This window comes from Elephas maximus, chromosome 22 (assembly GCF_024166365.1).
Source record: "Elephas maximus indicus isolate mEleMax1 chromosome 22, mEleMax1 primary haplotype, whole genome shotgun sequence".
NCBI lineage: Eukaryota > Metazoa > Chordata > Mammalia > Proboscidea > Elephantidae > Elephas > Elephas maximus.
This window is the reverse complement of record NC_064840.1, coordinates 57,777,261-58,065,618: the sequence shown is the minus strand read 5'-3', so window position 1 is coordinate 58,065,618 and position 288,358 is coordinate 57,777,261. Positions and strand designations below refer to the sequence as shown.

The 288,358-nt window shown below is 40.1% G+C and overlaps 6 protein-coding genes and 1 pseudogene across 17 annotated transcripts; 4 read left to right on the top strand and 3 right to left on the bottom strand.

The window, feature by feature from the left end:
• Window positions 1-16,427: 16,427 nt before the first annotated feature.
• Window positions 16,428-49,785, top strand: POLB (DNA polymerase beta). Its single transcript, XM_049866403.1, has 14 exons — window positions 16,428-16,643; window positions 16,896-16,953; window positions 19,659-19,725; window positions 24,723-24,797; window positions 25,395-25,453; window positions 27,538-27,587; window positions 32,628-32,679; window positions 34,613-34,667; window positions 34,757-34,829; window positions 39,146-39,216; window positions 39,900-39,986; window positions 47,554-47,618; window positions 48,143-48,282; window positions 49,539-49,785. Exons 1-14 carry the CDS (start codon window positions 16,583-16,585, stop codon window positions 49,631-49,633), a joined length of 1,008 nt encoding a protein of 335 aa, XP_049722360.1. The 5' UTR covers window positions 16,428-16,582; the 3' UTR covers window positions 49,634-49,785.
• LOC126066055 (60S ribosomal protein L30-like) lies at window positions 40,069-40,954 on the top strand (annotated as a pseudogene).
• Window positions 49,786-50,788: 1,003 nt separating the features above from the next.
• On the bottom strand, window positions 50,789-54,240 carry DKK4 (dickkopf WNT signaling pathway inhibitor 4). The gene is made up of 4 exons (XM_049866408.1): window positions 54,002-54,240; window positions 52,838-52,991; window positions 52,077-52,226; window positions 50,789-51,234 (listed from the first exon to the last, which is right to left on the bottom strand). The coding sequence occupies exons 1-4, from the start codon at window positions 54,110-54,112 to the stop codon at window positions 50,984-50,986; spliced, it is 666 nt and encodes a 221-aa protein (XP_049722365.1). The 5' UTR covers window positions 54,113-54,240; the 3' UTR covers window positions 50,789-50,983.
• A 17,956-nt stretch (window positions 54,241-72,196) lies between these two features.
• On the top strand, window positions 72,197-86,256 carry VDAC3 (voltage dependent anion channel 3). Its single transcript, XM_049866404.1, has 9 exons — window positions 72,197-72,436; window positions 74,716-74,784; window positions 76,073-76,122; window positions 79,738-79,890; window positions 81,040-81,092; window positions 82,182-82,409; window positions 83,854-84,004; window positions 84,825-84,882; window positions 85,729-86,256. The coding sequence occupies exons 2-9, from the start codon at window positions 74,718-74,720 to the stop codon at window positions 85,818-85,820; spliced, it is 852 nt and encodes a 283-aa protein (XP_049722361.1). The 5' UTR covers window positions 72,197-72,436; window positions 74,716-74,717; the 3' UTR covers window positions 85,821-86,256.
• An 11,910-nt stretch (window positions 86,257-98,166) lies between these two features.
• On the bottom strand, window positions 98,167-213,338 carry SLC20A2 (solute carrier family 20 member 2). 8 transcript variants are annotated; one of them, XM_049866398.1, is made up of 12 exons: window positions 213,251-213,325; window positions 206,385-208,339; window positions 146,697-147,248; window positions 141,743-141,883; window positions 140,314-140,399; window positions 136,753-136,849; window positions 126,684-126,800; window positions 120,805-121,008; window positions 118,683-119,274; window positions 112,236-112,421; window positions 110,666-110,750; window positions 98,167-99,718 (listed from the first exon to the last, which is right to left on the bottom strand). In XM_049866398.1, exons 3-12 carry the CDS (start codon window positions 146,983-146,985, stop codon window positions 99,554-99,556), a joined length of 1,962 nt encoding a protein of 653 aa, XP_049722355.1. In that variant the 5' UTR covers window positions 146,986-147,248; window positions 206,385-208,339; window positions 213,251-213,325; the 3' UTR covers window positions 98,167-99,553. The 8 variants fall into 8 exon arrangements, with proteins under 8 accessions (XP_049722355.1, XP_049722356.1, XP_049722352.1 ...); XM_049866399.1 differs by lacking the exon at window positions 213,251-213,325 and adding an exon at window positions 213,166-213,181; XM_049866395.1 differs by lacking the exon at window positions 213,251-213,325 and having other exon boundaries at window positions 206,385-206,836; window positions 208,223-213,068.
• On the top strand, window positions 213,334-225,776 carry SMIM19 (small integral membrane protein 19). Of its 3 annotated transcripts, none has more exons than XM_049866410.1 (5): window positions 213,334-213,418; window positions 217,677-217,816; window positions 219,834-219,958; window positions 223,786-223,883; window positions 225,654-225,776. In XM_049866410.1, the coding sequence occupies exons 2-4, from the start codon at window positions 217,683-217,685 to the stop codon at window positions 223,851-223,853; spliced, it is 327 nt and encodes a 108-aa protein (XP_049722367.1). In that variant the 5' UTR covers window positions 213,334-213,418; window positions 217,677-217,682; the 3' UTR covers window positions 223,854-223,883; window positions 225,654-225,776. The 3 variants fall into 3 exon arrangements, with proteins under 3 accessions (XP_049722367.1, XP_049722368.1, XP_049722366.1); XM_049866411.1 differs by lacking the exon at window positions 225,654-225,776 and adding an exon at window positions 224,456-224,998; XM_049866409.1 differs by lacking the exon at window positions 225,654-225,776 and having other exon boundaries at window positions 223,786-224,029.
• LOC126065850 (uncharacterized) lies at window positions 224,984-277,537 on the bottom strand. Of its 3 annotated transcripts, none has more exons than XM_049866405.1 (6): window positions 277,397-277,537; window positions 251,284-251,564; window positions 237,500-237,582; window positions 235,206-235,338; window positions 233,760-233,948; window positions 224,984-233,411 (listed from the first exon to the last, which is right to left on the bottom strand). In XM_049866405.1, the coding sequence occupies exons 2-6, from the start codon at window positions 251,506-251,508 to the stop codon at window positions 233,217-233,219; spliced, it is 825 nt and encodes a 274-aa protein (XP_049722362.1). In that variant the 5' UTR covers window positions 251,509-251,564; window positions 277,397-277,537; the 3' UTR covers window positions 224,984-233,216. The 3 variants fall into 3 exon arrangements, with proteins under 3 accessions (XP_049722362.1, XP_049722363.1, XP_049722364.1); XM_049866406.1 differs by lacking the exon at window positions 277,397-277,537 and adding an exon at window positions 275,892-277,379; XM_049866407.1 differs by lacking the exon at window positions 251,284-251,564.
• Between the last annotated feature and the right edge of the window lie 10,821 nt (window positions 277,538-288,358).

Here is a 288,358-nt window from a genome sequence, read left to right as displayed (position 1 = left end):
ATAAAGAAACACGATCCATCTATATGCTGCCTACAAGAGACACACCTTAGACTTAGAGACACAAACAAACTAAAACTCAAAGGATGGAAAAAAGTATATCAAGCAAACAATAAGCAAAAAAGAAGAGGAGTAGCAATATTAATTTCTGACAAAATAGACTTTAGACTTAAATCCACCACAAAGGATAAAGAAGGACACTATATAATGATAAAAGGGACAATTGATCAGGAAGACATAACCATATTAAATATTTACGCACCCAATGACAGGGCTGCAAGATATATAAATCAAATTTTAACAGAACTGAAAAGCGAGATAGATACCTCCACAATTATAGTAGGAGACTTCAACACACCCCTTTCGGAGAAGGACAGGACATCCAGTAAGAAGCTCAACAGAGACACGGAAGATCTAATTACAACAATCAACCAACTTGACCTCATTGACTTATACAGAACTCTCCACCCAACTGCTGCAAAATATACTTTTTTTTCTAGCGCACATGGAACATTCTCTAGAATAGACCACATATTAGGTCATAAAACAAACCTTTGCAGAGTCCAAAACATCGAAATATTACAAAGCATCTTCTCAGACCACAAGGCAATAAAACTAGAGATCAATAACAGAAGAACGAGGGAAAAGAAATCAAATACTTGGAAAATGAACAATACCCTCCTGAAAAAAGACTGGGTTATAGAAGACATCAAGGAGGGAATAAGGAAATTCATAGAAAGCAACGAGAATGAAAATACTTCCTATCAAAACCTCTGGGACACAGCAAAAGCAGTGCTCAGAGGTCAATTTATATCAATAAATGCACACATACAAAAAGAAGAAAGAGCCAAAATCAGAGAACTGTCCCTACAACTTGAACAAATAGAAAGTGAGCAACAAAAGAATCCATCAGGCACCAGAAGAAAACAAATAATAAAAATTAGAGCTGAACTAAATGAATTAGAAAACAGAAAAACAATTGAAAGAATTAACAAAGCCAAAAGCTGGTTCTTTGAAAAAATTAACAAAATTGATAAACCATTGGCTAGACTGACTAAAGAAATACAGGAAAGGAAACAAATAACCCGAATAAGAAATGAGAAGGACCACATCACAACAGAACCAAATGAAATTAAAAGAATCATTTCAGATTATTATGAAAAATTGTACTCTAACAAATTTGAAAACCTAGAAGAAATGGATGAATTCCTTGAAAAACACTACCTACCTAAACTAACACATTCAGAAGCAGAACAACTAAATAGACCCATAACAAAAAAAGAGATTGAAACGGTAATCAAAAAACTCCCAACAAAAAAAAGTCCTGGCCCGGACGGCTTCACTGCAGAGTTCTACCAAATTTTCAGAGAAGAGTTAACACCACTACTACTAAAGGTATTCCAAAGCATAGAAAATGACGGAATACTACCCAACTCATTCTATGAAGCCACCATCTCCCTGATACCAAAACCAGGTAAAGACATTACAAAAAAAGAAAATTATAGACCTATATCCCTCATGAACATTGATGCAAAAATCCTCAACAAAATTCTAGCCAATAGAATCCAACAACACATCAAAAAAATAATTCACCCTGATCAAGTGGGATTTATACCAGGTATGCAAGGCTGGTTTAATATCAGAAAAACCATTAATGTAATCCATCACATAAATAAAACAAAAGACAAAAACCACATGATCTTATCAATTGATGCAGAAAAGGCATTTGACAAAGTCCAACACCCATTTATGATAAAAACTCTTACCAAAATAGGAATTGAAGGAAAATTCCTCAACATAATAAAGGGCATCTATGCAAAGCCAACAGCCAATATCACTCTAAATGGAGAGAACCTGAAAGCATTTCCCTTGAGAACGGGAACCAGACAAGGATGCCCTTTATCACCGCTCTTATTCAACATCGTGTTGGAAGTCTTAGCCAGGGCAATCAGGCTAGACAAAGAAATAAAAGGTATCCGGATTGGCAAGGAAGAAGTAAAGTTATCACTATTTGCAGATGACATGATTATATACACAGAAAACCCTAAGGAATCCTCCAGAAAACTACTGAAACTAATCGAAGAGTTTGGCAGAGTCTCAGGTTATAAAATAAACATACAAAAATCACTTGGATTCCTCTACATCAACAAAAAGAACACCGAAGAGGAAATAACCAAATCAATACCATTCACGGTAGCCCCCAAGAAGATAAGATACTTAGGAATAAATCTTACCAAGGATGTAAAAGACCTATACAAAGAAAACTACAAAGCTCTACTACAAGAAATTCAAAAGGACATACTTAAGTGGAAAAACATACCTTGCTCATGGATAGGAAGACTTAACATAGTAAAAATGTCTATTCTACCAAAAGCCATCTATACATTTAACGCACTTCCGATCCAAATTCCAATGTCATATTTTAAGGGGATAGAGAAACAAATCACCAATTTCATATGGAAGGGAAAGAAGCCCCGGATAAGCAAAGCACTACTGAAAAAGAAGAAGAAAGTGGGAGGCCTCACCTTACCTGACTTCAGAACCTATTATACAGCCACAGTAGTCAAAACAGCCTGGTATTGGTACAACAACAGACACATAGACCAATGGAACAGAATTGAGAACCCAGACATAGATCCATCCACGTATGAGCAGCTGATATTTGACAAAGGACCAGTGTCAATTAACTGGGGAAAAGACAGCCTTTTTAACAAATGGTGCTGGCATAACTGGATATCCATTTGCAAAAAAATGAAACAGGACCCATACCTCACACCATGCACAAAAACTAACTCCAAGTGGATCAAAGACCTAAACATAAAGACTAAAACGATAAAGATCATGGAAGAAAAAATTGGGACAACCCTAGGAGCCCTAATACAAGGTATAAACAGAATACAAAACATTACCAAAAATGATGAAGAGAAACCCGATAACTGGGAGCTCCTAAAAATCAAACACCTATGCTCATCTAAAGACTTCACCAAAAGAGTAAAAAGACCACCTACAGATTGGGAAAGAATTTTCAGCTATGACATCTCCGACCAGCGCCTGATCTCTAAAATCTACATGATTCTGTCAAAACTCAACCACAAAAAGACAAACAACCCAATCAAGAAGTGGGCAAAGGATATGAACACACATTTCTCTAAAGAAGATATTCAGGCAGCCAACAGATACATGAGAAAATGCTCTCGATCATTAGCCATTAGAGAAATGCAAATTAAAACTACGATGAGATTCCATCTCACACCAGCAAGGCTGGCATTAATCCAAAAAACACAAAATAATACATGTTGGAGAGGCTGCGGAGAGATTGGAACTCTCATACACTGCTGGTGGGAATGTAAAATGGTACAACCACTTTGGAAATCTATCTGGCGTTATCTTAAACAGTTAGAAATAGAACTACCATACAACCCAGAAATCCCACTCCTCGGAATATACCCTAGAGATACAAGAGCCTTCATACAAACAGATATATGCACACCCATGTTTATTGCAGCTCTGTTTACAATAGCAAAAAGCTGGAAGCAACCAAGGTGTCCATCAACGGATGAATGGGTAAATAAATTGTGGTATATTCACACAATGGAATACTACGCATCGATAAAGAACAGTGACGAATCTCTGAAACATTTCATAACATGGAGGAACCTGGAAGGCATTATGCTGAGCGAAATGAGTCAGAGGCAAAAGGACAAATATTGTATAAGACCACTATTATAAGATCTTGAGAAATAGTAAACCTGAGAAGAACACATACTTTTGTGGTTACGAGGGGGGGAGGGAGGGAGGGTGGGAGAGGGTTTTTTTATTGATTAATCAGTAGATAAGAACTGCTTTAGGTGAAGGGAAAGACAACACTCAATACATGGAAGGTCAGCTCAATTGGACTGGACCAAAAGCAAAGAAGTTTCCGGGATAAAATGAATGCTTCAAAGCTCAGCGGAGCAAGCGCGGGGGTCTGGGGAACATGGTTTGCGGGGACTTCTAAGTCAATTGGCAAAATAATTCTATTATGAAATCATTCTGCATCCCACTTTGAAATGTGGCGTCTGGGGTCTTAAATGCTAACAAGCAGCCATCTAAGATGCAGCAATTGGTCTCAACCCACCTGGAGCAAAGGAAAATGAAGAACACCAAGCCCACATGACAACTAAGAGCCCAAGAGACAGAAAGGGCCACATGAACCAGAGACCTACATCATCCTGAGACCAGAAGAACTAGTTGGTGCCCGGCCACAATCGATGACTGCCCTGACAGGGAGCTCAGCAGAGGACCCCTGAGGGAGCAGGAGAGCAGTGGGATGCAGACCCCAAATTCTCATAAGAAGACCAAACTTAATGGTCTGACTGAGACTGGAGGAATCCCGGCGGTCATGCTCTCCAGACCTTCTGTTGACACAGGACAGGAACCATCCCTGAAGACAACTCATCAGACATGAAAGGGACTGGTCAGCGGGTGGGAGAGAGACGCTGATGAAGAGTGAGCTAATTATATCAGGTGTACACTTGAGATTGTGTTGGCAACTCTTGTCTAGAGGGGGGATGGGAGGATAGAGAGAGAGGGAAGCCGGCAAAATTATCAAGAAAGGAGAGACTGAAAGGGCTGACTCAAGACGGGGAGAGTAAGTGGGAGTAGGGAGTGAGATGTATGTAAACTTATATGTGACAGACTGATTGGATTTGTAAACGTTCACTTGAAGCTTAATAAAAGTTATTATAAAAAAAAAAAAAAAAAGAAGATGGAAGGAATACACAGAGTCACTCTACCAAAAAGAATTGTCAACATTCAGCCATTTCAGGAGGCAGCGTATAATCAAGAACCAACGATACAGAAGGAAGAAGTCCAAGCTACACTGAAAGTATTGGTGAAAAATAAGGCTGCAGGAATTGACGGAATACCAATTGAGGTGTTTGAACAAATGGATGCAATGCTGGAGGTGCTCGCTCATCTATGCCAAGAAATTTGGAAGACAGCTACCTGGCCAACCAACTGGAAGAGATCCATATTTGTGCCCACTTCTAAGAAAGGTGATGAAATGAAATGCAGACATTATCAAACAATGTCATTAATATCAAATGCAAGTAAAATTACATGGAAGATCATTCAAAAACAGTTGCCACAGAACATCAACAGGTAACTGCCAGAAATTAAAGCCGGATTCAGAAAAGTTTGCAACAATGGGCTCAAGCATAACAATTGTGAGAATGGTGCAGGACTGGGCAGTGTTTTGTTCTGTGGTACATAGGGTCACTATGAGTCGGAACCAACTTGACGGAACCTAACAACAACATGTGGTTGTGTTATTGTTAGGTGCCATTGAGTTGACTTTTGACTCAGCGACCCCTTGTGACAGAGCAGAACTGCCCCCATAGAGTTTTCTGGACTGCAATCTTTCAGGTGCAAGATCGCCAGGTCTTTTCTCCTGCAGAGCGGTTCGGTAGGTTTGAACCACCAACATTTTGATTAGCAGCTGAGCACTTAACTGTTGGGCCACCAGGGCTCCTTATGTATGACCAGTTAATTCCATGATCATGAGCCCATTACTGCATTTCCTTAGCTGTGAAATGAGTTCTGTGATGGTTAAGATTGTGTGTCAACTTGGCTGGGCCAAGATTTTCAGTGATTTGGCAGTAGGATGGTGTACTCACCCCCATGATGGGATCTGCTGTGAATAGCCTTTCAGGTGAGAGGGAGTTTCCTTGGTTGTGTGGCCTGCATTGAATGTAAGTGGACATTCTGGCCAGGCTCATGGCTTTTACTTGCCCTGGATCCTGCAACTGGTTCTGTTTGTCTATGTATTTATACACTTTACTGGTTTCGCTTCTCTAGAGAACCCAGCCTAAGACAAGTTCCTTGATCAGAAGCAATGCTACAGAGAATGAAATTCTGTAAGTCCATAGATGGTGGAGTCCACAGATGATGGTGCTGGCAGAAGCAGACAGGGGAGGCAAATCCATATCCAGAATATGTATCTACTCCAGTGAGGCTGGATCCCTGCCCCTTCTGTGATAGGAGAAGCCCAATGTAATCTGCCTTCAGGTGTCTGACTAATCTGCTGGGGGAATGGTGCTCTATTGTGGGACTTGGTGTTAGTCTGTTGTTGGCAGTCGCATTAGCCAGGTCAGCCTTGGTGAGAGGAAGTCCATGATGAGCCCATGCATAGCCTCCATCCCTGCCACCACAGCCACTTTTTCATTGGACCATTCAGCAAGCACTGGGGTGGTTGGGGAAAGAGACTGAATAACATACACACACACCATGTCATTTTGTCCACCTGATTAAGAACCTCCTTTGACATGGATGCCCCTTGGTGGTCATTCACAAGAGACAAAACTATCTTCAGCCTGTGCCCATTCTGAGATGTTGTCTTAGTTTCTTAATGCTGGTATAACAGAATATACCACAAGTGGATGTCTTTAACAAACAAATTTATTTTCTCACACTTAGGAGGCTAGAAGCCCAAATTCAGGCACCAGCTCTCAGGGAAGACTTTGTCTGCTCTGAGGAATGGTCCTTGTCTATTTTCAGCTTCTGTTTCTTGGTTTCTCGGTGATCTCCATGTGGCAATCTTCTCCCAATTGTACTTTCTTGCTTCTGTGCCTAATTTTCTTTTATATCTCAGAAGTGATTGGCTTAAAACACAATCTACACTAATATGGCCTCATTAACATAACAAAGAAAACCCTATTCCCAAATGGGATTCCATCCACTTGTATAGGGGTTAGGATTCCAACACATATTCTGGGGGGACGCAATTCAGTCCATAACAGAGGTTCATCCACATGCCTATTCTCCAGACTTCCTCGTCACCAATCTTCCAATTCTGTTCCTTCCAAGTCTCTGATCATCAGGTCAACCCATTCATGAGTCAGCCCATCAACCTAGGACTCTGCTCATCACTTGATTCACTCTCCCACTCCCAACCACTCTTGGTTCACTCCTTTGTATTATGTATGAATCTTTCCAGTTCTCCAAGTAGTAGGTCTTTCATATTTTTTACTTCCTCTTCCTCAATTGCCCTACTCTGCCCAATCAGATAGACATTCAATTGTTCCAGTTAGGAGCCCTAAAAATGTACTTAGGGTTTTATTCCAAATTATTTTTCTCTGGGTTTAACCATTTGTTAAGATGGTGACCAACTTGTCCCAGTTTGCCCAGAACTTTCCTGGTCTTAGCACTGAAAGTACCATTTCTCAGGAGACCCCTCAGTCTCTGGCTAACCAGGATGATTAAACACCTACATCATGATGTGTCAGTATCCTCTTCCTCTATAATTTGAAATGTTTACACTGTGGATATTCAATAAATGTTTATTGAGCACCAACTATGTGGTGAACAAGATTAAGGCAAGTCCCTGGTGCTGAATACAGTTAACTCATTTGGCTAAGTGAAAGGTTGAAAGTTCAAGTCCTCCCAGAGGCACCTCAGAAGAAATGTATGGTGATCTGTTTCTGAAAGATCAGCCATTGAAAATCCTATGGAGCACAGTCCTACTATTACACATATGAGGTCACTATGAGTCGAAATCAACTCCATGGCAACTGGTTTACATGAAGCTCACATCTTACCCTGGTGGAGGAGGGCTAGAGCAAGAGGTAGATAATAGGCAAGTAACACGCATGTGAAAGCTTAAAATGGTTTTAAGTGCTATGAAAAAAACAAACATAGTAATGAAATAATACCTGGGGATTATTCAGGAATGTGACAAGTATGTGACTACCGGAATGAGACTTGAATGATGATTAGAAGGTGGCCAGGCAAAAGCTTCACAATGAGGCAGTGACTCTGAAGCAGGTACAAGCTTGTGTCATGTGGGAAAAGTGCCCAGAAATGAGGCAGGAGATAAACCACATTAGGCCTTGTGGAACATGGAAAAGAGTTTGAATTTTATTCTAAGTGAAATTAGATGATATCTGTCTTAGGCTAGGCTCTCCAGAGCAGCAATACCAGTGAAACATATGTATACATTAGAGAGAGAGAGAGAGACAGAGATTTATCTCAGTGAAATGGCTCATGTGGTTGTAGAGGCTGGCAAGTCCCATGTTCATCAGTCAAGGCTTCAGGCTGGAGGCTTCTCCTGACTAACATAGCTGCAGGGGCTGATGAACCCAAGATCAGCAGGTAAGACGCAAGCTGCTGGCTCATGCACTACAGAGGCCAATGAATCCCAAGACTGACAGGCAGTACAGCAGACCGCTGGATTATATCCCAAGAACCAAAGGTCAGATGGTGACGAGCTGGATGCATAATCCAGAGTAAGCAAAAGCCAGAAAGCTTTGCCAGAACGTCTATATATATATTGGATGCAGGCGACACCCCCAAGAAAACTCCCCTTACAACTAACTGGCTAATCACATCAGGCCACATCATGGAGGAAATTACATTATATCACAAAATGAAAGATAACTACATCATTACATAACTGCCAAACCACAGAGAATCATGGTCCAACCTAGTTGATACACAACCTTAACCATCACAGTATCTAAGTAAATGAGTAACATACCCTAATATGTTTTGAAAAAATTGTTCTTGTCATATTTGGAGAATGGCTTGTAGTGGGGGGCAAGAGCAGAAGCAAGGGAAGCCCACTTAGGAGGTTATGGCAATAATGCAGAAGAGAGGTCATTGTATCAGACTAGGATAGTGGCAGTTGAAGGAGCCCTGGTCGTGCTTGGCTGCTAACTGAAATGTCAGCGGTTTGAACCCACAAGCTGCTCCGCTGGAGAAGGATGTGGCGATCTGCTTCTGTAAAGATTACATTTTTGGAAACCCTATGGGGCAGTTCTACACTGTCCTGTTGGGTTGGTATGAGTTGAAATCAACTCGACGGCAATGGGTTTGATATTCAACAGGTAGAGGTGATGCAATTCAGAACATGTATTCTGGGCACAGAACAGACAAGACTTGCTGATGGATTGGATGTGGGGTATGAAAAGAGAGCAATTAAGAATGACTCCTATAATGTGTGGCTAATTGCCCCCATAAACAACTGCCTTCTTTCTCATGGGACCAGAAGAACTGGATGGTGCCTGACTACCATTTCTGAACATTTTATATCTACACCTACTCCTCAGGTATTGACCATCTTGTTATCCAAAATTTCATACTTGATACAATAGTAAAAAATTTACTATCTGACTTTTTTGTGCATTAACATCATATATCTGGCAGTAACAGATGCCAAAGTGTGAGGCAATAGTAACACCGACCGTAATGGTTAAGGTTATATGTCAGCTTGGCTGGGTCATGATTCTCAGTGGTTTGACAGTTATGTAATTGGACAGTTTATGTAATGATGTAATTTGCCAGTTGTGTAATGATACAATTATCCTCCATTTTGTGATCTGATGTGGTCATTCTCCATTTTCTTATATTGTCAATAAGTGATACATATAGAATTTATTTATATATATGTATTTTTTTCATTGTTGGGAATATATGCAGTGGAACATACACCAATTCAACAATTGCTACATGCACAATCCAGTGACAACTCTTCAGGTTGTGCAACCATTCTCACCCACTGTTTCCAAATTGTTCCTTCCCTGTTAACGTAAACTCATGGGGCCTAAGTTTCCTATCTAATCATTTGAGTTGCTGTTATCAATTTGATCCCATATAGATAGATCTTAAAAGATCACAATGCTCAAGACAGACATTCTTAACTAATTAAGCTAGACTATTGTTTGGTTTAAAGAAGCCTTCAGGGGGAATTTTTGGTTTAAGGTTTAAAGATTAACTCAAAGTGATTATATCATGGATTGAATTGCACCCCCCCCCCCCACCAAAGTATCTGTCACCTTAGCTGGGCCATGAGTCCCAGTATTGTGTGATTGTTCACCACTTTATGTGATTTCCCTAAGTTTGTAAATCCTATCACAATGATGAAATGAGATGGATTAGTGGCAGTTATATTCATGAGATATTTAAGATTAGATAGTGTCTTAAGCCAGTCTCTTTGAGATAAAAGAGAGAAGCGAGCAGAGAGACAAGGGACCTCCTACCACCAAGAAAGCAAAGCTGGGAGTGGAGCGAGTCCTTTGGACCTGAGGTTCCTGTGCTGAGATGCTCCCAGACCAAGGGAAGACTGATGCATTACAAGGCCTTCCTCCAGAGCCGACAGAGAGAAAGCCTTCCCCTGGAGCCAGTGCCCTGAATTCAGACTTCTAGCCTACTGGAATGTGAGAGAATACACTTCTCTTTGTTAAAGCCATCCACCTGTGGTATTTCTATTATAGTCACACTAGATGACTAAGACAGATTATTTTGGGGGTTTATCCAGCTTCCATGGCTCCAGAAAATTTGGATTCCGTGAGAATCTGAAATTTTCTTCTGCATTTTCCCCCTTTTGATCAGGATTAGTCTATAGAATCTTTGATCAAATGTTCAGTAATGGTAGCCAGGCACCATCCAGTTTTTCTGGTCTCATGGCAAAGGAAGCAATTGTTGGTGGAGACAATTAGCCACACATTGCATTTTCTCCTCCTATTCCTGATTTTCCTTCTTCCTCTCTTGCTCCAGATGAATAGAGACCAGTTGTTGTAAACTGAATGGCCACTGGCAAGTTTCTAATACCCCAGGCACTACACAATGGACTAGGAGGTAGAACGGAAGCACTAAACACATTAATAGGCCAGTTACCTGGGATGTCCCATGAAACTATGATCCTAAACCTCCAAACCAAGGAATCAAATCTCATGAGGTGTTTGGATGTACATTAGCAACCTCTACACCTACCTCTTTTTTTTTTTTTTTTGCCATTTTTGACCATCTATCACACAACTTTTGCCCATTTGACTTTTTTACATATGTACAACTTATTGACAATAATTGCATTAATCAACTGTGTAACCCGACTCTTAAGCAATGTGATTTTTCCATCAATGTAAACTGAAACTTAGTGCTCCATGAGTACTCACTCCCCCTTCCCCCCCTCATCCCTGCTAAGCACTAATAAACTTTGTTCTCTATACATTTGCTTTTTCTTGTCTTTTTATATAAGTGAGGTCATACGATATTTGTCCTTTTGTGATTGACTCATTTCACTCAGCATAGTATCTTCAAGCTCCATCTATATTGTAGCATATATCAAGACTTCATTTCTCTTACTGGTTAAGTAGTATTCCATTATATGTATGTACGACATTTTGTTTATTCATTCATCCATTGATGGGCACTTAGGTTGTTTCTATCTTTCGGCTATTGTGAATAGTGCTGCAAACATCACTGGTGTACCACTATCTGTTTGAGTCTCTGCATTCAGTTCTTTTGGGTTTATACCTAGGACTGGAATTCCTGGGTCATATGATAGTTTTATCTTTAGTTTTTTGAGGAAACACCAAACTGTTTTCCAGAACAGCTGTATCATTTTGCATTCCCACCAGCAATGGATAAGGGTTTCAACTTCCCCACATTCTTGCCAACATTTATTATTTTCTTGGTTTTTAAACCTTAGCCATTCTAGTGGGAACATTACTGAATGTTTTGACCAAAGAGTCTGTAGAGTAACTCTGATCAAAAGGGGGAAAATGCAGGAGAGAATTTCAGATTCTTACGAAATCCAGATTTTCTGGAGCCATGAAGGCTGGATGAAATCCCAAAACTATCGCCCTGAGATAATCTTTAAACCTTAAACCAAAGATATCCCTTGAAGTCTTCTTTAAACCAAAAAATAGTTTAGCTTAATTATTAAAGAATGTTTGCCATGAGGCCTGTATATATTGGCTCAAATTGACAACAGCAACTCGAAAGGTTATACAGGAAGCTTGGAGGGCAGTAAGTTTGTTAATGGGGGAGGAACAATTCAGAAAAAGTCAGGTGGGAATGGTTGCACAATTAGAAGAATTTAATGTCACTGAATTGTACATGTAGAAGTGGTTGAATTGGTGTATGTTTTGCTGTGTTTATATATATACGCACACACACGAATTTAATTTTATTGTGCTTTAGGGGAAAGTTTACAGCACAAATAAATTTCTCATTCAAAAATTTATACACACATATTTTTTGTGACATTAGTCGCAACCCCCGAATTGTATCAGCACTCTCCCTTTCACTTTCTACCTTGGTTTCCCTGTGTCTATTCGTCCAGTTTTCCTGACCCTTTCTGCCTTCTTGTCTTGCCTGTTGGGCAGTTGTTGCCCATTTGGTCTCGTATACTTGATTGGACTAAGAAGCATGTTCCTCACATGTGTTAATGTTTGTTTTATAGACCAGTATAATCTTTGGTGGAAAGGTAGACTTTGGGAGTGGCTTCGGTTCTGAGTTTGCAGGGTACCTGGGGGCCATAGCCACAGGGGTTTCTCAAGTCTCTGTCAGACTAATAATTCTGGTCTTTTTATTATTATTTTTTTTTTTGGTGAATTTGATCATTTGTTCCAAATTTTTCTCTCACTATGTCTGGGACCCTCTATTGTGATCCCTGTCAGAGCTGTTGGTGGTGGTAACCGGGCACCATCTAGGTCTTCTAGGCTCAGATTAGTGACTGTGTAAAGGAATTAGCTGTGTTTTATTCACTATGTAAATGTTATCCAATTATGGATAGCATTGCTAAGAATGGGAATTCCAGGACACTGAATTGTGTTCATGTGGAACCTGTACAGACCAAGAGCCAGTCATTTGAACAGAACAAGGGGATACTCCCTCGTTTAAAATCAGGAAAGGTATGTGTCAGGTTAGTTTCTTTTCACCATACTTATTCAATTTGTATGCTCAGCAAATAATCTGAGAAGCTCAACTATATGAAGAAGAACACAGCATCAGGATTGGTGGAAGACTCATTAACAACCTACGATATGCAGATGACACAACCTGGCTTACCGAAAGTGAAGAAGACTTGAAGTACTTACTGATGAACATCAAAGACTGCAGCCTCCAGTATGGATTGCACCTCAACATAAGGAAAACAAAAATCCTCACAACTGGACCAATAGGCAACATCATGATAAGTGGAGCTAATATTGAAGTTGTCAAGGATTTCATTTTATTTGGATCCACAATCAACACCCAGGAAGCAGAGGTCAAGAAATCAAAGGATGTATTGCACTGGGCAAATTTGCTACAAAAGTCCTCTTTAAAGTGTAGAAAGGCAAAGATGTCACTTTGAGGGTTAAGGTGCACCTGACTGAATCCATGATATTTTCAATCGTCTCATATGCATGCGAAGCTGTACTGTGAATAAGGAAGTCCAAAGAATTGTCGCCTTTTGAATTATGGTGTTGGTGAAGAATATTGTCTATACCACAGACTGCCAGAAGAAAGAAGTCTGTACTGGAAGAAGTACAGCCAGAGTGCTCCTTGGAAGTGAGGATGGAGAGACTTTGTCCCCCATATTTTGGACATGCTAGACCAGTCCCTGGAGAGGGACATCATGCTTGGTAAAGTACGGGGTCAGCAAAAAAGAGGAAGACTGTCAAAGAGATGGATTGACACAGTGGCTACAACAATGGGCTCAAACGTAGAAATGATTGTGAGCGTGGCGCAGGACTAAAAATACTTTTTTATTCCCCTGCCTGTCGAGGTAGGGATCAAAGGGATGAAAAGCAGAAGTACTTGACCTAGATAATTAGCAACGAAACTATCGTTGTAACATGATGACCTGTATTTGCGAAACAATTCTGCATAGTGTTGCTGAGTCAGAAGCAACTCAGTAACACCTAACAACAACAACAAATGTTGTCTCTATTCTTTCCTCCATGATCTTTACCACTTTAGGTTGTATATTTAGGTCTTTAATCCATTTTGAGTTAGTTTTTGTATATGGTGTGAGGTATAGGTCCTGTTTCATTAGTTTACAGAAGGACATCCAGTTTTGAAGGCACCATTTGTTAAAGACTGTCTTTCTCATTCAATGAACTTTGGTCCTTTGTCAAAGATCAGTTGACCATAGGTGGATGCATTTCTGTCTGGGTTCTGCTCAGTTGGTCTATGCGTCTGTCATTGTACCAGTGCCCAGCTATTTTGAGTATTGTGGCAGTATAGTAGGTTCTGAGATCAGGTAGTGTGAGACCTCTTACTTTATTCCTTTTTTCAATAATGCCTTGCTTATCTGGGGCCTCTTTCCTTTCCATATAAAGTTGGTGATTAGTGTTTCCATCTCATTAAAGAATGCTGGTGATATTTGGATCAGTATCGTATTATATCTGCAGATATATCTGCAGAGGGATGGCATGGTGTAGCTATCTAGGGTGTCATGTTGGTTCTGCCTCTCTGCTGTGTATATTTTTAACCACAAAAAAAAAAAAAGGAAAAAAATAGAGAGAGAAATAGAATGACTTGTAGGTTTTTGACTTGATGGAAGGGTGGATGAAACTGTCATTAACCTAGACTGGGAAAACTGAAGGAGAAGCTAGTGAGGGTTGGAGTGGGGCAAGAATCAAGGGTTCTTTAGGGTATTTTATCTTTGTGATGCCTATGTGAACGCTCCTTGGAAACTCTATGGGGGCAGTTCCACCCTGTCCTATAGGGTCGCTATGAGTTGGGCATGTGAAAAGAGGAGACATCTGGCAGGCAGTTTGATATATGAGACTGGAGCTCAAGGGAGCAATCAGGGAAAGAAATATAAATGTCAAAGTAAACATGGCATTTAAAAAGGCGAAACTGAAAAAGGTGGAAAAGCTGGTTACAGGATCCAGGCCTGAGGCACTTTCCCAAGAAGACTGGAGAGTGAAGTAGAAGCTGGGAACTAGTCTAAAAAACTGAGAGAGAGTGGCCAGTAGGGAAGAAGGAAAATCCGGAGCGTGTGGTATAAGCCAAGAGTAAAAACAATATTTCAAGAAGAGAGTAGTTAAGTGAATCAAATGTTGCACACTGGACTGAGAAGGTAAGGACAGAGAATTGATCGCTTTCCTTGGATTCTCTGACACTTTGATTTTTTAATTCTCAGAGTGTCTTACTTAGATTTTTTAAAAGGTGGGCATAATACTCATATAAAAATGATCCTACAATTCCCTGAATTTGTAACTTTTACTAAGAGGTGAATAGAAACATTTTTATTTAATGAGGAATGATCATTTTTCAGAATAAAATAGTATGATTATAGCCTAGAAGTCAGGGAGAAAAAAGTGTGAACAAGAGAAAAAGTCTAGGATGAGTCGCATATCTAAATGAAGGTGGGAATCAAGGTAATAAGAAACTGCAGGAATAAAGGTAAAAGGTAAGAGACAAATGGGGAAAATATTTGCAAGATACAAAAAAAGGGTTAATAGTACATAAAAGATTAACAAATTAATGTAGATAACTGCTCCCATTAGAAAAATCAGCAAAGGACATCAATAGATAGTTCACAAAAGAAGATATACAAATGTCCAATCAATCAGCGTAACTTAAGGTGCATACTAATACTAGTAAAAAACAACCACAACCTTGCTAATCAAAGCAACTAATTGTACCTAAATCATTATTCCACTATTGAAAAAAATGGAAATTAAAAAAATACTGGATTAGAAGACTGGAAATATTTGTCTCAAAATATTAATAGTGGGTTTAATCAGGATGGTGAGATGATCGCTGCTTTTAATTTCTCTTTTGTCATTTTACCTATTCCACACATTTTTCTATGGCAACTATGTATCATTTTGTAATAAGATTTTAATTCATTTACGCACAAAGCAATTGCCTAGAATTGCAGTTCAGTATGAGCCCGAGGAGTTAAGCTTATGAAACAAAATATTGCTGATGTCACACTTCTATTTTTCAAGCAGAATTGTTTCGCAAATGCAGGTCATCATGTTACAACGATATCGTTGCTAATTATCTAGGTCAAGTACTTCTGCTTTTCATCCCTTTGATCCCTACCTCAACAGGCAGGGGAATAAAAAAGTATTTTTTGATATTGGTTGGCAGATCTGCTACGAAGTTTTGTGTGGCAGATTAAAATAAGGCTTTTATACGTATTATCGGCATATTTCAATCCAGGCTACATCTGCACTTCACAGTCCACTACAGAACTCCACTGCGGTGTGGACTGCGCTGTATTCTTACAGAAAGCTTTTGACAAGTACAACGCTGGTGTTGCCTCTTACCACATATAAAATACGTCACGCAGTCAGTAACTGTTACAGCGCACATACCGTATGTGCACAAGAGCAGTCGTCAGTATTTTATCTCCCCACCTTATCTTACATATTTCAGAGTCAAAATCGGACTCCTATTTTTTTCCTTTTAGGGAGAGGACTCCAGAGAAATATATTGGGAAAAAAACATAATCTCTAAGGTTATGAATCCAGATCATCCCATAACAGCCCCTACTGGGATATAACTCCGAGGTACCCACTTCCCACTTGGCAAATCCAGGTCCTTGCCCAGCTTCCTCTTTCAGCTCCAAGGTTCCCTTTTCTCACGTACGGAGGTTGCGCCTCCCTAGCCCCGCCCCTCCGCCCGCGCCGTACGCGTGACGTCACCACGCCGGCCGTGCCGAGCCTCCTGTCAGAGGCGGCCATTGTTCAGCCGGTGGTGCCGGCTTCGCTGGGGCTGGGCTGGTCCAGCCCGGTCAGCTGCTGGCCCCTTATCAGCGCAGGACGCGGGGGCGAGTCACTGGCTCTGAGGACTCTGGGGTCCTCGGGTGCAGGTCACCATGAGCAAACGGAAGGCGCCCCAGGAGACGCTCAACGGGGGCATCACCGACATGCTCACGGGTTAGCACCGGGCCAGGCTCCGCTGGCTCTCGTCTTTCCTCCCATCCCACTGCCTCCCCTTTCTTCTCTCCCGCCCTGACAGCCCGGGGGTGGGTGGGCCCGCGGCCCCCGCTCCCTCGACACCCGTGGCCCGAGCCAGTCCTGCCCGGAGCTCCTGGGCCTGGCCGGCGAAGAGAGTGCTCACTGTCCCCCGTCCCTTTCCAGGAAACTCAGTTCCTGTTTCTTTAGCTGTGGTTCTTGTTGCCTTTTCAGAACTCGCAAACTTTGAGAAGAACGTGAACCAGGCTATCCACAAGTACAACGCTTACAGGTGGGACGGTGCGGCATTCGCTGATTGCATGCGTTCTCGTATGCCCCCGTTTGGCAGTTTACGGGCTTGGTGGGTCCAGTGGATATTTGGACCATCTGCAGAAGAGGAAGAAGCGAGAATCCAGGGCTTGACTCCATAGTGGTACCTTACTGCAATATGTCTGAAAGAATCTGGGCAGAGCTCTGTAGGATCAATTATGATCAGTTTCCAATTCTGAGTGAAACTCGGTATAACCTGATACCATATTTTTCCTATCGTGAAATGTGAATTACTGGAAATGCATAATGAAAGGCAGGGGACGGACGAGGACTGTGCTGTGAAATTGATGTGGTTCAAGGAATCACATCTTTCCATCTGATTGGTCTGTGGCGGATCCTGTCACCCTAATTTGATCCCATCCTTGTTCATCTCACCAGAGGCCTTGTCCTGGCTGTTATTCTCACATCCACCTGCTTCTGCTCTTTAGCCTATACACGCATTCGAGTCCTTCCGCCTTAAGCAAAAACAAAGCAATCTTCTTAAATCTTCCTTTTAGCTAACACTTTATCTCATCCCTCCACTTTACAGTTAACTTTCTTGAAAAGTAATCAGTGTTCATATGCCTGAACTTCCTCATCTCTAGTCATTCTTTAACTCATTGCAGTATAATTTCTCTGAAAATACTCTCACCTAAGAGCTCAACTGTTAGCCAGTAAAGTTTGGCAGTTTGAATCCACCAGCCTCTCCGTGGAAACTCTGTGGAGCAGTTCTACTCTGTCCTGTGGGGCTGCTATGAGTCAGAATCGAGTCGACAGCAACGGGTTTGGTTTTGGTTTACACTTCATCTTACTGGACATTTGGGGGCATTCGCCACTAGCTCATTCCACAGAATACTTTCCCTTGGCTTATTTGATGGTACTCTTTCTATTCTTGCACCTCTTCTTCTCTCTTAGCTTTTAATGTGGTCGTCCCCAGGGCCTGCCCTTAGCCCTCTTTTCTCACTTTTGTAGTTTCCCTGGCTATCTTACCATTCTTGGCTTTGAATACCATTTACATCAGTGGATCCAAATTTTTGCCTTACTGGGCTCTTCTCCATATTTTTAGTCCTATGTTCCCTTTACCTGTAACTTAACTCCTTCCTGCCTGTCCCACTCAACCTATTCAGACCTGAATACTCTCCCTCCTGTCCTTCCCACCTATGATTTCCTGTGCTAAGAAATCATCCACACATTTGATCTAGAAACCAGAGTGACATTGAACCCCATCTTTTATTTGAGTCACAGTAGGCTCCAAAGAGGAAGTGTTTAGTCTTGAAGGAGCCATCAGAGGATAAGTGAGAGGAAAAACAGCCCAGACAAAAGAAACAAAATGTGCCAAGGCATGGAGAGATAAAGGACTATAGCATTTTCTGGAAGTCAGTAATCCCGTTTGCCTAAGCAGTATGGTTTCAGTGGGAATTAAGTTTGGAAAGGGTGGTGATGCCCCACCACGCGTGCATGCTCCACTCCACCCTGATGTGCATTTCTCTTCATTATGAGCCAACATGATCTCTTGAAAACAGTTATGTGATTTTGTCATCCTCCCATATCAAATAATTAGATATTTCCTCTTTACCTTGATAAGGTCCCAATGCATCATGGCATACAAAAGGCCTTTCATGATCTAATTCTTTTTCCCTTTCAGGCTTTACCCCACAGTGTCAAGTATGCCTTTCTTGAAATAATTCCCTCCACAAATTCCCCTCAACCTACCTTCTCAGATTCATCATCAATAATATGCTGATTGTTGTTGCTATTGGGTGCTGTTGAGTTGACTTCAACTCATAGCGACCCCATGTGACAGAGTAGAACTGCCCTGTAGGGGTTTCTGGGCTGTAATCTTTACAGGAGCAGATTGCCAGGTCTTTCTCCCATGGAGCTGCTGGGTGGGTTTGAACCACCAAGCTTTCATTTAACAGGCGAGTAGTTAACTGTTGCACCACCAGGGCTTCCTACAGAGAAGTTGAAGTCCAAGTCTAAAGGTTTGTGTGTGCTAGAATAGAATGAAAAAGACTGTCCAAAGACCATCCACTATGTATGCTTTAGACTTAGATATACCGTCACGTTTTATTAGCATCAACACTAAACTACATTTAGCTTTAATATTATAGACAGGGTACTATCAGCAAGCTCCTGTAGGGTACCCAATCCCGCTGGGTTACTGAGCTGGATGTTTGTGGAGATAGGCAAGAATCACAGGTCACTGCTTTGTATGTCAAACCGGAATGGGAACAATGAAAAAAGAACTGGTGTAAGGACATATTGGGATGCACTTTAAACCATGAATTTTAAAATAGCCACCACGGATGAGCCAATCAAGTATCTAGTAGTCTGAATATGATGGCACATTTTTATAAAGTTCAGAACAGTTTTTAAAAATTGGCTTTTAAAAAGAAAAGAAGGCTAAACGATATTTTCCGCTTACTCCCAAATAGGAAAGGCTGCTGTTCTCCTGAATCTCTCTAGCTTTACATATAGTTAAAATCAGATTTTCCTTAAATGTGAGAATTGTCAAGATACTTAAAAAAGTCAGAGAAGTAGTTGGTGATTTGTCAGTTCTTCTGAGTTTTAAGTTTTACGTGAAGGTGGAAATCTCGGTGCAAGTTCAAACTGGATATTCGCTTGTGTGTTCCAACTTAAGAAGAATTAAGACCTTGTTGGATTTCTGTTTTTTTTTTTTCCTTGTAGAAAAGCAGCATCTGTGATAGCAAAGTACCCACACCAAATAAAGAGTGGAGCAGAAGCTAAGAAATTGGTAAGTTTAGTGAATAAGTTGCTTCAGGAATTCATACATGTACAAATTTGATGAGTTCCCACAAAACTAAATTTCCCTCTCTGAAGCTGCCTTGACCTACGCAGACCCACACAGCCTTCTGATTTCTTAAAATAATATTAATGTTATTTTAAGCATGCTTTTTCACACTCTAAGTGTTTTTATTTGGGTGAATGAGGATGAATTTAAAACAATTTTAAATACATATGATTATACTTTTCTTTTTTTACTTCTGCCATATACACGTGTACTCACTCTCACATTGAATTTCAGTGTGGGTGTTAGTCCTCAAGAGGAGTGTGGTGATGGAGTGGTACTAGCATATCTGGTCCCTGGCTATCTTTCTTTGATCCCAGGGTATAGGAACTTAAGTGAGTTAGTGAGATCATGCCTACTCTTGTTGCGTACCATTGAGTCAATTCCAACTTATTGTGACCCTTTAGGACAGAGTAGAACTGCCCCACAGGATTTCCTAGGCTGTAATCTTTACAGGAGTAGATTACCAGGTGTTTTCTCCAACAGAACAGCTGGTGGATTCGAACTGCCAACCTTTGGCTTAGCAGCTGAGTGCTTAACCATTGCACCACCAGGGCTCCTACTTACCTACTCCAAAAAACCGAATCTGTTGCCGTCAAGTCAGTTCTGGTTTATCAACCCTAGTAGGACAGAGCAGAACTGCCCCATAGGGTTTCCTAGGAGCACCTGGTGGATTTGAACTGCTGACCTTTTGGTTCGCAGCCATAGCTCTTAATCAGTACGCCACCAGGGTTTCCAAATTACATACTAGTAAGTACATAATTAACCCCCTTCGTATATTATGGCATTTAGTCCTGTTCACTGTAATTTCTATGAAGCCCTTCTTGCTAGTGGTTTCACAGTTTCTAGAGGGTCACATCTCTTAGTAACTTGTGATAATATCACTCAGAATATCCTGGAAAAGTCTACCTATTGATGGTCAGATTGTTCTCTCTCATCTAAATCTCACTAAAAGTTTATAAATTCTCAAAATTAAGGAATATCTCATACTCATCTTTTATTTTAATACTTAATATAATGCTAGTCTGACAAACCGACATGGGTTTTGATTAGTGCTGGTCCTGAGAGTTATCAGTCAGTCTTTTGGTCTTTACCCATTTGTGTTTCACAAAGTTCCTCTGGAATTTAGACAGTACTGATATGTTATTGTCCTTAACTTTCTCATGAGAGCTGCGAGTGTATGAACTATGACCATCCTTATGTTTTCGTACTTCAGAGTCCTAACATTACCATAAATCTTGCTCATCTTATGATCGAGTGACAAGTTATCCACAGTAATCATGTACCACATTTTAATCTTGAATTTGTTATTCTGTATTTAGGTTTTAAACCCTTTATGCCATAAACAGTTCTCAACGTTACGGTATATCCTGCCCAGATAGACTAGCCAAGCAAGTTGTAGATATAAAAGTGCTACACTAGACTTTAATTCTGAGTTTCTGTTTTGGTGAGCTGACTCAGTGTTAACCTCAGGAACCACTCCTACTTCCATTATGTTCCCCTTTTAACATTTGGGATTACCATTGAACTTCTTTTTTGTGTTTATTGCAAATAGTTTGCTCATTTCTTAGAAGCAGACCTCTAACAAGCTCTGATACACTTCATCCCAAATCTGAGTTTATGGTATATCCCTAAATAGAACACGAAAGTATCCAAACCGCCTTTTGCATAATACTGGACTTAACATAAAAATCTCATCATTATTCCTTTTCACTATTATTTTAAGAATCACAGCCCTACTATCCAGTGCGTATGAGTGCTGCTTGATAATTCTGTTGCTGTTGTTGTTAGGTGCCGTCAAGTCGGTTCCAACTCTTAGTGATGCTGTGCACAACAGAAGGAAACACTGTCTAGTCCTGACCATCCTCATAATTGTTATACCTGAACCCATTGTTGCAGCCACTGTGTAAGTCCGTCTCCTTGAGGGTCTTCCTCTTTTTTGCTCACCCTCTAACTTTACCAAGCATGATGTCCTTTCCAGGGACTGATCCCTCCTGATAACATGTCAAAAGTATATGAGACGTAGTCCCACCATCCTTGCGTCTAAGGAGCATTCTGGTTGTACTTCTTCTGAGACAGATGTGGTCGTTCTTTTGGCAGTCCACGGTATATTTAATACTCTTCGTCAACACTGCAGTTCAAAGGCGCCAGTTCATCTTCGGTCTGCCTTATTCATTGTCCAGCTTTCGTGTGCATACGAGGTAATTGGAAACACCATGGTTTGGGTCAGGCGCACCTTAGTCTTCAAGGTGACATCTTTGCCTTTTAACACTTCAAAGAGGTCTTTTGCAGCAATGCATCTTTTGATTTCTTGACTGCTGCTTCCATGGGCATTGATTGTGGATCCAAGTAAAATGAAATCCTTGACAACTTTGTCTTTTTTCCATTTTTTTTATCATGATGTTGCTTATTGGTCTAGTTTTGAGGAATTTGTTGTATTTTGAGGTATAATCCATACTGAAGGCTGTGGTCTTTGATCTTCATCAGTAAGTGCTTCAAGTCCTCTTCACTTTCAGCAAGCAAGGTTGTGTCATCTGCATAACACAGGTTGTTAATGAGTTTTTCTCCAATCCTGATCCCCTGTTCTTCATATAGTTCATCTTCTTGGATTATTTGCTCAGCATACAGATTGAATAGGTATGGTGAAAGGATACAACCCTGATGCACCTCCTTCCTGACTTTAAACCATGCAGTATCCCCTTGCTCCATTCGAATGACTGCCTCTTGATCTATGTAAAGGTTCCTCATGAGCACAATTAAGTGTTCTGGAATTCCCATTCTTTGCAAAGTTAACCATAATTTGTTATGATCCATACAGTTGAATGCCTTTGCATAGTCAATAAAACACAGGTAAACATCCTTCTGGTATTCTCTGCTTTCAGCCAGGATCCACCTGACATCAACAATAATATCCCTGGTTCCACGTCCTCTTCTGAATCTGGCTTGAATTTCTGGCAGTTCTTGGTTGATACACTGCTGCAGCCGCTTTTGAATGATCTTCAGCAAAATTTTGCTTGCATGTGATATTAATGATATTATTCAGTAATTTCCACATTCGGTTGGATCACTTTTCTCGGGAATAGGCATAAATATGGATCTCTTCCAGTCAGTTGGCCAGGAATCTGTCTTGTGGAAGAAAATGATCCTCTCATTTACTGCTGATAGAAGTGTTGGTTGTCCCATCTTCTCTGAAGTGTAGTTTGCTAGAATGTTGGCAGGATGTGAATATCCTTCGGTACAGCAATTCCACTTTGAGGGATTCATCTTCATTAAATGAATAGAGATATGTGTCTATAAGGACTCATTTAGTTCATAATTTTTTGGGCACCTATATGCCAGGTGCTACCCTGGAAACTCTATGGGGCAGTTCTACCCTGTTCTATAGGCTCGCTATGAGTCGGACTCGACTCGATGGCAACGGGTTTTTTTTTAACGGGTACTAGGAATAAGGCAGTGAAAAGACAGGATCTCTGCTCTCTTTGAGCCTGTATTCTAGAGAAGTGCTGTTCAGTACTGTAGCCACATTTGGCTGTTGAGCTCTTGAAATGTGGCTAGTGTGACTGAACAATTGAATTTTTAATTTTCTTTAATTTCAATTAATTAAAATTTAAATGGTCTGATGTGGCTAGTGGCTATCATGGTGAACTGGGCAGTGGTTCTCAAAGTGTGGTTCCTGGACCAGCAGGGTCAGTCAGCATCACCTGGGAACTTGTTAGAAATGCGGCTTCTTGGCCCCACCCCAAATCTGCTGAATCTGAAACTCTGGGGTGGAGCAATCTGTGCTTTAATAAGCCCCTTAGGTGATGCGGAGGAGCCTTGGTGGCACAGTGGTTAAAGCGACTGACTGCTAACTGAGAGGTCAGTGGTTTCAAATCACAAGCAGCTCTGAGGTAGAAAGGTGTGGCAGTCTGCTTCCGCAGAGGTTTATAGCCTCAGGAACCCTGTGGAATCGACTCGATGGCGGTGGGTTAGGTGATATGGAGCCCTGGTGGTGCAGTGGTTAAGTGCTTGGCTGCTAACCAAAAGGTCAGCAGTTCAGATCTACCAGCTGCTCCTTGGAAACCCAGTGGGGCAGCTCTACTGTGTCCTCTGTCACTATGAGTTGAAATTGACTCGAGGGCAACAGGTTATGGGTTTCGGTGATGCTGATGCATGTAGAAGTGTTTGAACCTCAGTTCTAGAGGAAGTTCATGAGAGCGTTGTCACCTAGTATCAGTTACAGTAAAACCTGCAGAAGTCTGAACCTGTGTAAGGTGGAAACCTGTCAGAGAAGGAAACCTCAAATATTTTCAACTAATAGAGAGCAATAGAAAAGTGGCAAGACTGCACCTTGGCAAAGGAGGAAAACTTGAGAGACCTGGAAAAACAAGCAATCTCATTGAGTTCCCGCTCTCACAGGTTTTACTGTAATTGGAAATCATCTCGATATTTAAGTAAATTATGATATATTCACATTCATTCAATTATATACCATGCATCCATTAATATGTTATATGTATTTATTGATATGGAAAATTGTTCATGATGTATTAGTAATTAAAAAAAAGTACTTTACAAAGCAGCACAATTCTATTTTTGCAAGAAGAAAGTATGTATAAGAGAAAACTTAATATATACCAAATGTTAAGTGATGAAGTTACAGTGATGAGATTACTAAGTGCTTTTATTCTTTATGCTACTCTAAATTTCTAATTTTTCTACAATAAAAGTTAATTTTTAAAAAAGATTCAGAATAATTTATTTAGGGTTCTCTTTTGTCAGTCATTTAAGCGTTTTGCCTCTGGGAGGAAATAGTTTTTTCTGGGGATTAACTTTCTGTGTCCTTTGTTTCAAAACTTGTCATGTGATGATCATTTGTTTTTCATTTCTCGCTTTTTACTTTATCTTCTAGTGATTTGGTAAGGACATGTTTATATGTTTTATATTTTTAATTTTCGATACAGCCTGGAGTAGGAACAAAAATAGCTGAAAAGATTGATGAGTTTTTAGCAACTGGAAAATTGCGTAAGCTGGAAAAGGTAATATTTAAATTACTTGTTTACTCTTTGATTATAGTGTCTGCCTCTATGACAGGTATGCCGTAGCACCATCGCAGGGTGGTTGATGTTAAACATGCCAGTAAGGCTCGAAAGGAAAAGAAATGGCTTTAAGCATTCTGTTTTTAAATTCTTGAATATTGTTCGAAATATTCACCACTTATTTTATGTGGCATTTTCGAGACTGTCGTTATGATTGAATTAGCTCCTTATTTTTCAGTACTGATCTTTTGACTAAAAGATAAGTATCTTCTAGAATTCTATGCTTAAACTCTCCCAGGCATTTTTATGGTTTTGTTTCACCCTGAACAATCGTAATTATGTCACCTCTGGTCTTTTGTGAATAGACCTTTTTAAATTATTGGAGAGATTAGAGATGAGACATCTTCAGGAACTGTGTTGTTCATTTCTCTACGAATTTATGCAACTGCATAGGTTATGTATGAATGCCTGTGTATGGGTTATCCAGGCAAATGTAAATGGCTCTTCATGTCCCTTGACCACCTAGAGTATTTTAAGTAAGATCATTTGAGTCTTCAAAGCATTCCTAAATCATAGTTACTTTTTTTTTCCTCAAAGATTCGGCAGGATGATACAAGTTCATCTATCAATTTCCTGACTCGAGTTACTGGCATTGGGTAAGAACTATTTTAAGCAAATGGTAGTAGGGATGGTTTTATTTTTTATGTCAGCCAAACTAAATTATATACTAACGCAAACTGTTTCCCTTCAAAATCTGTACCTTTCACCTCTTTGCCTTTGTCCGTATAGTTTACTCCTCTGTAGCTTCCGTGTCTGAGACGAATTCTTTAGATGCTGCCTCTGCAGTAAAAGCCTTTTCCAAGGCAAATAGTACCTCCTTTGTGAAGCCATTTTGATTCCTCAGCCAGGAATAATCTCTCCTTCCTCTGAACCCCATTAATGCTTGCTCTGTATGCATATTATCACCCTTTCTAGTTTGTGCCTCTTTTGTCTCTCTGAACATGCTATTTATCTTAAACATTTTAGCTTTTTTCAACAGCACCTAGCATAGTACCTTATGAATTTGGAGCAGACACTTTATTTCTTTGTGTGTGTATCAAGTTTATTTGGTATCGTTAAGAATTTGCCATTTTGGAAGATAATTTAGCATATACGTAACAGATTAGCCTTGTGGTTCCAATATAAATTGGGCAATTCGTTTAGAATTGTGTTGTTAAAATGTGTAAGAAAATTTAGTAGATTTATAATGAATAAGATTTGTTGGCTGAACTTAAAAGTGCGAGAACTAGACTTTTGCATTTGAATTAGAAATTGAATTTTAGTTAGCAGTCGTTTTAGAAAGCACCTGTTGTATTATCCTCTTTTTCTTGTTGTGTTATCCTCTTTTTCTAGGCAAGAAACTGAGACTTAACTATGTAAAGTGAGATAACTATAGCAGAGCCAGGATTAGAACCCAGGTCTTCTGATTCCAAATTCAGTTCGACTTGTTTTAGGCCACATTGCCTTGCTGACATGAATATCAGTTACTGTACCACACTGTAATATCAGGCTGTTCACCCAGGTTACTGAACTTTGTAGGATTATTTGTCTCAAAACACTGTGGCTGCAGACTAGTGTGCTTTTGTAGGTGTGTATATGTGTTTCTTCCTATTTTTGCTTTGACTTCATTACGTTATGAACTGGTATAAGGGACAAAGAGATTTGGGTGCCGCTCCCAGTGCTACCTCCAGCTAGATTTGTAACCTTAGCAAGTCACTTCATCTTTCTAGGTTTAAGTGTTCTTCCCTGTAAAATGTGAGGGAGGCTAGTCTCTAAGGTTCCCTGTGCCCCTGACAGTCTTTAAGAATATCTTCAGCCATATCTGATGTTGTGATTTATTTATATGAACACAGCAATCAAAGTAATGTTTTACAAACCTAAATTAGACTTTATTACCGCTTTGCTCAAATCCCTCTAATAGCTTCCCGTTGCACTCAGAATAAAATCCAAATTTACCACCATGGCTTAAAAAGCCCCATATAATGTCTCCCCTCTCCGCATCCCGTACATCACTCTAGCCATCCTAGTTTTTCTCTTTCCTTAAACAAACGAAGCTCATGCCAGCCTTAGGGTCTTTGCGCTAATAGTCTCCTCCGCCTGATACGCTTTCCTCCTTAGTCCCCCTGAGGATTGACTCCTAGTCATTCAGATCTCAGCTTAGAGATAATCTCAGAGGTTTTCTCTCACCCAGCCACTCCGTCATAGCTCATCGCATAGCACATCTGATTTTTTTTTTTTTTTTTTTTTTGGTTTATATATCTATTTATTGTTCCTCCCTATCCACTAGAATATACATTTCATAAGACCAGGGGTCTTACTTGTCTTGTTTCCTGCTGTATTTTCAGCCCCTAGAAGAGAGCTGGCATGTATAGGTCCTCAATAAATCTTAGTGGAATGAATCAACAGTTTTCAAGTGCCTGTATGTCTGTTTTATGGAATAAAGTACATGAACATATGACAGCTACATGCATAGACATTTCATGCCCAAGTTCATGGCCGTCTTCCTAATGACTAAGGCTTTAAGAATTCTTACCTTTGGATAAAATTAAACATTACCAAAGTAATCATTCAACATTTTAGCAGATCTTCTGTAGCTCCATAGCAACTCTTTGTTTGACAAGAGAAAACATAGTTGGTTTTTTGTTAGAAGGATCCTGAGTTTTACCTGCAATACTGAGATAATGCTTTTCTTTCTCTGTAGGCCATCTGCTGCAAGGAAGTTTGTAGATGAAGGAATTAAAACATTAGAAGGTGAGTATGTAGCAGAGGTCGCTAATTCCAGTTAAATGTGGTCCTGAAGGGCCATTAGTGCATTAACTAGAACTTGAAAACCCTTTTGCCGTCAGTGGATGCAAACGGTAAGATTTTCGTTTTAATTCCGCAGTGGAGAGTAGACACATAGTTTGTTTTACCGTCTTAAGTGCTTTTAGGCTTATAATTCAGAGGAAAAGCAAGAAGGGCAAGAAGTGGCTTCTTTGTGTAAAGACAATGAAATATTTATCATTTGCAGATTTCTAAAAGATATAAATTGCCTTTGTTCCTTTAATAAAATTTTGAACAACAAAGTCTTAAGAGGTGGCATATGATCAGAAATCGATGGTACTGAAGGAAGAAGTCCAAGCTGCTCTGAAGGCATTGGTGAAAAACAAGGCTCCAGGAATTGATGGAATATCAATTGAGATGTTTCAACAAACAGATGCACCGCTAGAGGTGCTCACTTGTCTATGCCAAGAAATATGGAAGATAGCTTCCTGGCCAACTGACTGGAAGAGATCCATATTTATGCCTATTCCCAAGAAAGGTGATCCAACTGAATGTGGAAATTATAGAAAAATATTCATGTCACACGCAAGCAAAATTTTGCTGAAGATCATTCAAAAACGGCTGCAGCAGTATGTCGACAGGGAACTGCCAGAAATTCAGTCCGGTTTCAGAAGAGGATGTGGAACCAGGGATATCATTGCTGATGTCAGGTGGATCCTGGCTAAAAGCAGAGAATACCAGAAGGATGTTTACCTGTGTTTTACTGACTATGCAAAGGCATTTGACTGTGTGGATCCTAACAAACTATGGATAACACTGCGAAGAATGGGAATTTCAGAACACTGAATTGTGCTCATGAGGAACCTTTACATAGATCAAGAGGCAGTTGTTCGGACAGAACAAGGGGATACTGCATGGTTTAAAGTCAGGAAAGGTGTGCGTCAGGGTTGTGTTCTTTCACCATACCTGTTTAATCCGTATGCTGAACAAATAATCCGAGAAGCTGGAATATATGAAGAAGAACGGGGCATCAGGATTGGAGGAAGACTCATTAACAACCTGCGTTATGCAGATGCCACAACCTTGCTTGCTGAAAATGAAGAGGACTTGAAGCACTTACTAATGAAGATCAAAGACCACAGCCTTCAGTATGGATTACACCTCAGCATAAAGAAAACAAAAATCCTCACAACTGGACCAATAAGCAACATCAAGATAAACGGAGAAAAGACAGACGTTGTCAAGGAATTCATTTTACTTGGATCCACAATCAACATCCATGAAAGCAGCAGTCAAGAAATCAAAAGATGCATTGCATTGGGCAAATCTGCTGCAAAGGACCTCTTCAAAGTATTGAAGAGCAAAGATGTCACCCTGAAAACTAAGGTGCGCCTGACCCAGCCATGGTATTTTCAATCACATCATATGCATGTGAAAGCTGGACAATGAATAAGGAAGACCAAAGAAGAGTTGACGCCTTTGAATTGTGGTGTTGGCGAAGAATATTGAATATACCATGGACTGCCAAAAGAACGAACAAATCTGTCTTGGAAGAAGTGCGGCCAGAATGCTCCTTAGAGGCAAGGATGACGAGACTGCGTGTTAACACACTTTGGACATGTTGTCAGGAGGGATCAGTCCCTGGAGAAGGACATCATGCTTGGCAGAGTACAGGGTCAGTGGAAAAGAGGAAGACCCTCAATGAGGTGGATTGACATAGTGGCTGCAACAATGAGGTCAAGCATAACAACGATTGTAAGGATGGCACAGGACTGGGCAGTGTTTTGTTCTGTTGTGCATAGGGTCGCTATGAGTCGGAACCAACTGGACGGCACCTAACAACAACAACAATTAAAAAAAATAAAAAAATAGTTGCCACCAAATCGATTCTATCTCATGGTGATCCCTTGTGTGTCAGAGTAGAACTGTGCTTTACAGGGTTTTCAGTGGCTGATTTTTCAGAAGTAGATTACCTGGTTGTTTTTCCAAGGCATCTCTGGGTGGACTCGAATCTCCAACGTTTGGGTTAGCTGCCAAGCGTGTTAACCATTTACACCACCCAGGGACTCCAAACCTAATATAAAAAACAAAAACCAAACCTGTTGCTGATGAGTTGCCTCTGATTAATAGTAACTTGACAGGGTAGAACTGCCCCATGGGGTTTCCAAGGAGGGGCTGGTGAATTTGAACTGCCAACCTTTTGGTTAGCAGCCTGAGCTCTTAACCACTATGCCACCTTTCAATATAACTTATCTTCTTATCGTTTTCAAGGGCATATACTATATGTATGGATTCATTACAGCACATTCATGGTATTTGGGATTTAATATTTATGGGTTTAATATTTGTGGGTTCAGTTATTTGCAAGAAACCCAAATGATTAGAGGGACAGGTTTTGGAGACGCCTGAGTTTGAATCCCTGCTCCGCCTCTTAATTCGATGGGTGGCTTTGGTGCATCAGTTTCTCAACTACAAAATGGGAATCATAATCTTTGCTTCATATGATTGAGTGCACAGATGTATGTAAAGTGCTTAGCAGAGTACTTGGTTTCTAGTACATTCCATGCACACCCGTTGCCGTTGATTCCGACTCACAGCAACCCTGTGGGACGCAGTAGAACTGCCCCATAGGGCTTCCAAGGAGCAGCTGGTGGATTCAAAATGCCGACTTTTTGGTTAGCAGCCGCACTCTTAACCACTGTGCCATTGGGGCTCCTGGTTTCTAGTAAGTCCTTAGAAATGGTAGCTGACTCTTAAGAGGCATGATTAATTAGTAATATTACTAAGTGAAGAATTTGTGTGTAACATCGCTAGAGAATGAACTCCACATCTGCATCTCAGAGGGCGTTTGGCTTTGTGTGCTTCTGGTATATGTTGTTTATCTGAGTGAAAGGATTTGCTAAGTGATTTGATTGCAGTCAAGAATTTGTGGATTTCTCAAAGGTATTCAGTTGTATCCCTTGGAAATGTCGAGCATCTACTGTCCTGATTTTTATATTTCATGATTCACAGATATGTAATTAAAGACTGTATATATCTTGATACATGCTACAGTATGGATGGAACTTGAAGACATTATGCTGAGTGAAATAAGTCAATCACAAAAGGACAAATATTGTATGACCTCACTCATATGAAAAGACAAGAACAGGCAAATGTATAGAGAACAAAGTTTATTAGCGGTTTCCAGGGGCGGAAAGGTAAGGGGGACTGTCAGTAAGTGTACACCTGTAAAAAGTTGAATTGGCAAAAGTTGTGTGATAGATATATTTACAACAATGAAAAAGAAAATAGCTGCCGAGGCTGCGTATATATAATCAAACATCTCATGGGATTTAGTTTCTTGGTTTGGAGGTTTAGGGTCATGGTTTTATGGGACATCCCAGCTAACTGGCCTGATAACCTGATTAGTGCTTCTGTTCTACCTCGTTGCATAGTGCCTGGGGTCTTAAAAGCTTGCCAGTGGCTATCCAAGGCACAATGATTGATCTCTATTTGCCAGGAGCGACAGAGAAAGCATGAGAGTCAGGAACAGGAGAAGGAAATGGAACGTGTGGCTGATTTCCTCAGTGTACAACTGCCTCCTTTGCCATGAGACCAGAAGAACTGGGTTGTGCACAGCTACCATTACTGAAAGTTTTCATCAAAAATTCTATAGAAGAATTCTGATCCAAAGAGAGAAAATGCAGAACAGAATTCAAATTCTTATGGAATCCAGATTTTCTGGAGCCATGGAGGCTGGATGAACCCCCAAAGCAATCAGCAACCTGGAGATAATCCTTAAACCTTAAGCCAAAAATATCCCCTGAAGTCTTCGTTAAACCAAACATAGGTTAGCTTAACTAATAAAGAATGTCTGCCTTGAGCGTTGTGTTCTTTTAAGATCTATCGATATGGGATCAAATTGACAATAGCAACTCAAAAGATTAGTTAGGAACCTTGGAAGGCTGTGAGTTTTTGTTAATGGAGGAGGAACAACTCAGAAAAGGAGGGTGAGAATGGCTGCACAACTTGAAGAATGTAATCAATGTGACTGAATTTGTACATCTAGAAAGTGTTGAATTGGTATATGTTTTGTTGTGTATATTCTCAACAACAACAAAAAATAAAATAAATTATTTCAAAAACTAAATATGCACATATACATATACAAATATATAAACAAACGTGTTGTGTGTGTGTGTGTGCAAGCCGAAGACTTCCATTTTGTTTTCAGTCATATCCTTTAGTGTTTCCTGTGTCCACACAACCAGGGGAAATATTAAGTGCTCTGTGTGTCATGAAGATGTTTATTTTTCTCCATTTTATATCTCCAGAGGGAATTTATATGTGTGAATGTAAAGGTGATGGTTAGGATGTGGCTTTTGAAGCATACTTATCTTTTTTCTTTAACCGGGCTCACTTCTGTACCCGTGGCTCGTGCCCAGTAAAAAAAAAAAAAAAAAGGAATGCCTAAATGGAACCTGTAGGTCACTTTCAGACTTAGGATATGATGTTATGATATGAGAGTTTTTTTAATTAAGAGGTGAAGATAATACCTTTCCTTTCAACAGTATTTTTAGCACAATACTTGCACAAATAGGTACTTAATAAATCCTAATTGAGTGAAATAGTGAATGAGCAAATGAAAAATATGAGTGAACGTACTCATAAAACATTCAGAAGTTGTGATTAGTACAGCGCTATCAATGGTGAAGAAAGCAGTATAGGTTCTTACAAGGTTGCTTCCTGCTATCGCCAGTGAATTTTGGTGTGACTTTGGTATGTTATCTACTGTTTCATGTGACTACAACTTAAAATTTTGTTTTAGGAAATGAAAATGATCATAAAACTAACTTTAGGTTTTGCTACACCGATTCAAAGGACCTTTACCTGGTTCTTAATATCTGAAATTTTTTCTCATTATCTTTTTGAAAGTCATTTCGATGTAATTTTTCCCCGGCAAGTCTTTGTCAAAAGGGTTACTGAATTTAGCATTTTTTTTAAAAAAACAAAAAAGTTTAAATTAACACTTTATCTTTTATACAGATCTCAAAAAAAATGAAGATAAATTGAACCATCATCAGCGAATTGGGCTGAAGTAAGATAGCAAAATTTCTTTTCACACTTGAAATATAAAAGTAAAAAAATTTTTTAACCATTCTTTCATACACCATAATAACTCTTTGAAATCAGCTGAATATGCCAGTTCTCTACTCAGAAATGCTAAGATTTGCTCTGAGCTTCTGTAGAGGATCTGCCTGTGTTCACACACTTTGTTAGTGCTTTATCGTTTGTTTGATTGTTTTAAGGATTTCTCTTTCTCTTGACTTTAGTAGGGAACTTCCTGTTAAAATACACAGGACTGAGTGCATCAGCCAGTCAGCAGGTATTTAGTGCTTGTTTCGTGAAGCACTGCGTTAGGCTTTAACGATGTAAAGAGGTTCAGTGTAGCCCTTAAGGATCTCATCATCTACCTGAGAAGTCAGGACATGAACATGAAAAAGTAAATTAAAAAAAAAAAAAAAAGCCTAAAAAACAGCATAGAAATAACTAGAAGGTGTGCTTCACTATTAGCATCAGTAATTATTTTGTGTGCCAGATATAATCTGGGAAGGCCCTTTCTAATTGACTATTTACAATACACAGTGTATAAGCAGTGTATGTCCCTCCTTTAGTTTTATATAGTTTTGTTGGTGATTCGATCCTAATAACCTTCTGAACATCCCTGCTTATGCCTTAGCATAATGTTTTTAAACTTATACTACACTTCCAGAATTCTGAGCCAGTAAGAGACCAGGATGGTGTGGTGCTCATTTTTCTCATATTCACGTAGTAAGTAGAGATATTCCGAAGAACCTGGTTGTTGTGGGAATTGGCTTTGAACTGGTGCTTCTGAGACATCATTCTCAGACATGATTCTTAGACGTTGTTTTATACTGAGATATTTTTTATAACAGTTTTATTGAGATATAATTCACATACTATATAATTCACCCATTTAAAGTGTACAATTCAGTGGTCTTTAGTATATTCACAGAGCTGTGTGACTATCACTACAATCTTCACCCCAGAAAGAAATCCTGTACCCGCTAGCAATCACTTCCCTCCCTCCACTACACACACACACACACACACACACACACACACACACACACACACTAACCTACTTTTGGTCTCTATACCCATTCTACCCATTGCCCTTTGAGTCAGTTCTGACTCATAGTGACCCTATAGGACAGAATAGAACTGCCCTGTAAGGTTTCCAAGGAGCGGCTGGTAGATTTGAACTGCTGACCTTTTGGTTAGCAGCCAAGCTCTTAACAACTGCGCCACTAGGGTTCCTTCAGTCTCTACCAAAAAAAAAAAAAAAAAACAAACTCGTTGTCGAGTCGATTCTGACTCATAGCAACCCTGTAGAACAGAGTAAAACCACCTCATGGGGTTTCCAAGGAGCGGCTGGTGGATTCTAACTGCCAACCTGTTGGTTAGCAGGTGAGCTTTTAACCACTGTGTCACCAGGGCTCCTCAGTGTTGTATAGATTTGCCTATTTGGACACTTCATGTAAATGGGATCATATAACATGTAACCTTTTTTTTTTTTTTTAACTGCCTTCACTTAGCATAATGTTTTCAAGGCTCATCCATGTTGTAGAATAATATTTTAATACTCAGTAATTTTGCAGGATTTAAGAGCAACAAAGTAATCCCTGGACTTGTCAGTAGAGAGCACTCTAATTTGGAAACATGCAGTAACTTAAATATGCTTTACTCTTTCTTGGAACACAAATTTGAAGTTTATTCACAAATAAGTGTAGATGTCACAGATGTTACAAAGGATGACACCTAAGGATTTGGGTCCAAGTTAAGGAATAACGCTCGCTCCAAATTTTATAGTTGGCTTACTAATGAATTCTAGTGTTAATTTTTAAATAATTTGCTGGGATCAGGACCCTTGTTTATGGTAGGCAATTTAATTGTTAAGAGATTTTAATTTTACCTAAATCTTTTATCTACTTATTCTGTCTTTATAGATATTTTGAGGACTTTGAGAAAAGAATCCCTCGTGAAGAGATGTTACAAATGCAAGTAAGAGTACACTGAACTGTGTTCCTTGATTAGATCTGAGAAGTCACCAGGGAATTTCGGAATGCTGACTTACGTTTTTCTTCTGCCAGGATATTGTACTGAATGAAGTTGAAAAAGTGGATTCTGAATACATTGCTACAGTCTGTGGCAGTTTTAGAAGAGGTAAAGCACTTCTTATGTTATCTGTGCCTTAATATTAAAATTGCCTAATGTATACAAAAAACATGGATCAGAAGTGTAATTTGTGTTATTACTTCGTAGAGTCACTAACACCCAATTGTATTAACTAAGTTTATTTGTTTATAATGGTAATATGCTGTTAAAAACCAGGGGAAATTCGTCTTGATTTTATTATAGGATGATATTTTAATGACTAGTTTTAACAAAATTTACAAAATAATTTTAGGTATCTCAGAATGCTAATACCGCTTGAGTAGTTTTATTTTTTACTTTTCTCTATTATCCAAGTTTTCTATAGTAGATCTAAGAATGATGTCTCAGAGGCACCAATTCAAAACCATTTTTCACAACAACCAGGTTCTTTAGAAGATCTGCACTTACTATGTGAATGCAAGGAAAGTGAGAACCACACCATCTTGGTCTCTTACTGGCTCAGAATTTTGGAAGGGCAGTATAAGTTTAAATGTATTAACTTTTAAAATTGGAATGGAAAAACTTCCTTAAAAATTTTTCTTTTAGAATAGATACTTGAGCGAACTTCTGGGCCACCTATGAGGTTTTGCCGAGGAAGTAGGTGGTGGGGTATCAGAAATACTCTGGGGGCTGCTGTAAGAATCTAGAGTTAGGGAGATGAATGAACTAAAGCTATAATTCCTGATATGTATGAAGGATTTTGTATTGAGGTCCAAGGACCTGAGTGCCGAAACCAAATCTACTACTACCATCTGATTTTAGGTAAGCCTGTCCTTCTAGTCCTAAAAAACCAAACCAAACCCATTGCTATCAAGCTGATTCTGACTCATAGCAACTCTGTAGGGCAGAGTAGAACTGTCCCATAGGGTTTCCAAAGCTGTAAGTCTTGACGGAAGCAGACTGCCACATCTTTCTCCTGAGAAGTGGTTGTGTATTTGAACAACCAAGCTTTCAGTTAGCAGCTGAGCACTTTAACCACCGCACTACCAGTGCTCCTTTCCAGGTCCTAGTTTCTGCATTTCGAAATGAGGGATTGGAGTTAACCAGTTGTTTAGTCTGTCTGAATCAGAAAAATTAAAATTACATATATAAAGAAAATGAAAAGACAAGCCACAGACTGGGAAAAAACATTTGCAAAACACATATCTGATAAAGCACTTGTATCCACAATATTACAAAGACACTTAAGCCTCAACAATAAGAAAACAAGCAACCCAAATAAAAAGTGAGTAAAAGATCTGAACAGACACCTGACCTCACAGGGCAAATAAGCAGATGAAAAGATGCGCAACATCATGTGTGATTAGGGAATTGCAGATTAAAACATCAATGAGATGCCACTACATACCTATTTGAATGACTAAAATCCAAAACACTGACAACACCAAATGTTGATAAGGAGGTAGAGCAACAGACACTTTCCTTCTTTGCTGGTGAGAATGCAAAATGGTATAGCCACTAAATGAATAATTTCTTTTATAAGGATCAGCACAAACCTGATTCCTATGAGGTGGAGGTTAAAGATGTCCCAAGTGTCCAACTTTTCCATGCTGGGACTCCATCCTCTCTAACATCAACTACTCCCTGTCCCCTCAGTATTCTCCCTCACATCTTTGGGTTCCCTAATTTGCTGCAACATCTCACAGAACTGACAAACCATATACAGGAAATGGCTCACATGGTTGTGGAGGCTGGCAAGTCCCAAATTTCAAGGGCCAGGTGTAGGCTGCTCCCAAACTACATGGGTGCAGGAGCTGCCAAACCCAAAGTGGCAGTTCAGACCACAGGCTGCTGGCTCACAAGGCTACAGAAGCCGACAAGTCAGGTCACAAGATAGGCTGCTGGTCCAAGGGCTGTGGAGGCCGATGAATCCCAGAATCAGCCAGTCAGACAGCAGGCCTCTGGGAAGGCCACTTGATCACAAACTGGATGTGGGATCCAGATACAGAGACAGAGAGCCTCGCCAAGACACCCACATATATCTTAGATTCAGGCCATACCCCAGGGAAGAGTGTAACCTTAGTAAGAGTGGGGCTTAAGTCATGCCCTCCTGCAAGGCTTTGACCCAAGACAGACCTTACACCAATCCTGCCTCATCAACATGTAGAGGTCAGGATCCACAACACATAAAGTGGAGAACAACCATCACAGGTTCCACACACCGTATTTGCAGAGTCTCACTCAATCATTGTGTATGAGTCTCAAAGACCATGGCTAGAAGAGCCGTATTAAGTAATTCCTTACACCGCAGCCACTTAGGAAGATAGTTTGGCAGTTTCTTGCAAAGCTAAACATAGACTTATCATGTGATCCAGCAATCATGCTCCTAGTATTTACCCAAATGAATTGAAATTTTCACGCAGAAACCTGCACACAAATGCTTATAGCGGCTTTTTTCATAATTGCCAAAAATTGGGAGCAACCAAAATATCCTTTGACAGGTGATGGAATTCAGCAATTAAAAAAATGAACTTATCAAGCCACAAAAAGACACAGACCTTAAATGCATATTGCCAAGCGAAAGAAGCCGGTGAACTATATAGTATATGATTCTAACAATATCACATCCTGGAAAAAGCAAAACTTAAAAGGAGACTGTGAAAAGATCAGTGGCTGCCAGGGGTTCAAATGGGGAGAGAAGGAGAGATGACTAGGTGGAGCACGGGATTTGCAGGGCAGTGAAACTGTTCTGTATGATACTGTCATGGTGAATACATGACATTATGCATTTGTCAAAACCCATAAAACTGTAAACTTTGTTGTTAGTGGCCGGCGAGTTGATTCCGACTCATACCAACCCCATGTGTGTAGAGCAGAACTGCTTCTGGGGCTTTCAAGGTAGTGATCTTTCAGGAGCAGATCTCCAGGCCTGTCTTCTGAGGTACTTCTAGGTGGGGTTAAATGGCCAATCTTTTGGCTGGTAGTTGAGCACTTAACCATTGTGCCACCCAGGGACTCCAGTGTAAATTTGGATTTTAGTTAACTGTAATATACCAATATTGGGTCATTTGTAACAAATGGACCACACTAATACAAGGTGTTAACAATAGGAGAAGCTGGGCGGGGGTCAGGGGAGTAGGAGGAGGGCAGTAGGGGAGATGAGGAGGTATATGGGAACTCTTTGTACTTTCTGCTTAATTTTCCTGTAAAATTAAAATTGCTCTAAGATGTAAAGAAGGAGCCCTGGTGGTAGAGTGGTTAAGCACTTGGCTGCTTAACGTACCAGCAGCTCTGTGGGAGAAAGATGTAGCAGTTTACTTTCATAAAAATTTACAGCCTTGGAAACTCTATGGGGCAGTTCTACTCTGTCCTGTAGGGTCGCTATGAGTCAGAATCTACTCGATGGCAATGGGTTTGGTTCTTAAGACATAAAGTCTATTAAGAATAAAAGAGGTAACACCCAGTGACCCAGTGCCGTCGAGTTGATTCCGACTCATAGCGACCCTGTAGGACAGAGTACAACTGTTGGCAGCCGTAGCACTTAACCACTATGCCACCAGGGTTTCCAAAAAAAAAAAGACGTAAAGAGGATTGTATTATGCCAGCTGTGTGCTAGGCACTGTGCTAGATGCTTTTACATGTGTTCTTATTTAGATATACGGTAGCCTATGAAGTAGTTTTTAGAAGTTAACAGACAAGGAAACTGAGGTCTAGAGGAATATACAGTTCTCATTTGCAATTAGGAAGAGATACTTAAAGTGAAAAAAAAAAAAAAAATCCACCGATATGGAAACAAAATTTCATAGTATATAGTAAAAGACAGGGTTGATCAGCTGTATGTAACCTGCCCGAAGTTATGTGGTGGTAGAGTGGGAATCAGTACCGAGGCCTGAAGTCCTTCCAAAGGCCTGTGTCCTCGTCATGATGCTGCAGTGGGATTTTTACCAATATTTGTTAAATGATTTCAGTCATAAGAATTGAAATGAGTTTCCTGATGAACCTTCACAGAGTTAGTCTGTTGTTTACCTTTGAGATTTTTAGACATGTCATTGTTCCTAGATCTATTTGAAAGCAATTTTTAAATATCGTCTTTATTCAGTATTGACTGCTTTAGGTGTATTTTGAATACATTAATTAATTGTATGCAATGTGTGTCTAATGTCAATTACTGTTGTCATCCCAGATTCTGCTGTCTACATCTATGCACCTGAATAGTTGGACAGAAAATTGAAATCTTTTAACTAATTCTGAATATGAAGCACAGTGAAATAGAAAGTTAGGCTGTAAGAAGTAAGGCTCCTCTGTGTGTGTCATTAACTTGGTTCTGTGTTTGCCTAAGTGGCCCGTTTCCGTGGAGAATTTAGTACGTACCTTTGTCTTCACAGGCGCAGAGTCCAGTGGCGACATGGATGTTCTTCTGACTCATCCAAGCTTCACTTCTGAGTCAGCCAAACAGGTGCCTCGGGGTCTGTCATCAGGTGTGATCTGCCCCGTACGGCAGTGGCCGGCATTTTGTAAATGGCAGTTGGTATTTCCAGAATAAGTTTTTGCTTTAATCTTTCTGAAAAGGGAGCTGAAGTGTTTTATACCAACTGAATTCTGTGAGAGGCAAAGCGAGTTACTGCAAGGGATGCGTGTTTATCTCCGAGGAATTGGGAGAGGGACAGTCTGACATTTGAAAGAGATGAAATTTAGTAAAGTATTTCCAGAATGATTTATTGCCCAGCACAGTTATTTTGGAAATACTCAGTGTAATAATATTCAGGTTTTCATTAAAAGAATATTTTTCTGTTAAAAAAATATGGTATTATGAAACTTTACCTCTATTAGAAAGCCCACAAAGGCAAACTGTTTTTGATTTTGGAATATATACTTTCACATATCTGCTGGCTAACTCTCTGACTTAATGAAACAGATAAATACACATTGTTCGTTTTGAGATAAGCTATTAGTGAGAAACTGTGGTTTCTAAAAATATATTTCATTTGATAAGATGAATCTTCTGTCAGAGGAAAAGAAGTACTTAGAACATAGGAAAAGTAGGCATTCGCCAAAGATACTCAGAAAAGTCATGTTAAAAATGTTTTCTTGCCTTAAAGTAATTGCTCTTTTTCTTACTCCCCGGCTATGACTCTGCAGCCAAAACTCTTACATCGAGTTGTGGAGCAGTTACAGAAGGTCCGTTTTATTACAGACACTTTGTCAAAAGGTGAAACAAAGTTCATGGTAAGTACTTGTCTAACACATTTGAAAAAAAAACCTTGGAGACGGTTTAGTAACCGTCCTGAATGTGTGACCTCACTGTAGTTTAGTATGACAGCCAACAAACAGGATGTCTGTGAGACCTTAGAGAAAAATATTTAGCAGGATACCTCAGTCTCCCAGCCGACCTCAGAATATTTCAGTAAGGTGCTTTGTTTTAAATCCCCCACTTGTAAACAATCTATGCCGTCAGAATGATCAGGCATGATCTACTGTTTTAAAATATCTGTAATGACTCTGACATACAGTAAGTTTACTCCTAAAATTGCAAATGTTCTCGTATCCTCTGACTCAGAATTCTTCAGTAAGTGAGGTTAGAAATGTCTGAGCAGTGTTAATTTATTACCACACCAAAGAAAAGGAATTAGGGTACAAACACACAGGGGAAGAAATGTATCACGTGGAATGATAAAGCGGGGAGTCAGTAGAGGGGGACACTCGTAGAGATTTCACAGTAAAACCCATCCTGATGAACTGTCAAAATCCTATAGTCTTCCTAGGTGATTAAGATTTAAAGATTCAAGGTGTCCTTTCTCCCTCACTGGCCATCTTGGCAGCTGCTCTCAGTTGGGAGCTGTCACACACCTAAGGCAGGAAGATGGTGACCGACCGCAAAGAAGATGAAAAACTGCTGAAGCTGATCAACTCTAAGCTCCAGCTTGTTATAAAAAGTGGAAAAGACGTGCTGGGATACAAGCAGACTCTGGACACCATCAGGCAAGGCAAAGCGAAACTGGTCACCCTCACCCCCAGCTGCCCGGCCTTGAGGAAGTCTGAGATAGAGTACTACACCATGTTGGCCAAAACTGGCAGTAATGTCGAACTGGGCACAGCATGTGGAAAAATACTACAGAGCATGCACACTGGCCGTCATTGATCCAGGGGATTCCGGGATCATTAGAAACATGCCAGAGTAGACTGGTGACAACTAAATCAGGTAATTTTTTTCTTTAATGACACTGGACACAGCTCGTTTAAAAAAAAAAAAAAAATCCAAGGCAAATGAGAAATGGATTCAAAACAGATGAATAAGTTGATCTCTATAAAAACCAACAGGAAAGCAAATAGAAATTTCATACCATGACCTTTACTTCTTTCTTCAGCTTCTCTTTATTCTACTGGTCACTTAAATGCATCATTTGGATCTCCTTTTCTCTGTGTCCCCTTTTCCCAAGTTATATGACTGAAAGGAAAAAAGGCGTGCTTTGAAAGAGTGAACACGCTGAAACTAGTGAGTCTCTGTCTTAATCATCTAGTGCAGCTATAACAGAAATACCACAAGTGGATGGCTTTAACAAACAGAAATTTATTTCCTCACAGTAAAGTAGGCTAAAAGTCCAAATTCAGGGTGTCAACTCCAGGGGAAGGCTTTCCCTTTGTTGGCCTTCTCATCAGTGTTCCCCTACACTAGGTGCTTCTCTGCGCAGGGACACCGATTCCAAAGGACGCGCTCTGCTCCCAAACCAAAAAAATCAAACCCACTGCCGTCGAGTCGATTCCGACTCATAGCGACCCCATAGGACAGAGTAGAACTGCCCCATAGAGTTTCCAAGGAGCGCCTGGTGGATTCAAACTGCTGACCTTTGGGTTAGCAGCTATAGCACTTAACCACTACACCACCAGGGTTTCCACCCTGCGCCCAGCACTGCTTTTTTTGGTGGTATGAGGTCCCCAACTCTCTGCTTGCTTCCTTTTCCTTTTATCTCTTGTTAGATAAAAGGTGATGCAGGCCACACCCCAGGGAAGCTCCCTTTATATTGGATCAGGGATGTTACAGTCCCACCTTAATCCTCTTTAACATAAAATTGCAATCACAAAATGGAGGACAGCCACACAACACTGGGATTCATGGCCCAGCCAAACTGATATACACATTTTGGGGAGGACATAGTTCAAACCATGACAATCTCAAAGCATAGATTCTATGCAGCACTTTTAGCCAAAGTAGAAGGCAGATGGTTGAGAAAGATAATATGTCTTTAAATTCAGCAAGGTGATTTTAATGGGCTATGAAAGTGTACTGCCTACGCAGGTCACACCTTTTTAATGTTTACAAAAGAACCTTGGGAAAGATAAAAATAAAACTTCTGGTTGTCTTTACGACTTAAACCTATGATCTGTTCTCCTGAATCTGTTGAGTTTTGAGCTCCTATTCTATGCACAGAAGTATAACAAATATAAGATAGTATTAAAAATGGGGTTTGTATATGCCACATGAACATCGTTTTAAAATTTAGGTTGATTTTAATTCACTCAAAATGAATGTGTGCATAAATTTTACATTTGAAAAAAACATGAAATCCTAAAAATATTATCTTCTGGGCAAGTCGCATTTTTTTTTTTTAATAATTTTTATTGAGCTTTAAGTGAACGTTTACAAATCAAGTCAGTCTGTCACATATAAGCTTATATACACCTTACTCCATACTCCCACTTACTCTCCCCCTAATGAGTCAGCCCTTCCAGTCTCTCCTTTCGTGACAATTTTGCCAGTTTCTAACCCTCTCTACCCTCCTATCTCCCCTCCAGACAGGAGATGCCATCACAGTCTCAAGTGTCCACCTGATACAAGTAGCTCACTCTTCGTCAGCATCTCTCTCCTACCCATTGTCCAGTCCCTTCCATGTCTGATGAGTTGTCTTCGGGAATGGTTCCTGTCCTGGGCCAACAGAAGGTTTGGGGACCCTAACCACCAGGATTCCTCTAGTCTCAGTCAGACCATTAAGTCTGGTCTTTTTATGAGAATTTGGGGTCTGCATCCCATTGATCTCCTGCTCCCTCAGGGGTTCTCTGTTGTGTTCCCCGTCAGGGCGGTCATCGGTTGTGGCCGGGCACCATCTAGTTCTTCTGGTCTCAGGTCGATGTAAGTCTCTGGTTCATGAGGCTCGCATTTTTTTAATAGTAGGAAAATATCTTGGTTCCCTGTCCCCCTGGACATATTCTGGGCATCTCTTCTGGCCTAAATCTGTCCTCAAATAGTCATCTCTGTGAAAAGGCACTAGAACTTTGTACTGGCCAGGAAAGTGTTTACACGATACAATAGAAGAAACTCTTTTTTTACAGCCTTAGCAGTGTTCCACTGTGCTCAAAGTGAGATCCCCAGGAAAAACTACCAGAGGCTGTAGTAATCAGCTAGCAAGAATACAGGTAATCCAGCTAGCAAAATTACAAACTGGTGGGCTGGGTGTAACCTGAAAAAAAAAAAAAAAAGGTGGGTAGCCAAGTACATGTGAACATAGGGGCTGATTAATGGTGGAATTGAGTTATCCTAGTAGCTGCTCATAGTGCTATGAGTCAGAATTGACCCTGTGGCAACAGGTTTGGGTTTTTTTTTAGTAGCTACTCAATCAAAGAAAGAAACTTTACCTAGGAAGTGCAAAAACAAAAACCAAACCTGTTGCTGTTGAGTTGATTCTGACTCATGGCGACCCTATGTGTTACAGAGTAGCGCTGCTCCATAGGGTTTTCTTGGCCATAATCTTTATGGAAGCGGAACGCCAGACCTTTCTCCTGCAGTACTGCTGAGTGGGTTTAATAGCCAACCTATAGGTTAGCAGTCAAGCGCAAACAGGGGACCCCGAGCCACCTGGGGACCTTCTAGGAAGTGCAAGGGCATCCCAATCTCCGTGAAGGCCACAAACTGGGCCAGTTCAGACCTCCTTTGTACACGTGATATGTGAAAAGCTAAGGCTGCTCACCCATTCTAGGATGAAACGGGTTGCAGGAAACTTTGCTCTACCTTCCCTTTCTCTTCTCTCAGTCATACACCTAGGAACACATGTACAGGTATTGCCAGAAAGGGATGGTGAGACTACATCTCACACACTTTGGACGTGTTATCAGGAGGGACCAGTCCCTGGAGAAGGACATCATGTTCGGTAAGGAGTCAGTGAAACTGGAAGACTCTCAACAAGATGGATTGACACAGTGGCTGCAACAATGGGCTCAAGCATAACAACATTTGTGAGGATGGCACAGGACCAGGCATTGTTTCATTCTGTTGTACGTGGGATTGCTGTGAGTGGGAGCCAACTCAATGGCACCTAACAACAACAACAAGAAAGGGAAGCGCCCAGAACTACATCCAGAAGAAAACAGGTTTATGATAAGAAAAAGAAAAAACGTTTTTTAAGTGTAGAAAACTAATGAAAGAACAAGAAAGTAAGGCCTGTGAATGTGACATAGGAATCAATCTCAGTGGTTGGTTTGTGAATAAAGTTTGAATATTATACATGCTGCTCATGTGTTCCCTGAAGCTTAAAAACATGCTGTGTTTGAGCTTGCTTTGTTTTGACATTTATAATTAGGGTTTTATTTGGTAGGATGGGGAATATGTCAGTCAGCTTTCAAATCAATTTATTTTGGAGCCAGTAAGGGATGATTTGTATCTCGGTGCACAGGAAGAGTGGGTGTTGGTATGTTGCACTGTGGAAAAATAGATGTGGCCCAGAAGATGGAGGATCTTACTCTGACCCCATTACTAAATTCATTGTGTGACATTAGGCGCGTTACTTTACTTCTAGAAGGCCTTAATTTTTGTGTCTATAAAACAATAATAGTATTTCTCTGCCTATTTCAAAGAGCTATTGTGCAGATCAAATTAGTCCACAAATAATATATGTGGAAACTCTTCGTAAATATGTGCAAATATAAGGTATAATTTGTTTGGAAATAGATCAGTAGAGGAAGGCAGCCTAGTAAGGAGAAAATTAGGGAACAAAAGAATGGAAAAAAAGTGAGAGAGGATGGTGATATGCAAGGAGAACAGAATTGGGGGAATGAATACCAAGAGGAATGACAAGATGTATTCAGTCAGCTCAACAAATTTGTATGAGGTATCTACTGCCTTCCAGGTGCTTGTTCTAGGGGCTTAGGGCATAGCAATGAATTTAAGTAGAATTTATATTTTGGGGGCATGGGAGGAGGGGACTGATAGTGAACAGTGAACATAATAAGTAGGTAAATTATACAGTATGTTAGGTTAAGGTAATAAGTGTTATTTTTGTTAAAGGCAGGATATGGGGAGATGGATGTGCAGGAGATGATATTCAGGAGGATGGTCAGAGAAAGCCTCACTGAGATGAGACTTGAGGTGGGGGAGTTTGCCAAGCTGGTATCTGGAGGAAGAGATACATGCTGGCAAAATGCGTCAGAGCACAGACCTTCATTGAATGAACCTTAGCCGTGACATTCAGAGAAGTGAAGATCTCTAGGTCTGAAAGGAAATTGTCTGTAAAATGAATTCAACTTATAAAGTGGAGTAAGCGATTCTTATTCTGCATCGACTTGATTCCAAGACCTCTTGTTGCTTATAATCACTGACAAAATAGTTTTAAAGCACGATCATCCTTGTGTTTTGCAAGTTGTCTTCAAAACAGGAATTACTTTAAGCTGATAGTAATCAAAACCTTAGGAAAGCCAGGGTGTTCCAGACCTTCTTGTAAAATCAAGGTCTTTAGGTAATTGAGCTGTTCTTCCTGTGAATATAATAACGTTTGGAAGAAAATACAATTTCGTGCGCTTTGAGATGCCTGATAGCTTCATGTATGATGAGTACCATTCAAATTTTCGTATTTTGTACAAGTTTGGCCTTGGGTGATTTTCTGTGAACTATCTACAGTAAAGATTTAAGGGACAATAGGAGATACCTTGACTGCCCTGAGGAAATGAAAGAGGATTTATTTCAGACACTCCACATGAAGCAACCTAATTGAAATGCCAAACAAAACTAATCCACTCAATCTAACAAAGCATTTATAATAGTGCAGAGAAATTTTTCAACATTAGCACTTCAGAAAAAGCGCAGGAAATAAAATTCGCCTCGAGGAAAGGAACAAAGCCATTTGATGAAATCCTGTTACTGATGTGACAGCAGCAAGATCATTGCCTGTGGTGTCCAAACAGCCATATCCACGGGTAATGCCGCGTGCTAATTCCAGGTGGAAATCACTTCTGATCCGTTGGAAGGTGGAAGTTGAGTTGGAACTTGCTAAGGCCTAAAAAGGTAAGTTTCATATTTTGAAGATAAACAGGTTTCATTAATCTTTCAGCCATACGAACAGTGAAAGGAAATACTTGTATTAGATTTTCGTTTTTCTGTTTTTGTTGTTGGGTGCCGTGGAGTTGATTCTGACTCTTAGTGACCCCACGTGACAGAGTAGAACTGCCCCGTAGGGTTTCCTAGGCTGTAATCTTTATGGGAGCAGATCACCAAGTCTTTTCTTCCAGGGAACGTGGTGGGTTCCAACCATGGACCTTTCGGTTAGCAGCAGAGTGTGATTAACCATTGTGCCACCAGGGCTCCTTTTTCTCTTTTGCTGAGTGAAGAAGTATGGTTTTAATGACAGGAGTACTGACTACAACAAAGGTCTGTCACTTGTGAATTTTTCTTAAAATGTAGCATTTGAAACATTTATTTTGAAATTCGGTGATGTTTGTAGCTCTTTTTACGTATGTATGGGTCTCTGCCCAGTCCGGAATTTTTGCCAGTTTTTCTGGAAGGGGAAGAAATATTATTACAAGGCAAACCTTGGTAATTGTTGTTTGAAAACTGTAGACGTATAGTGAAAATTCACTTGGGGGAAGGAAGAAAATGATTCCCTGCTTTGTTTACCATTCAAAAACTCTATTTTCCATCTCTCTGTCTCTCATTTCTCATTTTCTGAGAGATTTCCCCAACTTCAAACTCTTCTACTTCAGCTATTATTATATTTTCGTCTTAAGTATTTTCCCTGAGTAATCTTTTTCCATAACATTTTGTTCTTATGTAATGGATTTAGTACGTTCTATTATTCGAAGGTCGGTGGAAAAGAGGAAGGCCCGCAATGAGATGGATTGACAGAGCAGGTACAACAGTGGGCTCAAGCATAGCGACGATTGTGAGCATGGCGCAGGACTGGGCAGTGTTTTTGTTCTGTGGTACATAGGCTTGCTGTGAGTCAGAACTGACTCAATGGCAGCTAACAACAACATGATCTGAGGGGGCCCTGGTGGCGCAGTGGTTAAGCATTTGGCTGCTAACAAAAAGGTTGGCAGTTTGAATCCACTAGCCGATCCTTGGAAACTCTATAAGACAGTCGTACTCTGCCCTGTAGGGTTGCTGTGAGTCGGAATCTACTCGAATGAACGGCAGTGTTTTTTTTTTTTCCCCCTGAGGATGTTACTGATAGCTTTTTTGTTTTCTTCTCCCTGCATAATCCTTGTTTCTCCCAAGTTGCTTTTTTCTGTTTTGATCTCTGTCTTTCATGTTTGATGCTTTCCTTAGTTGACTTATTTAAAATCACATAAGGGCCAAATCCTCATGACTAGGATCCTTGCTTCCCTGCTGTTTCATGTGGTTCTCTAATCATCATGAAGTATAATAGGAAGGTGGTGATGGTAGATAGGGCATAGGAAAGCTAGGAAGTTTACAGTGCTCCAATTCTGCAACTGTAGCTGTTAAACATACAAGTAGCTGCACATTTAATATTTGATTAAAGTTAAGCCTTAAGTTTTAAAATATCTTTAAACATTCTTAAAATATTTATTTTAGGGTGTTTGCCAGCTTCCCAGTAAAAATGATGAAAAAGAATATCCACACAGGAGAATTGATATCAGGTATTATTCAAATTTGTTGCCGGCCTATTAACTTTTCCCTCCTTTTCTCCTCTCCCCAACAACCGCCCAGTATATCTTGGGGTTCGTATAAATGTCCAGAACCCGTTTTTAGTCTGAAGTACCATATGTTCCTGCTGTATATAGTGTTTGCCCTGAGAATGTATAAAGACTGATGCCTGTTTATAGACTCTCGTTTTTCTCTATTTCCATCTCTCCATCATCCCTTCTACAGCTCAGAAGTGGTCTTCTGCTTGGAGAAAGATTGTTGTAATATGATGTTGCTTTTTAATTTCTTTTCAACTCTTGCAGAGCGTAGTTGACTGAATCCTAAACTCACTGCATGGTTGGGGTGATTTTAACGGTCTACCTAATGATATTCTTCTCTACAGGTTACTAGACCACAGAGATTTATTTTAGTATTTTGTACCTTAAAAAAACCATTGGTTTCGAATTCCTATTTTTATCAAATTTGTAAAGTGTGGTAAAAGATTTATCCTTTTTTTTTTTCCTTTTTAACTTTTCAGGTTGATACCCAAGGATCAGTATTACTGTGGTGTGCTCTATTTCACTGGGAGTGATATTTTCAATAAGAATATGAGAGCTCATGCCCTAGAAAAGGGCTTTACAATCAACGAATACACAATCCGCCCCTTGGGAGTCACTGGTGAGTATTCATGCCTGTATTAAGAGACAATGAGGCAATACTGGTCATCTGGAAAGTTATTTTCAAAGATATTTTGGTTTAGCAACTTAGGTTTCTCTAAAAAGCCTTCCAATTGTAATTGTACTGGTAGTCCTTAGGCAAGGAGTCCCTAGACAGCACAAAGGGTAAGTGTTTCACTACTAACTGAAAGGTTGGCGGTTCAAACCTACCCAGAGATGCCTTGGAAGAAAGGCCTAGTGGTCTGCTTCTGAAGGTCCCAGCCTTAAAAACCCTGTGGAACACAGTTCTCTGCAACACATAGGGTCGCCATGAGCCAAAACTGCCGGAACAGCAACTGGTAGTGGTGAGTCTCTCAGACAACAAAATGGGACTTTAATCCGTAAGGAGCTCCCAGGCCCTTAATTCAAAGCCCGCCACCCTAACCGCGTTTCTAGCTCTTTTAGAATGGATGAAGTCCTTTCTACCTGTGAGAGTCAACAAAGAATCTTACTGATCTAAAGTTTTTTTTTTTTTTTAATGTACCTCCAAGACTTCTGAAGAGCCCGGGTGTCATTGATTTTACTGCCAGGCAAAATTGGGTAGCTTTGGCCCCCATGCTTTTAAAGCTCAAAGGAGAAGGATTACTTAATCTCTGCTTTATGGATCTTGTAAACGTTTCACAATATATTTTGTAGTTTACTATTCTCTACCAGGAAAAGAAGATTTTGTCATTTTGTTCCAAAAAACATGTAAAATGGTTTTCATCCCTAGTAGACAGGTCAGTGCTTCTTGTATTTCGGTGCACATACAGATCGCCTGGGGACCTTACTAAAATGTGGATTCTAATTCAGTGAGTTTAAGGTAAAGGCCAAGATTCTGCATTTGGGGGCCCAGGATTCTTCATTTCTAGTAAGTTCCCGGGTGATACCAATGCTGCTAGTCCAGGGACCACAGTTTGAGTTGCAGGGGAACTAGTGCATCCTATGTAATGCATTGTGCTACAGTGGAGAGCCCGTAGGAAGGAAAATCATGAATTAGAGTCACTTCAGTGGCCATAGTGGGGATACTCAGGTCCCTGTGTAGCTGATAGTATACATGACGGAACTCAGCCACAGGCTCCTGTGGGAGGATCCACTGGTTTTTAGTTACCATTTCTTTTCTTGGTTACTTTTTTCTTCCCCAAAACAGGTCCCACATAATTCTCAATCCTGAATCTTCTATAACTAAATTCCAAAACTGGTCCTTAAAATATGTTTCTTTTCTCTCTCTACTTGCAGGAGTTGCTGGAGAACCCCTGCCAGTGGATAGTGAGAAAGACATCTTTGACTACATCCAGTGGAAATACCGAGAACCCAAGGACCGAAGCGAGTGAGGCCTATCCTCCCTCCCTCCCAGGCACAGCCCAGCAGGAGTCTTAATTTATTTCCTAACCTTTGCTATGTAAGGGTCTTTGGTGTTTTTAAATAATTGTTTCTTCCTCATGCTTTAGCTTGCATTGTAGTCAATAAAGCCTCTTGTACTATTACCAGATGATGTTGTCCTTGTTTTACTAGCAGAGATCCTCAGTTTAAACTGACGTACTGTGTTCATGATCACCCTGTACTAAGGGTCTAAGGGTGTCGGAGAAGCACGTAAGGGATGAGCTGATAGTAAGTCTTTAATGGGAATTTGTGTTTTCTCATCTTCTTTCCTTGTGCCGCAGACTGCATTTCCTCACTCCCTTTCCTCCTACTTACTGATTACAGATCAGCCAGTCAATGCACACCCAGAGCCTAGCCTCTGGAAGATAATTCAGTATATTTTTAGAAAGTAGGGACCTTCAGAAATTTAATTTTCCTTTCTTGGCCCATATTTGATTTTTTAACATATAACTTAAATAGAAAAACAGGCGTATGGCTTATCTCTTAAACGAAATCTGTAGCACATAGTTTTAATCTATTAGAAAGAGATTCCTAAGCAAAACCACTTCTCATATGCACCCATCACAAAATATGGCCTCTTGAATTTCAAACAAACAAAAATGTCACTTTTTTTTGCCAGAGTTTTTCTCCAAGGTTGACTTTTAAGTACCGAAGGTCAAAATACATAAGTAGAAACATTCCTTGAAAGTTCTAGCTTTCAAATATAAAAATTATATGAATATAAAATGTGAAAAATAATCAAATGGTAAGTAAAGCTATTGAAAACAAACTACGTGAAAATGCTTTGTAACTTGTAAAGGCCTATACAAATATAAAGTGTTAATACCTTTTGAATTTTATTTCTTTATTGATCATATTATTTTGTTGTGAAATGGCATTTCCCTTTCAAGAAATAAAGGAAAACAAACAAGGTTTTTAAAGAAACACCTGCTGTGAAGATTTTCACTGGTAAGATACAAGAATGCGTTTACCTTTCATTTCAGATACTATCACTTTTTTTCCCAAGCTGCTGTCAGGTACCAGCCCTTCACCAGAAATTACTTAAAGATTTATTTGAAACTAATGGAGTCACTAGATTCAAAATTAATTTTTTTTTTTTCTGGAGAAATAGACAAAAAGTCAAAGCTATTTTTCATTCACCACAAGGCAGTATCTCAGTGTTCTCTAGCGTCTGTCTACTTCAGCTGCTACAAGATCTTATTTTAAGAGATATTTGTGTGAAAGCATTTTTAAGTTGATGTCTGAGATTTCTGCTTGAGTACAATGAGGAGTCTTCCTTGTTTTGAAATATTTGCAGCTTTTTAGATTTTTTGGCATACTCTTAGCCTTGCGTGCTGTCGATTGCTAGTAACTTGATTTCGACATAATAGTCCAGGGCCACAGTCACAGCGCTGGAAAATTTCTGGAGCTTGAGCAGTATCTTTATGACCTCTCCTGGAGCAGACCTGTCCCTCCGATAGGACTGGTTTACAAATCTTAGTCCAAAAATGACGAGCACAGCAAAATCCAGGGCCACAGTCAAAAGTTCTAAGACAGCTTTCTCCTTCTTGTCCTGTAACAAGATTAATATGGGCTTTAGAAAAATGGGGAAGGTAGTACATGGGGGAGTTCTTACAGGGAGAAGGATATGAGATAGGGGACTGGAGACCACAAAGCAGAAGTAGAAACAGCACGTAGGTCTCAAGAGTTAGGTCTTATGCTAAAAGCCATAAAGAAATGGAAATTCCAGCCCTGCCTGACAGAATTTATTCCGTTTGCTTTATAAAGTTAAAACATTTATCAAAGAGGTTGGAATTTTCAATCTTGAGAAGTGAAATCAGTGTCACACAGCAATATTTTATTAAATAGAATTTATACTGATAAAAAGAGAGGCCGTTACATATAAAAGGGCCAGTTAACCAGAAGACAAGAGTGGCCACTTCGCCAACTTCAAACAATCTTTATGTCAAAGATTGGAATTTGAGACTACAGTTTTGTAAAAAGGCTCATCTTGGTGAAGTTTGTGTTTTGCCCAAGGATGAAAAGTTAATGCACCTACTTCCATCTGTATTTTATTTTGTATCCTGAGGATCCAGGAAAGTAAACTTCCATGTGTTAAGTTAGAGACTGTTGAAAGGTGTGTGCGAGCGTGTGTGTGTGCGTAAAATTGAATTAAACTAAGGCTTTCTTGCTAACCAGTCAATTGTGGCTATTCTGTCCTCTTGGCCTGCTAACTACCTTATGCCAATCCCTCCATGATCTCTGTATGTTCTGATCGAAAAAGATTAGAAATAGGACATGCTCCCTATATGTTTCTGGTGTGGAGAGGAATAAAGTCAGTTTTAGCCTATTCATAAGAGCCTGGGAGGAGAAAATGTTTTCTTATATAAAATGTGCTCAGAGTGTAGCTCTTACCCTTACTGTCTTGTGATTTCTTAGTATTTGGCTTCCTCTTGGGTTTGTTTTCCTGAATCGGATGCTCAGTTGTTCCTGTTGTGTCAAGGTCATCTTGGTCATCGACCTGTCTTTCCAATTTTGGGGTTGCATTCTCCATTGTGCAAACATCTGAGTGACAACCGTAGGTAATTAGAATTATTCACTTCAGGCATTGAGAACACAGACATGCTAATTGTGACACTGTAATACAGTTTGGCAACACCTCTGCCTTCAGTTTCTACATTCTAGGTTCCTGGGACATAGGCACTAAATATTTACATACGCACATATGGCAAAAAATAGTTAAGTCGTCAATGGAATCCAAGGGAAAATGGAATAATTCAAAAGATGCCAACTTGAATCCTTCCTTTAAAAACTATTCCCAAGAGAGCATTGACATGTCATGGGATTGGCAACCGATGTCATAGAACAATTATGTACATTAATTGTTAAATGAGAAGCAAGTTTGCTCTGTAAACCTTCATCTTAAGTACAATTAAAAAAAGAGAGAAAAACTATCTCCAAGTTGCTGTCAAGAGTTGCTGGCGGGAAATTAATTTTTTGGGTCAAGAAAAGGCAGTTGTATAAATTTATTTCAAGCATAAACCCAATAAACCTTGAGAGAGAGTGCCTATCTTGGAATATTCTAATCAATGAGATTTAGATACTCTCTGTCTTCACTCTGTAAACCACAGTCCATTGGATCCAAGCAGTTCTGTAACGAGTTTCTGATAGCTTACCATTTATACAGAGCATTCCCGGGCAGCACATGGCATTACGTTGGCACCTCCTCCGTAACCCACGACACGTGGCACAGAAAGGTTTCTTCTCATCATGGGGCTTGAGGCAGAATTTCCTGGTATTGCAGTCCCTGTCAGTCAAGCACTGTGAGCCCTGTGAAGGCAGGTGGAGGAAGCCAAATCATAGTGGCACTTTGAATGCTGTGGCAAACATTACGTAGCACCGTAATTTTTCAATATAGTTGGTTTTTTCCCCACAAAGGGGGGATCAAATCACCAGTGAAGAGTCCCAGGTGCTGAAAAGGTGGTTTGTGCTTGAAAAATTGTCCTACTTTTAAAACCCCAAATTTGATTTTTTTATGTTCTTTGCGAATGTGGAAGAAAATGTTTCCTTTTTGTACCTTACATCTGTGAGATTTTCAATACATATCTATTAACTCTAGAAGCTGTGCTACAGTTTAATTAAGTATGACTGATGTTTGTGGCATTTCTATTTGATTGCTTATTCCAGTGAGTCACATCAATCTCTGTGTCCACCTGCCAACTAGCACCTCTGTGAGCCTTACCCAAGCAAACTGGCCTTTTGACTTTTAGTAATGCCCAATACCAGCAAAGATCAATTCTTCTCGTCCACAGTTGATGCTTTTTCATATATGTGTCTGAAATGATACTCAAAACAATTCTGTGACGTAGGACAGTGGCAATAAGAATGCACCATGACACTCTGCGTTTAAATTCTAACTCCCATTATTTAGTGACTGTAGCCTTGGGTAAATTTCTTGGCATCCTGAGTCTTATTTTCTTCATTTGCAATTAGGAAGTGTGATACCTACCTCAAGTTGTGAAGATTAATTGAGGTCTTATATATAAAAGGCCTGGCACATGGTATAGCTTTTTTAATGGTAGTTTACTTCCTGAATTTACATTTACGGTGGAATGCCCTGAAAACCTTTAATAATGTGTTAATGCTAAGGCAAATGGATTCTATCAAGCTGCCTTCCCAATTCCTAAATCAGCCCAACTTCCTCTCTAAAAAAAATAGCTAGATAAGATATTTTACACATTAGTTTGAATGAGTGACCTAAACTTAAACACAACACCCATCATGCTGTCATCAGCCCCCGACCCCTGTGCACTGTCTCCTTCTCCCCAGCGGAGCTTTACCTTCCGAGCCCCTTGCACATCGGCAGGGCTCTTGATGTTGTTGAAGTCCAGAACCAGTGCTCCCAGGGGAGAGCAGAACCAGCCGAGTCCCAGCAGGAACACCAGCACCATCCTTCAGCTGCCCTGTCTCCTTGAGGTTCTCAGGACTCTATGCGTCCTCCGAACAGAGCTTTGCCAAGATGAAAACTTAACAAGTCTGTAAATGCTTTTTTCCTGAAACAGAAGCAAATCTTAGTCTAAGCAAGGTATGTGGAAGGAGATGAGCAAGATGTGACCAGCAGGTTTCTTCCGAACCTATTTATAGCCAGATGTGCTCCCTCATTCTCTCTGCCTCCCTCTGCCCTCATTTCCTTCCGTCTTAGCCCACACAGGCTTCAACAAATCCCTTCAAATCTGTTTGATCAATAGTTCAAAACAAGGACTCGATAGCGGGAGACAAGAGGCAGGGCCACAGTGGCTTCTCCTCCAGGGGTTGAATCCCTCTTAATTATTGCATATCAAAGTTAGTTCAAAGGGTAGCGGGAGAGCAGGATGTCTGTATCAAAGACAAACTGTGATAATCACCTGCATTTCCTACCTTCAATAATCCTCTAGGGGGTGAGGACGCCTGTTCTAAGGTCTGTTTTTGCAGCTTATTGTCCTCAAAGGAAGAATGAATCATATTGGCCAATATGCTATGGAGGATGCCAAAAACTAATGAGTTACAAAATAGACTGAGAACCTTTAAACTGTGCTTCAGAGAGTGAGAACCGATAGAAAAGAGAGAAAATGCTTTCTGATTCGCTCAGGCATCCAGGTGTGAAAATCCCAATAGCTTAAAAGCCGTGAACATAATAGCACCTGTTCCTACTCCATTTCAATTGGGAAATGACTCTCCTTAAAATGAAAACTGAATTGTTTGAAGTTAAAACCCGTTGCTTTTCAGTCAATTCTGACTCATAGCAACCCTATAGAATAGAGTAGAACTGTCCCCATAGGCTTCCAAAGAGAGGCTGGTGAATTCGAACTGCAGACCTTTTGGTTAGCAGCTGAACTCTTAACCACTGCGCCACCAGAGCTCCTGTTTGACGTTACCCACTTACCCACTGCTGTCGAGTCGATTCTGACTTATAATGACCCTATAGGACAGAGTAGAATTGCCACATAAAGTTTCCTAGGAGCGCCTTGTGGATTCAAACTGCCAACCTCTTGGTTAGCAACCATAGCACTTAACCACTTCACCATCAGGGTTTCCTGTTTGAAGTTAGAGCTATTTAATTAGGAAAATAATGGGATTTATAAAAATCTTTTTCAAGAATGGAGACCACCACAGAAAGTCCATTTTGTACAGATTTATACAATTGAGTGGGGTCTTTTGGACCCATTTTATGAGCAATGCATTTAATTTGTACTGCATTATGTTAAATTGACTTAAACAGAACAGATCTCCAAGTATGTAGCTGATTTAAATGGAATTTCATGCATTTCCAATTTTTCTAATCCTAATTTTTTATTAAAATTTCTGCTTTATTCCTTTTTTTGTCTTTTTTTTTTTTTTTAAGGCAGATTGTTCGAGAAGTCAAGAAATTTAGACATGTGCTTACTGCTCCTTAAAGTACTTTAAGGGTAGAACAATCTAGATCTGGGTCAAAGATTTATTTTTGTCTCTTCATGATTTGCATTGTCCTCTGTGTAAACTCAGCCCAATAGCTCAGGTGTGAGGTATTGTTTAAAATCTAAAAATGTATCCTCTGTATGCCACAAATGACAATCTTAGTATTACTGAATCTTCTTCCAAAACAAACTAACATCTGTCTATTGAAGTGTATCTCAACATTTTCTTGGCAATGAAAACTATTTCCGTTTTGAAGTCTCCGATGTGTTATGCACGGTGCCATGGAGAAGTCAATGCAGGTGATATGACTCTTTCCGTTATCTCCCTGTGTCCCCTGTGCTGGTTGTTTCTTCTCTGTTACTCATGGTATAATGGGAGTTACTTCCTCCTCGAGTAATTTTTTTATTCACTTAAACTGACAACATCAAACAGTCTTGGATAATATGATAGCACAGGTGACTAGAGATGTTACAGTTTATTTTGAAGTTGGACAATTATTACCTAGGATAAAGGAGAGGGCCCCAGGGTTTTCTCTCGTCTTGGTTTCTCTGCTTCCTATTGTCTAAGTGAAGAGAAATGTCAGGGTATGAAAGGCCTCTGGCAATATACACAAATAAGAGGACTGCTGGGGAAATCCTGTAACATGGCACAAACATTCACTGAGCACTTACTATGTAGCAGAACCTGTGGTTGGATGTTGGGAATAAAATATGAAACATGATCCTTACACCTAAGGAATACAGTCCACTCAGAAGACAAATATGTATGAATGACTTCAATGTGTTTTGAACAGCACTAAAATAATGGTATAATCGCAGGGTTGGAGGATCACAGAGGAAGACCAGTTAATATGACTAATATTCAAATTTATGTACCAACCACTAATGCCAAAGATGAATAAATTGAAGATTTTTACCAACTTCTGCAGTCTGAAATTGATCAACCATGCAATCAAGATGCAACTGATAATTACTGATGGCTGGAATGCAAAAATTGGAAACAAAAAAGAAGGATCAGTAGTTAGAATATATGGCTTTGGTGATAAAAATGACACCAGAGATCGCATGTTAGAATTTTGTAAGACCAATGACTTATTCATTGAAAATGCCTTTTTCAACAATGTAAACAGTGACTATACACGTGGACCTCACCAGATGAAGCACACAGGAATCAAATCGACTATATTTGTGGAAAAAGATGATGGAGAAGCTCAGAACCATTAGTCAGAATAAGGCCAAGGGCCGACTGTGGAACAGACCATCAATTGCTTATACGCAAGTTCAAATTTAAGCTGAAGAAAGTTAAAACAAGTCCATGAGAGCCAAAGTACGACCTTTAGTATATTCCACCTGAATTTGGAGACCATCTGAAGAATACAGTTGACACATTGAACACTAGTGACCGAAGACCATATGAGTTGTGGGATGACATCAAGGACATCATCATACACGAAGAAAGCAAAATGTCATTGAAAAGACAGGCAAATAAAAGAGACCAAAATGGATGTCACAAGAGACTCTGAAACTTGCTCTTGATCATAGATTACCTAAAGTGGATGGAAGAAATGATGAAATAAAAGAGCTGAACAGAAGATTTCAAAAAGCAGCTCGAGAAGACAAAAGTAAAGTATTATAATGAACTGTGCAAAGACCTGGAGTTAGAAAACCAAAAGGAAAGAACATACTCAGCATTTCTCAAGCTGAAAGAAATGAAGAAAAAAATTCAAGGCTCGAGTTGCAGTATTGAAGGATTCTGTGGGCAAAATATTGGACAATGCAGGAAGCACCAAAAGAAGATGGTCAAAGTTTGACCATTTCAGGAGGCAGCATGTGATCAAGAAATGGTACTGAAGGAAGAAGTCCAAGCTGCACTGAGGGCATTAGCAAAAAACAAGGCTTCAGGAAATGACAGAATACCAACTGAGATGTTTTGACAAACCCATGCAAAGCCAAAAGTTCTCACTCATCTATGCCAAGAAATTTGGAAGACAGCTACCTGGCCAATCTACTGGAAGAGATCTACATTTTTGCCCATTCCAAAGAAAGTTGATTCAACAGAATGCAGAAATTATCAAACAATATCATACACAAGTAAAATTTTGTTGAAGATAATTAAAAAATGATTGCATCAGTACATCGACAGGGAACTGCCAGAAATTCAAGCCAGATTCAGAAGAGGATATGGAACGAGGGATATCATTGCTGATATCAGATGGATCTTGGCTGAAAACAGAGGATACCAGAAAGATGTTTACCTGTGTTTTATGGACTGTGCAAAGGCATTCAACTGTGTGGATCATAACAAATTATGGATAACATTGCGAAGAATTAAGAACACTTAATTGCGCTCATGTGGAAGTTGTACATAGACCAAGAGGCAGTCTTTCAAACAGAACAAGGGGATACCTGGTAGTTTAAAGTCAGTGAAGTTGTTCTTCAGGGTTGCATCCTTTCACCATACTTATTCAATCTGCATGCTTTGCAAATAATCCAAGAAGCTGGACTATATGAAGAAGAAGTGGCATCAGGACTGGAGGAAGACTCATTAACAATCTGTGATATGCAGATTACACAACCTTGCTTGCTGAAAGCAAAGAAGCCTTGAAACACTGATGAAGATCAAAGACTACAGCTTCCAGTATGGATTGGACCCCAACATAAAGAAAACCAAAATCCTCACAGTTGGACAAGTAAGCAACATCATGATAAACAAAGAAAAGATTGAAGTTGTCAAGGATTTCATATTACTTGGATCCACAATCAGCACTCATGGAGGCAGCAGCGAAGAAATCAAATGATGTATTGCATTGGGAAAATCTGTTGCAAAAGACCCCTTTAACATGTTAAAAAGCAAAGGTGTCACTTTGAAGACTAAGGTGCACATGACCCAAGCCATGGTGTTTTCAATCACCTCATATGCATGCGAAAGCTGGACAATGAATAAAGAAGACCAAGAAGAATTGATGTATTGGAATTATGGTGTTGGCGAAGAATATTGGACTGCCTGAAGAAGGAACAAATCTGTCTTGGAAGAAGTACGGCCAAAATGCTCCTTGGAAGTAAGGATGGTGAGACTGTGTTTCACCTAATTTGGACATGTTATCCAGAGGGACCAGTCCCTGGAGAAGGGCATCATGCTTGGTAAAGTACAGGGTGGATGTAAAAGAGGAAGACCCTCAGTGAGATGGATTGACACAGTGGCTGCAACAATGGTCTCAAACATAGCAACGATCATGAAGATGGTGCAGGACTGGCAGTGTTTCGTTCTGTTGTGCATAGGGTCGCTATGAGTGAGAACTGACTTGAGGGCACCTAATAACAACAAAGTTTAGAAGTAGGAGATGGTCTTCTCCCAGGCAGAGGGTGAAGTGTGTGCAGAGGCAGGGAGGTGCATCTAGGTTCTGGTGAGAGATTCGGTGTGGCAGTGGCTGATTGTGAAGAGAGGAGATGAGGCTAGGCTGTGAAGAACCTAACATACCACACTAAGGAAATTCTCTTTTTTGGTCTATATGCAACAGAAAGTCATTGGAGATTTTTAAGTTTGAAAATGGGATGATCTAATTTGCTTTTTAGGAAGATAGTGCTGATGGTAGTGTGGAGCTGGGTTGTACTGGGGAGACAGGGGAAGCGAGAGATCACTTAGGAATCAGCTGTAATTGATGCTGGTGAGAAGGTCCAATTTAAGGCGGTGGTGCAGTGACAATGAGAACCAAGGAAAGGATGGATTCTGAAATTGAATCATGTGATGGGGGAAGTGGGGCTGAGTAGGAGGGAGGACTTGAGGATAACTCTGACATTTCTAATTTGGCCAATTGGGCAAATAGTGGTGGCACTGTAGACAGAGAATTCAGGATGAAAAGCAAGTGGGGACAGGGGCAGGATAACAGTTTGCCATGAGAAAAACTATTCAAATAATCAAGTATTTTCTGGATATCTAATTTTTTTTTAAAGCAACAATGATACCAAAGTCAATTGATTGCTCATTTATGTGCCAGATATCTTTCTATTTTTTAATGGTACAGTTTTAATTTTTTTTAAATATACATAACACAACATTTGCCAATTCAACACTATTATATACACAATTCAGCAATATCAATTACATTAATCATATTGGGCAACCCTCACCAGTGTCCATTGTCAAGTTTCCCATCGCCATAAATATATACTCAATGCTCCCTAAACAATGCTTCCTCCTCTCTCCTGCCCCTGGTAACCACTAAGAAACTTTGGTCTCTCCACATTTGCTTATTCTAGACATTTCATATAAGTAGGATCATACAATATTTGTCCTCTTGATTTTATATTTCAAGATGTCACCTTGAAGACTAAGAAGTACAGCCAAAATGCTCCTTAGAAGCAAGGATGGTGAGATCACATCTCATGTAGTTTGGGCATGTTATCAGGAGGGATCAGTCCCTGGAGAAGAACATCATGGTTGGTAGGTAGAGGGTCAGCGAAAAAAGAGGAAAGACCCTCAGTGAGACGGATTGACATAGTGGCTGCAACAATGGGCTCAAGCGTAACAACAATCGTCAGGATGGCGCTAGACTGGGCAGTGTTTCTTTCTGTTGTATATAGGGTCACTATGAGTTGGAACCGACTCAATGGCACCTAACATAGCAACCCTATAGGACAGAGTAGAACTGCCCCCACGGAGTTTGCAAGGAGCGCTGAGTGGATTCAAACTGCTGACCTTTTGGTTAGCAGCCGTAGCACTTAACCACTACGCCACCAGGGTTTCCTTAACAACATCAGATAAGTAATTATCTAATACTGAAGTATGAAATCAACCACCATTTCTTCCATGATGTTCTCAATTTTGCGTCCCAGAAACAGAGGAGAACGGACACCAGACACTAGAAGTTTACAAACAGGATGGAACAAGACTGAGAAGCAGACTTCTTTCTCTCCGTCTGTCTCTCTCCGTCTCTCTCGGCACTGAAAGAGCGTGGGCTTTGGAGTCAAGCAGACCTGACAGACCTGATCTGAACACCAGGCTGGCTCCCACAGCCCCCATATGTCCCTTTGCCTGCCATGGCACTTACAAAACTCTAATCTAATGGTCTACTTATTTGTCTCTACAACTAGATTATAAACTCTGTAAGGGCAAAGTGGTAGCTAATTTATCTTTGTAATCCCATGCTTTGAGAACCTGGTACATAATATAGCTCCATAAATTTTTATGGGACTAATAAATGCACGAATAGATGATTTTATAAGGAACTGCAAAACTGGCAATACCTACCCCCTAACGACTATATTTTGAGGATCAAATGTGTCAATACACAATACAATGTGTATAGCACAATAACTGGCATTCATAAAACTCTGATGTCAGTTTCCCATCCAATTTCCAGGCCAGAACATTCCTTCATCACATAAACTTTAGTACCTAGCTTAATGCATGGCCCTACATGGATGGCATCCTGTCAATAGATGTTTGTTCAATATAACTTATCAAAGAACAGCTCCCCTAACCTGAGGCCTCATTTTACAACACAACTACTGTTTCTACTTCTCCAAAAAAGCCAAGGCAATTTTGAGGAAAGAAGGAAACTCTTGTGGTGTAGTGGTTAAGTGCTACGGCTGCTAACCAAAGGGTCAGGAGTTTAAATCCGCCAGGCACTCCTTGGAAACTCTATGGGGCAATTCTACTCTGACCTATAGGGTCGCTGTGAGTCGGAATCAAGTCAATGGCACTGGTTTTGGTTTGGTTTTAGGTATGTGAAATACTTCCTGGAAATTGACTTTTGGTGTATTTTCAAATCTGCCAAGGCTGCTTGCCTGTTAATAATCCCAGTGTTCCTCAGCTAGGGTGCCAACCACAGAAGTGAGATGCCTCTGTGGCAGCATTTACCACCACAATCCTGTACCTCAATTATATGGGGGTTAGAGATGATGGGGCAGTGGGACAGGATAACAGGGGCAAGTAGGGTAGAGAGTTAGGTTTTAAAACTATTTCTGCTTGAAAGGCATTTTTTCTGCTCTGGCCACTGAAGTTCAAACACAGGCTGCAGCAGCAAAGGACTTGCAGAACCCACTCAAACCACCACCCCTTGAACTGCACTTTGAATTGTGATTGCCATACCTAAGGAGACACTACCATTGCCATCAAATCCACTCCACTCATGGCGACCCCATGTGTGTCAGAGTAGAACTGTACTCCATAGGGTTTTCAGTGGCTGATTTTTCGGAAGTAGATCTGCAACCCTTTCTTCCAAGTTGTGTCTGGGTGGGCTCGAACCCCCAACCTTTCAGTTAGCAGCTGAGCACATTAACCATTTGTACCACCCGGGGACTCCAAAAGAGACACTGTAGGCTACTTTAGACACAGAACAAAGGAAGCCCTCACAAGCAGTTTTGGCCAAGAGGCTGCCATGTTGATGCCCCCTGGCAAGGATGTATGGGTTCATCTGGAAATCTCAGGTTGAGCCTCTTAGTTCATAGTGAGGACATGGGCCAAAGGAACACTGAAATGGAGCAATCTTGACTGAGCTTAGAGGAAAAGAAAATTCCCCAAAAGAAATTGCTAAAGGGCTTAATTTCAGCACAGTAGATTTGATTCCACTCTCTCAGTGACTCACAACCCAGATATATGTTTGAGAGCCCACACCTGTATCCTCCAGAATTACAGCTGCTGTAGTTCAGGTCAAAGGCAGAGTGTCAAGACGATGACTAATAGTCACCTAGGAATGGAAATTTTTTATTTGTTATGGCGTCTGTGTCGTGACTAGTTTGATTTCCCATAAATTTTGCTTTTCTTAAACAAAAAAATCAAAGTAACTGAAACAAAGTGTTTGGCAGAATCTCACAGGAAATGTTAAATGAAAAAAAAAAAAAGATGAGAAAGGGCATGTTGATGAGAGTAGACAAAGATTGCAGAATGTAATAATCCTAGAGCCAATGCAAACATTACCATTTAGTTACCTGAGGTCAGAAGGTAAAGCAAACCACTCGCTGAGGAGTAGGTTATCAGATGCCTTGCAGTTTACCTGACGGCGTGGGGGCAACATTGGAGACAACCTGGAACCAGGAAAACTGGGCTCTAGCCTCTCTCATTAACTGTGTGGCCTTGGGTAGGTCTTGTCACCTCTCGGCCTCACTTTCTCATGATCTTGAGGGCCTCTTCAGACCAGTTTTTGGAGAGTCTATGATGGGGTCTGACCTGGCCGCCGCGTTGCATAATTCCAGGAAGCCCCACTGACACTGTATTCTATGTAAGTGGTGGCCCTTTGGAGTTGTGCAACATGGTGGTGCTGAGACCCTCCTTCTTTAGTAGCAATAGCCTCCAAAGCCTCCTGACTCCACTCCCAGCTTCTGGCTGGGAGCAACACCAGTATCTCTGAGCCTTTCTTCCCCAAGGATAAGCAGTGCTTTCTTTGTGTATAAACTTAGATGCTATTGTTTGTGATATGATAAATCCTAAATGCTTTGTCCAGCCTACCCCGTTCCTGGGCCGCCTCCACAGTCCTCTCTGCCACGTAATCTCTGACATACTCAGGTTACACAAAACACCAGGCAGATGGCAGCACATGCTATGCGAAGACAAGACACAGGAACTCTTAGCTTGTCTTAATGTGTATTAGTTGAAAAACGTAGTGATGCTCCTCATTTGTTCAATTCAGGAATCGGTGAGTTAAGAGGCCATGAGTGTGTTTGTGTGGACAAGTGTCAGTATTTCTCTGTCCCTGTGATGTGGTATCATTTCACAGATACCATTGTGTGTCCAGCAGAATTTTACAGATGATGTATGGGACATTTTGGTGTGTGTATCTTGGAGCTCTGGTGGCACAGTGGTAAGGAGCTACGACTGCTAACCAAAAGGTCAGCAGTTCGAATCCACCAGCTGCTCCTTAGAAACCCTGTGGGGCAGTTCTACTCTGTCCTATAGGGTCGCTATGAGTCAGAATTGACTTGAGAGCAGTGGGTTTAGTTTTCTTTTTTTTTGGTGTATGTTTTTAATTTTCCTTGGTGTGTGTTTTTTTAACTGAATTATTACTGATGTTTCTAGAGTAGTTTAAGATTAACTTCTTCAGGCCATTTCAACCTTATGACTGTGGAATTCTCTCATACGATGCAAGAACTTAGACAGCAAGGGATATTTCACAGAGTTCATTTTGTTTTATTCTCTTTACCGACAATAATTTTTTTAAATTGAGGTGAAATTTACGTAACATAAAATTAACCACATTAAAGTGAATAACTCAGTAAGAGGCATTAAGTATGTTCACAATGTCGTCTAACCACCAGACTGACTGTAATTTAATAGTAAACACAGTACAGAAAGGTGGGAGGTATTAGGAGGACAGAAACCTAAAAAGCTGAGTGGAGTCTTGTCTCCATTCTTTTCCACGAAATTCACTGTCTTTCTTTCACAACTTTGTCTCATATTTTTTTCATCATTTAATTCTCTTCTGCCTCAGTTTATTTCCCTTTCTCTTCTTATTTTTCTCGTTACATCCTGATATTTAATCCCAACTATTCTCTTTTCCCTCAATCCAAATGTCTTCTCGATGTTAAAGATGTTGTGGGATGTTCAGAGCCTGAAGGGAATGTTGGACTGATGGTCAGGTCTGCGTCTGTCACCTTGTGGCTGCTCTCTGTGTGGCGGCAGTGGCCTCTATCTATAGGTTTATGATTTGAGGTGTCTCCAGGCACCTAATCTAGGGCCTTTCTCTAGTACCCTGTAAGTGGGAGGCTGGAAGTGTGGAAGGAGAGCAGAGTGAAGACCCACCGCGACAGGCTCCACGCCAAGCTCTGTGGCCAGTTCTCTGCTTATTTGACACTCCCGGTTCCTCTCCTTCCCCAATTCCTAGGGCTCCCGGACAATTTCTCTGTAAGTTATGCTTTGTACCCAAACACATTTGCTCTCCCTGTGCACATTTTCCAAAAGCAGCGCCTTTTTTTTTTTCAAACTCTGAAAAAGTCAGAGAAAGAATCATTTTGCTGTGCTCACTCTCGATAGGACAGCTTGAGTACTCTTCTGTATACAAGAAAAATCTCAGAGCCCGAAATGCTTGCTCTTTCTGGGTCTCTGCAGCAGCTCCTGGGACCCTTTCTTTGTCAGGTTTTCCTTATCTTCATATTGCTGTCTGGCCCAAAGACCCTGCAGGTGGGTCTAGGAGGTGTCTCCTGTCAGGCCTGAGTCTGCGTATGACTTTGAGGTGCAGAGAGTGGACATTATGCGTTGGTTCAATACATTCTAGGAAGCCTATTTCAGGCAAGGAGCAAGCAAACAGGAATTCTACTAGCCTTCAGCCTTTTTTTTTTTTTTCAGCCACTTCCCTAGGGACAAAACAGGTTCTGCCTTTTCTGGTCTGGACACTAAGATTCAGATCAAACTGGATCTGATTCTTTATCCTCAAAGTAGGGGGTAAATCTCATTGCATTAGGAGCCCCCAAACCTACCTGCTGCTTGAATCCCAACTCAGAAAAAGCAAACTTTAAAAAATTAGTGGCTCTCCATGACCTCCGCACACATGGCCTCTGGACAGCCCCTACTGGAGAACAGAGTCTGCACACCTTGAATTTCCCTGCTTTTCCCTCCAGGAAACCCTGCTGGCATAGCAGTTAAGTGCTATAGCTGTGAACCAAAGGGTCGGCAGTTCAAATCCACCAGGCGCTCCTTGGAATCTCTATGGGGCAGTTCTACTCTGTCCTATAGGGTCACTATAGTCGGAATTGACTCCACAGCACTGGGTTTGGTTTTTTTGGTTTTTCCTCCAGGGATATTGGTGGTTCCACGGTAGTATTCTTGCCTTCCATGCAGGAAACCCAGGTTCGATTCCCAGCCAATGAATGTAACATGCAGGCACCACCTTCTATTAGTGGAGGTTTGCTTGTTGCTATGAAACTTCCAGATTAAGCTGCAATAGGAAGAAAAGCCTGGGAATCTACTTCCAGAAAATCAGCCAGTGAAAACCCTATGGATCACAGTGGTCCTATTTGCAACCAACCACGGGGGATGGTGCAGGACCTGGAAGCATTTCGTTCAGCTGGGTTTGGAATCACCATGAGTCAAGGGCCGACTTCATGTCAGCTAACACCAACAATCCTGGCCAGGGTGGAGAGGCACCTTGAAGGTTCCGGCCTACTTTCTTTAGTGTCCCCTATGAAAGAACCCCAGAAATATCTTCCCCGTTAGAGTTACCACAGTCCCTATACTTCTCCTGCAGAGCAAGTCTTCCTCTAGTTGCTCCATTTTTTGGATGTTGTGATGTAGCTGACTCACTGGGTATGACTTGGCTTCTCTGTCACCAGGCTCCTACTCCGGGTGCAGGCCGAGCCTCCTCAGGACCTTGGCCAAAGAAAGCTATCTGCGTATGAAGGCTTCCTCTGGAGAGCCGCATTGGAAGAGGAATCTACTTCTGAGGAATCTCCATTTTAAAAATGAAGAAACTGAGGCTCAAAGAGGTCAAATAATTCACCTAGGGTCACATGGTTAGTGAGTTGCAGACCTAGGACTTTAACATAATTTATCTGGCTCTAAGGTTTACACTTTCCTTTATACCACATGATACAGCTCGCTAACTGAAGTCCATTCCCGAACATATCCAGCCTGCTTATCACAGCTATATACTTAGGAAAAAAAAAAAATAGAAGGGAACTACTTTTCATTTTCTTGCTATTTTTTCCATGGCATATCACTGTAGAAGCATGTTACTTTCTTTTTTCCCTAAATTATCCTTTATGTAAATGGAATTATAGTGATTCACAAGGAAGTGGTTAAGATGAAATAATTTGCAGGTTGGATCAGTCAGACTACACATATCACTTTGACAAAATTGGTTTCCCTGTGAAGACGCCTTGCAAATATTATTGACATTAAACTTAGAATCTGACCTTAGTAGGGAGGCCCTAGGCACACAGTTAACTGTAATTCATAACCATGCTCACAACCTTATGAAGAACCTGGATGAGGCTCCTGGGGAGTAAGGGCTTGAAGGAATAGGGTCCTTGTGTCTCTGAAGCCCCGTGTGGCCCAACAGATACAGTTTTTCTTTTACCTTGTTTCCTTGCTCCCCCTTGTGGTTCAGTGTGGAGTGAGCACTCAGAAGGTCCAAGGTGAATTCTATGTTCACCATTCCGGAAGCATCTCCCTTCTGGTGGAAATTCCCCAGAGAACAGCCCTTCCCATCTTATAAATCTAGGTACTTCCCCACCTATTAAAGTGAGCTTAACTTCTCAGTTATAAAGGAAACCCACTTTCATTTTAGAAATTCTGGAAAATACAGAGAAGCCTGAAGAAGGAAGGAAAAGTCACATATATTCTGACCCAGCTGTGGTAAAAAAAAAAAAAAAAAATTTTTTTTTTTTTTTAGTCACTGCTAAATTTTAGTAAAAGTCCAGCTCCCGCAGAGGTAAACAGTGATGCTATGCTTATTATTCCCTTGCTTTTTCCTGAAGTGAAATTACAACGCACACACGCACATACACCCACACACAACTGGGATTACACTGTATGTATACTTTTGTTTCCTTTCTCTCTCTTTCCCAGAATAGAACATTAAGAGCTCTATCCCCAGAACATCAAAAATTATTAGAACACATTTTACTGGCTGTACTGAAATCTAGAATATGGGTGGATTTTAAGTTATTTGGGGCCCTGGTGGTGCAGTGGTTACGAGCTATGGCTACTGACCAAAAGGTGAGTAGTTCAAATTCACCAGTTGCTTCTTGGAACTCTATGGGGCAGTTCTACAGGGTTGCTATGAGTTGGAATTGACTCGATGGCAACGGGTTTAGTTTTTGGTTTTTACTGTTTATTTAATGAACCCTCTGTATTGGCCATTTAGGTTGCTTTTTTATTTTTCAAAAAAAGAAAAGAACTTTTCTTTTTTTTGCTACTATAAACCATTCAGGAGCTCTGGTGGGATAGTGGTTAAGAGCTCGGGTGCTAACTAAAACGTCAGCAGTTCGAATCCACAAGCTGCTCCTTGGAAACCCTATAGAGCCAGTTCTACTCTGACCTATAGAGTCACTATGAGTCGGAATTGACTCGACGGCAAAGGGGTTTTTTTTTTTTTTTGGATAAACCATTCCAGCTGTTCAAGATGTCTTTGCACAAATCTATGGTTTTTTCCTTGAGGTGAGTTCCTAGATATGGAATTCCAGGATTAAAAGTATGATGTCTTTGATCATTCTGTCCCTCTGCTCTGGAAGCCATTCTCTTGTGCCCACCTGAACCACTGCAAGCTGTCACTTCCTCTAAAAAGCCTTCAGTTGCCTCCCCAGGCTTAGGTAATGTGCTTTCCCCCAGAGTCTCTGTGCTCTGCTGCCTCCTTGTAAAGGCCCAGGGGCTTGGCTTGCTGCCACCTTCTCTTCAAAGATGCACTCCTCATCAGAGTTTTTGGGGTCCTTGGCCTTGAAAACAAGCAAGTAGTACCCTTTTCTTTAACGAAACAGAGAATTAAATAACACTTTTGTTTTCAAAGTCTTATAATATCTCTACACTTACGGTAGTCGAACTATCAAATCTTCACAGAAGGGTCCCTGTTCTCAGTCCCCCCACCACTACCATTTCTGGGTAAAACTATACTAACTTTCTGTTATTTTCTCTCAAAAAACTAATGTACATAGATCAGCAGGCTATCTTTTTTTATTGTGCTTTATGTGAAAGTTTACAAGTCAGCCTCTCATTAAAAAACTCATACACAGCTTGCTATGTACTCCTAGCTTCTCTTCCCCTCTCCTCTCCACCCTGTATTCCCCATGTCCATTCAACCATCTCCTGTCTCGCCTCCCCCGCCTTCTCATCTCGCTTGCAGACAGGAGCTGCCCACATAGCCTCATGGGTCTACTTGAGCCAAGAAGCTCACCCTCACCAGTATTACTTTCTGTCTTATAGTCCAGTTCAATCCCTGTCTGAAGTGTTGGCTTTGGGAATGGTTCCAGTCTTGAGCTAACAAAGGGTCTGGGGACCATGACCTCAGGGGTCTCTCTAGTCTCAGTCAGACCATTAAGTCTGGTCTTTTTATGAGAATTTGAGATCTGCATCCCATTGTTTTTCTGCTCCATCTGGGATTCTCTGTTGTGTTCCCTGTCAGGGCAGTCCTCCGTTGTAGTCGGGCACCATCTAGTTCTTCTGGTCTCAGGCTGATATAGTCTCTGGTTTATGTGGCCCTTTCTGTCTCTGGGGCTCATCTTTACCTTATGTCTTTGGTGTTCTTCATTCTCTTTTGTCTAGGTGGGTTGAGACCAATTGATGCATCTTAGATGGCTGCTTACTAGTGTTTAAGGCCCCAGACATGACTCACCAGAGTGGGATGCAGAATGTTTTCTTAATACATTTCTTTATGCCAACTGACCTAGATGTCCCCTGAAACCATGGTCCCTAAACCCCCATCCCTGCTACTCTGGCCTTTGAAGCATTCGGTTGTATTCAGGAAACTTCTTTGCTTTTGGTTTAGTCCAGTTGTTCAGCAGGCTATCTTGACTCAGGAGGGTAACCTGAATGGGGAACCTGCTCATGAGGTTCGCCATGGGCCTCTGGACCCGCACAGCAGTGATGTCGTGAGGTGTTTCCTCATACCTCACCTTGGAGCATACATAGCAAGCACTTAGCAAATGTCTCTCAAATGAAAAAATTTAAAGTCCTTTCTCTGCTCTATAATGCTGTAATTCTATAGATTTTATAGGAGAAGAATACCATGTTATTGTGATTTGGACTGAGAGTCCTATCTACACTTCTGAAGAGTTTACATCCAGTGGAGGTGGGGGAAATGAGAACTGGCTTTAGTTCTCTGATTTAGATTTGTTTTCCTTGTTATAATTTTATGTATATCTACTCCTGTTTCTTCTGTGTGGTAAATATACATGTAACAAAACATTTGCCATTTCACCATTCTTCACATGTACAATTCAGTGACATTCTATTCATCATCAGTTGTGCGAGCATCATCATCTGTTTCCTAATTTTTCCATCACCCTTAACAGAAGCTCAGTGTCCTCTAAGCAATGAGTCCTCTTTTCCCTCCTACCCACCTCTGGTAACCACTCATAAACTTAGGTCTGTATACACACCTATTCTGGATATTTCATGTAAGTAGAATCATGCAATATTTGTCCTTTTGTGACTGACATGTTTCACTCAGTATGATGTTTTCAAGGTTCATTCATGTTGTAGCACATATTAGAACTTCATTTATCTTCATGGCTGAGTACTATCCCAGTGTATGTATGTAACACATTTTGTTTATCCATTCATCTGTTAATGGGCATGTAGGTGGTTTCCATCTTTTTGCTATTGCAAATAGTGCTGCAATGAACACTGGGGTAACTGTATCTGTTTGGTTTTTGTTTGCAATTCTTTTGGGTAAAAACTATACCTCGAAGTGGAATTACTGGCTCGTAGGAACTGCCAAAATGTTTTCCACAGTGCTGTACCATTTCTGGTGCAGTTTTTGAGGTGACTAAGGCCAAAGTCTTGATATGGACATTGAGCGTTTAATCTGCAACCCACTAAACCGACAGGGCCAGAAGGACGGGAAACAAAGGAAGGATGCTCTCCTGCAGCAGCGCTGGTTTCTTTCACCACCTTCCTGTTTCAGGCGTTGCGAAAGAGAGCAAGTCTCTCTGGATGATGCGAGATGACGGTTGTCAGGTCTTTTCAGAAGAAAGACTTTTGGGTAACAGAAGATGAAGAAAGGAATGTTGCCAAATTCCTGCTCAAAGTGCTGTTTATAGCCTTTAATGGCCAGCTGTATCCAACAAAGGCTAGCGCTGAGCCAAAGCATAGGCTGGAATTGTGGCTCCAGTGAACAGGTCTCCTGTGTATGCATAAATATGGGTTTTGCCTCTATAGCTTTTAAATTCTCATAGCATATTAATTTTCAACAGTTTTATTAACTAATGAATATTTTCCATATGCCAGGTAGATTACATGCTACAGGTTCATTATTTCATTTAATACCCATTACAATCCTCTGAGGTATATATTACTTAGTTCTGTTTCTCTTATGAGGAAACTGAAGCATAGAGAGATTTAAGTTGCTTGCCCAAAAGCACAGATTTGGCACAGTTGAGGCACAAGCCCAGCCTCTTTTGACTCCAGTACTCATTTTGTTCAGCTTATTAGGTTATACTGCTTTGCTTACGGCATTTATCATATTCTGCCTCATTCAGCAGTTATTTGTCCAAGTCTTAGATAATGAGTCCTTTGGGAGCGTTTATCTTTTTTATCTGTGATTAACTTTAAAGACTAATCATATCTGCCTATTGACTAAAGCAGCAACCTGGTGTTGGGGACTGAGCCTCACAGACTTTGTAGGTGTTTTTCTCCTCAACTTTTTATTTTGAAAATTAAAACTCACTGAAAAGTTTCAAGAATAGTGCAACAAACACCTGTATATATCTCTCACCTAGATTCCCCAGTTGTTAACATTTTGTCACATTTGCTCGCTGTCACTCTCTTCTTTTGAACCATTTAAGTTAGTTGCAGACCCATGCTATTTTACTCCTAAAGGCTTCAGGGTGTATCTCCTAAAAACAAGAGTATTTCCACATTACCACAACACAATTATCCTCAGAAAATCTTGCATTGTTACAATACTAATACACAGTCTATATTCAAAGCTCCCCAATTGTCCCAATAATGCCCCTTACTGCTGTTTTTTTTTTTTAATTGTTTTTATCTAGAGTCCAATTTAGGATCACACATTGCCTTTAGTGTCATGTCTTTTGTTTCTTTTAATCTAGAACAATCCACTATCCTTTTTCTTACAATTTCATGAAATCTCCATTTTTTAAGAGACGGGGCAGTTGTTTTGCAGAATGTTCCTGAATTTGATTTGTCCGATTGTTTCCTCATGAATATGCCACCTACCCACCACTTACCCTTGAAAACTCTTTGGGGGCAGTTCTACTCTGTCCTGTAGGGTCGCTATGAGTTGGAATCCACTCAACAGCAGTGGGTTCGGTTTTGGTTTGGTTTGGCAAGAATACTACCTTTGTGTCCTCTGGGCGTCCTACGCTGGCGATGTTTAGTTTGATCCATTGATTAAGGGTGATTTCCATGGTGTTTTTTTTAAAAGTAACCCTTACTTTCTGTAATTTAGTAAATAATCTCTGGGGCGACACTCACAAACAGTACGAATATTCTCAACAGTTAGCATCCATTGATAATTTTCGCCTGAACCAGTCTCACTATGGTGGCTCCAAACGGTGGTTTTGTTTCTATAATTTCTTCTACATTCATTGGCTTGGTATCTTCGACAAAGAAGGGTCGCCCCACCCCACCTTGAATTGGAATCTGTATTTGTGTGATCTTCAAGAAATCACTTGCGCCCTTGGAACCTATGTTTTCTCATCCTTAAGATGAGATGACCTAAGGGTCACATTCTTGAATTCTGGTCCGTCTGAGATGAAATTCCCATGAAGACCTGCAACGGCATCCGCCCAGGAATGAAACGGGCTGGATCTGACGCATCAGACCCGAGCATCCATCAGTCTTCCCACCCGCCCCCGCCGCGGCCCTCCCATGGTAACAGTGAGGGCAGCCTCCGGGCGTTCTCGCGAGAGGAGCCCCTGCCCGGGCCACAGTGCGGTCTGCCGCGTGTGCCCCCCGCCCCCAGCCACCTGCGCGCTGGGCCCTCCTGCGCACGCGCTCACACGGAGCCGGACAGTTGGCCGCGTTTGTTCGCCCCAGCTGTTCCTCTCCCCCGCCCAGATCGGCGGTGAGCGAACCCCGCCGGCCACCACGGCGCAAACGCGGGGCGGCAGAAGGTGGGGCGCGCAGGCGCCGCGGGGGAGTGAGGTCGCGCAGGCGCGGACGGCGTTGGTGGGGAGAAGACCTTCTGCGCTGTTGCCCTGGCCGAGCCGAGACGGGCCCTCTGGCTGGAGGTGAGAGGAGCCGAGGCCGCCGGCCGGCGCGACTGGCGGAGGGGCCGGGGCGCCGCGGGTGGCGACAGAGCAGGGAACCCGGCGAGGGACTGACCTAACGGAGGGTTCAGGAGGGACGGAGCAGTCTAACGGGGCGCGGGAGCGGCGCGGGCCGGCCGGGCAGCAGGGGCAGAGGGGGCGCTGCGCTCCGCCGGGGACCTTGCTCCGCCTGTCGCCTCAGGTGATGGAGCCTGGCGGTGAGAGGAGCTGCTGCGAGCGCGGAGCGTCGACCTTCCCTTCGGCGGTGTCGGGACCGGGCTTGCTTTCTAGGCGTCAGGCTAGGATTGATGTTTGGGGAAGTTGGATTCTGGAATCCCAAACCCGCTCCCCCGTTTCCAGCCCCCTTTCTGGAATTGTTATCAAACATCGGGAGCTCTTCGCTCCTTGAGGCCAAAGGGAGGACGCTGCACGTGCAATTTAAACAGAAACGAGGAACAAAAGGAGCTCTTGGCTGACTGTCAAGTTAGGAATTGTGTAAAGCAGTATTACCCAGTTAACGCCTTTCCCCCGGTCTGCATCGAGGGCAACACCGCTATATTGTGCTTATCTACAAAAAATAAGTGCATTTGTGGAGCGGATAGAAATATGTGATCGCACTGTCGAGTAACATGAAGCCTTCTGGTTTTTTGCTTGATCATACCAGCAGTGCGTTTCCCATCAGAATCGTGGGACTGAAAAAGTCACCTAAAAATAGGCAGAATTGACATCAGTAGGTGAACTAAACCTGCTATGCGGCTTTTGCAGAATACCTGGCAGTGGCTTTGAAAAAAGTAATAAAGGAAAATACTAAAAGGTTGTAAATAGCTTCTCTATATATGGGTGCTTCTGAACATTTTCCCTTCTTGGCAGTTAGAAGAAAAGCCAGAATGTAAAGCCTTAACATTTCTGAATATGTAGGGCCTGCTTTTCTATATTTCCCAAATTGTGATGATAAAGAGTAATAACGTCACTTTGGAAATAATGTAAATTGATCATTTGAGTACAAAAGCGGTTGAATTGTAAAATAGTTACTCTGGAGGTGAACTCTGAAATCTTGTAGCTTCTGAGCAAAGTCTTAAGACCATGTGAGTCAGTACATTTATACGATATGTGTAAAATCTTCCTCATAACTTTATATCATGATGTCTGTCATTTCACTGGTTTAGGTTATGGGACAAGGTGTAAATAAATTCACAGTTGAGAGGTGCAATATAAGTGTATGTCATGTTCTTCAGGTATGATGGTATAGGCAGAAGCTTAGCAGAAGGCCAGATTAAGAGCTAGGCTAAATATAAATGAATATGGTTTGACTATGTGTAGATGGTGTAGGCATGGGAATTGCAAAGGCTACCTGGTGTTCTGAACTTTTTCATGGTATAGTCATCGAGGTAATGTGGCTACTTGAGGTGGTTCTGTAATTTGTTAGATATGGCTTTGGAGTTTGCAACAACAGAACCTGTTGCAGGAAAAAAATTTCCAGCGTACAAAGAGTATAAAGGAGTGGTATGTTCTGAAATGTTGATAGCTTCTGAGAATTTGTTGGGAGGGTCATATCGGTGGTAGAAAAGCTGGCTGAATACTAAGTAGGCAAGATGAAAAGTCAAGGCACCTTGGATTTTTGAAGGCTTTAGCTTTGTAGTTTACACCAATTTTTGGTAAACAGATTATGTAGGTAGAATCCATCCTATTTCTGGTTAATAGGTATGATTGCAGCGCTGCATTTTAAGAAGCGCTTTGAGAGGGGGTATATTCTGGGTGAATACATTTCAGTTAGTATGGTGGTTTCTTATTTTAAGAACTGAATTTCAGAGAAGCAAAAATGTGAACCCTAAGGATTTTCTTTGCATCTATTGTTACAGTTCCTTAAAATATTTACCTTGTTGCCCTGTATTGCTCTTTGGCTTTTATCACAGCCTGAGAAAGGTTTTTCTAAGTGAATTTGGCATATTTTTTAAAAAGTGAGAAGTCCAGTTTAACAAAGCATCTCCTTCAGCCTGTGAGAACTTGTTTTTCTCTGATGCACTCAGAAAGATGACCTCTGTGACTCTCATGAGAAAACCTTTTCTTCTCCAGTGTTCTGGAAAGTTCTTTTGTAAGGACAGAATGCCTTCTCTTAACTTCAGTTGTCTTAGAGTATAAGCATTAATGATGCAAAGGAAGAGAAAACTGTATACTTCTCCCAGGATGAAATGTTGAAAAACTATGGGTGAATAAATACTCAGTGGTTATTTTTATTCCTTTGTCCCATTTTTCTTTATAAGATATGTGTAACACACCGACTTACTGTGACCTAGGGAAGGCTGCCAAGGATGTCTTCAACAAAGGATATGGTAAGTAATGCTATTGTAAATTTCCATCTTTGGGGTGTAAGGATTAGTGATTTAAGGAGATAACTATTAGGTTATTAGACTTGATTTTTTTAAAGGTAGAGTCCTTTATTGTTGTTGTTAGGTGCCGTTGAATTGATTTTGACTCATAGCGGCCCTGTGTGACAGAGTAGCACTGCCCATAGCGTTTTTTAGGCTGTAATCTTTAAGGCGGAGCCCTGGTGGTTAAAGAGCTTGGCTGCTAACCAAAAGGCCAGCAGTTCAAATTCACCAGCCGCTCCTTGGAAACCCTGTGGGGCAGATCTACTCTGACCTGTAGGGTTGTATGAGTTGGAATTGACTAGACAGCAGTGGGGTTTTTTTGTTTTAAACTTTAAGGAGGGTCCCTGGTGGTGCAGTGGTTAAGCGGTCAGCCTAGCAATTGGCAGTAGATCCTGTGGGGCAGTTCTCCTATGTCATATATGGTTGCTATGAGTTGGAATCGATTTGATGGCAATGGATTTTGTTTTTTGTTTTGGAATCTTTAAGGGAGCAGATCACCAGGTCTTTCTCCCATGGAGCTGCTGGGTGGGTTCAGACTGCCAGCCTCTAAGGTTAGCAGCTGAGTGTTGTGCTACCAGGGCTCCTTTAGAGCCCTTAGAACCATTAAAATCAAGTGTGTATATATATATGTGTGTGTGTGTGTGTGTGTGTGTATGTGCGTATAAAATGTTATTGATAAGATAAAATAATATAAATATATAATATCTATATCTCCTCTGGCTAGCCTTGTGGACAATTAAAACAGGGGTGCTTTTTCCCTGTCCAAATAATGGCAGTGTTTTTATGAGAGTAAAGACACAACTTTTGACTTCCTTCGAGTAATATATATTCATTGATCCTAAATGCACATTTATTTTTAGTTTTTTAAAACTTAATATTTAAACTCTTAATTTTTATGCTGAACACATTTGATTTCTTCTTAACCAGTATTGTTAATTTATATTTTAAACTTGTGTGTATATCAGCATAATATCTTCTAGAAATATTGGTTCTTGGAATAATGCATATTGTTTTCATTCATTTTTAACTTATATTTTTAAAGTATGTGTTTATTCATTTTGGAGGGCTTAAAAATTATACTTAAATTGCTTGGTTGTAAATTCAGTTCATTACAGAATTCTCAGCTAATGAAAATACTATGTATTTTATATATGGAAAATATTGCAGTCTGTTTTCTTAATTTCTGAGTTGCAAAATTGGACTGGATGTCACATTTTGTACATTACTGTGTTTTTGTGTGTGTGTCTAGGGTTTGGCATGGTCAAAATCGACCTAAAAACCAAGTCTTGTAGTGGAGTGGTGAGTACCTATTATTCTTTTAATAGATGTAATGTAATTAAAGAAACCCATTTAAAAACCATTATCACGCTTGTTATGTGAAACAGTGTACTTTTGGCACTAGGCTGGGTTCCCTGCAGATTTGTCCTACTCTCATGTTTCAGCGAGCGTCCTTACTCAGCCATTTAAACCCATAGATGATCGGGTTGAATTTGATGGGATTTTAGGTGTTCGTTTTAAGAGTATTCTGAGTCTTACTCCCGGAAAACATAAAATACATATTTTTTGACCTTTGACATATCTTTATACTTTTCTGAATATGCATATGGACACTAGAAATTTTACTTCCATTATAATGAATTCATGCAAGATTTTTTTTTATAATTTATTTTGTTGTTGAGAATATACACAGCAGTACCCCAGTTCTACAGTTTGTACATGTACAATTCAATGACATCGATTACATTCTTCGAGTTGTGTAAGCATTCTCACTCTCCATTTCTGAGTTGTTTCTCTCCCATTAACATAAACTCACTGTCCCCTAAGGTTCCTATCTAATCTTTCAAGCCACTGTTGTCAGTTTGATCCCATAGAGATAAACCTTGCTGCTGCTGTTATTGGTAGGTGCCATAGAGTCAGTTCCTACTCAGTGACCCCATGCACAACAGAAAGAAACACTGCTTGGATCTGTGCCATCCTCACAGTCGTTGTTATATGTGAGCCCATCGTTGCAGCCGCTATGTGAGTCTGTCTCGTCGAGGGTCTTCCTCTTTTTCGCTGACCCTCCCCTCTACCAAGCATGAAGTCCTTCTCCAGGGACTAGTCCTTCCTGATAACGTGTCCAAAGTATATGAGGGGAAGTCTCACTGTCCTGGCTTCTAATGAGCATTCTGGCCGTACTTTTTCCATGGATAGATCTTAAGAGAGTAAAATGCCCAAGGCAGACATTCTTTACTAGTTAAGCTAAACTATTGTTTGATTTTAAGGAGACTTCAGGGGATATATTTGGTTTACATTTTAAAGATTATTTTAGGACAGTAGTTTCAGAGGTCTATGCAAATTTTAATGCCCTTTTACAAAAAACAATATGAATCTGTGTCCCTTCATGATTAATTGAAATAAATGTTAGAAGTAAAGTGCGTGTAGGAGACTCTGCAGTTTTACTGATATTTATAAAGGCGTTTTTTGGTGGAAGTTAACACAGTAAAGATACGTTGACACATTTCCAAAGGGTTCTTAACCAGAGCTTTCGTTCAACAGATGTCAGCAAACAGATTTACTTGATATTCACCTTATTCTCTAATTTCTTCTCATTGACTGCATCATTTTTACCATTTACGTATTCAAACCAGTGCACATTTTATTTCTGGATAGCTGTTCAGTTAGATGGTCAAGAGGCACATGGAATTCTTACGACACTTTGACAAAATCCTGGTTTGTCACTACATTCTTTCCCTAAACCAGACCCCATAGGGTTTCCAAGGAGTGGCTGGTAGATTCAAACCGCTGACCATTTTGGTTAGCAGCTGAGCTCTGAACTGCTGCACCACCAGGGCTCCAGGTTTCTCTAGTGGTAACAAACGTGTGCACCAATGGAATCCTCACTAAGAGGATCCTTGGTGGCGGAGTGGTTAAAGTGCTCAGCTGCTAACCGTAAGGTCAGCAGTTTGAACCCACCAGCCGCTCTGGGGCGAAAGCTGTGGCAGTCGGCTGTCATAAAGATTACAGCCTTGGAAGCCCTGTGGCGCAGCCCTGCTCTGTCCTGTAGGGTCGCTGTGAGTCAGGGTTGACTTGGTGGCAATGGAATGGTATCCTCACTAGGATGGGCGCGTTGTAGGGTTCTGTTAAAATAGGAAAATTATACTCACATTGAATATAGTTTCAGAACTTGTTCAGGTTTGGTCCCTGTTGCAAAAGTCATCAATTAAACCATTTTCTCTCCCTTTCATGCTGCTGTTGTTTGGGAATATTCATTCAGATGGTAAGGAAAAAAAGCATATTTGTGTGCTTGCTTTCATGGCTGCTTTTGGTATCTGGTATCAATTTAAGATAGATTTCACCAATTGCTTCAAATTTCTTAGATTGTATCTTGATAATTTTTATTACATGCTGTCTAGTTAACAGTAGTATTTTTACAGTGGTTTGTTGCTTACTGGCATTTAGTGTAGAGCTATACATGTAATATGTATGTTATAAATGTATTTTGCACTTGTTTGACCTAAATTATGGAATAAGACAAAAAGTGGAGCAATTGGGAGCCTGGAATTCAACTTACAAAATTCTGGCCTTCTCTGACATTTGTACCCCTGGTATTTTAGAATTTTCGTAGAATTTCAAACTAAGAAATGACAATAATAATAAGGAAGAAATGTGGAATAAATACTGTTACCTAAATTTTTTGCATAAAATTCCCATAACACCAAAATTAATGTTCATATTTGCTGTAGTTGTCAAGTTTGTGAAGGTAAATGTAAAAGAAAAAAAAAAAGACTGGGTAGTAGAATTTTCTAAAGGAAACTTGTCGGAAACTTGTCACATTAAAAGAATCGTGTGAACTGTTAAACATGACTGATGTTTTGTATCATTTTTACTAAGGCCTTGCCCTAAATGTGCAGCATGATACTCAGTTTTAAAACTTTCTGTCTCCTGCTGATAAACAGATCATAATTTCCCAGTTGTTTCATCAGCGTGTGCAACTAGAGCCACGTATTTGTTAAAGGGAGGTTTCACATTGCAGGCAGTAAAACAGAACAGGTTGGGGTTGGCAGTAGCTCAGAGATGTTCCTTAAAAACAAAGTCAGTCAGGATGGGTTTCTTTTTTTTCCCCTTGACAGTTCATAGATAGATAGTGACAGGTGTTGACTGTTTCCCCCCCTAGAAGGAGATCTGTTTCTAATTGTTGGTTGTCATATGACTGAAGGGAAACTTAACTAGCAGGGCGAATGTAATTCAAGGCATTTACAGTAACTGTTTGATAGAAAGCACCCTAAAAGGTAGACTGGGTGAGATGAGGAAAAGAGAGAGAAATTCCATTCCATGTAACATTCCATTTTACTGTGAAAAATGGGCAGATACTTTCAAATATTGAAACTGTTTGTGCTGAAAGCTTTACAGATAGTCTAGTAGACAGCAGCAATAAAGTTTTGACCCTACTAAAGCAGGGGGTGGGGGTGCTTCTAGTGTTTTGGGATTTTTAAGGACTTTTAGTTTTAAATTAACTAATAGTTTGAAAGGTGTGATAGAGAACCGATAATCTTTCAGATCATGGAAGTAAACTGTTTAAGGTTCAATATTTTTGTCTTTTTAGTTAAGACATTTATTTTTAGTAAAGATCTACTCTTTTAAAGTAGAGAATTTAAGTTTTCAATTTACTAAGAGAGTATAAGGAACAGGAATTATCAGAGAGGTGGAGTAATGGAAAGATCTAAAATTGGTTAACCACGTAAAGATCTAAAACTGGTTAACCTTTGCATTTCGATTGTAGAGAAAGAAGGAAAGTCGGAAATAAGTTGCCATGATAAAGAGTAAATTGTATTGGTTTCTGATGCATCCAGCACTACTTTCTGAACTGAACTTTTTGTTTGTTTGAAATTTGCTGAGCTAATTTTAAGTTAATGACTTTTTCTTGCTCACCAGGAATTTTCTACTTCTGGTCATGCTTACACTGATACAGGGAAAGCATCAGGCAACCTAGAGACCAAGTATAAGGTCTGTAGCTATGGACTTACCTTCACCCAGAAATGGAACACAGACAATACTCTTGGGACAGAAATCTCTTTGGAGAATAAGGTAAGAGAAAGCACTAGGATTTATTTGTAGGTTAAATATGTTTTACAGAAGCTGTGATGACCAAACTGGACGAGATGTCACAGCATATCCGTCTGTGGCCTGATTTGCCATGTCTTATTATTCCTAAAAAGTAAGACTTTGTGAATACACTAATTATCACACTGCGTCTTTGTTCTGTGTTTTGTTTCTGTGTCCTCTGTTTTGTTATTGTTGCAAAATTGGCCCCACCGAGAAATGTTTCTAAAATTCTGTGATGTTTTCAAAGGCAAAGTCTATCAGCAAGTATTTGTCAAGTGCCTGCTGTGTACAGAGCACTGTTTTTTGAGCTGTGTCAATATGTACATTATTACGTATAGATACAATATACATGTATGTTGTTGTTTTTGGTGTTAGGTTAGGTGCTGTGGAGGAGACACTGCTCAGTCCTGCACCACCCTCACAACTGTTGTTATGTTTGAGCCTATTTTTGCAGCCAGTGTGTCAGGCCATCTCGTTAAGGGTCTTCCTGTTTTTCGCTGACCCTCTACGTTACCAGGAAGCCCTGGTGGCAAAGTGGTTAAGAGTTCTGCAGCTAACCAAAAGGTCAGCAGTTCGAACCCATCAGGTGCTCCTTGGAAACCCTATGGGGCAGCTCTACTCTGTCTTATAGGGTAGCTGTGAGTCGGAATCAACTCGATGGCAGTGGGTTTGGTTTTTGGTTTTCTACTTTACCAAGCATGATGTCCTTCTCCAGGGACTGGTCCCTCCTGATAACATGTCCAAAATATATATATAGCTAAATAAATTACTTAGGTTGGCTTGTTAAACGTCAGGTTATCTCATTATAACAATTTCAAGACAGTAACAAGAATATTGTGTTGGAATTGTATTGTTTTTGTACTGTAATTTATGTTATTTTTTTTTATCATAGGACTTGACCTATAAATTTCAACCTGTCTTTTGGTAGGAGAATCATGATGAAGGCGGAGGGCCAGGGGAAAGGGGAGGTCGGGGAGGTAATTTAATATATAATATAATACTTTAGTGTGTGACTTCCTTTAATGACTTTCTCTTTTTGTTAGGAAATGAGGGGAAACTTTAGAATTGGTCTCTTGAGTTGAAAAGAGTTGAAAATCACTAATTTGTTAATTTTAAATCTTTATTTTTCAGTTGGCTGAAGGGTTGAAACTGACTCTTGATACCATATTTGTACCGAACACAGGGTAATTATCTAAACCCTACTTTCTGAAATAATTTTGTAGCCTGAAGGGGATAGAGAGCTTTCAAATAAGGAGTTACAATTTAAAGCGTAGAGGCAGGAAGAGCTTAGGAGGCTGCTGTTAGGAATACTGGAGGCCTGGTGCATGTAGTAAAGATAAAGGAAGACTTGCTTGAGGCAGGATGAAATTGAAATTTGAAAATTGAAAAGATGAACAGAAATTTATAAGTCTCTTCCAAAGGGGCACATAATAGGAAAAGTTTAGGAGCTAGAAGAGTCTGAGACCATAGACATTTCTTAAACTGTATTCTAAAGATTCCTGGATGTAGCGTTCTGCTGAGAAGTTAATTTCTTAAGAAAAGAGTATAATCTCCGTGCTCTGGAACACCATACTGGTAATTCTGCTCTTGGTTTGCTTTCTTTGCCCCTATTACTCTCCTGACTTCTGGGCTTCAGTTTCCTCACCTATAAAATGGGTATAATGTTGCTTCCTGTCTGCCTCATAGGGGCTGCTGTTAGCCCGGCTGAATACAAAGTGGCGTTTCTTTCAGCTGTAACAGCAGATTGTGTCCTTTCTGCTGCACACCTCACTTATCTTCAGGACAAATGTTCTCATAAGAGGCCTCTTTGGGAGAGGAGATTGACTGTTAACTAATTCATTGTTTTTAGTATTGTCCTTCAAAAAAGTACACTTCTCTCCATAACAGGTTAATGATTTAGAAGTGTGTTGGGTGTTAGCCTTTTGTGACATTTGGGCATTTGGAAACATTTAAAGAGATTTGGTTTCTCACATGGCCATATATGTTTATCTTTACATTATTAGTTTGGCACTGAAGTACCTTATTCCTCCTTGTACTTTAGTTCATGCCTTGATGAAATTAGTGATGAAGTATCCTATCATTTGAATTTGACCAGTACATACATTTGTGACTCTAGCAAAATTGTATTTGTAGAGTTAAGTCATTTGAAGCTTTTACTCTGCATGTGCAGTCTAACAGAATAATATTTAAACTGGGGGCAATAGGATCTTCCCGTAAAGATTGCTGAACAGTAGTACAAACTCACGTCGTTTTCATTTTGTTGTTTTTTACAGAAAGAAGAGTGGGAAGTTGAAGGCCTCCTATAAACGGGATTGTTTCAGTGTTGGCAGTAGTGTTGATATAGATTTTTCTGGACCAACCATCTATGGCTGGGCTGTGTTGGCCTTTGAAGGTTGGCTTGCTGGCTATCAGATGAGTTTTGACACAGCCAAATCCAAACTGTCACAGAATAATTTTGCCCTGGGTTATAAGGCTGCAGATTTCCAGCTGCACACTCACGTGTGAGTGTTTATCATTTATCCCTTCGTTAGTGCCGTCTCCCTGAAAAATGGTAGCCCTTAGTGTGTAGAGAAGGTTAGAAGTGATGGCACTCGCATCTAATATGCCTTGGCGGACAGCCAACCTCACTGCACTGTTTTCATAGTCAGCAAAACATTGCAAGGAGGTTAGGTGTGCTTGGTGCATAGTGCTGCGCTGCTGGTAGTTACGGGCATCGCAGCCTTTACCCCCGACTTCAGAGAAGCTCTCCAATCTATAGAACCACGGGGATGGAGAGAACCTAGGGCATGGGTTACCGCCTGATATGAGGGTTCCTATGGAGATGTTCCTGCTTTCTCTGGCGTCCTCATCTTGGCAGTGCCTGGAAGCAGGTTTGTTCAGATAACCAAGAATAGCACTGAATCAATCTGAGCGTCCTGGAACATCCCCAGTAATTCTCTGGAGGGTTTTCCGTACCCTTGGTCAGAACCCAGTTCCCCTAGTGCATTTAGAAGTAGCAGGAGTTCTTAAAGCAGTCCTGAGATTCCATTATACAGGCTGCACCTTGTTGGCTGAATGAATTTGAATTTTTAAGTTGTATTTTATGTCTTGGCCTACTGGGTACTACTGCTCTCAACCAAAAAAACCAAACCAAACCCATTGCCATCAAGTTGATTCCGACTCATAGCGACCCTATAGGACAGAGTAGAACTGCCCCCATAGAGTTTCCAAGGAGTGCCTGGTGGATTTGACCTTTTGGTTAGCAGCCATAGCATTTAACCACTACACTAGCAGGGTTTCCACTACTGCTCTACCAGGAAGAAGAAGCAAAGGGTGAGCTACGTGTTTTTGAAGTTTTACCGACAGCTCTCTGTGAGACATTCTAATTTAGTGGTATAGACGGGCATTGATATTGAGGAAGCAGTAGTGTCAGGAAAACTGTAAAAAACTCCGCTTAAATGCTGGGATGCTTTGAAGCCATACTGTATGTACTTCTCTGGAGCAGTGCATTCTAGGTATTATAATGCTAGAAGTGTGTTATAAATGAAATCCAGGATGGCTTTACTCCTGTACTTTGTTTCTCTGCGGTTTTTTATTCATTTGTTTTTTGCATACTTTTTATTGACTTCCACTCTGAAGTTTCTGAATTTCTATGAAAATCTCAGAGATTCATAGGTCATATTTGCCTGAGGTGTCTGCCTCTGTGCATAATTGAATTGTGTCCAAGAAATTTGTGTTACGTGGAGGACCCAAGTAAATGAAGCAGTTGTTACCACATTCAAATTAGGCAGTTATAAAAAACAAATGCATTGAGTTGTCTTTTTAGTAGTCATTTATGCTAGAAGTTGGCTGAAATTTGTAGTTGCAATACGGGAGCCTTGTTTAGATAGTCTTAGAATTTGTTTCCATATCATGAGAACAGTATGAATTAGATATTTGTACCTTTTTGCTGTTTCTTGAAAACAGGAATGATGGCACTGAATTTGGAGGTTCTATCTACCAGAAGGTTAATGAGAAGATTGAAACTTCAATAAACCTTGCCTGGACAGCTGGCAGTAACAACACCCGTTTTGGCATTGCTGCGAAATACAAGTTGGATTGTAGAACTTCTCTGTCTGTAAGAATGGGCTGCCAGAGTGGATCTGTTCTTGGGTTTCCATCTAAGCTGTAAACGAATGTGGTGATATGGTGTAGTTTTCATGTTCTTTATTAACTTTAATGAGCTAGCTCTTGTGTAGTGAAAGAGTATTACACTTGAAGTCAGGAAATGTGGGTTTTAGTCCCAGCTCCTCCAGTATTTGGCTGTTGTCTGACCTTTTCAAGTCATTTTATCTCTTTGGCCTCAAAATTTCCTTATCTGTAAATTCATGGGATTTGAGTATTATCCCTTTGCTGTTAGTTCTTATTAATAATAACACTAATTGAGCACTTAAATTTCAGGTATTGTGCTAAGGGCTTTGCAGGTATTATCTCATTTATTCCTCACTACTACTCTGTGTGGCGAATAGTATTATCCTCATCCCCATTTTACAGACTGAGGCTCAGAGAGGTCAGATAACTTGCCCAGAGTCACCCATTAAGTACAGTGCCATAGATGTGAACTCAGATATGTTTGTTACCAGAATCTGTGCTCTAACCGTTGTCAGAGGTTATAAACTGGCATAAAGAACTCAACGATTAGGGGTGTTTGACTGTGCAGTGTTTTTGAAAAATTTGTTTGAGGCCTTCAAGCATGCATTCTCAAGGTCTCCACCATCCCTGCCACTCCCGACTGACTTCTTAAAGATTTATCTTTTGTTTATTAAAATTCAGTTTCAGTAATTTTATTGGCCCTAACATGTTCTAGCTTTGGAAACCTGATGCATGAAGTGATGGTTGTATTGGACTTGCCTATCAAATTGACTATTTTCTGTTTCTATCCTGTCTCCAAACCTTAGGCTAAAGTAAACAACGCCAGCCTGATTGGACTTGGTTATACTCAGACCCTTCGACCAGGCAAGTAAAGGAATTAATAACAGTGGGATTGGAGTAAAAATAGATAAATAATGAAAATAATTTTCACTGTAGGTCGATTCAGACCATGCTGTAACATTTGGCTGTTCAGAAAGAAAGTAAAACTGATCACAAACTTGTGATTAAAAAATATTTATGTGTGTCTAACTGTCATTTTGGTTGCTCTGCCTTATTAGTTTGGTTAATCATTTACTGTTCTTAACTCTGAACTCCAAATGAAGTTTGCCATGATCATGTGTTATTCATTGCAGATCAGATGATTATAGATAACCCTGAGTAGATTTAAAGAGCCCAGGTGGTGCAGTAGTTAAGTGCTCACGGAAAGGTCAGCAATCTGAACCCACCAGCCGCTTTGCGGGCGAAAGATGCAGCGGTTTGCTTCAGTAAAGAAGACAGCCTTGGAAACCCTATGGGGCAGTTGCATTCTGTTCTAAAGGGTTGCAATGAGTTGGACTTGATTGACGGCAGTGTGTTTGGTTTTTGGCTTGGTGGCGCAGTGGTTAAGTGCTCAGCTGCTAACTGGAGGGTCGGCAGTTTGAACCTACCAGCACCTCCACCGGAGAAAAGACCTAGTGATCTGTTCCTGTAAAGATTACAGCCTAAGAAACCCTATGAGGCAGTTCTACTCTGTCATATAGTGTTGCTATGAGTTGGAATCTACTTGATGGCGCACAACAACAACATTGTGTAGATTTAGTAATAGCTGTAGCCTTTTAACTCTTATACCCAACAATAATCCATGCCATTGATGCCATCCATCCTTTCTAGAAAATTTAGATCTGATTGTAATACTTGTTATAAGTGACTGTGGTGTTTTCTTCTTTCTAGGAGTCAAACTGACCCTATCAGCTTTAATTGATGGAAAGAACTTCAATGCAGGAGGTCACAAAGTTGGGTTGGGATTTGAACTAGAAGCTTAACGTGGTTTTGAGTAAAGCAGCAGTTCTGGCCCTGGAGGCGAAGAGTAATCAACCCACTATGTTTTGGCCTTAAAATTCTTCTGTGAAATTTCAAAAGTGTGAACTTTTTATTCTTCCAAAGAATCGTACTCCTCCCACGCTGAAGTCTAGAGATTGCAGGTCCATCCCAAGGGAGGTACTTGAAGACATGCATGGAAGTTGTCATGTTTGTGCCACGTTTCAGTTCAGTTCCTCAGTGTTACTTTAAATGTGTTCCTCTGCGACAGTGTAGTGTCTTGTTATAAAGGAAATGACCCCATCCTCAGGTTTGTATATCACGTCCTGCATGTCCCACACCACTTTTTCATGACCTTTTAATATATTGGTCTCTGTGCTGTAGTGGAATCTTTGGTTTTTGCATCAGAGTAAAATAAACCCATCACATTTTTCCTCATAAGACTTGCAAGAGTGGTTTTCTTATATTTGGTGTGTTTTAATTTGTTTTGAAAAATAATGGGTGGAATTTGCATGTAGAAATGATATGTCTAAAGTAGTCAGGGAGTCAAAATAATACTCTATTTCCCTTACGTTGTTTCTTGTCCCTTCTGCTTTTGTTTACCTCCCTTGTTTATTGCTCTCATGCAGTCAGGCAGAGGGGTGAAGCAGTTTTATTCTGCTGGGCAGAAGTACATCTCTTGAGGTATACTTGCCTCCTATTGTAGTAAAAAAAAGAAAAATAGTAGGATACTATAATTTGGTAGTTTTGTAGAAAGGCAAACACGTTTCTTTTTTTTGATTGTGCTTTAAGTGAAAGTTTACAGTTCAAGTTAGTCTCTCATATAAAAATTCATGCACACATTGTTATGTGACCCTACTTGCTCTCCCTATAATGTGACAGCACACTCCTTTTCACCCCAGATTTTCCATGTCCATTCAACCAGCTCCTGTCTGTTTTTGTTTTCTCATCTCACCTCTGGACAGGAGATGCCCATTTAGCCTCAAGTATCTACTTCAGCTACGACGCACTCTGTTCATGAGTATCATATTATGACTTATAGTCCAGTCTAATCTTTGTGTGAAGATTTGGCTTCAGAAATGGTTTCAGTTCTGGGCTAACAGAGAGTTTGGGGGACATGTCTTCTGGGGTTCCTCTAGTCTCAGTCAGACCATTAAGTCTGGTCTTGTTACTGGAATTTGAATTCCGCACCCCATTTTTCTTCTGCTTCATCAGGGGCTCTCTTGCATTTCCTGTCAGGGTGGTCATTGGTGGTAGCCGGGCACCATCTAGTTCTTCTGGTCTCAGGTTGATGGAGTCTCTGGTTTATGTGGCCCTTTCTGTCTCTTGGGCTAATGTTTTCCTTGCGAACACATTTATTGAGGAAGAGTAAGGGTGTGAGTGGGCAAAAGACCGGGCAAAGGCAAGAGTACCATTAGGGGAAATACTGTAGGGAAGAGATATGGATAGGGTGAGGCCAAAGCTTAGAGGAAGACATGTCTGTGACTCTTCCAGGGCCTCAGAAAAATATATATGTATATATTTTTAATTGTATTGTGCTTTAGGTGAAAGTCCAGCGGAAATTAGTTTCTCATTCAAAAATTTATATACAAATTGTTTTGTGACATTGATTGCAATCCCTTCAATGTGTCAGCATACCCTCCCTTTCTACCCCAGGTTCCCCATGTCCATTCGTCCAGTTTTCCTGTCCTTTATTGCCTTCTTGTCTTTGTTTTGGGGTAGGTGTTGCCCATTTGCTCTTATATACTTGATTGAATTAAGAAGCATATTTCTCACATGTGTTACTGTTTGGTTTATGGTTCCACTCCAGGTTCCCTGTGTCCATTCATCAGTTTTCTTGTCCTTTCCTGCCTTCTCGTCTTTATTTTTGGGCAGGTGTTGCCCATTTGGTCTCATAAACTTGATTGAATTAAGAAGCATGTTCCTCACATGTGTTATTGTTTGGTTTATAGGTCTGTCTAATCTTTGGCTGAAAGGTGGGCTTCGGGAGTATCTTTAGTTCTGAATTGGCAGGGTTTCCGGGGGCTGCAGTCTCAGGGATTCCTCCAGTCTCTGTCAGACCAGTAACTGTGGTCTTTTTTTGTAAATTTGTGTTTTGTTCTACATTTTTCTCCCTCTCTGCCTGGGACCCTCCCTGTACTGTGATCCCCATCAGAGCAGTCAGTAAGGAAAATATTTTTGACGACTAAATTTAGAACAACTCTAACCAAAGAATGGAAATACCAGTTTAGAAAAGAAATGGACTATACTGCCTTCAGGGCTTATTGATAATTTATCATTCTTTCTTAAACTAGAACTACTTTTGAAAATCTCTTATCTTTTTAAATACAGAAGTTACATATGCTCGTTGCAAAAAATTCAGTCAGTTCAGAAGTCGGTTTAACGAAAGTGAAAATTCCCCATTTTTCTCTCTAGTCCCACTTTCTTCCACACTACTAGCAGTTTTGTATATATCGTTGCAGGTATTTTTCAATGTCTTTAGAGGTTATATAAATACATATTTTTGTATATATATAATTTTTTAAATGCCTATCTTATTCTGCAGTCTAAATTCAAATTTAACCTTACCAGAGTCTTTGTCTTCTGTTCCTATAAGTCAGCCTCATATTTGTTATAATTTGCATACTTTTGTATAAATGTAATGTAATTGATTTATTCCCCTTTTGCTATCTTCAGTTTTGTGCTTTACAGCAATGCTGCATTGAATTTCTTTGTCTGTTTATCTTTATCTACTCTGTGAATATTTCCATAGCAGCATTGCTTAATAGAACTTTCTGTGATGGTGGAAACTCTCTACATGTGCAGTGTCCAGCATGGTAGCCGCTGGCCACACATGGCTGTCGAACACTGGAAATATGACTAGGGTAAATGAAGAACTGAATTTTAAATTTTATTTTATTTAAATTTAAATAGCCACATGTGGCTAGTGGCTACCATGTAGGACAGTGCAGTTCTATAGCATAAACTTAGAAGTGGGATTGCTGAGTCATAGGGCATGTGCATTTAATGACTAGCACAAATTTTCCCTTCAAAATTTTTGCACTAATTTATATTTGTACCACTCCCCACATCCTCAATAATGCTGACTGTTACCAAGCTTTAAAATTTTTACCAGTTCTAAACCCTGGTGGTGTAGTGGCTGGGTGCTAACCAAAAGGTTGGCAGTTCGACTCCACCAGGTGCTCCTTGGAAATGCTATGGGGCAGTTCTACTCTGTCCCATAGGGTCACAATGAGTCGGAATTGACTTGATGGCAACAGGTCTTTTTTGGTTATAGGTGAGAAATGGTACCTTGTTTAATTTGCATTTCCCTGATTGCCTGTTTTTGTATGTTTACCGGTCATCTATAATTCTCTGATTTGCCTATTCAGATCTCTTGTTCAGTTTCCAGATGGGTTGTCTTAAAAACAACTAGACACATTTTCTTTCTGAAAAATCTCAGTACAAGGTATTTCTGCTTACTGCCACCAAAGATTATCTTCACTTTACAACCACCAGTTCTTATGTAGGCAGTATCTTTGATACCAACTGCATGATGATAAATTTTATTTTCTCTAATATTGTCTTTGTAGATGGGATAAAGTAAAACAGGGAAGGAAAAGGGGTTTGGGGATAAACAACACATAGTTCTGTCTTGTTGACACCTGGGTCTGATTAACTCTGTATCTTCCTGGAAGAAGTTTATAAGCAGCATGAGTGTGGGTGGGTTCCTGTAGGTCTGCCAACCCCTGCTGCACGTAAGAATTCCGTTACGTGACAGAGTGGAGGGATAAGCCATGTAAGTAGGAAGGTAGCAGCTGCGTGTTAAAGGAATGTTAGTGTGGGGCAGTTCTCTTCTGTCTCAGGGTGGTAGGGGTAGGGGACAGAAATGGGGTGGAAGATAAAGAGATAGAAGGAAACACTGATACGATGGACCCTGAAGTTCTTAGTTATGTATCTGATGAGGTTTGTTGTGTTTATGGCCTGAATTAGACGGGGAGGGGATTGCTGTGTGTACTTTTTTCCCTGTCTTGTGCTATTGCTTTTCATTTATTTAACTGATATTTCAGAGTTGAAGAGCCAAATTTTATGTGTTGATAGAATAATCCAGGTACGAATGTAGGCAGTTTAAATTCCCCCTTTATTCAGTAACTTTATAGGCTCACGCAGCTGGGCCTTGGGGATGCTGAAGAGTATCAGGATCACATCTGCCCTGGAGGGCTCCTAGCTCAGTGGAATCAGATCACTTGAAAAGGTTTCTGGCTTCATTGCATTGGAGGCTGTCTACTTTTGCCACTTGTAAAAGCAAGGACAAGGACATCCCTGGGATTGAGGCAGTTTTGTCTTTAAGTATTTGTCACTGATATAGCAGGTATGAAAAGAAATGATTGATCTCAGGCCCTAAGGGGGCTTCCACCCTGCACTGATGGCTTGGGGATCCTGTTTGATGATCAGGAGTCCCTGTGAGTCCCAGTTCGTGAACTTCTGAATGCTCAGGAGTGCAGACTTTGTGGAAATAGGATGATTCATTTGAATTCTAATAGGAATTCTGACTAGGACCCTTGGTCTCACCAGATGAACTGCATAGGCAGCTGTGCCCTACTGTAGAGTTTTCATACTGCAGCCCACTTCAGAATCACCTGGAGAGCTTGTTAAAACCAATGGCTGAGCCCCATCTGCCAGCCTGTAAAACTGGCTCAGTAGGTCTCAGAAGGGGCCAGATAATTTGCATTTTGAACAGATTCTTAACTGATGGTGATGCTGCTAGTCTGGGGCCCACACTTTGGGAAATACTGACCTATAGTGGAATTAGCAAACTACAGCCCGTGTCCAAATTCAGCCTGCTGACTTTGTAAATAAAGTTTTATTGGAATACATTTGCTCATTTATTTATGTATCGTATTTAGCTGCTTTTATGCTACCACAGCAGAGTTGTGGTATGGCCTGCAAAGCCTAAAATATTTCCTATCTGGCCCTTTACGGAAAAAGTTTGCCGACCTCTGATCTAGAGTAAAGGGAAGCATAAGGCATTAGACCCAAAATGAGGCAGGAGTGCTTGGCAGGGTTGGAGTGAAGGCAGAGAATTAGGCCAGAGATAGTGCAAGAGGGTCTCTATGAGTCGGAACCGACTCGACGGCACTGGGTTTGGTTTTTTTTTTTTTTTTTAGTGCAAGAGGAAGTCCAGAAACTTTGCCAGGTATGGGGATCAGAGCGAGGCTCTGGGTAGGGGGTGTGTAAGACATAAGCTAGACTGTTCTAAGTACCCTCATCAATGAGGAAGTCATACTGCAGTAGAAGGGAAAACACATTTCTTGAGCTTCTGTGTCAGGCACTGTGCTGGCCATTTTATATGAAATAACCTGTTCAATGCTCATAACAATAATGGCAAACACCTTGGAGTTTAGTAGTGTAGGAAAGTCATGAGAGGTATCCTAGATGGAGGAGTTGGTTGTGGTTTCTCATACTGGAAATTTTTGCCTTTTGAGCCTTACCCTCAAGGGAACTCAGTTTGGCCTTCACCACAGCCTGTGTGATAGATAGAGCTTTGTACCTGGGAGCAGAGAATTAACATCTAATATATATGTGTGTCGATGGATTTAGTATCAGTGGGTTCTTCGATTCAGGAATTCCACTTCTAGGAATTTACCTTGAATTGATCAGAGATGGAAAAAGATATATGTACGAGGTATCTCACTGTACTGTTCATAATAGTGAAAAATTCGTAACCATCCAAGCGTGCTTCCGGAGGGCAATGGCTAAATAAATGATGGTGTGTTCATTAAAAGGGACGTTACTCAGCTATTACAAATCATGTTTTGAAGAATAGTAACATGAGGAAATTTTCACAATGTAAATGTTAAATAGAAAAAGCAAAGTAGAAAACTTAATTTTTAAACCATATATGCAAATACAGGAGAAAATGCACCAAAATGTTAATTATTTCTGGAAGGTGGAACTGTAAGTAATTTTTTGATTTACTTACACTTTCCTGTACTTTTCAGGCATCTAAAGTCAATTTCTTATTTTTGTAATTCAGAAAAAAAGCTTCTAATTAATATTCTTTGAAAAAGGCAGAGGGACCCGGAGTGCCGCACAGGAGGCAGCGTGTATAATGTACAGTGATGAGCGGTTTATCTCAGTACATGACGGGACTCCTCGTTCCAAGAGGCAGGGAGTCCCGAGGCATTTGCCAAAGCTGGATACACCACGTGTCCCTACTTGCCATCCTTAGGAAAGCTGACCCAAATGGGGAGATTCAGAAACTAATAGACATGCAGTTTTCTTTTTTTTTTTATATTAAATTTTGCATGTAAGAGGTTAACGCTCACAACATGGTATTTTCAATATTAATTACTTATGCAAGACACCAGGAAGCCCTTATGCCTACGTGATGTCTGCCTTATGCAGGAAGCCATTGTTGGTCTGTCCCTTCTGAGAGAATCTGATAACAGCACCATTCGTCTTTGCCCAGGTTTTAAACAAATTGTACATTAAGACAAAGTGGTGGTGGACAGAGGCCGAAAACATCTGTATCATTGATAAAGGCTAGGTTGGTGCTAGCGCTCAGGGTGAGAGCAGATGGGCTTTCTGATACTTAACCCCGTAACAAGGAGAACACAGTCACCAGTCACATGCATTGCTGGGCCAGGGCTGCCTCTCCGTCTGCCCAGGTTGGATGGCATGGAGCAGAGGAAAATTCTGGTGCTCTGAGGTCAGTCTCCCTCTAAAGAGGAACTGACTCCAATATGCCCTGTTTATTCTTCCCAAATGTACCAACCAAATATACTCCTTTACCCTGGGGGTGGAGTGAATAAAAGCGTAGAGAGAGGTTAGGAGAGTAATGCTAAGTGTGGTCCAGTCACCTCGAAGATGTCAAGAACAAGGTACTACATTCATTGTCTGTACACTTGTAACCTATGGTCAGTCCCTACCTCCATCCAGGGATTTGGCTTGCCCACCTAGAGAAATGTATCCAAATCTTAAGGTGTTGGGGTGTGTGGAATATGTGCTTGAAACATCTTCCTGGAGATTCTCCTGTACTCTGCTTTGCCTTTGAACACCACTGCTCCCATTTGCTTCCTGGATAGCTGCCTCCTAAAGCTAACTACTCCCAAAGCTTATCCAGCTAAGAACTCAACTCCAAACCTTTATTTCAGACTGCCTATCAGATGTCTTGGAGCCCTTGTGGCACAGTGGTTAAGGGCTTGGCTGCTAACCAAAAGGTTGGCAATTCGAATCCACCAGGTGCTCTCTGCAAACCCTACGGGGCTGTTCTGTTTTGTCCAATAGGGTTGCTATGAGTTGGAATCAACTGAAGGGCAGCCGGTTTGGTTTTGGTATCAGATGTTTCTAGGAGCCTTGGTGGTGGAACAGTTAAACACTTGGCCCACCCAAAGGCTTCATGGGAGAAAGACCTGGCAATCTGTTCCTGTAAAGATTACAGCCTAGAAAACCCTATGGGACAGTTCTGCTCTGTCACATGGAGTTGCTATGAATTGGAATCAACGCTACGGGACCCAACATCACACGTCTCTACTTGGATAGTCTGCAAGCATCCAGAACTCACCATATCTCAAACGGAACCAACGCTCTTGATGTCCACTTCACACTTGGAGTCTCAGCCAAATTTTTGCCTCTTTGAAAGCTTCTCTGACCTCCCCATGCCCTTAGTGGCCCTTCCCTGGGGTTCCTGCTGCTCCGTGGAAATGCCCTCATGACAGCAACAATCACGCTGCCTCTCATTTCCTTACCTTCTTCTGTTGAACACCTAGAGGCCTATCTGTTTCCTACCTCTAGTGCCCAGCCCCATGCTTGGCACATAATAGTCACTCAATAAATGTTTATCAAATGAATGTAAATGGGCCATCAGGCAGAAGGCCTGTGTTGGCCATAGTGCTGCCTAGGCTTCCAAGTCATGGGGATTCCTGCATAAAGATTGAAGTTTTCCTTCAGCAAGAACTCACAGTTCCCTGTAACTGTCAAAAAAGCCAGATAACCTTGGCATTTCTTGCAACTCTGAATTACGATACAGTTAACATTCTCTGAGGGGACTTCACTGCTGCAATTTGAAAGGGGGGCCCTGGCGGAGAAGTGGTTAAACGTTTGGCTGCTAGCCAAAAGGTTGGCAGTTCGAATCCACCAGCTGCCCCTTGGGAGCCCCATGGGGCAGTTCCAGTCTGTCCTATAGGGTCACTGTGAGTCAGAATCCCATCAACGGCAATGGGTTGGAAGATGGTAATAGTTGCAACTAAATTTGATTCCACTAGGTGCCACTGTTGTCTGGCACGGAAGATGATGGCATAGTTACTTGGTCCATGCTTTGTTCCCTTGAGGTCATTTAGTCCATCTTCTTCCTTTTGGCATCTCGCCCCCTTCCCCAACACCTACCAGGTGGTCTTATTGTCTTTTCAGTAATAGAAAGGACGATGTGCTGTAAGAATACTTAAGAAGGTGACTATTAAAAAGGAGTGCCATCACTGCGATGTGCTCCCCAGGTGTTTGAGTCTGTGTCAAGAACAAGGTTACTTATCTAGCGCTGCTATAACAGAAATACCACAGGTGGATGGCTTTAACAAAGAGAAGTTTACTCTCACAGTCTAGTAGGCCGGAAGTCCAAATTCAGGGCGTCACCTTCAGGGGAAGGCTTTCCCTCTCTGTCAGCTCTGCAGGAAGATCCTTGTCATCAGTCTTCTCCTGGACTAGGAGCTTCTCCGTGCAGGAACTCTGGGTCCTAAGGACACACTCGGCTCCCTGTGCTGCTGTCTTGGTGGTATGAGGTTTCCACTCTCTGCTTGCTTCCCTTTCCTTTCATCTCTTGTAAGATAAAAGGTGGTGCACGCCACACACCAGGGAAACTCCCTTTACTTTGGATCAGGGATGTGACCTTAGTAAGGGTGTTACAATCCTGCCCTGGTCCTCTTTATAACATAAAATTACAATCACAAGTTGACACACATTTTTGGGGGACATGATTCAATCCACAACAGCTACATTTCCCGTTTATGGGAAGTTAACCAATCTTTTTACTCACCCACCAACCATGCAAATAGCCTAGTCTCCAGTTTCTTTTAGTCTCTAGCTGTTTTGTCTTATTGAGCTAATTGCGGTTTATTTTCTATCCCTTTCTCCCATCATCCAATTTAATGCTCTTCTCAGAACAATCCTCTGGGGGGAATCACCCAGAAACAAGTGAGGTAGTGAATAAACTCTCCATCCACCTTTATCCAGAAAGAGAAAGAAAACAAACACGTGCTCATTGAGTCCCTACTCTGTGCCAAGCACTGGACGGTTCACTTTCATATACACGGTCTCATTTAATTCCTCTGCGGTGGCATCGCTACCCCCGTTTCCTATAGGAGGGAACTGAAGTTTATAGGTGTTAAGGAAGTTGCCCAAGATGATTTAGTGAATGCAGGCTCTGAAATCTGAACCCAGTTCCACCTGGCTGTAGGAACCATTCTCTCAGGAATGTAATGGCAACGAGCAAATTTACTTGGTCTACCAAAGGTCAGCAGAGTCCAAATACCAAGCTTTTTTTTTTTTTAAGGACTCAATAAAACACACTGCATAATCTCCTTGAGGGCCCTTTTTTTTTCCTTCTATTTTTAAAAATAATTTTATTTTGTTGAGAATATACACAGCAAAACATACACCAATTCAATAGTCTGTATGTGTTCCATTCGGTATCACTGATTACATTCAATTTGTGTAACCATTCTTACCCTTCTTTTCTGAGTTGTTCCTCCCCCATTAACATAAATTTACTGCCTTCTAAGGTTCCTATTTAATCCTTCTAGTTGCTGTTGTCAATTTGATCCCATGTAGATAGTTCTTAAAAGAGTGTAATGTTCAAGGCAGACATTTTTACTAGTTAAGCTAAACTTGTTTGGTTTTAAGAAGATGTCAGAGGATATTTTTGGTTTAAGGCTTAAAGATTATCTCAGGGCACTAGTTCTAGGGGGTCATCCAACCTTCATGGGTCCAGGATGTCTGGAGTCCATGAGAATTTGAAATTCTGTTCTGCACTTACCCCCTTTTGATCAGGATTCTTCTATGGAATCTTTGATCAAAATGTTCAGTAATGGTAGCTGGGCACCATCCAGTTCTTCTGGTCTCATGGCAAAGAAGGTCTTTTTTTGTGATTGAATAAATTCATTGATGCTACTGATCTTTACATTTCACCATTTTCTGAATGAGAGGATTTATTAAATTATCTTGTTGAAAATGAATAAATGTGTTTAGATACTTGCTCAAAAGTTCAGTCCCTTTGAAAAGGCAGGAAATGATGTAGAAGAACATTGTCTGAGGAGCGCAAGCTCCTTGTGATGCTCAGCGGTGCCCTGTTCCGTCTTTGCCCCTGTGAGAAGCGGAGCCCAGACATACTGTGGGAAGAAGCCAGCAGAGTTCAGGGCCCCTCCACACCCAGGCCTATGCTCTCCTGCTACTACAGATAGTTCTCTTAAGCACAGGAACATGGTTTGATGAACAAAATCACAGTAAGATACCAAGGACTCAGGAGTTACCTTTTTCTGAAGAGCGTTTGCATTTTAAGAAGAGACTAATGAACTCAGGAGGCCCTGGTGGCACAAGAGTTAAGTCCTTGGCTCTGAAAGTTTGGCAGTTCAAATCTACTCAGTGGCTCTGGCAGAAAGACCTTGTGATTAACTTCCATAGATTACAGCCAAGAAAACCCCATGGGGCAATTCCACTGTCACATGGGTCACTATGAGCCAGAATCAACTTGAAGGCACCCAGCAACAACAAAGGAAAGATGAAGACTCAGGGTAGAATTGTAGGTTGGTGGTCCCAGGCCAGGGAGCACTCTGCCATTGCCTCCCCGCCCCTAGGATGACCTGTCCTCTGCCTGAAGCTGACCTATCTACCAAAGGGGTATTCTGCTTCCCCAGTGCTTGGCGAACAGTTCCCCAGTCACCCCTGGAGCTGGAAGCTTTTTTCTTCTGTAGACCATCAGCTTGCAGCAGCCATCCTGTAGCCGTGTTCCATTCACCTGATAGTAGACAACGGGGAGGGAGTGCAGTGGACAAGATGCCTTCTAAACCAGTGCTGGTGAGGTCTTTGGACATGAGACATTTCATGCATATTGTGGGTGTGACCTTTGTCCCATTTCATGTCCTGGGACTCTGCCTCTGCCACTTGGCCAGGTCCGGCTGTGCCAAGACTCAGACAGCAGCCCTTCTCCCAGGGCAGGTCTGGCAAACTGTCTGCTGTCAGAATCCAGCAAGGTGTTCGGTCTGCACATTGCCTGCACTGTGTTGTGCTATTATTTTTCTTATGAATATATTTAGGAGAAAAAGGAACTTTAAAAATACAGCTTTATCAAAAGTGGGGAAATAAAGGGCTGAAAATGCCATTTTAAGAATGCAAGAGGGCAAATTTCTTTGTAGGGAGAATTTTTTTTTATACCTGGCCAGTTTCCCTCCTCTCCTAAAAGAAGCTTGTGACCCTGATGCAGAGGATTAAGGAGTTTCTTCTAAAGCTCCAAGCAGATGTTTTTTGTGGGGACTTTGACCAAAAGGAAAGACAGGATCTGCATTTTCCTGCTAGGTCCTCAGATCTGAACTTCTCTCATGGATTGAATTGTAGCCTCCCCGACCCCAAAAGATATGTTGAAGTCCTAACCTCTGGTACCTGTGAACATGACCTTTTTTGGAAATAAGTCTTTGAAGATGTCATCAGCTAAATTAACAAGAGGCCTTAAGAAACTAGCGTAGGTCCTAACCCCAACTAAATGATGTCCTTATAGGAGAAGAGACACAGACGACCACGTGAAGATGCATATACACGCCCAGAACGCCTGGGGCTACCAGAAGCTAACAGACAAGAAAGGATCTTCCCCAGGGCCTTTGGAGAGAGCATGGCCCTGCTGGCACCCTGAATTTGGACTTCTAGCCTCCAGAACTGTTAGACAATAAATTTCTGTTGTTTAAAGTCACCTACTTTGTGATGCCCTCAGAAACTAATACAGCACCTGAATCCACTAGCCCAACAACCACCGGCCACTCTGGCTCCTCCGAAGTCTGGCTAACTTGAGAGTGAAGGGGGAAAGGCAAAGTACACATGTGTGAGAGCCCCTTTAACAAAAACCAGACCCAGGGACAAACCCCATGGTTATCGGAGCATGTAAGTCAACAGTGGGCATTTCAGGATGCTGGGTGTGCGGGTCATTCTTTTCTTTCCTTGTTCATTTTTTTGGCAGCAAACGTGCAATTGTAGTAAAATAAAAAGGATAAAAAAGTATTTGAAAAACAGAAGTGACCAAATCATATAGCTTTTTTTTTGTGCCAACTCTGAAGGAAAATATTCTGTCGATATTTAGAAAAAAAAGACTTCAGAGGCAAGCTTTTGAGGGGCATTTTTTTATTATAAATTTAATACGGTTGATTAATGAAAAATCGCAATGAAGTACCGATAAAATGTTTGTCAATATAAAAATTTTAGCAGCATTTCCATAGTTTCAGGCTCTAACATTAGTCATCCTTTCTCCCCCCGCTATCAAAAAAGAAGAGCATCCAATGGGACTACCAGAGAGCCTCAAGATGTTCAGCTTAGTAAAGGCCTCAAAGAAATCCTCAAATCCAGTGTATTTTCCAGTATTTCAAACCCCCCTCCCTGAATTTCTAGAATGTCAAAACATCAAAAGCCTCACTCCTTTGCTTCAAGGTTTGAGACAAGAATTCTGCTCTTCAGGCTGCTGGGAAGGACAGGGATGCACGTTTCACCTGGACTTGATATGTAGTGCTTAATCACACCCCCAATGTTTGCGCGTCTTCCGCACTGCTGACGGGCAGAAGTCCACCATGGGTTCACCAACACCTGGTGTGTGACGGCAGTGGTGGGTGGTGCTGGGGTTTGGGGGACCCAAAGCATGGCATGGACATGATGGGTGACGGGCACCTTGGATCCTCCACATTCCTCTGGGGCAGGTTAAAACACGGCTGGTGTGACTACCTCCCAGGTTAGCGGTAGTGATTTACGACAAGGGGAGATAAACGATATGAAAATATAATACTGGCGAACTATTCCCCTGCTTCTTTGGTACTTTCTAAAATTCTCTGATCAAAAAATGTAAGGGAAGTACACCATTAAAAAATTACAGTTTTAAGTATTTACAGAAGCAATTACGATATATTACACAATAATCAATACACAGTATATGAACAAATTCTTCAAGGAAAGCACTTGTGAACTCCTGTTCCAGTATTATTCCATAGCACACTGACCTCCACACACCTTCCCGAAGTTGTCTCACACATCCTGTATCTCATTTATCTTACAGTATATTAAACGGGAAAAAAAACCATTTGAAAAATAAAATCATTTCCCAATCTATACTTTCCTTTTACAAAGGTTCTTAAAAATTGCCACCGAAATCTTATGTACAAAAATGTAACAAATGTTTCATTTTAGGCAACGATCTCCACTCCCATTTTGAATATGTCTGAAATAATGCTACCTATTCTATGTATACAATATATATTTACTATATAAGTAACTGCACCACGTTATATCACCACGATACCAGTTTAATACACATTATTATGTACAGTAGTTAAGTTAGTTCTGGAAGATGAATCTCTGCAGCCTAGGTGCACAGTGTCCTATGGAACCATCTGAAAGGATCTGTGGGGAGACAGGATGTGTGTGCGTGTGTGCGTGTGTGTGATACGTGGGACACACCTCCCACGCATACCCATACCAGACCATCCCTTTACTGGCTCACTGGGTGGAAGAAGACAAATCACACATATGGAAGGATCCCATACATGAGAAGAGCCATGATAGCAGCACTGAATAACCCAGCCACAGGCACAGTCACAAACCAAGCCACAAAGATGTTCCGGAAGAGGCGCCAGTCCACGGCCTTGCGGGAGCGGATCCAGCCCACAGCCACCACCGAGCCCACCTGTGAAACACAAACGTTTTAAAATAAAAATAGAGGCCCACATCTTAAAAGATGACATGCAAAACCTACATTCAGCCAATGTGAACTGGCTCATCTCAGAAGTGAACGACATGTTAAACTACCATTTCTTTCCCCCTAAATTTTTCTCAAAGCTTCTAAAAAAGTTCAGTTTTTAGGACTGCTTATTTTAGGATCATCGTGTCAGCATGCAGCTCTGATGTCCTTGCCCCACCTATGTTCATTCTGATCTACTTGAATGAAACGTAAGCCAATGAAATGATTTCTGTTCTCTCTGTACCTTATAAACCAACCACGAATGCCCTTGTTTTAAATATTCCCCACAGAGGATATGGCTTACTACACTATGTGAACCTGCTTTAACTGCAAAATGAAATGGTAATAATGTATCCTTCTCTGAGAATACCAGAATCATAAAACGTCGGAGCTGGAGAAGACCTCTGAGAACATCTCATCCAATTCACCCACTTTCAGGCCCTCCAATATGATCCTGTTTTATGCTCTAAGGGATTGAGGAGACAGTATAGATCGGTAGCAGACTGAGGACTAGAACTAAGGCCTCTTGATTTTAGACTGGTTTTCTCCACTATCTCAAACTGCCTTGTAGTCCTTGTACTTTAGCTAATTACAATGAAATGGAGGATAAATATTACAGCTAGACTGTCAATCCTGCCTACGAAATGAGTTACACCCTGAAAATCAGAATTTTAAAACTGATTCAAGTATTTTTCTAAACACACTCAGTCCATTTTCTGGTTTGTTGAAACTTTTAAAAAAGAAAAAGACACTGAAGGTATCCTTGCTGTTGCTGGGTGCCGCTGAGTCAGTTCCGACTCATAGTGACTCTATATACAGCAGAAAGAGACACTGCCCGGCCCCGCGCCATCCTCACAATCATTGTCATGCCTGAGCCTGCTGTTGCGGCCACTGTGCCAATCCATCTCGTTGAGGGTCTTCCTCTGTTTTGCTGACCCTCTAGGAAGCATGATGTCCCTCTCCAGAGACTGGTCCCACCTGATAACACGTAAATGTATGTGAGACGAAGTCTCACCATCCTTGGTTCTGATGCCCATTCCGGCTATGCTTCTCCCAAGGCAGATTTGTTCGCTTTCCTGGCAGTCATGGTATGTTCAATATTCTTCACCAACACCATAATTCAAATTCTTCTTCGGTTTTCCTTATTTATTGTCCAGCTTTTACATGCCTACAAGGCGACTGAAAACACCTTGGCTTGGGTCAGGTGCACCTTAGTCCTCAAAGTGACACCTTTGCTTTTCAACACTTTAAAGAGGTCTTTTGCAGCAGATTTGCCCAATGCAAGGTGTTGTTTGATTTCTTGACTGCTGCTTCCATGGGTGTTGTGGATCCAAGTCAAATGAAATCCTTAACAACTTCAATCTTTCCTCCATTTATCATGATGTTGCTTATTGGTCCAGTTGTGAGGATTTTTGTTTTCTTTAGGTTGACATGCAAGAAAGGTTGTGGCATCTGCATATTGCAGGTTGTTCACGAGTCTTCCACCAATCCTGATGCCGTGTTCTTCTTCATATAGCCCAGCTTCTCGGATTACTTGCTCAGCATACAGATTAAATAAGTACGGTGAAAGGATACAACCCTGATGCACACCTTTCCTGACTTTAAACCACACAGTACTCCCTTGTTCTGTTCGAACGACTGCCTCTTGGACTGTGTATAGGTTCCTCATGAGCACAATTAAGTGAAAAGTATCCTAGACAATAGAAAAACTGTAAGGAAATACAGTGCCCAAACATCTCGCACCTCAGACTGGACTGGTGAAAACCAAAGAGAGCTTTGTGGGGTGCCCTTGGTGACATGCGAGGTGGGTTTTGAAGATTCTCATATACTTTGTCTCTACCGATCCTCAAAGATTTAAGAATTAGCAGTAGCCAGTGAGGTTCAAAAGGATCCCTGGTGGCACAGTGGTTAAACAGTTGGCTGGTAATTGAAAGGTCGGCGGTTTGGACCCACCAGCCACTCCACAGGAGAAAGATGTGGCAGTAGCTTCTGTAAAGATTTACAGCCTTGAAGCCCTATGGAGCAGTTCTACTCTGTCCTATAAGGTTGCTATGAGTTGGAATCGACTTGATGGCAATGAGTTTATTGTTCTGTTTTTTTAAGTAAGGTTCAATTAGGAAAGGAGCCTTAAAGCAACCAAGGTCTCAACAGAGAAAAATAAAATCCAGCATTTTAAATTCTATGTAGAAGTGAACGAGGAGCCCCCAAACAGCAGCACACTTAAAGGCAGTGAATACAGACCCAAGTTGCAATTAAACAGCACTTCTGGGGAGCCTGAGTGGCGCAAACGGTAAATGTGCTTGGCTGCTAAATGAAAGGTGGGAGGTTGGAATTCACCCAGAGGCACCGCTGAAGAAAGGCCTGGTGATCTACTTCGGAAAAACTTGCCATTGAAAGCCTTATAGAGCACAGTTATACTCTGACACGCAAGGGGCCATTAGTCGGCGTCAACTCCATGGCAACCGGTAGTGTCCGTTTCTCTCCAACATAATAACCTGTATCATCGGTCTTCTGAGTCATTAAAATGACTGTTGTTGCGGGCTATGGAGTCAGTTCTGACTCACAGTGACCCCACAGGACAGAGTAGGACTGCCTCATAGGGTTCAATTCTTTGTCTATCACCAGTGTACTGTATGAACCTGAAAATCCAGCTTAGAAGTTCCTAGAACACGCCAATCGAGTTTTTCTACATGCATGTGGACTAGTTAGGTTCTTTTGGTCTTCAACAACTCAGTTAGGTTTTGTTGGTCAAATCCACAAATACTGGTTTCTGAGATTAAATTCTTCCTGTTACGGTCTCCCCAGGGCGTTTCCTTTTCTGTGCCCGTTCAGTTGCTCTGGGTTATTTTAGGGAGAATGCTCTCAAGTTTCAAGTTTGCTCTCTTCTTAATACATTAAAAAAAAAGAAGAATATAATAATATTACAGCAAGTTTATGTGATAGGAGAGGCAAACAATTATCCAGTACCTTGCTATCACCATATTTATACCTTCCTTTCCAGTAGTTTTTATAAGCATACCTATATTTGTAAGTGTAGGATACACGACTTCCTTTCTTTAAGAAGTAAGCATTACATTATAAGCATCTTCCTGTAATGCTGCACAGCCTTTGTGATGATCATGTAAAATCGTACACCCTTTAGCGGTGTGTGCTTTAATTTACGTCACCATTACCAATTTGCTTAACCATTAACTTAACCACTTCCAATTTGCTTCCAATTTTTCCCTATTAGAAATAGTTCCGTGACTAACGTTCATTCATATAGCTTATATTTAGGTTTTAAAAACTATTTCCTAAAATTGATTTTTCATTAAAGGGAGTATTTGAAAAACATCTCGGAATAACTTGAAACATAAGAAAAAAGTTACATGAATAATACAAAGAACCCTCACACACCCTTGGCCCAAATTTACCAATTTTTAAACATTTTGCCATCATCTATGAAGAAATGTTTTAAGGCCATGTGAACAGCAAGCTTCTCATCAACTTCCCTCTCCCCAGTAGCAGTCCAATCTTTATGATGATGGCTGCAAGAGTGATCTGCCAACTCCCTGCTGGTTTATTAGGTGGAGTTTTACTTTCAGGAAATAACCCTCCCCCTTCTCCCAAGGCCGGCCATTTTTAGCCTCTTCACACACAGTTCGAATCCGCCAGGTGCTCCTTGGCAACTCTATGGGGCAGTTCTACTCTGTCCTACAGGGTCGCTGAGTCGGAATTGAGTCAACGGCAGTGGGTTTTCACACATACACCAAAGAGCCTTACCAACAGTTACCAACGTACAATGTCCTCCGCAAACACTGTACCAATCACGTAAGCTGTTCTTTTTTTCCTTTTTGCTAACTTACCTACAAAAAGATGCCTCATCACTGCTTTAATTTGCATATCTTTAATTATTACTAACGCTGAATTCTGTCTTGTATACATTTAGCCAGTTTCACTCTTTCTCCGGTCTTTAAACATATTGATTGGTTAAATTTTCCTCTCCTCAGAATACTCAGATATAATAGCGGGCTCTGTCTCTCGGTCATTTACTCTATTCCTGTACAAGTATGTACTTTTAATTCTCGTTTTCTTATACTTTCTATCTGGTAAGGCTAACCCCTCCTCATCACTTGTCTTTTTAAATCATCTCATATTCTTGTTAGATTTTTTTCTACCTAAATAACTTTGGTCTCATTTTTAAACTTCCATGAAAAATTCTGTATTTGGAGAGAACTTATCTTTGTCGCAAAATCTAGTTTCTCCATTCAGCAACACAGTGGGTCTCATAATAGTCAGCCAGGTTTTCTTTTATACCTCTACTCAAAGTGTGCTGTTTCTTTCGTATGCATCACTCACATTTTTTATGAGGATTATTCTGAAATACCTTTTATTTTTGCTGCAATTATGGAGCTTTTTTTTTAAAAAAAAAAAAATAAATAAATTTTCTGACTGGCTATTGCTGACAAGGAAACCCTGGTGGTGTAGTGGTTAAGAGTTACAGCTGCTAACCAAAAGGTTGGCAGTTCAAATCCACCAGGCACTCCTTGGAAACTCTAAGGGGCAGTTCGACTCTGTCCTGTAGGATCACTATGAGTCGGAATTGGCTTGAGAGCAACAGGTTTGGTTTTATTGCTGACAAACAAGCTCTAGATCTTTGTATTTTTTTCTTGGATTTACTCATTTTTAATGAAGTCTAGTAGTTTTTTTTTTCATGGAATTTTATCAACTGTCTTTTTGGCATATATCTCAGTAGATGGTCATGTACATTTTTTAATGGATCGAGATGGCATATTATATTGAAGATGCCCATATACCCTTCTTGGCATTCATTCAGCACATATTTATTGAGCACCTCTGGTGGGCCAGGAGCCCTGGCGGCACAGCGGTTAAGAGCTTGGCTGCTAACCAAAAGGTGGGCAGTTGGAATCTACCAGCTGTTCCTTGGAAACCCTATGGGGCAGTTCTACTTTGTCCTGTAGGGTCACTAGGAGTTGGATTTCCAACTGTGAGTTGTAATCGACTCAGCCGCAATGAGTATAGTGGGCCGGGCACTGAGCAAGAACTGGGGCACCGGCCGTGGGTGAGAAATCCTGTCCTGTTCACTGAGCACACTTTCCTGTGATCTAAAAGTTGATTTGGTCCCAATGAATTGTTCTTTTGTAATATTGTTGATGTCATTTATTAGCACCTTACTTAAGGTTTTATATTCATATGTGAATACAGCTTTTACTGTTAATGATATTTTAAATCAGGTTTTGGTATTAGGGTCATCCACTGATATGCTTTACAGAACAAGTTGGAGAGCTTCTGTTTTGTTTTTTTTCTCTAACACTGTGGACACGTTTTTATAACATGAGAATTATCTGTTCTTCTAAAATTCAAAAGCCTGGCTAATGAACTCATCTGAATAGGAGTCAGCAGTGCTCCCCTCCTCTTTGCACTTTTAGGGGAGAAGAAATGTTTTGGGGCAATTTCCTTAATTTTTGCCTACTGCTCTGTTCACGTTTTCCATTTTGTTTTTTCACTTCTTGGGTCAACATTGTCATGTATATTTTTGCAGAAAATAATTTACTTCAGAAAGGTTTTCAAGCCCCTAGTATAAAGCTGTGTGGTTTTTCTTATAGTCTTCAAGATTGTCTTCTATATCTGATGTTATAATGTCTTTTCCACGTCTAACAACCTCCCTCCCTTTTTTTTGTGATGTGATTTTGGTATATATGACTTTGGGCAGCCCTTTCCTCCGCCCTTCCCCATTTTGTCTTTAATTTGTTTTGCTTCCATACTTACTATGTTCTTCTTCCTGTCTGCTCAGAATTTTTATTGTTGTGCACTTTTTGTAAAATTCTACTTTGAATGTTTGGTTCTTTCATTTTCCTTTTGATCAATTAAAGCATTTAAAAATATGAATTTTTATCTGAGCATAACTTTGGCTGCCACAGGCCTTGTTATGTGGACACATATGCACACTGCACACACATGCATACATACATATGCGTATTTGTTCTTTATTATTTGACAAGAAAGCTATTATTGTATTTTTAAAAACTCCTTGATTCAACGGCTACTTAAAAGAATATTTAGAAATTTCCAAGGGGATACCTTCTTATTTCAACATATAACTAATTTCTAGTTTAATTTTATTGTGATTAGAGATTCTGGTTAGCACAACTTCGGTTTTCAAAAATTTGTAGAGATTCTTATCAGGGCCTTCAGAATCTATGATTAATTTTTAAAAATGTTTCATGACACTTGATAAGATATATTATCAGCTAGGTACAAAATATGATATATATTTATTAATTAAAAATATATTGTTTGAATCCTTTGTATTTCCAAGTAATTTTGTTTATTTCATTTATCATAGGCTTAGACATGTTAACTTCTGAGTTTTAATACCTTTTGCTTTATGTATTTAGTTGCTATGTTATTTGGACCATGAAGGATCAGGAGTATTAGGTCTTCACTATTCATTACCATATTCTTATAGATAAAAAAAAAAATTCTTATAGATACACCCATGTAAATAATGTGCCCCCACACCTAACAAGAGGCATAGTTCACTTATGAAAACAGTGAGGGAGGCTGTGAGGCTGGCAAAAAATATGACATGCATGTTATTTGCATAAAAATACGATTTGTCTTCTGTTAATACAAAAGGCTTTTCTTTGCCATGTTCTAACTTCCCTTTTCATAAACTGAGTATGTTTCCAGCTTAAGGTCTCTTTTTTTTTTACACATTAACAGCAATAGAATTATTGAGTGGTCAGAGAGCTAGAGAGCAAGAGTTGTAAAACTGACTTAGAAATTATAATCCTAAATTTTTAAACCAGTAGTGTTTCCTATACATGCTGGTCCAAATTCAAAGGCTTGACGGGAGATCATCTATGTCATCAAGCGAGATGACAAGTAGATAACTCACAAAATGAATAAACATAAATCACCACGATCTGGAACTAAGAAATGGAGATACCACCACTCCGAATTTCTTTTAAAGAGCTCACAAACACATGTTTATGTTCAGTAGTGGTCACTGTGTTTTATATGTTAGGGCTACAGACCAAACTTGATTAAGGTTCACAGAAGGGAAAGTTCACATGTATCTGTGGACAATTTTATTTTCAATATTAGTTTCTATTTCCTTAATTAAACTTTTGATCTTGATTGGAGATACTACCCCAGAAAAATATCTAATGAACTGAGTCCTCCAATATAAAATTTAAAAAATATATAAACTTGAAACACAGAATGCAAAACTTATACTCCAAGCAGATTCCCTTAATATATATGGCTTCTAGAATATAATGTGATGATATGATTTTTCTAACTATTCTTTTTCAAAATATACATTTAGCTAACATTTATACCACTTAATGTAATGGGGTTTTATAAATGTTTTAAACAGGGTACAACAAAATTTAAATTATGCACTTATCTACATGTACTTAGTGACAGAAAGAGGCATGAAAAATAATACCTACCCAGATAATTTCAAATGCTTATTCTAAACAAGAGTGTCCATCTTTTTTCCTGCTAAGTTCCCAACTTAGGGCCTATTTCTAGTGGAGGGGTTCTAAGCAGAAAACTAAAAAGTAGGCAGGAGAGGGAGCAGAGAGCTGGCTAAATCAAACACAGGGTAATTATTCCTGAAAAAACAGACGGATTCAGATATGGTATTATATGGACATCAATGCCCTTTGGATGTTTCCAGATTCATGGCTGCACTTACACAGGGCCTCATTCTTGACCCCATCCTACATTTCTCATACTTCATCCCACACATGCCATTCTGAGACTGTTGCATACAGAAGAAATATGTGGTGTAAGAGAAAAAGGGTTAAGGGGTGAATGGCAACTGTCAACTCTTCTTAGCACTTATATTATTTGGACTTTGATGGCAGTTGATTGCTCTTCTATAACACTGCCAAGTAGTTGAGAGCAGGACTCTGTCCCTTACCTACTGCAGTGACCAGCTTTGGGCTTTGTCCAGAAATCCATGATCAGTGATACTGACCGAATCAACTAGAAGCCAAGCTGATCTCTGTCTCAAGTGTATTTTACAGATGACACCCACTGTAGTCCCATGTTAAGAAGGCTTGTTTTCAAGTACCAACAGACTATCTTAATACTACTTATTATGAACTCTAAGGAAATGACACCTACTATATGGAGCCCTGGTGGCACAGTGGTTAAGAGCTACAGCTGCTAACCAAAAGGTCGGCAGTTCGAATTCACCAGCTGCTCCTTGAAAACGCTATGGGGCAGTTCTACTGTGTCCTATGGGGTCACCATGAGGCAGAATTGACAATGGCAACAGGTTTGGTTTGGGTTCTATATTGTTTGTATAGATATTTTAGAATAATGATAATATACATGTTTATTCATTAAGGTCCCATACAAACTAGATACAAATACCTTCTATTATGCCCTCCTCCTACTATAGTATTATAAACGTAAGTATTGGGGAAACGACATTTAAAGATAAAATATAAGAGTTTAACTTAAATTCATAATTTTAACACTGGGATTTAGTTATATTAGCAAAATTAATATTGTGAATTTTAACACTTTATACATTAGTATAGGTAAAGACTGCTAATGCAGTTAGGCAAGCAAGCAACAACAACATAGAAAAACCAAACTTGTACTGTTTGTTTATTCAGGAGATCTTTCAACTGGTGTGAAAGAGTTTGCTTTCACTAGGCTGGCTTCTGCGCAAGTTAATCATTAAAAGACAGTGTAATATTTATTTAAAAGCAGCCCCAACGCCATTTACGCCTACAGGAGAGTTAAAGCCTACTTCTTTGAGAAAGACTATATTTAATAGCACGCATTTCTTAGACGCTCCCCCCAATACAGTGCACTGATGATGAGGTGGGGGAAGGAAGAAGGCATTCGCTTTTCACTCTGTGATGTTTTGTATTATCTGAAATATGTCCATAAGCATGTGCTTCTTTTGTAGCTTTTAAACCAGTAAAATTAAAGTAAGAACAACTGATGAACGGCACGCGTGCGCCTCACCTTTCCCTGCCTTCCTTCTTTGTACCTGAGAGGCAGAACAGCAGAGCACTTGAGGGCAGGGCTCTGGGCCTCACTGCCTGGGCTGGCACCTCAGGCTTGTCACTTAATAGCTGTGGAATACTGGGCAAGCTATTTAACCTTTCTATGCTTCAGCAGAGCCCTGGTGATACAGTGGTTAAGAGCTTGGCTGGTTACCAAAAGGTCAGCAGTTCGAATCCACCAGCTACTCCTTGGAAACTCTACGGGGCAGTTTTGTTCTGCCCTATAAGGTCGCTATGAGCAGGAATGGACTTGATGGCAGTGGGTGTGCTTCAGTATTCTTATCTGTAAAACCAGGGTTAACATCACTACCTACCTCAGAAGGTTCTTGGGAGGAAAAGCTGGTTAATATCCACGGTGCACTAAAAACAACGTCCAGCACAGAGTACTTATCTATACATCTTGGCTGTGGTCAGTTACCATGCACATGAGCACTGTGGTTATGATTAGGAGACAGTACAGCGTGAGATGAAGTTCTGAATCTCGGTTCCGTAACGAGCTAATTGTGACCATGGGAAAGAGACCTAACTCTGGGAGCCTCAGTTTTCTCATCTGTAAATTGGGACTAAATGATGTATTATGTATGTATAAAGCACTAAGCACAGTAACTGGCATTTGGTATATACTCAGTAAGTGGTAATGATTTTTATAATGATAACTTGCTGGAATTGGGTTTTTTTTTTTTTTTTAATATATAGCAGCAAAAAAAGAAAAGACAAAGAAAAACCAGAAAAACCAAAAAACTCCTCTTTCCAATGACACCGAAGCTTCATGCCGTAGAGCCCAGCTCTGTCTTAAATATGCTGGCTCACTTAAAATACTCTCATAAATGCTGCCTCACCTTCCTATTTAAAGCACTAAGCCATTAGTGTTTTGTAAGTATTTGTTTATAAACATTATCGGTTGGCATTTTGAAATCTTAGGTATATGTGGATGGTCGCTGCTTACTTCCTGACACCTAGAACAGTGCCTAACACACAGCAGGCCTTAACTGAGTTTTTCGTGAATAATAAAAATGAATGAACCTGTGAAAAACCTGGAAATGGCTTTTGCTTTGTTGAGGTTGGCAAATACTTTTATATGTAGGTAGCCCATTGAAGATATTTTAGAATTGTCTCCCAACACTGAGCAGGCCTTGTTCTAGTCCTGCCTCAGCCCCAAGTGACCTTGGACAACTACCCAGAATTCCCTGAGCCTGTCTTCTCATCATTATCTCCCAGGGTTCTTACGCCTCCAACATTCCAACACTACGTCCAGGAATCCCCCTTTGCGTAGCCCTGTGTTGTGGAGCACAGGACATTGATCAGTAGGAGGAATTACCCTGCATTTGGACTTTAAGTCGATAAAGTCACTTCGAACATCACAGAAGGAAAAACAAAACAAACTGAAACAACCAATTCGTACAATTCCCCTGAGGTGATTTCTGTCCATCTCTATCTCCAGTCACTCCCAGTCCTCGGCAATGGTTACGAGCGAGTGTCATGCACCCATCTAAGCCTACAAGTACGGTTAGCACACAGAAGACTTCAACACAAAATCCACTGCGGAAACAATGAGAGAGAAACGAGACAGACGGACAGTGGGAAGCACACAAGGACAGAGGGAAAGTCCTTGCTGTGCACACATTGAGAAAGCAAAGTCTGAATGGTAGAAGGTGTCACACTGATGAACAAGAAAGAAGGTCTGTGGATCAAATACAAGAATGGCAGTCTGAGAAAGGCAGATGCTCGCTTCCAATAGACCTTGAGATTAATTTTTCTCACAAGTAATCACATACAAAGCGGCACCAGCTTTTCTCCAATTTGCTTGGTGGCTACGGCCCTGCTGCGGTGTGGTCCCTTGGCAGAGGCCTACCTTGCAGTGTGTGGTGCTGACAGGAAGCCCGATGTTGGAGGCAACTACCACCGTGAATGCTGAGGCCAGTTCAATGGTGAAGCCACTGCGGGAAGGAACACAAGGAGACACGTCACAAGTGCTCTTTGTATCGGCTTCACTGACACCCTGTGGGAGCCAGAGTCTCACCAGAATATTCTGTGGGCCGATTGTTGACTGCTGGCTGGGCCAGAACATTAACAGAACAAGAAACTGCTATGGAAAAGGCAGCAATTCACATGAAGTCTTCGCATTACACTGTTTACGGCCCTAAATAGCCTTGCTATTTGGATACGCTTTTCAAAAACCACACATTGTAGTAACTGGGTCAGAAACTCCTGCTGTGAAAAAAATGGAGACATTTAAATAGTAACTTAGTAATTTCTAAAGTGCCCTAGGAAAAACTATGTTTTCATTTTAAAGATGTGTGCTTAAAAAAAAAGGTAAATTTTTCTCAGATTACTTATTTTTTTCAAATCAATCTTCTGAATCTTTTATTAAGATGGACTTCAAGTAAGAAAACTTAAAATTAGAAATAAAAGGGAAAGAAAACCTACAGCGTTTGAAAAAATGAGAAAGAAAGAGATGATTTCTTACGATAAAAAAAAATCCAAACCCGATGCTGTCGAGTCAATTCCGACTCATAGCAACCCTACAAGACAGAGTAGAACTGCTCCATGGAGTTTCCAAGGAGCGCCTGGTGGATTCAAACTGCCAATCTTTTGGTTAGCAGTCATAGCTCTTAACCACTACGTCAGCTGGATTTCCTTCTTACAATAAGTAGTTCTAAATTTTACTTGTTTTCTGAAAATTTTCATCTAAGTTTGTTATTTAACTCCTAACATATCTAAAGAAAGTAGTAACTGTCTACAAGATAGAATGATCACATGAAAATATCTGCGAGACCCTCCATAACCCTACCCTAGGATGGTGGAACACACCCTCCACCCAGATGAGCCCAAGGAAAGATGCAGAAGATAACCCCAGAAGGATGACAGGTGAGAGTTTGGTAAAAGGTCAGACTGGGTCTGATGGGAGCTTCCCCAGAGGGCAGAGAAGGCAGGCTGGTGGCTGGAGGATTTTCAGGGAAGGCAGACCTAGGCCCATGACCTGGTGTGTGCTCTCCCCGCCCACGTGTACTCTGGCCCTCAAACTGGGTAAGACCAACAGAGGGAGTGGACTGGGGGGCTGCAGGGCAGGGCTCTTCATCTCTCTTCCCTCTTGTTCTGCTTCCCCTTCCTTCCATCTCCCTGCCCTCTCATCTTCTCCCCTCCCTCATCTCTGAGCCCCTGTGGGTGGGGGGCAGAGGAGTGCAGCGAGAAAGGGTGATGATGGGTGGTATTGAGAGTGTGCAGGTGGAGAACAAAGATCAGAGGAGGCGTTCTTACCCTCGGCCCCTCCTCCCTGTGACAACCAAGTTCACAGTGGCTGTGCTGAGGGGCAGTGGGGGACGAAGGTGAACATGACAAGGTTTTCACACTTAACAACCCTGAGTCAGCTGCAGGCCTCAAATGACAAGCCCTGTCCACCAGGCCCAGACCCCTGTGCCCACCTGGATGGTGTGATGGGAGTCAGGTCCTTCCCCATGGTCTGGATCACTCTTCTCCCCCAAATCCAGAGACCTGTACAGATTCCGACTCCTCCGTAAAACAGCAGCCAAACGGGAGTGGCGGCTTCCTGCAGTACTCCACCATGTTTGTAAATGAGCCACAAAGCCACCAGGGGACCAATGGCATTACTGCAAAAGAAGAATGAAAATTCATTATGTATACAAATGTATACAAAAAGTCCCCAATGTGCAGAGACTTGCCAGTCTTGAGAACACCCATTCTACTGTATTTGTGGCTCACCTACATAATCTAGTGGCAATAAAAATGATTTGTTCATTTTTTAAAAACACAAGAAATAACACAAAAACCAAATTCTGTTGCCTCTTTCTTCTTTTCCCCGAATTTTCTTTCCATTTTTACTGACCCCCGGGCTACTGCTACTAATATCAGCTACCATTTTTGGCCAGACCTTTCAGATCCCACACAATGGGATTACAAGCTTAACCGCTAACTGTTAATTCTCACAGCCACCCTGAAAACTAGCTACTGTCACTCCCATTTCATCAACGAGGAGACTGAGGCAGAAGTGGGCCTTGAGTGGAAGGCTAACTCAGGTGCTCACACCCTCTCTCCCCGCTCCCAGGCATGCTATCTTCATTCAGGTCCTCAGGAGCCACGCAGAGCATGGCCTACAGGCCTGTCTGGGCTTCTCTGGCTCTAGTTTTCCTCCTCCCAGCCAGCTTGTGTAGGAAGAGTGTGAGCTGAGCATCCCAAGGAATGGCTTTCCAGTCAGCTCCTGTCTAGCCGTGTGGGCCTGGGTCAGTAACTTCACTTTTCTGGGCCTCAGATTCCTTGTCTCTGAAGGTCACCATGTACCCATCTACCTCAATGGGCTGTTTTGAGGAGGATTAAAATAAGTTATAAATGGTTCCTTACTGAGGCCTGGTACAAACTTAATAACTATTTGTTGAATAAGCGAATAAATAGTGGAAGCCCTCTCTCCACTATCGGATTTCTAGAACCTTCCTTTCATCAGACCACATCCCTGCTCAAAGGCTTCAGTACCAGCCCCAGAACTGGGAGCCACGGCTCTAAACTGCTCACCTGTAGCAGTTACTGCCCAGGCTCTTCCTTTGGCCTGTTTTTGGTTGGCTTGTTATTTTTCCGTGTATATATTTTTCCTATCTCCCTAACTGGAGTTTAAATTCCAAAAGGACAGAGACCTGATTCACAACCCGCTGCCAGCACCAAGCCTTCAATAAAGAGTGCTTGATGGCGGGGGAGAACGTGGTGACGTGAAGGACAGACAAATCATATAGAAAAGAGAACAGAACATGGTGCCCAAATAAAATGACATGGAAAGACTCGTATGACACTGAGCAAACACCAGATGCCCAGGTTTTGGAAGAGTCTGGCGACAAGACTTCTTTCAAAAAGAACAGAAAGAAATGCAGTCGCACGTGGGTAACAGCGTATGGGAAGACCCAGAGCTGTAACCTGGGTAGTTGTAAACCTGGACAATAAAAAACTCAACAACAGTGTGCCTTTTCCTGATTTGAATGAGATATTAGCCCCACAAGCTAATCATAGTAGGATTCTTGTAAGGGTGCAAATGTGTAGAAACTGATTACCGTATGTGCGGAGCACTGTCCTAGGTGTTTTATACAAGGAGCTCACTTAGTAATCCTCATGGAATCCCTGTAATGTTGGTACTGGTTTCATCTCCATTTTACAGACAGGAGACTGAGGCTTAGGGAAATCTAGGAAATTGTCTAAGGCCACACAGCTAGTAAGAAGAGGGTACAGACTCACACTTGAGGGTCTCAGACTCCAGGAGGCTGCCTGCTTCCCACAGGGACAGGCTTGGGCACAGAGATGGGCCAAGTGAGGCTGAGGAAGGGGGGTTACATTCCTCGCCTGTTAGAACTCCCTCTTTTGAGCAGGGGAGCCCTGGTGGCAGAGTAGTTAAGAGCTCAGCTGCTAACCAAAAGATCAGCAGTTCGAATCCACCAGCCGCTCCTTGGAAACCCTATGGGGCAGTTCTACTCTGTCCTATAGGGTCACTATGAGTCGGAATCAACTTGAGGGCAGCGGGTTTGGTTTGGTTTGGTTCTCGAGCAGGAGGAAAGAAAGACTGTTACATTATTACATTGGGTTACCCAAAAGCTATGTAGGGCAGCTGCGGAGTCAGCATTTTTGGAGCAGGAGAGGCTGCAGAATCGAGGGGTGCAAGCAATGTACCAGTTCTCATTCCACAGAAGGAAACTGTTCAGCTACTGGGCAACTCCCCAACTAGTCATCTCACCCAGGGAGTCCAGTCTGACTGTGGGCTGGTCCCAGTCTGGAAAGATCCCCAGGAGTTGTCCCTGAACTAAAGCCCTCTTTTGGTGCTCCACCCCAGGTTGGGGCTCCTGGGCCTTGCACATCCCTGACTCCCCCAGGTAGACTCTGCCTGTGGGCAGTTACTCAGCATGGTCCTCGGGCCAGTCCGTGCCCAGGTATACCATGCTCTGGTCCCACCTCTGTGTGTGTCATCACTGCTGCAAGCATGTCTGCTGTCACCGAGAATAGTGGACATGGCTGCATGCTTGCCACCTGCTGTCAGCACTGGACTCTCAGTACTTCACAGATATAATCCAGTAAACCCAGTGCCATTGAGTCAATTCTGACTCATAGACTTTTTTTTTGGTGGGTGTGTGAAAATATACTGTCATACACCATTTCAACAATTTCTATGTGTACATTTCAATGACATCGATTATATTCTTCAAGTTGTGCAAACATTCTCACCATCCTTCTCCAAATTATTCCACCACCACTGACGTACAATCACTGCCCCTTAAGTTTCTCATCTAACCTTTCAAGCTGCTGTGGTCAGTTGGATCTCACGTAGATAATTCTTTAAAAGAGCACAATGCTCAAGGCAGACATACTTTATTTATTAAGATAAACTATTTTTTGGTGCAAAGACTTCAGAGGACAGTTTTGGTTTAAGGTTTAAAGTTTAATATCTCAGGGTAATAGCTTTGGGGGCTCATCCAGCTTCAACGGCTTGAGAAAGTCTAGGTTCCACTGAGGATTTGAAATTCTGGTCTGTATTCATCCCCCTTTTGATCAGGATTCTCCTACAGAATCTTTGATCAAAATGTAAGTACTGACTCTTTTAATGGTTAAAACAATCCTGCCAGGGAGGTGCTGCTTTCCCTATCTCATAGGTGAGGAAACAAGGCAAGAGGGAGTAAATAGTCCAGCACAACTAGGTGGTGTCCAGTTCCCACCACTGACTGCTCTGACAGGAATCACAACCAAGGGTCCTGGGCAGAGCTGGAGAAAAATGTAGAACAAAATTCTAACTTACAAAAAAAAAAAAGGCCCAGACTTACTGGTCTGACAGAGACTGGAGAAACCCCTAGAGTATGGCCCCTGGACACCCTTTTACCTCAGTACTGAAGTCACTCCTGAGGTTCACCCTTCAGCCAAAGATTAGACAGGCCCATAAAACAAAATGAGACTAAATGGTCACACCAGCCCAGGGCCAAGGACAAGCAGGTAGGAAGGGACAGGAAAACTGGTTAATGAATGGGGAACCCAAGGTCAAGAAGGGGAGAGTGTTGACATGTCTTGGGGTTGGCAACCAATGTCACAAAACAGACTATATATTAATTGTTTAATGAGAAACTAGTTTATAAACCTTCATCTAAAGTACAGTTAAAAAAATTCCAACAGTGTCCCTAGAACCCACACTTTCAACCTCCTTGCTATGCTGCCTCCAACAAAAGAAAATCTTAGCCAGAAAATTTTAGAACTCTACGACTGAATCAAGGGGAATTAGGTGATCACATTAGCAGTAATTCTGAGAGCCCCAAATTAAACTAGATTCAGGTTTTTGTGTATGTGTATGAGTTCTTGTCAGGAAAAAAAAATGACTGTATTAAAGTGTCTTCAGAAGAAAAAAAAAAAAAAAAGAGGGTGAGTAAATATATAGCATTTCCTCTATGTAAAACGTTGTTGCCCCGTTTCTGTTTGACAAACTCCTGTTAAACCCTCTAAGGCCCTGCTACAATGTCCCCTCTCTCTGGAAGCTTTTCTCAGTTCCCTCAGTCAGAGCTGGTCCCCCTCCTCTGTCCTCTCCCTGGGCTCAGTTACCGCTCATGGCACTAGTTATAGCTCACACATCTGCTCTCTCTTAGGCCCTGAACAAATGGAGTGCACAGACCATATTTTATTCATCTTTCTAGCTCCAGGGCTTCATACACCATCTGCACACAGTAGGTGCTCAATAAATGTCTGCTGACGAAGGGAATGAGCAGGAAGCTGCTAAGTGACCAGTTTAATGCTTTGTTTGCAGTTCTGAAAACAAACACACTGCAAATTTTAAATGAATAAAGAACAGATTTGAGCGTGTACAAACGTCTGCTTCCACGCTGATGCCGAGTACACACGACAAGTAACCTCTCTGAAAGTTCTCATAACTTAGAGTTGACAAATCTCATTCTTGCTGTTGCCTCCTCGTTTCCCAGGCCCTTAAATTCTAGGGTGCTCGGGGCTCAGGTCTTCTCTCCTCTAGCTACACTCACTCCCCAGGTGCTCCTTCCCATTCGCACACTCCTTCCGAGCAGACAAAGGAGTCCCCGCCTGGACCTCGTCCCTGCACTTTGGGCTCCCAGGGTCAGGGCCCACTCGGCCGTGTCACTCAGATATCAAAGGCACCTCAGACTCAAAACCAGCCAGCCAGGTGCAGTGGAGTCAACTCTGACTCATGGCAATGCCCCCCTGTGTGTCAGAGTACAAGTGCTTTGTAGGGTTTTCAATGGCTGATTCTTTGGAAGTAGACTGCCAGTCTTTCTTCTGAGGTGCCTCTGGGTGGACTTGAACTGCCAACCTTTCAATTAGTACCCAATGGCACTAACAGCTTGCACCACACAGGGACTCCATCTCAAACTTACCATGTCCAAACCCAAGCTTCGGTTATTCTGACCCAAACCTGTTCCTCCCATAGGAGCCCCTCCTAATACATGGCCACCCCATTCTTATATTTCTTAGGCCAGAATGGTGGGCCTGCTTCTTCTCTCTAACACCCCATATCTAATCTGTCAGCAAATCCTATCGGTTCTATCTTCAAAATACATGCAGGTTCTATCTGTGCTGCCACTCCCTGGTCTAAGCCGTATCACTCTCCCCTGGATTCTTGCAATAACCTCCTAACTAGTCTCCCTACTTGTGCCCTGGTTTCCCATGAGTCCATTCACAAAACAAAGCCCCAGTGATCCTGTTAAACGTGGATCATGTCAACTTCTGCTCAAAACCTCCAATGGCTCCCCTCTCTCTAGAGTAAAAATTCCTCTCTGTTTATACAGCCCTGCATATGCTGGGCCTCTGGGACTCGATGATCTTACTGTCTACACTTTTCCCTCTGCGGCCTCCTTGCTGTTTCTAGAATACTCTAGATGCGCTCCTGCTTCAGGCCTTTGTGCCTGCTGGTCCCTCTTCTGGAATGCTCTTGTCCCAGATGCCCATGGCTGCTTCCCTCACTCCCTTCAGGTCACACTGGGCCAGCCCTTCCCTGGGCAGCCAATCTAAAGCTACACCCCCCCAAGTGTCCCCATTCCCTTTTCCTGTTATTTTTTCCTTTAACATTTATCAAGGTGCAGTGGTTAAGAGTTTGGCTGCTAACCAAAAGGTCAGCAGTTCCAATCCACCAACTTCTCCTTGGAAATCCTATGGGGCAGTTCTACTCTGTCCTATAAGGTCCCTATGAGTCAGAATCGACTCGACAGCAATGGGTTTGGTTGTTTTTTTGGTGTCATCCTAGATATGGTGCCCTGGTGGCACAGTGGTTAAGAGCTCAGCCGCTAACCAAAAGGTCAGCAGTTCAAATTCACCATCTGCTCCTTGGAAACCCTATGGGGCTGTTCTACTGTGTCCTGTAGGGTCACTAGGAGTGAGAATTGACTCGACAGCAATGGGTTTTGGTTCATCACCCTAGATGGTGCCTGGGTGGCACAAGCGGTTTGTGTTCGACTACTAACCTACACATGGGGTTCCATGAGTTGGAAGTGAGTCAATGGCAACTTAGGACATTAACCTAAAGGTTGGTGGTTCAGACCTACTTAGTGACAGCACATAAGAGAGGCCTGGTGATCTGCTTCCATAAAGAGTACAGCCAAGAAAACCCTATGGGGCAGTTCTACTCTGTAACACATGGAGTCACCAGGAGTCAGAATCGACTTGATGGCAACAGGTTTGGTTTTCTGGGTATCATCCTAGACATGCTACTTATTTGTTTAATGTCTGTTACCACTCCCACCCCGCAACTAGAATGTGATCTCCTTAATGGCAGAGATTTTTGCCTGACTTGGTCACTGCTGTACCCCAGTGCCCACACTGGTACCTGGCACATGGCAGACCCTCAGCACATCCTTGTTGAATGAAGGAATCAACGTACTTACCTCACGTCATTGCCACCGTGAGCAAAGGAGCCAAAACAGGCAGTAAGGACTTGCAGGAAATGGAACAGGAGGTGCACCTCTGCTGTGTCTTTCTCCTCCTTTTCCTCTTCTATGGGGTCCTCCTGGGGCTGCTCGGGATCGGGCAGCTCAGATGCCAGCTTCATTTCCACACCTCCCTCTTCTGCCTCTATCTCAGCCTCCGCGACTGCATTGCAGTAGCTTGAGTAGCTGTCATAGCGAAGTCTCTTTTTAGAATAGGACACGGTGTCACCCACCAGCTTTTCACTGTCCTCTGGTGCAGATGACGAATCAGCAGCTTTGAAAGTCGAGTGCACTGGCATCCCACAAATGGCTGCTGTATAGCAAGTGTAACTGTTATTTCGCCGTAGAAACCTGTAGTTGTTTTCCTGGGCAGGCTTCTCTTCAGGCCCCCTGTCTACATGGATTTTGTGCAGTAAGTCTTTGTAAAGCCCCGAATCTTTGTGCACGGTGTGGTACACGTGGCCATCACTCCTCGTGTGGCCGTCAAAACCAAATGTGCCGTTGGAGATGGGTGACTTCGCAGAGCCATGAGTCATGGAAAGTGCCCTTCCTGAAAAGGGTTAAACACATCTTTACTTTTCTGGCCTTTTGGATATAAAATCATGTCTGGGAGGAAACACTCTCCCACCGCCTCCTGTGTTTAATGGTGGCTATCTCTAGAAGGTTAGATTATGAGTGACTATTATTTTTTCTATATATTTAAAACTTTTTTTCTAAATTGACTATGAAGGACATGTAATATAGTTAAAATAAAATAAAAGAAACAGAACCAAATGGGCAACTCCTATCGAAAAGCCAGACGAGAAGGCAGGAAGGGTCAAGAACTAGACAAATGGACATAGGGAACTTGGCAGGAAGGGCGAGTGTGCTATCACATTGTGGGGATTGCAACCAACGTCACAAAACAGTATGCGTATAAATGTTTGAATGAGAAATTAACTTGAGCTGTGAACTTCCACCTAAAGCCCATTACAATTAAAAAAAAAAAGAAACTTACAAACATAACAAAAGGGTGTAACTACTAACAGTACTTTTTAAAGGCTGTTGTTTAAGTTCTCCTAAAGAGTGTCTTTCTCTATGTTGGCATCTCCTGAGAAGGTAGAGGGGGTTAGAAGCTGGTGAAATGGACACGAAAAGAGAGAGTGGAGGCAGAGAGTGGGCTGTGTCATTAGGGGGAGAGTAATTGGGAGTATGCAGCAAGGTGTATATAAGTTTTTATGTGAGAGACTGACTTGATGTGTAAACTTTCACTTAAAAGAAAAGAAGATTTTAAGCACAATAAAAATTAAAAAAAAAAAAAAGTCTTTCTGAAATTACCACTGTGTCCTGTTTCTAGATACCAAAAAAGGAAGAGTCCTTAAAAGGAACCTATTTTATAAAAACTCCATATATGAGGGACATTACAGGTGCTCCTTAAAAGGCCAATCAGGACAGTCAGAACATAGGACCTGTCATATTGGCAGGGAACAATTAATTGGCTTTCTTTGGGCCAAGTCAAGGGCCGCACCTCTGGAAGGCTGGTGCCAGGGGCCACCTTGCAGGGAGGTAAAAGCAGCCTAGAGAGCCTTGGGCAGAGGCTGGGCTTGCCCAAGATTGTCCACAAATGTTATGGAACAAAAGAACATGCCAGGATGATGTTGATGTTTTCTAAGGTTTCTATGATTCTATGGTGGGAACAAGCTCCTTTGAGCCAACGTTAGCTTTCTCTACCTGTCTTCCATGAGGAAGGGATCCTCAGTAAGCTGAGCAAACCCGTCTTCAGCAATTAGGTAAGCCCTAAAGCATGGACAATACACACGTGTAGCTGAGTAAGCACTGTACAGAGACACAGTGTGTGGGCCCCTGGCGCCTCTGATAAGACTATAAATATCTCTTGGAAGAAAGTCACAGGACAGGCATAACCCTGCTCTGTTGACTGAAGAATGGTTTCCCAAGGCCTTTTTAGCCTCTGAGTTTTTCTCAAAATATAAAATTGGGGGAAACTTAAAAACGTGACTGCCCACCCCAGACCCAGCTGGTTACCCCCTGAGGAACTTCTCTCTGCCACCGTGCAAACCCAAGCCCTCAGCCCACGTCTTACCATATGAGGCCCGAGGATGGTTTCCTGCTGGTGTGCCTTCTGAGGTCCCAGAGGTCTCCCCAGCCAACGCCGTGAGAGGAACAGTGCTGTCATCATTAGCCTTGGTACCTGGCAGTTCTTTAAATACGGGGGACTCCACTTCCTGAACTTTACTGAGGCTTTCATCAGATACGCGCGATAAAGCACCTTCTTTTTGCAATTGGCCTTAGGAAAACAAAGTCGTGACTGAAAATTGTGGAAGAGAATTCTTGGACTAAAAAATGAACATATATCTGTATACTTCAGTACTTACTTTGGGAACAAACAAAAAAAGTAAGTTACATCTAGAACCAGGGAAAAAAAAGTATAAAGTTCAATTAATTATCTGGAAAATTCAAGCCAGAAAACGAGGCTGTCAGGGAAAAGATGAGGGCTTAGGACCTGAAATATCTTATCCAAAAACAACAAAAAAGAGAGGGTTAGGTTATATCATCCAAGTCCCTTCTAGATCTAACATTCTATAATTCTTTAAGTGATCGGTCTCAAACTTCTTCAGGTTACCAAATTTTAAGGAGTAAATTATTTTCTTCAAAAGAAACATGGAGATCCTATTTACTTTTTAAAATCACTTACTTCCAGAAGAAACACAACAAGGGATTTTAAAGACCACTAGCATTCTTTTTAATCAAATCTAATACACGGTGCTGCTAATTTAATTATTTCATTGCTTACAAATTATCCTGAGCCAATTTCTAAGCTCTCGCCTATAGAATTGAATTGGAAATATACTTCAGTTCCTCTTGTGGATAAATACTACATCTATACTTAATCTATATACATTTCCACAGAAGAAAGAACTGACAATCTGCTTCCATAAAGATCACAGCCAAGAAAACCCTATGAGCCAATTCTACTCTTTCATATGGGGTCACCATGAGTTAGAATCAACTCAATGACACCCAACAACAACAACATATCTATAACCTATATCATATCTAATCTCTGTATCTACCTAGAGAGTCAGATATATAGAGATTTTTTAAAAACTAAATTTCTTTTATATACTACCGGGAACACACACAGAGTATATAAATTTCTCTGACCTCAGCTTACAATATAGATGAGAGAAGATACTATTTATGAGACAGATAGATGACAGAAGATGATAACTATGATAATATAAGTTACGATGTTACATGACATCTAATGGTAACAATAATAGTTAACACTTACATCAGACAGGTATTACTGTTATTTTCTTCATTTTATTAGTGAGCAAACTGAGGCACCGAGAAAATAAGTAATTTGCCCAAGGTCACACAGCTAGTCAGTGGCAGACAGAGCCAAGATTCAAACGCAGGCCGCTTAGACTTAACTGTTAGGCCGCACTTAAAAAAATAACTAAAACAGGAAACTATATTGAAATATCAAAAAGTATTGACCATAAATCTCCTGGGACTTCAGGATGAGGAAGAATACCAACGCAAAGATTTCTGAAGTCTATTTTGACATGATGGTTCTGCTATCAGAAAAGCCTTTAAAAATCAAAGCATTTAAATATATTTTATCACTTCCATGAGGCTGAACCAGATATACAGTATGTTGACGGGTGGTTCATCTTAGGCCCAAACCAAGAAACTAAACCCAGTGCCGTCGAGTCGATTCCGACTCATAGCGACCCTATAGGACAGAGTAGAACTGCCCCATAGAGTTTCCAAGGAGCGCCTGGCGGATTTGAACTGCCAACCCTTTGGTTAGTGACCCTTTGGTTAGCAGCTGTAGCACTTAACCGCTATGCCACCAAGGGTTTCCCATCTTATGGCCGTACTCTGTATTTATGTAAAGGTGCTATTTATTCTCAGCATACAGCAGGATGCAGCTACATAAGGCGAGGATAAAGAAGTTGATTATCAGCCCATTATCTATATAGCAGAGCCCTAGTGGCGCAGTGGTTGAGAGCTCGGCTGCTAGCCAAAAGGTCAGGAGTTCTAATCCACTGGCCGCTCCCTGGAAGCCCTATGGGGCAGTTCTGCTCTGTCCTGTAATGGCGCTATGAGTTGGAATTGACCTGATGGCAACGGGTTTTTGGTTCTGGATCTACATGGCTTCATTATTGTTTTGAAGTTGTATGTATTAATAAGAATTTTTTTTATGATTAGCTTTTAAATTTTTTGTTTTTTTTTTTTAAATTTACATGCAATTGAATTGTGTGTGTGTGTGGGTGCGTGTGTATACACACAACTCTGTTCTAACACATGTATAGATTAGTATAACCACCATCACAGTCAGGACACGGAAAAGTTCTATCATCCCGCTAAAATTCCCTTTGTAGTCAGATCCTACGCCCAATTCTAATCCTTGGCAACCACTGATATGTTCTCTGTCCCTGTAGTTTTGCCTTTTCCAGAATGTCATATCAATGAAACCATACAGTATATAAAATTGAGATTGGCTTCTTTTATTTAGTATAATATCTCTGCAATTCATCCATGTTGTTGCATATAACAATAGCTCATTCCTTTTTATTGCTGAATGGTATTCTACTGGATAGAGATACCAGTCTGCCAGTTTGTTTATCCGTTCATCCACTGAAGGACATTTGAGCTGTTCCCGGTTTGGGGTGATCACAAATAGAACTGCTAGAAACACCCATGTACAGGTTTTTGTGTGAATGTAAGTTTTCAATTCTCTGGGGTAAATACTTAGGAGTGGGACTGGGTCACCACTGTTTGAAGTATCTGTTCAAATCTTTTGATTATTTTTAACTGGGTTGTCTGTTTGCTCATTGTTCACTTTTTAGATTTCTTTATATATTCTAGATACACGTCCTTTATCAGATTTGTGATTTCCAGACATTTTCTCCCAATCTGTACTTTGCCTTTTCATTCCCTTAACAGTTTTTCTCATAGAGCAAAAGTTTTAAATTTTGATTAAGTCCAATTTATCAACTTTTTTCTTTATGGGTTGTGCTTTTGGTGTCATATCTAAAGACTCTTTGCTTAATTCAAAGTCATAAAAGTTTTCCCTTTTTTCTGAAAGTTTTATGGTTTTTCATTTTGCATTTAGATCTATGATGCATTTTGAGTTAATTTTTTATAAAGTGGGAAATTTACATGGAGGTTCATTTTTTCCTTTTCTGGGGGGGTGGTTTCCAAAAACCAAACCAGTTGCCGTTGAGTCAATTCCGACTCACAGTGACCCTATAGGACAGAGCAGAACAGCCCTATAGAGTTTCCGAAAAGCAGCTGGTGGGTTTGAACCGCTGACCTTTTGGTTAGCAGCTGTTACAGACTGAATTGTGCTCCCCAAAAATGTGTGCCCACTTGGTTAGGCTATGATTCCCAGTATTGTCTGATTGTCCACCGTTTTTGTCATCTGATGTGATTTTCCTGTGCATTGTAAATCCTATCTCTATGTTGTTAATGAGGTGGGATTATCGGCAGTTATGTTAATGAGGCAGGACTCAATCTACAAGATTAGGTTGTATCTTAAGCCAATCTCTTTTGAGATATAAAAGAGAAAAGCGAGCAGAGAGACATGGGGACCTCATACCACCAAGAAACAAGAGCCAAGAGAATCGTGTGTCCTGTGGACACGGAGTCCCTGCACTGAGAAGCTCCTAGTCCAGGGGAAGACTGATGACAAGGTCCTTCCTCCAGAGCCAACAGAGCAAAAGCCTTCCCCTGGAACTGATGCCCTGAATTTGGACTTCTAGCCAACTACACTGTGAGAGAATAAACTTCTGTTTGTTGAAGCCATCCACTTGTGGTATTTCTGTTACAGCAGCACTAGATAACTAAGAAAGCAGTTGAGCTCTTAGCCATGAGCCACTAGGGCTCCTTTTTTGGCTTATGGATGTCCAATTGTTTCAACACCATTTGTTGAAACACTATCTTTCTCCACTGAATTGCCTCTGTACCTTTTTCAGAAATCAACTGGCTGTATTTCTGTGGGTTTATTTCAGGACTCATGCTATTCAATTGATCTATGTGTCTGTCTCTTCGCTAATATCATACTGGCTTGTAGCCTTATGTTGTTGTCCTTGTTAGGTGGCTTCAAGTCGATTCTGACTCATAGTGACCCATGTGCAACAGAACAAAACACTGCCCAGTCCTGTGCCATCCTCAGATTGTTATGCTTGAGCCCATTGTTACAGTCACTTTGTCAGTCCATCTTGTTAAGGGTTTTCCTCTTTCTCACTGGCTCTCTACCAAGCATGATGTCCTTCTCCAGGGACATCATGTAGCTTTATAGTAAGTCTTAAAGTCAGTAGTGTGAGTCTTCCAATTTTATTCTTTTTCGAAATTGTTTTGACTATTCTAGTTCCTTTGCCTTTCCTTGTAAATTTTAGAAGCAACTTGTTTAAATCTATAAAATATCCTACTAGGATTTTTATCAAAATTTTGTTAAATCTAAAGATCAATTTGGAAAAAACTGATACTTTTATTATATTGAGACATCCAATCCATAAGCATGGTATGTCTCTTCATTTTATTTAGGCATTCTTTGAAATATGGATTTTCAAACTCAGATACAGCCATCTTGAAATATGACTGCAAACACATTCCAAAGCCAAATGGAAAAAAAAAAATTTTTTTTTTTTTTTTTTTTAAATATAGAAACCCTACAAAACATGCAGCGTCAGGGCCTGGAATTTAATTGTGTCACTGGTGCCAGGAAAATAGCCATGGCTGACTTTCCAAGCCATATTCTTCTTTTTTAAAAATTATCTTTACTGAGGTACACTTTACATATAACAAAATTCATATATGTTAAGTGTATAGGTTGATGACCTGTGACAAGTGTATACAGCCATAACCACTACATATAACCTATAAAACTACCCCAATTAAGACAGAGTACATTTCCATGATCCTGAAAAATTCCCTGGTGCTCCTTTGCAACCAGTAATCTCATTTTAATCATTATATTTTCCCCTGTTCTCAAATTTTATAAAAATACAATCATATAGTATGTACTGTTTTGCTCAACCTAATGTCTGTGAAATTCATTATGTTGTTGTGTCTACTGGTAGTTCATTCCTTTTACTGCTGAGTAGTCTGCTATTGAAGGAGCCCTGCCGATGCAGTGATTAAGTGCTTGGCTACTAACTGAAAGGTCGGCAGTTTGAACCCACCAGCTGCTCTGCAGAAGAAAGATGTGGCAGTCAGCTTCCTTAAAAATTACAGCCTTGGAAACTCAATGGGGCAGTTTTACCCTGTCCTATAGGGTTGCTAAGAGTCAAAATCGACCTGACAGCAACAGGTTTGGATTTTTGGCTTAGTCTGCTATTACATGAATATACCTCAATTTGGTTATCCATTCACCTATTGGTGAACATTGGGTTGCTTCCAGTTTTTGGTTATTATGACTAAATAGTTATGTACAAGTCATTTTATGAATGTATGTTGTCATTTCTGTTGGATAAATACTTCAGAGTGAAATTACTGGGTCATGTAGCATGTCTATGCTTTACTTTATAAGAAACAGCTAAACTAATTTCCAAACTGGTTGCATCACTTGACATTCTTACCATAAAGGTGTGAGAATTCCAGTCACCCCACTTCTTCACCAATACTTGGAATTGCTAGTTTTACCATTCTTGTGAGTGTGACATGATATCTCACTGTGACTTTAACTTGCATTTCCCTAAAAGCTAATGTTTTTCACGAGGCTGGAAGAACCTGACTGCACAGTTAACATCCACTTATCTAGAAAAGGTCTGAGTCAGAAAGTGGTTGAAAGCCAGGAGACAGAGGACTAGGGATGTATCACAGTGTACATTCTAGAGCTATCCACGCCCCCTCTTCCCTCCATTAGTAAGCATGATTACACGTGGCATCTGAAGTTTTAGGAATCAGAAGCGTTTTTGTAAATCAGAAGAATAGAAAAGCTCTTACCTGTTATTTTCCTCTTCATCCATGGACACACGAACAGCCACACAAAAAGGGCGAAGAGGAGAGCAACGCCAAAGGAAATGAGTGCTATTGCCCACATGGGAAGAACCAGGCCAAGCACTGGGAATGTAAATGAACAGCAGTGTTGTTATTGGCAACTTTCTGAAAGGTCAAGGCTCATATCAGTATGTTTTCCATTCCCCAAATCTAAAACTAACCACCTGGGTTTTGTATGTAATAAAACTCCCTGCCAAAAAAAAAAAAAAAAAAGTGCTGTACTTTCTGGGGTAGTATTTAAGAGACACTACAAATGGTGTGTGTTTAAGGTTCACTATACATTGTGGATATGTGGTTACATTGGTTAGTAAGATAAACATTTCCCATTTGGCACAAACAGCATATTAAGTTGATAATAAAACCGTTTGCATATTATCTCGATATCTGAATTCACCAGTGAACATGTGTGGTTAAGAAATGAGTCCGCCATCTTCCATCCTAAGGGCCAGCCCAGTGAGAGGCTGAGGTCTGGCAAGCTGTACACGCCAACGACTGCTACCTCTTCCGGCTCGTCAGCAGTCAAGCAGCCCTGCTCAGATGGACATGGCATTCTGACCTCATACTCAAATCTTTTTTAAAATCAGCTTAGAAATACACATATTTTAAAGGACATTGACCTTCTATCTAAAAAAAAGAATAGGCAAATTAATAGAGACAGAGAGTAGAACGGAGGTTACCAGGGGATGAGGGGCGGGAGTAATGGAGAGTTATTGCTTAATGGATACTGAGTTTCTGTTTGGGAAACAGAAGGAAAGAGGCCAAGGGTAATAAAGGTAATAGGTGGGTAAATAAAGGCTGGCTGTACGGCAATTGATCCAATTTATGTTTAAAAAAGATCTGGAAATAGACAGTAGTGATGGTTATACAATGTTGTGAATGTACTTAATACCACTGAAGTGTACACTTAAAAATGGTTAAAATGACTTAAAAAAAAAAAAGGCACTGACCTTCAAACTCATGGAATTACAAGACAGAAACACCTTTTATTAACACCAAATAATGCACGCTAAGTTGCAATTACATTAGCCAACAAAAAGGTGAAATTGCATGTCGTGGTTTAAGAGTCCCATATTTTCAGAGCGCTGCCAATGGCTGCAAAGCTCATCGCTCTGAATGTCGCGCATCTTCTGTCACTTGTGGATGCGCTTCACACTCATCTGCAGGCGTGATTTAAAAGCCCACACTCACACACGAGCACAAAGATATATGTTCAAGGGTAATCATCCAAACATCATTTGTAACAGTAAAAATCAGCAAAACAACTAATATATGCAACACATATGGAAACGTGAAATGATTTTAGTGCAGAGTCATAAAAATGAGGTGCATCTCTATGAACTAAAGGAAAGAGGCTCAAGATAACAAAGGGAAAACCCAACCCAACTCAACCCAATGCTGTTGAGTCAATTCCGACTCACATCGATCCTACAGGGTGGAGTAGAACTGCCCCATAGGGTTTCCAAGGGGCGGCTGGTGGATTTGAAGTAGATAATAAAGCTAGCTGTATAACAATATACATAACTTGATCCAATTTCTGTTTAAAATGAAAACATCCCCACTTCTACGCCCTGTCACATGTGTGAAAGTCTACAAAAACGTTCCGGCAAGACACTCAACTGCTAACAATGGTTATTTCTGTGGAGCTATGGGAAACTGGAGTGGAGCTTTCGCTTCTTAGTACATATACTTCTGTTCTGTTAACTCTTTTAAAATACACGACAAGCATGTCACTTTTGTAAACTACTAAACAATTCTGAAAAATGTAGAGGAGTAAACTATTTAAAACGTTGCTCTTAGATTGGATACATCCTTCATGATGCAGGCTTTGTTGTATCGCGAACCATCTTACACATATAAATCAGCTCAAAGTTATTCAATTAAGGTATGTATTAAACATTTTGATCATTGTAGATTACAGACTAGATGGCTAATGACATAAATGGGGAAATGACATTAACATATATATATTTTTTAAACTGACGACAACAAAAAACCCAGAATCACCTAACTTAATTATAGCTAAGTTGTTACTGATGGGTTTATAGGCACTTATAATGCAGGACTGGTCCACTCCCACATTCCTGGTTACATCAAAAAGCTATGGGCACAGCCCTTCCTGTGGCCTGTATCCTCCAAGCTGTTTCCGGCCAAACTGAGTGCTGTCAATTACCAACATTAAACTGATCAATTAGCATCAAAACTAATCATTGTTGGAGCTTCAAAGCATTTGGTTTTTGAAGAGGCTGTCCCTGTTTGCTTTGTGGCTCCTGGTCTGGTGGATGACAAAACTGTTAATTGCGCTACTTTTGGCTTTATTGTGTTCACCTGAGCTCAGCAGGGCAAGCCCTAGATACTGGAGGGGGGAGAGGGAAACAATTTGGGATATAATTTTTAAAAAAACAAGAGTGAACAATTTTGCTGTCTGGCCCTGTTTCCATCCACGCTGAGCAAGGCCCCAAAGCAAGCCTCCCTCTTTGCTTCTCACTAGGGTCACACTGGGTCCTAGAGGGTGTCAGGACCAACATCTGAAAGGGAGAAAATGAGGTCAGCTATAAAGCTTTTTGGAAACCCTGGTAGCATCACTGAGAGTGGGAGAGGTGGGGAGGCAGAGGAAGAAATCATGGGGAAAGAAAAGGAACAAGGGAGTCCAGCAAAACAGGGGAAAAGCTGCTGACAGGGAGTAAGAGAGGAGAGAGGAGAAGAATGGAACCAGGGGCCTTACCAAATTATTTCAGCGATTTAATAATTTAAAAGAGCATCAAAAGGACACAAGGCTTTTATTTTGAAAGCCTGAGAAATGCAAGCAAATAGTTGTTTATGTTATACAGTTCCAAATTGTACTAAATATATAAAATCAAATTTCATGGATGAAAACTAATTAAATACAAAAATTCTGCATAGAAAAGTATTTGAATCAATGTACACCCAAGGCAAACTTTTTTCCCCCCTCAAAATTTCAGGTTGACTTAAGTAAAACAAAATTTTTGACAAACATACTTTGCATTAAATTGCCCTTCCTGCTAAGGATCTCAAATTGTTTCTAAATAATGACACCTTAAGAGGGTCATCAGACATGGAATACCATTACATTCTGTGGGTGCACAAAGTAGGGCACAGCTTGAATTATTGGCGTTCACCCAGCCAAGAGCAGCTGCCAGCAACCATTGCTGGGAGCTCTGGATCCCAGTTCCCGGCTCCAGCCACTCTACGGCCTTTCATCTCAAGCTCCTTTCATTTTCTGAGCAACAAAGATATGATGAATAGTGATTTAGTTCTAACCTCAAACATCTTTACAAAGTTATTCCAAATCCCTAAAAGATCAGAAGAATAGTCAAGTGATTTGGGGGAAGAAAGAGAACTTTTTCTAAAAACTCACAGTCCACCACTTTGCTACACATTGTGTTTTTCATATGTCACAGTCATTAATACAGTCCATAAAGTAAATAAAAACAAAAACCCATTGCCACTGAGTTGATTCCAGCTCACAGCAGTCCTATAGGACAGAGTAGAACTGCCCTATATGGGTTCCAAGGAGCAGCTGTTGGATTCAAACTGCTGACCTTTTGGTTAGCAGCCGGTGTTCTTAACCACCACACCACCAGGGGCCCATAAAGTAAATCAGACCTGTTGATTCAGTACACAGATCTGTTATTTTTTAAGTTATAATTTTATAAATAAATACCAGCAATACAAAAATGTCTGATGTAAAAATATGACATTTCCCCATCACCCTTCCCTCCTGAACCTGTTTTCCAGAGAAACACTGATTCTGTACAGTGGCTACCTTTCTAGTCGTTTTCTAGATACACACAAGCACGCAGTATGGAGTGTGTGTGAGGACCCACATCCTTTTTAAAAAACTTAACAGAAGCAGAACCATACTAGGAGCCCTGGTGGTGCAACAGTTAAACACTCGGCTGCAAACCAAAAGATAGGCAGTTTGAAATCACCAGCCGCTCCTCCGAGGAACCAAAACCCAAACCAAACCTGTAGCCGCTGAGTCAATTCCGACTCATAGTGACCCTACAGGACAGAGTAGAACTGCCCCATGAGGTTTCCAAGGAGTGCCTGGTGGATTCCAACTGCTGACCTTTTGGTTAGCAGCCATAGCTCTTAACCACTATGCCACCAGGGTTTTAGACCTGGCAATCCACTCCTGTAAAGATTATAGCCTAGGAAACCCTATGGGGCAGTTCTACTCAGTCACGTGAGGTCGCTATGAGTGGAGCTGACTTGAGAGCACCCAACAACAGAATTATACTATACATACTGTTCTGTGCTTCCATTTTTCACCTAACAAAATATCGCGACATTTTTCCACGGGTGTACGTAAGTGAAGGTCTGCGCCATTTGCAAGATCAATCTTTACTAGCCCTGCGTCACCTGATAACCGGGGTTACTAGTTTTTTGTTTTCTCTTCTTGTTTTAGATCAGCATGTCCAAAGCATTAGAGGTGCTCACTCCAAAATGAATCTTGGAGCAACTTAAGAAAATGAAACACTCTTAAAAAAGATATTCCCTAATTTGCACTATAATTTAGATTTTCCTTCCCCCACCACCCCGTGGCATATGGTATGAGCTTTCTCAGACCAGAGCTCATTTATAATAATTTTAAGAAGTGAATTTAAATCACCCTGTCTTGACTCCAACCCCTGGTGATAACTGGAGACTCCTCTTACCCACAGCTTTTCCAAACCAGGGCTAGGAATCACTGCCGTTACAATGTCTGGCTTCTCCACAGCTGGGCACTGTAAAACTGTAACATGGAATACAGAGACCCTCTCTCAACAAAGCTCCTTCACCAAGCCAGCTGGGGGCTGAGGGTGGTGTAATGTTCTGATTTCCTTGGGACTGGACCAGAAGCAGCAGCGGTGGCTGGAGAAGAGGAAGCATGAGGAGGAGAAGGAAGGGGAGGGGAAAGAGACTGGCTTTTCTCAGGTGCAGACTTGCTCTGGGGAAACCAGAACCAAGGCCTGGTTAAGTGTGAGAATTCACATGCTGATAAAAAAAAGAGCGAACAACGAACAGCGGGTGCTAGTCAGAACTTTAAAGGGCATCTATTACTTAAGAGCCTTAACGAGGTAGCGATGTGGAATTTCTGGTAAAAGAGGTGATTAGAGCCGTGGTTCTCAAACTGCAGCTGTATCAGAATCATCTAGAGGGCTTGTTAACGCACAGATCGCTGAACCCCAGTATTCCTGATTTGCGGCTCGGGGGGGCCTGAGAGCCTGCATTTTTGACACGTTACCAAATGCCACTGAAGACGCCAGTTTGGGGAATATACCTGGAGAACCACTGACTTATCAGAGGCCTAATTAGGTGACCTGCTTCGAGTATTCAAAGAGGCACGTGATGAATTTCACGATTCACTGTTTAAACACTGAATAAAAACCAGGTCCCATACACCTAAAAAAAATAAACTTATTTAGGCTTGTATCCAACTAAAGTAAGCACTTTATTTCCTAAAGTTATTTTTGACCCTTGCAAATCATTTTTTTAAAAAAACAAAAATACAAAGACAGTTTTTTCAAGTGCTAGCTCTGTCTTTGAAGTATAAGAATGACTTCTTTGAGAAAAGTCACGTCAGATAAAAGTAAAACAAATCAAACTAAGCCTAAAGCTACAAGCAACTTCATAATGATTTAGAGTGGAGGAGCAGAGGAAATTAAAAAAAAAAAACACCATAACTCATGATCAAACACATCCCCACTCCATTTCCATGTATAAAAATGCTATTTATCAAAATCTCGGAAAGTTAAAGCTGGGTAAGATTAATGTCCCACTCATCTTTCTCAGAGAATTTCTGTCTTTCCTTTTATCTCTGAGCCCCGTATGTGCCGAATGGAAATATTCTAAGGAAGAAAGGGAACCAGGAGAATACATTCCAGACAGGTAGACATCTGCGGAAAGGAACTATGGACCGTTGGTGACTGTTGATGGGACTCTTTCCTTAGCTCGACGTCTTCACCAAACATGACAATGAGGCTATTTACAAGAGCTGGACAAGCAGAGACGTATCCTATGAAGAAATAGTTTGTAATTCAAGTCTAGTTTGAAGGGAAAAAAATAACCTTCAATGTTTAAATAAAAATAAAACTTGGACTCATCTACTGGATATTCTACAAACATTTCCCAGGAACCAATATTAGCAAAGTCTTTTTCTGACTCACTGGAGGAACAAAATGGTTGGGCCTTCAGTGTCATGGCCTTCTTCTCCTTCCCTTCCTTCTCCTCTAGGCAACCACCCCTGAACACTCCAAGAAAGAAAAATTTCATACAAAAATGTGTGGGAAAAGTAGAAAGATAGGATGACTCAGAATATGCTGGCAATGTAAGGCCAAAGAGATGAGACTAATCATGACTGATGATAGCAAACTAGCCAGACACTGCACTAAGGGCTCTGCCCACATTCTCTCATGTAATCCTTTAACGAAGGCCACTTTATAATGAGGAACAGAGGCTCTGGAGGTGAGATGTTACGTTCCTGACATAAGAGTTGCCCAACCAAGGTAATTAACACTAACACTAGGACTGAGAATACTGTTTGTGCTTTCAATTGAATAATGACCTTCGAGATCCTTATATAAATTGCTTAAATCCCTAATTAAAAGGGGTGGTCACTCTCCTCACACTAGCTAGTGTATTGAATATATGCAAAAGTATATAATCCGTATCCCAAATATGGGGCCCTCGTGGTGCAGTGGTTAAGAACTAAGGCTGCTAACCAAAAGGTCGACAGTTCGAATCCACCAGTTGCTCCTTGGAAACCCTCTGAGGCAGTTCTACTCTGTCCTATAGAGCTGCTATGAGCTGGAATCGATTCAATGGCAACGGTTTTGGTTTTGGGTTATCCTGAATATACTGGAAAAGAAAACATTTCTTAAAGGCAGTCAAGGGAAAGGAATGAACTAATTAAGGGTTGATGTAACTTTTATTGTCATTAATGGTAACATTATGTGCTGGGTACTCGAAAAACCAAAAGCCAAACTCTTTGCTGTCACGTCAATTTCAACCCATAGCAACCCTATAGGACAAAGCAGAACTGCTCCACAGGGTTTTCAAAAAGCAGCTGGTGAATTTGAACTGCTGACCTTTTGGTTAGCAGGCAAGCTCTTAACCACTACGCCACCGACCGCTGCCATCGAGTCGATTTTGACTCAAAGCGACCCTATAGGACAGAGCAGAACTGCCCCACAGGGTTTCCAAGGATCGCCTGATGGATCTGAACTGCCGACGTTTTGGTTAGTGGCCGCAGCTCTTAGCCACTATGTCACCAAGGTTTCAATTTTTTTTTTAATCATTTACGGTAACATTATGTGCCAAGTACTATACTGAGTGCTTTATCTATGCTATCACACCTATCAGTACAGTGTCATGAGTAAAAGCCTTGGGCTCTGGACCAGACTGCCCAGTTCAAATTATGGATCACCATCTTACTGGTTACATGACTTTGGGTACTTAGTTTCACTGTGCTTGTTTCCACCTATAAAACGGGGCTGGCAATAGTACCAATCTCCTAGAGGAGTTGGGGGGATTAATTCATGGAAATCTCAGCTCAATAGAAGTTAGCATTTATAGTATTTATTGCTCACAACAACCCTAGGAAGTATTTATATTACCCTACTGTGTCATTCATCATATAGCTTAATTTTCCCTAGAATCATTTACTCTCCCGGTAAGACAATCATTTTTGCAACTGTGGAATAAAACTGCAGTAAAAGAGAGTGTCTTAGCCATCTAGTGCTGCTATCACAAAAAATGCCACAAGTGGGTGGCTGTAACAAGCAGAAATTTATTTTCTCATAGTTTTAGGAGGCCAGAAGTCCACACTAAGGGTGCCAGCACTAGGGGAAGACTCCCTCTCTGTTTGCTCTAGGGAAGGTCCTCATCTCTTTTCAGCTTCTGTTTCTCGGAGATCTTCATGTGGCTTGGTATCTATCTTCCTCCATCTCTGCTTGCTTGCTTGCCTGCTTAATCTGCTCTTCTATATCTCAAAAGAGATTGATTTAAGACATACCCTATATTAACTCTGCCTTGCTAACATAACAAAGAAAATCCATTTCCAAATGGGGCTGTAATCACAGGTGTAGGGGTCAGGATTTACAACATATATATATCTTTGGGGGACACAATTCAATCCATAACAGATGGGGAAGAGAAAAAGAAGAGATGGAAGCATAGGCCAACCATAGAAAAAAGGCAAAGTTTTATAAAAACCACACAGTTCTCCTGACATTCAGAGGAGGAACCAGAAAGAAAGAAGAATGGAGGGTAGAACAAAATAAAATGCAGAAACAAAAAGAAACTGGCCTTATTTATAGCAATCTCCAATGCCTTCACAAGCTTAGTTTCTTAAATCATTCAACCCAGGAGGTGCCTGGCTATCGAGGGCTGCTCTGCTTTTCTGTTTGGCTAACTTGGGCTCCAAGATGCTACATAAACCCATTGCCATCGAGTCGATTCTAACTCTTAGCTACCCTATAGGACAGAGTAGAACTGCCCTATAGAGTTTCCAAGGAGCGCCTGGTGAATCTAAACCACCGACCTTTTGGTTAACAGCTGCAGTGCTTAACAACTACGCCACCAGAGTTTCCAAGATGCTATATGACATGGTATTTTGCAGAAATGTTATGTTTTGAACAAAGGAGATTTTTCTGTCAGATACAATCAATAACTGAACTATGAGTCGTCATCCACAAAGGACATTAAAAAGAAAAGCAACAGAAACTAACGTATCTGTTGACACCATATGGCCCCACAATTGATGGGTATATTCAGCATCTGGCTATAAAAGGCACAGCTGACCAAGAAATGGAGGATGAAGTCTCCCTACCAAAATATGTGAAAAATATTATTAGACTGTTACTAGTTCATCAATATTGAAATGAGTACAATTAAAATACTGTATTTAAGCTTCCTTCTTTATCCGCTCACAATGTAAAAGAATTAATTAAAAAACAAACAAACAAACACCTAAAACCCCGAACTCTTTGGAAAGAGCAAGAAAGTCATCAGAATGGGGCAAAAGAGGAGTAATTCTGAAAACAAAATCATCGTTGGTCTTAGTATCTTTAATAAAAATGGCTTCCAGTCACTGGATTTATTGGTCTGACAATTCCAGGGAGTTCTGTATTTGTAGCTATAATTCAGAGCACTTCAGAGTTTCCACTGCTGAACCACCAATGTACACACTACTCATAGTGCCTCCATTAGCTGAGTGCTAATTAGCTTTGTGCCAGGTATGGTGCCAGGTGCCCCACAGCCCACTCCTGACCTGCACCACTGTTCAGTAAGTTAGTGGAACTGAATCAACATGTTCTGTGACTAATATAGAAATTGAAAAAAAAAAAGACCCGTTGCTGTCAAGTTGATTCCGATAGCGGCCCTATCGGAGAGAGTAGAACTGCCCCACAGGGTTTCCAAGGAGCAGCTGGTGGATTTGAACTGCTGACCTTTTGGTTAGCAGCCAAATGCTTAACCACAGGTGCCACCAGGGCTCCGATACAGGCTAAGCTGCTACTATAACACAGCTGACTAAATGTCAGAATGAGGTGAGGATTTAGGTTTGTTTTTTTTTTTTTAATTTGAAACCCTGTGTCCTTTACACTTATCACTTGGGTATTTAAAACAAGTAAATGTGTATACTCCTCTTTTTACCAGTACCAGCTGCCATAAAGTCAATTCTGATTCATGGCAGCTCCAAGTGTGTCAGAGTGTAACTGTGCTCCACTGGGTTTTCAATGGTGGTTTTGCAGAAGCAGAGCACCAGGCCCTTCTTCCAAGGCACTTCTAGGTGGACTTGAACCTCCAACCTTTCAGTTAGCAGCCCAGCACATTAATCATTTGCACCATCAAGGGACTCTACTGTTTCTACTACTCCATAATGACCATGAGTAATGTTTTTTACAGTCAGCCGACAACAGTGCCAGCCCAGTGTAGAAACACCAAATAAGTCAATACTGTTAAAACATAATATACTTAGCCTTCTGTCTTTAAGCTTCCAAAGGCTTCTTACCTGGTGCCCCTGTGTACATGATGGAAAATACATTTATTGCTATAGTAGCAGCATAGAACACTGGAAGTGCCCGAAGGCCATTGGGAACAGGGTCCTCCTGTGGAGTAACAAGATAAAGGCGAAGGTGAGGATTCAAGGAGTACCTGGAGTCAACATAAACAAAATAACATAAAATACAGTTCAAGAAAGTCTCGCCAGACCCTGAGGCTGGCCACTTCACTGCCCTGTGATACGTCATACATCTACAGGAATGGCCTCAGCATGGGCTGTTTCTCCTAAACAAATGCTATTTGAAAGAGCCCACTATTATGGCCAGCAGACACATTAGAGCATCAGAATCACATAAGCTGATGTCAGATTCAGAAACAAAAAAGAACTGTTAGTTTTGGTCAGTTCCAGGGGACTGATGCCCAGAATGCAGCTTCAAAACCTATGGAGCACACTTCTCTACGTGAGTTCAACTTTTGGCCCTAAAAGTCTACTTTCAATAAATAATTTGAGACTCTAACCTCTAAGGATGCCCTAAAATAATCGAATGACTTAAATCCACTGCATGGCTACCAGATTTTACACCAATCTATTACATGATAAATTTTAGCCATATTAAAATACTGAAAGCAAAAATATTACCCTGTGCTATAATTTTAAAAATCTCTTCACAAGGTGTAATATCTAACTTTCAGCTATTAGAAGTTAACAGAACTGTGGGTCCTTTATCTAATAAAACATTTATTTACTACTTTAGGCTGTGTTACAACATTCCTATGTCTAATTCTTCAACAAGAATGGTACAACACATGTTTTATGTTAAATAGTATCTGAGAGAATATTAGAAACAGAGTTTTAAGCAGATTTACAAAGGACTTTTAAGCAAAAATACAGACTGGGAGCTCCTCTAGGCAGCACTGGCACACAGATGTTGCTTAAATAATTCAAAATACAGACTAATTTCCCATAACCATGTTGTCTTAGTCATCTAGTGCTGCTATAACAGAAATACCACAAGTGGATGGCTTTAACAAAGAGAAGTTTATTTTCTCATAGTAAAGTAGGCTAAAAGTTCAAATTCAGGGCTTCAGCTCCAGGGGAAGGCTTTCTCTCTCTGTCAGCTTTCTCATCAATGTTCCCCTGGACTAGAAGCTTCTCTGCCAGACACCCTAGGTCCAAAGGACGTGCTCTGGTCCCAGCACTGCTTTCTTGAAGGTATGAGGTCCCCCTGTCTCTCTGCTCACTTCTTTCTTTTATATCTCAAGAGATTTCTTCAAGACACAATCCAGTCTTATAGATTGAGTCCTGCCTCACTAATACAACTGCCACCCATCCTCCCTCATTAACATCATAGAGGCAGTATCTACAACATATATAAAAATCATACAATACCGGGAATCATGGCCCAGTTCAATTGATACATACATTTTTGGGAGGGACATAATTCAATCCACAACACCACGTAAGGCACTCTTGCACATTTATATGAACATGCTACCTCTCCATGATAAAAAGAAAATTAGTCTAAAAATTGATACGAGCTATAGTTTTTTTATAGTATAGAACTATGGAAAAGTAGAGAATATCTCAAATACACCTACTGCCAAATGCAAACGTGTGTGGAAATCAAGTATGTTTGCAGAGCAGTACTTCTCGTCAAGCACCTACTCTGGAACGTCCAGAGTACCCATCAGCACTTGTCAAGGGCCTTGAATTGTGTAGTGGTAGTGAGGCATAAGGAACAGTAACAACAGGGGTAGAAAGTGATTCCACTGTGTGAGAGTCACAGCCAGAGCCAGGCAGGGGAGGTAGAAGAACAGCAAATACTAAGAACTAATGGGCAGGAAAGGAGCCCTGGTAGTGCAATGGTTAAGAGCTTGGCTGCTAACTGAAAGGTTGGTGGTTTGAAACCAACAGTGGCTCTGCAGGATAAAAGTCCAAGTGATCTGCCTCCAGAAAGATCACAGCCTAGGAAACCCTATGGGGCATTCTACTCTGTCCTGTAGGGTCACTAGGGTTGGAATCGACTCTATGACCCAACTCAACAACAAAAACAAAGGGTGGCACCAGGGATCAGAGGCATAGTCAGTGATGAAATGACCACTTGGATCACATGAAAAGAACCCAGCTGAATGGAAAACGAAACATTAGGATGCTCAATTGCCTACTGCCTTTGATTTCTAAAAAGTTACTTCCTTGGTGACAAGAGTTACTAAAGAAAGACTTAGAACCAAAAAATGTCTGAAGGTTTAAAGTTCTGAGTTTGTGTTTTTTAACCAAATCACCTTATTTTTTTCTTAAATAACTGATTGTTAAAATTCAAATGATAAATGTCTTATTGAGGCCTACCTTCTTTCCTCCCTCCCCCTTCTCCTTCCTGCGTTTGTTTTTGCCATCCATCCATCCATCCACCCACCCGCCCAAGCATCCACCATTCCATCTCAACAAATCTTCAACAAGTATCCTTTACATGTTCAGCACAGTACTGGGCACTGGAATACAAAAGTGAACAAGACAGTCACGGTCCCTACTCTCACAGATCTCATAGTCAAATGGCGGACAGACAATAAGCAAGCAACAAAACACCGTACGAGGTGATAAGTGCAATGATGAGAAAGGGGTGGCAGAGGAAAGGCTTCCTGGAAGTGACACCTCAAGGCTGAGTAGGAGTAGGAGTTTGCCAGGCAAAGATGGGTTCCAGGCAGGGGTTAGAGAAGCTAGCAGACAAGAGCCAGTAGCATCTTCCAGGATCTAAACAAATATTACTATAGCAGGAGCCCAGGAGAGGGAATGGTGAGAAACGAGGCTGGTGATTCTGTACTTAATACAGTGGAATGAGTCCTTCAGTAGTTGAATAGGCAGCCCTAAGAAAAACTTTTTTTTCCCCATTTTCAAGCAAGGATATAGCTGAAGAAAGGCATGTCCCTGCTATGCTGAGTGCATGCTACAACCATGCCCAGAGGCATGCTTTTCAGATTATAAAATATTGCAAAGATCCCTTGCCAGTCAAATTAAAAAAAATACAAGCAAGCCTCTTTCTAGAATATTGATCTCAGTAAGTTTTAATTTAATCTCATTTTATTTTGTAGATAAAATGCACTCTCAATAGGTATATTTTCTTTTTATTCTTTCCTCAAATCAATTCAGTATTTTGAGCTTCCTTCTTCTGTTAAAAAAATAGACAACACCTTTACATTTGGGCAATGAAACGATTTAGATGTTTTTAATGGCAGTCAATTTAAAAATCTTAGCACTGTCTTTATTCCATGCAACTTAACATTCAGGAAATAATTACCTTTCCTTTTTGAGGTCTGAGCACAATGCCTGGGGGTACTGACTAATGAACTATATCAGCCAGCCAAAAAACACTATCTGCAAAGCTGGCTCCTGGGGGAGTCCCTGAGTAATTACCTTGACTCTTTCTGGCTACTTCTAACAATGTCTGCGTCTGACTCCAGAGTGCTGTGCCTTAACCATGTGAAAATACAATTATTCCTCTATTCCACTATTACCTTCTATCAAGGAGCACTAAATTTGTTCTAAAATTTCATAAAACGTAATAGCCTCACTTACCTTCTTTAAGATGAAAATTCTGATCAGTACAAACAGCACGCCAGACATGAAACCAGACAACAGTGGAGAGATAAACCAAGAGGCAACTGAATAATTAAAAAAAAAAAAATTTAATGAATGTTAAAATTCAACATAGTTATTGTCATATAATACAATGATAACCAACATATATTATATATGTTAATAAAAAATCTCTGAAATATTTACTTTCATTCAGAGCCTAACAAACCCTTGGCAAAGCTGCCCTTTACAAAATTATAACTATACTCACACAAACACACGCACACACAGAGTCACACATAACAGAAGATATGACCAATGCGCAGTCAAGTAATCATTCTCCTGAGCCCCTGCCTTGGAAGACATTTCTTTGATTCCCACTGAGCCCCTTTTGTCTGCTCTTCTTATCCCTGCATATAGAGAGTCCTTGTCGTACCAGCATGGGTCATTTAAAAGGTGGGCCACCTCCCATTCTATCTTCTGAGTCTAGGCTGGCACTTGCGTTCCTGGAGTCTAACTCTTTGGGGCTCTGAAACGTTTTGCTTCTACTCTAGTACTTCCCAACTCTGCCTGTACATTGGAACCATCTGGAGAGCTTTCAAAAACTGGTCATGCTCTGTCCCCACCCCTAACATTATGATTTACAAGGTTTGGAATGGGGCTTGGGCATTGGTATTTTCACCACTCCCTGGGATAATTCTGAAGTTAGTATTATATAAAGCTGCAATTGACAGCCACTGTTTTAAGTCTGGGATACAAGGTGATTTTCCTGGCAGTCTGTGTCCCTGTTTGGCAGGCCAGGGATCCAGTTTGACCTAGGGCTCCTGAGGCCACTGTGATTCTGCTAAAAGGATGGAGATAGGATGAATGAGTATTTGTCACACTACATGGGTTGAGTGGACTTACCTCTTGCTAAAAGTCAGAACCAGGAAGTAGACTGTTAGACCTCGACGAATGGGTACACACCTACGTCTTGTTTCCTGCTGGGCAGGCAAACAAACTAGAAGGGACACTAGAGTGCTTTCTTCTCTCCAGGGGCAGGGTAGACTCTCTCGAATGCAGTTCACTCTGAGGCTTCCTCTTGACCATGAACTCTGACTCCTGTACATTTAAGGCATTTTCCTCACTTGGGCCTAGTTTTTCTCTGACCTATAGACTGATTTCCTGCCTGGGAACAACAGCTATATACTGATTTTCAAAGCTGGGTGGCAATGTAACATTTGAAAAGAGTGTTCGGTGTTAAAAACTGTCTAACACCTAACGGCTCACAATTCCAGGAACAGAAGCTTTAAAGGAAAATGCACTACCCATATAGAGCCTCTAAACCTTCACATTTGTAGGAAAAACATATTATGAAGGTAACTTTTAATAAAATTTACTCAAGAAAATGTAAATTTCCTTCTTATAGGTAAAAGAAAATGGCAATTACCAATCTTGACAAGTTCCATCCACTGAACACCTTTTGTACCAATTGCAACAAGTGAGAATCCTATCGTGGAGCCAACAATGCAATGCGTTCCTGAGATTGGAAGTCTCAGAAAGGAAGCAATCAGCTGCCAAACTGCTGAACCTATAGATTGAAATAGATTTAAAAAAAAAAAAATCAGATACAGAGTACAGAGTCTTCAATAGCCACTAAGGAAGAAAGCCAGAACTGCTGTTCATAACAACATCTCCCTGGGTTTAATTTTCCATGGATTGTTTCTTTACAAAGTGCTAACATCCTGATAAAAATCACTCAATTAACTCTATTCAAGGAATCATTCTTCAACACTGAAGGGATAATGAGGATGCTGTATTTGAAGAAAAGTCTCCAAATGCCAGTTATTAACTGCTTTTGTCAAATTTAGGTGAGGGTGGTAATGATAAACTTGTTCTGGTATGAAGTTTGGCCAAAACCAAGCAAGAGATTAAAGGTTCTAATGAACACAGGAAAACAAGAAAGGCAACATACTGCCAAAGAGTTTGTTATAGTCATGCCTTGTAGTCACGAAATAAGGATAGTTACCTACTGGCTATGTCACAGGAATCTGTACAATCAAAAAAACCAAACCCACTGCCGTTGAGTCGATTCCGACTCACTGAGACCCTACAGGACAGAGTAGAGCTGCCCCATAGGGTTTCCCAGGCTGTAAATCTTTACAGAAGCAGACTGCCACATCTTTCTCTCATGGAATGGCGGAAGGGTTCTAACTGCTGACATTTTGGTTAACATCCAAGTGCTTTAACCACTGAGCCACCATGGCTCCTCTAGTCTGTACAAAGGAGCGCATAATACCACATTGCTTTTTGAGTTTTACATCTCATATAAGAAATAGCTAGGCGACTGACCCAAAGTTGGGCATCAACTCCAGGCCCAGCCCAGAATGCTGAGCTTTTTATTTGTTTGGTCCCTTACACCTTCTAATTCTTAGGAGCTAAGGTGATCCCTGGAAACCCTGGTGGCGCACTGGTTAAGTGCTACGGCTGCTAACCAAAGGGTTGGCAGTTTGAATCCACCAGGTGATTCTTGGAGACTCTATGGGGCAGTTCTACCCTGTCCTATAGGGTCACTATGAGTCAGAATCAACTCAACAGCACTGGGTTTTTTTTTTTTTTTTTGGTTTTAAGGTGATCCTTTAGCTCTGGCATTTCACCACTCTTTTCCAGACCTAATATTTTTCTAGGCTACAGTTCATCTGAGAATATTTTCATAAGCAGATCCAATTTTGCCGTGAGTATTAAAAGCATCGGCTGGGCCAGATCACTTTCAGAAACAGTTGCTAAAAAGCTCAAACAGAACTGTACAGGAACAAAGGGCTTGGCTGATAAACAGGGCACACTATTAATCCTGAATGTTAATTCTGGAAATCTCGTTGCTTGGCAGCAGCAGCAGCACTCTTAAGCAGACCCCTGGCATTTCCTTCAAAAATATCTGAGTTACAGAAGGATCGCCAATGGCTGTACAGGTCCCAGTTTGTGAAGCAACACTGACAGCTGTTCCAGGGAGTCTGGGCGTGATGACCTTCGTGCCGAGGCAGGCTGTGACCCCAAGTCCATGCCCAGAGCATGTGCTGGGAGGAGTAGGGGCCAGCATTGTGCTGCCAAACCTGTAACAAGCTCCATGGTAGCACCCAAGCTTCCCGGTGGACAGTTCCTTAAGCCTTCACATCTGAGCCCTGGGCTCCTCAGGGACTAGTTGCTTTAAAAATAAAACCAGAGTTTGGAGCATGTTTCATGGCCTAAGATCATAACTTGAAAATAAACTTTATGATTTGTATTTCTACAAAATTTAAAATAATCGAGTGATGTAAGAGAATGGGATAAACTCACCCAGCTGAATTTAGACCATGAGATTCCTTTTCGTGAAAGCTGCTGTCTTTTCTCTGGTTGACTTTATAAAATATGTCCTGGGGCAGGAGAGTTTATAAAGAAAGGCAGGGAGTATGGAGACTGCCTGGGATACCAAAAAAAAAAAAAAAAAAACCAAACCTGTTGCCGTCGAGTCAATTCCAACTCATAGCGCCCTACAGGACAGAGTAGAACTGCCCCACAGGGTTTCCGAGGAGCGCCTGGTGGATATGAACTACCAACTCTTTCATTAGCAGCCATAGCATTTAACCACTATGCCACCAGGGTTTCCATGCCTGAGAGAGAAGAAGGAAAGAAAGAGGGATGGTGGGAAAGAGTGAAGAAGCACCTGAAAGAGGAGAAAGGAGAAGGCAGTGTTTGTACGGGGGTGTCGCAGGGAATGAGAGGCCTCCTTAACTTTGGGGATTTCTGCAGGTCAATGGGATAACATTTATGTCAACAAGAGTGGTGGGAAAAAGAAAAATAGTGGCATCCTACAACGATTAAATATATGCAAGACAAAACCTAGGGGAACGGGGGAAGGATGGGCATTTCTGAAGCAACAATTCCTGGGGAGATGAAGGAAATGGCAGAGAAAGGTTCAGGGTCGTAGTGAAGGAGGACAGACAGGCGTAAGTACAGAGCAGGGGAGAAGGCTGGGTAGCAGCAGTGGCAGGGCAGGGCTCAGCATACAGTTATGGGTATTGAGGGCACTTTAAAGGGGCTGTGAGCTTCTCAGGGTCCTTCATGTTGTTGTAGGTATTTGAGAAGATCCTGAGTTTTGAATTCTCAGATTTTTGGAATCATGGATGGTTTCACACTAAATGGGTTGACTATCGCTTTAGGGATTAGCTAGAGTCCTGAAAGATAAGGTGTACAGAAGTTTAGCTGGCATTAACAATTTCTTCTACCCAACCAACCTAACTCTAAGACAAGTCTGTCAGAAAGCACAGAGGCCCATGGGCTTGAGGAGAAGACTCTAGAGGAAAAGAGTGAAAATAAAGTAATATAGAATAAAGGGCAGGGAAAGAGGGAGAAGAAGAAATGGATATTGAATTTAGAAGAGGAAGATTGGAAGAATTCAGGCATCTGGACAGAATCAGCTTTGGTTTTGGCCAACAATCATTATACCACCCCCTCATATTTATAAAGTTGCCATTTGCAAGGAACCCAACTTTAAAAATCTAGGTAACTTACACAAATTCCCAACAAAATGGACTTTGAGACTCATCCAAGCACACACCAGAAGTAAGAAACCAAAGCAAACAAAATCAAGTTATTCAAGCAAAACCTCAAATTGCTTTGGTAAACCTAAATTCTAGTTGAGGTAAGTATCCTTCCTTCTTTCAGTAAAGAGCCAAAGGCCAGGGTGGGAAAACTGAAAAACTGGACAAGTTACACCGTCCACATGAAAAGTCAGCAGTGACACGAAGCTCAGTTCACAAAGCTTTCTAACTGAGGTCCTCAGCAGATCCTACCGAATCTCTTTCCTCAAAAGTTTTATTCAACAGAGGGAAAAACATTTAAGATTTTATTTTACCAGTGTGTTTCTTTATTTCTCTCATACTTTCAAAACACCTTGCCCACATCATCCTGACTGGCAAAAATCTTATTTTCAGTTTGGTATGGTTAAGTCTCAGCTATCACTCACTACTATTAAGGGTGAATTTTACAAACAGCTGTCATTTTTGTAAGAGAAATTTTACGTTGTCTTTAAGACACAAAATGCTCCGTTGGGAAACAGGAACCCTGAGCATGTAACACCAGCCTATTGTGCTTTTTTTTTTTATTGTGCTTAGTAATACTTAAGACCTTAGTATATTGGTCTGTTTCTGATCAGACGCCTCAACAACTTCTCAAACTAATTTGCTGTAACAAAAAGAATATGGCCATCTTAAATCTGGCAAATGGTCTCCATATTCTGGGTGCTGAAGAAATGCTTGTGATAGAATAACTAGAGTGTACCTGTGTTCTTGGTATGTCAGCATCTTACCTCCTACCGCAGGACTCTTCCTACAAAAGGATTTGTCCTGTGGAAAGCAGGTGGTACAACTCCTCTCTAACCCTCTTCTCCCTAACCAAATTACCCGTAAAGATCAGCTGTCTGCTGTGACGTCATCTCTACCTAGAGGCAAGCAGAGAGAGAGTCCTGTCAGCTGCACTTACCACATGCCTGCCTAGGATGTTCTTTTCAGCTGTAGCAAGGAAAGTAAGGGAAGCTCCCTTACAGTGCTTCAGGTCTATGGCTGCCTTGGGGAACAGAGAAATTACACTGCACAACCAGTAAATTTGCTTATTAACATATTTCACTTACCTCAATACCTCACTTTCATCTAAGTAACTTAAAACTACCAAGAAAAACTACAAACAGGTGATACCCAAAAAGCTTCTGGAGGGAAAATGAAACAAATATACCAAATGGAGCTCCCAGAGGTAGGATCGGGAAATCAAAACAAAATCTCAATAAAAGGACTACCAATGCTGTAGCCGACCAGAATTTCTTGAAACGTAAGCACTTAATTAAGATTCATCTGACAACTGCTCTAGTATTTAAGCTGAAAATATAAAAGTCAAACTAATAAATATTGTTTTATGGCATCCAATTTTTCAAAACTTTGCTTTCTAATTGTTAAAAAAAGAAATCTAAGAAAACACATAAATTAATCTCAAAGGAAAGTTCACATGTAAACTTTTAAAATAATATGCTTAGAACAGTTATTTCTTTGGTAGCTTCTAAACCACTGCAAAACTATATAGCACTATTCTATAAATATCTTTTTCTGTATTTTATGAAAAGTATTCACTAAGCCAAAATCTATTTTAACAACCAAGTTTGCACGAAATTGGAGAAAATGTTTGCTTGATACATAAGCACTAAAAAAAAAAAAAATCCAATTAAAATGCAGAAAGTAAAAATAAGATAGTAAATATGAAACATTAAACCAGTTTTGTATAGTTAAAGGAAAAATCGCATTCATGGGTATGACAAAATTGTGAGCGAATAGGTAAAAAAAAATCACATTCTCGTCAGTGTTAAGAATAAAGCTACTTACCAACCATTGCACTAACTTCCCCGGCCATTAGTGTTTCTACCGTCTCGTTGTATAGGTTCACATCAATGATACCTTTTCGAATGGTCTCTCCGACTTTGGCTCCCAGTAACACTGAGCCAGTGGTTTCAAATATTGAAGCCAATATGCACGCCTGTCTCAAGGTCACCACGCCAGAACCCACGGCGGTACCGAAGGAATTGGCAACATCATTTGCACCAACAGAGAATGCCAAGATAAAAGCAATGATAAAACCCAAAATCACCATCCACAAATACTCATCCATGGCCATTTTGGACAGTGGGCTCCGGGTACTTTTCTTTTGCAGAAATATTTTAAATAAACAAAGCTTGAGGTTATAAACTTCGTAAAGCCGAGAGTTCTTGTAAACAGTGAGTTTGTTCTGGAAAGTACTGGGCAATGTTGGAGCCTGAACAAACTGCTAACTGCTGGTTTTGAAACTACTGTCAGTATAGTTCATTTGGTTGTGTTCAGTCAGCAGTAAAACACATTCCATATTTTTCTCCCAATCTGGGAAAGCTGTGATGTCTCCTCCTGTAACAGAACGAAAACAGAAGAAATCAATCACCCTAAGCAACCTGTAACAGTTTGTTCTTTCGGAAATAAATGTTTTAAGCCTGCTAATGGGATCTAACTTCAGCATGTGACAGATCTAACCATAAAGCAACTCAAGGAAGATTATAATGAGGTTAACCCCCCAAAAAGCCGGTTTCTGGAGTGTCAGAGGTTGAAGCATGCTTTGTGATTACAGACTGATAGTACACCTTAGCACGATGAGTATTTTTTTTTTTAAGCAATTTGAAAAAGATATTTCAACATTATTATTTGCAAGGGACAATTTCTTCACATGAGCAAGAGATAAATGCAAAATTCAGTGTCATATAGGTTTTCAAATATATGCAAGGTGTTGAATTTCTTGGAGCAATCTGGTGATATCACAGGGTGTGGTGAATTATCTTCTTGCATGTACACGCATAGGAAATGAGCCACCTGACACCACGAGGACAGTGTGTGTGTCGGAGAGAAGGTTCGCAGGTTCTGGTACAAAGTGACTCATCCAGACAGTGATAAAGGTGGGGGACTGAGGGCCTCACAGAAACGGGGAGGCTGCAGAATGAAGTGATCCTGTTAAAGCGTGAGTCAGATCCTGTCACTATTCCAGTGACTTCCCTTGTCACTCAGAGGAAAAGCCAGGGTCCTTACCATGGCCTGTCGGATCCTCCAACTCTCCTGCTGGCTCCGCCCTGCTCACTGGCCTCAGCATCTACCTCAAGCCCCTTTCCTCACTCAGCTCCCACCTCACTGGTGCCTTGCTATTCCTTGAAAACACTAAGCACACTCTTGCTTCAGGGCCTCTGTACCCGATAATCCCTCTGGCTAGAAAAACCTCCCCCCTGACAGCTGCACAGCTCGCTCCTCACTCCATTTAGGTCTCTGCTCAAATGTCACCATCGGAGGCCTTCCCTGACCTCACTAAAATAGCAGCCCTCATCTCCACGCCGTTATCCATGTTTCCCACCCTATCTTTGCTCTTTTTCTGCTTACCACCTGACCTTTTCATTCATTCATTGGCTCACTTATTATTGTCTCCCCTCACTAGAATGTAGGCACTTTGTTTCATTCGCTGCTGTATCTCTAATACCTAGAAGAGTGCCTGGCCTGTGGTTAGCCCTGAGTAAATATGCTGGATGAATGAATAAAGAGGTTATTAAACAAATGAGAAAAAAGTACTGCTTCTTTCTCTTTCTGGGAAGGAGAGGAGATGCCACAAAATTAATTCATCTGCGAAGTGAAAACACCACCAAAAGCTTCAGAACTACAGTATTCTGTAATTATATAAGCAAGGTACCAAATTTATACAGTTTCTTTGAAAGGTTATTAGGCATGTTGAATGGTGCCCAGCACAATGTGGCTCCTAATGGATGTTTATTGAACTGAATAAATTAGACTCATACACCATGTCATACACAATATAATACTTTGATCAACCAACCATGTTATTTAGGAAAAAAAGCAGGGCACAAAATTTCATGTACATTGTGATTATGGCAATGTTAAAAATGCATATAAAAATCACAAAAGGTCATATACCAAAACCTACCGGTAGTGGAGTTTAATTGGTACAAAAAAAAAAAAAAAAGGTAGTGGAGTTTAATTGGTACAGTTATGGATAATCTTTTTTTCTTTCTTTCCTCTCCAAATGGTATACTGTGGTTATTTACTTTTCAAATTAAAATAATACATAACAAATCAACAAACATATTAAGCGACATCTATGTATCCAATGTTATAGGCATACAATGAAATAGAACATGTATACTGATAGACCCTTTCCTTTTCTAAGGCTTTAGCCTCTGTAATTCTGGAGATTCAGATGCCAAGTGAGACAAATGAGAAGGCCATTCTAATGCTAAAAGGCAGTATTCCTCTGAGAGGGTATTTTGTTAATATGACAGGCACATTAAATCGGTAAACAACAATATAAAATAAAATAAAAAATATTTTGGACCAGTATTATCTGTCTTTAACGAAATTCTTGAAAAAATCTTGATTTGTGTCAGGCCAGGCTGCCAAGCAAGAACCACACTCAGCAGGTATTTGTGGAGAACTTCCTTTATGCCAGTCACTGGGAAGACCATGATGAGTAAAAATGGACGTGGTCCTTCCACTTATGGAGCTTACGTTACAGTCCAGTGAAGTAAAGAGATGCTAATCAGATAAGCACATAAATGTATAATTATAAACTGCAGTATGTGCTATGAAAGAAGGGGACGCAGTGTCCTGAGAGCACAGAATGGGGGCATGACCTCACCTGAAAGGGCAGGAAAGGCTTACCTTTGATCCAAGGAGGTTGAGAGTTACCTCTGGGACTGAAGGGGGCATTCTGGGCATTTTCCATGGTAGGAAGGAGCAGGGTGGACAGAGGAGACTAGAGGCAGGCCAATGTGAGGGAAACCATGGTGTAAGTTGAGGTGGGCCATATTAGAAACCATGGCCACCATGAGAACAATGGGGTGTCAACGATGGGTTTCAGTCAGGGAGGTGTGACGTGACCAGACTTCCATCTCTCCAAGACAGTTCTGGCTATAGAGAACGGACTGGAAGAGTGGATGCAGAGAGACTAATTATGAGGTTACTGCTGTGGTTTAGACACGAGATGCTGATATCCTCGACCAAGGCGGTGATGGTAGATAGAGAAGTGAAATGAGTTAAGGGTATTTCAGTGCTGAAAAAAAAAGACAGACTTGGTGATGATTTGTATACAGGGGCTGAGAGACGACAGATGGTAACTGACTTGTGGAACCGGGCTGGAAAACAAATGAATGGGTTTTTTCCCCCCTTTTGTGATGTTTTTAGTTTTGTTTTTTGCCAGTAGGATGTTGTTGGACCACAGGTTCACTTTTCGACACGTGACACATACAGGTAAATCACAGGGTGCCTGGTGGAAGGGACCAGAAGTAGCTATATCCTCAGTCTAGTTTTGTTTGAGGAGGTCACTAGTCATCTTTGTTACCTCTGGCACTGTTTCAGAGCAGGGATTCCCTCTCCTACTTAGATCACCTTAGATGACAAATTTCCAAAATTGTGTCGATGTTCTTTACTTTGGCCTTTCTCCTACACAATCACACCCTAAGCTAACCACCTTAAGTCTAATTAGCATCTGGTTGAGCAGAAAGGGTTGTTACTACTTGGAGACCTAAATGTTTATTTTTGTTATTGTTAATGATTTGTGACTTAAAAGACCCCATTGTTACAGAGTAGAACTGCTCTATAGGGTTTTCTTGGCTGCAATCTTTACGGAAGCAGATTGCCAGGCCGTTTCTTCCGAGGTGCTTCTGGGTAGGTTCAGACTGTCAGCCTTTTGGTTGCCAGCCAAGCGCAGGCTGTTTGTGCCATCCAGGGACCTAGAGACCTAAATGATTTCTATCTTTGTATCAATCATGTTATATTTACTAGGCCTATTTGTTTCTTTAATTGGAAGTACAACTGTTTGCTTTTCTCCCTTTTCCATTCATTTTTATCAAACATGGGTAAAATTAATTAAAATGCTTTCATAACTACACAAACTGCTGCAGAGACAAAGATGGCAATGCTGTTGAGATTGAGCTGTTGGCAGGCCAGAGAACCACCATGCAGAAGACCAAAATGTTAACTTGTCAAAAATAAATAAAAGCCCAAATTCAGAGAGGCTAAGGTATGATCAAGTATGATACACAGGAGTCCTGGATGTTTTAAAGCTGGGTTTGGAACGTTGGATTTCCAATCAGTGGGGCAAGGATGGCTTATTCAACAAATGATGTTAGAACAACTGGCTAACTACCAACTATGGGGCGGGGGGATGGGGGAAGGATGTTAGTTCCTTATTAACACCAAAATAACTTAAAGCTTTAAATTTAAAATTTAAGCCTGAAGAGAATAAGAAAAAACAGGTAAATACTGACTTAATATTGGGGTGGGGGAAGCCTAGGCATGATATCAAAGGTAATTACACATTGCAGCTCATAAAAATCATGTTGCTAGGAGCCAGGAAGGTCTTAAGTATGGAAGCACTACATGGAAATGTCATTTCTCTTCCTCAGGAAAGAGTCTCAACAAAGGACCAGTGCTATTTAGAATTTCCAACTAATGCCTTGATTCTTTCTAATTCCCCTACAAGGACTTTTCTGAATAAGGTCAATTTACGGAATCAGAACACTAAGGAGGGTTAGAACAAGCTTCTTAACTGCCTCTCTCTGTCCTTCCTCTAGTGTGAACTAACCAGTAACCAGTTGCTGTAAGTTGATTCCAACTCATGGTGACCCTATGTGTGTTAGAGTAGAACTATGTTCCATAGGGTTTTCTATAGCTGATTTTTTGGAATTAGGTTGGCAGAGCTTTCTTCTGAAGCATCTCTGGGTGGCCATGAACCTCCAACCTTTCGGTTAGCAGCCAGGCGTGTTAACCATTTGCACCACTAGGGACTCCTATGACAGCCCTCAATATGGCTAGAACTCGCAGACTGAAGGCAGACTTTAATTTTCAAATGCTACTGCCCTTCTGCATTTCAGGAACAGGGATCTTAAGAGTATTTGGCAATAGGTATTGATGGGTTCCACAAGTCCTGTCTTCCAAACTTGACATAGGTTAACAAGAGCTCACTTTCTGCTCACCATCCTCAATGCTTTCTGAACAAGGTGAAGCATCGGCATCAAGTCTACCCGATACCCTCTTAAAATGTGAAAATAAACATTCTCAGAATATTCTGGATGGATGTGAACCCCATTTAAAAAAACAGGTATATTGCGGAAGTTGGAGCACTCACCAAATGGACTTTCTGCAAAAAGAAGTCTGGGTGAAAGGGATCCTGCTCTGGAATACAAGACCCATAACTATGTGTGTGGGTCAAAGCAAAACTGGGCTGAGGAGTCGTCTTGGTTTTGGTTCCTCCCACCAGCCATACTTCTCTTCTCCCAGCCTCACAGTCCAATCATCTCAACATTCTACTAGTCCCAGGCAACTAAGTCTGCAGCGGACCGTGGCTACTCCTATCAGGGGATTTGAAGTTTTAGAGGATTGGTGCATAGTCTCTAATCAGTCTCCTTTCCACAGGGCTTACTACTGGCCTGTGAAGATTTTGTACCTCAGGTTTTATAGCCTGCACCCCGGCCAAGCTCTCCCTCTGTCACACAGGGGCTGGAATCAGGATTTAGTTCCTCCATCCAGAGGACCCTGCTGCTCTGAAGTAATTCTCCAGAACTTCTCCTAAAACCCAAAGTGCCTCATACCAACACTCTAAAAGTGTAAAACCCACTGTCCTAGAAGCCAGGGTTGAATCCTGAATTCTGACACTTAGGTAGAAACATAAAATACAGGTATCTCTTCAATGGTACCAAGTCAAATCTAGTGACTGGCTCTCTGGCATCATATGGGTGAATCTAACCGCTCTACTGAGACGTGAAAATTACTAGCTTTAACTGATAATATTTAAATAAAATGGAAGACTCGTTTTTGGAATCTCGTTTTTTGCAGAGTAGAAGAGCAGAATTTTTTTTCCTTGTAACATTTAGAATGTAAATCTTATCATAAGGAGTTTCTATTAACACCATTATTGAACAGCTCAAGAGAATATCTACTTCACCCTCTTAATTTTTTAAAAAGTTTTTTTTAATAGTATATTCGTGATAGAAAATACTGAGCTTCAAATTTTACATGAATGATAAAAACTGTACTAAAACCGCTCTGAAATGTGCCTTAGCTGTCTTTAAACAGCGTATTTACAAATGTGCAAAACAGTCTATAGGAGCACAGGCATCTGGAGAAAGGCAGGTGATATTCTGACAGAGGAGAGGCAAGGAAGAAAATAAGAAAGGAAGGGCAGAGGCAGAAAGAGAAGGGGAAAGAAAGAGGGAGGAAGAGGAGGAGGAGCAAACTGGGTCAGAAGGAAAGGCAAGACACTCAAACCAGATGTGAGATCAGGCCTGGACACCAGGACACAGGGACAAAGGAGACAGATAAATGGAAGCAGAAAGAAGGCAGGTTGACTCATGGGAACAAAGAGCACAAATATAAAGCCCGATCAGTAAAGATGTGAGGCATCCGAAGCGAACGAGCCTCAGACTGAAACCCAACGTAAACTGGAAAAGTGGCAAGGGCGGTTTGCTAACACGTTGCTGCTCCAGGCTGCGCTGTGTGTCCTCTGCCGCCTTTTTTTTCTTTGCTGTTTAAAAAGGAGCATTTGCTTCTCCTACATGGAGAAGGTGAAAGGACACAGGACCTGCAGTCAGAAGCTCTTGGTCCATTCCTGTCCTGCCAATGACTGGCTATACATCTGAAAAACGGGAATAATGGTACATAACATGGTTGTTGTAAAAAATGGAAATAATAAGTCTAACATACTAGCTCAGTGCTGGCAATCAGTTAAGTGGCGACCTATAATTATTAGCAGATAAAGCCCTGGGACTATGGTCAGGAAACCTAAGGTCTAACTCTAGGGCTGCTACTAACAGCGTGTGTGACTGTGGGTAAGTAGTATCCACCTTCTGAATCAAGGGTCATCATTTGTAAAATGGGGATGGTGATAACACATGTACGCCTTCTTCTCACTTATCGGCTATCTGACGTTTCATATTTATGACAGTAGCAAAAAATCTACTGTCTGACTAATTTGTACATTAACAACATACATATAGCAGTCGAGAATGCTGAAGTACAAGGCGAGAGTAATGATGGCTGTGAAAATTAAGGTTATGTGTCAGCTTGGCTGGGGTGTGATTCTCAGTGGTTTGGCAGTTCTGAAATGATGTAATTTGGCAGTTATGTAATGATATAGTCATCCTCCATTCTGTGACCTGATGTGATCATCCTCCATTTTCACACAATACGGATTTCCCATAATGACTTGGCCTTTGGAACCTAACTATGTTGTTAAGTGAGGAGAGGATGTAGTTTACAGAGCAAGGATCAAACGTAATATATATAAAAGTATCTTATAAATTGTGCTTGATCTCAGGCAACTTGAAGTTATTGGTATCTCATACAGTCACAGGAAGAGTATCAACTTGAGTTTGCAAAAAAATCTCCCCCTGCCCCCGCCATCTCCTCCAGCAGGCAGGTGAATTTACCCAGCCCACCTCCCTCCTACTCCTCTTCCCAAGTCCCTCTAGTCCTACTCCTCTTCCTCAGTGTACAAACTCTGGCCTCATCTGTGGTTAATGACTGTCATGCACTGTAAGGGATAGGAAATTTTTTTGAGGGATGGAGGGAGTGAAGGGGTTAAGAAACAACTATAAGGTGCTAAGAAAAAATAAATCATTCAACATGGTGCAGTCACTTTGGAAGACAGTTTGGTGGTTTCTTATAAAATTAAGCATACATAACTATTCAACCCAGCAGTCCCATTCCAAGGCATTCACCCAAGGGAAATGAAAACATATGTCTACAAGGAAACTTGTTTTATATCTTTAATGTGGTGGTGGTTACATTACTGTACACATTTGTTAAAATTCATGAAATAACACTTAAAATTGATGCATTTTATTGTATATAAGTTATACCTCAACAAAGCTGATTAAACAAACACTGGTCATAAAAGGTAGTATATTTAAGTTGGATATTTTCCTTTCCTATAATGCCAGCATTATACCCCCTACCCCCAAGTCCCCTGGAATTAGTCATATAGTTGTTTTTTTTTTTTAAAGAAGAATAGTTCTCTTATTCAACACAAAGGGGAATGTTCTAATCAGACACAATAAAACCAACCAATTTAACCAATCAAGCAAGGTACAGGGGCAGGTCCATCGCACCATGTTTAAACAAAGAAAAATTACTGATCAATTAGAGAGACAGCTGACTTAGCCTTGCAAATATAGATTTCCACAGAAAGGGACTCAGACACGGCCCTCTGAGGCCACAGACAAAAGGCCTATACTAAGACAGACTATTGACCTCTCTTCAAATACAGGACTCGGTACTTTGACAGGGAAAGAAAAGCTGGCCTTTCCTACCAGAAGTCTTCAACACTGCTCATGATGGATCCAAAAGGTGGAAACCCATTCGTTAGCATTCTAGTTTAGAGGCAAATAGAAACATTTCAGCTGAAAATCACTCCTACAGGCGAGCACAGATTGAAGGCACTTTTATCTGGACTTACGGGTATCTCATATACCAAAAACTCCAAGGAATTCAATTAAAGAAAGTTTCAGTATGAGCAAGTTAATAATAAAAGTGCCACCTTGGTCTGCAACTCCAATATCAACTCTGAAATCAGGGCTGTAATTTTTTTCCTGTAAGTACATTTAGAAATGATCTAAACAGTTCCAAGCTATGCCGTGGAACAGGTTTTGGCAGAGCTTCCAGACTAAGACAAAGCAGGAAGAAAGGCCTGGCGATCTACTTCCAAAAATCAGCTACTGAAAACTTTATGGACTGCAACAGTCCGATCTGCAGCCGATCATGGGGATGGTGCAGGACAGGCACCGTCGCATTCTGCTGTGCACGGGGTCACCATGAGTCGGGGGCCGGCTTGGGGGCAGCTAACAACAACAACAAAAAGTAATAGAATTTTATTTTCCTATAGAAAATGGTTCTTGTAAACTTGCCATGCTGGGTCAGACGCAGGTAATCCCAGCATTCTGTCTTGAACAAGGAGTACTCAGGTAGAGTATGAGTTTTATTTATGAGATTCATCTCAGAAGTTCAAGAAAATAAGCAATTTGAAATGTGGGCAAATATTGATATACAAAGGTAATTTTTGCAGTGACATTTATTATGATCTTGAAAAAGAGGAAGCACTCTAAATGTCCCCAAACAGTGGAAAGCCTGAGTAAATACTGGCACCTTCCATAGATAAAATATAATGTAGTCACTAAAATGATGTAAAAATTGAGTTTTCATGACATTGGAACACAGTGATGTAAGTAAAAAATCAGTATACAAAAATGGTATGTACCATATGATCTCAACTGTTTAAAAATGCACTGGCAATAGGACTTAAAAAAACTATGCCCAATGGTTAAAGGTGGCCCTTTCCAGGTACTGCTTTATGTATCTTGATATTATCCATCATTTCCTACAATGAGCAATTATCACTGGAAAACCCCTCAAAAGCGCTACAAAGGAAAATACATTTTCAAAAGTTGGGGATGTACAACTAAAATATGTTCAGTTTTCTCTAATAAACAGAATGAATCTCCCAGGAATCTATGTATGTTTTCAGCCTGGGCCTTTCAGGCAATTCTTCCTTCAGCTTATTACCTACAACATAAGATGGAAAACACATCTTATACTCCTTTTATTTATCTTATTTTTGCTTTTTCAGTTTCAAGGATGCCCTTTTGTTCTGGTATCTGAGCACTTGGTGCAAAGTTCTCTAGAGCTTTCTATTATATCCTATTTGCAGGATATGTTTAAAGTCCATCCATCCCCAGTCACACTCGGTCCTTCTACTGATCTCATGTGTTCTTCTCTGGGATTCATCATTCATCTTCCTTACGCTTCTCATGAGGTCTGGCCATTAGGACTGAACCTTACCCACCAGTAAACCAGTTGCCACCGAATCAACTCAGATGGGTGTGACCCCATGTGTGTCAGAGTAGAGCTATGCCCCGTAGGGTTTTCAATGGCTGAGTTTTTGGAAGTAGATCACCAGGCTTTTCTTCTGCAGTGCCTCTTGGGTGGACTCGAACAGCCAACCTTTCAGTTAGCAGCTGAGCACATTAACTGTTTACACCACCTTGGAACTCCTGAACTTCACCCAAAGAATAAGAAAATGTCTCGATGGTGCCAAGAACTTTGCAAACCTTTTCACTGAAATAGTATGTGAGGTTAATGCTTATAAGAAACAACCTGTAATTACTCTTCTATTCATTTTTTGGTTCACAGAATTAGAGAAACATAGAAGATTAGAGTTGGGATTTTAGAAGTCACCTAGTGCCATTTTGGTCATATTAAGATGTGACTGTCATAACTGAAGTGGTTCATTTTTCTGTAAGTATAGTTTAGATAGTGCTTCCTAAGTGCATTACCTAGTTCTTATTAGTCAACACCAAAAAGAAGCTGGGCAGTGATGCTCCTGGTTGACATTCACCAGGCCATCTTGATGATACTAGTTCACATTTTGGGCACTGCGATTCCTTATGGTACTGGCTTATGTTGGGCTGGGGAAGGCGAGAAAATACAGAAGGAGGAAAGGGTGATAAAGAGAATGGATTACTAAGGATGCTGCAGAGTTTTTATCCCTAGAAATTTTCAAGAGCAGATGATATCTTCACGTCCTGCCCAACTCTATTATCGCAAATCAGTCAGGGACCACAGGACCAGGGAAGGACAGTTTAGCCTGAAACTGTGAACCACAGGATTGTCGTGGGGTGGGGAGTGGGGAAAGTGGAAATATCTGACCCTTTCTTGAGCAGTGACTTTTTTTTTTGGTGAATTTACAGAACATGGACAAACTTATTTTGGTCTTCTATCTAAAGTTTCCACTTCAGGCTCTTGAGGGCTCAGCCCTTAAAATCCTTTTTTTCCTTTCTAGGCCTCATTCTTGCTATATTCATTCTCCTGCCTTCATTTTTCTCATTCTGACATTTAGCTATCTTTTCTGTTCATAAAATATTTTCCACATGGCCTTTTGCTCTCGGGGAAGGCATTACATAATTAAGGTAAATATATATTTTTGAAGGATCAAGGAACAGCAAAAATAATTAAAATGAGATAAAGTTTAAAAAGTTAGGGTGATTTAGCCTGAAGAAGAGAAGATTTAGAAAGTCCTAGATGACTTACATGGAGTCCCCAGGTGGTGTGAACAGTTAATGTGCTCAGCTGCTGTTATGGATTGAATTGTGTCCCCCCAAAATGTGTGTCAACTTGGCTAGGCCATGATTCCCATTATTGTGTGACTGTCCACCATTCTGTCATCTGATGTGATTTTCCTATGTGTTGTAAATCTGAAACTTCTACGATGTCAATGAGGCAGCATTAGAGGCAGTTATGTTAATAGGCAGGACTCAACCTACAAGATTAGGTGGCATCTTGAGTCAATATCTTTTGAGATATAAAAGAACAGAAGCCAATTGAGAGACAGGGTAACCTCACGCCACCAAGAAAGCAGCACCAGGAGTGGAGTGTGTCCTTTGGACCTGGGGTTCCTGTGCTGTGAAGCTCCTAGACCAGGGGAAGATTGATGACAAGGACCTTCCCCCAGAGCTGACAGAGAGACAAAGCCTTCCCCTGGAGCTGGCACCTGAATTAGGACTTCTAGCCTCCTAGACAGTGAGAGAATAAATCTCTTTGTTAAAGCTATCCACTTGTGGTATTTCTGTTATAGCAGCAGTAGATAACTAAAACAACTGCTAACCAAAATGTTGGACGTTTGAGACCACCCGGAGGTACCTCAGAAGAAAGGCCTGGTGATCTATGTCTGAAATATCAGCCACTGAAAACTCTATGAAGCACAGTTCTATTCTGATACGTATGGGGTTGTTATGAGTCCAAGTTGACTCAGTAGAAACTGGGACATAGCTTATACGGAAACAAACAGAATACACACACACATATTAAAATGAAACAGACTACTGCAGGAATTATAAGTATCATTTACCTGGACATGTTCAAATGGAACTGAATGACTGTATGATGGGTTATTGTAAGAAAGTTTTTTTTTTCCCATCTTAAAATTATAATTCAATGATTCCATGAATAAATTATTATAGGAGATACTTATCAGCCCCTCTTTATCTAATTTGAGGATGTAGCACAAGGAAACAGTCTTTCATTCTAATAAGACTACATCCAGATAGGAGGGGGAAAAATTATAACTGAATGGGTTGTTGCACACTGAAATGAGCTCCCTTGGGAAATGTGGAATCACCTGCAATGGAGGTTTTTAAAATAGATTACTGTCTTGCTGGAGTGTGTGAGGTACAACGCTACTTGAAAACAAGGCATACCAATAGGTGAGTTCACTATATTTATTCCCACTCTAAGATAGGAATGGCTTCTAAATATTAAAAAAAAAAAAATTTATTATTCCCTTTTTATATGCACTGTAGATAGATTTCCCCCAGATATTCTAGGTATATATTTTTCTTCACTCATAACCAAAAAGAGATTTTCTTAAGCAAATCACTTAAGGTATGAAACTTCCAGAAATGGCAAACCTAGCATCACTGGTTGCAATTCTGTGCCCCGATGCGCTGGCTGACTGGCTAAGTTCCAAGAGTTATATTGGGCAAATACTTTCCCATCAGCCGCAGTTTAAAACGGAACCACGTATGTAAATAGACATCTTGGTTCTTACACACTTATTTGCTAATTTTGTCCTGATTATAGTGGAAGGTCAACAAAAATAAGAATGGCACTTGTAAAACTGACTCCTGATTACTAATGCATATTCTTTTTATTAATGCAACATTAATATAAATAGAACAGTTGATAGATGAAGATTATTATCATAACTATTTTCCATGCTCAATTTACAGCCCTATATTTCTTGTTCTCATTCCACAGATTCTTAAGCAGTCATTCTTAGGCACCAGAAAAAGCAACAGAGGGCAAATAATTATTAAATTGATTTGGCGAGGCTCATCTTCTTTGCTCTGTAGAAAAACTCCATTTCTCTAAAGTGTCCCAATCAAGTCAGGAAACTTAACTCCACTATCAACTTGCCAAACTAGCAGTGTTAACAGGCTGAAAAAGGTAATGCATTTCCAAAAAAGTTAATCTGATTGGTAACTCAGGCGAAAAGTTAGCAGCTCTTCACATCTCCCACTCCGACTCCTGAAGTTGAAACCCTTTTACCAAATTAAGAAACCTTAAGCATTTGTCTGATATCACCTTCAAAGAACCATGTAGACAGAAGTTTAAAAAGACATAAGACAGTTTAGAAGTTTTTTTTTTTTTTTTTTGAGATTTGTTACCTAATTCTGAGAATGTTCCTTGCAATTAGTTCCTTTACATGATCAAGATAAACTTTCTTAGGCCAAGTGACTAGCTCCTTCCCGTTTTTCCTTTACAAAACCTGGAGCTACGGAGGACGCTTTGTTATGAACATAAACATCTTTCTAATAACAACCAGAAAGCAAACAGCTATAGGCTATTTAGTGATCTTTTAAGTCAGTTAAGAGAAGAAAGAAAAATATGTAATTAAACGCTCTTTTATCACCACCTGCTTAATTACCTTTACCAAAGCTCCTCTGTGTGTGTGTGTGTATTAAAATTACTATCTAGTGTTACTTCCTTTCAGCCTGAAGAACTTCTTTTAGTATTTCTTGCAAGGCAGGTCTGCTAGCAATGGATTATCTGTTTTTGTTTTCCTGGGAATGTTGTTTTTTTTTGCCTTCATTTTTGAAAGATGGCTTTGATGGATATAAGATTCTTTCAGCACTTGGATATGTTATCCCACTGCCCTCTGGCCTCCACTGTTTCTGACAAGAAGTGAGCTGTTAATCTTACTGGTGTTCTCTTGTATATGCTAAGTAACTTCTCTCTTTTTGCTTTCAAAATTTTCTCTGTATCTTCGGCATTTAACAGTTTGACTATGATATAGCTGGGAGTGGGTCTCCTTGTGTTTATCCTACTTGGAGTTTCTTGAGCTTCTTGGATACGTAGATTAGTATTTTTCAAAATCAATTCCTGCCATTATTTCTTTGAATATTCTTCTGTCCCTCTCTTTTTCTTCTCCTTCTAGTATTGCCATTATGCATACATTGGTGCACTTAATAGTCCCGCACTTCCCTGAGGCTCTGTTCATTTTTATTCATTATTTTTTCTTTGTTCTTTAGGTTGTCTAATCAATCAACTTTCCTTCAAATTCACTGATTCTTTCTTCTGCTACTCAAATCTGCTGTTGAGACCCATCCCACTTATTAATGTTTCATTTTGGTTATTGTATTTTTCAACTCCACATTTTCCATTTGGTTCTTTTCTAAAAAAATAATTTCTATCTCTTTATTGATACTCTCTAGTTGATGAGTCATTGAGACCACATCTTTCTTCAATCCTTTAGGCATGATTTCATTTAGCTTTTGAACGTATTTATAACAGCTGCTTCTTTGAAGTCTTTGTCTACTCAGTCAAATATCTGGGCCTCTTCAAAGGCAGTTTCTATTACTTTTTTTTTTTCTATGTAAATGTCACACCTGTTTCTTTGCGTTATCTCATAACTTTGGTTGAAAACTTGACATTTTAGATAACGTATTACAGAAACTCTGATTACTGATCTTTCCCTCCCCAGGCTTACCGTTGTTGTTTGTTTGGTCATTTATTTATTTTGCTGAACTAGTTCTGTGTAGTTTATTTTCCCTTCAGTTTGCAACCTATGATGCCCCTGATCAGATAGTTTTCTCTTGTTTTTATATTTTAGCCTGGCTTCCTAGGGATCTCCCTTGGACTGCATAAGTCACTTATTCGTCAAAGGTTGTGCTTAAGCCTTAAGCCCTTTAGCTGTTTAGATTTCCACCCTTTACCAATGGATATGTGCATGACTTGGAAACTGCCTTCACAGTTCAGGGAGTATGGAATGGGAGGAGGGGCTGATAATAAAGGGACCGCGCAAGGGAATTCTTGGCGGGGAGGGGCAGGGAGGGGATGGGCATGCTGGAATGATTCTGTATCCTGTCTGTGGTGGTTATAATAATAATCTGCCCATGAGTAAAAAGCTCATAGAACTGTACAGCCAGAAAAAACAAATTTTACTACATGTAAACTATCAACAAAGAGAAATTATTAAAAAAAGGATATTTTTACACTTATACTGCTCTTACATAGCTGAATCCAATATGATCACTTGAGTTCTTAGAAGTTCACTAATTAACTTATTTAGTGAGGTGATAGAAAATAAAATCTTTCTTATACTATCGCCTGCTGAGGGTCATTCTCTCTCAGAACACAATAAAAAAAAACTTTTTTATTTTAAAGTATCACTTTATTACTTAATAGTTGTTATGAGAATGCCAAGCGTCTATATCTGATCAAGAGAAGTTTCTTCTGGCACAGGCTTTGAGTCATTTTTTTCAAGTACAAATTCTCGATTTATTTAATTGCTACCGACAAGTCTCACAGAGTCTGAAGCCACCATGACTTAAAGATCAGAAAAAAACCAAAATGTAAACAAAATTAGAGATAGCAAAAAATCAGACCTGACAGAAAGAGGTGCTCAGCCAGACACACCAACCCCTAAGTCCCTAGGGACATTCAACTCTGCCCATGAGGCTGAGACATAAAGTGACAGAACATTCCAGCTATTCCTTCTTCCTTGCTCTAGCCACAACTTTAATTCCAAGTCACGTCTAAAGCAATCATTCTTTTATCTTTTAAAGTCTTTATAATATATGAGCTCATGCATAACTCCCAACTACCTTACTATCTTAACTATATTTATATCCTTTTACTTTTAGTCTTCAGATAAAAATAAAAGTAAAAAAAACAAAACAAATAATGAAAACAAACAGGCAACACAGATGAACAGACAAAAACAAGAAAGAAAATACTCAATCCAAACCTTTAAACTGAGATCCGTTCTCCTCTTCTTACAAAAGCCACCATTTCTCTTGACAGCCACCAGTTTTCCTACCTTTTCTAACTTAGTCTATAAAACCAAAAACCCATTGCCATTGATTCAATTCTAACTCATATTGACCCTACAGGACAGAGTAGAACTGCCCATAGGGTTTCCAAGGCTATAATCTTTATGGAAGCAGACTGCCACATCCTTCTTTCGTGGAGCACCTGGTGGGTTTGAACCTCCAACCTATCGGTTAGCAGCTGAGAGCTTAACTACTGTGCTACCAGGGCTCCTTAACTTAGTCTACAGTTTCATAAAATGTTGCATCTGCTCTACCCCTTTTAGAGAAGGTAAAAATGTGTTTTCTTTCTTCTTTTGAAGCATTCAACTTGCTAAGAATTCCATTAACCAAATTTTAATCACCTAATTATTCCATCTTGATGTAGCACTTAACACATTTGTGCTCGTACTATGTGCAGGAGAGCTCTGTGACTCAACGAAGTTGAGGCTGCTTGGCAGTTAGGACATGTTGACATGGCCATCACAGTTTTAGTGGGAACATACTCTATCCATTGAATATCCGAATATTTGGGTCTCCCCCCGCCCCAAGAAAATGAAGATAAACCCATGTGGGGCATGTTTTCAACTCCATAAGGAGTCAATAATGCAGAAAGGAATGACATGATTACTCCTATCATACAGCTGCAGAAGACAGAGACAATAAAGAGAGGATGAAAAGATGAGTACTCCTTACAAGGATGACGAATGGTAAGATGGTATCTTAGTCATCTAGCGCTGCTGTAACAGAAATACCACAAATGAATGGCTTTAACAAAGAGAAGTTTATTCTCTCACAGTCAAGTTGGCAAGAAGTCCGAATTCAGGGTGCCAGCTCCAGGGGAAGGCTTTCTCTCTCTGTCGGCTCTAGAGGAAGGTCCTTGTCATCATCAGTCTTCCCTTGTTCTCAGGTCCAAAGGACACAACTCTACTCCCAGGCTGCTTTCTTGGTGGTTATGAGGTTCCCACTCTCTGCTAGCTTCCCTTTCATCTTTTGAGAGATAAAAGGTGGTACAGGCCACACCCCAGGGGAACTCCCTTTACATTGGATCAGGGATGTGACCTGGTAAGGGTGTTACAATCCCACCCTAAGCCTCTTTAACATAAAATTACAAAGTGGAAGAAAACCACGGAATACTGGGAATCATGACTTAACCAAGTTAATACACACATTTTTGGGGGGACATAATTCAATCCATGACAGACAGAAACTTGGAAAAACAGCTTTCTGAGTTCCAAGTATTCCAGGAAACACTCTTCTATGAGTAAAAAGATTTCAAACCAAAGGCTAGGCAAATGTGACAGTACATTATACTGGATTCCTTCTGGGTTCTCAAGATACTTTGTTTTAAATTAAGTCTAAGGTATTGGTTCTTTAGAAAGTGGATTCAATTCAGTCTCAGTCTAAACCTCTGTGCCCAGAGTAAACTTGATAACAGATTTCACTTCACTCTCAGCCCAGGCTCAGGAACATACTTCAAAGAGAGACCTTTTATAGGACAGTACATAATACTGGGGAAGCCAGTACAACTTGACCAAGGCAAAGCCATAGAAGCTTCTTAGACACATTCAAATTCTCATACAGATCAAGTTACTGGGCTGAGGACTGGGGACCATGGTCTTGGGGGATATCTAGCTCAATTGGCATAACATAATTTATAAGGAAAATGTTCTACATTCTACTTTGGTAAGTAGCATCTGGGGTCTTAAAAGCTTGTGAGCGGCCATCTAAGATATGTCTACTGGTCCTACTCTATCTGGAGCAAGGGAGAATGAAGAAAACCAAACACACAAGGAAAAGATTAGTCCAAAGGACTAATGGAAGACAATTACCACAGCCTCCACCAGACTGAGTCTAGCACAGCTAGATGGTGTCCAGCTCCCACCACCAAATGCTCTGACAGGGATCACAATAGAGGGTCCTGGACAGAGCTGGAGAAAAACGTAGAACAAAATTCAAACTCACAAAAAAAAAGACCAGACTTACTGGTCTGATGGAGACTAGAGAAACCCCGAGAGTATGTTCCCCAGATGCCCTTTAACTCAGTACTAAAGTCACTCCGAGGTTCATCCTTCAGCCCAAGATTAGACAGGCCTATAAAATAAGCAATAACACACATAGCTCAACCATATATATGAAATTAAATGGGCACAACAGCCCAGGGGCAAAGATGAGAAGGCAGGAGGGAAAAAGAAAGCTGGACGAATGGAAATGGGAACCCGAGATCGGGAAGCAGAAAATGTCAACACGTTGTGCGGTTGACAATCCATGTCACAAAACAATATGTATATTAATTGTTTAATGAGAAACTAATTTGCTCTGTAAACTTTGAGCTAAAACACAATTTTTAAAAAAAGACAGACCCTTTAAATAACCATCAAAAGTACTTATGTTCACGTGTTACCGTACAAAGTAGTTGAAAGGGAGGCCTACTCTTTTTCCTCAAGAAATCAACTGCCACCAGCACCAAAACAGTTACCCAAAATAACCTTCTGATGAAGGCCACAAGGACATACTAACAGCATTTGACAACAATAATTGAGGAAGCCAGTACTCTCTTAAAGTGCTGTCATTTTTAGTAAACACCAGTGAGACATACTTTGATACTACAAAGATAAGTGCTTTGGAAATACTAGCTAGGTGACTTGTTCTTTCCATCATCAACGCTCAAAATATTATCTGAGGCCTATTACCGCATATGGCTCCACCATTTGCTCCTCGGAATCTATTCTAGATCTTGAGCTCCGGTCCCTTACAAAGTTCAAACGGAAAATCATAACACCAGATGTATTATTTTAATTGATTAAAGAAAAAAAGTGAATTCTCTAATTCCCTTGCTTTGCGCTCAAAAAACTACCGATTCTGAGGTCCTGGCCAATTGGAGAGCAGATTAGAGTTCATTCAAGATCCAAAGAATAAAAGCAGACTCTTGCAGAATACTTTTCATCAAGGCAGAACTAACAAATTAACCCTTATCGATAAGTGGCTACATATCAGTTTGTGTGGCCCTCTTCCCAAGATCCACGGCTCCAAGTCTCTGCCTTGAAAAGAGATCGTATTTTTTCATTAAAAAAAATAATAATAATGTTCTCATACAGAAAAATTGGTAATGCTTTTCATTATTACTTAATAAATGCTCACTGAAGAATAAAAGATATATATATATAACCAAAAAGTAAAAAAAAAAAAAAATCACACATAAGCTCATCTCCTAAAGGTAACTATTGGTTTCGTTTGATGAGGAGTGTTCTTTATTCATGTACATATATACGCCTTTGTTTCCATAACATGGGGTCATAGACACATGGTATTTTGTAAACTGCTGTTTTTACTCAATATACATCTGATACCATTATTCTGAATGGCTGCATAATGTTGTGTTATATGCCAACACCATAAATGATTTCACCAGTACCTTATTAGTTTGTTTGTGGCGGATACTTTACCGAACTATTAAATCAGTAATTCTTGTGCTGTCTAATAATAAGCAAAAGGGTTTTTTTCCTTCTTTCCCTTCAAGTTTGTTTTTGTTTTTTTGGGATAGAACAACTGTAATGAGACAAAGTTGATTCCAAACCACTTAACCACTTTTATTTTTAATTTAACAACACATATGTGGACTTGATGTAAGATTGGTTTTAGAAGCAAAATTATTTTTGCTAGGAGTAAATACCAAAAAGAAGGACTATGTAGTAATTTTTCTTTACGCAGACATGAAAGTAGCCTTTTGCCTGCTTTAATTAAGAACCAAATGGACCAGACATTTGGAATTTTCCCTGTTGGATATATAATTACTGGGCATTCAAAGGTTTCAAAGAAACGTTTATATTCAGAGATTTATTCAGGGTATTAAAAATAAGTTATCTAAGTCCTCTGGATTGGCGAGGCACATCTATCTTATTAGTGTGCAACTTCTCTTCTGAGAGGTCCTTTTTTTTTTTCTTAAACATACCAGGGGTCCAAAGACTGTGTGACAACATCAGTATATATGGTCGTTACCTTTAACCCTCTGTGACTCATTAAAAGCAAACTAGAGTATGAGCCAAACTGCCCTCACGTTTCCTCACTTCAAGGAATTTTTTTTAATACTCTGCAAACATGTAATTAACCACAGCTATAAAAGTCAATACCTATTCCATTCTCAGGTGCTAAAGTATCAGGGCCACAATTCCTTAGTTAAAGTAGGGCACGTCTGCTTTGGAGATAGCAGTGTGTTACCTGGGTGATACTTTTTTAAACAGCACTGGCAAAACATGTCCTCAGAGAATCCTTTCTTCATTATGACCACAAAAAGCTTTTATTGTACTAAATGCTATATGAAGTATAACAAATAGACATATTTGCAGCAGTCTCTGTTTTCAACCCAAGACAATTCTTTCAAGCAAAAGCACCATGGGAAAATATACAAAAGAGCAAAGACATAACTAAATTAAGATGCATTTCTATTACGTTTACAAAAGGGGGAAGGGAAGAGTAGAAGGGCCTCTCGGGAGTAACTATTTTGACTGGGAAGGTTAAGAACTACCAACTTCCCTTGAACCGAGATAGTTAATTACATGGAAGAAGGCAGAGCACCTATGGCCTTGGGCATTTCAACTGCATAATTAAACACTTATACACATTAAGTAGCTACTAAGTGTATTTTTTTTTTTTTTTTAAGTGTAGCTACTAAGTGTACCACTGGACTATTTGCTGTAGATACAAAAATGTCAAGATAAAATAGGTCCCTACCCTGGTGGCACAGTGGTTAAGAGTGCAACTGCTAACCTAAAGGTCAGCAGCTGGAATCCACCGGCAGCTCCTTGGAAACCCTATGGGGCAGTTCTACTCTGTCCTATAGGGTCACTATAAGTGAGAATCAACTTGACAGCAACGGGGTTTGGTTTAGGTTTTTTTAAATCCTCCTCCTTTAGTGGGGGAGACCCAAGAAACTTATTAACACATTATACCGTGTTTTGATTCTCTATAGGTTCTCCCACTTTGACCCCTACTTCTGGGGTGTCAAATGGAATTCCACAATTGTAAGATGAAGAATGACATTCCCCACAGGTGGTATGACAGCTTACTGATCTTCCTCCCATGGAAGTGACAGAGTATAGAAAACAGGGTAGAGTCCAACTTCCCCTATAGCCTCGCCTCCTCTTCTGAAATGGGTTTCCTGAAGAGTTCACCCAGGTCTAACGAGCAGACTATCAATATGAAACAGCCAAGGGCTAAGAGAAAGTGGGCTCCCCATTGTGACCATATATTACTTTCACCCAAATTTCCTTTCAGGCGGCTGTGAAAAACTCAGTGGGGTGGGCGGAGGGGGGAGTCTGTTTAATAACACTGTAACAGAATAAAGTAAGATGCACATGAGAAAAAAACAAGCACCTCATTTGATCATTTGAAACAGGATTCTCTCTCAACTAGGGAGTTCTGAAAAGTAACTGCAAAAATTTCCTGGTTAATTACTAGTCTTCTCTAAGTGACAAAAAAAAAAAAAAAAAATTTTTTTAAGTGACAAAAGGAAATCCAGAGCAAAGTCAGGGCTAGAAGGGATTCTGAGAGGTCATTTATCTCCTGATATCAGAGAGACTACTGAACGCCCCATGAACAAATATAAACTCATTTTTAGACAACTTCAGGAAAAAAAGATTATATTTTCCTGCATCAAAACAGCCGATTGTCTAATACCCACTGTCGGAAACACCTTTGTAACATCTAACTCAACTAAATTTGAGAACCACGTGGAGGGGTTGTTAAAACACAGTTTGCTGGGACCCAGTCCCACAGTCTCTGAATTGATAGGTCTTGGCTGGGGACTGAGAATTTGTTTTTCTGACGCATTCCCAGGCGATGCTTATGCTTCAGGCTCACTGTGAGAACCACTGCTCTAGCCTAACCCTCCCTGGACCTAGTACTTATCTTCTCAATGGAAAGAGATACTAGTCGGCCATCATTCTTTGATACTGAGTCATATATACACTCGAAGATTCGAGTCCCTGAGTCATTTTTTTCTCCAGGCTAAATAATACAAGTTCCCTAGCCTCTTATTATAGCTATCATGTTTCAACCCTTTAATTGTTTTTTTGTTTTTTGAAGTTCTTTGTTGAGCTTTCTCCAAGGTTCTTAGTTGTGGAGCCATGAACTAGCCCCAGATCCTTAGTCAGAGACTGGTTGAAAATGAGTATAAAGCGGAGAGTGACTCATAGATTCATGCAGTGGACTCCTATTTATTAACCTCTAATACCTGAGCTTGCCTTATTAACTCTTCTGATTCATGTTCTTCTGGCTCCTTTATGAGCTGCTGTAATGCTTAGTAGGCTTCTGTAATGCCTTTCTTCTGAGAAGCTTAAAACACTTCTCTAACTAATTTAGAAGTTGAGTCAACATCCTAAATCTGTGTAGGGTTAAGAAACTTGTTCAAGAATACCTTGCAAATCAGTTGAGGAGGACAGAGAATACCTGGATTTTCAGATGTCTATTTTTATTTTTATAGGGTCGCTGTGAGACGGAATCGACTCGACGGCACTGGGTTTGTTTTTTATGTAAATATAATTTAGTAGAGAAAGATGTTTCTAGATTTATTGGACTTATTAGGATATCAAGTTTACCCCCTCCTCATAATAATAATAAACAACAGTTCCAGGTTCTGGTGAAATGACTGACTCCTCTTTCCCTTTGCGATGGAACTGTAACAGAGAGCTGGAATTGAGGCGTAAGGCTCCTGGGGTGAACCTTCTCACATATCCTCACCACCTGCCCAACTGCTGGGAGAGAAAGGGAAGCAGCACCCCCAGTGGCCCTGTGGTCTGCCGTAATCCTATTTGGTAAAAGACCGGATGAAACTAAAGCTAAACTGCCCTCACCCACACCACTCCCTCTTGTTTTCCTTTTCTTCATTTTCATAGTCTTTCTCCCAACAGTTTCTTCAGTGTGTTATGTCATGGCGCCAGCCTCCGTGTACTGCCTAATTTTAGCACGTGAGTTCTTGGAGAGTGGAAACTATGCTTTCTTTGTGCATTGTATGTGCTCTGTGGGTGCTTAATACATGCTAAATAATAACAGCAGTGCCAGTATTCCCAGGAGACATCAGCATTCCTTTCCACATGCTGAGTACAAGACAGGCACAGCTGAAGGCACCTCTCTGCTCACTGTTCTTTCATTTTAGATATAACAGGTGAGACTCAATGTAACGAAGATTCTTCCTGCAAAACCGCCCTTTGAAAGAGAGCATTCTACAGATGTGATCACTGAGCACTTGCCTTCAGCTCCAAACCAAAAGGCAACCTGTCATACAATGCGGCTCCCATAACGCTGTGCAGACAAGCTACCTATTAACAACCTGAGATGGATGAAGGGACACAAACTCCTCTCTTCTCTGAAAGTCCCTCAAAGCTTCAGAGCAGAAGGCTATCATCTAGGAATAAAGGAACAGTAATAAAAATCTACGGCAATCAGGAGCCACTGTGGCAGAGCCTCTGGGTCTTATAACTATTTTAAGAGGTAGAGAACGAGGAGGAGACGGCAGGCCGCCAGTGAAAACAGCTGAAAGCAACAGGGCTGGAGGACACGTATGTTCACAGTTAGATCTGGTGAGGACCACGGCAGTGGAAGGTACAGGCATGCACAGCATGTGGGATGGAACCAGCGACTCTCTGTAGGTCACAAAGCTGCCCATGTTTCTCAGCACTTGGATTCCCCATTTCTGCCTCTAGTCGAGCTCACTGTGGTTTGTCACACCCAAGGTCATGACCAGTCAACAAGGCTCAACAGGCAACCGTAACCAAGATCACTTCATCAGGCACACAGGGGAAGAAGTAGTGACGAGAACCACAGCACCAGCAACACGAGCGACTCCGGGACTGTCACTTACATAATTGGAACAATCTCCTCTGTCATCCACCGATCTCCCACTCTCACAGCACATAAATCAATAAAACAAACACCGCGAATGGATTTATGAGCATTTTAGCAACTCCTCCTAAAAGAAAACATGCTTCTTCGTAGAAAAAGGCTATCTGTAAAAATTTCTTTCTGTCAATTAAAAAATACATAAATTCTAAAGAGCTTTTCTTTTTACGGGACTGGGTTACAATTGATCGAATGAATTAAAAGCTCGGGAAGTGATCTCATATCCGACTACAGCACAGCTTTAAAAACATCACACTGAGTTCTGATGGTGCCTTATCAGCAGCTGAAAGTAACAATAAGAACTGTGACCTTCTTTGCGTAAAAGGATCTATTTATTATACAGCATATACTGGAAGAAAATTCCTTTTACTGTTTTGGGTTAAAACATAGACTTTTCTGTTATAATTACAATTCATCTGGACAGCAAATTTCTCTTCTCCTCAATAAAATAATACGTTTAAAAAAATAAAATTTCCTTCTAAAAATAGCCTAAGAAGTCAGTTCTATTTTCCTTTCTTACATTTTTCCCCAACTAAGTGTATCACTAAAACATTTCCTTTCATTGTTAATATCTTATGTCATTTTACTTAATGGGAGAATGACATTCACAACGTTAGCTGAAGGCATGCCTCCCTCCTTGCTCATAAAGATGACAGAGACCTGGATGGCTGGTAAGCAGCTACTGTCCTGCCTGTTTGAACTGTGTCATTAAAATCAATATTCCTTGAGTTGACATAATTTATCTTTTAATTAACAAAGAACTTCGTACCTGCTTCTGTGTTATAAGCAAGTTGTCTGGCATAAGGTCAGGCTATGCTGAATTAAAACTTGTTTCAGATTAGGCAAGGTGATGCAGATTTGTTATTTAAAACTAAAATTTTTTGTTTTGTTGTCAGGCCAAATTTAAACTCGCAACAATTTGTTAGATTAAGAACAGTTAAAATTACAGAGCTTTATGGCCTTTAGTTAATTCTGATAACTCATTCTTCCAGAGGATACTTTCAGTTACTTTCTACAGCCTTCTTCCTAATTTTTTTTTTCCTCCAAGTATTTCTCTCTAGAAGTCCATGGGTCTATTTTTAAATACAAACTCTCCTTTAAAAAAGAAAACAAAAAACTGCCCATCTATTTAAAAAAAAATTACATTTAACACCCATATTATTTCTGCAGCATAAACTCATAGCTAAGAGTAAATACGGTATAACAGGAATTCACTTTTCACATTTTTTTTTCCCCTAAGAGTTAGGTTACCATAGAAAATAAAACTCAATGCCACAACATAACATTTCCATATTTGCAGGGACCATTTCCATTAATCAAGTATTTTATCACAGAAAATAAGTAACAAGCTAGCAACTGCTTTTGTAAAGATAAAAATAAGTCCGAATCAAACACTTTCCCTGAGGAAAACTGAATAAGGCAGGTTTCTTGCAGTAGGATACATTTGAAGAAAAACTCTTTGCCACCATTCTTAGCTTTCTCTAAAGTACCCACCTCAAAGTTTCCACTTTTCCCAAGAGATTAAAAAAAAAAATCACCACAATAGTAACGTTAAGAAGACGTAAGGTGAAAAGAACAAAGTTAAAAAAATTCACCCAGTACTTACAAGCAGTTTTGAAAGGAAATCTGAGCCACAATTCAGAAGGCTGTTCTCCCGCTCATAAACACAATCTCAAGTCTAAAATAGATATCCTATCACGTTAGGCCGAGAAGTCACATTTCAACGTACCAACTTCTACTTGGGTAAACAGTTTTACAACTCACAGAACAAACCCCAGCTAAAATTAACTGCCACAGAGCAGCAGGCAGGAACACGCTGATTTGCATCATGTGTGCCGGGATTTATTCACTAGGACAACATCAGTGTCCTCTTAATGGGAAATTTGGCCAAGGGGCGTGTTCTGGTGAACAATACACAGCATCATGGTTATGCTAATTATTGAAGTCTGTCCAGTAATACTAACTTCTTTTAAGTTGCTTTTGCAAGTACTAACAAAGATAAAGAGTAAGCTCCTTTGGAAACAGGCAGTCACTTGATTTTTCAGCAACATTCAAATCAGACACAACTTTGGCAACAAGGTGGCAGTACTGTATGCTCTTCACTAGGAAAAGTAAAAGCAATGCTGTCAGGTTATTTCAACCGTACAGTAGATGTTGTACTGTTTGTGAAATTAAATAGACATAAAATCCACATACCAAAAAAGTCGATAAAGAAGTAGCCATGAGATAAAAGCTTTTCTCCTTACGTATAATGAATTAATTTAGTTTACCCGATTTTCGGCTTTGTCTTCTGCGCGCCACCCCCCGCCCCCACCCCGCCCCAGCCAAGGAGTTGCTATGAGGATACAGGTTCACTCATGAGTTACAACTGAGAACAAACATCTTACATATCTGCAAAAGCCATTGTCTTTGGCAAAAAGCATTCTGAAATGCATTTAACTGCTTGAGGTGATTTATCTGTCTGAATCAACTTGACAATACCCAACAACAACAGTGACATAGGCGACTGACCATCTACAAATGCACAGTGAAGCTCAAGCAAACTCTAAAGACCCCTAAATCTACAGCTCTTATAATCTAAAAGGAAATTGGAAGGGACATGAAACTTTCTTTAGAAAATACAGGCTCTCTTAATAAGTATAACATATCAAAGACACAGAACTGCTTATTAGTTACTCAAAATGGCTTTTACCGGTCTACTTTGGACATTTAAGTTCTCATGAAAGAGTCTGCTCTTACCAGATACTTTATGAAGGATATCAAAGCACTGTACAAACAACAATCAAATCTCCAAACATCTCTGGGAGAAGTCATTTTCCCACTCTTTTTTTTAACAGATTGATACACCAACACAGGGAAAGTGAGGGACTTGTCCAAGGCTTTTCTCTGAATCCATACTGCGTTACTCCATCCCTGCCAGCCTCCTGAGACAATTCTTCTATATTAACAACTTAGCTATAATCCTATAGATCTCCTTCAAGCTGTTTGTTTTTCTAATTTAAAAATGTCATGTCAGTTTAGACTTCAAGAGATTTATTCTACTCAACTCCCAAATCCCAGTTCTGAGCTCCAGGGGCTCTAAAAACATCCCTTGATTCTGCATTCTGTAACATGGATCCTTAAAACACGACCGTGCCCTTATGAGGCATTGTCCATCTCTGGCACGCACATCAAAATGGCAAAGGGGTTGATTTTCATTGGCATCAACTGATAACTGCCAGCATAATCCCCTCTCCGTTTTGTTTATGAAAACTGCTGGCTGCTAGTCTGGGATTCCACCCCCACTGCCCAAACGGAGGCCACCACACGAGACAGAGCTGGTGTGCACTCACCACCCGGCCCAAAGTTGCTGGGAGGTGGGCATTACGTGCTCCATGCAAAAAGGGAGGAAGCGAGCACTTACCAAAGGTGGCTGACTTCGATTAGTATCATCAATTCTCAATAATCCACAGCAAATTTACTCTGGAGTTCTTAATGCCCAAAGAGAATACTGAGGCTATTTTTGACACTATGATCCTTATCATCCCATTATGCTACGACTCAGTAGAAGAGTCTTTAAACCAAAATATTATTTCTTCCCTAAACCGGAAAGTAAGAAAAAGAAAATACACGAAGTTTATTTTTGATCCTTCAACTCAAGACTGTTGTTTTGCATCCGAGCAGAACACCACAAAGAATCCACATTGATTACACTGAAGGCAGGAGGAGAGCGAGCAGGGCTCCAGCTCCTTCCATGTCAAACACACTGAGGATGGCTCCCCCGTTTCTTTCAACAGCAGCCACACCTGTTCCAAAATGCGAGAACCAAAACATTCCAAAGAAAATGCTGTACCCCTCCAATCTGCCTTAGTCACTCTGCTGCTTCCTCTCATTAGCGAAAATAATTTAAGAGCCAACTGTACTCCTGTTCAGACACTCCTGCTAGTGGAGAAAGAGCCATGTGTATCACTAAAAGCAAGGTAAATTCTTTCCATTAATTCTCATACATTTGTGGTAGTGGGGAGGAGGGATAGGCAGCACCACGTAAGTGCGGGTGGTGATCAATGGGATCTTTAGTTCAACAGATCCATGAAAAAAAGAGACTTCTTAAGAGCTGTCAGCATCGACTTGATGGCAACGGGTATAGTTTTTTTTTTGGGGGGGGGTTAGTGGTAATGAATTAACCTGGATATCCTCTTGAGCAGCAACATCTATAATTTTTAATTTTCTAGTATCCACATTAAAAGAAAATAAAAAAGTAAAAAGAAACCGCTGAAATTGATTTTAATAATACAGAATGTTTTATTTAACTCAGTGTGTCCAAAATCCTGTCATCTCAATATGTAATCAATATAAAAAAATATTAATGGGATATTCTACACTCTTTTTCTTGTAAGTCTGCGGGATCCAGTGTGTACTTTATGCTTACAGTACATCTCAATTGGACTACCCACCTTTCAAGTGCTCGGTACCCACATGTGGCTAGTGACTACCATATTGGACGGCACAAGTCTAGAAATAGCCTCCTGACAGCAGTTCTTCCACAACATACATTAACATGCTCATATATGTGGGCACGTGCTCACCCACACACAGTTAACAAACATAAACTGTGATATTGAGGAAATAAGCTTTAAAAAGCCCAGTTCTTATCTACTCTGTCACATGGAGTCACTGTGGGTCAGAATCGACTCGACAACACCCAACAACAGCTTGTCCTCAAAGAACTTACAGCCTGAGAGCTCCAAAATTCTTAACCTCTGAAATAATATGCAAAATGCTCTGTGTTCACTGTGTGTATTTTCCTGGAGAGATAAATTTTTTCACAGCGTTTTCAAAGGTATCTGTGACCCCAAAAGGTAAAGAGCCATGAGCACAGACCAGCAGGTGGTGGAGAATCAGAAAGCTAAGGAATGGAAAGATGAGGAACTTAGGGGAAAACGATGGTTCAGAAAGGAGAAAGGACTAGAAGACAAATAGGTCAAAGGGAGTGGAAGAGAAAAAGAAAAATAATTCCATCCTTAGACATGAAATTCAATTATAAAAGTCATGTAACAAATATTGGTATGTTCCAGTTACTTGCTAGGTGCTGAAGATACAGGGATGAAAGACAAGGTCTCTGTGTTCAAGGAGCTCAAGTTACGCTGAGAAAGACAGACTCGTTCAGGCAAATACAACATGTATAAGTGTGAAAATGAAGTTATGTGCGATGTGCTGTGGGAGCATACAGAAGGGACAAGGTTTATTTTTTAAATGAAGGTTATTTTCTAATGAAGATGTGAAGTGTTTACATATATGTTCTGAAAGAACTCAGGATTCTGGGTTTTATTACAGGTCATTTTCCTTGGATCCACAATCAACATGCATGGAAGCAGCAGTCAAGAAATCAGACGATGTGCTGTGTTGTTGGGGAAATCAGACGATGTGCTGCGTTGTTGGGGAAATCAGACGATGTGCTGCGTTGTTGGAGAAATCAGACGATGTGCTGCGTTGCCGGGGAAATCAGACGATGTGCTGCGTTGTTGGGGAAATCTGCTGCAAAACACCTCTTTAAAGTGTTGAAAAGCAAGGATGTCACTATGAGAAGTAAGGTGTGCCTGACCCAAGTCATGGTACTTCCAATCGCCTCATATGCCTGCAAAAGCTGGACAATGAATAAGGAAGACTGAAGAAGAATTGATGCCTTTGAACTATGGTGTTGATGAAGAATACTGAATATACTACGGACTGCCAAAAGAACGAATAAATCTGTCTTGGAAGATGTACAGCCAGAATGCTCCTTAGAAACAAGGATAGCAAGACTTCGTCTCATGTACTTTGGACATGTTATCAGGAGGGACCAGTTCCTGGAGAAGGACATCATGCTTGGAAAAGTAGAGGGTCAGCGAATATGAGGAAGACTCTTAACGAGATGGACTGACACAGTGGCTGCAACGACGGCTCAAGAATAGCAATGACTGTGAGGACCGGGCAGTGTTTGTTCTGTTGTACACAGGGTTGCTATGAGTCGGAGCCGACCCAATGGCACCTAACAACAACAACAACAACAACAACAAAGGAGTCATGGATGGAAATCATTTGAACCCTGAAAAATGATTACACTGACTTTATTTTTTGGGAGATTCTTTGAGAAATCAGGTCCTCCAAAACATTAAAGATTACCACTGGAACCAGTAGTTAAGAATCCATTCTAAGTGGCGTCTGGGGTCTTAAATGCTAGTAAGCGGCCATCTAAGATGCATCAATTGGTCTCAACCCATCTGGAGCAAAGAAGAATGAAGAACACCAAAGACACAAGGTAATTATGAGCCTAAGAGACAGAAAGGACCACATACACCAGGGACTGCATCAACCTGAGACCAGAAGAACTAGATGGTACCCAGCTACAACCAATGACTGCTCTGACAGGGAACACAACAGAGAACCCCCGAGGGAGCAGGAGAACAGTGGGATGCAGACCTCAAATTCTCATAAAAAGACCAGACTTAATGGTCTGACTGAGACTAGAAAGGCCCTGGAGGTCATGGTCCCCAGACATTCTGTTAGCCCAAGACAGGAACCATTCCCAAAGCCAACTCTTCAGACAAGGATTGGACTGGACTATAGGATAGAAAATGATCCTGGTGAGGAGTGAGCTTCTTGGATCAAGTAGACACATGAGACTATGTGGGCAGCTCCTGTCTCGAGGGGAAATAAGAGGCCAGAGGGGGACAGAAGCTGGCTGAATGGACACAAAAATAGGGAGTAGAGAGGAGTGCGCCGTCTCATTAGGGGGAGAGCAAATAGGACTATATATAGCAAGGTATATATAAATTTTCATATGAGAGACCAACTTGATTTATAAACTTTCCCTTAAAGCACAATAAAAAAAAAAATCCATTCTAAGCTATTTATTCTCTTTAAATTAAACCTGGTTATTTGGTCCAACTGGACACTAATGAAGGTGATAGGGCAAGGAAAGAGAAGGGGAAAAAAAAAAATTCAGGTTTCACCATAGTTGCCAGTTTTACAGAGGATAACATATAATACACAAAGGCTTCATGCTGAAGGAAAAAACTGTATCAACACATTAAGACAGTAACTTCTTTTTTTTAAAAATTGTACTTTGGATGAAGGTTAATAGAACAAACTATTTTCTCGTTAAACTGTTAGTACATATATTGTTTTACGACACTGATAAACAACCTCATGACACGTCAGTACTCTCCTTTCTGGTCCTTGGGTTCCCTATTATCAGCTTTCCCATCCCCTCCTACGTTCTAGTCCTTGCCCCTGGGATGGTGTGCCTATGGGTCAATCTCATCTTTGGCTAAAAGGTGAACCTCCAGAGTGACTTCATTACTGATCTAAAAGGGCGGCTGGGGGTCATACTCTCACAGTTTCTCCAGTCTCTGTCAGGCCAGTAAGTCTAGTCTTTTTTTTTGAGTCTGGAAGAAAGAAACTATTTTTTGGACTGTAGGTGTGAAGTCAGAAAGACCTAGGTTTAAAACATAGCCCACCATCTACTAACTACATGACCTCTGGAAATTTAGCTAATCCCTGTGAGTCTGTTTCCTCATCTGTAAAGTGGGGACAATAATGCTTACACCAAAGGACAGTGTTGGAACTAAATGAGTCAATGTACAGAAGCTGGCACGCAGGAGCACTCGATAAGTGGTCGCAGCCATTATGAACAAAGGACCCTCTATTTGTTCCTCCTTCCCTTTATCCACATCCTTGAATGGTCCTTTCCCACACTGACTGTGGGCTTGGCCAGCAAGACGATAGCAAGTATAACAGAGACTTGAGAAGCGAGACCCATCAGGACCTGTCCTCTCTTGCTGCTCCTTGGAACCCTGAGACCATCACGTGAAGTAGCCCTGGCTTGTCAACTACCTGACACGTGATTGAGGCCAACCTAGACTATCCAGCCCCAGCCAAGCTGCCAGCTTAAACCTGAAGAACCACCTAGGTGACCTACAGTATCATGAGAAATAATAAATGCCGGCTTTTTTAAGCCACTGGTATTAGGGTTGAGCCCTGGTGGCACAGTGTTTAATTGTTTGGTTGCTAACCAAAAGGTCAGCAATTTAAATTCACCAGCCGCTCCTTGGAAACCCTACGGGACAGTTCTACTCTGCCCTGTAGGGTCGCTACGAGTCGGAACTGTCTCGACGGCAACAGTGTTTTTTTTAGTACTGGGGTGAAGAAGCCCTGGTGGCACAATGGTTAAGCGCTTGGCTGCTAACAGAAAGGTTGGTGATTCAAACCCACGCAGCAGCTCCAGGGAGAAAGACCTGGTGATCTGTTCCTGTAAAGAATACAGTCTAGAAAACTTTATGGGACAGTTCTACTCTGTCACATGAGGTCGCTATGAGTTGGAATCAACTCAACAGCACCTAATAACAACAACAGTATCACGGTGGTTTGTTATGGAGCAAAAGCTCACTAATATACATACTTTCAAAAAGTCTACAATATTCCATCCCTTTATCTCTAAATGAAATCCTTTCGAACTAATCTATGCTTACCTAATTCCTAAAACTTACAGTTCTGATTACTATATTTACTTTTTTTCTGTCATATCAATCATCATGTTAATCAAACTAAAGCGATTATTCCATTTTATAATTCGAAACAAATATATGTGGCCTTCAACGTTACAGCTATGCTGAAGAAAAGATCCCTCCATCTAGCCTTCAGAGTGACTACACTGACATAATTCATAGCTATTCAGTCTGTCTTTGTATTTCTGAATTCAATTAAGAGTACCAATTTACACACACATGAACAGAGAAATCCAACTCTAACAGAAATACACAATATCTTTTCCTTCAGCATTCATTTTTTTGTAAGCTTAAAAAAAAAAGATATGCATGCACAGCAGCAAACTCAGGGTAGTTCTTTCTAAAACTTCCATAAATAGCTAATTCAGCATAATTGTGACATACTTTGTATCAGAACTGCGAGAGTAAAGGCAGTATCATTACTGCTAGTTCTTGAATACATATTTTAACATTTTAAAGTATCTTAGAATTCTTCTGGGAAATTTCACCCTACCAAACATTCCTGAAAGTAACCCATTTAATACACATTTGTTAGACAGTTTGTTCCTGCCACTATGAACCCTCCGAGATATGTATGAATGGCAGAAAGCCCATAACTATAGTAGAAAATGATGTAAACCACAGTTCTGCCTCCAAGAAGCTTATGGTCTGAGAGGAGATATAAGAGAACACATAAGTTTTCTACCATATAAGGGAATAATTAGTAACCATCCCAAAGGGTAAAAACTCATTCTAATAGGAACCTAAGAAAAGAGGAGGCTTCCGGCTGGGGTAATCAGGAAATGCATCTTGGAGGAAGTGACATCTGAATAGAACCTTTGCATGATATGAGCTTTCCACAGCAAGAGGAGTGGAAAGAACATTATACAGGACCAACAACACAAGCAAAGAGAGAGGAAAAGGCAAGTTAGAATGCGTGTCTGGGGAATGGCTTGGACTAAAACTCAGCTCTATGAAATAGTATGTTTTAACCACTGACACATTACTTAACTTCTCCAAGTCTGTGTCATAGGCTATCAAAGGAGAGTATGGATTTTACACTTATAGCAATAACTGCCTGGGTTCCGATTCCAGCTCATTACTTGGGGGTTAGCTGTTGACCGAGGGCAAGTTACTTATTGTCTTTATGCTTCAGTTTCATCTTTGAAATGGTGATAATAATTACACGTACTTCATAGGGTTGCTATGAAGATCAGATGAGTTTATATTTGTAAAGCATGTAAAAAGTGTTTGGTGCTTAATACATAAAATTCTGTTAAAAAACAATATAGATGACGACAGATAGATATGAAAATATAGATATAGCTATATCACCATACTTATCAGTCTGCATGCTGAGCAAATAATGAGAGAAGCTGGACTACATGAAGCAGAGCATGGCATCAGGATTGGAGGAAGACTCATTAACCTGCGATATGCAGGTGACACAACCTTTTTTGCTGAAAGCAAAGAGAACTTGAAGCACTTACTGATGAAGATTAAAGACTACAGCCTTCAGTATGGATACACCTCAACAGAAAGAAAACAAAAATCCTCACAACTGGACCAATAAGCAACATCATGATAAAGAGAGAAAAGACTGATGTTGTCAAGGATTTCATTTTACTTGGATCCACAATCAACAGCCATGGAAGCTGCAGTCAAGAAACGAAACAACGTATTGCATTGGGTAAATCTGTTGTAAAAGACCTCTTTAAAGGGTTAAAAAGCAAAGATATCACCTTGAGGACTAAGGTGCACCTAACCCAAGCCATGGTATTTTCAATCGCTTCATATGCATGCAAAAGCTGGACAATGAATAAGGAAGACGAGGGAGAATTGATGCATTTGAATGATGGTGTTGGTGAAGAATGTTGAATATACCACAGACTGCCAGAAGAACGAACACGTCTGTCTTGGAAGACGTACAGCCAGAATGCTCCTTAGAAACGAAGATGGTGAGACTTCATCTCCTGTACTTTGGACATGTTATCAGGAGGGACCAGTCCCTGGAGATGGACATCATGCTTGGTAAAGTAGAGGGTCAGTGAAAAAGAGGAAGACCCTCAATGAGATGGATTTACACCTTGGCTGCAACAATGGGCTCAAACACAGCAATGACTCTGAAGATGGCACAGGACTCCTCAATGATTTGTTCTGCTGTACACAGGGATCGCTGTACGTCGGAACTGACTCGATGGCACCTAACATCAACAACGTATCACCAAGCCCAGTGCCTGGTCTATATAAGGTGCTAAATATATTTTAATTTTTCTCTTCCTCCTCCTCGATCTGGAGCTCATAAATCTTTTTCACTAGAGCACAAAGGTCAGACATGTTTACAGGTACTTCAACATCAGCCTCCATTCAGCTAAAAGAAGCTGTACCTTCTCTTCTTTGCAATTGTGGGCTCCCTTCTTTCTCTGGGGGAACAACAATTCTGCACTTAACTTGATATAAGATACTAGGTTCCAGACTGCCAGACAGACACAGCAGGGCTTCCAGTTTTTAAAATAAAAGAGGAATAATACATAATGAAAACACCTTAAATGGAAGAATAAGCATAGGCTTATTACATGAAATCTGAACTTTTATACTGCATTAGTATCCAAGCTAATCTATAAGAACCTTTAAATGTACTGTAATTTTTAGATTTTGAAAAAGTAACAAACATTAGATTTATATCCACAGTATTTCCAGAGGTAGTTTAACAAAACCTTACTAATTCCAGGCTAATTTGGCTAAAAGTAGTTATATATCTAAATTGAAAAATACTTTTATGTACAGTTTTATTACTAGAATCTACGAATGTTAAACCGAGGTACCTCCATCTTTAAGATGAAAGTACTAAAGATAATGCTGGAATAACCAGATTACATTAAAAAACAAAACCGTAAAAGTACTTGAAAATATTCTATGTTGAGGTAACATTTTCCTGCAAACAATTTATACTAACTTATTTGTTTAGAAATCTCTTTTTAATAGGTAGTGCAAAGGTAAACGTCACCCACTGTAAGTCAGACTTTATTGCCAGTTCTGCGTTGGTGGATGGAATATGAATTAATGAGCTATGCTGAACTGCTAATCTTACATGTCCACTTCTCAATTTAGTCCATCCAATTATAGCAAAACTACTAAGATTGAGGCAACAAGGTACTGACTTCCCAAATCTTCCAGCACAAGTACAAATTTGGTAACAAATACTAATTTTGTCATGAAACAATGTCAACCACACTGTTTCACAGCAATCAAGCCTACTTCAAGAGCACTTACAATCTTTTTTGGTAAGGTGTATAAGGAGCCTCAGAAGACAGCCCTGGCAATCTACTTCTGAGAGATCACAGCCACTGAAAATTCCATGGAGCACAATTCCACGCTGCGACACACGGAGCCACCATGAGTCGGAACTGACTCAATAGCAACTTTTTTTTTTTTTGCCATATATATATTTTCATTTAATGTTATTTTTGGTGAAAATATAAACAGCAAAACCCGTTCCCATTCCACAGTTTCCAGACAGAATGATCAGTGACACATTACATTCTTCACATTATGTCAACAGTCTCATTATTTCTGTTCTAGTTGTTTCAACTTCCATTTACTTAAACTCCCTGCCCCCCAAACTTCTCATCTGTGTTTTAAAATAGCTGGTGACCCTTTGGTTTTATATAATTTTTTTTTTAAGCACAATACTCAAGGGTGACAATCTTTACTCTTTGGACTAAACTGTTACTTAGTTTAAAGGTAACTTCAGTGGGTAGTTCAATTCAAAATTTGAAGAGTAACTCTGGGTCATAGTCCCGGGGACTCTTCCAGCCTCAACAGGTTCAATAAGCCTGGATTCTTTAAGAATCTGAAGTTCGGTTCCACATTTTTCTTCCTTTTTATCAGGATTCATCTACTGTGCTCCTGATCAGTTCAGTAGCAGTAGTTGGGCATCATCTAGTTCTTCTGGTCTCAAGGTGAAGGAGGCACTGGTTTCTGGAAACAGGCCTGCAGCCCAGTTCCTTCTCTGATTCTTGGGTTTCCTTCTTTCTCTTTTGTTCCAGACGAATCAAAATCAAGAGTTCTATCTTAGAAGGCTGCTCTTAAGTGTTCAAGACCCCAGGCACTACTCACCATACTGGGAGGTAGAACATAAACTTTAAGAACTACATTATACTAATTGACTGGACGGTCCCATGAGAGTACAGCTCTAAGCCCCCAAACCAAGGAAACTAATCCCATGAGGTGACTGGTTGTATCTAATTAGCATCACCATATATAGCCCCCCCCCCTTTTTGGTGGTTGTTATTGTTGCAAAACCTTTTTTTAAAAATGTACTTTCTAACTTGAAATTTAAGACTACCTGAGGAAAACAGGGCTGTACTTTTGTAGAACCGGACTGGTGAGTTTATTCAAATCTCAGCTCCAACACTTACTAGCTTTGAGACCTTAGTAGCTTTGAGGCAAGTTATTTAACAGAATTTTCTCTGCTTCTGTTTGCTCATCTATAAAATGAGGATAAGAACCTACTTTATAGGATTGTTGCAAAAATAAGTTTATACACACACAGTACTATGGACTGCCAGAAAGAACAACAAACAAATCTGTCTTGGAAGAAGTACAGCTAGAATCCTCCTTAGAAGCCAGAATGGTGAGATTTCACCTCATGTACTTTGGACATGTTATCAGGAGAGACCTGTCACTGGAGAAGGACATCACGCTTGGTGAAGTAGAGGGTCAGCGAAAAAGAGAGAGAACCTTAATGAGATGTATTGACACAGCGGCTGCAACAGTGGGCTCAAACATAGCAACAATTGTGAGAATGGCACAGGATCAGGCAGTGTTCCATTCTGTTGTACACAGGGTTGCTCTAAGTCTGAACTGACGCGACAGCACTTAACAACAACATGTAGAACAGTGCTTGACATGGGTTTTCATGCATTTTAGCTATATAAAGTAATACTGAAAGGGAATTCCTGGCCAAACTATCTGTACATGGCAGTTAGAGATTCTGCTTTGGGGTTCTGGGTTTTCAGGTTCCCTCTGTAACTCATTTCAGGTGGGCAGGAAACTTGCAGGGTAGGACTGAAAGGGGTCCTCATAAATAACAGCCCAGTGCTGCCAGTTTTACTATTAATAATTTCAACTATGTTCTCATGGTTCCTGCTACTCCATGATCAAGTCTCTGAGCGTTTGTAAGATCTGTTTCAAGGGCAGATGCCCAAGTATTTTTAATAGTTTTGTAAATGGATGTGGTCTACTCCCAACGAGATAAACTGAGAAGTGATCACTTTTAGGGTAAGGATTTCAAAATCCACTTCAAATTAAAAGCAATAAAAGATTCATTAGATATTCTAATTTTACTTGGCCACAAAACCCAGTAGGTAGCTAGTTTTCAACAGAGGAGCACAGCCTACCTCTTCTGATGATAAATGTATACAATCTTATCTCTTAGCACTAAGTATTTATTAAATATGTGCTCCAATGAGTGTTTATGTTTCAAAGTAGTAGCAATAAGCAAAAACCCAGAAGGATTAACACTCAGCTCCAACAACTCTAATAGCTCAATAATTAGAGTAGCCCAAGAAGCCATTCCCAGAAACACCAGAGACAAGTTCCTCCACAAAAGCCTTGGTTCACATAAAGAAGGATGGACAAACAGTACCGAGATATCTGTGGTTGATTTTAGACCGTGAAATAAGAGATAATTATCTAGTTTAGACCTTAATGCTTTCATTGTAACAGCTGGTTTCTTCTTTTTCTTGATATTATATTCCTGTCTCTCTAAATAGCAGGAGAGGATGCATGTCCCAGTTCTCTTGACTCAAGATCTCTCCACAAAAATGCTCTTAAAAGATGACTGAGACAGTTTCTTTTGGGGGTAATGAAAAAGTTTTGGTAATAGATAGTGGGGACGGTCGCACAACATTGTGAATGTAATCAATGCCACTGAGCTGTATGTGTAAAAATGGTTAAAACAGCAAATTTTATGATATATATATATATACACACGTATGTATGTTATTTTATGATATATATACTTTATACGCACGTATGTATGTTATTGTTGTTAGGTGCCATCGAGTCAGTTCCGACTCATAGCAACCCTATGTACCACGTAACGAAACACAGCCTGGTCCTTTGCCATGCTCACAATCGTTGTTATGCTTAAACCCATTGTTGCAGCCACCATGTCAATCCATTTTCTTGAGGGTCTTCCTTGTTTTCGCTAACCCTGTACCAAGCATGATGTCCTTCTCCAGGGACTGATCCCTCCTGATAACATGTCTAAAGTATGTAAGACACGGTCTCACCATCCTTGCTTCTACACATATATATATATACAGCTTTTTTATTGTGGCAAATATATATGTAACAAACATTTGCCATTTCAACATTCTTCACGTGTACAATTCAGTGACATTGTGTTTATCATGTTCAACCCTCGCCATATCCATTTCCAGTTATATATATTTTACCACAATGAATTGTTTTTTAAATGACTAAAAAGTATCCTTTTTCATGTAAAGCATGTTGAAAGAGGAGCTTTTGATAGGTCCAGGTTGTCTGAAAGCTTCTTTTTTTTTTACTCTTTTTAAATAAGACGGATGAAAGCATAAAAGGGTAGCATAAAGGGCTCAAACATATCAACAATTGTGAAGATGGGCGCAGGACCAGCCATGTTTCGCTCTGTTAAACATAGGTGGCTGTTATGAATGAACTGTGTCACCAAAAAATAATGTGTTGTAAATCCTAAACTCTGTGTGGTTACAGGAAACCCTGGTGGCGTAGTGGTTAAGTGCTACAGCTGCTAACCAAAAGGTCAGCAGTTGGAGTCCACCAGGCACTCCTTGGAAACTCTATGGGGCAGTACTACTCTGTCCTATAGGGTCACTATGAGTCGAAATTGACTCCACGCAGCGGGTTTCGGTTTTTTTCAGTTTATGTGGTTATAATCCCATTTGGGAATGGGTTTCCTTTGTTACGTTAATGAGGCAGTATTAGTGTAGGGTGTATCTTGAGTCAGACTTTTTTGAGATATAAAAGAACAGATTAAGCAAGCAGTTCAGGGGAGATAGATGCCACGCCACACGAAGATCACCAAGGAGCCAAGGAACAGAAGGTGGAAAAAAAGGACCTTCCCCCAGAGCCAGCAGAGAGATAAAGTCTTTCCCTAGAGGTGGCACCCTGAATTCAGACTTCCAGCCTCCTAAACTGCAAGAAAATAAATTTCTGTTTGTTAAAGCCATTCACTTGTGGTATTTCTGTTACATATAGCAGCCCTAGATAAGTAAGACAGTCACCATGAGTCAGTGTCAGCTTGATGGCAGCTAATGACAACCATAATTTATAAATTTCAACCAATATTTTGATTTTTAATAAGAAAATCTTATTATTAGTCAAGATCATTAAAGTAATAAGCAGCCAATTAGACAAAGGGTATGCTAGGCGTTCATACACAGCATATCCTAACTAAGTATACTCAAATTACAACATCAGACTAGTACTCACTATTCATTGTAGGGGCTTTAAATAAGCCATCTCTTCTCATTAGAGTTTTGTGGTGGGTCAGTGTTCAGGAAAAATAATTAAGATAAAGGGAACAAACAACCTGAAACACCCCCTCCCCCAAGCAATATCCAAAAGAATCTCTCTGAGAACATTTATGAAAGTATTCTCCCTCAAAACCACCTTTAACTTAAGCTGTTTCTCGACACCAAAGAAACAAGAATAAATTACATTTAGGTTATGATTCTTTAGAAAGTGTTGGACAATCCTGAGACTTGCGGAATAAAAGAAGTCTATTAAAGATAGCCAAGAGAAGGATTAGGCAGCAGCTAAAACACAAAGGCCAGGAATAAGATCAAAATTAGAAACATGTAACATCTGGAGAACTGTCCGTATAAGGGCATCTTTAGATCAGTGACTTAGTAGAGGCCCCTAAGCAAAATAAACAGCTGCGTCATCGTAATGGCTGCTTCTCCATCTCTCATTCAGAAACCCTCAGAGAGTCTCACGGTGCGCGTGACATGACTTGTAGCTATTTTGTTCAATGACGTAAAATCCAATCTTAGGAGGAACTCTCCCTATGACAGAGGTATTGGTCATCAGAAATATAAAAAGTTTATAAGGTTTAGGGGCACACCAGCCCAGGGGCAAGGACTAGAAGGCAGGAGGAGACAGGAAACCTGGTAATAGGGAGCCCAAGGTTGAGAAGGGAGAGTGCTGACATGTCACGGCGTTGTAAAACAGTATGTGTACTGTTGAATGAGAAACTAGTTTGTTGTGTAAGCCTTCATCTAAAGTACAATAAAGTAAAAAAGAAGTTTACGTTTGAGGGTATTTAAAAGCTGATCTTGACTTTCCTATTCCCAGATAATAAACTTGATATACTTTCATTTAAAAGCAATAGTAGAGGTTGTAATTTCTACTGAGCATTCCTCACCACATCTAGTATACTGAATGTACTTACATTTCCTCAGCTCCCTGGATTTCCTGATTCTCCAAGGTGGGCTGCTGTTTCTTCCTTCTCATGCACTTATTCATCAGACCTTTAGATAGCTTCCTGACCCAGTGCCAAGCACTATAGAGAAATGAAATGAATGCAGAGCCTACCTTCTAGAAGTTCACTGTATTATGGAAGACAGATGAACAAATAATTATAATACAGTGTAAGTTCTGTGCTAAGGGTCTATACAAAGTAAGGAGTGCAATTCTCTTTGGAAGATTTTGCCACGGAAATGATGCAGGTTCAGTATTAAAAAATGAAAAAGTTTGCTGGACAGAGAAAGGGTAAGAGGTATTCTAGGCAGAGGAGTCAGTAGAAAACAACACAGAACATCTGAGAATAGTAAAAATTCTGTGTCTAGAGTACAAATGATGAGTATGAATGGGCGAAAAGGTAGAAGATTAAACTGGAAAAGCAGGCAGGTGCTAGATTGTCTATATCCTTTTGGGCCATGTTAACAAGTTAGTCCATTTTCCTGCAGGCTGGAGGCTCTCAACTCTGGCTACCTGTTAAACCTCCAGGGAAGCTTTTAAAAGAAATAGTCATGCCTTATAATTGTTAGCATCAATTAACTGGTTAGGGATGGGGCCTGGGCATCAGTTTTTTTTTTTTTTTTTAAAAAAAAAAGCTTCCCATGTAATGCTAATGTGTGGTGAGAGATGACAGGGAGTCAACACAACTGTATGAGCAAGATTGTGATGTGAACACTTTTTTTTTTAAGTTAACTGAGCAACAGTGTGGAGAACACGTTAGAGGGAAAGAGACTAGGGAGAAATGTCAATTAGTTTGCAGGCTACCGAATATAGGCAAGAGATAAGGGTCTAAAGCAGTAGTTATTCACCTTTTATGGGTTACTGACTAGTGTGATGGAAACCCTGGTGGCGTAGCGGTTAAGTGCTACAGCTGCTAACCAAAGGGTTGGCAGTTCGAATCCACCAGGCGCTCCCTGGAAACTCTATGGGGCAGTTCTATTCTGTCCCATAGGGTCGCTATGAGTCGGAACTGACTCGACGGCACTGGGTTTGGTTTTTGGTTTGACTAGTGTGCCAGTCAATGACAGAGGCTAAAAGCCTTTCCCTGGGAAAAATGCACACATGTCAAAACATGAGCGTATAATTTCAGGGAATTATGAACCTCTTTGAGAATGGCTTCCAGTTAAGACACCCTGGTCTAAAAGCAGTGATGAAGAAGAGGGCATTCAGACTCTGAAGACTCAATGGCACTGATGACTTTCAGGTGATGGGAAAAAAGGAGCATTAAAGATGACACTACTGTTTCTAGCTTGAGAATTATAAATAATAATTGTCATGTATAAAGCACTTAAGTGTCAGGGACCACAATAAGCCCTTAACATGCACTTATTGAATTTCCCAATTCTGTAAAATAGATACTACCAAAACTATGTCATCGCTGAAGAAACTGAGATTTAGAGACATTCAGTAGCTTGTCTAAAGTCACATGGTAATAAGCAGCGGCACAGGAATTTAAATCCCAAATAGTGTGATTCCACAGCGTGTGGTGTTATCTGTTCCCACACTACTTCTGGTGAATGGTACCCACTGATTAAGCAGAGAACACAGGAGGATAGAGCAGGAGTAGGTTTGCTTTCAGAAGAGGACGGGGTGGGGGGCATAAAAAATTTAGTTTTAAACACGTGTTCAAGATAGTATAGACATACAGATGGTGACTCTGTGAAATCAGAAAAAAAAATATAAAGGAGCTGGAGAATGAGAACAGAAAATACAGTAACAGAACATTTATTGAGTTCTTTCTTTGTGCCAGGCACTGGGCTAAGTGCCTTCTCACAATTGTGTGCTATGATTAGCTTCCCTTTGTTAAGAGTTTTGACTCATAACGACCCCATGTGACAGAGTAGAACTGCCCCATAGGGTTTTCTAGGCTGTAATCTTTACAGGAGCAGATGACCAGGTCTTTTCTCCTGTGGAGCAGACGGGTGTGTTTGAACCACCAACCTTTAGGTGAGCACCCGAGTGCTTAACTTTTGCACTGCCAGGGATCCTTAGCTTCCCCTTACAGTAAGGTAACAGACATGGGGATATCAGGGTCACACAGCCAGAAAGTGGTGGGTCCGGACTTGAACACAGGAGCCCATCTTCTTAATCCTTAAACTACACCTGTCAGTATAAAAAGGAGTAGAAACCACGGTGTCCTAAGTGACAGCAGCCCCCAACCTTGTTCTAAAAACTAATAGTGTAAGATACCAGTATACTAGTTGCCACGGAGTCAATTCTGACTCATAGCCACCCTGAAGGACAGAGCAGAACTGTCCCATTGGGCTTCTAAGAAGTGCCTAGTGGATTCGAATTGCTGACCTTTTGGTTAGCAGCTAAGCTCTTAACCACTGTGCCACAAGGGCTCCAACAGTATGAAATAAAGAGTTTTAAAAAACTTTATATATATATATAAAAAAAGTTTGACAACATTTAGCCATTTGCATAACCTGAAGGGCTGTTACACTATTTCAATTATTTGAAGGGCAATAAGAGATATTTTTGTCTTAACCAACTTCAACAAATACTGGAGATACATTTCCACAAGTCAGTCTGCAAACCTGGGTGTAAACCAATGTAAATGAGAAAGCGGGACACAAATTCCAGGATTATCATTATTCAAGTCAGAATTCAGAACAATTGGTTTAATGTAGACAGAAGGCCTGTGTTTCCTGAGGCCACCATGAGTATAGAAAGTGGTGAAATGTCCTGTTTTATTCTTTCTTTTGTAACTTGAAAAGAATGTGGTTTTCTCCTCTCTAAAGTGACAAAAACAAAAACTTAAAAACCACAAGTCTAGATTAGCGACATCAGGTCTGATAGAGGAGTAACTTATACGTCGCAATTTCAGTAAAAAAAGGACAACTCTATTTCAATTTTCCAGCACCTTTCCACTGTGCCTTTTGAAAATACTGACAACCATGTGAACTTTGAGTCAAAGAATTCCTTCCATAAAAGTACTTTTGAAGAGCCTACAATACTATCTGAGAAATTTCTGTTGCAGAATTAAGGTATCTGAGAGAATATAAAATTACAGTGAAGAAGAGTTCCTGAGGTTCTGCTACACATTTCACTTAGAGCAGCAATTCCTTCTATAGCCCCTCACAGTCACCCATCACTAGGCTTGCAGGGATCCATGGATGGAAGTCATTACTTTCCATGGCAGCCCATCTCCTGGATGGAGAACTCTTACCAGCAACAGTCCATCTTAATTCAAGTCAAAATCCTTTGCATTGCAGTTTCCACCCATCCATTCATTCAAACATTTATTGAGCACTTATTTGACCCACAGTGCAAAGTTCTACACACCTCCCTCTGGTCTTCCTATTCCCCAATCTATAAGGGTTGCTACCATCTTTCTTTTATACCCTGTCCTTCAGGTCTAACAACCAAACTCTTAGTTTAGCAGCAGTTCCTCATGTGACTTCATTTCCTGATCCATCAGTATGCTGGTCTCCTCCTTTGTCAATGTCTCACCTAAAATGTGGGTAATAGACGTCAACGTAATTCATCAAATGTGGTCTAACTAGCCCATAAAAAAAGAACTGACTTAACGCGACGTAGGCCTGCAGTGATATAGCCTGAGATTGTTCCCTTTTTTAGCAGCCACATCAACAGAGATGACTCAGGCCTGTGGTCAAATAAACTTCTAGGTCTTTTTCATCTCCTGTTCGATCTGAGATAGTTCTCGACCCCAAATATTCCTTAACTCCCATAGATAGTTTATCCTTAGTATATTTAATCTTACTGATTTTAGAACATTGTTATAACTTGTCCAGATTATTATCAATCTAGAGTATGCTATCTATGGTATTAATTATCTCCCTTAGGTTTATGCCATCTGGAAATCAGCCAAACTTATTTCAATCTAGGTCTTTACAGAAAGAACACTGTGATAAAAAATGTGGTATCTGCGATAATGTATGTACTGTTTGATGAGAGACTGGTTTGTTCTGTAAACCTTCGCCTAAAGTTCAATTTTAAAAAAAAGTGGTATTTCATGGGAACTCAAAGTTCTTTTGTGTTCTCTAGATTTAGGATTAATCTAATATATATATCATCCATTTTTAACATTTTTGGGAGGCAATAGCCCCCAACTTAACACCCAGAAGAAGACAACTAACTGGAAATCTACTGACATTAACTCATTAATTCTCATTACCAGAGAAGGTATCCAGAAACGAAGAAATCTGATGAAAACCAAACCATTGATTATAAAACTTTAGAAACAAAAGCACAAATACCTAAGGTTATATGTACAAAGATATTTGTTGCACCATTTTGTAGTGACAAAAAAGAAAGAAAGAAAACAAAGAAGGAAGGGAGAAAAGGAGGGAAAGAAGGGGGGAAGAAAAGAAACATCCTGAATGTCCATTCACAGAGAAATGGCTGATTAAATTATGACATATTGAATTATTAAGTCTTACTCATTTTTTCCAAAAGAACCATTAAATGTATATCTATTTACCTCTTGGATATCTATGGATAAGAAATAGCAAGCTTTAGAATAATGTGCAGAGTATGATCCTACCTTAAAAAAAAAAAAAAACGCACAAACCTTGACATTCTACATACATTTACGAGCATAGAGAAAGGTATGGAAGAATATACATTAGGTTATGAACACTGGAAAGAATTCATTATCTTTTTCTTCATGTAGCCTAGGGTATTTGTTTTTTAGTATCCTCTCACTTGTTACAACAAGTAAATATTATTTTGCAAAGTAGAACACTAAACTAGAAAAAGAAAAGCAAAACTAAAGAAGACCAACAATTAGATCAATCACCAAAGACTCAAAAATCTCTCGTCCTACACAGTCCACTCAGTTTTCTGAGTGCTTAATTTCCCAAAATGTTTCCCACCCCTAGTATGTCCTGGATAAAGCCTACTTTCCTTTTTGAATTTTAAATGTTTCTGAGTTTCTTACTGTTTTGGGTATTTGATTCTACTTCATACATGCTTCTCTGTTATCCATGTGAAAGTTGTGTTTCATAGTTTAAATCTGTATAAATCACAAGTGTGACTCTCCCTGCCCTCAGGAAAACAATCATCTCAGGAGAGCCATAAACGAAAGGGCCATGTGGAACCCATATTAGTCCAAGACATAGAGAATCCATGCATGCAGCACAAATACTATCAAATTCTAGGGTGAAGAAATCAGAGCACAGAAGCTGCTCCTGTTAGTTCAGTAGTTTTCAGTCTTGGCTTAGAATCACCTATAAAGCATTTCAAGAAACACCAATGCCTGGACCCCACTTGCAGAGATTGTAATTGTCTCAGGCATAGTGGTTTTTTGTTTTTTAAAGCTATGTAGATGATTCAAATACGCAGTCAGTATTCAGAACAACTGTTTTTTTAAATTTCATCCTTCTCCTTCTCCCAACTTTTTAAAAAGGGCTTTACCTTTATCAGTTATTATAAGGCTAAAAGATACATTTGGGAAAACCGAAACATATCAACCAGCTGATGCCTGTCCCACCCATAAATTATACTGTCCTTATGTGAACTTTTGATGCCCAAGTATGTTACCTAAACCCACAGCTTTCATAACCCTTCACATATTAAAACAGTATTTGAAGCTTTACCCTAACAATGCCTGTGAGACAATGAGTGGTTTTTTGAAAACATCTTAGGATTTCCAAACATAATGTTGGAAGACAGAAGTGCCAGCACTGCTCTATCAAGTGGCTGTAATGTTGCCAGACATCGGTCAATTAACAGACGTTTTGATTTTTCAGGCTAGTCCTTGTAATTATTTTAAAAATTCAACATCTACCAGATTGCAAATAACTGATAAAAAGAAAACCCATTACTTGAAATATCACTCCCATTCAAAGTTAGTATTTGAGAACAGTGGTATACCCTACAAGAAAAACGTCAATAAAATATGAAAGGGAATTCATCAAGAAAATAAAATTAATATTGATTGAAAACACGTTATATTGCAGAATATATAAGATGGGATTCTATACTTTGGACTCATGATGCAAATTACACAGGAAGATAGATTTCTTAAAAGGCAATGTATATCACTTATAATGGTTGGCATTAAGAAATAACTGCCTTTATATATCTACAAGTACAGACTGCACTTGTATGTACAATGGTGCGTTAAAAAAAAAAAAAAATTTCTTATCCAGCAATCATACTCCTAAGCATTTATCCCAGGGAAATGAGAACTTATGACCACACAAATACCTGTACACAAATGTTCACAGCAGCCTTATTTATAATAGCCAAAAATTGGAAACATCTCTAATTGCCTTCAACAGGTGAATGCTTAAACTGGTACAGCCATAACATGAAAGACTACCTGGCAATAAAAAGGAATAAACTAGTACTCATAAACTCAACAACTTGGATGGATCCAAGGGCACTATGCTGAGTTAAAAAAGCCAGTCTGAAAAGATCACATACTACATTGACTCCACTTACATAATCTCAAAATGACAAAATCAGAGAGAAGGATAGAAGATTAGTAGTTACCAGGGGTTAGGGATGGGGGTGGGGAAAGAATGGCTATAAAGGGGTTAGCAAGATGAAACTCTGTGGTGATGGAAGTGTTCTATATGGTCACTGTGGTAGCAGTTATACAAATCTACACATGTGCTCAAACTGCATAGAACCACACACACACACACAATGTATCTGTGCAAAACTGGTGAAATCTGAATAAGCTCTGTGGATTTCCTGGTTTTGATTCTGTACTAAAGTTATATGAAGTTGGGGGAAACTGGGTGAAGGGTCCATGCGACCGCTATGTACTATTTTCCCAACTTCCTGGGAATTGATAATCATTTCAATCTACAATCATTTCAAAACAAATAGCTAAAAAAAGGTTTTCAGGAAATTGTGATGGGAGTCACTCATTGAGATATAAAAATTTTTTTCTTGCTCTAAGTGAAGGCATAAACAAGTAAGTGGAAGAAAAATTAAAAAAAGAACAGGAGAGAATAATATTAACTAATATTTATGGAACATTTATTATATGCCAGGCACTACAGCTTATCTCATTTAACCCAACAAGCTAACAATCCGACGCAGTGGTTGCTAATTAATATCCTCACTTTTCAGATGAGAAAACTGAAGAACCAAGAAGTAACTCAATCAAGGTCACACAGCTGGCAAGTAGCAAAGATGTCAAAGTCAAGAAAGGCAATTTCAAAGCAAAGAGGATTTTAAGAGAAAAGTAGTGGTGTAAACAGTTAAGTGCTTGACTACTAGCTTGAAGGTTGGCAGTTTGAACCCAGCCAGAGGCTCCTGGGAGGACAGGCCTGGCAATCTGCTTCCAAAAGGTCAAGACCTTGAAAATTTTATGGAAAAGTTCTACTCTGCAACACATGGAGTTGCTATGAGTTGGAAGCAACTCGACAACAACAACAACATGGTATCAAGAAGAGATTTAAAACTTTGCTTAAAATCAGTAGAGTAGATGGAATGCTGGAGATGAATCTTAACATACCCACATTCACAGCATACTATGCTGAACCCTGTCATCCAGGAACTTAAAATCGACGATATACAGCATCCTAGGAGAACCGAACACACTTAGCCAGACCTGTATTCAATCTGTGGTTATTTTTATTAATCTTTCTAGTTTTGTTTAGAAACTAGAAGAAAATTAATATTGGATAAAGATTTCTCCTCTTCTAAAGTACTTCACTGAATGGAAATAATAAGTAAAAAAAAAAAAAAAGAGCCAAAATTCAGAAATAATACAAAGATGGCACTCAAAATGGGAGGAAAATAAAGCTGACTGACTCTAGCAAAGCCTACTCATGAAAGAAAACGGCCAAGTCAAGTCAGTAGTATTGTCAAACTCAAGGTAGAAAAGCCTAAATTAGGTTAGGTTAAAACATGAATCTACATATAATGAACAAAACAGGCTAGCAAGATGAATACTTATTTGCAATAAAATAGTTTTAAATTATGCAATTAAGATTGGCTTCAGTCTGGATTAGAAAACACAAAAGGAAAATTTCTGTCCTTCTAGCTGACCCATCTCCAACTTAGATCATCATGTATGTCAAAAAACAGAGGCATTTTAGAATAAATTCAATGCAAGTAAATGGGTATTTAAAAGGAAGTTTGCTAGTCTGGCTACAAAGCCTCTGAGACAGGGTTGTTTTTCTAGAGGAATATCATCTCATTTAATTTTAATTTTAAAGATCAAGTGAAGTCCCAGGAGAAGACGATATTGAAAACATTCGGCGTATTAATCACCCTTTCAAGTTGTAGACAGTCTAGTAACCCACTTTAAAGTGTTGCTTCAGCAGAGTAATTGCTATCTGTTCTGCCCTTGGGATCGTCTCTGAGATCAAAAGTACTTTCCTCTAAATCATCCGCTTAAAAGCAAATGCAAGCGTAGTGATGTCATCAAAATGTGAGTTTTCTTAGAAGCTTTGTGAAGTCCCAATCCAGGAAGCAACATTCAGGAATTCTACTCAACAATTAAAAAAAAAAAAACTGAAAAAAAAACTCTTTACTGAAGAATCTGGAGTGGTATGGCTCTACCACTGTACTTCCACGCACAGCTTCCATTAATCTGATAAAATCTGAAAAAAGAATTCTTGTTGTTGTATGTCCTTGGAATTTCTTCCCCTTGAGTAGACAAAGTAAAAGTTGAGAACGGTAAAAAAGCAAATATATATATAATTCAGAGATATCTGTCATATAATTTTTATTGCATCAGAGGTTATTTTTTCCAGGTAAGATCCTCAAATTTTGGTAAAAGCCATAACCCAGGTCATTTTCTCTCACAGATTCTTCTCATAGACTCTCACTCAAGGATTATACCAAGGAATTGTGTTTTCATTAATGCCAAATTCTAATCCACAGTAAGTAAAAATTCTGGAAGTTTTAATAAATATCTTTGAATAGAGATGCTTTTAGGATGTGAGTGTACAACTACGTTTTTACTTTTAAAAATAAGAGTTTTTATATTTTAGAATATATTAAATACTTACAAATGAAATGCTTTAATGTCTGGGATTTGCTTCAAAAATAATACGATGGAAAAGGGGAGTGGATGGGAATAAAATAAACTAGATTTGCCACAAATTGACAGATAAAGTACTGGGTGATGGGGACATGGGGATTAAATACGCAATTTTGTCTTCTTTGATACATATTAAACATATAAAAAGTTTGTTTGACACAGAAGAAAATATTCCTTGATGATTATAAAGGTGGGGAGGGAATAAGAGGGGTATTCACTAATTAGATAGTAGATAAGAACTATTTTAGGTGAAGGGAAAGACAACATACAATACAGAAGAGGTCAGCACAACTGGACTAAAGCAAAAACAAAGAAGTTTCCTGAATACAACCAAACACTTCCAAGGCCAGAGTAGCAGGGATGGGGGTCTGGGGACCATGGTTTCAGAGAACATCTAGGTCAACTGACATAACAAAATGTATTAAGAAAATGTTCTGCATTCCACTTTGGTGAGTGGTGTCCAGGGTCTTAAACACTTGCAAGAAGCCATCTAAGACACATCAATTGGTGTCAGCCCACCTGGAGCAAAGAAGAATGAAGAACACCAAAGACACAAGGTAAATATGAGCCCAAGAGACAGAAAGGGCACATAAACCAGGGACTACATCAGCCTGAGACCAGAAGAACTAGATGGTGCCCGGCTACAAGTGATGACTGCCTTGACAGGGAATGCAACAGAGAATCCCTGATGGAACAGGAGAACAGTGGACTGCAGACCTCAAATTCTCGTAAAAAGAGCAGCCTTAATGGTCTGAGACTAGAGGGACCCTGGAGGTCATGGTCCCCGGACCCTCTGTTAGCCCAAAACTGGAACCATTCCCAAAACCAACTCTTCAGAAAGGGACTGGACTGGACTATAGTAAGACAGAAAATGATACTGATGAGGAGTGAGCTTCTTGGCTCAAGTAGACACATGAGACTATGTGGGCAGCTCCTGCCTGGATGCGAGATGAGATGGCAGAGGGTGACGGGAGCTGGTTGAATGGACAGGGAGAATACAGGGTATAAAGGAGGAGTGTGCTGTCTCCTTCAGGGGAGAGCAGCTAGGAGTACATAGCAAGGTGTGTATTAAGTTTTTGTTTGAGAGACTGACTTAATTTGTAAACAAACTTAAAGCACAATAAACTTTTTTTAAAAAGTTTGTTTGAAAATTTCCTTGAACCGGATGTAAAACATACCCACAAAACAAGGAATTCTGAGACTTATGAAGAAATCTAGGTTCTTGAATACTTCCACCACTGCCTAATCCCAGGGAAGCCATCTGATGTAAACGGCACCCCACCTTCTATTTCTAGAATGGAGGGATGGAACGTGATGGTCTCCAAAGGTTGCTTCCAGCTCTAAAATTTGTTTACTCTTCGAGAATTCTGTTGTTTTTTTTTTTTTTTTCAAAATGAGTTTAAATACAATTTGTTGATTGTAACTGATCTAAACTGAGATGGCAACAGGTGTCTCAAAACAATGCGTGATCTCAAAGCAGCTCTTCAGGACTGCTGGTACCATCAAGCTCTGATCATAGGAAACAAGAAAACAGAAGGCAGGCAACTGTGGTGATAAAAACACCACTGTTTTCTGAAGCGAAACAGAGGAAGACCCTCAATGAAATGGACACAGTTGCTGCAACAATGGGCTCAAACTGTGAGGATGGCACAGGACCAGGCGGTGTTTTGTTCTGTTGTACATAGGGTCAACTATGAACCGGAAGGAACTCAACAGAACCTTACCAACACCTGTAGGTAAAGTGAAAATTCCTCAAAAACCTGCTTAAGATATGTCTAAGGACAAAAGTCACATATACATAAAATTTAAATAGGCAGACTATTTAATACTGCTATTTACCTTGAATAAACTATTAGACAGTTTCATAAATATGTCTTCTGAAGATCACTCATTACAATACTGTTTATATAACGGTAAAAAATCTGATACCGAAATTACCATCAATAGGGGATTAGTTAAGTAAATCAGGTACATCCTTACAGTGGAAAACTATGCAGCTATTTAAGCAATAAAGACATAAACGAACAATGGGGGTATGACAGACACAGAAGCCAACTGAAAGAGCACCCAATGGCCAAAGCTGGAACAATATGGGCAACAAATAAATAAAGTAGTATTAGATTAAAACCCAAAATATAAAATAAATATTCATTTGTCTACACTGATACAAATGACTGAATAAAGAAACAAACGGGGGAGAATGGCTAAATCTCCTATGTAGAAAAATTCCAAATAATTTATCTAAATACTCTGTCCTTAAGGAGGCACAGCCTAGGTCCCATTCCTTAAGTATGGCTGCCTTCCTTCCAAGAGTACAGGATGCAAAGGGGAGAGAAAAAACGGGAACTTTACAGAGGAGAAACCTGACAAACTCTACCTTAGCCAGGTGATCAAGGCGAACATCAACCATGGTAAGTTATGTTGATAGCATGTTCCCTTGATACGATGTGACGAAATGGCATTAACCTCTCCGGTCTTCCTGTCAAAAATCATATAACCCTACTCTAATCATGAGAAAAATATCAGGCGAATCCCAGTTGAGGGACATTCTACAAAACACCTGGCCAGTACTCCTCTAAACTATCAAGGCATGAAGACTAAATGCAATGTGGCATCCTGGATGGGATCCTGAAACAGAAAAAAGGACAGTAGATAAAAAACTAAGCAAATCTGAATAAAGCACTGACTTTCTTTAACAATAATGTATCAATATTGGTTCATTAATTTTAAGAAATGTACTACACTAATGCTATTAATTAGGGAAACTGGGTATGGGGTGTATGGGGACTTTGCACTATCTTTGCAATTTTCCTGTAAATTTAGAACTGTCCTAAAATAAACTTTTTTTTATTTTAAAAGTAAATTTAAAAAATGAAGATATAAACATGATAATAAGGAATGATGGCCAAGATATACTATAAAAGGATTTTAAACAACATGCAAGCTATCGATCTATTTTTCTTTTAAAACAATATGTATATGCATGTATATATCAAAAAGTCTAGAAGACTATACAACAAACTCTTAACCTCTGGCAGAATTAGTGGTGATTTTCATCAGCCTCCTCTGTATACCTTTCTGAATTATCTGAATTTTTTTTTCTAAGCATTGCTTATTTTTTTTACATCAGGCCTTATTACTTTTGTAATCAGAAAAAAAAGGTTATTTTACTTTGGAAAAAAACCATGTGTAGAACACAGAATTGACCGCCCACTCCTTAGCTCAAATTAATCTGCATTTATAGAACAGCTAAATCTTAACTTTTCAAGGGGAAATGTTAATTTTAAAACATGGTATAGAAAAGTGGGAAACCCTGGTGGTGTTGTGGTTAAGTGCTATGGCAACTAACCAACGGGTCGGCAGTTCGAATCCACCAGGCAGTCCTTGGAAACTCTATGGGGCAGTTCTACTCTGTCCTATGGGGTCACTATGAGTCAGAATCGACTCTACGGCACTGGGTTTAGTTTTGGTTTTTATAGAAAAGTGGTTACAAGAAGGGAATTTAATCAGTTAGATTAAAATCCTGGTTTCATTGCTTACTATCTATGTGCCCTTGGTCAGTTTCATAACCTCCCTCTTCACTTTAAAGTGGCACAAGGTAATACAACAAAACTACTGATCTGCAGAACAGGCCTAACAGATATACATATTCATTTATTCATTCGCCCATTTGTGTCATGCAAACACATACTGTATTAACATATATGTATACATACCAAAACCAGACCAAACCTGCTGCCATCAAGTCGATTCCAACTCATAGCGACCCTATAGGACAGAGTAGAACTGTCCCATAGCGTTTCCAAGGAGCACCTGGTGGATTCGAACTGCTGACCTTTTGGTTAGCAGCCATAGCACTTGACTACTACACCACCAGGGTTTCCACGTGTATATACAGAAAATATAAAATATATTGTATAACATCAACTTTTATTAGAAAAATTGTATTAAGTAAAATAATAATGAGTAAATGTATGTCAACAGCCTGGCCCTATACAGGCTCCATAATGGTAACTATTATTGCTATCAATAATACTAATAAATAAAATTCAAGAAGAAATAAAACACTATCAGGAAAAAATTAGGTTTCTAAAAGAATAACTAGGGGAGAGCAGTGAAACACAAAACCAGTACCTCAGTTCATTCTACAACACCTGTAGCAATTGCCCAAACACATCTGCCAACTAGGTATTTATTATGGCCATGAAACATGTCATTGTTAACATGTCTACAGGACTACTGATAATCTGTCACAGAACACAAATGAAAGCCACTTTTCTAATTATAAGCAACTTAAGCTAAGTTTTGGAATATTTATACACCCAGTTTTTCTTTCTATGGGAATACAGTTTGCCTATCTATGAATTTGTAATGTCAATGCAAACAGTTGTTGTGTGCCCGTGAGTTGATTCCACCTTATTGCGACCCCACAGGACAGAGTAGAACTGTCCTATAGGGTTTCCTAGGCTGAAATCTTTACAAGAGCAGACCACCAGGCCTTTTCTCCCCTGGAGCGGCTGATGAGTTCAAACCGCCCACCTTTCAGTTAGTAGCCTTGCGCTTACCCGTTGTGCCACCAGGGCTCTCTATACAAATTAGCACATCAAATACAAATTAAGCTACTTAAACTTTTTGATTGTAAACAAGGAAATTTAAAAGAAAAAGGCTTTAAACAAGACATATACTTCAGATATCATCAAAATCCTGAACTGGCAGTTCTATGTCAACACTGACATTTTTTATTACTCCAGTTATAACCCTATAACACACAAAATTACAATAGAACAGGTAAGTCTGACCATGATATGAACTAGTGAACTATTTACAATATGGCCAAGCCATTAAGTCAGGGGGATCAATTTCTTTCAGGCGAAGAGTTTAACCAACCTGATTTATGCTATGGTTTTTTTTTCAGGTTATAGACCCTTATATTAAAGACCTGCTAGGTTTAGAAGAAACTAAACAACCTTGAACAAAATAATATTGAATCTCTGTACCATTTTCTTCTACTGTACAGTTTGGCTCTGTTAAAGAAAGTTAATCTAATCAACATCTTTTAAAATAACAAAAAGTTAACTCTGCTCAAGTCTCAAAAGCACAGACATAATTCAGGAGCTATAGTCAGGTGAGTACATAAAACGGAGTATTGGAATTACCACTATACAAGGACTGTTTTTATAACACACTCCATAATTTCTGCATCTACAAATTCTTGCTCCAACTCTTTTGAAAGTAGTCATTATGGAAGCCTATTCCAATGATGTTGACATTCGTCTTGCTGAAAAAGACTTCAGAAATCTGTGGCATATTTTCATCAAATATGCTCAACTGGGGCAAATTTTAAATTTTCTGAGACTGGATTTGATTTATGGAAAGAGGCAAAAGTCATTGTGAGCTACATCTGGTAAATGGATGAAGCCATAAGTAAATTTTTGATTTATAAAAAAAAGGATTGATGATAAGGTAATAAGATTGGTTTTCTTAAAAACGACAGAAACAAAATAGGAAGTCCATTCATTTTGAGTGACAGTAGTGTCTCTGGAATTAATGTATAACTCCTCAAAACGAATATTCTTTTTTCCTATACTGTGTTCTCTGCCATTTGTTTAGTTCTCCAAATTCTAAACAATAATTGAAGGAAGAAAACAGTGGCACCTTATACTATTTAATCCACACAGCAACACTACAAGATAGGTGTTATCACCGTTTCACAGATGAGACACTAAGGGGCTCATTGCTTTTAAATAACTTGCCCAATTCATACAGGTTGTAAGGGGTAGAACAGGGATTATTACCTCACAGAATTTATATATATCGCTGCTTTCTAGTCTCTTGGGTATAAACTGGTATATAGCATATACTGGTATATGAGTCGAAATAGACTCGACGGCACTGGGTTTGGTGTTTTTTGGTTTGGTACATAGTATATATACCAGTATATACCCAAGAGACTTGAAAACAGACACATGTACAACAATGTACACTGCAACACTATTCCCAAATGCCAAAACGTGGGAACAACCCAAATGTCCATTGACAAGTAGATAAACAAAATGCGGTATATACATACACTGGAATATTACTCAGTTATGAAGAGAAATGAAGTCCTGATACATGCTACAACACGGATAAACCTTGAAAACATCATGCTGAATGAGGTATGTCAATCACAAAAGTACAAATATTGTATGATCTCATTCATACAAAATATCTAGAATAGGCAAATGCATAGAAATCAGAGTTTAACAGTGGTTACCAGGGGCAGGAGGAAAGGGGCAAGTGGAGTCATTGTTTAGGAAGCAGTGAAGTGAGTTTATGGTGATGGAAAATTTGGCAACAGATATCGGTGAGGGCTGCAGAACACAACTAATGAAACCGATGTCACTGAATCATACATGTGAGAAGTGTCAAGCTGGCAGATGTGGTATATACATTTTTACAACAACAAAAAAAATGCATTTATATACGTGGACCTGACTTTTTTGACCTATATTTTCTAACTCTTCCAATTAATCTGTTCCTATTGCAGCTTCAGTGTGTGTGTGTACTGTAGCATTTGCCACACTGTATTGCAATCATTCACTTATCAATATCCCCTGCTCAACCACAAGCTACCAGAGAGACTGCACTATCATCTTTCCCAGAACACAGGCCAGTACTCAGCACGTCACATAAATTCCTTGTTAGGAGCCTAACTGTGGCTTTGACACCACTTTTAGCAGCTGCTCGTGGGCAGTGAATATTACAATACCGTTTCTGGTCCATCAGCCACTCCTTTAGCTATAAGACATCCCAAAACACCACCAAAACCAAGGAAGGCTCAGGCAGAAAGAATATTCAATAACGGTTAACCTCAATTTGTAGGACTGTTCTTAAAATCTTATTTAAACACTACAATATGTGCTGTATACCAAAAAACAAAAACCAAGCCCACTGCTGTCCGGGCGACTCTGACTCATGGCGACCCCGTGTGTTTCAGGGTAGAACTGCTCCATGGGGTCACAGGGTGTTCTTGGCTGCAATCTTTATGGAAGCAGATTGCCAGGGCTTTCTTCCACTGCACCGTTGGGTGGGTCTGAACTGCCAACCTTTAGTTTAGTAGTCAAGAACAAACCTTTTGCACCACCCAGGAATCTTACGTGGCGTACAGGGTTTTTTTTTCTTTTTAAACTTTAATAAAGCTTACATCATCATTCTACCTCAGGTGATATACACTGCAGAAAACTAAATTACAAGACAGCATCCCATTCACAGTATATACAAGAATAAAGGAAAAATATAAGTCAGTGTAAATCATTAACGGCATAAAGTTATAATAAAGCTTTACCAAAAAACTTAGCTACAACTAGTGTCCAGAAGGGGCAAGACCACACAATTTATATACTTTCCCAGACAGAAACTAATAGGATCAGTTATTAATGGTATTTTAAGAATGTTACAGCATAATTACAAAATGATAAACGTTAATACATAAGCAGACATCCAATCTCTTAAAATAAAACGAATATTTATAAGATTAAGTCTGTGTTTTGCTAAACATAAAAAATGTTTTGCAGCTAAATTTAATGGAAAGTGTAGCAATACAGATGACCCAAACCTAAAACTAGGTAACAGAATTACTGATATTTTTTATTCCTTTAGGGGACCTTTAACCTAATAAATGTTCACTGACTCTGCAGTCTTTACGAGTGCTTACCACCCCCTCCACCCCCACACAGCTGCTCTGGACACCTTCTGTAACCCAGCAAGACAAAGGAGTTAATTCAAATGTCACTGATTTATTAACTGTCCTTGAATAAAGAGTTAAAATGATAGTATCACAGGACAAACTTGTCTCTCATAAAGTAACGTTAGTCTTCTGGAACACCAGTCTGTTTCTTCCAGGCAGAAAATGCAGAAAGCTCAGGTTTTCCAAGAAAAGTTAACAATAACTGACCCATGCTGGCTACCCCGCAAATACACAGCAAGGATCTGCATTCAATGCAAATTCTGTCAACAAATGCATCTAAGGGTGCCTACTACCCAGGGACAAGGAAAATGGAAAAAAGACCTCAAGAAGCAAACACACAATGGCTAAAAAGTACAGGAGGAAACAAGGCCAGGTTAGAGATGAGAAGGAATCAGAGCTTGATGAAACACATGACAGATCAGTGAGCTCCCCAGGAAGAAGAGGACTGAGGTGGTGGGAGAGAAAGGACCACCAATGACAGTGGGTGCGAGTGGAATGAAAAGGGACAAGAGGTGAGACGTGGAAGAGAAAGGAACGAGAGCTGACAGGAGCTGAGTTACAGGGGACAACAACAGGAGTGCAGGGGACAAACTAGGACAGAGGCACACCCAAGCAAACAGAGTGTAAAGACAATAGAAAGCATTTTAAATGGAAAGTTGAATCACAGAAAGGCAAACACAAATAAACCAAACAAGAAATTCTGGGGAGGCAAGAAGAAGGTAAAAAAGGGAACAGGTGACAGAAGGAATGAAGCAAAACAGGCCTACTGGGGAAGGAAATATTAAAGACCAAATGCTTTATGGAATTTTACTTCATTCAACTAAATTAAGTTAAAAATCTGTCCTTTTGCTTATATTCCCCCTTGCTGGTAAAACCTGATTTATAAGAACAAGAGCTTTCTTTAATTTACAGAGGAGAAAATCGTTAAGGAGGTCAACTGACAGTCACAAGCGCTGAAAAGCAATAAAGTGGACTCACGTCAGTTATTCTCTTAAACTTTAATTCACAAATTTTATACTGAAAATGTGTACATCCATCTTACAGATTACTTAATGACTGATTGTTTCATTTGTTAATCACAAAAGGTTCTCACTGGAATATGCACTTGCTCGCTCAGCCTCTTGTTCGCTCTCTCTGTCTCTGCTTACCATCATCTGGAGAATTTCCTGCTTCTTAAAACGCCCCCTCCCAAAGGAAAGGACAGGATAAGAAAGTAACATTTAATCAATATTGCTACTTCTAAGCACTTCTAAAAAGAAGTATGATGGAACTTTAAAACAGTGACTAAAAGATTTTGCACATTTTCTAGAAATTTCTACCATCTAGACTATTCAGGACTCCCAGATAACGGAAAACAGAATACAAGGTAAAACCTGTTGCTGTTGAGTGGATTCCGACTCATAGTTACCCTACAGGTCAGAGTACAACTGCCCCATAGAGTTTCCAAGGAGCGCCTGGTAGATTTGAACTGCCGACCTTTTGGTTAGCAGCTGTAGCACTTAACCACTACACCACCAGGGTTTCCGAACACAAGGGATCACCCTTCATTTCTGTCTACAAAATAAGAGAAAGAAAACACTTAACAATAACATACAAAGAGGAAAGAAGACCAATGCTGCACAAGAATGGAAATTATTCTATTCTTAATCCTATAAAATAGCCTTGGGTAGAACAGCCACCATGCCAAAGGTCTATTTATGAAGATACAATATTTACTTTTAAACTGAAAAAACAAACAAACCAACTCCACACGGTAATCAAGTCATCACTGCCAAAAAATTGTTCAAGAAAACAGCAGGCGTATGCAGAGGCTGGGAGTAGATAAAGGAAGACTAAACTAAAGGGGCAATTAATGTGAAGAAGCGATCATCACTATACCACACTTTCATTAATTTGTGAAAGTCAATTTCTGGGGCCTGCCCTCCCCAATGAATTGGTACTATTTCTCCTCCTATTTCTGTTATTCACTTTCTCTCTATTTACATAGAATAAAATTCTAATTACCTGCTGGTGCAGTAGAGGAAAATGGCTTTTTTATTACAAAAATGGATGGATTAACAACGATAATGTGAGAAACGTATAAAGAAGTCTGCTAGAGTCTTGGCATTCGTATTTTCAGAACCATCTTCTCTCAGCTGCTTGAAAATGCTAAACGGCACTGGAGTCTGTTCTTGAAATCTGCCTTTTCTTCAGGGTTTTTTTTTTTTCACCATTCTTCCATAATATCTTAATAAGTCCCTTGGCCATATATTCCGTTCACAGACATCTGATTTATTATTTTCTTCTGGAAATGGCTGTTGTTTCACAGGGAAATGGTTGTTGTTTCACAGGTTTCGAAGACTTCTTAAAGGCCCAAACCTGGTCTTTGGTCTCTACTAAGGACATGCTGAAACTAGGATTACCCCTCAGATTCAAAGATGACAAGGAAGCCAGACTATGTTTCCAAAGTAAGATGTCTAAAATAAGATAAAATAAAGTTAAAATCAACCAGAATAAAACAAAAACCTAAACTTAATAATGCAATGTAAATTCTCAGATTCTAGCAGACTGAAAAGTAATTGAAATAAAAAAATTTAATCTTTCGTTTTAGCTTTATACTATATTTAAAAAAAATTAAAAAGTCGTCACAAGGTACATAATAAAAAACACTGTAAATAGGCAATAATTCCTAAAATTAATTTTAAAAATCAACTAAAATTATAAAGAAATTTAGATGGACTGACTTTTTGACCTTTACTATGGTCAGGGCAGAAGACAGAATGCGAGAAAACCCTGTTTCTCTGCATTCGTATCTTACTTGAAAATGGAATGAACAAGCTTGGTTGATATTCAGCTATAAAATGAATCACAGAGTTGAAGATCTGGGAGATTTCTTTCAGCTATCAAATTCTGAAATTACATATTACCTGGTGATAACATCTTAGTACCACTGAACCAGCTTTACACAGGTCATTTCACTCGTCCTGATTCTCTTATCTAAAAACTTGTTGTTGTTGTTGCTGTTGAGTCATTGCGACTTCATGGTGACCTCCTGTGTGCAGCGCAGAACTGCTCCACGGGGTTTCCTCGGCTATGGCCTTTCAGAAAGTGATCTCTAGGCCTTACTTACGAGGCACCTCTGGGTGGGTTTGAACAGCCAGCCTTTCGGTTAGTAGTCTAGTGCTTAACTATCTGTGCCACCCAGGCAGCCCTATCTATACAACCCAGGGGTGAGTCTTCCTATAGGCGGAAGTGGTACCAGCATCACCTGGGGAAGGTATAAAATACCAATGCCCAGGTTCCACCCCAGCTCTAATGAATCAGAATCCCTGGGTTTAGGGCCAGACATCTGTTGCTTTTCTAATAAATCCAGGTCATTCTGACGTGCATGCCTGGTTACAGAGCAACCACACTAGATCATATTCAGGGTCCGGCTCTACAACCTTAAAATTCATAAATGGTGCAGTAAGGTTTTACTAAATCATCTCGGCCTAATAGGCTTAAAAAAAAAAAAAAAAAAAACTGTATCGGCATAACATTTTCTCTTTCTCGAAAAACATATGCGAAAGCAAAGAGCCTGAAATTAAGATTAAGGCTGATGTGCCAATTGGTAAATACATCTATAGTTAATTTTAACTCAGACTTTCCAAATTATTTCCTTGAGTATTTAAATAGAACACAAGCTGTAGACCAATATTCATAAGTTGCTTTTATGTCAGGCCATCTCAAAATATGTGCTGATGTTAAAATAACACCAGAACATATCATTTCTTTACAGAATCAAATCATAAAGCTATTCTAAAGATAAATTACATCATGACCTTCTACCCAGTGGAAATAATCTATAGCACAGAATACCGTACCTGTAAGGTACATGTCCTCTCTGGCTGCTCACCAGGTTTGTGGCCCATGCTTCATTCAAGGGCACTTCCTTCTCTGATTCCTGGACAGCTGGTGTGGAGATGTACATACTCCCAGATCTGTAGAGTCATTTAGACTGAGCAACTCTGTTGATGCTCAGTGGCCCCAAAATAATGTTGTCAGCTCCCAACAGAAAGGATACATAAGTGGGCTTTCAGAAAAGACCATTTTTCCTTTGAGCCACAGATCAGATGGGCCCATAAAACAAAACGAGACTAAACAGGCACTCCAACCCAGGAACAAGGACCAAAAGACAGGACGGGACAGGAAAGCTGATAACAGGGAACTCAAGGTCGAGAAGGGGACAGTGTCACAAAACAATGTGTATTAATTGTCTGATGAGAAATTAACTTGCTCTGTAAACCTTCATCTAAAGCACAATTAAAAAAAAAATTGTTCTTTTTCTTCATCTTGTCGTATTTTGTTTGCAGACCCTCATATAATGATTATTTCAGGTTTGTCACCAAATCAACAGCACAATTTTACATTTTTTTTTCACCAAAGAAGTATTACTTGATTTGAAGAGGTCTCCTTGCCCCATCAGTGTTCACTGTTGCTCAATACAAATTGAAAAAGTGGCTCAAAATTCCCCATAATGACAAACCAAACAGATGGAATGGCACTGGAAACCTTTAGGACACCCACATTCTGGTACATTACCACCAGGAGGGTTTTCAATCTAGTAAGTGTTTAAGCAAGAACGGCTGTAAGATGTCAAGTGCCGTTCAATATTATTTTATTTGGCGTACGTTTATTGGTGTTAGTGTCTTATACAATCATTGTCCTATGTCCTGGTGCATCACTGTCCTAGCACTGAACTCCTACAAAGAGTTGTAATCCACATTCGGCTCTGAGATTCAAAATTCGGTTTCTATCCACTTGTTTTTAGTCATCTCAAAATAGTAGCCTTTACCCATGTTATCAATCTCTTCTCCCTAGAAAATCTAGCATTGTTTCTGCAATGCAGGGTCACTGCGATCTTCTACGTGACTTTGAAATTTAAAAAAAGAACATCTTTATAGAAGAGAAAGTAGCCTCAACTTTCAGATCCTCCTTCCACGTATAAAGTAAAACTCTACAGAGAAACCACACTGACTCTGGAGCCAGACTGCCTGGGTTCACATCCAGTCTTCGCTAATTATCACTTGCATGACTTTGGGCAAGTAGCTTACTCACTCTGCTGTGCCTCAGTTTCCTCATTTACAAAATGGAGATAATAATGGTACCTACTTCAAAGGATTGTTGTGTGATGCTAACAAATTAACATGTAAAGGCTTCTGGGGCAATGTCTGGTACGTTTTAAGCAAGACATAAATGTTACCTACTATCATTACTTTGCATTATTTAGCTCCAAATTCTCATACAGTGTCATGTGTGTCAACAATGTTTGCCCAACTAAAATACCATCTACTTGAGGGCTGGTTCCACATTTTTAATATCTTAGATGTCTTCCTATGGAATCTAAGTCTCTCAATCAGTATACATAAACAAAAAAAAAAACCAAACCCGTTGCTGTTGATTTCGACTCATAGCGACCCTATAGGACAGAGTAGAACTTCCCCACAGGGTTTCCAAGGAGCAGCTGGTGGATTCAAACTGCTGACTTTTTGGTTAGCAGCCATAGCTCTTAACAACTGCGCCACCAGGGCTATTATTGTGCTGGATACCAAGAAGTTTTCAAAACTACTACTGTATATAAATATATATTCCCTGCCCTCTAGAAGGCAATGGGTCTTTTTTGTTTTGGCCCTCTAGTAGCTTATATTTTAGATGGGGAAACAAGACACATAAAACATTTAGGTAACAATACAAAACATAAAAGATTAAATGCCAGTGTGTGGTATAAAGTGCTAACATTCCAAGAGCTCACTGTGGGCTGCTGACTCGGTGGATAAGCCACAAGTGGCGTGGGTCCTAAAATAAGTGGGATCTTCACTACTGCAAAGAGGGAAGGGGATTTCCAACGTGTTTGATCATTTCATATGTATTTAAGGAGCACCTCACACAAGGCAAGGAGCCCTGGTGGCATGGTGGTTAAAGCGCTCAGCTGCTAACCAAAAGGTCGGCGGTTCAAACCCACCAGCCACTCCCATGGGAGAAAGATGTGTGGCAATCTACTTCAGTAAAGATTTACATCCTTGGAAACCCTATGGGGCAGTTCTGTCACTGGGTCGCTATGAGTCGGAATCCAGTTGAAGGCAATGGGATTGGGGCTTTTTGGGTTTAATAAGGCTTTGCCTATATACCCTTGTGCTCTGCTCACCCCTCCCCCTATCTTTTTTGCTTTTTATACTTCATCTACTAGTAACCCACCACCCAGTGCCGTCGAGTCGTAGCTGCCCACAAATATCAAAGCTGGAGAAGTGCCTGAGATGCATGTGGTGGCAAGAATCAGTGAATCACAATGGGTAAAATTATTAACTCCTACATCCTTCTGTAGGTAACAACTCTCCCCTCACCTTCCCCCCAAAGACAATGTCCTTAAGTAAAGGAACCCTCTTATAAATACTGACTGGCAAAGCACTCTCAACCTTTTCTCTTCCCAACAATGGACCACTAGAAGCAGAAGCCAGGTAAGTCTGAAATGCTCTCATCACAAATAAGAGACACCTCCAAGCACTTCCTCATTTCCAAGGGCTTTCACTCTCACAGACGACGCTGCGTTACACCATCACACTCGGAATATTTGTGTTTAATTTTAACCGTTTTGCCTACGTAAATCATTAAATTGTATCTTTCAAAACATAGTCAAAATAGACTTTTTTGATTAAGGAAGCCAAAATTACTTAACGAAATCCAGTTAAAAACTTAACTTCTTAACACACAAAGTACTGGACTCAAAACCAAGCACAGGCTTAAGAAATTTAAAAGCAAACTGAAAAATTAAATAGGACCCCTAAGATTTAGATAATTTAAATATTCTTAACATTCACATGCTTATGAAATTGGGCTAGACTCATCAGCAAAGGGGCAGCCTGCCCATTATCATCTCTTTAGTATGGTATTGGAAAATCAGTCATGTTTCATTAGGTCATTTTTTTACCCTTAATCAGGAATGACACCGAGAAATTAAATATGAAAGCGGGCCATTTAAGAAGGGGTCGTTAAGCCTTTTCCGAACATTTACCATTTTCCAATGTACTAATAGGAGCCCTGACGGTGCAGTGGTTAAGAGCTATGGCTGTGAACCAAAAGGTCAGCAATTCAAATCCACCAGCGGCTCCTTGGAAACCCTAGGGGCCAGTTCTACTCTGTCCTATATGGTCACTATGAGTCCATGGCAATGGGTGGTGTGGTAGTAATAAGCTGATGTTGCTTGTTCAATGCTAGGTAATGAGGACTTAGTAAATTAGAGACAGGGGTTTGAAAGCTATTGAGAACCCCAAGTAAAGGTACTGGTTGCAGTTCTATGAATTTTTAAAGCCACCTGCCGATTTGAAAAACACACTAATCTACTGACTCATTTTATATTGCCATCACCTTATTTTAAAAAGCAGAAACCGCAGTATTTAACGTTTATATTCCAAATTCGGAAATGTTTAAATCAGGTTCACGTATTCAAATATTTTTGAGCAACCTACGATTAAGTGAAAAATCATCTCTGAGGACAAAATCAGATAAAGGACGTAGACCATTTGGCACAGCCCACTGGCAAACAAACAGTACATTGGCTATTATTCCTGATTTCCCAACCTTCTGTCCCAGGAGACTGAAATCTACGACTTTGGTAGAATCAAAGTATATGGTTATCAAATGATACATATTATTATGTATAATATATAAGTAAACCAAAATATTAATACAACAAAATATGCTACTGTACTAAGTGATGTTTGTTCTTAAACTAGACACACATGAGTCTCATTGAAGCAGAACGGTTTTTAGAGCAGAGAAAACCTGCTACGAGGTATAGTATTAAATATTAGCTCTTATCTGTTTGTCAATTAATAATATAACCTCTACATGACCTAGTATAAATTATAATTAGCAGTCTGCTGATCCAAGAGTATTCGCTCAAAATGAATTAAGACTTCAAGCACGTGTGCAAATAAGTCACCGTTCAAGGTTGCACGGATCACTGAATCTGATCACTTCAATACTGATAGGGAACTACATAAATCCGTTACCATTTTAATACTGGAAAATACATTTTTCACGTCACTGTGGTAAAACTTTTTAGAAATACCCAAAAGTCGCTTAAACTGGCAGTACTAGAACATCCTGGCCACATCTAGGTTTTAAAACAACTTCATAGTCTCAGCCACGCATTATTTATCACCATGGGGAAAATGGAAAAACTAAAATAAAGACATTTTAGAGGGCATATGTTTTCTTAAGCGTCCACGTAAGTACTAAAAGTAACCTTGGGACATTATTAAGGAAAAAAAAAATCGACAACAAACTTCTCATTTCCCAGCTGAATCGCGATTCGTGGGACGAGGCACATGCCCCCCTCCCACGCCTAGGCACCCGCGGGGCGCAGAAGCCGGCGGGCAGAGGCCCGAAATTCCCGGGCAAGGACCCGTTCCCGCTGCTTCCCGCCCGCCTTTAGCCCGTGCGCCGCCCCGCACACACAGGTCCACGTGGACTTCGGGCGGGCGGGCGGCGAGACCCCCCGGGGGTTGGGCGGCGAGACCCCCGGGGGGCGGGCGGCGAGAGTCCCCCGGGGGCGGGCGGCGAGACCCCCGGGGGGTTGGGCGGCGAGGCACCCCCGGCGGCGGGCGGCGAGACCCCCCGGCGCCCGCACCCCCGGCCCCTCCCGCGGCGGCCCCAACTCGGCGGCCGGGGGTCCCGGGAGGCACCGCGCGCGGCCGGGCGGGGGGCGGGGGCGGGGCGCGGCGGTGACGCGCCGCGAGGGAGGGGAAGGGAGCGCGCCTCCACTCACACGCCCGGGGGCGGCACCGGGGCCGTCGCAGCGTCTCTCCTGTTCAAAACTGAAAAGGGGAGGAAAAAAAAAAAAAAAAAAAGACCTGGCTCTTCTTTCCATCCGGAAACTGACGGGCCGGCAGGAAATGACGAAGGCAGAGGTCGCCTGAGTCCGCTCGGTAACCGGCTCCCGCGTGCCCGGCTCCGACGCGGGGAGAAAGGGCCCCGGAGCGGAGCCGCGCTGGCCACGTGCCGCCTCCGGAGCGAGCAGCGTGAGTGCCACCGCGTCCCCGCGCCTCCCCGGCCCCCGGCGGGCCCGCGTCACACCCGGGCCCCGCCTCCGATCGCGCGCCGCTGCCGCCCCGCCCCTGGACTCGCCGGGGAGCAGAGGGGCCGGGCCTGCCCGCGGGTCTCCGCGCCCCCAGCTCGGGGCTGTGCGGCCTTTTCCCCTGCTAGCCCTTTGCCTGTAGCCTCTCAAGGTCGTTTGAAACTGGGAGGCTCCGAGTTCCAGAAATGCGCACAGAACAGCGGAAACAGCCCCGTCTGCAACGCAGGCGGGGGGCGAGACGGCCCCGGGCTGTCTGGGTTTAGCAGGAGTGTGTTGGGATTCAATCCCTTGCAACCGTCGAGTGGCGGAAATGTGTACGATCTCCAGGCAGTTGTGAAGGCGCCTGCCCGTGGCTGCTTCCTGAGAGAAGGTTATGTTTTATACCTGCTCGGCCTGATTTCTTCCCGGGAGGAGCAGGTCTTAGAAAATTAGGGTCAAAGCCGGAAAGGCGACACTTTTATAGTGAAAAGAGTTCAGGTTTGTAAGTCAGTGTGTGTGACAACCCAGCTCTTGTACTTCCTACCCTGCGTGACTTTGGGCAAGTTATTTAAGCCTTCTCCTGCTCCTCCATCTCCCCTCTTCCGGTGCCTCCTATGTAGATGGAATTTTAATGCCTCCCAGCAGGGTTGTTCTGAAAATTAAATGAATATGTGGACTGCTCAGTGCATAGCCCTCAAATGTTAATTACCTTTCTTCTCTTGGTTGAGGGCCTTTTACCTTGTACCTTTCTGATCAGGAGCCCAATTCTTTAGTGTTTCAGAGGGCTGAGAAAAGCAAAATCACATTTATGTATGCAGTGGTCTTTGTTATAAGGAACTGTTAAAAAAAAAAAAAAACCAAACGTGTTGCCATCGAGTCGATTCTGTCTCATAGCGATCCTATAGGACAGAGTAGAACTGCCCTGTAGGGTTTCCAGGGAGCGGCTGGTGGATTCAAACTGCCAGCCTTTTGGTTAGCAGCCAAGCTCTTAACCACTGCGCTATCAGGGCTCCAAGGAACTGTAAAAAAGTTGCCACTAGTCGATTCTTGGTGACGCTGTGTATGAGCCAAGAATACTGAATATACCGTGGACTGCTAAGAGAACAAACATCTGTCTTGGAAGCACAGCCAGGATGCTCCTTAGAAACCAAGACAGCGACACTTTGTGTCTTGTACTTTGGACGTGTTACCAGGTGGAACCAGTCCCTGGAGAAGGACATGCTTGGTAGAGGGTCAGCGAAAAAGAGGAAGACCCTCAACAGATGGATGGACACAGTGGCTGCAACAATGGGCTGAATCATAGCAATGATTGTGAGGATGGTGCATGACTGGGCAATATTTCATTCTGTTGTACAAAGGGTCGCTATGATCGGAACCAACTTGAGGGCACCTAACAACAACCTGTACAGAAAATAGGAAAGATCTAAGTGAGAGAAAGTAATGGCGTTAAGATACGATGCTCAATTTTGGAACTACCTAAACAGGAACCCAAAATCAAGAAACGAATTTTAAAACTTGTGATAGTCACTTGATCCCTAGAAAATGTCTCCTAGTTATCAACCTAAAAGCAAGCGCTAGCTATCATATTTTGGCAGCTTTACCTCTGGAAGTCCATGTTTACTTGGGACTTAATTCAGCTCATCCTAGCACTGCCTTACTGAAATAGTTGTAATTCAAGCCTTACTTTATACAAAATATGTGAAAAAGGTCAGTTTTCCTAAAAGAGCCCTCAGCGACACTCCAAGCACATGACTAGCTGTGTCAGTAAACTTGAAAACATTAACTTGCCAGGAATGAACCATCATTGTAATGCCCCTGGGCGTTTCGCTTTAGTACTCGAGACAGGCTATGGTAGAAGGCAGGAACCATTCAGCTGGTTCGTACGTGTGTACACTTGCTTAGACGGTGGTGTGCTGGGAGGACATGGTCATAGTCCAGGCCACATGTGGGCCTTGCGTCTGTACTGTGACTCTGGACTAGACCATTCCTTATTCCTGGCAGCCTTACAGACTCATGGCATTGGTCCTCGTGAAGGACTGCTTAGGCAAGGCCTACCCTTAATGCCAGTCTTTCACAACTACGCCACTGAAAATAACTCAAGTGTATGTTTCTGGAACTGTGCAAGAGTAGTGGCCTTGCATACCTTTCTGGGTCAGCAGTCCTTAGCGATTCTTCTGTAAATGTAATTAAAGAGTGGCATCTTTGTAGCGGGAGGAAGCCAGGCCCTGGGTAAATATATACCATTTACTGAGTGGCACATGAACAGAATTTTGTGAAAAATTGAAGCAAGAAAGTAACCTGGCTTAGATCCATTCAGGTGATCAATAGCCCGGAAACGCTTTCATAATTTATCACATGAATGACATCCGCGAGATGTTCTAGGGGCCGTTGCTATATTGTTCCCTGTTTCCTCCCCAATTTGTGAATGACTCCCAGTCCTGAAAGCTACAACCTTTGCCAAATCGTTGTCCAGGGCCTTCTGCAACACCTCAAATCAGACATCTAGAGCCATCTGTCTTTGCCATATGCTGTCGTCGTTACTTTACATTTGGCACTGACAATGTACAAGATTCCATAAATCGTAAAGACAATTATAGTCTCTGGGCTTCCAGAAGTTTCCATTTCTAAAGTAGGCTGTTGACTTAAACCATCAGCCATGTGACATTCAGAGAGGCTCAGAGTTCAGTTTTAAGACTTGAAACTGTGAATATACCAAATCCCCCCATGCCTTCCCTCTCTTTCCAAAAAAAAAAAAATCCATAGCCAGTCTTCAATATCTAGGAACTGGGTATAGTCTAACATTTAGATATTATATTTACACATTTTTATAATATCAAGTGCTATTTTTATTGTTCCTGGCTCATTTTCACAAGACCAATCTTTATATTCCTCAGACACCAGTTAGATGAATTGCTCTTACCCTCAATGTTAAGAGTTTAAGTTAAATACCATCATGATATTCACTTAATTCTAAATGACTACAGCATGTCTCCAAACTTCTGACAAAGACTTTAGATGTCAGAAAGGAGAAAACGTGTCACCTGGCTTAGGAGCTGACCTCTGGAGAAATTTCATTCATTTTGTACGGAGGCAAGCTATAAGAAAGAAAACAGAGTCTGCCCTTAATTCGTATTTATTATCTTTCTAGGCTAAATCCACATGGATGACCCATTTTGGAGGCTTACAGGACACCACAAGATAATTTTAGTGTGAAGATTTCTGCAATGCCTTTATTGCTGTAGGCAGTCTAGGGGACAAAAAAAAGTGGCAAAACAACTTATTGGACGTTCCAGATATATTTATTTCTTGGTATTAGAAAATGACTTTATTCTTAGAAATTACAGTATAGTTATCAGCTATTATTTGCTCAGTCTCTCCTTTTTCTAGAGTCTAAAACAACACTTCTGGATTTCTTTCATGTGTAAGGTCATTTTTCTTAGACTTTTATGTGGGACACTATAAAGATACTTTATAGGGAAAAATTCAATTAACTTCTCAAACATAAATATGAAATCATTACTCTTTAACCTATTCTTTGATACACTTGCTATTACCACTCTTACTTTTTGTGGGGAGTTGGAAGAATGCTTGTCTTTGAATAGAAGTCACAGCTGTGTAAATAGCAAAAAGTAACTTTTTATCGCATAGCTTCTTTGAACCAAATTTGGCCAATAGGCCCAAGCTAGATAAAGCTCCCTGATGTTTTTCAGTCCTGTTAGGAGGCAAGTGGAGGAGCATCGTTCTGGCTAGCACATCTTTTTTAAGGCTGCTGTCATCAGGAGTGCAACCCTGTTCCCTTCAGACCACAGCCAGTTGTATGAGTCTGTGTTTTCAAGTATCCTTTTGCTCTCATCTCGGCCATAGTTACATTTTGGAAATTGCGCAATGATGTTTCAGTCTGTGTGCTTTTAGGAACATTATGTTTTAATCCTGAGTTTTAACCCTTACGTAGGAACTATATAATGTCTCAGTGAAAAATAGATGGACCTGTATTACATGCCTTGATTATCTTGGCCAGAGGTCGGCAAACTTTTTCTTAAAAGGGCCAAACTGAAAATATTTTAAGCCTCTTGGGCTGAGGCAAAATTGAAGATATTATGTAGACTCTTGTATAACCATTTAAAATGTACCCTTTAAAAAATGTAAAAACCTCTCTTGGCCTGTGAGCCACACAAAAACAGGTTGTATGGTAATTAAAAGCAATCCTGTCTTTTCTCTCTCAGACCCCCATGGCTGGAGGCTACGGAGTGATGGATGACGATGGTTCTATTGATTATACCGTTCACGAGGCCTGGAATGAAGCCACCAACGTTTACTTGATAGTGATCCTTGTTAGTTTTGGTCTCTTCATGTATGCCAAGAGGTAAATTTCAGAGTATATCTCAGGGTAGATAAGAAACTGGGCCTTCACAACGTTTGCGTGTGTTATTTCTAATTTGAATTGAGTCACTGAAAATAGTATCATCAGAATTTTTGCTCCTGCTCCAAAAGCACTGTCTACTTAAACTGGCCAAGGTTTGGCTTTTAAAACCTCGTTGCTTTCAGAGATGAAGGCGTATTAGGCGCAGCGCTCTCAGCGCCGACTGCTCTGAACTCCCAATTCTGTCGTTTCTAACATAACTCAATTTTATCCTACAGCCTGGTTCACTGTCATCCTTAGATGAGCACTTTCCTTGGTAGGCTTTATTTTTGAGAGCAGTTTTAGGTTTACAGAAAAATGTACCAAGAATACCCCCGAGAGTCCTCCTCCCTCTGAACGTTGTTTCTCTTGTTACCGTCTTGCATTCCTGTGGTACATTTGTTACAGCTGATGAACCAATTTATTAATATTAACAAATGTCCATTGTCTACATCAGGGTTCATTCTTTGTGATACATTATTATTAACAAAAATCGTACAGCCCTATGGGTTTTTACCAAGTCCCTGGGTGGTACAAAAGCTTAACATAATAGGTTGCTAACCAAAAGGTTGGAGATTTGAGTCCACCCGAGGCACCTCAGAAAAAAGGCCTGGCAATCCACTTCGGAAAAATCAGCCTTTGAAAACCCCATGAAACACAGTTCTATTCTGACACTCTTGAGGTCACCATGAGTTGGAATCTAACTGGATGGATTCCAAAAAATCGACTTGGAAAAAAAAATAGACTTTAACAAATGCATAATGTCATGTGCCCATCATGACAGTATCACACAGAATAGTCTCATTGCCCTGAAAATGCCCTGTGCCCCACCTGCCCATCCTTTCCCCTACCCCCAGAACCTCTGGCCACCATCATCATCTCTGTAGTTTTCCTTTTTCCGCAGTGTCATAGAATCGGAATCATACAATATGTAGCTTTTTTCAGACTGGTTTCACTTGAGAACAAGAACCATGTCTTTACCTTTGTGTCCCTGGCGTGCAAGGTAGTGTAAATCTGCAATAAATATTTCCCGAGCCAGTGAGCCACAGCTGCCTTAACTCCAGATGTTGTAGCTTAATTCAACTACTCCCTTCTACACCCCCTGGCTCCTTTCCCTGGAGTAGAGTTTTTAAAAAGGGGCGGGGAGGGGGAAGCGGAAATGCTTTGAAAAGGAAGAAGCAGTGTTAGTTGGACTGAGTTACTTCTGGTTACAGCTGTATTGTTCAGCGTGTCTTCAATCAAGGTAAAAAGGTTAAATAGTTAAAAATAACTGGTAATCCAAAAATAATTTGTTTGACTTGGGGAATAGTTCAGACCTGCACCTGCTCTCAGACATGCATGCTTGTCCTTCTCGGCAACGTGACTCCTGGGCAGCTGTACCGCTGACTGCCTAGACTCTAGGGGTGGGCGAGCGAGGGCTCCAGTATCATCACTGACTCATTTACAGGTAACAGCACTGAAAATAGCAACTCTTCCTCCCCACCTCCCGTTTTTAAAAGCAGAGGCACACTGTTCTTTAATTTTAACAAGATGGCCCCGTTAAGGTCATGCTATTGTATTTAAGAAATATGCTTATTCATTATTTTCCAAAATTAAGGTCTACTGAATTTCCGTTTAATCACTAACTCAGTAATTTAGCTTTATTTAGATGACATGAGGGGGACAAAAAATCAGATTTGTGTGTGTGTGTGCATTTTTCCAGATACTATTTGGCTTTTCAAGGGGGTGGGGAGGATAGGAGAAAGGCACAGTGGGGGTACTTCACCTTGTATTAAATGGAAGTGTCCTGATCATCCTCAAACTTTTCAGTGAAAGAAAGAATACTTGAGCCAAAGAAGCATGTCACAAAGACCAAATAGGAGATGGGCTTATTGTCATTTAGGCCCTTTTAATGTAGCTCCTGATGACTACGATCTTGAGGATATTGCAGTCCCGTAGACATTAATACAAATCTCAATTCTGCATTGGTTTTGTATTTTAGGAATAAAAGAAAAATCATGAGGATATTCAGTGTGCCGCCTACAGCAGAAACTTTGTCAGAACCCAACTTCTATGACACCATAAGCAAAATTCGTTTAAGACAGCAACTGGAAATGCATTCTATTTGTAAGTATATCCTGCGCTGAACTGGATACATAAAACCAAAACCAAACCCATTGCCGTCGAGTCGATACCATCACATAGCAACCCTACAGGACGGAGTAGAACTGCCCCGTAAACATAAAAAAAAAAAATAAGCATATTTAAAATAGATTTTCTGGAATCAAATCCAATTAGCAAAAGGTTATAAGAAATAGTAAGGAAAACTTTGTACTTTTTTTTTTTTTTTACCAGCAAAGGCAGATTTACCATGAAGTCAATGCTTCAGGACCCTTTGCTTGTACAGAGCCTTTAAGACCCTGAGAAGGATCCTAGCAGTGTGGTCACGTGATCATATTTTTGTAAAATTTTTTCTGTAAATTTTATAATTTCTAATACAAATTAAATTTTGCAAAATCAGCTGTTTTAACTATAATCGGTTAAGACTGCTATCTCTTCCTATTCCATTCTCCCCCTTTTTATACTTCTTGTGTCAGGAGGCATTGAAGTGGCTGAAAGAATTTGGGGGATTTGGCTAAGGAGAAGTTGAGTGGGAGCTATGTTTAGTGTGGATTTGATGGTCTGTATTTATGGGGTTTGCAGTTACTCCTATTACAACTACTGCGAGCCAAAACAGTATAGAGGTGACTTCCAGAAATACGGCATTGTGACATGAAGGGGTAAGGCCAGAGGTCATATCAGTATTAATGTGTCCTGTAGTACGAGTTTTTTTTTTTTTGTAGTACGGAGCACTGGGAGCATGTAGATAGTGGAGAAGAAACAGTTTAAAATGTACAGAGCCAGAGTCCATTGCACATCTAACCATAGCTCTTCATGCCACCTTTTAAAAGAATGAGGTGTTTTCCATGGTGTATTGTTAGTAAGAATGCAGTAATATGTATATTAGGATGCCACTGTTGTAAAATGAAATGACCAAAACATCGCTTATCGACACATAATATAAACGTTCCGTATAATTACACTATGACTCACAATCAACCAGACGGCAGTGGGTTTGGTTTTATATAATTATGCAAGCATGGAAGGGGACATCAAAGAATAACACGCTAGGTTATTAGCATTGGTTACCTTGGTGGGGGTGGTGTGGGGTTTAAGGAAAAAAAAAAAACTGGACATTTTTTAAAGAAAGGTGTCCACAGTGAAACCATGTACTCTGTAATCCCTCTAGATAAAATTTTGTGTGCGCTTGCACACATGTTCACAGGTACATGCACACACGTATGCATAGAAAGAAGCACGAAAGGATGGTCAGGAAAATGTTAACTGGTGCATATCCCCAGGGGAGTGGAACTTGAGGTGAAAAGTAGAATAAAAATATATATGTATCAAACAAGTAAAACCTGAAAAATAAATTGCTCGGCATAAATTTTATCCTAAGAATTGACAACAGAGGTTCCTTTGGGGAAGGGAGCTGGGTAGGCAGCTGTGGGACCGAGTGGGTAAGAGGGAGATATGCTTTTCACTGTTGACCCTTTTGTTGTTTTGGCATTTTGTACCACGTGCATGTGTTAACCAATTTAAAATAAGGAATAAAACTTCAGTATTCTAAACAAATAGAGAGAGCCAGAAGTTCATATGGAAAATTATAAGAATTAAGTTCTCATCAATGCGTAGTCAAAACAGAAGTTAGCTTTCATCAGTAGTATACTCAGTAATATACCGTATACAATTATAAACCCACCATATGAATTTTTTTTTTTATGGGAATGGCATAAAATAAGATTTATCAAAATTCCTGTGTTTTTATCGAGTGTTAGTTTTCTGTTGCTGCTGTAACCAGTTACCACAAACTAAGTGGCTTAAAACAACACAAATTTATTATCTTAAGTTCTGTAGATTAGAAATTCTACAAGGGCCTCACTGGGCTAAAATCAAGGTGTCAGTAGGGTTGTGTTTCTCGAAGCTGTAGGGTAGAATCCATTTCTTTTTTCCAGTTTCTAGAAGTGGACTGTATTCCTGGACTCGTGGCCCCTTCCTCCATCTTCAGAGCTAGCAGCATTGCATCTTTCTAACTATTTTTCCGTATTCACATCTCTCTTTCTGAACTCAGCAGGGAAAGGTTGTCTGATTTTAAAGTCCCATGTGCTTAGGCTGGGCCCACCCAGATAATCCAGGATAACCTCCCGTCTCAAAATTGTTACCTTAATCACATCTTCAACGGCCCATTTGCGATGGAAGATGGATTAGGATGTTGACATCGATAGGGAGTCGTTCTTAGAAGCAGTGAATATATGCATGGATTTGCATATTTAATGCATTCCAACATACTAGACCATTCCTGACAAAGTCTGGTGGTTCAAGAGAAAACAGGAAACAAAATTCTTTCTCTTGGAGAGTACTCCCAAAATTAAATAAGCATTAAAGGAAAAAAAAAACCCAAACTCACTGCCATTGAGTCAATTCCAACTCATAGTGACCCCATAGGATTCCCAAGGCCATAAATCTTTATGGAAGCAGACTGCCATATCTTTCTCCCATGGAGCAGCTGCTGGGTTTGAACCACCAACCTTTTGGTTAGCAGCCAAGCACATTAATCACTGCACCACCAGGGCTCCTGATACAAGCTTTAAAAACCCCCATTGCTGTCAAGTTGATTCCAACTCATAACAACCCTATAGGACAGAATAGAACTGCCCCATAGGGTTTCCAAGGAGTGGCTGGTGGGTTAGAACTGCCATCCTTTTGGTTAGCAGACATAGCTCATAAACACTGCACCACCAGGGCTCTGTAATTAAACCCACTGGCGTTGAGTCGATTCCGACTCATGGCGACCCTATAGGACAAAGTAGAACTGCCCCATGGGTTTTAAAGGAGCAGTTAGTTGATTCAAACTGCTAACCTTTTGGTTAGTAGCGATAGCTCTTAACCACTGCACCTCCACGGCTTTAGACCTCACAAAATTTGGACCCACCCTGAGTAGCATAAACAAATAGCATCTCTCTTCTGGCTATTAAAAAGCTAAGTAAGAGGTTGGAAGTTTTTAAGCTAAGCAGTGGATGACATTCACCAAGATTTTAGCTCCACACACTCACTTCTCACTTATTGACATGGTTAGGGTAGAAATCAGTGTTATGCAAAAATGGAAGATGACCACATCGTTACACAACTGCCAAACCACTGAGAATCATGGCCCAGGCAAGCTGACACATAACCCATACCATCACATTCAGTGTTACTCTCACCTCACACCTCAGTATTCGTTACTGCCAGACGTACGTCATTAATGTGCAAAACAGATAGATAGTAGATTTTTTATTACTGATGTAAATGAGAAATGTTGGATAACAAGATAGTTGATAAGTGAGGAGTTAGGTGTATTTCTGTAGTTTCAGACTAATTCAGTTTTTCTTCAACACATTTTTTAGAAGTACCAGAAGAATACAGAATTGCTTATCTAGTTTACATTAATGATATTTTTGTTCAATAATAAGTTTCTTAATGTTTATAAGTGAAAATACAGTCAAAGTCCTTATAGTGTTGATAAAAGCGTTATTTTTCACTTGAGATGGAGAGTGAGAAAGAAGGAAATTATAGAACAGTCATTTAATTTTAATGGCATAATTAATGATTACTCTGTATTTTAGAGCTCTAATGGGTTAAATAATCCTGATATGTCCCAAAAAAATAGTCTGTGAAACATTCGAAAATGGTTATCAGCAGTGTGGAGAAATTAGAAAATCGCAAAGAATAATAACTTTCTTATAAAGAAATAAAATTGTTTAATGTGAGACTAATTCTTCACTGAGAGTCATGATTGTGATTTACTGTTAGCTAATAATTTATCTTGCAGTTTTATTACTTCTTATGTCTTCTTGTTTGTTTTCTTTTCACAGCGAGGAAGTATGACTATCAGCAGCCACAACAGACCCAAGCCGACAGTGTGCGGCTCTCATTGGAATGAAATCGCAGAAAATGAGCGACAGAAATAGTTGTGGGTAACCGGTGCAGTAGCACGCTGCTAATTCTTTCTTTTAAATCACAAACAGCATTTTTTAAAAACTTCTGGCCCCATAAATTTATTTTACTTAGGACTTTTCCCAATTTTTTTTTTGTGTACGTGGTTTTGTGTTTTTTTTTCAATTGAATCATTGAGTCATTTGTTACACAAATAAAAATGGCTCAGAGGTTCCAAAACACACAACCTGCCCATGCCTAGGAACATAAAAAACAACCAAAGACAGGTGATCATACCTTGTAAAGAGCTTTGATTGTTTTCAGGATACAATGAGTCAAGTAGGAAAACTCATCTTTGGAAGTGAGAATTCGAGCACTTAGGCCAGCTTGATATGAAAATTTTTGCAAAATTCAAAAATAAAAATCCAGTCATTGGGATAACTTCTTGGATTATATTGTGTGGTAAATGTAATACGAACGATGGCTAATTGATGTTCTTCCTGCCATGTTAACTCCCCTTTAATTGAACTGACTATCCTGACTTTCTCAGAACTTGCACCATAGACTGTCTTTTCTGCTTCATGAACCATCCCATTCTGCTCATTTTAGAAGCTTTCTATGGCTGGGTCCCTGGATGGCGCAGACTTTTAAGTGCTTGACTACTAGCCGAAAGGTGGAGATTCAAACACACCCAGAGGTGCCTTAGAAGACAGGCTTGGCAATTTGTTTCTGAGACGTCACAGCGTTGAAAACCCTATGGAGCCATTCTACTCCGTATGCATGGGTCACTATGAGTCAGCATCAACTCATTGGTAGCTAACAACAAGTATATTCACAGGAGCTACCTTGCTTTTTTCCCCCAGTTTTATTTCCACCAGATGGATCTTCTTGAGGCTGTCCTAGGGCCATGCTGTTGTATAAATGGACATCTCTATTTTGATGTTGGCGACTTGCTTTCCAGCCGTATTACTATCACTGTTTAATATTTTGCTCTGGTTACTTATGCGTTTTCTGTATAATAAGCTTCCCTGAGGCCCCCATATCTTGTACCCCATGTTGTACTGTACAATGCAATGTTTTTACAGCATTTTTCACATTTATTTAAATATAGACTGGTTGAAGGCAGTGGTGTGGAAGTTCAATTATCCATATAACTTTTTTTTAAAAACTTGCTTTTGAATCCAAGCTATTCTTTTAAGGGTTAATAATCATTGCAAGTCTTATTCCCTTTTCCCTTTATAATTTTGAAATAAAGAATATAAATTTTAAGTGATAAAATTCAAGTTTAGACCAAATAAAATCATTCAGGAAAATTGCTTTTATTTTTTTAAGTTTTAATTCTATCATTCAAAAATGTATGTATTATACGAGATAAGTTGTTAACCAAATAGAGTAAGTCTTTCTTAACTCACAGATGAGTTTTATTGCACCACCTATACCTGGAATAAAAAACTGGCTAAAGGATTGTAAACGTGTAATCTGGGATGAGGGGCAGGATAGCAAGCAAACAGTCTGAAACTTTGCTTTGCTTAGGAGAACTGCATATTTCTCTGAAGAGAATTGAATCAAGAGAAGTGCTCTACTTATCACTGACATAGGACACAATCTGGACAAATTACATAAACTGTCTCTCAGCTCATTTGTAAAAATAACGTTCATAAATAAATACAAATCACATGGTGAAATATTGTGTTATTTGTGTCCAGTAGATAGAGACAGTCATGACTAAAAACTGGTAGGTAGTTTGGTGAGCATCAAACCTTGGCAAGTGAGAGAGAACGAATTCCTCCCCCTTTTTTCTCTAAAGCTAACTGATGGGAATCACAGGCACCCCACTGGCAGAAACAGCAAGTCTGGCTTTGAAGTTTCCTCACTGCTTCAACAGCTGAGCTGGACAAGGGGTGGAAGCCCTGCAGCCACACTTCAAAGTGACACCAGCTGATTGTCCTGCTTCTAAGGATTCAGTGGAACTATTTTTGGAAGAAAAAATGCAATGACTAATAAACTGCTTGTGTTCTTTTCCTCATTTCTCTTTAATGCATAAGACATTCAGTCATGAGCGCTGGTCAGCCTCTATTGGTACACAGCTCGAGTGTGTTAAATAATTGGAAGTTTAGCTGATGCCAGGCAGCTGCACTAAGGGAAGAAGTTAGCCTCCAAAGGGCACAGATGTTTGCTGTGGACCTCATACTATTTCAGGTTGAGTTATTTATATGATATCATCAGAAAATGAAATGTAGGGTCTATGGTAAAATTTCTGTAAGGTCAAATATTTTAAAGTATTGAGTAGAAATAAAAGGTAAAATAGGGGTAATAAAAATAGTTTCAGATATGAAGATGATATAAGAATAAATTTAATCTAGAAAATGTAATTAGAAGGGACTTCAGAGCCAAATTATTCATTCAGCAGTTATGGAGCATATACTTTGTGCTAGCCACATGGTGATTCTTTTTTATAAGAAAAAAAAAAAAAAAAACATTGCCATCAGGTTGATTCTGACTCATAGTGACCCTATAGGACGGAGTAGAACTGCCCCATAGAGTTTCCAAGGAGTGCCTGGTGGATTTGAACTGCCGACTTTTAGGTTAGCAGCCGTAGCACTTAACCACGGTGCCACCAGGGTTTCCATTCTTTTCTATAGACCATTCTATTCTCATAGCAACATTAGAATGGGACTGGGTGCCAGAAAACTAATTGGAAATAAACATGGCACTTGGTTTATCTCCAGAGCTTTGAACCAGTCCGTTCCAGTTCGAAACCCTGCTGAGAATTTGTATTTCCACCCCAGATACACTGAATCAAAATTTACAGTTTAACATGATCCCCAGGTGATTCTTAATTGTGATAAATTTTGAGAACCACTGCTCTTACTAGTACCAAAACCAAACGAAACCCATTGCTGTTGAGTTGTACTGGTAGTTCTCAGAACTGGTCCCTGACCAGCAGCGTTAGCATTCTTGGGAACTTGTTAGAAATGTCAGTTCTCAGCAGGGGCTTAAACCCAAATCAACCGGTTCAAAGCCCTGCTCACTTTTTTTTCTTTTAATGAGTTTAGCTCAGAGAACTCAGTAGCTTCAGATATAAATTTGAGAGGCTTCCTTGTGGCAATCATACATAAATCACTGGGAATTGATGAAATCATTTAGGGAAAGAATGCAGAGAGAAGAGTAAAAAGGGCTTAGACAAAACCCTTAGGAATCCTAAAAGTTTAAATTTGGGTAAAGGAGGCAGAACTGTTAGAGAAAACTGAGTAGAAACAGCAAGAGGGTGGATTTGGGAAGCAAGAATAAGAGGGTTTCAAAGAATAGGGAATGCTCTTGCTGAGAAGTTAGTCAGATGAGGACAGAGAAGTGTCCACTGAACTTTGTATAACATGGAGGCCAGAGAGTGCTTTGGCAAGAACAGTTTCAGTGAGTGGGGAGGCCAGGAACCAGAATATAGTAACATAAGAGTGAATGAGAGTTTAGGAAGTGGAGACAGCATATATAAAGAGCCTTTTCAAGAAGTTTGGCTATAAAGGATTAGAGAAATGCGAATCGAAACTACAATGAGATTGCATCTCACTCCAACAAGGCTGCCGTTAATCCAAAAAAACACAATGTTGGAGAGATTGTGGAGAGACTGGAGCACTTACACACTGCAGGTGGGAATGTAAAATGGTACAGCCACTTCAGAAATTGATTTGGTGCTTCCTTAAAAAGCTAGAAATAGAACTACCATACAATCCAGCAATCCCGCTCCGTGGAATATATCCTAGAGAAATAAGAGCCCTTATATGAACAGATATATGCACACCGATGTTCATTGCAGCACTGTTTAAAACAGCAAAAAGATGGAAACAACCAAGGTGCCCATCAGTGGATGAATGGATAAACAAATTATGGTATATTCATACAATGGAATACTACGCATTGATAAAGAACAATGATGAATCCATGAAACATTTCATAACATGGAGGAATCTGGAAGGCATTATGCTGAGTGAAATTAGTTGCAAAAGGACAAATATTGTATAAGACCACTATTATAAGAACTCGAAAAATAGTTTAAACGGAGAAGAAAATATTCTTTGATGGTTATGAGAGTGGGGAGGAAGGGAGGGAGAGGAGTATTCACTAATTAGATAGTAGACAAAACTATTATAGGTGAAGGGAAAGACAAGACACAATACAGGAGAGGTCAGCACAACTGGACTAAACCAAAAGCAAAGAAGTTTCCTGAATAAACTGAATGCTTCGAAGGCCAGCGTAGCAGGGGTGGGGGTCTGGGGACCATGGTTTCAAGGGACATCTAGGTCAATTGGCATAATAAAATCTATTAAGAAAACATTCTGCATCCCACTTTGGAGAGTGGCATCTGGGGTCTTAAATGCTAGCAAGCGGCCATCTAAGATGCATCAATTGGTCTCAACCCACCTGGAGCAAAGGAGAATGAAGAACACCAAGGACACAAGGTAATTAATTACGAGCTGCTCTGTGGGCTACTTTGGCCCTGTGCCATTGTCTCTCTGTGGGCTAGTGTGGCCTCTTGACACTGCCTCTGGGCCTCTTGCCACCAAGTGTTACAGCTCCCAGCTAGGATTTTTGCTGCTTCCCAGCCCACTTTTGGTTTCTTCTGTCTCTGGTGCTGTCGCATTTCTAAACGTGTTTCAGCTGTTCACCTGTGTACAGCTCCTTACTGGGTATGGGATGTTCTAACCGCAGGGCCCCATTTCCCTAAGGATGCCCTCCCCTCCAGATTATCGTCAACCAAGAGCCCCCAAAAGCCTCTGTTTTAGCCATTTCTGTAGGCCATTTATTGTCAATTTCAAGGTGGGACTTCCCTAGCTGGGTTGGAGCCCAACAAATCCTTGATTACCCAGGAAAAATCAATCAATTCAGCCCTTATCAATTACTAGGGCCGTGTTGGACAAAAGTAACCGAGTTGTTTATAGTTTACCCAGGAAGTGTCAATCAACTCAGGAAATCTCCCATTGTTGTTGTTTTCACAAACTCAGGACAAAAAAGCCACATAAGAGAACCCATGTGGTGCACTGGTTAAGAGCTATGGCTGCTAACCAAAAGGTCAGCAGTTCGAATCCACCAACTGCTCCTTGGAAACCCTATGGGACAGTTCTACCTTGTCCTGTAGGATCACTATGAATCTGAATCAACTCAACAGCTACAGGTTTGTTTTTTTGTCTAGTTTTGCACCACATAAATTAAAGGAGAGGCCACTCACTGGCAGAGCTTATTGGTAGTAGTTCAGCCCCGTTTTTGACACTGATACCAAAGGAGGACTGTTTTGATCATTTACTTTTGATGTTTCTAGCTCCAGAGTTTCTGTCTTTTCTTCCAAAAAGAGAAATGACAGGTTCTCACTGCCGTGGAAGAGTGGCTTCTTCTCTAGGGTTTTTATTAAAAGTATATTTTTACAAATTTTAAAGCAGCTGAATAAAGTTGAAGATTTTTAACTGCAACCAACTGCTGGTGTTGTTAAACTTAACCATGAATACTTTTGACCTCAGAAATGTGAATTTCTGGAGAAAAGACGCCATATAAATGTAAAATATTTATGAAAGAACAAGCAAATGTATGTTTATGAGGTCCTTTTATGACTATACATTTGGAAAGGGTTCCAACATTTTTATTATGAGGTTGAAAAAACCAGGCCCATTCAAGTTGACTGCAATTTATCATAATTCTTATACCCTAAGGATTTCCAGAGCTAGCACAAAATAAATGCACAGTAAATTACATGTCGAATTAATTAATTTACTTGTGTTTGTAGAATCAGTGTTTTGTTTTTTTGGTTTATTTGTAGGATCTCCTTCTGATAGTGATGTGGGTAGATGGTTATTGACCACCCCATAATAGTTGTTTTTCAGAAAAGTCTACTCTTGTTACATTTTTGTTACAACTTTCACAACACTTCACCTTGATTGGTTGAGTCGCAAGGTTTTCTCTCCTGACAGGAGGCCAAGGTGCAGGTGCACCAACTCCAAATTTACCCCCTCTACGACCTTCCTGGGGTGGCAGTAGTGAGCTGTTGCCATTTTTTTAGGGCAGTGCGCAGTATTTTTAGAGCCGCACCCAAAAACTCATTCACAAAAATTATGCAGACTGCACACGTATGGCAGGACTGAAGATCCTCCCCTCATTGTTCATGAATATATATGTCACTCCCTATTTATATAAGGAGCAAATCTGCCCTAGTTCAGGGAGGCTGGCTAAGGAGCAAATCTGCCCTAGTTAGGGAGCTGGCAGCCTCAGGTCCTGAGACCCTGTCTGCCTCCCAGTTTGCAAATTGTGAATAAACGTTTCTGTTCTTCCAACCCCAAGTCTGGCTGACTTCAGTTCCCCGGTCTGCTGGGCCAGAACCTATTCGTTGTCGGCTTCAATAATGGCAGAGTGGCTATGTCAGACTCACCCTCCTACAGCTAACAATTATAATTCAGAACAAAATATAATAACCATTTTAAGGTACTGGAGGGTAACCGTAAGCAGAGAGAAACAGAAGGGAAGACAACCCTTGGAAAAACAGGAACTGTACTGGATGCAATTTATGTTTGTATGGATTTCTGCCTGAAGGCACATTGAAGTTCACCACTTGAGGAGTAGCTAGAATTTGAGCAGAGAGCTAAAGTTATTTTGAAGAGTCAAAGAACAGACTTAAGTGTATCTAGGAAGGCTAGAAAGTGAGGGGACATCACAGAAATTAGTGAGCCACAGAAGGGGGGAAATCCTCAATCTACGTATACACTCTGCCCAAGTGCTTGACTGACTCCTGAGCTACCTCATGTATAGGGGAAACTCCAAGGAGCATATCAGAAAGCCAATACCTTGAAGGCTGAAAGAACGAAGATATTTGATCTGCTACCCACCTTAGGAGAGACAGAGTTTTGAGTTCTGCCAAACTAGCTGCCTGCTAAAATAAAAATCAACACTTTTCAGAGGAAGATAACAGAATCCAGTGTCTCTCCACCATATCAACCACGGTGTCCAATACACACACAAAAATTGCAGGAATGAGGAGAAACAGGAAAATGAGACCCACAATTAAGTAAAAATGTGATCCATAGTCAAAAGAAAAAATGGCCAATATAAATTGACCCCAAGATGACCCAGATGCTGAATTAGCAAACAATGGTTTTAAAGCAGCTATTACAAATATGTTTAAATAAATGAAATACTTTCCAAAAAATGATAATTGAAAGGACTTGTCTGCAGCAGATCTGTTGCATAAGAAATACTGAATGAAATTCTTTGGGCTAAAGAGAAGTGATACCAGATGTAAACTCAGGTCTAGAAAAAATTCAGGTATACTGAATGAAATTTGGGGAGAGACAATGATAGAGCAAGGTGGGGAGGGGGAGAATTAATGGAAGTAAAGAGTATATAGAAATGTCTTATACTAGTCTTATAACTTTTCTATAAGCTTGAAATAATTTCAAAATTAAAAGTCACAGAAAAAGTATTTGTAAATCCATTTTTAAATAAACCAAAGTTTATATTTTATGTCATACCAATCATGTATCAATTATTTTCTTTATTCACGTTGTTAATGTTGTTAGTTGATTCTGACTCATGGCAACCCCATGTGTTACAGAGTAAACTTCTCTATAGGGTTTTCAAGGCTGTGGCCTTTCAGAAGCAGATTGCCAGGCTTGTCCTCCAAGGCACATCTGGGTGAGTTCCAACCACCACGCTTTCGGGCCAGCAGTTCAGTGCTTAACCATTTGCACCCCCCAGGTTACCTTTTATTCATTGTATTACATTGTATATATAAAAAAATATATATAGTAGTGTGTTTAACAAATTTTTGCTTAATTAAATTCAGTTGAATCAGTATTGTGCACCCCAGAAAGCAGGCAGTCTGGGGAGTAACACAGTTTTAATAGTTTTCCTTCTTTTTCCCCAGTGCAAAAGAAAGCAACCATCCTTGCAGCTCTTTGCTGACAGTCCAGTACACTCTGGGAAAGTAGTTAAGTACCAACAACCTATCATATTATCACCCTCAAAAAAAGCAAAAAAAAAAAAAATTAAATTTTTTCTCAAAAAATTCCAGAGCACAGTGTACTATATATTTTTAGGAAGTTATAATTTTTAAAATTATATAGTTATTATTCTTCAATTCAATAATTTTTAGTAATTAACTCTCAATATCATGCCAGTGAAAGTGGTTGCATGGAAAAAAAAGCAAACAATCCAAAAAAAGTGAACTTTTTGTTATATACCAAATCAGTTTTGTTATAGCAGTATTTTAATTGATTTGCTATCTCTAGGCTCGTTATAACATATGGTAAAACCAAAAAACCAAACCCATTGTCAAGTTGGTTCTGACTCTTAGTGACCTTAGAGGACAGAGGAGAGCTTCCCTCATAGGGTTTCAAGACTGCTTCCAAATCTTAACAGAAGCTGACTACCACATATTTCTCCCTTGGAGAAGCTGGCGAATTTGAATCACCAGCCTATCAGTTAGCAGCAAAGCTTTTAACCACTGTGCCACTAGGGCTTCTTATAACCTATGAAAAAAGACAGCAAATGCAAAGCCATTTGAATTCCAAAGAGCAGGAAGCTGGGACTATAAAGGGGGTGTAAGTAATCTACAAATCGCCAGTTGGTATTTGGACAATCTTGATTGGACCAATCACATCTTCAGGTGAGTAGCCCTGGTAAGAGTGTTTTTTTGTTTTGTTTTACAAACTAATTTCTCCATTCTTAAATCACATACGGCAAATTTTATTTGTCCAAGTGTTACAACATCACATTTTGAATTTGTAAGTCACCATCTGTCTTAGTTATCTAGTGCTGCTATAACAGAAGTACCGGAAGTGAACGGCTTTAACAAACAGAAATTTGTTTTCTCAGCTGAGGAGGCTAGAAGTCCAAATTCAGGGTCCCAGCTGTAGGGGAAGGCCTTTTCTCTCTGTCGGCTCTTGGGGAAGGTCCTTGTCTCTTTTGAGCTTCTGCTCCTAGGGATCCTCATGTGACTTGGCGTCTAACTTCGCCCTTCTCTGCTTGCTCATTTGCTTGTTTAATCTCTTTTATATCTCAAAAGAGATTGACTTAAAACACACCCTACACTAGTACTGTCTTATTAACATAACAAAGAAAGCATTCCCAAATGGGATTATAACCACTGATATACGGGTTAGGATTTACAACACTTGTTTTTGAGGCACACAATTCAAATTCATAACACCGCCTTCCACAATTTATAGTCCTTTTTTTTTTTTTTAAGCAAAGTCAAACATGCCACTACTGTCTTGAATATCTGTAAAACATTGGTTAATAAAATATTGTTTGTTGGAAACCAATCTGAACTGAAAATGTGCCAATAGTCCAGGGCACGGGAGGGGACTCCAGCCTGGCTCATTCCAGGCAAACTTTATTCATCCTTTCTGGATGTCAAGGTTTTTATCAGCAATTTTTTTTGGGAAAGGAGTTGCTCCCTTTCTTCCTTGAGGTTCTTAATCCTCAGAGTTAGCTCTCTCTTTTCCGCTTCAAGACCTGTGATGTTTTCCTCAGAGGACCGGAGATTGGGTTTTAGAAACGCCAGTTCCAAAGACAGATCCTCATTTATCTACAAATTATAAATGAACAGAAGTGGTTGGAAACTTAATTACCCAAAAATCTGTTTATTTAGTTGCACTCTAACTTTAGGTTCTGAATGTTTTTGGCCATTTCTTAGATGCCTTAACTTAATGACCTGTGGTTTGTTGTCATGGTGAAATAGAATTAATAACCATCCCTACTTATGCTAACTTAATACTTGTAAAATATACCCTTTCTTTGTTTAAAAAAAAAAGGAACCTAGAAAATCTAGTATGCTTGAAAAGGATTATAAATCTTTAGAACTCTAGTCCTTAATTATAATGGAAAAATTTGAGGTGACTGTATTAACCAACATCTGATAAATGTAGACACTTACAGCTCTGTTAGCTAACAGCTTTGACTGAAGCTTGACATATGCTTTTTCAAGCTGTTTGAGAGTGAATTTAGCTTGAAACAATTCTGAATGGAGGAAAGTCACTTCATGGTCCAAAGAATCTCTTTCCTTTTGAACTCTGTTATAACTGGTCATTAACGGCCAATCAAAAGGGTGTCGTTCATCCTTCTCCTAAGAAGATAAAATAAAAATTAAATTCAGATTAGTTATAGTAAGTCACATTTAATACAATCAAAGGGGGCTCTATATCTCTGTTTATTCTAGGAAAATTTTGAATGCACCTGTGTACACAGAAAATAAACTAGGAAAGGGTTTAGTTAATAAAACACAGAATAGGAAGCGTGAATTCCAGCCTATTTCAATCTGTGCCATTATCTATCTGAATTTGAGCATATTGTCAAACTTAGCAGGCTTCAGTTTATTCATCTGTCAATTGGCATAAGACTGCCTTTACCCCAGTAGTATTCATATACTAAATGAGATCACCATATGCGCCTCTTGGAAGGCAGGCAGAAATGGATGGAGTCCCAAATCCTTCTAGAACACTAGAGCATACATTCTTTGGGTTTCTCTGCAGTGCCAGGAAAAACAGCTAGCTAATGAAAACTTACCAAGTGCATGAATCAAAATATCTAAACAAAGCTGTCATCTATGAGTACACCGCTAGGTTCCATTCACTCACTTTAACTACATTTTTACAACTTTCATTCTTCTGTATCATCCTCTAGGTCATGGTAATATTCCCATTTTTTTTAGATGGAAATGGAAATATGGGCAGAGAGAAATTAGGGGGATTACCCAAAGTCAACAACCAGAATTCTGCTCTCTCTTGAGTCCCTTTCCACTCTCTGTTACTACGATTCTCATAATAGAAACGTAATGGTTTGGAGGTTCAAACGTTCTTTCCAGCAGGAAATAATGCAGATATAATTGCTGGGGAATAATGTAGCATGCTTAATTTATCAGATCACAAAACAGCCTTATTCAAGTCCTTTTGAGATAAAAGAAAAGTCAAGCAAATGGTAGCAAGTAATTTTTCCTTATCCTATTTAAAAAATATCTCCGAAACACTCAGACACAGGGGATTCTTTTTTCTTTGTATTCATTTGATTACCCTGTAGTTTATAAATCGCACGTCTGTTTTGTACACTGTGTACCAGACAAGTCTGGGCACGCAAAGACTGTAGTGAGTCCACAAAAGCCACTTAACATACTTGGTTGTCATTTAAGTTATGACTCTGAACACAAAAGAAGACGGCCCCTTTTATGGTGATAGGCAGGTTTATATAAATTGGTACACAAACTAAATTCAGAAAAACTTCAGTTCATATTGAAAACATTCTTTCATTGACATGCTGTCATAACACTCTCTGATATTTTAAAAAATATCCACAGTAATGAGTAAGTATGACATGAAGTTTTCAGTACCTCTTCTCCTGTGTTTCCTTTTTGTAAGTCATGGAAACTGCAGACTAAAGGATTCGATTCAGCCTTCTTCAAGACCCCAGGGTTTTCAACTGATGATTGGATGTGGTCTATCTTGTCCTCCAAAGCACTTATCCTGACACATTAAAAATCAGGGAAAGAAAGCCAAGAGACAGAGCTTTAGGAGCACATGAAGGGCTTGAGGTTTGTTCATTTTCTTTATCTACTATCTTCAAAGTCCAAGTTAAAAAAAAAAAAAAAGACTCCTATACTTCATGCGTACTCGATTGCCTAGTGATCACTGAAGTAAGCAGGTATGTTTGGTAGGCATATATTGTAGGGGTTAGCAGAGGGAGCTATGGCCAGACACAGGCGTAGGTTTAAATCCCAGCTCTTTTTCTTACTGGTAGTGCCCTGTGCCCTCAGGAAACTTACTTCATGGAGCCTCAAGCCCTCATTTGTGAAATGGAGATAATAACACCCACTTCAAAGAGTTATTTTCAGGGTTAAATGAAATAGCCAGTGTTACCTGCTCAGCGTGTTGTCTAATAGAATACGTATTCTCTAACGGTTGTTATTATTGTTATAAACACTTTAAACCAGTCTACATTATTTATGCTAAAAGTAATGTGGCACATTACTGGGATGAATCAGGAAAATGGCCATTTTTAGGAACGAAATATTTGTTTTATATAATTTTAAAAATAATGAAGTTCCTTACTTCCAATAACACGTAGTAACAGAACTACACACATAAATTATGCCCAACCTGCTTTAATGAACAGATGAGAATCACTTAGGAGATAAGATAAGAACAGATAAGAATCACTTAGAAGTACCATAGCAGGATGTACTGGAAGTGCCTGATTTCAATTCTACCTTTGTCCCTTGAGCAAATTTCTTTATCTATGATGCCTGGTTTTCTCATCTGTTGAATAACACCTTGCAGAATTGTTGTAAGGATAATATATTTATGTAACATGTATGTAATGTATAAACCTACACACATATATTATCCTCACAACAATCTTGCAAGATGTTAAAGTAGTTAATATACTGTATTTTTTCACAAATAAAAGTACCTTCTACTTTTGCTCGCCCACTGCACCCTCCCGCCTTGAGATATTTTCCTAAGCTCTGCTATGCCAACTTTTAAAAAAACTTTGGTGTAAAAAAGATTAATATAGTGCACTTACAAAACTACCCTGTGAGGGAGGATGTAGTTGGCAAACAATCAGAATGTGTGTGTTATTTGAGTAAAAATACGGTAGTTACACACAGTTTAGGACAGATATATATATATGTCTCCTTGGGTAGTGTAAAAAGTTAACATGCTTGGCTGCTAACCAAAAGGTTAGAGGTTTGAGGCCTCAGAAGAAAGGCCTGGCAATCCGCCTCCAAAAACTCAGCCATTGAAAACCCTATGGAGCACAGTTCTACTCTGACACACATGGGGTTGCCATTAGTTGGAGTCAACTGCAACTGGTTTATATGTATGTATGTTTTTTTATGTATATGTATATAAACACACACATACACATATCTACACACATGCACACATACATACACAGATATGTGTATGTATCTGTTTATACATATTGAAAGTACACAATAAACTATAAGAATGGTGACTATTCAAATATAAATTTTTGACTGCAAGTAGGCTTTTACCATTATTTTAAGTACTAAAAATTAGTCTGATATATGTAAACATTCCTTTTGTAAAATTATTTGTACTACTGCTTATCTAATCCTTTTATCATCTATATAAAAAAAACCCACTGCCATTGAGTCGATTCCAACTCATAGTGACCCCATAGGACAGAGTAGAACTGCCCCATAGAGTTTCCAAGGAGCGCCTGGCGGATTTGAACAGCTGACCTCTTGGTTAGCAGCCATAGTACTTAACCACTATGCCAGCAGGGTTTCCGTCAACTATACAATTAAAAGTTAACCTCAAGAGGCTTATGATTGGGATGAGGCACTTAGAGTAGCTTCTGGGGTGGGTGGCCAAGCTCTTTTCCTGACCTGTATGGTAATTACAAGGGTGTCTGTCTTGTAATTACTTATTTGTTATTTATTTGTCATAATCACTTATGTATTTGTTTTGTGTGGTTTTCAATATCAGTATATTATTTTACTACATAAAAAATTTAAATTAAAAAATACTCAACCAAGTTCTGAATAAACTACTACAAAGGTCAAACTAGAGAAGACTGATTGAGTAAGGTTTTATTATGTTTTAGAACACATAAAATATAATTAAAAACAAATAAATGAGTGATCCCAAATCCTACCTTTTTATTGGATCCTTCCAGCAACACATCAAATTGCTATCTAAGTTTTCCATTTTCATGTGGGAAATTTTGGATGCCAGCAACTGTAAATATAAAGTAGACTTAAAATCATCTTAGACAGTAATATAGTTCACACAGTAGTGCACATCAATGTTCTTAATTCAAAAAGATGAATCAAATTGTAACAAGGCTCCATGATTTCGGTAGGTAAGACCTGGAGTTAGAAAACCAAAAGGGGAGAACACACTTGGCATTTCTCAAGCTGAAAGAACTGAAGAAAAAAATTCAAACCTTGGGTTGAAATTCTGAAGGATTCTATGGGCAAAATATGAAATGATGTGGGAAGCATCAAAAGAAGATGAAAAGAATATACAGAGTCACTGTACCAAAAAGAGCTGGTCAATGTTCAACCATTTTAGAAGGTAGCATATGAACAAGAGCCAATGGTACTGAAGGAAGAAGTCCAAGCTTCACTGAAGGAACTGGCAAAAACCAAGGGTTCAGGAATTGATGGAATACCAGTTGAGATGATTCAACAAACCGATGCAGTGCTGGAGGTACTCAATCGTCTATGCCAAGACAATTGAAAAACAGCTACCTGGCCAACTGACTGGAAGAGATCCATATTTGTGCCTATTCCAAAGATTCAACAGAATGCAGAAATTATTGAACAATATCATTAATATCACATGCAAGTAAATTTTGCTGAAGATAATTCAAAAACAATTGCAGCAATACATCGACGGGGAACTGCCAGAAATTCAGACTGAATTCAGAAGAGGTGGTGGAACCAGGGATATCATTGCTGATGTCAGATGGATCCTGGCTGAAAGCAGAGAATACCAGAAAGATGTTTATTTGTGTTTCATTGATTATGCAAAGGCATTCGACTGTGCGGATCACAACAACTTATGGATAACATTGTGAAGAATAGGAATTTCAGAACACTTAATTGTGTTCATGTGGAACCCGTACATAGACCAAGAGGCAGTCATTTAAACAGAGCAAGGAGATACTGCCTGGTTTAAAATTAGGAAAGGCGTGTGTCAAGGTTGTATCCTTTCACCATACTTATTCAACCTGTATGTTGAGCAAATAATCCAAGAAGCCAGACTATATGAAGAAGAATACAGTGTCAGGATTGGAAGAAGACTCATTAACAATCTATGATATGCAGATGACACAGCCTTGCTTGCTGAAAGGGAAGGGGACTTGAAGCACTTAGTGATATAGATCAAACACTACAGCCTTCAGTATGGATTACACCTCAACATAAACAAAAAGCCTCACAAATGGACCACTGAGCAACATCAGGAGAAATGGAGAAAAGATTGATGTTGTCAAAGGTTTCATTTTACTTGGATCCACAATCAACAGCCATGGAAGCAGCAGTCAAGAAATCAAAGAGCCCAAGATTCATTAAATGGGGAAAAGACAGTCTCTTTAACAAATGGTGCTGGCGTAACTGGATATCCATCTGCAAAAAAAATGAAACAAGACCCATACCTCCCACCATGTATAAAAACTAACTCAAAATGGATCAAAGACCTAAATATAAAAACTAAAATGATAAAGGTCATGGAAGAAAAAGTAGGAACAACGGTAGGAGCCCTAATACATGACATCAACAGAATACAAGCTATAACTAAAAATGCACAAACACCAGAAGAGAAACTAGATAACTGGGAGCTCCTAAAAATCAAACACTTATGTTCATCAAAGAATTTACCAAAAGGGTAAAAAGAGAACCTACAGACTGGGGGAAAAAAAACTTTGGCTACAGTATATCGATAAGGGTCTAATCTCTAAAATCTACAAGCTAAGATCAATACTTCAACAGCAAAAAGACAAATAACCCAATTAAAAAATAGGCAAAGGATATGAATAGACGCTTTACCAAAGAAGACATTCAGGCTGCTAACAGACACATAAGGAAATGTTCACAATCATTAGCCATTAGAGAAGTGCAAATCAAAACTACAATGAGATACCATCTCACCCCAACAACGCTGGCATTAATTCAAAAAATGCAAAATAATAAATTTTGGAGAGGTTGTGGAGAGACTGGAACATTTATATACTGCTGGTGAGAATGTAAAATGGTACAACCATTTTGAAAAATGATTTAGTGCTTCCTTAAAGAGCTAGAAATAGAAGTACCATATGATCCAGCAATCCCACTCCATGGAATATATCCTAGAGAAATAAGAGTTGTCACACAAATATATATATGTACACCCATGTTCATTGCAGCACGGTTCACAACAGTAAAAAGATGGAAACAACCTAGGTGCCCATCCCAGCATATGAATTATCCAAACAAATTATGGTAGGTACACATAATGGAATACTACGCATCGATAAAGAACAATGATGAATCTTCGAAACATCTCACAACATGGATGACTGGAGGACATTATGCTGAGTGAAATTACTCAGTCACAAAAGGACCCATATTTTATGAGACCACCCTTATAAGAACTCAAAAAAAGGTTTAAACGCAGAAGAAAGCGTTCTTGGATGGATACGAGGGTGGGGAGGGAACGGAAGGGGGATTCACTAACTAGATAGCAGATAAGAATCATCTTACAAGTTTAAGCAATTTGCTGGCTATTTTCTGATACCCTGCCCCATTGTTCTGGGGGATGGCTTTGTTTCTGCACCCTGGCCCATTTCCTGTACTTTGTTTGCAGATTTGAGGGGCTCTCTGTTCCCTGTCTTACTCCCCCTGAGAGACTTCAAACCCATAAATCTTTATGGGAATGTAGATGGAGGTCTCTGCTTCTGTAACTTCTTCATGCTGGACTGGGGCGTTGTTCCTGCCTACCAGGGTAGAAGTCTCTCGCTACCTGATCTAAGTTAATGTGCACTATCGGGACCCCTTCTTGGGGAATCAGTTGGTAGCCTTGCATGACCAGGAGCTTGGCCTGAAATTGTTGTAAACAGGCAGATACGAACTTTACCAAAAGCTCAGCAAACACCTTGATCTGCACACATAAGATCTGCCTTTTTCCATGAATGCCTTCTCCTACGTTTATTCTCTGCCTATTGGCAACTGGTACAGCCAGAGGCCTTTCCCTTTTCATTTCTAGGCCCAGTCTCAGGCAGTCGTAGACAATGGTCTTAGGAAGGTGTCTCTGCCATAGTGTGTGGCATCATGAAAGGCTTTTAAAGGAAAAAAAAAATCACCTTAGTTGAAGGGAAGGACAACACACAACACAGAGGAAATCAGCACAACTGGACCAAGGCAAAAGCTAAGAAGTTTTCTGAACATAACCAAACACTCTGAGGGACAGAATACCTGGGGTCGGGGCCTAGGGATCATAGTTTCGGGGGACATCTAGGTCAATTGGCATAACAAAGTTTAAGAAAATGTTCTGCATCCCACTTTGGTGAGTGGCATCTGGGGTCTTAAAAGCTTGCAAGTGGCCATCTAAGATGTATCAATTGGTCCCAACCTACTTAGAGCAAAGGAGCATGAAAAACACCAAAGACACAAGGAAAATATTAGCCCAAGAGACAACAGGGCCACATAAACCAGAGACTCCATCAACCTGAGACCAGAAGATCTAGATGATGCTTGGCTACCATCACCGACTGCCCTGACAGAGAGCACAACAGAGAGTCCCAGAGAGAGTAGAAGTAAAGTACGGAGCAGAACTCAAATTCACATAAAAAGACCAGACTTAATGGTCTGACAGACACTGAAGGAACCCCAATACTATGGCCCCTGGATGATCTGTTAACCTAGAACTAAAGTCATTCCCAAAGCCCACTTTTCAGACAAAGATTAGACTGGACTGTAAAATAAAAAGTAATATTTATAAAGAATGTTCTTCTTAGTTTAATCGGATACACAAAACCAAATGGGCAGCTCCTGTCCAGAGGCAGGATGAGAAGGCAGGAGGGGACAGGAACTGGTTGAATGGACATAAGGAAGCCGGGGTGGGAAGGGGGAGTGTGCTGTCACACTAATTTCACATGACAATATGTGTATAAATTTTTGTATGAGAAATTAACTTTCACCTAAAGCACAATAAAAAAAAGAAAAAGAAAGAAAAAAATTATTAAAAAAGTGTGTTTACATGGAATTAACTTTACTCACCAACTTTGTCAAGACTAACCCATTAACTAGGACCTTACAGATTGTCTTAGGGTTCTCTAAAGAAGCAGAACAAGTAAGATTTAGGTAGATAGATAGAAAGATAGAAGCAAAGAAAGAAAGAAAGATAGGTACGTAGGTAGGTAGGTAGGTAAGCGGATGGATGGATAGTGTATGGATTGAATTGTGCACCCCAAAAATGTGTATCACCTTAGTTAGGCCATGATTTCCAGTATTGTGTGGTTGTCCACCATTTTGTGATCTGATGCGATTATTCTATGTGTTATAAATCCTAACCCGTTGCTGTAGAGTCTATTCTGACTCAGAACACAGTAGAATTGCCCCATAGAGTTTCTAAGGAGCATCTGGTGGATTTGAACTGCTGACCTTTTGGTTAGCAGCCATAGCACTTAACTACTACACCACCAGGGTTTCCATGATGTTCATGTGGCAGGATTAGAGGGAGTTATGTTTAATGAAAACAAAAAAAAAAAACCCAAACCCATTGCCGTCAAGTTGATTCCAACTCATAGCAACACTAAAGGACAGAGTAAAACTATCCCATGGGGTTTCCAAGGAGTGCCTGGTGGATTTGAACTGCCAGCCTTTTGGTTAGCAGACTTAGCTTTTAAGCACTATGCCACCAGGGTTTCCATGTTTAATGAGGTAGGACTCAATGTACAGGATTGTTGTTGTTGTTGTTAGATGCGATCGAGTCGGTTCTGACTCATAGAGACCTTATGTACAACAGAACAAAACACTGCCTGGTCCCTGCGCCATCCCTACAGTTATTGTTATGCTCAAGCCAATTGTTGCAGCCACTGTGTCAGACCATCTCATCGAGGGTCTTCCTCTTTTTCACTGACCCTCCACTTTGCCAAGCATGATGTCCTTCTCCAGGGACTGATCCCTCCTGACAACGTGTCCAAAGTATGTGAGACATAGTCTCGCCATCCTTGCTTCCAAGAAGCATTCTGGCTGTACTTCTTCCAAGACAGATTGGATCATTCTTTTGGCAGTCCATGGTACATTCAGTATTCTCCAACACCACAATTCAAAGGTGTCAATTCTTCTTCAGTCTTGTTTATTCATTGTCCAGCTTTCACATGCACAGGAGACGACTGAAAACACCATGGCTTGAGTTAGGCACACCTTAGTCTTCGAGGTGACATCTTTGCTTCTCGATACTTTAAAGAGGTTTTTTGCAGCAGATTTGCTCAGCACAACACATCTTTTGGTCTCCTGACTGCTGCTTCCATGGGTGTTGATTGTGGATCCAAGTACAACAAAATCTTTGACAACTTCAATCCTTTCTCCTTTTATCATGATGTTCCTCATTGGTCCGGTTGTGAGGATTTTTGTTTTCGTTATGCTGAAGTGTAATCCATACCGAAGGCTCTGGTCTTTGGTCTTCATCAGTAAGTGCTTCAAGTCCTCTTCTCTTTCAGCAAGCAAGTTTGTGTCACCTGCATGAGGCAGGTTGTTAACAAGTCTTCCTCCAATCCTGATGCCATGTTCTTCATACAGTCCAGCTTCTTGGATTATTTGCTCAGCATACAGATTTCATAGGTATGGTAAAAGGATACAACCCTGACACACACCTTTCCTGACTTTAAACCATGCTGTATTCCCTTATTCTGTTTGAACAACTGCCTCTTGATCTCTGTACAGGTTCCTTATGAGCACAAGTAAGCATTCTAGAATTCTCATTTTTTGCAATGTTATCCATAATTTGTTGTGATCCATACAGTCGAATGCCTTTGCATAGTCAGTAAAACACAGGTAAACATCTTTCTGGTAGTCTCTGCTTCTTTCCAGGATCCATCTGACATCAGCAATGATAGCCCTAGTTGCACATCCTCTTCTGAATCTGGCTTGAATTTCTGGCAGTTCTCTGTCAATATACTGCTGCAGCCACTTTTGAATGATCTTCAGGAAAATTTTACTTGTGTGTGATATTAATGATATTGTTTGATAATTTCACATTCTGTGGGGTCACCTTTCTTGGGAATAGGCATAAATATATATCTCTTCCAGTCAGTTGGCCAGGTAGCTTCTTCCAAATTTCTTGGCATAGACGAGTGAGTACTTCCAGCCTTACATCTGTTTGTTGAAACATCTCAGTTGGTATTCCATCAATTCCTGGAGCCTTGTTTTTCATCAATGCCTTATCTACAGGATTAGGTTGTATTTTGACTCAATCTCTTTTGAGATATAAAAAAGAATTTCGAAGAGAGGGGAGAAGGACTTCATGCCATCAAGAAAGAAGCACTGGGAGTGGAACATGTCCTTTAGACCCAGGGTCCCTGCACTGAAAAGCTACGAGACCAGGGGAAGATTGATGCCAAGACCTTCCCCCAGAGCAGACAGAGAGAGAAGGCCTTCCCCTGAAGCTGTCACTCTGAATTCAGACTTCTGGCCTCTCCTAGACTGTGAGAGAATAAATTTCTGTTTGTTAAAGCCAAAAAGAAAAGAAAAGGAATCAAAGAACTTATTGCATTGAAAAAATCTGCTGTAAAAGACCTCTTTAAAGTGTTAAAGCAAAGATGTCACTTTGAGGACTAAGGTGCACCTGACCCAAGCCATGGTATTTCAACTGCCTCATATGCATGGGAAAGCAGGACAATGAATAAGGAGGAGCAAAGAAGAATTGATGCCTTTGAATTATGGTGGTGGTGAAGAATATTGAATATACCGTGGACTGCTAAAAGAACGAACAAGTATGTCTTAGAAGAAGTACAGCCAGAATGCTCCTTAGAAGTGAGAATGGCAAAAATTTGTTTTACATCATTTGGACATGTTATCAGGAGCGACCAGTCCCTGGAGAAAGACATCATGTTTGGTAGAAGGTCAGTGTAAAAGAGAAAGACCCTTGATGAAATGGTTTAATATAGTGGCTGCAACAATTGGCTGAAGCATATCAAAGACTGTGAAAATGGCACGGTAATAGGCAGTGTTTTTTTCTGTTGTACATAGGGTCGCTATGAGTCAGAACCAACTAGACAACAACAACAACAGGCATAGTAGTGCCCACTTAAAGAATAAAAAATACAGACAGTTAAAAAGAAATTAGTGGATGGCAAGTTGAATATGAGTCCACTTTTGTGTGGCTATTAAAAAAGCTGAAAAGATGCCTTAACTATAATAAATATTAAACAATTAAATATCTCTAGTGACAAATACAAAAATTGTAATTATTCTTTTACTATGTAGAAAATATATGAATTGGTATCTTAGGGATACTTTGCTTATAAGAAAAAGGAACTTACTCAAGCTTTCTTTAGATAAAGCCATACAGAGTTATCTTACGAAATCAAGATGTCGCAAGGGATCAGAGCCAGGAACTAGAAATCTGTCAGGAACCAAAAAAGATGCAGTCTCTCTTCCCCTCGCCATGGACTCTTAGCTTAGCTCTGCTTCTCTCTGCAGGAGAGCTCTCTTTTTTTTGCAGACCACCTCTCCCCCCATGATCTCTCAAATGGGTACCTGATGCTGTATGACCTCTTGGGGCCAGCACCTGATGGTAACTGACTCAGTCTGTCTGTGCCTAAATACTAAATTCTCAGGAGATTCTGAGTCAGTCAGGTTGAGCCAAGTGGCCATGGATGGTCTAAATGTCTGTGGGCAAAAGAGACGATGTAAGTGAAAGGTTCTCTGCTAAGATAGTGCAGAGGTAGAAAGGAAATGAATGATTAGAATTCTACATGTCCACTAAAATGGGTCGTTCATTCATTTTACTAACATTGAGCCACCATTAGCCAGACTGTGTTGGAGATTCAAGGATGTATAATATTTTTTAATAGGTCAGACTTCAGAAAAGCAAGACAGACATTTAAAGAAATTCTTTAGAGAGGATAAAAGACAAGAAGTATGAATAAAGTCTTTGAGTATCATAAAGGAGGTGATGACTAATTCATAGGGGGGATAACGGTAGAACAATCTTGAAGAATGAGTATTAAAACTCATGAAGCACAATCATCAGGCAAAATATGGGTTGATGCTATTACATACAAATTTAGAACATACCTTCAGTGAAGGACACTGTGGATAAAGTTAACACGAATGACAGGCCCAAGAGAATATTTTTTTTCCAATATCTAAAACTGACAAAAATCTAATGCAAATCAGTAAGAGAAATGATGAGTGATCCAATAGAAAATGTGCAAACGTTATGAACAGGCAATTACCAGAGGAGGAAACCAAAGGCAACGAGCATTTGAGGAGATGCTAAAACTCATCCATAATCACTTTACAACAGTTAGACCACCAAGATCAGCAAGGAGGATAGTCCCAAGTGTGGGCAGGCCTGTTTGGTAAGGACTACTCATGCTCTGTGGCAGGAGTGTCCACTGGGACATGAACTCTGGAGAGCACTCTAGCAGTATTTATCAAAGTATGTGCCAGAGGAGGGGATCAAGTGTGAGGGCCAGCTTGGAAGGGTTTTCTGTCATGAGCTTGGTTTTTATTCTAAAGACAATGGAGAACCTGTAGTGGTAAGCATAGTAGTGTCCACTTCAGAATAAAAATGCAGACAGTTAAGAGAAGATTCTAAGCAGGCCAGTGACATGGCCAAAATAAAACTCTGATGCCAGTGTGGAGCTTAAGAACAAAGTGGGAGGAAAAAATGGCAGCTTAGAGAATGAATTAAGGGGCATATACATACTAAAATGGAAGCCTGGTGGCACGGTGGTTAAGAGCATGGCAGTTAACCAAAAGCTCGGCAGTTTGAATCCACCAGTCGTTCCTTGGAAACCCTATGAGGCAGTTGTACTCTGTCCTCTAGGGTCACTATGAGTCGAAATTAACTCTATGGCAACTGGTTTGGGTTTGGTTTATATATAAAATGACGTTCAGTGAATAACACAGAATGAAAAATAATACTCAAATACTACCCACTGATCTGGAGGTGATTCCAACTGATGGTGACCCTGTGTGTTACAGAGTAGAACTGCTTCATAGGATTTTCTTAGCCATAAGCTTAATGGAAGCATATCACTAGGGCTTTCTTCCACGGAGCCCCTGGGTGGGTTCAAACTGCTAACCTTTAGGTTAGTAGTCGAGCATAAACCATTTGTACTACCCAGTGATCCTCTAAATATTAAGAGTGTACTTAAAAAAAAAAAGTAAAGATTTTAAGAACAGAACCGTTATCCTTCAATCCCGTCTGACAGGTGGTCTTGGTAGCCTTTAGTGGTTTCTGGTAGTTATTTTGTATATGACTATTATGGAAATTTAGACCTTAGTTATAGGATTATAGAAGATTTTTCACACTATATGTTATATTTTCTGTGGTTTCTACAATGAACACTTATCCCCATACTTTGTTTTTACAACAAACTCTGGATTTTTAATTTAGATTGAGTTAGGATTTTAGGTAGAGGTGCAATGGAATTGAAAACCTTTAAGCTGAAACTGGATCCCTGGTGGCACAGTGGTTAAGAGCTATGGCTGCTAACCAAAAAGTCAGCAGTTTGAATCCACCAACTACTTCTTGAAAAACATATGGGGCAGTTCTACGCTGTCCTATGAGGTCACTATGAGTTGGAATTGACTTGATGGCAGCAGGTTTTGGTTTTAAGCAGAAACTAGTTTCTCTTGAGAAATTAATTGGTTGGTCCAGCTGATAGATGATGTCGCTGCTGCCCCAACCAGTGAGCAAAGCACCTGTCGCCCTGAGGACTGTAGGAAAGTTATGGCCCAGCTACTGGCAGATTCTATGCAGTAATTTAACCTACAGAATACTTGTGATTTTAAAGGCATAAAACTCACCAGTCCAATGGAGTAGAGAGTTAATAAGTACTTGTTAGCTTCTGTTTCGTATGTGCAGAGATTTAATTTCCTCTGCTCTTAGAAATTGTTCATTTTGGCTTCTGTAACCTGAATATTAATTAGCATCTTTTTCTCTTTCCTGTACATCTCCCCATCTAAGGGACAGTGCCAACACTGAGAACACACAAGGTCCTATTTCTTATTTACTTCTAGTTTTCTAACTTTGCTTTCTCCCTCTGCCTCTCTCCCTCCCTCCCTCCTTTGGTCTAAGCCTCTTGTCTTTCCTTTTGTACCCTGTGTTCCAGACTTAATGGCTCGTTTTCTCATTAGTCAATGAGAAGGCTACATGGAAGCCCGACCCAATCTAGACAAATGGACTCTATGGGTTGAATGTCTTTGTTATCTTCTACAAATGGACTTCATAAAGTAGGTTAGGTTGGAGGGTTTATGCTTATTTGGCAGTAATGTATTCTGAAGCCAGGTAAATATTATGATATTTGCTAGGATGTTAAAAAATTAATGCTTAGTCTTTATTTTATTGGAAAGATGACCCAACTATTAGAAATAATATTCAGTTTTACTCGGATTATGATATGTGCCATTTTCTGCCAGGCCTAATTTCCTTACTGGTCTTAACTTAGGCACCTTTAAGAAATTGTTTCATGCTTTTTGGTCATTATGATACACTTTAAGATATTAAAGAAATAAATAGATAATAAATGTGTAATGTAGCTACACTCTACTTAATGCAATAGGTGAGCTCCTGAAAAGTAAATAAAATTAAGACTAGAAAAAATAGAATTTTTCATGACTATAGAATCTCTGTGAAGGAATTCTATTATGAAGTATTTAACCATAAGGTGGAATTAAGGAGGCACCATTAGGAAGTAGGGAAATAATGGAATTTGGGATAATAAGAGCTAGGTTTCAGTCTTGATTCTGCAAAATATGAACTATATTATATCAAAACACTGTTAGCCATAGTTATATCTGTAAAACAGGAATTATTTCACAATGTTACTGTACTTTGCAAAGTCTAGAGTACTACACAGGTGTGAGCTGTTACCATGATTATGTACCAAAACCAACCCTGTTGCTATTGAGTTGATTCTGACTCCTAGTGACCCTATAGGACAGAGTTGAACTGCCCCATAGCATTTCCAAAGAGCGGCTGGTGGGATGGAACTGCCGACCTTTTGGTTGGCAGCCATAGCTCACCATAGCTCTTAACCACTGTGCCACGAGGGCTCCTGATTATCTACAGAGCCCTTTAATACATGTGTTCTCATGTGATCCTCCAGCAACCTGTGGCCGAAGAACAGCAGGTTTTATTATATGCTTAGATAAGAAACTGAGGTCCAAAAAATTTAGTGATTGATCCAGTGCAATATCACCAAGGGTGGTAGGGGCAAAACTGGAATCTACGTTTTCTGACTCCTAAATCAGTACAAAGGAGTCCCGGCGACACAAGGGTGAAGCACTTGGCTGTTAACTGGAAGGCTGGTGGTTTGAACCTACCCGGTGGCTCTGTGGGACAAAGACCTGTAATTTGCTCCAGTAAAGATTATAGCCTAGAAAACCCTATGGGCAGTTCTACTCTATTACATGGGATCGCTCTGAGTTGAAATTGACTCAAAAGCACCTAACAACAACAAGAAGTCAGTGTATTTTCTACTATACCATACTACCCAGATTTTGAGAGTGGAGACAAGGAAGGTGGAGGGAAAAGCACTTGAATACTTCTACAGTAATATGCTTTTCCTGTCTCTGTAGGAAGTGGAAAGGTATTGGGAAACAGTCTTAGCTGAAATTCTTGCTCCACAGGAATTAGGAGCTGTGTGAGCTTGTACATAATACTTAACCTCACTGAGTCTCCATTTACTAAACTAGGAAATAAAGGTAATTTTATCAAATTTGTAGGGTGGCCAAGGTTAAATAAAGTGATGTATATATTATACATGATACATAAGAAGCATTCATTACAGAAAATATTAGTAGCCAAATTCAGGGCAACATATATGTGGGTGAAAAGATATAAAATTTATCTAAAATGGCTTGGGGAAGGCCAATAGTTTTGCCTGCCCTCATTCCTTTAGGGACTATTTTGGGGACCAGGAGAAGCCTTCTCAGATTCCATGAATTCCTTCTACTCCAGTCATTTTCGCCATCAAAATTGCCTGCAATTCAAAACATTCTTCCCACTTTCTCCTGAGAAGCAACAATGAAATTATTTCTTAATTACTAAGGGAAATGAAACAGATTTTCAGTCTCAGGTGGCAGACTGAGCACATTAATTTATAAATTCTCTATTAAAATAATAAATATTTTTTAAAAGTTCAACAATAAAGAGACTAGGAAAGAGTGTTACTAACAAACAAAAGAGTTCAACAGTTTTTTTTATAATGAAAAATATATAGAAGGGCAGTAGTGACTGACGAAGTAGACCCTGTTGTTTGTTGCCTCTGAGTTGATTTTGACTCATGGCCACCCCATGTGACCTTTCGGAAGCAGATCAACAGGGCTGTCTTCCAAGGCACTGCTGGATGGATTCAAACTGTCAACTTCTTGGCTAGCAGTTAAGTGTTTAACCATTTGCGCTACCCAGGGACCCAAAGTAGACTTCACACACACACACACACAAAAACCCATTGCTGTAGAGTCCATTCCAACTGATAGTGACCCTATAGGAAAGAGCAGATCTGCCCCACAGGCTTTCCAAGGCTAACAACAACATCAACAACAATCTTTACAGAAGCATACTGTCACATTTTCCTATCTCAAAGCCGCTGGAATGTTCAAACCACCGACCTTTTCGTTGACAGCCAAGCGCTTAACCATTGTGCCACCAGGGCTCTGTAAGTAGACCCCAGAAAGTCTAAGTTATTAATTGAGACTGTAACTGGGGAGTTGGGGATAAGAACTGATGTATCCAGTACAAAAAAAACCCCAAACCCAGTGCCGTCAAGTCAATTCCATCTCATAGTGACCCTAGAGCCTAGAAAGTCTCCAGACTTTCATGGCAGGTATGAAGTGGGGCTGAAAGTTGGGGGATTTATTGGTGATCTCTATATGAAAATCAATCCCTCCCCATACTTCTCAGCCTCTTCCCTGTGCAGAGTGTCTTGTAGCCAGGTCTTTAAAAAGCCCCAAGCAAATAAAAAACAGCCTTTCTAAAGAAATCAAAAGAACTCTCCAGGGAGAACTCGAGTGGTATTTTGCTCTAAGGAAAGGTTTCCTCTTTCTAGCATTCTGTAGCATGTTGTCCCACCCAGCCTGTCTGCCCAGCCTAAAGCAAATCTGCCAGGTGAACACTCCTACTTCCACACCTAGCACTCCCAGTCGGCCTTTGAATTCCTCATGTTAAAACATAAACAGACACCCAAAGATCACCAGACACAGGAGGAAAGCCTGCAATGTGGAAGAGAAAGACCAAGTAAACTGTTTCCGGAAGAGATAGGACTAACTCATGAAGAAACCAATCAAGCTGGATATTTATAGGAACTTTTTTTTTTTTTTAAATAGACAATGTCCGTGATGAGATGAGTTTCCAAAAAGAAGTCCCAGCGTGGATATATAAGATTTCTAGAAAAACATCTATATAAATCCATCAATTTTGCTCTGAGTTGGTCTCCACCCCACCCCCAGCACATATGCACCCACATACATCCATTCTCAAGTCTTATCGTTAAAACCACCCAGTCTTGGGTCTTGAACTTCCTTTTTTGTGGCTGACTCAATAGGTTTCAGCACAACAGTGTTTCTGTAGTTTTTAATTTTCTTTGAGGAATACACAAAAATTTGCCATATTTGATTTTAATAAAGTCTCTTTGATTTGCAAAACTTTTTTTTTTTTTTTTGATGAATAGAAAAAGCAAGTCCTAACAAAACCACTGTGAAAATAAAAAGGAGGTACCTTTTGTCTTAATTGCAGGTGTTTTACCATCATTCTGTTTTTGACAACTTCTTCCTCTTGTTTCAGCAGACAGTTCCTTTGACGCATCAAAGCACGGTGCACATTTCTAAGGCTATCTGAAAGTGCATATCTTATTATCTCTGATTTAAATAATTCATTTTTCAAATCATATTCAGGATCCAGGCTGTCCATGTCCTTGCTCCTGATGTTGACATTGTAGTCCATTCTCAAATCCGGAAGAGCTAGGATTTAGTTCTGATAGTCTGAACTTTAAAAGAAGCCTGTAAAATATTTTTTCCATTAGATATACAGGCAATTTAACAAATGAACTGTATATTTTAATCTTTCCTGAATCCTTCAGAATCTTACTCCTTCAGTTTTTTTCATTCTCCCCATCCTATAGATAACCAATGTCTTGAAAGACTGGTCTTCATTTTCTGTCTCTACTTTCTTACTTTTCACCTCCTCCTCAATCTCCTGAAATCTGACTTCTTGTACCTTTCCTCAAAAAGCCCTGTCATGTTGGTAGGGTTCATGCTAAGTCTTCCCTGGTCATGCACCAGAGTTTGGGATATTCGTCACATCACATGGCAGGAATTGAAAAACAGGCTTTGTGATTCAATAGAAAAGTCCTGATCAAAAGGGAGAAAATATAGAACAGAATTTTAAATTCTCGTCGACTCTAGGCTTTCTGGAGCCATGGAGGGTGTGTGAACCCCTGAACCTATCGCCCTGAGATAGTCTTTGAACCTCGAACCAAAAATATCCACTGAAGTCTTACAACTAAACAATAGTTTAGCTTAAGCAGTAAAAAGGGTCTGCCTTGAGCATTATGCTCTTTTAAGAACTATCTGTATGGGATCAAATTGAGAATAGTAACTCAAAAGATTAGATGAGAACCTTAGGGGGCAATGAGTTTATGTTAATGAGGGAGGAACAACTCAGAAAAGGAGAATAAAAATGATTGCACAACTTGAAGAATACAATCAATGTTACTAAGTTTACATGTAGCAGCTGTTGAATTGGTGTATGTTTTGCTGTGTATATTCTCAAGAACAACAAGATAAACAAAATTTAAAAGAAAAAAGCTTAAAAAAACTGACAACAAAACAAAGCAAAAACCAGGCTTTACTGGGAAGACACACATAGGTCAAGAGTGATTAAGAGATGATGAGGCAGGGGTCTCTGATCCTTCCATCATCCCTAGAGAGGTACAGTGCAGTCTGTGTTCCAAGTGAGGGACCCTCCCTCCATGGATCTCTCTTTTGAGGGCAAGTGAGGGAAAACAGCCTTGTCACTGGAGAAATTGGGTATCTGCTATTTAAGGAGTTGTCTGGGAACCCCAGATACCCAGCCTGTGGGGATTTTGTGGTTCATGAAATATAATTCTCCTTGCTGTGGGAAGGAAACTACAAGTCCCATTGGAAGCTGAGCTTGGGTGCAGGGTCTCTAGCTAGATGAAGCTCACCCTCTACTCCCATTCCCAGTCTCCATCTCTCCCTCCTCTCCTTCCCTGCCCTTATCTCAGCTGATGTGTTGTCCAGACAACCCAGAATGAATTCTCTTGGTCACTTTCAAACAGAGCTTCCAACCAGTCCTTCTCGGTTCAGTCATAGCTGAGATAGCAAAATTGGAACAGAACTGAATTTTTTAAATTTGGGTGAACCAGAACAGGAAAAATTATGGGTAGAAGTTTTATCTCCCTAGGAAACAAGGGCAGCATATGCAGTACATAGCAACCAAATCTCTTGCCATTCCTATTTTCAGCAGAGGCAAAAATAACCCACCCGTGCCCCACTCAAAGATGGTGGCCGACTGCCGCTTGGAATGTGTCACCCTCCACAGTCCTGCCAATAACCCAGTCTCATGCACCAGGCTCCTGACAAGGCTCACTGCGCCTCTACCGATTCTCTCATTCCAGAGCTTCAGTCTGCAATTTTTCCCGTTCTGGTTTGCCCGAGTTTTAGAAATTTGGGTTTGTTCTAGTTTCACTTCATTGGCCATGACTGAACTGGTTTGAAGCCCTGCTTTCAAATAATTTGGTTCATTTTCCCACAAGCCCCTACTACTCCCTGAAACCATTGTAGCTAGAAGTATAAGCGAACTCGTTAGTAGCCGAATCAGTGGATACAGCTCTTTACCTCTTTATCAGCTTTATAGCATTTGACAGCATTAACTACTCCCTTTTACTGAAACTCGAATTTCTCTTGGCTTTTCCAGTATTACTCTCTTGATTCTCCTCCAACTGGTCCAACCTTCCAGCTCTTTCACTAGCTGTTTTTATGCATCTCAATACGGCAGTTGTAGAAAGTTAATAACGTTTAAACGGACCAACAACAACAACAAAAAACCCTTAAGACTTTTTACATTTTATATAGTATTTAGTACTATGGAGAAATACATGAAGAAATAACTACAAGAGTTGAATATGCTTTCCTCCAGGATATTAGGAAGCAGCAGCAAGGAGCAGTATTGTTTTTTGCAAAAGTTATACTACACTGTTTAATTTTTTAAACTAAGTATAACTTATTTCTTTGAGGAAAATTAAAAACAGGATTTAAAAACTTCAGTAGATGAGTTGGAAGATAAAGTCAAAGCAATCTTTAAATGTACTGATATATGCAGATATTGCCAAAATTTACTAAGAGATAAAAATCACAAAGGGAAACAGTGGTTAGTATGTTCCTATGTGATATAACACATATACGTATAAAATATCTCTGAAAATATGTAAAATGAATTCATAGACATGGTTGACTCTGGGAAGGGAAACTGTGTGGGCGGAGGACTGAGATATGACTAAAATTTTTCATGGAATACTTTTTTTTATCTTTTGAGTTTCATATTATCTATCTTGTTGTTTTTTTTTTTTTTAACCTTATTTAAAATAAGAATCCTAATCGTCCAAATCTGGTTTAAAATAGTGTTTGGCAAGCAGCTCTTGAAAGCAGTTTCTCCCAATCTTTCATTAAAATATCTATAATGACAAAAGTTCATACCACCACCAAAAACTAAGACTGATGGACAACAGAAAATAAGATTCTGGGACAACTAATTCCTAATTATAAATCAAATGAAACTACATTGAAAACACCTACCCAGTTTTTATTTTGGTCTCTTATTTATTGACCAATATGAGTTTCGCTGAACAGAACTTGTAATTTCCACCCAGTAACAAGATTAAAAAAAAAAAAATTAAGTTTAAGACATTAAAAAAAGGCTTATATCAAGACATAATCTAGCAAAACTTTGAATTAAAAGAAGATTTCCTTCTTTAGAATATTAATATGGCAAAGTACATTGATATAGCTTTTTGAATGTTGAAATAGTCTTTGTTCCTGGTTGTAATGTATTATATATTTTTATGTATTTCTGGACTTAATTTATTACTATTTTTTGAGGATTTTGTGTCTATGTTCGTGATGGATTTTGTAGGGTGTTTTTTTTTTGGTATCAGAGTAATGTTGGTTTCATAAGAAATGAGTTGAAAAATATTCTATTTTCTGGAACATATTCTGTAGAATTAGTGTTATTTCCTCTTGAAGTATCTAATAAAACTTGCCAATGAAACAGTTTGGGTCTGGCGTCTTCTTCGTGGGAAGTTTTTTTTTTTTTTTTTTTAACTACAAAATCAATTTATTTAATAGGTATAAGACTTTCAGATTATCTTTCTTTTCTGGAGTGAGTTTTTGTCTTTGTCTTTCAAGGAATTACATTTTTTTTTTCTAAATTGTTGAATATGTAGGTGCACAAAATTATTCATACCCATTGCCATCGAGTTGCTTCTGACTCATAGTGACCCTAGAGGACAGAGTAGAACTGCCCCATACGGATTCGAAGGAGTGGCTGTTGGATTCGCGCTAAGGAGTGGCTGGTGGATTCCAGCTGCGGATCTTTTGGTTAGCAGCCAAACAATTAACTACTGCACCACCAGGGCTCCAAAATTGATCACGTTGTTGTTGTTGTTGTTAGGTACTGTCGAGTCAGTTCTAACTCATAGCGACCCTGTGTACCACAGAATGAAACACTGCCTGGTTCTTCGCCATGCTCAGAATCATCGTTGTTACTCTTGAGCGCATTGCTGCAGCTACTGTGTCACTCCATCTCGTTGAGGGTCTTCCTCTTTTCCACTGACCCTGTACTTGCTTCTAAGGAGCATTCTGGTTGTACTTCTTCCACGACAGATTTGTTAGTGTTTTTTGGCAGTCCATGGTATATTCAACATTCTTTGACAATACCACAATTCAAAGGCATCAATTCTTCTTTGGTTTTCCTTATTCACTGTCCAGGTTTCGCATGCATATGACACGATGGAGAATACCATGGCTTGGGTCAGGTGCACCTTAGTCTTCAAGGTGACATCTTTGCTTTTCAATACTTTAAGAGGTCTTCTGCAGCAGATTTGCCCAATGCAATGTGTCTTTTGATTTCTTGACTGCTGCTTCCATGGGTGTTGATTGTGGACACAAGTAAAATGAAATCCTTGACAGCTTCAAACTTTTCTCCATTTTTTTTGATGCTCCTTATTGGTCCAGTTGTGAGGATTTTTGTTTTCTTTATGTTGAGGTGTAATCCATACTGAAGACTGTGGTCTTTGATCCTCATCAGTAAGTGCTTCAAGTCCTCTTCACTTTCAGTAAGCAAGGTTGTGTCAGCTGCATAATGCAGGTTGTTAATGAGCCTTCCTCCAATCCTGATGCTCCATTCTTCTTCATAGAATTCAGCTTCTCAGCTTCTTTGCTCAGCATACAGATTGCTGAAAGGTTACAACCCTGACACATGCCTTTCCTGACTTTAAACCACAGAGTATCCCCTTGTTCTGTCCAAACAATTGCCTCTTGATCTATGTACAGTTTCCTCATGAGCACAATTAAGAGTTCTGGAATTCCCATTCTTCACAGTGTTATCCATGATTTGTTATGATCCACACAGTCAAATGCCCTTGCATAGTCAGTAAAGCACAGGTAAATATTCTTCTGGTATTCTCTGCTTTCAGCCAGGATCCATCTGACATCAGCAATGATATCCCTGGTCCCACGTCCTCTTCTGAATCCGGCCTGAATTCCTGGCAGTTCCCTGTCGATATACTGCTGCAGCCACTTTTGAATGATCTTCAGCAAAATTTTACTTGTGTGTGATATTAATGATATCGTTCAATAGTTTCCACAGTTGGTTGAATCACCTTTTTTGGGGATAGGTGTAAAGATGGATCTCTTCCAATCGGTTGGCCAGGTAGCTGTCTACCAAATTTCTTGGCATAGACAAGTGAATACTTCCAGCACTGCATCCGTTTGGTGAAACACCCACATGTGTCTGTCAGTTCATCGTACTGTGGGAGCTTGCTTGTTGCTGTGACGCTGGAAGCTATGCCACTGGTATTCAGATACCAGCAGGGTCACCCATGGTGGACAAGTTTCAGCTGAACTTCCAGACTAAGACAGACTAGGAAGAAGGACCCGGCAGTCTACTTCTGAAAAGAATTACCCAGTGAAAACCTTATGAATAGCAATGGAACAAAATTGTTCATAGTATTCCCTTATTACCCTTTTGATGTCTGTAGGTTCTGTAGTGATATTGATAATTTGTGAAGGCTCTCTCTTTTTCTCGGTTTGTCTGGCTAGAAGTTTTTCAAATTTTTAAAATCTTATCAAAGAATCAGCTTTTTGTTTCATTGTCTCTGCTGTTTTTGTTTTCAATTTCATTGATTTTTGCTTTTACATTTATTATTTTCCTTCCTTCTGCTTGCTTTAGGTTTAATTTACTCTTCCTTTTCTGGTTACATTAGGTGGGAAGATTAGGTTATTAACATAAAACCTTTCTTTTTTTCTAATATCCAGTTGATTTCTGACTCATAGTGACCCATAGGGTTTCCAAGGTTGTAAATCTCTCCGGAAGCAGACTGCCACATCTTTTTCCTGCAGAGCTGCTGGTGGTTTTGAACCACAGACCTTTCTGTTATCAGTCAAACATCTTAACCATTGCTGCACCAGGGCTCCTAATAAACATATAGTGCTATAAATTTTCCTCTAAGCACTGCTTTAACTGCATTCTACAAATTTTGATATATTGAGTTTTTCTTTTCATTTACTTCAAAATACTGTCTAATTATGCTTTAGACTTTTTCTTTTATCCATGTGTTATATATATGTTGTTCAATATTTTGATATTTTTCAATTGTCTTCCTATTACTGACTTTTGTCTTACTTTGTTATAGTCAAGGAACCTATTTTTATGATATGAATTTTTGAAGGTTTATTTTATGGCCCAGGATATGGCATATATTGATGAGATAATAAATTTTCTTGTTGTTAAAGTAAATTGGGTCATTACTTGCAGGCAAAAGCATCCCAGCCAATACACCATTTCACTCTTTGATTAAAAGCAAGAAACAAGATAATGAAAGTAGTTCCAAATAGACCAGTTGTAACAGTAAATATACATGCTTTAATCTCTTTATTATATTCTTTCTTATAAATCAAAGATTTTCTAGTTGAGTAAAAGGATCAACCTACATTTCATTTATAAGAGGCAGCTTAAAACAATGCGACAAAAAAGTTTTAAGATAAAGGACGGGCAAACATATCTGGGTATTAAAAACAAAAAATACATGAACAAATTAAAATACATTATTATACAAAATAGAATCCAGAAATATTTGATAGGACTTGGAATATATGCCAGTCATAAATCTTTATGTGTTGAATAGTAGAGTATCAAAAGGTAAAAGACAAGAACTGAGGAACTCTCAATAAGAGTGTAAGAGTTTAACAAACCTCTTTAGATATTTCAACAGATCAAATAGACAAGAAATTTTAAGGATATAGAACAAGGCAAACTTTTTCTGTAAAAGGCCAGATAGTAAATATTGTAGGCCTCATGGACCACATATGGTCTCTGTCACATATTCTTTTTTTTTTTTTTTACAGCCCTTAAAAAACTGTATTTTATAGCTCGTAGGCTATAAAATAACAAGGAACAGGCTGGATGTGTCTCATGGGCCATAGTTTGCCAACCCCTAAAATGGAAGATTCAAATAATGTATTTAATAAAGCAATATAAAAAAAAATTTTTTTTTTTAATTTAAAAAGTATAAATCAAACTATGTACTTTATACATTTTTTTCTTTGATTTTGCAACAAAAGCTCTTTTGGTTGCAAGTTTTGGAATCATCTCGAATTAGCTTAAACTGTAAAGTAGTCATTATTAGGAGACACAAAGTTATCTCTCAGAACCCCTAACTCAGCTTGCTTCAGGTTCCAACCCAGGTCTAAATAGCTCTGACCAAGGGAACAGGGTCTAGTCCTTGTTATGGAAATGGTGTTATCAGAAAAGGGCATTGCAGGCTGAAGAAATGCTCAGAACATATTTGTTTTACTCAGGGTTTTCTAGAGAAATAGTCATATATAAAGTGAGATTTATTTTGAGGAATTTGTATGTGATGTCAGGGCTGGCAACTCTACAAGTCATAGATCAGGTGATAGGCTGGAAATTCCTGCAGTCTTGTATCTCAGAATTGGTAATCAAGTGGTGGCAGAAAGGAATTCTGGCAGAATGTCTATTTATAACCTTGAGGCAGAATTCTCCCCAAGGAAACCTCCAGTTTTGCTCTTAAGGCCTTCAACTCATTGGATGAGGGCCACCCACGGAAGGTAATCGGCTTTGCTTAAGGCCAACTGATTTAATGCTAATCACATGTAAATATAGTAACAGCTGGACTAATGTTCAGCCAAACAAATGGGCACCATTGCTTAGCCAAGTTGACACATAAAATTAACCATCACCATATCTATGATTTGTGCTTAAACATACAACTGCTCATTTATCCACTTCATTTCAGTGTTTCTCAGATTGTAGGTTGCAAACTCTCAATGGGTAATAAAATCAATTTAAAAAAAAAAATTTTTTTTTAATGGGTTGTGTTCAGCATTTACAAAATGCAATGAAATAGAATATGTAATATAGAAAATATCAGAATATATTACCTGTAGGGGTAATTATTGTTTTGAGAATTTCTTATTTCTGTTTTATATAGAAATATATATTAGTCTTAAAAGTTTCCAAAACACTGAATTCACCATACAACCATTCAGTCCTCAGGCAAAAGGAGAATCCCAGATCCCTTCTAGCTATCATAGTGAAGCCTATGATTTTACGTGATGGCCACCCATTCCTTTTCTAGTTCAGGTTTGATTTGGTCCAGGTGTGACTCCTTACCATCCTGCAACATCTGGACTGTATTCTCAATTAGCTGATCGCCTCACCACACATGACAAAGAAGGAGGCTGTCATGAATCATGAAAAAGTGATATTAGACTGTAATTTTCTAACTTTGTCAAGTTCTTAAGGTTATGCCAGCTTGGTAAAATGAAGGGGGGAGATCATTAGTCTTTTCCCTTAGTCTGCAGGATTTTAAATCAAATTAGCATTATCTATGGTGGTATAACAGATGCAGCGCTGGAAGTTCTCACTTGTCTATGCCAAGAAATGTGGAAGACAGCTACTTGGCCAACTGACTGGAAGAGATTCATATTTATGCCTGTTTCAAAGAAAGGTGATCTAAGTGAGTGTGGAAATTATTGAACAATATCATTAACATCACATGTAGGTAAAATTTTGCTGAAGATCATTCAAAAGCAGCTGCAGCAGTTCGTGGACAAAGAACTGCCAGAAATTCAATCCAGATTCAAAGAGAGGATGTGGAAGGAGGGATATCATTGCTAATGTCAGATGGATCCTGGCTGAAAGCAGAGAATACCAGAAAGATGTTTACCTGTGTTTTATTGACTATGCAATAGCATTCGACTGTGTGGCTTATAACAAATTATGGATAACACTGCGCAGAATGGGAATTTCAGAATACTTAACTGTGCACATGAGGAACCTGTACATAATCAAGAGGCAGGTGTTCAAACAGAACAAGGGGATACTGGGTGGTTTAAAGTCAGGAAAGGCACGCACCAGGGTTGTAGCCTTTCACCATACCTATTCAATCTGTATGCTCAGCAAATAATCTGAGAAGATGGACTATGTGAAGAAGAACATGAATCAGGATTAGAGAAAGACTCATTAACAACCTGCATCATGCAGATGACACAACCTTGTTTGCTGAAAGTAAAGAGGACTTGAAGCACTTACTGATGAGGATCAAAGACCACAGCCTTCAGTATGGATTACACCTCAACATAAAACAAAAATCCTCACAACTGGACCAATAAGCAACATCATGATAAATGAAGAAAAGATTGAAGTTGTCAAGGATTTCATTTTACTTGGATCCACAATCAACACCCATGGAAGTAAAAAAAAAAAAAATTGCACTGGGCAAATCTGGTGCAAAAGACCTCTTTAAAGTGTTGAAAAGCAAAGATATCACCTTGAAGACTAAGGCGCGCCTGACCCAAGCCATGGTGTTTTCAATCGCCTCATATGCATGTGAAAGCTGGACAATGCATAAGGAAGACGGAAGAAGAATTGACACCCTTGAATTATGGCGTTGGCGACGAATATACCATGGATTGCCAAAAGAACAAACAAATCTATCTTGGAAGAAGTACAGCCAGAATGCTCATTAAAAGCAAGGATGGCAAGACTACGTCTCACATACTTTGGACATGTTATCAGCAGAGATCAACCCCTGGAGAAGGACATCATGCTTGGTACAGTAGAAAAAAAAAAAAGCCAAACCCGTTGCCATCTAGTTGATTACGAATCATAGTGGCCCTAAAGGACAGAGTAGAACTGCCCCATAGGGTTTCCAGGGAGCACCTTGTGGATTTGAACTGCCAAGTTTTGATTAGCAGCCCTAGCTCTTACCCACTACACCACCAGGGTTTTGGTAAAGTACCCCAGCAAACCCAGTGCCGGCAAGTCGATTCCAACTCATAGCAACACTATAGGACAGAGTAGAACTGCCCCATAGAGTTTCCAAGGAGCGCCTGGCGGATGTGAACTGGAAGGGTCAGGAAAAACGAGGAAGGGCCTCAACAAGATGAATTGACACAGTGGCTGCAACAATGGGCTCAAGCATAACACCGATTGTGAGAATGATGCAGGACCAGGCAGTGTTTCTTTCTGTTGTGCTCAACAGCACCTAACAACAACAACACCAATGGTGGTGTAGTGGTTAAGAGCTCGGCTGCTAACCAAAAGATCAGCAGGTCGAACCCACCAGCCGTTCCTTGGAAACCCAGTGGGGCAGTTCTACTCTGTCTTGTAGGGTCACTATGAGTCGGAATTGACCTGATGGCAACATTTTTGTTTTTAATTCCTTAAAAATTTGGCATGCGTGCCTGTTTCGTTGTCTGTTTTATTTTTTCAACCACAATTTCAATTTCTTCCAAAGCTAATTGGTCTAGTGCGTTTACTACTTATTTTTGCATTAATTCTGGTCATTGATATGTTTCTATAAAACAATTTTTTCCAGCTTTTCAAATATGTTAATATTGATTTGTCAAAAGCATTCTCGTATACTTAAAAAACTTTCTTCTATGTATGTCTCCTTTCTAATATTTAATGTTGTATTTTTTCTCCTTATATGTGCCAAAAGTGTGTCTATTTTAATGTTACTTATTGTAAAAAAAAAACAGTTCTTGAATATAATTTTACTATTTTTTTTTTTTTCCTGCTGGTTCTTTCATGGGGAGAATTGATGATTTATTTTATTTTTATTTTTTTTCTAATTAATAACAAAAACATTTCAGGTAATGAATTTTCCTGAATACAGTTTTGGGCTCATCCCAGAATTTTTTTGCTATTTAGGAATGTTATAAATGTTTATTGGCTGTTTTTAGTTTAAAGTTTTATTATTTTTTAATAGACTTTATTTTTTAGAGCAGTAGGCTTGTAGAAAAATTGCAGAGAAAATGCGGAAAGTTCCCATAGATTTCCATACCTCCTAAGCGCTCCCCTACCATGAACATCTTGTATTAGAGTGGTACATTTGTTACAACCGATGAACCAATATTGATAAATTATTATTAACTAAAATTCATAACTTGCATTAGGGTCCACTCTGTCTTATACAGTTCCATGGATTTTAACAAATGCATAATGCCGTGTATCCACAATTACAGTATTATGCAGAAGTATTTTTTTTATGTAATACTCTAAATATTACTATATTGTAACAACAAAATGTGGCCTATATAATTTGTTTTTTTGAAATTAAATGGAAGTTTTATTTCTGATGAATATATGATTGATTATTGTAAATATCTTAGCAGTCTCCTTGGAGATATCTGACCAGCTTAAAACCACTTTCTTTGAGAATTGTCCTCTCAACCCAGGATGATTTTTATAGTCACCACATCACACCTGCCCTCATATCTCTGATAGCTAACTGGACCAGGGAAGACTGACCCAAGTTGGGCCAATCAAGTGTTTCCTCCCAGGAACTGGGAACTGAGGTTCAGTGAAGGTATGGATCTGTGCTGGCTCAAACCGTGGAGCTTTGGGGGAAGGTTCATTCTACCTTGTGCAGGGAAAACAAAGTTGGGAGAGAAAGAGAGAGGCAGGAAACGGCATTCTTGGTCACTGGCAGCTTCACAGCTTCCTGTTTTATCTTTTTCTTGAGGTCTGCCTATACTTCTAACCTTTGGGTTCTATGAGATACTTCTGTATTCTGTACTAAACTCTCTTCTTTGGGTTAAAGTAATTTGTGTAGATTTCCTCTTTCCCGTGTAACCAAGTTATGATGTTTTAACCTGTTTGAAAGGTTCTACCTGTTTGTTGCATTGGAAGTGGTTTGCTCCACTGTGGGAAAGAGGAAGCTCCCCTTAGAATAAAGTTTGGCCTCCCTCGCAAACAGTTGAGATCAGAGAACTGTGGTGTCTAAATATTGAGCACTCTTTGTCTATGAGAAAGGGGAAAATAGCTCAATTTTTATGAACAGTCAGGGTTTTTCCTAATTTGGAGTCAAGAGCTACTTTGAAAATAGGGCTTTTTGGTGTAGAAAGGGGCTTGGCCTCAAATCTAGAGGCTGAAAAAGAGATAGGAACTGGTGGGGACTTTGAAAATGGTACTGCTTCCTGGAAAGCTCCAGATAAGTGAACAAGAGAAGGAATTCTGTAGTATCCTTCTCCATTTGGTTGTCCGGGAGCTATGCTGGATCAAGAGCCCTCACTGACCACCAACCCATGTTTTTAATCATTGGTCTGCACAGGCTTCATTCTTTTATTTACACCCAGTCCTCACTTATTGTTGTGGTTAAGTTCTAAAGATCAGGTCACTTTGTGAAAATCGGCATTATACAAAAATGGAGGATGACCACATCAGATCACAAAATGGAGGGTGACTATAAATTGCATAATTGCCAAATTACATCATTACATACCTGCCAAACCACTGAGAATCATGGCCCAGCCAAGCTGACATGTAATCTTAACCCTCACAGCCAGCGTTACTTTCACCTTGCACCTCTGCATTGTTACTGCCAGACGTACGCCGTTAATGCGTAAAATAGTCAGATAGTAGATTTTTTACTATTGTCGTAAATGCAAAATATCGGTTAACGAGATAATCAGTAAGTGAGGAGTAGGTGTATTCTTGTTTCCATTTTTAGTCTGCTTTTCCTAATCTCCCCAGGCAACCATTCTAATGTGTTTGATATGTTATATATCCTTTTATTTGTCTTTATGAAATGTTTACTGTTGTTTTATCTGCATGTGTTTTTTATTGAGATGTAATTCACATACTGAAACCACTCATTATTTTAAAATGTAAAACTCAGTGGGTTTTACATATTTACTATGTTTTGCAACCATCAGCGCTATTGTGCATGCGTTTTCAATTTACATAAAAGTATTGTGCTGTACTGTCATTCTGTTTCTTACTATTTTTATCAATTCTATATTTTTAAGTTATCCATACTGCTGGATGCACGCCCGGTCTAACTGCTGTGGAATATTCCATCAACTGCACTTTTCTTATTCATTCCCTCTGTGAGGGACACCTAGGTTATCTCCAAATCCCTTCCAGAATGACCAACGCTGCAATGAACATCCTCTTACACGCTCCCTTGTGGGCCAGGATGATAATTGCTCTTTTGGAGGGGCTTTGCTGGGCACAAACTAAGAGAATACCTGACTTGATTACACACCACGAGAGCTCTCAAGAATGTCTGCACCAACCCACACTCCCACCTGCAATGCCCACATCCCCACCAGCTCTCAGCATAACCCGCTTACGACTTTACAACATTCTAGCAAGTATAAAATGGTATTTTTCTTGCTGTTTTAGTTTTACTTCCCTCATTACCATTGAGACTGAGCGTATCTTCATGTGCCTTTTGGGTTTCCTCTTCCTGAATGGTCTGTTTTGTTGTTTGCCCTACATTTTTTTTTTTTTCCTGTTGGAATCCCTGTCTTGTCTTTTCTTGCTTTCCCTGCATACTTGGGATATTAACCCACATTTGGTTTACGATGCTACGAATATCCACTCCTACTCTGATCTCTCTGTTACTTTCCCATGGTCTCTCATTCTCCATGTGGTTAGAAAATTTAAATCACCTGCACCCACAGCCTGAGCCAGTCGACTGGCCAGCGTTCCCACGAGTGGCAACCTGACTCTGTCTGCCACAAACACTTCACCAGCTGACCACAAAGTGGGAGTGATGTCACAGGTGTCTGCTCTGTGCCATCTGGCTTTGCTGTGGCAACTTTTAGGAATACTCCCCGCACTCCCACCACAACTGTAAAACCAAAGACGACTTTGACTCCCAGGGAGGTGGGCAGGGGGAGGAAAACCCTCACATGGGGTGTGGGCATGGGAGTAGGGCAGAGAGCTACGCCCACTGAAGAACTTTGAGGTAGTACAGTAGACACAAACACTACGCGAAGCTTTCAAATAAAAAGGGTTTTTGTGAAGGCCAATTTGGTAGTAGAAAGTTGACTTATAAGAGACTCTAAAAGAAAATGTGGGGGCGAGGCTGCTGAGGATTTTCCCATTCCATCAACTATACCTCAGCGAAGCAGGTCCACGGGCCTGAGTCTGAGGCTCTAAATCAGTTATCAAAGCTTTGAATAAAATGCATGAGCAAAGTGACAGATTCCAGACCAAGGTGGCTTGGCTGGAAACAGAAGGAAAGAAGTCAAATCTTTGAAAATGCTGAGATCCACTTTAATAAATTCTAATCATGCCAAACTGCAGAGGCTAAATTCTGTATTTTGCTTGCACCTCTACCGCTAAAAAAAAAAAAAAAAAATTTTTTTTTTTTTCTACCGCTAAGGGAGCCCTGGTGGCGCAGTGGCTAAGTGCTTGGCTGCTAACCAAAAGGAAGGTGGTAGTCCGCTTCAGTAAATATTTACAGCCTTGGAAACCCTATGGGGGCAGTTCTAGTCTGTCCTAGAGGGTTGGTATGAGTCGAAATAGGCTCTGTGGCACCGGGTTTGGTTTTTTTGTTTGTTTCTACTGCTAAGTTTTAAGCCCTAAGAATTGGGAGCCTGGCGATTACAATGGGGGATGTTTATGACAGGAACCTGAATATTAGGAAACTCCAATCTTCTTGGCCTTCTCAGGGCACTTCCCTCCATGTACTGCCACTAAACCAATGTGGGGAGGATGATTAAAGTTGAAATGCGGCCTAAGTGGTTGTTCATACAAAGAAAAGATCCCTTCTATGACCTTCCCAGTCCATTTTTCCTATCCACAACCCAATATTAAGAAGTTTTAGTAGGAAGCAGAACTCAGTCTATTTCTGTCAAGAAACTAGGCAAGAAGGTGTGGGCCAACTCTCACTGTTTAGCTCTCTGGTAAAGTTATTCATAGGGCTGCCTGGCCTAGCATGACAAGATGATAACATCTGTATTGGGTTTTGGCAAGTAAAGTGACCAAAAATAACATTGCCAGGCAGCCAGCCTACTAAGGCTCCTTGAAGTTACGTCACCAGGAAAAATAAAAGTGTGTTAAGTGGGTTGCTGTCAACTATGGTTGAATGAAACACCTTGCCACTGTGTTTTTTTTTTTTTTAATTTTTTGAGTTTTATTTGTTGTTAAAAAAAAACAGTAAAACATACACCAATTCAACCCTTTAACATGTACAATTCAATGACATTGATTACATTCTCTGTCATATTCTCACCCTCCTTTCACTGCCCCCTAAATTCCTATCTAATCTTTCCACTTGCTGTTGTCACTCTGATCCCATATATAAAGTTCTTAAAAAAGCGTGATGCTCAGGGTGATTGCAATGGGGGTGTTTATGGCACCCCTACGAATAACTTTACCAGAGAGCTAAGCAGTCAGAGTTGGCCCACATCTTCTTGCCTTAGTTTCTTGACAGAAAGAGTAGACTGAGCTCTGCTTCCTGGTAAAACTTCTTAATCTTGGGTTGTGGATAGGAAAAATGGACTGGGAAGGTCATAGAAGCCATCTTTCCTTTGTATGAACATCCACTTACTCTACACTTCAACTTTAAACACCTTCTCAACATTGGTTTAGGGGTGGTGCATGGACCAAAGTGCCCCAGAAAGGCCTAGAGGATTGGAGTTTCGTAATATTCGGGTTCCTGCCATTTTTTACTAGTTAAGCTAGACTATCGTTTGGTTTTAAGACGACTACAGGAGATATTTTTGTTTTCAGGTTTTGAGATTATCTCAGAGCAACATTTACAGGGGTTCATCCAGTCCTCTTGGCTCTAGAAAGTCTGGAGTTCATAAAAATTTGAAACTCAGTTCTGCATTTTTCCCCTTTTGATCAGGATTCTTCTATAGAATCTTTGTTCAAAATGTTCAGTAATGGTAGCCAGGCACCATCCAATTCTTCTGGTCTCATGATAAAGAGGCAGTTATTCATGGAGGCAATTAACCACGCATTCATCTCCTCCTATTCCTGACTTTCCTTCTTCATCTGTTGTTCCAGGCAAATAGAGACCAATTGCCCTGCCTTGGATGGTGGCTTGGAAGCTTTTAAGACCCCAGACACTATGCAATGAACTAGGAGATAGAACAGAAATGCTAAACATATTATTAGGCCAATTAACTGGGAGGTCCCATGAAACAATGACCCTAAACCTCCAAACTAAGTAACCAAATTCCATGAGGTTTTTAGTTGTACATAAGCAGCCTTAATAGCTGGTCTTTTTTTTTTTTTCTTTTTTTGGTCATTGTGGTAAATATATCTATCACACAACTGTTCCAATTCAGCTTTTTATAGGTGTACAATTTACTGACATCAATTACATTGATTGGCTCTGTAACCCTACCCTTAATCAATGTGATTTTTCTATCACTGTAAACCAAAACCCAGTAGTCTGTAAACAATAACCCCTCTTTCCTCCTCTCCCCAACCCCTGGTAACCACTAATAAACTTTGTTCTCTATACATTTGCGTTTTCTTGTCTTTTTACGTAAGTCAGTCCTTTTGTGACTGACTTCTTTGTCTTTATGCTCCATCCATGTTGTAGCATGTATTAAGATTTCATTTCTTCTACTGGCTGAGTAGTATTCCAATGTATGTATGTACTATTTTGTTTATCCATTCATATGTTGATGGGTATTTAGTTGGTTTCTACCTTTTGCCTGTTGTGAATAGTGCTATAATGACCTTCAGTGTACAAGTCTCTGAGTCTCTGCTTTCAAATCTTTTGAGTATATACCTAGGAGTGGAATTGCTGGGACACACGGTAGTTCTATTTTTAGTTTTTTGAGGAACTGCCACACTCTTTTCCACAATGACTATACCGTTTTGCATTTGCCCCAGCAATGGATAAGTGTTCCAAGTTTCTCACATCGTTGCCAACATTTGTTATTTTCTGTTTTTGTTTATCTTAGTTATCCTAACCCAGTTATCCTTGTGGGATTGAAATGGTATCTCATTGTGGTTTTGATTTGCATCTCTTGATGACTGATGACATTGAGCATCTTTTCATGTGTTTTGTGGCCATTTGGTTGTCCTCTTGGGTGAAATGTCTGTTAAAATCCTTTGCCCATTTTATGATTGGGTTTTTGTTGTTAAGTTGTCAAAGTTTTAGATGTATTTTGGTTATTAGATTCTTACTGGATATATGGTTTCTAAAGATATTCTCCCAGTTAGTAGCTTGTCTTTTCACAATTCTGGTAAAGTGTTTTGATGAACGAAAGGTTTTTTGTTTTTTTTTTTTAATTTTTATGAGATCCCAATTATTTGTTTTGTCTTTTACTGTTTGTGCTTTTGTTATTATATTAGATAACCTGTTGTTAAAAGCTAGGTCCGGCACAGTTGCTTCTGCATTTTCTTCTAAGGATTTTATGGTTTAAGTTTGCACATTTAGGTCCTTAATTCATTTTGAATTTGTTTTTGTATATGGTGTGAGTCATGGATCCTGTTTCATTTTTCTGCAGGTGGAAACTCAGTTTTCCCAACACTGTTTGTTGAAGAGACCCTTCTTTACCGATCAAATGGACTTAGTACCCTTGTCAAAAATCAGTTGACGAAAGATGTGTGGGTTTATTTCTGGGCTATCAATTCTATTCCATTTGTCTATGTGTCTATTGTTATACCAATACCACGTTGTTCTGATTACTGTATACGTTTTTAAATATGTTTTAAAATCAGGAAATGTAAGTCCTCCTACTTTGTTCTTCTCTTTCAACATTGCTTTAGCTACTCAGGGCCTCTTGCCACTCTATATAAAGTTGAGGATTGGCTTTTCCATTTCCATGAAGAAGGAATTTTGGGATTGCGTTGAATATATATAGATTGCTTTGGATAGTATTGAGATCTTAACAACTTTAAGTCTTTCAACCCAAGAACACAGGATATCTTTCATTTATTCAAGTTTTTCAGCAGTGTTTTATAATTTTCATTATATAAGTCCTTCATGTCCCTGGTTAGATTTATTCCTAGGTATTTTACTCCTTAGAAGCTATTGTAAATGGAAACTTTCCCCTTGTCACTGCTTTTAATGTACATATCTAAAAATGAGAACCATACAGAAAGAAGCAGACCCAAGGAATGTGAGAAAATTGTTTAAGATGTAGTATGACTCCCTGAATCCAGCCATAGCTGAAGCTACTTCTATCCATTTGGTACTTTAATTTCTTGCATGAGATAGGTTAAGTTGAATTTCTATTTCTGGTAACCAAAAAGGCATGTAAATATTAGAAAGGAGTATAAGATTTTTATTACCTCCATCAGCTACCTGGAAAAGCACAGATACTCAGCTGAAAACATATTCAAACAAATAAGAACAAAAGATGAATTTTTTTTCAATAAATGGTACTTGAACATTAGATCCCTACCTCACACCAAAATAAATTCCAGAATACTTAATTAAATCGTAAAAGAAGGAGACGAAAATGTAGACACATTTTTATCAGATTTGGGAGTAGGAAAAAACTTTCCTAGCATTCAGCAAAAGCAGAAAACATACAAACAAAAAGACAGACCATAAATGAGAAAAAGAAGTCCCAAGACTTAAAGAATCCTGGCATTTAAGGAACATGGGAAAAAAAAAAAAAACCAGGAAGACTCTAAGCTCCTTGAGGGAATGAGATGTTCTAAGTCTAATTTATCTAATTTATTTGTGGCCTAGATAGTACCTAGCATGGTATCTAACACATACTGTATACTCAATATATGCCTTTTTTATTATTTCAATTTGTTTTCAAATTTTAATTAACTTAAAAATAGATTAACTCATATGATGCAAAATTCAAAAGGAATGAAAGAATTTCCCTTTTACCCCTGACCCTCAGCCAGTGTTTTCCCTCCCTAGATCAAAGAGTATTAACACTTTCTTGTATATCCTTTCAGAGATATTTTATGCACGTATAAGCTAATAAGAATATATTTTCTTCCTTTCTTTTTTAAACCCACTGGTTTCAACTCCCTTTTTTTGGCTTGAGAGTATGTGTTTGGAGATTGTGTCATATTAGTAAATAAAGAAATTTTTCATTTTCTTTATGTTTGTATAGTATGCATAAAAATATATATATATATTTTTTATGCATAGATCATCACAATTTATTTAACCAGACCATTTGTGATAGATATATAGGTTTTTTACTAACAATGCTGCAGTAGAAAACTTCGCTTGCATACCATTTCATGGTGGAGTTTTGAAATGTGTCAACTTGATTAGGCTGAACTACAGGTCTCAGAAGTCCCTTCCTTGAATGTTTCCTGTTAGGGTAGGCCACAAGAGACTTTTTTTTTTTAATGGCATGAGATTCAGAGGGCTGAAATAAAGAAACAGCCATATAGCTTTTATTCTTGGAAGGTCAGAATAGGTAGTTTTGTAGCTCAGAAAAGTTGTCGCTTATCTGCTGGCTCACTTTGTTGGAGTGAGGCAGCAGCTGGGCCATACCCACTCTTAGCTTATAAAAACTTGTGCTATGGTTTCTCATATGCTTTGACAGCTTTTTTTTTTTTTTTTACTTTTAAATACGTGAACCCTTTGGAATTTGTCCAGATGGTTACACAATTGTACCAAGACCATTTATTGAATACTCTGTTTTCTCCTATTGATTTTCATCACATATATTTCTGGATGTATTTGGAAATGTTTCTGGACTTTCTACTCACACTTATGTTAATATATTATATTGTTTATTGAATTATGATACTTAAAAATAGCTGCTTGGCCCAGTGCCCCTTAATTACTCATCTTTTTCAGAATTTTTCTGGCAAATCTTGTTTACTTTTATATGTAAAGTTTAGACTCAACTTCCTTAATTTAAAAAATTCATTAGACATTTTATTTGAGTTGTATTAAATTTATAGGTAAATTTAGTGAGAATTTGATATCTTTATGACATTGAGTCTTCCCATCTGAGAACATAGTATACTTTCCCACTTGATCAGTTTTTCTTTTGTGCCCAAGAGTACATTTTAAAATCTTCTTTGTGAAAACTATATTTCTTGGTCTGTTTGTTTCCAGCTATTCTATCTTTTTTTTGAGATAACTGAAATGTTTCTTTGTTTCCATTACATTTTCTAATTTTTTTATGGATAATACACATTTTTTTTCCATTGAGTTCTTCATGGGACACAATTGAACTGTTGCAGGCAGGTCAGCATGCTATCATTATTGTTGCTTTTTACTTTTTTTTTTTCACAAGGTTTCCTAAGCCGTCTTAAAAACAGCAGTGTTGCAGCTGTCCTGGGAACTTCTCTCTTAGCTGCTCAGTTTCAAAATTCCTTAGCAAGGTCACAGATGCTGCCCCTCTCTGCTGGTATTTTAGTCAAATCAAGGTTTTTGTTTATGCTTTTTTTCTACAGGCCAAATAGTGAAGATATTTTTGGTTAAAATAGGAGTTTGATCTCATCAAGCCCCCAAACTGAGCACTCAGGATGCCGGCCAGCAGTGCTGTTATCTGTTCTGAGGACCCCACTGGTGCGGGTAACTGTGCAAGTCTGTAGAAATTGCTAAGGCCATATTTTCATACCCTCTTGTGAACTGATACAGCTTTTTAGTGCTAAGAGTATAAAAATTACTATGTTTTCATTACAATAATTAAGTAGAAATAGTTGGAACAGCAAGGGATCTTTGAGATACATCTAGCCTACAGCTTTTATTTAATAGACAAGGGAGAAACATGCCTGTAGTTATATAGTACTGAATTAAAACTGAAATCCCTTGATGCTAGGGTTGGTGCTTGCTTCTCTAACTTAAACTTTCCTCTCTCCATAAACTTAAAATGTCTCAATGTTTCAAGAAGCAGCCAAACAGTCGTTATTTTTTATTACAAGCACCAGGCTGAAAAACACTCGTCAAGACTCCAAGACCCTTCTAGTGATTTTATAAGGTCAAAACTATTATTTTTAATCTCAATAACTTTATTTTTAAAAAATATTTTATTGTATTCTTCGTGAAAATATACACAGCAAAACACGTTCTTATTCAACAATATCTGTCCGTAATGTTATGTTCCATGTCATTGGTTAATTCTTCACACTGTGTCAACATTCTCCCTATTTCTGTTCTAGTTGTTTCACTCCCATTAACTTAGTCTCATTGCTCCCAAACTGCTTCCCAAAGTTCTTTAGAGTAACTGTTGTCCATTTGGTCTCATATAGATAATTTTGCAGAAGAGTGCAATACTCAAGGGTGACTTTCTTTACTTTCTGAGTGAACCTGCTGTTTAGATAAAAGGTGACTTCAGGGAATAGTTTTGGTTCAAGGTTTAAAGAGTTTCTCAAGGCAGTAGTTTCAGGGATTCCTTCAGTCTCAATGAGTCCAGCGAGTCTGTATTCTATAATTTGAAGTTCTGTCTCCACGAACTGCCTCCTTTACCTTGAGACCAGAAGAACTAGATGGTGCCTGGCTACCACTATTGATCACTCTGATCAGAGATCAATAGATGGATCCTGACAGAAATGGAGAAAAATGTGGAGCGGAACTTTAAATCACCTAACTTTGTTTTCAGTACTTCTATTGAGTTCTTAACTATCTTCAGTTATAGTTGCTATAACCTCTGTAACCTTATTTTTGTCCAAAATACTGTTATTTTGAAACCCTAAAGTTTTCATTGAGCTTACACAGAAACCCCAGAAGCACAATTTTGTTTTCTTGATTTGCAACCATATTTTTAAATTAAAAAAAAACTTTCTAAAATTTAAAATTTTATCTAAAACTTACTATTGTAGAATTTAATAATACATAATTCTAAGATAAAATGAAATATATGTATAATATACTCTTCTTATATTTAAAGGAACCCTGATTGTGCAAATGGTTAAGTACTCGGCTGTTAACCAAAAGATTGGTAGTTTAAACCACCTAGAGGCTCTGCGGGAGAAAGACCTGGTGACATGCTTCTGTAAAGATTACAGCAAAGAAAACCCTATGGGGAAGTTCTACTCTGTCACATGGGGTTGCTATGAGTTGGAATTGGCTCAACAGCACTCAGCAACAATATTTAACGATGGATTGTTGGCTTTCTCAACTCACAGCTTTGCATCTACAAATAAAGATGCTGAAAAGATGAAACACACATATTAGAAAGTTCTGATACAGAAGGGCCTTCTCCAAAGAAACTGGGTGGCACTATGAATAAGAAATAAAAATATGCTGAAAGCTATCTTTCCCTTGGGTATAAACATGTTAATAATTTTCTTTGTTACTGTTTTTGAAAGTATTCTGGTACCAATTAAGTTGTAGCATCATTAGGAGACCAATCACTCAGAATTCAAAGAAAATAGAATTAAATATTTTAAATGTAGATGTGACGAGCTCTTTAAAAGCTAAAACTTGTTTGTTATATCTTTCCATATTCGAAATGAAACAGCCTCCGAAGTACCTTACACAGTTATCACATTGGCTGGGGAAGTGCACACTGTAGTTGAAAGACTTCTAACGCCTTGTTCAGTTGACATTGTGAACGCCTGCTGGATAGAAAGTCAGTAAAAGAAACCATGGCAGTGCCACATGGTAACTTGTCGCATCAAAGATTTAGCTATAAATATGATGACTGAGTTAATATTTCATTTGTGGAATTGTGCTTTTGTCTCACAAATAAGACAAATTTAGAGATGTAGCGGGACTTCCTGCTTTGCTTCTATTTGCCTGGTATCTGCCCCAACAAACAATCATCGAAGATCTTTTATGAGAATGCCTGCCAACAAATGCAAGCGATTGAATAACTTTCTTGACAACCTACTTGCTGCTTGGCAAGGTACACAAGGTATTCAATAACCTTTTTTGAATCACATGGTTTATCCTGGAACAACTCTGTTGACATTTGCACCGATGACACAAAAGCCAAGGTGAACACACTGCTGACATCTTAGCATGAATTAAGGTTGGAGCATTCAATTGTACTAGCAGTCATCGTATTCTTCCTGCCACATACTCCCAGTTTGAAAGGAAAAAGAAAGCCAGTTTTGCTTAAGAATGTCCTTGATGAAGCAGGGGAAATTGTTAATTTCATTAAATCTCAGCCCCTTGAATGTTGTTGTTGTTAGTTGTTGTCTAGTCAACTCTGACTTATGGTGACCCCGTGTGTGTCAGAGTAGCACTGCCCTCCACAGGGTTTCCTAGGCTGTGACCTTTCAGAAGCGGATTGCCAGGCCTGTCTCCTGAGTGCCTCTGTGTGAGTTTGAACTGCCAACCCTTTGGTTAGCAACCAAGAGCTTACCCGTTTGTGCCACTCAGGGGCCCCACTCCTTGAATACACATCTTTTGTGTGTCAAAATAGGAACTTAAACATGAAGAACGTCTATTGCATGTGGAAGTATGATGGTTGTCTCAAGGACAAGCAGCTGTGCAACTGTTTGGTTGCAAGCTAAACAAGCTACTTCTGTCTTGGAACTCCATTTTTCCTTGAAAGAGCGCAGACAGACAAACCGCAATATTTGGACTACAGTATTTGGAAGACAGAGTGTTGAAAATGAACAAAGCGAACCTGTTACTTCAGGGAAAACAATGAGTTTTTCCTGCCAATGATAAAATTTGAGGTTTCATGAGAAAATTAGAATACCAGAAAACTCAAATCCACCAGCTCGATAGCTTCCTAATACTTTCCTGATAAATGGATGCTGATGTCAATGATTTTTTGACAATGTATTATGATATTTGGTATTTTTTATGTATTGTACATACATATTGCATGTCAACATTTGGAAGGTATGTATAACTCAGTAAACCATTTATTTTCCAAATGAAAAATGCATGGTCTTGCAAAAGTAATCACCAATGAAATATCTGTTCAAAGTGTGAAATAGGCCAATGGATTTTAATATAACAGAATATGAAAAGTTAATTATTATAGTTTCTGATTCCACATTGCAACTAACCATTAAAAACATTACTTGTAGAGTTTATAGGGTGGCTATGAATCGGAATTGACTCTATGATATGACAATGGGTTTGGTTTTTTTTTAAAATCAAAGAATTATATGCACAATTATTTGAAAAAGTTGTTAAAATACCCCGCCTTTTTTAACTACGTATTCATATGGCACTAGATTTTCTGCATGTTTTTCAGCCAAAACAACACATCACAACAGATTGAACACAGAAGCAGATATAGAGTTGTCTTCTATTAACTGAGACATTAAAGAGATTTGTAAAAATGTAAAACAAGGCTACTCTTTTTTTTTGAAAATATAGCTCAAGAATATTATTTGTGTTACCATGTAATGGGTTTATTATTGTTATTTTAGATGAAGAAATGTGTATATTTAAAATTTCTCAGTGTTAATTTCTAAGGTAGTAAATATCAACAAATGTAGTCAAACAAAAGCTCTTTGGTGTCCTCAGTAATTTGTAAGAGTGTAGCGTAATCCTGAGACCAAAAGGTTGAGAACTACTGTGCTAAACTATACCTCTGCCTACCACTTACTCACCTTGTACCCACCAACCCACCAAAATTGAGTCATGAATATTCAAGTCTATATGAATTGCCTACACTTTCTTATTTATTCCCACTGATTCTCATTCTTGCTCCACCTCTAGTCAATTGCAAACTTTTGCTCCATTTTCTACAGCCCAACTTTGATCCCATCTGCGGCAACCATTCCCAGTTTTCTTCCCTGCCGACACCACCCGTTTTGTTTCCCTCTCCTGTCAATGGCTTTGACCTTCAGGGCAGGATATGGCATTCTCCAGCCAGTGGAGGAATCTTAATTTTTTTAACCCAATCATAGCTATCTCATTCCCTTTGCCACATAATTGGTTTAAGCATGCTCACGTGACATTTTTGTGGCCAATGAGACATGGCAAGTTTGTTGAGGTGCCTGGGGAGGTTTTCTTCCATCTTAAAACGTGACATAAGACAGGGTTGATTCCCTCTTTCTGCCTGAATGTTGTCGTTGGTGTATGAATCCTGGGACCACTGCAGCCATTTGGGGCCCATGAGGAGAACCAGCCTAGTAAACAAGCCAATATGTAGAGGATGGCAAAGCATAAAGACAGAGGCAACCTGGTCCTTGATGACATTGTTATGCTATAAAATTAACTAGCCCTACAACTGTCCAATCTCTAGATTTCGTTTTAGGTAGCTAATACATTTCCTGTGGCCTAAGCCATTTTAGTCAGAGTTTACCTTCACTTTTAACTGAAAACATCCAAATCCCTCTGGATATTACCGCAAATTGTTTTTACTTGTCTCCCCACCCCCACCCCAATCTGGCTCTCCATCTTCTGATTTCCTTGGACGAGAAGCCGGTATAGCAGAGGTAAGAGCACAGGCTTTAGATCCAGGCTGCCCAGGCCCAAAGTTTGGCTCATTCACATCCTACCTGGTCAGACTGAGGACCAATTATTGAATCACTCTGTACCTTGGCTTCCTCAACTGAAAGGTGAGTAATAAGAGGACTGTTTCATATGGTTATTGTGAGGATTGGAGGAGTTAATACATTTACAGCATTTGAAGCAGCGTCCACCTTCCTTCAATCCATAAAAGGGGGGATTCAGACAAGGTAAACTTTCAATGACTGCTGTTTTTCGTCACAGAATTTGTTTAGACTAAAACATTAGGCTGAGCTGTATGAAGTTACCAATAACCAACCATTTTGATTGAAAAAAAACAGCACTTTTGTGTGATTCAATCTAATACTCCTGGAAGTTGTTCTCCAGAGCTATGGAAATGCCAGAAAACAGGAGAAGCCAAAGAGCCAGCTCAGCACGTAGCCATGGGAGATTAAACAGGTCAGCTGCCAAGGAGTCAACTTCTCCTACAGAGACAGACTTATAAGCAGGCAGCAAGAGCTGCAAATCAAAACAAGCAAATGAGATTATGTGTATATGGTTTGAAAACAGTAAAGTGCTGTTCAAATATTATTACAAAAGAAACGATTGTTTGTCATAGGCAATCTTTAGTGCCTCATCTATGAAAAATATACATTTCAAGAGCACTATGTTTGGCATTTCAGCTTTTCACTTGAAAAGGCCAGAATGTAAAGGAATTCATTGGCAGCGCCATAGCCAGTGTGGATTTTGTTCATCTCGTGATCCTGGGTAGACCAAAAGGACTGTAAGAAAGTATGTTTTCTTAAGCTTTTGAGAGTCTGATAACTGAGGTGTCTTTTTTCATTAAATTGGTCTAACTTTCACATAGAGGATAATTACATAGTAAGAACTGTGTCCTTTTGACACCCTCCTCGTGGGATAATAATGTACCAGCAGCCAGCTAAAATGAACTTCATTTCTTCAAAACCCCCCAAATCTGGCAAATTCTGTGTATGAACCACTCACCACCATGCGCAGTGCAGCTGAGTGCTGGAGCTCTCCCCGTCCTGGTTCTGCCCCCCAGTTTCATAAACAGAGCTGTTACAAATCAGAAGCTATGCAAGATGGGCCAGAAGAGTGTGGTGGCCTCATATTACCTTACAGTCCATTTCCTCTTGGGACAGGGAACTACCAGGTTTCCAGGAGGAACGCCCCTCCCCTTTTGATGTTTACAAGGGAGGGACTCCAACTACCCAGGTGTGACCTCCCTCACCTGAGTGAGCAAACACAGAGGTGGTTAGGGGGTTGAGGAGGAGCTTCAGAGCGTGCGCCAGGAAAAGAAATGGTTCACTCTCTGTTAAAAGTTCACTTTCTGCTTGTAATGCAGGTTTGTGCCCTGGAACTCTGATGTGGGCCTATTCATGCCCATGGAAACCATTCCTGCCCATGGAAACCATTCCTGCAGAGGCCTGGCATGGATCCATGATGCTGAGCTACACTTGTACCAGGAACCAGGCCAGCTCAGAAGCTCCCTGGTGGTCTGAGACCTAACTCAAATCTCCCTTTTGTTTCCCAAATGGACTTTATCCAAAGCTCTGGAAAAATAATAAAAGCAAAGTTAAATGTGAATCAATCATGAAGTCCGTAGAGACTCCAAGCTTAGACTCAAAGTCTGGCCTTCAGAACTGGTGCTCTATGCCCAGTGTCAGGTTAACCTGGCCACCCTGTGGAGCAGTCTTAGGCTGTGGAACATATGATGAGACCGCCCGGAGTTTGACTTTCTTGTTGGGTGTATCTGTTCAGGGCTTCTGTGTGGCACAGTGGTTAAGAGCTTGGCTGCTAACCAAAAGGTCGGTGGTTCAAACCCGCCCTGTGGCTCCATGGGAGAAACATGTGGCAGCACGCTTCTGTGAAGATTACAGCCTTGGGAACCTTACGGGACAGTTCTACTCTGTCCTATAGCGTCACCATAAGTCAGAATCAACTCAGCGGCAATGGGTTTGGTTTTTTATTTTGGGCTGCCTTTTCTCCTATCCTCCCCTTCCCTTTCACATCTGGGATAGTAGTTACTTCTAGTAGGAGAGACAATAGGACTGGAGAAGGAAAAAAAGATGACTTCATCTTTATTTGCAGTGTTTGCTTTCTTTTCTAAAATTAGAATGTCTGGCAAATCTTTTATGGCCAAATATTAACATGAGATATTTTGGTGGGTGATTTCATTACTCTGTACTTTTCTGAATCTTCAAACTTAATAGTGTACTTCCAAATGCTAACAGTGGTGAAATTAGTAGTGATACCTTCTATTTCACTTATGTTTTTCTCACATTTCTTCCAATGAGTATATTTTCCTTTTCTGATCAGAAAAAAAAAAAAAAAAATCTCTTCTAAAGCATGTATTGAATAATTGTTTTTGCAAGGTGTTTACGTGGTAGGTGCTATGTGGAGAGCTATATGGACAAGTCCCCTGTGCTTTATAATAAGATGACACTCGAGGGTACAAGCTATATATACAAGGTCATTTGGGGAACAAGTTAAAAACTTTTAACACCATAGCATTGAATGGGATTATGTGTTGAACTCTTGAACAGGTCAGAGGTAAGTACATAAGTGGCAGCATTTTCAGCTTGTACCTCAATCAGGAAGTTAACCCATCAACCACAATGAGATTACGATAGCCCTGTCTTTGCTGCTGAGAGATAGAGACACAAGAGAAGAAACAGAGCAAGAGTCTGGAACAAGCAGGGAGAGTCATTGCCAGGATGGTCAGCAAAGGAGGCCATCCACATTTTCCAGACTGTAATGAAGGGAAGCAAAGCCTCCTTAGCAATTCAGCAATAAGGATGAAGACATTTCTGCAAATAAAAATAAGGCCTCTGGTAGAAATAAGAAAGCCAGCTCAGAGCGAACAGTACGGTGGGAGAATGGTAAGGGCACCTGAGATATATTGGCAGAAGGTAGACAATACAATAAGTGAGAATCAGATCAAATTGGAACCAGAGCTCATTGTTTAATGACTAAGGATCTCATCATTCACTGGAGAGAAGGACTGGAGGGTTATTGCAAGGCTTCACAGTACACTCTTTTTATTTTGTTGAATGTAAGAATACCTGAGTTGTATACAGGAAAATGCATACAGGTCATAAAGATTTCAGAGTGTGTCAGTTCACTCTCAGAAAATACTTCGGTTACTATAAGACAGTCTTAAGTTAAAGAATCCAGCCAAGCATTGTTGAAGGTTTTGACCACCTTTGTTAAAATTCAGCTTTTTAGCCATTATTCACAGATTCGGTGTTGTGAATTCTCCTACTTGTTAAAATTTATTTGTAACCCCCAAACCAATACTCATTGCGCTTTCATGGTCATTCTTGGGAATGCACAGAGAGGCAAAAAATTTGAGTTGCCTGATGGGCATGTTCCTAACTAAGGTAAAGGAAGGTGACATCCTGCCTCCTTGACTTAGCTCTCATACTGTTAAGTGTCTTTTTTGCAGTCAATTTAGTGCCATGCGTTTCTAATTTTTGTGCTTTTTGTTGATTATTTCACTGTTTAAAATGACCCCAAGCATGGTGCCAAAGTGTTGGCTAGTGTTCCTAAGCACAAGACGGCTGTGATGTGCCTTATGGAGAAAATACATGTGTCTGGTAAGCTTTGTTCAAGGCATGAGTTATAATGCTATTGGCTCTGAGTTCAATGTTAACGAATCAACAATATATGTTAAATAAGATGTCTTTTAACAGAAACACACATAAAAGAAGGTTATGTATTGATTGGTTGATGAAAACGTTGTGATCAGAGGCATGCAGGAAGCTAACTCTGTTATCTCCCCTAAGGGCAATTGCTCAGTATTCACTGATTCATCGTTCGCAGCAACTTTACAGGACATAACTACTGGGAATAATAAAAATCAGCTATAATTAGTCCTGCCTTTTTCCAATTTACAGAATGTTATTCTGATAAAGCTTTTTTCTCCTGGCTACGGTACATATTGAAAATGGGTCTGGTATGCCTTCTTATTCCACCAGCCAACAAATATAGATTGAGCACATATTATATAGCAGGTTACCATAATAAACCAAACAGACATCTTGGAGCATTCTGTGCTTCACTTTATAAACATTCTATTTGACCTGAACCTGAGCTGGGTAGATCCCTAAAAACTCAAAGAGTCTTGACATCATTGAGAACAAATTCCATTACAACTCATTTCTGGGTGAAACTAGCTGATACGTGTACGCCCACAAAAGCGAGATGGCAAAGGGAGTGGAGGTGGGAGATGACCCACAGGTACAGTACTTTCTGTTGTCAGTGACAATAGATGTGTTTCAGCTGCTAAAGATAAAGTGATTCTTAGAAATAATCTGGAATAGTGGTATTCAAACTCTTTTTTCCAAACAAAATCTTACACAGAACCCCAATATACCAAAATGGGAGTAAAGAAAAGCGGTTATTTCAACTATCTTATGCTCCTTCCCTCTCCTCTTCCCAAGGCAGCCCTTGAGGCACATTTCCTGAACTTAAATGTTCTGGTTCAGTGTTTGCAGACAGGAGTAAAGCACATGTTCCCCTTTTTAGGGAACAACATTCTTGCATGCCCCTAGTTTTACTTTTATTGTAGTGCTACTCAAGTCTGTACCAACTTTATTACAGATAAAAATTCCTTATGCTTATAGCTCTTGAACAACTATAATAAAACAAATTTACAAAGTCAATACAAACATAACTACCAAACCAATAAAATTTAATTTAATAACATTAATTTAATTTGCCAAATGATGTTGTTTTGCTCCAACAAAATCGCTATTGGTAACATTAATATGATAATGACTTTTATGAGGAAGGTTTTTTGTTGTCTGACATGCCTCTGCTCGTGTATGTGTGTGGGTGTGTGAGAAAGAGAGAGAAAACTCAATTTCCCCACTCCTTTTCTCTATTAAAAATACTGGGGCTACATGATATCATTTGGCCTTCACTTCCTGTGAATATTGTGGAGACTTTTTCAGCTCTTTCCTATGTATCCCATGAAAATTAAAATAGTACTGCCTGATGCCAATGGGAAGATAAACACAAACAGATACCCAGCTCTCGGTTATGATGGGGGCAACTGAGTGATTCCGATAAAAGCTTATATGAGTTTTCATCAACATGAAAACACTCATACAAGAGAAAAAGCAAATGTGGGAAAATGCTAATGATTAGTGAATCTTGGATCCATAATCACCACCATGGATGCAGCAGTCAAGAAGTCAAAAGACGCATGGTGTTGGACAAATCTGTTGCAGAAGACCTCCTTAAACTGTTAAAAAGCAAAGGTGTCACCTTGAAGACTAAGGTGCACCTGACGCAAGCCATGGTGTTTTCAATCATCTCACGGGCATGCGAAAGCTGGACAATGAATAAGGAGGAAGGAAGAAGAATTAATGCCTTTGAATTATGGTGTTGGCAAAGAATATTGAATATACCATGGACTGTCAAAAGAACGAACAAAACTGTCTTGGAAGAAGTACAGCCAGAATGCTCCTTAGAAGCAAGGATGGCGAGACTACATCTCACATACTTTGGACATGTTATCAGCAGGGATCAGTCCGTGGAGAAGAATATCATGCTTGGTAAAGTGGAGGGTCAGGGTAAAAGAGGGAGACCCACAACGAGATGGGTTGACATAGTGGCTGCCACAATGGGCTCAAGCAAAGCAACAATCATGAGAACTGCACAGGACCAGGCAGCGTTTCGTTCTGTTGTACATAGGGTCACTATGCGTCGGAACTGGCTCGACAGCACCTAACAAGAACAAGTGAAGCATATGTGGATGTTCTTTTCTTAGTCTTGTAATTTTCTGTAAGTTTGACATTTTTTCAATTAAAAAGTTCAGGAAAAAAAAAGGGAATTCTCATAGAGAACTCACAGCTCCCACCAATATGTCTATACGCCCTAATTTTGGAAACATTGATCTACGCCAACCCTTTATTTCATAGATTAGAAAAATGAGGCCCAGAGAGTGAAAATGACTTATAGGGATATTACAGTGCTAATTAGTGGAGAGTCAAGATTGGGACCTCAGTCTCCTTGTCCAGACCCTTCACAACACTCACTCAGTTTAGAACCCTACAATTCCTCATGGCGTTATAGTCTGCTGTAAGAAATTGCTTGGGATTGTACAATAGGCCTATATTCCCACAGCATGACTAAGCTGACCTTTTAGAAGATACCAGTTTGTATACCCCTAACACGTCATAGTCATACCAAAGAGAGTCTGAGTGGTTGGAGAAGGGGCTAAGACTTCACTGTTTGTGAAGCATTTCGTTCTTAAACAGAAAAAACAAAACAAAAAAAAACCCTTCATGTTCTTTTACTCCATCTACCACCAAATCTTCCTTCAAGTCAGTAAGTAATAGTGACTGCACAGACCAGGGGGCATTACCTGGGGCCAAGCCCATGTCTAGACTCTTCTGAAAGAACCTTCGAGACTCTAAGTTCTGCTTCTAGCCCTGTGCCCAAGGTGGGGTGGAATCCCTTAATTTTTCCGTACCTTAATTTCTTAGCAGTAGAAAGGAGATAATATAAAACTTAGGGAAAGAATCAAAAATTATTATAAATTATTACAAATAAAGTGCTTTGAAAACAGGAGCATGAAATAAATGCAAAATATTTTGGGAATGCTCATCATTTAAGCCTTTTTTTCCCCCAAAGGGACAGAAATCAGATTCTGGGGTTAAATAACTGAACGATGGAAGATGTGATTACTGTTAAAAGAACTGAAATGTTGAAGGATTTGAGAAGAATTTGTGAAGAGTTTGAGCAAGTGCTAGGGTCTCCAGCCTATTGAGAGGGTCAAGTTCATGAGAAAAAGCCAGGTGGGAAAGCCAAGTCATATTTAATGTGAAACACAGACACTATAGGTATTCATCAGAGAAAATTACATGCGAAGAGGGCTACTCAAAGACAACCTTATTTTCCCCTACTGCAAATATACGGCAAATATGAACTATCCTTTGGTTTTCTACAAACAGTCAACAACTTCTGTAAGCTATAATCTAGTTCTTAAGAGTCTACACTTACGATTAAGTTGTGGATGAACCCATTTGACTACAAACTTTAGAAGTTGCTCAATCTTTTCCACAAATGTTAGGTTCACAGTTCATTAGAAGGATCCTGGATTCTGGGCTAGGGTGCCAGCTAGCATTCTGGTGCCTTGGGGAGAGTCTGGTGGTGGAAAATCAAAGGCTGTAAACTGTCTGGGCAATTGGGAAACAAAATTTACAAGCTGCCTGGGTAATTTCACTCATTGTTTACGCTTCTACTCTACCTCCCTTTGGAGCACAAAGGAAACCAGCGTGGGTCAGTCCACCCCAGGGGTTGAAAGTCTTGAAACAGCATCTCACCTAGCAGAATGAGTGGATTGACTAGGAAGGTGGTTTCTGGTGAGGGGTGCCTCTTAATGTTGCTTGGGTAACTTCCCTCATTCCTTATCTTCATACTCCACCGGAGGATGTCACCTAATTTCATGGCTGCATTCACCATCCATTTGCTCCAAGTATACCTTTTTCCAAATTTATATCTCCAGCCCATATCTGTCTTACACAGTCTTACATTGCATAGTGGAGTCCTGCAGGCACCTCAGGCTCCACATGTCTCAAACTAAGTTCAAAAGCTCCTCGGCTCCACGCCTGCTCCTCCTCCTGTGTTTGCTATCTCAGTTGAAGTCACCGCTAGACACGTGAGCATCATCTTGACTCTTCCTGACATTCTCATACGTATTTCTTGACTCTCCCCTCTTCTCCAACCTTACCATGACTGTCTATTTCATCACCTGTTCCTCACCCTGATGTATTATCCTAGCCTGGTGCTCCTGCCTTTAACTTGTTCCCCTTGACTTGGTCCTTCAGTGGCTCCTCACTGCCCAAAGGAAAAAATTCAAGTTCTTCAGGACAGTGGTCAAGGCCTTGTAGTTTGATTTCTACCTCTCCTCAACTCAACCCTTACATTCCACCAATGCCACTCATCTGTACTCTATACAACCTCTGTCTGTATTGTTTCCAGGCTACTTGGCTTTTTTCATGCTTCCCCTTATACCTGAAATGCCCTTCTCTAGCCCCACTTCCGCGCTTTGTCAGGCTAACATCTGAACTCAGCCTTTTAGACTTAGTTCAGGGGTTAGCTCTTCCTGGAAACAGTTCTTGCCTTTCTGTGTTGGGTTAAGTATGGCTCCTTTGCACAGCCTTAGCACCCACCATAAACCTCTCTCATTTCATATTATGTCCTTGTTTTATAATTATCTGTTTATGTCTCACTTGTACACTCTGCCCCTTAATGAATAGAGACTCTATATCCTCATTATCCAATGAAAGCACTCCAATAATTTTGGCTGAGTGAATGAATAAGTGTTCTAAGTTTGCTTTTCTGGTCCTCAAGGAACACGTTCCAAAACAAATACCCACAATATGATACACCCCTTCCCAACAAGGGGCCTCTTGGACACTCCTTGAGGTAAGGTGAGCTGGCAGCTTTCCTACTTGCCAAGTGGAGTTTACTAAACAATAGCCCAGGAAGGACTGGATGGTTGGTGCTACAGGCCAAAGATCTGAATGACAGTGCAATGAAAGTCTGGACTCAAGAAATGGGGTTGTAATTGTGAATAACTAATCCTGTGAACTGGGCTTTCTTCTTGCTCTTAATCTCCTTAATCTCTAAAGGACAGGTTTGAATTAGATAAACTCTAGATTCCCTTCAGAAATACCACTGGCTGAAACAAAGTGGATTTGCCCAGGGATTAAAGAGTGCTGGATGATGGGAGGAAATTCTGGCGGCATAGTGGTTAACTGCTATGGCTGCTAACCAGAAGGTCAGCAGTTTGAATCCACCAAGGTGCTCCTTGGGAACTCTATGGGGCAAGTTCTACTCTGTCATATAGGGTTGCTATGAGTTAGAATCATCTCGAAGGCAACGGGTTTGGTTTTTGGTTTGGGTGATGGGAAGAGCACAGATATTTACTGTGGACACCCTGTTGTGGTATCCCATTCCCTAGAGCAGTGGTTCTCAATTGGGGATGATTTTGTACTCCCAGGGTCATTTGGCAAAGCTGGAAATGTTTTTGATTGTCACGGCTAAGGAGAGGGAGTATTACTGGCATCTAGTGGGTAGAGGCTAGGGATGCTGCTAAACAACCTGCAATGCACAGGACAGCCCCCACAACAAAGAATTATCCAGCCCAAAATATCAGTAGTGCTGAGGTTGAAAAATTCTGCCCTAGAGCCTTAGCCCTTCACCTTTGCCTTCTAGTTTGTCAATGGGGCCCATGGCTCAGGCTCAGTGGCTTCATGTGCTGCTCAAGACAGAAAAGCTGTGTCATCTGCAGACACTAGGAAAAGCTACAGACACTGGACCCCTAAGGAGCATTTGAAGTTGTGTGTTTGTGTTCAAAGCAAAACGTTTAGGGTATTCATTTGTTCAGGATTCACCTAGGCAAAGTCTTGTCCAGAATCTCACATTCCAGTGTCCTAACTAAATTAGATGGAGGTAAGCAAGGTTGGTTGGTTCTGGAAAAAATTAGGGAGAAGTCAAGTTTATAATATCCTACCTACTGCTAGTGAACTGTCTGTTGTCTTACTGGTTCCTACCCATGAGGGGTTCCCAGTCTAGTGGAGGATGCACACTTTAGTGACCACTTTTCCTCTTCACATTGGAAACATTTCCATGAAACCTTCTCAGGATACTGGAGAGCCCTTTTTGACCTCTTCCTCTTTAATTTCATAGTTCTTTTATATAATTTATATTGCACAGCCTGGTGCTTAGTTACATGGTTTGATGTTGTCTATTATAGTCATGTTTCGAACTAGATTGCAAGCCCTTTCAGAGTCTTCCATGGGCCCCTCAGTGCCTACCACAGCACTGAGCATGTAGCAGATATTGATTAAAAACTTGTTTGATTAATTTTTACTTTCTAAGGAGATAAGTAACTAATTATAATAAATCAACTCCTGCTAATGCCAAAATGATTCCTTTTCTATGAACGTTCCTCTTCCTCTTGCAGCCCCACCATATTCTAGCACATCTGATAGTAGCAATTACAGACAGGGTCACAGGAGATCATATTGCAAAAAGGGGATGATGCTATGGGTTACCAAAAGTCGGATGTCTGCTTTCCATTTACACTTGGCTAAGATGGGAAGCTGACATAGGAACCCTTTCCTAAACTCCTACTACAGTCTCATCGGAAGTGGTGGGAGTGTCACTCTTTTCACCTCCTCTCCAAACTTCTGGTTGAAACAGAAGCCAAAAGTGCATGTGGTCAGAGAGACATTGTGGCAGAACCATGTGATGGGAAAAGAATTCATGATATCTTCCGCCTTTCTGTGTCTCTTCTTCCTATTCTTCTCTCCAAGTTCATGTTTGAGTTAGGTTCTTACTAATGTCTGGTTGGACTAAGACTTGGGACTATAACAGCTGAGTGTTTTCATGATTATACCACATAACATGCCTGCATTTTTTTATTATACTGGCAATATCTGTTGCTGTCAGATACTCTTGCATCAGCAGAATATATAGAATTTCCAGCACTACTACCCACTTTTCAAATCTATGAATACAGATCAGAAAACACTTGTAGAAACTACCTGGTTATGGCTTTCGGGCTAAACTAGTCAAGATACGGACATGAAAATGACAATTTTCTATAATTGTCCTATAGGGTCGCTATGAGTCGGAATCGACTCGACAGCACTGGGTTACTGGGTTTGCTTGTATTAAGTAGTCACCTTTGAGTATTGGCTCATCAAAGCATAATTGAAAGGGTAGCAATTAACGTCAGATCCCTGCCTTTGAATTAAAATTAAATCACATCTGATAATTAAGATGCTTATAATTTTAAGCCTTGACAGAAGGAGTCCTTGACTAAGAGTCAGGAGACTTGGAATCTGATCCCTGTTGTGCCGCTGACCTTGAGCCTCTCTAGTCCCGTTTTTCTAAAATACTATAATTGCACCTGCTCTACTTGCCTCCCAGGTTGCTGTGAGGATAAGGGGGTACGTGGCAGTGCTCCCTCCCCCTTTAAGAGCTCCACTTACAACCATCTGTTTCTTTTCATCCTGTAAATAGAGCCTCTCACATTGATGTATTCGGCGCCGCCGGCGCTATTACCAAAAGAACAACAGGAGAAAAACTCAGAGGAACCCTGGTGGCTAAACGAAAGCTTGGTGGTTCAAACCCACACAGGAGAAAAAACTTGGTGCTAGGCTCCCATAAAGACTACAGGCTAGAAAATCCTATGGGGCAGTTCCACATATCACATGGGGTCGCTATGCATCAGAATCGACTTGACAGCACCCAACAAGAGGCTTGGCAATAAAAAGTCAAAGACCAAAGGTCAGCTGTACCTGTCCACTCTTTGCTAGCCTGATTGCCTTCTATTTGCAGGCTTCCCTCACCAGAAGTCATTCATTTCCCAAAATTCCCCTGGAGAGTTGGAGGCTTAGTGCTTTACAGATGCCAACGTTTTGCAATCAATGTCCTGTGCCCCCAGGGTGGCAGAAAGAGGGGAAACGGCAGCCCCATTCTGAATGCCTCCCACCCTGCACCACCTGCACCTCCCAATCTACATAGGGCGTCATTTCTCTGTGGGTAGCCTGGCCATTCACTGTGGCTTCCAGGCTCCCCAGAGGCTGAGTCTTCTTCCAACCCCAGGCTCTTCCCACGGCCTTACCCGCCAGTCTGGCTGGGATCCTGCATTGTGCTGAGGAGCAGTGAACTAAGTGTTGGTGGGAAATATTATGCAATTTTAAGGGATTATGGTAATGTGTATTCACCCTCAATTTAATCATAAGTATAGACAGTTAAACACTAGATTATAGGCATCAAAAGTTGTTTATTGTTTACCGAAAACCAAGAGGGTAGTACAATGTTCTTTAGCAACACATATTCATTAAGGAAAAAAAGGAAGTGCTTTTGAAAGTCCCCACTGCATATAATTTACTCTGATGAATACCCACAGAGAAT

Excerpts from the sequence above, each read along its gene's own strand:
- POLB (XM_049866403.1), top strand. The coding sequence starts at position 16,583 with ATGAGCAAACGGAAGGCGCCCCAGGAGACGCTCAACGGGGGCATCACC. Across the intron at positions 34,668-34,756 it reads AAGAGATGTTACAAATGCAA|GATATTGTACTGAATGAAGT; the intron begins GTAAGAGTACAC and ends TTCTTCTGCCAG. Across the intron at positions 39,217-39,899 it reads CTTCTGAGTCAGCCAAACAG|CCAAAACTCTTACATCGAGT; the intron begins GTGCCTCGGGGT and ends ATGACTCTGCAG.
- DKK4 (XM_049866408.1), bottom strand. The coding sequence starts at position 54,112 with ATGGTGCTGGTGTTCCTGCTGGGACTCGGCTGGTTCTGCTCTCCCCTG. Across the intron at positions 52,992-54,001 it reads ATGTGCAAGGGGCTCGGAAG|GGCTCACAGTGCTTGACTGA; the intron begins GTAAAGCTCCGC and ends CTGCCTTCACAG. Across the intron at positions 52,227-52,837 it reads GGGAATGCTCTGTATAAATG|ATGTTTGCACAATGGAGAAT; the intron begins GTAAGCTATCAG and ends GTTGTCACTCAG.
- VDAC3 (XM_049866404.1), top strand. The coding sequence starts at position 74,718 with ATGTGTAACACACCGACTTACTGTGACCTAGGGAAGGCTGCCAAGGAT. Across the intron at positions 79,891-81,039 it reads AAATCTCTTTGGAGAATAAG|TTGGCTGAAGGGTTGAAACT; the intron begins GTAAGAGAAAGC and ends TTTATTTTTCAG. Across the intron at positions 81,093-82,181 it reads ATATTTGTACCGAACACAGG|AAAGAAGAGTGGGAAGTTGA; the intron begins GTAATTATCTAA and ends TGTTTTTTACAG.
- SLC20A2 (XM_049866397.1), bottom strand. The coding sequence starts at position 146,985 with ATGGCCATGGATGAGTATTTGTGGATGGTGATTTTGGGTTTTATCATT. Across the intron at positions 141,884-146,696 it reads GGAAGTTAGTGCAATGGTTG|GTTCAGCAGTTTGGCAGCTG; the intron begins GTAAGTAGCTTT and ends TTCAATCTATAG. Across the intron at positions 136,850-140,313 it reads GAATTTTCATCTTAAAGAAG|GAGGACCCTGTTCCCAATGG; the intron begins GTAAGTGAGGCT and ends GTTACTCCACAG.
- SMIM19 (XM_049866410.1), top strand. The coding sequence starts at position 217,683 with ATGGCTGGAGGCTACGGAGTGATGGATGACGATGGTTCTATTGATTAT. Across the intron at positions 217,817-219,833 it reads CTCTTCATGTATGCCAAGAG|GAATAAAAGAAAAATCATGA; the intron begins GTAAATTTCAGA and ends TTTGTATTTTAG. Across the intron at positions 219,959-223,785 it reads ACTGGAAATGCATTCTATTT|CGAGGAAGTATGACTATCAG; the intron begins GTAAGTATATCC and ends TTCTTTTCACAG.
- LOC126065850 (XM_049866405.1), bottom strand. The coding sequence starts at position 251,508 with ATGGACTACAATGTCAACATCAGGAGCAAGGACATGGACAGCCTGGAT. Across the intron at positions 237,583-251,283 it reads ACCTGCAATTAAGACAAAAG|TTGCTGGCATCCAAAATTTC; the intron begins GTACCTCCTTTT and ends TTATATTTACAG. Across the intron at positions 235,339-237,499 it reads TGGAAGGATCCAATAAAAAG|GATAAGTGCTTTGGAGGACA; the intron begins GTAGGATTTGGG and ends TTAATGTGTCAG.